Source organism: Urocitellus parryii, chromosome 10 (assembly GCF_045843805.1).
Source record: "Urocitellus parryii isolate mUroPar1 chromosome 10, mUroPar1.hap1, whole genome shotgun sequence".
Lineage (NCBI taxonomy): Eukaryota > Metazoa > Chordata > Mammalia > Rodentia > Sciuridae > Urocitellus > Urocitellus parryii.
The window spans coordinates 86157531-86390239 of NC_135540.1; the positions used below are offsets into that span (position 1 = coordinate 86157531).

The 232709-nt window shown below is 37.1% G+C and overlaps 6 protein-coding genes, 1 non-coding gene and 1 pseudogene across 11 annotated transcripts; 5 read left to right on the forward strand and 3 right to left on the reverse strand.

Annotated features, from left to right (window-relative positions):
• Positions 1-27172: 27172 nt before the first annotated feature.
• On the forward strand, positions 27173-86639 carry Scarb2 (scavenger receptor class B member 2). The gene is made up of 12 exons (XM_026413664.2): positions 27173-27645; positions 46984-47141; positions 63236-63383; positions 64642-64830; positions 65954-66045; positions 70288-70407; positions 75165-75334; positions 77520-77638; positions 79186-79259; positions 80767-80818; positions 83403-83561; positions 84084-86639. Exons 1-12 carry the CDS (start codon positions 27529-27531, stop codon positions 84120-84122), a joined length of 1437 nt encoding a protein of 478 aa, XP_026269449.1. The 5' UTR covers positions 27173-27528; the 3' UTR covers positions 84123-86639.
• LOC113200297 (superoxide dismutase [Mn], mitochondrial pseudogene) lies at positions 56610-57376 on the reverse strand (annotated as a pseudogene).
• A 5622-nt stretch (positions 86640-92261) lies between the features above and the next one.
• Nup54 (nucleoporin 54) lies at positions 92262-122578 on the forward strand. Its single transcript, XM_026413675.2, has 12 exons — positions 92262-92382; positions 96459-96542; positions 96646-96795; positions 103541-103767; positions 106508-106695; positions 107439-107635; positions 109060-109114; positions 109494-109587; positions 111534-111641; positions 116616-116735; positions 117196-117306; positions 119608-122578. The coding sequence occupies exons 1-12, from the start codon at positions 92316-92318 to the stop codon at positions 119734-119736; spliced, it is 1530 nt and encodes a 509-aa protein (XP_026269460.1). The 5' UTR covers positions 92262-92315; the 3' UTR covers positions 119737-122578.
• Positions 122579-122667: 89 nt separating this feature from the next.
• On the reverse strand, positions 122668-152325 carry Art3 (ADP-ribosyltransferase 3 (inactive)). 5 transcript variants are annotated; one of them, XM_026413676.2, is made up of 10 exons: positions 152199-152324; positions 150812-150889; positions 143790-144501; positions 132921-132953; positions 131740-131772; positions 129973-130002; positions 128194-128226; positions 126408-126440; positions 125085-125117; positions 122668-123111 (listed from the first exon to the last, which is right to left on the reverse strand). In XM_026413676.2, exons 2-10 carry the CDS (start codon positions 150878-150880, stop codon positions 122936-122938), a joined length of 1152 nt encoding a protein of 383 aa, XP_026269461.2. In that variant the 5' UTR covers positions 150881-150889; positions 152199-152324; the 3' UTR covers positions 122668-122935. The 5 variants fall into 5 exon arrangements, with proteins under 5 accessions (XP_026269461.2, XP_077659600.1, XP_026269464.2 ...); XM_077803474.1 differs by lacking the exon at positions 152199-152324 and adding an exon at positions 151239-151369; XM_026413679.2 differs by lacking the exon at positions 126408-126440 and having other exon boundaries at positions 152199-152325.
• Positions 152326-175577: 23252 nt separating this feature from the next.
• LOC113200299 (U6 spliceosomal RNA) lies at positions 175578-175681 on the reverse strand. Its single transcript, XR_003303034.1, has one exon. It is a non-coding gene; the product is annotated as a U6 spliceosomal RNA (small nuclear RNA).
• A 4611-nt stretch (positions 175682-180292) lies between these two features.
• Cxcl11 (C-X-C motif chemokine ligand 11) lies at positions 180293-182260 on the forward strand. The gene is made up of 4 exons (XM_077803538.1): positions 180293-180391; positions 181122-181248; positions 181349-181421; positions 181638-182260. The coding sequence occupies exons 1-4, from the start codon at positions 180331-180333 to the stop codon at positions 181698-181700; spliced, it is 324 nt and encodes a 107-aa protein (XP_077659664.1). The 5' UTR covers positions 180293-180330; the 3' UTR covers positions 181701-182260.
• Positions 182261-190971: 8711 nt separating this feature from the next.
• On the forward strand, positions 190972-193405 carry Cxcl10 (C-X-C motif chemokine ligand 10). The gene is made up of 4 exons (XM_026413674.2): positions 190972-191082; positions 191815-191941; positions 192166-192255; positions 192524-193405. The coding sequence occupies exons 1-4, from the start codon at positions 191022-191024 to the stop codon at positions 192540-192542; spliced, it is 297 nt and encodes a 98-aa protein (XP_026269459.2). The 5' UTR covers positions 190972-191021; the 3' UTR covers positions 192543-193405.
• Positions 193406-207724: 14319 nt separating this feature from the next.
• On the forward strand, positions 207725-213629 carry Cxcl9 (C-X-C motif chemokine ligand 9). Its single transcript, XM_026413673.1, has 4 exons — positions 207725-207824; positions 209132-209258; positions 211838-211922; positions 213444-213629. The coding sequence occupies exons 1-4, from the start codon at positions 207761-207763 to the stop codon at positions 213543-213545; spliced, it is 378 nt and encodes a 125-aa protein (XP_026269458.1). The 5' UTR covers positions 207725-207760; the 3' UTR covers positions 213546-213629.
• The last annotated feature ends 19080 nt before the right edge of the window (positions 213630-232709 follow it).

Here is a 232709-nt window from a genome sequence, read left to right on the forward strand (position 1 = left end):
CCATCTCACATATGAACAAAATTCAAAGTAATGATTCCTTTTGTTTGGGTTCAGAGATTAAAGAAGGGTGTTGAGAGCATGAATGTTGGCCTGTATTTGAACCCTCACTCTATGACCTACTAGCTGTACGACCTTGGGAAAGTTATCTGTGTCCTCATGTATGACATAATAATGTAACTTGTTTCATTGGATTTTGTGAATATTAAATTGGTTACCACATGTAAAATGTGCTTAGAACAGTGTCTTGCATGTAGCTAATCTCCTGGGAAATATTAAGGTTAAAACACAGAGGATTTCTGAAGTCGGAACTCCAACTAGAGCTCTCTGATGAATTTCAGTGGTGTTGTAGATCTGGAAATTCCCAGACAACTTTTTAAACAGCAGGACACAGTAATTAGGTAAAAATTACCATGAAGATGAAAATCATATCTTTTTCCTTAATGGATTGATCTCTCTTGAACCTATATGGAAGTTTTAAATTTGGTCTTTTCCCCTGAAGATTTGATAATTTTAGACCACAGTAAACTGACTATAAATAATTGAAAAAAGTACAAAGTTTACATACAAATATTACATGTCTAAGGCATGAGAGTATTAGATTCAAACAATTGACCCATATAGACAGTTTAAAAGGACTGGGGCTCAGTTTTCCGGGTAGAAGATGGCACAGGCTATGGAAGGTTGGGGGAGGGTTGCAGGGAGCATCTTATACAGGTGAAGTCTCTCAAGGAAAAGTCACCTGTGGTCATCTCTGTCTGAGCCAGGTGTCAAACCCTCAACCTCTTCCTTCTGTGGAATCATTGCTTCCCAGAAGAAAGGGAGATATCCAATAGAAATGTTCCTGTCTGCGTTGTTATTTACTTTACGAATACAGGTAGATGTGGATTTATTTTTGAAAAAAAAAAAAAAAACAGCTTTCCAGTGCCACTCCTGTGTATGCAGAAGTCACCAGTTTCTCTGAATAAGTAGCTCAAAGTATGCCAAAGAAATATATGAGGGGTGGGGTATGTTTCTCTTTCATCACCCCTTACCTGAGAATCCATATCTGTACCTAGTTATTAGCTTCACAATTTGTGAAAAGTTGTCAGAATAAAAATGGAATTAAGATCTAATAAAAAATTAATAAAATGAAACTGGGAGGCTATGAAGGAGGATATCTTATGCCTCTGCCTGATAACAATAACTATCACAACAGATTCTACCAGAACCACAACCTTGTACGAAGACCATTACAATGTTGTACAAAAAGTACTTCTGCAAAGGATGTAGGCCCAACAATGGTCTGTTTAATTTTGGACTGATACTGTCCTTATAATTGATTCTTGTAGCTAAGAATCATTGCTTCAAAATAATTGATATAATTCTTATTTTTAAAAATTTTGTTCTTTTTAGATAAACATGATACTAGAGTCTATTTTGACATATTATATATTTTTGGAGTTTAACTTCCCATTCCTGTGGTTGCACATGATGTGGAATTTCACTAATCATGTATTCATATATGAACATAGGAAAGTTATGTCTGATTAATTTTACTGTATTTCCTATTTCCATCCCCCCTCTCTTCACTTCATTCCCCTTTTATAATCCAATGAACTTCTATTCTTCCCTCCCCATCCCCCTTATTGTGTGTTAGCATCCATATATTAGAACATTTGGCCTTCATTTTTGGGGGGATTGGTTTATTTCATTTAGCATGATAGTCTCTAGTTCCATCCATTTACTGGAAAATGCCATAATTTTGTTCTGCTTTAAGGCTAAGAAATATTCCTTTGTGTACGTATACCACATTTTCTTTATCCATGTATCTGTTGAAGGGCACCTAGGTTGGATCCATAGCTTAGCTATCGTGAACTGAGCTGCTATAAACATTGATGTGGCCATGACACCATAGTAAGCTCATTTTAAGTCCTTTGGGTATATGCTGAGAAGTGGGATAACCGGGACAAATGGCAGTTTTATTCCAAGTTTTCTGAGGAATCTCCATACTGCTTTCCAGAGTGGTTGTACCAGTTTGCAGTATCACCAGCAATATATGAGTGAACCATTTCCCCCACATCCTCATCAACATTATTGTTCCTTATATTCTTTTTTGTAAATTTATTTTTCATTCTAATTTGTTATATATGACAGCAGAATGCATTACAATTCATATTACACATATAGAGCACAATTTTTCATATCTGTGGTTGTATACATAGTATATTTACACCATTCATGTCTTCATACATGTACTTAAGGTAATGATATCCATCTTATTCCATCATCTTTTTTACCCCCTACCCCCTCCCTTTTCCTCCCACCTCTTTACACTATCTAGAGTTCGTCTTTGTGTGTCTTTGCCTGGGTTTGGAATCAGGGTGATATTGACCTCATAGAATGAGTTTGGAAATGTTCCCTCTTTTTCTATTTCATGAAATAATTTGTAGGTATAGATATTAGTTTTTCTTTAGGTCTTGTAGAACTCAGCTGTGTATCCCCCTAGTCCTAGGCTTTTCTTGGTTGATAGGCTTCTGATAGCATCTTCTATTTTCTTGCTTGAAATTGATCTGTTTATATTGTGCATATCATCCTGATTCAATTTGGGCAACTCATATGACTTTGGAAATTTGTCAATGCCTTTGATATTCTCTGTTTTATTACAGTACAGGTTTTCAAAATAATTTTCTAATTATCTTCTGTATTTCTGTAGTGTCTGTTGTGATATTTCCTTTTTCATCACATATGTTAGTGATTTGAGTTTTCTTTCTCCTTCTCTTTGTTAGTATGACTAAGGGTTTGTTGATTTTATTTAATTTTTTGAAGAACCAACTTCCTGTTTTGTCAATTTTTTCAATTGTTTCTTTTGTTTCAATTTCATTGATTTCAGCTCTGATTTTAATTATTTCCTGTCTTCTACTGCTTTTGGTGTTGACTTCTTCTTCTTTTTCAAGACCTTTGAGATGTAATGTTAGGTCATTTATTTGTTGACTTTGTCTTCTTTAAAGTAATGAACTCCATGCAATGAATTTTGCTCTTAGTACTGCCTTCATAGAGTCCCAGAGATTTTGATTTATTGTATCTGTGTTCTCATTTATCACAGATGTCTTTGGTTTCCCTCTATATGTACTCTGATTCTTTTCTCAACCCATTGTTCATTCAGTAGCATATTATTTAGTCTCCAAGTGTTGGAGTAGTTTTTATTTTTTATTTTATTATTGATTTCTAATTTTGTTGCGTTGTGATCTGATAGAATGCAGGGGAGTATCTCTACTTTTTTGTATTTGTTAAGAGTTGCTTTGCTGCAAAATATATGGTCTATTTTAGAGAAGGATCCATGTGTTGCTGAGAAAAAAAGTGTGTTTGCTTGTCAAAGAATGAAATATTCTATATGTGTCAGTTAAGTCTAAGTTATTGATTATGTTATCAAGATCTATAGTTTCTTTGTCCAGCTTTTGTTTGGAAGATCTATCTAGTGATGAAAGAAGTATGTTAAAGTCACCCAAAATTATTGTAGTCTATTTGACTCTTGTACTTGAGAAGAGTTTGTTTGGTGAACATAGATGCTCCATTGTTTGGGGCATATATATTTATAATTGTTAAGTCTTGTTGATGTATGGTTCCCTTGAGCAGTATATAGTGTTCTTCTTTATTCTTTTTGATTGACTTTAGTTTGAAGTCTATTTGGTATGAGGATGGAAACCCTTGCTTGTTTCCACAGTCCATGTGAGTGGTATGATTTTTTCCCAACCCTTCACCTTCGGTCTGTGGATGTCTTTTCCTATGAGATAAGTCTCTTGGAGGCAGCATATTGTTGTTTTTTTTTTTTTTTAACCCAATCTGCTAGTCTATGTCTTTTGATTGGTGAGTTTAGGCCTTTAACATTCAGGGTTATTATTAAAACATGATTTGTATTCCCAGCCATTTTAATTTATTTTTGTTATTTAACTTGATCTGGTTGTTCCTTTGATTAGCTTTTCCTTTAGTGTAGTATCTCCCTTTGCTGATTATCGTTGTTGTTTTTCATTTCCTCTTCATAGAATATTTTCCCAAGGATGTTCTGTAGTGCAGTTTATTTAGCTATAAATTCTTTTAAATTTTGTTTACCCTGGAAGGTTTTTATTTCAATATCAAATCTGAAGCTTAATTTTGCTGGATATAAAATTCTTCGTTGGCATCTATTTTCTTTCAGAGCTTGATATATGTTGTTCCACGATCTCCTAACTTTCAGAGTCTGTTGAAAAATCTTCACATAACCTAATTGGTTTCCCTCTCTATGTAATCTGATTCTTTTCTCACATGGCTTTTAATATTCTCTCATTATTATGTATGTTAGGCATTTTCATTATAATGTGCCTTGGTGTGGATCTGTTGTGATTTTGTACATTTGGTGTCCTGAAAGCCTCTTGAATTTGGTTTTCCAATTTGTTCTTCATGTTTGGAAAATTTTCTGAAACTATTTTATTGAATACATTGCTCACTCCTTTGGTTTGGAACTCTATGCCTTCCTCTATCCCAACAACTCTTAAATTTGGTCTTTTTATGTTATCCCATATTTCTTGAATGTTCTGCTCATGGTTTCTTATCATTTTCACGGTGTGGTCTACATTCTTCTCAAGATTATATATTTTGTCTTCATTGTCTGAGGTCCTGTCTTCCAAGTGATCTAATCTGTTGGTGATGCTTTCAACTGAGCTTTTCATTTGGTTTATTGTTTTTTTCATTTCAAGGATTTGTGTTTGGTTTTTTCTTTAGAACCTCTATCTCCCTATTGAAGTAATCTTTTGCTTCCTGTATTTGCTTATGTAGTTCTTTGTCTAAATTATCTTTTGCTGCCTGTATTTGCTCTCTTATATCATCCTTTAATTCACAGAACATTTTAATCATGTACATCCTGAACTCCTTCTATGTCATTTCCTCTGCTGTGCTGGATTCTAATGATGTGGTATCTTGATTTGTTTGGGGCACTTTCTTCCCTTGTCTTTTCATGTTGCTTGTGTGTCTTCCTTTCTAGGTCTGTGGATCCAACGCATTACCGTTTTTACCCTATAAGCTTATAGTGCCCCTGTAGGGTTCCAATACCTCATCTTTGAGGGGAAAGACAATGTTAACAGATCCCAATAAAAACAAAATACACCTAAAAACAAATAGTTTTTATTAAGATGTTTATTGTTTGGTCACAGTGTACAGAAATGGTGAATTCAATCATTATCTACAATATAATCATTAGGTTTGTAAAAGGATTTACAGTTTCTGATGGTGGACAAAGAATCAGGGGTGAGGTGTAAGATGATATGCTGAGGAGGTAGGAGGTTATTATATCTGAGGAAGTGTGAAAGATAAATCTAAAGAAGGTTAACAGCAGAAGAATAGAAAGGTAGTAATTTGGGGTAGACAAGTAAAAGGAAAGACAGTAGAAAACATAAGACACACACATATAAATTAAGAAAAATAAAAAATGTTAAAATAGTAAAAATTGGAGAGAAAAAAAGAAGAAAAGGAATATACAGCACAACTGTAATATACGATTCCGTCGCCTCAGTCCTCAGTATCTTAATTCATGCAGAGGACTTGGTTCACATATGTTGGGGATGTGAGGGCGGGAGAATAAAGAGGGAGAAGAGAAAAAAAGATCTTGAAGGAAGAAACAAGGATTGTTTTGGTTGAAGATCAGTATATTTCTTGCTTCCCTTCTCATCCAATAGGTGGGGTTGTCAATTTTTAGTTGGTATCTCCATGCTCAGGATGGGTGAGGGTTACGAGGATGTGAAGGTTGGTCTTGGGTGCAGGCACCTGGAAGTGGGGTATGGCACCTGCCAGTCCCATTGGGAGACTGCACCTCAAGGATCTCCTTTTAGGGTCTACTCCTGTGATGTGGGCGCAGGGTCTTATCTCCTCATCTCATCTGTAGACCTCACAGTTCCTGTTCTCTAAATCACTCTCTAAAGTGTATCTCCCTCAACCCTCCCTTTCTACTTCCTAATCAGGAACCTTTCTCTCTGGGCGTCTGTGTGTTGCACTCTGGTGGCTGTGCACTTGTTGCGGAGGACTTGAGGGGACTATGTAGGGGACTATGGCAGTAGCCGAGTTAGTGGCTGCTGGAGATTGGGGGTAATTAGAAAACTATGAGTACCTGGTTATCCTGTGTTCTAAACTGGTAGTTGCCCCAACTAAAGATGATGATGCAGGTGACCCAAGCTGGAGGCAGCTGCCTTCAGTGATAGGATGTCAGGGGAAGGACAATGTCAGGTTGGGTGGGGGGGAGCTGGACGATCATGTTGTGAGATCTGTTCAGAAATGAGCTCTGTGGCTGCAGTATGTGGCTGTCAGCTTTCTTTAGAGCCTGTGATGTCCCCAGGTGCAGGCAAGCTACCGCAAGTAGGGGACTATGGCAGTAGCTGCCAAGTCCCAGAAAGTGACCAGGAGAGCCCCACATTTATAGGTGAGGGTTCACATAGAAGTAGTGGTCAGAGTTCCTGTGCGTGAGTAGTGGCTGAGTATCCTTCGTGGGAGTGGTGTCTGGGAATCCTGTACGGATGCTGATGCCGGTGGTCCCACTAAGGCACCTGGAGACTTGTGTGGGCGAGTAGTTGGGAGTTGAGAGTCCTTTTTTAACGCCGATGCCTGGGACCCTGCGCAGCACATCTGCAGTGATACCTGCTCAGGAAGAGCTGTGGAGGGGTTCTCTGTCACTCTCAGCAAAGCAGTATTCCAACTAGTTGAGACCCGGGTTACGGAGCAACACAGAATGCTGCCTCCCTCTGGCCCATCATCTTGGAACTTTTACTTATATTCTTGATAATTGCCATTCAGACTGGAGAGAGATGGAATCTCTGTGCAGTTTTAATTTGCATTTCTTTAATTTCTAGAGATGTTAAACATTTTTTCATATATTTGTCGACTGATCATATTTCTTCTATGAAGTGTCTGTTCAGTTCCTATGCCCGTTTATTGATTGGGTTATTTGGGGTTTTTTTTTGGTGTTAAGTTTTTCCAGTTCTCTATACATGTTGGAGATTAAGTATGCTATCTGATGTTCATGTAGTAAAGATGTTCTCCCACTCTGTGAGTATTCTTCTCACATTTTTTATTGTTTCCTTTGTTGTGAAGAAGCTTTTTGTTTGATACCATCCCATTTATTGATTCTTATTTTACTTCTTGCACTTCAGTAGTCTTGTTGAGGAACTGAGTTCCTAAGCCGGCACGATGAAGATTTGGTCCTACATTTTCTTCTAGTAGGCTCAGGGTCTCTAGTCTAACACTTAAGTCTTTGATCCACTTTGAGTTGAGTTTTGCACACGGTATTTAATTTCATTTTGCTGCATATGGATTTCCAGTTTTCCCAGCACTATTGAAGAGGCTATTTTTTTCTCCATTGTATGTGTATGTCACCTTTGTCTAGTATAAGATAACTGTATTTATATGGGTTTGTCTCTGGGTCTTCTATTTTGTACCATTGGTCTTCGTGTCTGTTTTGGTGCCAGTACATCCTGTTTTCAATACTATAGCTCTGTAGTATAATTTAAGGTCTACTATTGTGAGGCTTCCTGCTTCATTTTTCTTGCTAAGGATTGCTTTGGCTATTCTGGGCCTATTATTTTTCCAAATGCATTACTTGACTACCTTTTCTATTTTTATGATCATTGTAATTTTAATAGAAATTGCATTAAATATGTATAGTGCTTTTGGTAGTATGGCCATTTTGACAATGTTAAATTCAGTCTATTCTAGAACATGGAAGAACTTTCCATCTTCCAGGGTCATCTTCAACTTCTTTCTTTAGTGTTCTGTGGTTTTCATTGTAAAGATTGATTGATTGATTCCCAAATATTTTATTTCTTGTGAGGCTATCATGAATGCAATAGTTTTTCTAATTTCTCTTGTAGTTGATTCATTCACTGATGTATAGGAGTGCAGTGGATTTATTTATAATGGTGTTAATTTTATATCCTGCTATGTTGCAGAATTGATTTATGAGTTCTGGAAGTTTTATTGTGGAGTTTTTTAGTCTTCTAAATACAGAATCATGTTGGCAAATAGAGATAGTTTGAGTTTTTCTTTTCCTATTTGTATCCCTTAAATTTCTTCTTTCTACCTAATTGCTCTGACTAGAGTTTTAAAAACTATGTTAAATTGAAGTGGTGAAAGAAGGCATCCTTGTCTTGTTCCAGGTTTTAGAGGGAATGCTTTCAATTTTTCTCCATTTAGAATGATGTTGGCTTCAGATTTAACATGTACAGCTTTTATAATGTTGAAGTATGTTCCTACAATCCTTAGTTTTTCTTGTGTTTTGTACATGAAGTGATGCTATATTTTTCCAAATAATTTTTCTGCAGCTATTGAGGTAATCATGTGATTCTTGTCTTTAAGTATGTTGATGTGATGAATTATGTTAATAGATTGCCATATTTTGAATCAAGCTTGCATGCCTGGGATGAATCACATTTGATCATGGTGCACTATCTTTTTAATATGTTTTTAGATGTAATTAGTCATTATTTACAAAAAAATTAAGAATTTTTGCATGTATGTTCATCAGGGATATTAGGCTAAAGTCATCTTTATTTGAAGTGTCTTTGTCTGCTTTTAGTATCAAAGTGATACTAGCTTCATAGAATGATTTGATACTAGCTTCATAGAATGATACTAGCTTCATAGAATGATTTCATCCATCATTCACAAATGTGAATGATGGATGAAATATTCTTTATATATCCATTAAGTCTAAATTATTAATTGTATTTTTTATTTCGTGAAATAATTTGAGGAAGGTTGGTGTTCTTCTTTGAAGGAATGGTAGAACTAAGCTAAGAATTTGTCTGGTCCTGGGCTTTTATTAGTTGGTAGGCTTTTGATGGTGTCTTCAATTTCATTGCTTGAAATTGATCTGTTTAAATTTTCTATGTCCTATTTATTCATATGATTCCAAAAGTTTGTTGATGTCTTCAAATTTTTCTATTTTTTTAGAATATAAAATTTCTGATTATCATCTGTATTTTAGTACTGTCCATCATATTTCCTTTTTTATCGCTAATTTTAGTAATTTGTGTTTACTCTTTGTCTTCATTAGCTTGACTAAGGGTTTGTCACTTTTATTAATTTTTTTTCAAAGAGCCAACATTTATTTGTTGATTCTTTTGATTTTTTTGTTTCAATTTCATTGATTTCAGCTCTGATTTTAATCATTTACTGTCTTTTGCTTTTGGTGCTGATTTGTTCTTTTTTAGGGTTTTGAGATATAATATTGGGTTTTTGTTTGATGACTTTCTATTATTTTAATGAATGTGTTCAACGCAATGAACTTTCCTCTTCAAATCGTCTTTATAGTTTCCCAGAGATTTTTTATATGTTGTGTCACTATTCTCATTTACCTCCAAACATTTTTTTAAATTTCATCCCTGATTTCTTCTGCTATTCATTGGTCATTTAGTAGCATAATATTTAGTCTCCAGATGTTAGAGTAGCTTCTATTTTTTATCATTGATTTCTAATTTTATTTCATTATGATCTAATAGAATGCAAGGTATTATCTCTATTTTTTTTTTGTATTTGCTAAGAGTTGCTTTGTGGCCTAAAATATGGTTTATTTAGAGAAGAGTCCATGTGATGCTGAGAAGAAAGTGTATACTGTGAATGATGGATGAAATATTCTTTATATATCCATTAAGTCTAAATTATTAATTGTATTTTTTATTTCTATAGCTTCTTTGTTTAATTTTTGTTAGGAGGATCTATCCAGTGGTAAGAGAGGTGTGTTAAAATCATCCAGTATTATTGTGTTGTGGTCTATTTGCTTCTTGAAGTTCAGAAGGGTTTGCTAGATGTACATAGATGCTCCATTGTTTGGGACAGAAATATTTATGATGGTTATGTCTTGTTGATATACAATTCCCTTAAGCAGTATGAAATATCTCTCTTTGTCCCTTCTGATTAACTTTGTCTTGAAGTCTTCTTTATCTGATATAAGGATAAAAATCCTTGCTTGTTTATGAGATCTATGTGAATGATATGCTTTTTCCCATTCTTTCACCTTCAGTCTGCGGATGTCTTTGCCTATGAGGTGAGTCTATTGGAGATAGCATATTTTGGAGTCTTGTTTTTTAATCCCATCTGATAGTCTATGTATGTCTTTGATTGATGAATTGAAGCCATTTACATTCAATGTTATTATTGAGAAATGATTTTTATTCCCTGTAATTTTTATTGATTTCTGGTTTTTAATTTGAATCAATTTCTCCTTTGATTCACTATTCTTCTAGTGTACTTTCTTCCTTTACTGGATTTTACTTTTATTTTTCATTTCTTCTTCATGAAATATCTTATTGAGTGTGTTTTGTAGTGCAGGCTTTCTGGTTGTGAATTTTTTTCTTTTGTTTATCGTGAAAGGTTTTTATTTTATCAACTCTGAAGCTTAATTTTGTGGGCATAGTATTTTTGGCTGGCATCCATTTTCTTTCAGAGCTTCCAAGACCTCCTCGCTTTGAGGGCCTGGGTTGAAAAATCAGCTAAGATCTGGATTGGTTTTCCTCTGATGTGATCTATCATTTCTCTCTGGAAGCCTTTAAAATTCTATTCTTAATCTTTATGTTAGGAATTTTCATAATAATGTGTCTTGGTGTGGGTCTGTTGTAAATTGTACATTTGGGATCCTGTAAGCCTCTTATATTTGATTTTCCATTTCATTCTTTATGTTTGGGAATTTTTCTGATATTATTTTATTGAAAAAATATGCATTCCTTTGATTTGTATCACCAAGCCTTCGTCTATCCTGGTAAATCTTAAATTTGGTCTTTTCAGTTTATCCCATATTTCTTGGAAGTTCTGTTTATGGTCTTTTAACATCTTTTCTCTATGGTCAACTTGATTTTCAAAATTACTTTTTGTCTTCCTTGCCTGAAATTGTCTTCCAAGTGGTGTAGTCTGTTGGTGATGTGTTCCAATGAATTTTTAATTTGGTTTATTGATTCCTTCATTTTGAAGATTTCTGCTTGATTATTTTTCAGAATCTCTCTTTATTAAAGTGATTGTCACTTTCTATATTTTCTTTCTGATTTCACTCCTTATATTGTCCTTTATCTCATAGATCAGTTTAACTCTATACTTTCTAAACTTCTTCTCTGATATTTTTTCCACTGTGGCATCAGTGGATTCTGTTATTGAAGTATCTTGGTTTGTTTGGGGAGATTTGTTCCCTTGATTTTCATGTTGTTTGTATGTCTACACATCTAACAGTGTGGATCTGAGGCAGTAGAGTTTCTACCCTGAGGACTTAGAGTGTCCCTGTAGGTTTCCAGTAACTCACTGTTTAGGGGGAGACAAATAATAAGAATAACCAGTACAAACAATATACAACATTAAGGCAAATATTTCCTACTAGGAAGTCTACAATGTTAATTGTCACAACAAACATAAATGTTATGATCAGTTATTGCCTACAGTAAAAACAGTAAGTTTGCAAAAGCGTTTACAATTTCAAACGGTGGACAGAGAAAAAACAGAAGTGATGTAGGCTGTGATGATTTTGAGGGAGGAGGAGAGAAGATAAAAGTAAAAAATTAAAGGAAGTGTGAAAGAGAGAGCAATAGAGATTGGCTGTTATCAGAAGAAAAGAGAGAAAGAGAATCCAGGGAAGCAGATGAGTGAGAGAATATATATATAATAAAATATAATATATATATATTATAAAATATAAAATATATATATATATATACTTTAAAATAAAAACAAGACAAAATTGAAATATACTAATCAAGCATCCTATTTCTCAAAACACTGATCCATGAAAAATAACTGGCTTCATGTGTGCTACTAAGGGATAGAATTCTAACACAAAGGATCCAAACACTTTGAATCCATTAAAATGGGCTCCAGAGTCCATTGTTGAGATGGAATTTTTTTCTGAGCCCTGTGCTCCCAGGAAGCAACCACACTTGAGAAACCTCCTAAATGCATATGCGTTTCAGCTAGCAAAAAAACCCTCAATGCATCAGAGATAAAGACCTGTCTTTATCCTTCCTCAAGATTCTTGTTGACTTTCTCTATAAAACCCCTCAATCTTCTAAATGGCCCTGTTTCATTCTTTGAAATTTTCCTCCTTAATGAACATTTCCCCCCTTGCAATGCCTTGGATAGACCCTCTACTAAATTTCTGGTGCCTTTTGCCTTCATGCCATAAAAGCATCAGGTAACCACCAGATCCCCAGTACCTCTCAAAACAAATCCAATTTGAAGACTCCTAAACTATTGCTTTGGTTGAGTGAGCCACACTCATTCCACCCATTCTCTCACAATCATTTCAGAAATTTTACCATGGGGAGAAGGTAGATCCATGAAGAGGTGTGAGGTGGGTAAGTTTCTAGGAACCCGATGCAACAGCAGAGATTTCTGAAAATACAACTCCTTTCCAAAATCTCTCTCTCTCTCTCTCTCTCTCTCTCTCTCTCTCTCTCTCTCTCTCTCTCTCTCTCTCTCTTCAATGAATGTAAGTGTTCTCAATAGGAAGCACTAGCAAAATTACAATTAGCATTTATGAATATCTACTATATACCACCACATAATTTTCTAGGGTATAGAAATCAATAAAGTCCATGTCTTGCTCTTATAGAGTTGACACAAAAATTGACCTCTAGTCTGAAAACATTTCATTCTACTTCTCTCTCTATAGGATTGCTTATTGGAGCACACTAGTTGAGGACAACCGTATATGGAGTTTCCTAGAGCAATGAATAATACCAAGTACCGAGATAGATGACTCTCAAGAGTATTATCATCCTCCAGAAGAACCAAACTCCTGAATTTCTCCTACGTTAGTGTTTGACAAGAGTGACTATTCACCTTGCAAAAAATGTTAAGAACCTACTACCTTCCAAGACCTCTTTTAGACACTGCAGAAATAATCTCATGGTTGAAGATACCCATGTCTCAGTTTCTCCACTATTTTATGATGTCAGGAGTAAGGCACACAGGTGACATGGTGAGAACGCCTGTATCCTCTTGTGTATGACATTTGCTTCCAATCTCCAGGAGGGAAATCCTGAGAATAGATGGTCAAGATCTCCATCTCATTTTTGTAATTCTAACACATCTGGTACTATTAGTATTTAACACTTCATTTTCTTTTTGCTCAAGATCCATAGAAAACATTCTTTTATTTTTTTCTCTTCTGATATTACCATAGATAACAATTTTGTGCTGGGAATCAAAACCCAGGGCTTCACACATGTTAGGCAAGTTCCTGGCTACTGAGCTACATTTCCAGCCCTTAAAGCAAATTATTTTACAGTGTCCCTTGTGGGAATTTTTATAAACCACTTCATTAAAATAAATTTGGGGAAATGTTCAGAAGAAGATTACAAGCATTGAGAAGGCCATTAATTGTAGTACTTCTGTCATTGACTATAATTACCTGTTTTGCTGTTGTTGTCTCTCCTTTAAGACACAATTTCCTAGCAAGGGCTTTCATTTTGCTCAGCATTTTTATTCTCATGGTAGTTGTCATTAATTAAGTTGCAATTATTGATGGAAGACAGCTAAGAAGCTCCCTGGAGAGCTAACTAGAAGGGTGTGGCCTTCAGGTTCTCACCCTCCCTGCCCTGCCCAGATAAACCTGTTTGCATCCATTTTCCACTTTCTCTCAAATTCACCTGTTGGCCTTCCCTGGGATTCCTCTCAAGTTATCCTCAGCTGAGGAAAGTGCTGGAGTGCAATATCCAGCTTCCTGGGGAGCTGCAGGGATGCCGAGGAGCACATCAGAAGACCAAGGCCAGCTGAGAAGCAAGAGAATGTTCACTGGACGGGTAAAAACAAATCGAGAAAAAATTAATTTTGCCTGATGCAACAAGGGAAAGAGACCCCCCCATGCCCACACCATCCCTGCCTTATCTTATGGCATTTGCTTTGTTTTTTTTTTAATATAATCATTAACACATATAAATTGTATGAATTAAAGGATTCATGACATTTCCACACAGAGCTTTTACTTGAGAAAACTTATCACTGCAAATTCTTTCTCTGCCCCTTTAAGATGTATGTAAATCTCCTCTAAAAAGCTTTGGCTGCCTTCACAACCCAGAAATGTCGTTCTCAAGGACTTGAGAGCCACCTCTTAGAAATAGAACCATCAAGAAAGACAGCAACCTTATCTCTCAGTTCTGTGGGAGGGTAGGAGCCTAATTTGGCTGGTGCCTGGCTCCAAGTTGCAGAACTACCTCTTGCCATAAAGATAAGTTTTCTTTTTCCTTGGGATTAAGGCGATGAGCTAACACAGATGGCCAGCCCAATTACCAAGTGAATTTAGGATAAACTGTGTATGACAAATGGTGCCATCAAGTCCTCTTACTGGAGGACACACACACACAAGGGGCTGTATCGGCCTGGATGTGTACAAGGGCAGGACCTCTCTCACTTTCAGGCTTAGTGTTATTCAATAACAAAACCATTTCTTTCTCTTTTCCCTTTGTGGAGAAGGTTCCTGAGTTGGCAGGAGTTTTTTTGTGTTTTGTTTTTTTCCCAGTGCCAGGGATTGAACCCAGGGTCTTGCATGTAATAAGCAGTCACTCTACTACTGAGCTACAACTGCCAACCCTAGAGATTTTATTTTTAATTAAATTTTTCCAACATCTTCAGGACCTTGGAAAAGAGGACATAACTGTATCACTTACTCCTCAGAGGCAGAGCTAGCTTTCCAAAGATCAAGCTTAAACATCCCAGGACAGAGGGATGGTTTGAGGTCCACAGTGATGCTGGGAGTGTAAAGTAGGCCAGGGACACGGTTCCTTAAGTTCAAGGGTGAGTGTGTGTGGAGGGGGCAGGGTGAGAATGGAGACTGCCAATACCATCAGTGAGGTCTACTGAAGGAGGCTTATGAAAAAGCAGGATTGGGATTCAGGCTTGAGGGACCATGGGCAGCCTGCTTTACCACCCATGTCTTCCCATGTCCAGAGGTCATGGGTCGTTCTTGTTCAAATGCAAATTTGGCTTCCGTGGTCCAGCCTATGGCCTAAGAGTGTTTATTTCTAAGGAGCTCCCATGTGGTTCTGATGCTCTGTATCTTGGGAACACATTCTGAGTAGCAAAGAGTTAGAGAAAAAAATGAAGCAGAAGACGTAGACCCACACTGGGCACAGGAGGAGCCAGCTGGAAGCCAGAAGAGAAAGTCACATAGCCCTCAGGGCAATCAGAAGTCACTGCCTTGTCCTCCAAGAGGACCCCTGATTATTGTTAGGAATATTCCCTGCTCAGACCCTGGACAGATAAATACAAATTCTGGATTATACAGGAATCTGCCATCTTCTAATGGTACACAGCCTAATTTTGCCTAATTTTCCTGAAAGTTAGGCTTCTGACTAAGTAGGACCGGATAAAATAGAGGCTACGGGGCCATTTCCATAGGATATAAATTGACCCAAACTCATTGGCAAAGTATAAGAAGGAGACAAGTTTATCGACCAGAGCCCTTCTCAGACCAAGCCCTGTGTGTCTTTGGAGAACACTTGAATAAGCCACTTGTAGTTGAGGGATGAGATTCCAAAGACAGAGTTAGGGTTAAAATAAAGTGCTTCCAAGGAGGGCAGTTTTCATTACCAATTGTAGGCCTTCCGTTTTACTGAATGTGTGTACAAATATACTTCCAGAGCTAGACTAGAAAAGAGGCTGATCTTTGCCACCAGCCCCCATAAACACTGCATTTGATGTTAAAGGAAAATAGAGCTTTGAAGAGGTGTAAAATTATTGCTAGTCTGATGCACCTGCCTATTTAGGTCTGACCTTGCCAGAAAGTTCTTATACCTACAAGGTCTCTTCCCATACACCAGCCTTTACCTGGATCCCTTTCCAACCTGCCTTTCCTCTGAGCTTCAGTTTAGAATTCTTTCCTGACCAAAAATTAAAACTAGTTACTTAGCTGGGGCTCACTAGTCCTCTGTGATGGGAATATTTATGACTAAATGGGGTTTTCTCCCCCTACCCAGACCTTTGAAAAATTACTGATACAGTCATGCAATGCATAACAATGTTTTAATCAATGACAGACTACATATATATAGTACAGTGGTCCCATAAGTGATGGTAGTAGTAGTAGTGGTGTTAGTTTGTGTAAGTACACTGTATGATGTTCACAAAATGACAATATTACCTAAAGACACATTCCTTAAGATGTGTCCATATTATTCGGTGATATGTGATTATGTATGCATAAAGTACTTAGAATAGAGCCTAAGATATAGCAGGTAATATTTAACTTTTGATAAAAGAGTAAATAGAGAATTTGAGAGGATTTCAACAGTAGCAAGAAAAGTCTGGGTTTATGTTGCAGACCTAACTGATAAACTGAAGGACCCAAAGCCTCTTCTGGTGATAACACAGTGCTGAGTGGTAACTCAAGACAAAACTGGGGAGGCAGAGAGAAAAAAAAAAAACGAGTATGGAGAAGGTGGGAGAGTGAAGTGCGAATGTCCAGATGTGGGCACTGTTTGGAAAGGTTGGAGGAAAAAATCATATTTTGCACCATCTAATATTGAATCCCAGCTCTTGCTCTATATATTACAACCTCCCCCAACCTCCTATTACGCATTTGCTAAAAAGGGCTTACAGTTGTAAATATGTATCCTTTGCAACTCAGAAGCATCTCTCAAGGACCCAAGTGCCATTCCCACCAATATAACCATGAAAAGAATGAGCCCTCTGTTTCCAAGACTGCATGGGAAGACAGAATCCTAACTTTGATAATCGCCAGCCAACAAACACCAGCTGGCCTCATCTCCTTCACACTAATCAATCTTTTGTACTATTTACTTTTCTACCTGCTGAATGCCCCCTTCCTCTAAACTGCCCAAATTAGAATGGAGCTAATCTCTCTTCCCCAACTATTAGGTCTTTTTTTAAAAACTCCTCATTAATAGTTGTTATATAAGATGTTTTACAGAACATGTGGTCCTACTGAGGCAGGAGAAAGAGCTAGGATAGACAGATAGGAAATATGGGCAGCCTCCAATGTCGAGTTTTCACTGTAACAGATACAAGCCAGGTCTCATCAAGGTCAAGTTGATTCCTTTGTAAGCAAAAAAATGAGTTGATAGGGAGACATCTGTTGCCTAGTGCTCAGACCCCCTCCAAAAAGGTCACAGTAACCTAATTGGACTAAAAGGTTCATGGACACTGAGTTTCCTACCCAAGATTGGGTGAGGGGGCTAACTTCCTTGGCTCAGTAGATGCATATAAACCCCTAGACAACAGACATCCATTGGCAACCTCCTGCTTTGGGACACTTCCCTCTTTGGGACCTCTGCTTTCTTTTTTCTATTACTCTAATAAATCGTGTTACTTGGCTCTCACCTTTGTGTCCGTTGATTTTATTCTTTAAATTTGTAAGACAAAGAACCCACCTAAGCCCGTGCTCCATGCTACACTATGAAGCACCTTAAAAGTCTGACCTAAGGATCACTCCAAGATGGAGAGAACTAAGCCTCAGACTTATATTCAGGAATGGGAGCTATATAGACTACAGTCAAGAATGAGGGGCACTGATCACGAAATTACAACACAGGACTCAAGTAGCATAAGCCTTGAAAGAACAACTTATCCAATCCAGACCAGAGACATTATGAGATCCATCAACTCCCAAAAGCTCTTGAAAACCCTCTTCACTGGCTGATCAAGGAGATGGATGGAGCTTGCCTCCTGTCTCCACACCAGATAACTTTCAATAAAGCTTTATTTTCTTTTTTAAAAAACCAGTGCTTTCATATTGACTTCTATGCAGGAGGTCAAACACCGAGCCCTTGTTCAGTATCAGTATGAAGTATCAGTATCAATATTAAAATTTTATTTCTGATAAAGGATTAGGTAGAACTCTGGCATTCCATCAGGCTAGGATTCTTATTCCTAAATGTACACTTTCTTTCTGTTGTTGGATTCCAGGTAATATACCAGGCAGATCCCCTCAGGGTGGTCTCCTACTATTAAAGCTTTGGGGATAAATTTCTCAGCATCCTGTGGCATGGGTTAAGAAACTGAATTTACTAGGAAAAAGGAAAATCCCCAAGGCCAATGTCAGTGAGGCAGCATTAGTCCAATTTCACCATCGGGGCAAGGTTGCTGGACATCTGTCCCCTAACCCCACCACAGTGGGTCTCCCTTCCCATACAGTAAGTTGTGAGAAAGTGGCCTTGTTCACTAGAGAATGTACAGATTGCTTGGTGCTAACTATAGGGTCAATTAGGAATGCCAGTTCTCCTCCACCTAAGGACCTTGGAGCAATGGGTTTTGCAGCCCCTCAAGGGAAAGTAAGGAGGATAGAAGACCCGTGAGGAGCTGGGTGTGGGCTCTGTGGCTGCTGAAAAAATGAGGGAACTTCTGGGTCCTAACTGACACCAGAGGAGCACCCAGAGCCATTCGTGGGCAATCCTGCTTGTTATAGAACACAAAACTCACCTATGACTAGTTAGCCTTTTTATTTCTTCCTGAGGAAATTTTCTCACATCATTGAATTTTCAAATATCATATTCTATCAGATCATAGCCAATATTTTACTCTCAGACCATCACGTAAGCCAGAAATGGTATAAGAGAAAGACAAACATTCCTCAGGAGCGTTTGGTATCTATACAACACCTCATACTCCCCTCTTCTTTTAAAATTCTCCCATGATTTGCAGTTTTTATGGATGTAAAATTCATATAACATAAAAGTTAAGTGTAGATTTGTATCTTCTAGTAAGTTCATGTTATTGTGCAACCACCATCCTTGGATCACTCCAAAACATTTTTATCACCCACAAGGAAAAATCCTGTACCAACTAAAAGTTACCCCTTGTCCCCTCCTCTTCCTAATTCCTGACAACATCAATCTGTTTTCTGTCTCTAAGGATTTGCTTATTTTAGGTATTTCATACATGATCTTCTGTGTCTGGCTTCTTTACTTGGCATACTGTCTTCAAGGTACATCCATGTTGTAGCATCTCTCAGGACTTCACTCCTTTCTTTGACTGAATAATATCCTGTTGTATATACCACATTTGTTTATTTATTATTGGCTGATAGACATTTCGATTGTATAAAAAATTAGCTTGTATAAAAAAATGCTGCTATGAGCATTTGTACACAGTACTTGTATAAGTGCCTATTTTCGATTCCCTTGAATATATACTTAGGAATGACATTCCTGTGTCACATGGCAATTTTGTATTTAACTTTTTAAAGAGCCGTTCTTTAAAAAGATTTGTTATCTTTTGAATCAATTTCTAGTTTGATTTAGAATAGATGACCACTGTGCTCAAGATAGGTTACAATGCTGTTGAAGCAATCACTAGTCTTGAATATTCTGAAACATTTTCCACTGAGGCTAAGTAGAGATAGTATTTATTTATTAAGAGCTGGAAATGTTTCTTCTCTTCCTCCTCCTCTTCTTCTTCCTCCTCCTTCTGCTCCTTCTCCTCCTCTCTCTTCTTCTTCTCCCTTTCCTCCTTTGCTAGGGATGAAACCCCAGGCCCCCCACATGCCAAGCAAACTCTTTGTTACTGATCCATACCCCAAGCCCCTAAAACTGGAAATGTTTCTAAACAAACACTTGTAAAGTTAACTGAATAAAAGTTTTCTTTGAAGTTGGATCAATAAGGAAACTTCTGGGTAACAATTCCAAAGAGGCCCAGGGAATGTAGTCAGAAGTCATGTGGGGACTGGGTTAGAGACAAAAACAGGTTTTAATTTTACACCTTCTATAGTCTAATATCCTAAACCCGCATGCCCTGTCTGCCCCTCCTCTCCTGCACTGCTGTCCCTGATTGGACACTTCTTCCACACTACTTGGGGCTGACAAGGCCTGCCTTGGCCAGCAGGCCATTCCTGCTTTACTTTCCATCTCTCCTGTCCCCCACCCCGCCCCCAGAGAGATGCTGAGTGAACTTGGCTTTTTGTTTGAACAATGTCTACGGATGGAATGAATCACTCAAGAATAACTGTACTCTTGTGTTGTTTATTTGGCCTTGATTTCACAATGTGCAGGAAATCAGGCAGCCCTGACATTTCACAATCCCCCAGCTTTGCCACACTGAGTTGAATAGCTATTTAAACACAACCCAAGCCTCATTTGCTTCTAGAAAGTACCATCAAACTATTTCCAGAGGGAACATTTTTCATGTTAGAACATATTTTGGAAATTATATTTTCAGCCACCCACCTGGCAACTCACTCCTGGCTCTCCTTTAGAATAGCAAGTCCAGGCAGGCAGAGGTATTCTCTCTCCCACACAATTAATTCCAACCCTTGTCCTCCTGAATGCCCAAACCCTGACAACATTCTAATGTCACAGCTTTTTCAGCAAATATTCATTGTTTTCCTTTTGCTCTCAATTACAGGAGGCCAGAAATCCTGAACAATGGTGAAAGGGTTAACAGCTGATGTCAGGGCTGAGGTTGGGGCTCAGTCGTAGAGCACCTGCCTAGCATGTGTGAGGCACTGGGTTCGATTCTCAGCACCAAATATAAATAATAAAGAAGTAAAATAAAGGTATTGTGTCCATCTACAACTAAAAAATTTAAAAATAAATAAACAAAAGACTTGATGTAAGTGTCTAGCTGACTGGGGTTTGGGTACAAACTTTGCTTCTGACTGGCTACTTGCTGTTGGACATGATGTTAGTCACCTTCTCTGTGCCCATTTCCTCATCCTTGGAATAGAGAGCATTTACCTCACGGGGCACATGAGGGTCAAATGAAGTAATACAAGTCCACCGTCTGGCACAAGTCTCCCCTGAATAACTGGTGGAGAATAGTGACATATTCATCAGATTTGTCACTATTTCTTTTCTTCTTTTTAGTTCCCTGCTGCCTACTCATCTCCACACCACCCCACCTACACATTCTATTAGTTAGAAGAGTCTATGTTTCTGGTTTCAGGACAGGAAAGGGAACAAGGCAAATGATTTGCTTTTTTCCTAATTTTTGTATTTTTAAAAAATGTCTGCATCCTTAGAGGAACCACAATTCAAATTAGTAATAATAATTTTTAAAAAGGAGTTGAAGAGCAGAATTCTCATTTTCCCATAATCCTGTAATCCCAGCCTCTCAGGAGCCTAAGGCAGGAACATTGCAGGTTTGAGGCCAGTCTGGACAATTTAGTGAGACCCTGTCTCAAAATAAAAAACTGGGCTAGTGGTGTTGCTCAGTGATAGAGCATCCTGGTTTCAATACCCAGTACTAGAAAACAAACAATAAACTAGAAAAGATCCCCCAGAGTGGGGAACAAAGATGATAATGGGAAGCCCTGAGAATTTACCTTGTGATTGGAAGAAACAACAGAGAGTGTCCTTGGGCAGCCTCACAGAGATGCCCTCTGCCCCCTCATGGCATAAATGTGATAAAATGTTCCTGGTAAATAAACACTCCTTCAGGGATTTGTAACCTGTCTAAACAAAGAAGTTTGCAATGCCAGAACTCTGGAACGATAGAAGAAAGGGAGAGAGAGTAATTTTTTTCTTATGAATCCCATGATGGTCAGGGTAGAAGATGCACCACAAACATTTAGAAATAACACGCCAATTACTACAGTATGATGGTACATTTTATACATCATCTTCAAATAATAATAAAGTCAAGAGTTTTAGAAGCATGTTGAACCCAGACTTATCACTAATTTAGCAAAGCCTAGGGTCACTTCCATTCTTTTTCAGGCTCCTGGAATATTAAAATAATCAATAAATAACAAAACACATGATGAAACAATTCACTCCAGAAATTAGTAGTTTTGTATCAAGCTGTTCATTTGCTCACCATTCTGCAATTCGGGCAAAGCTCAGCAGCAATAGTTTATTACTTCTGACCCACGGGGCATAGGTTATTTTCAGCTGGGAACTTGGTTGGGAGTATGACATCATGAATGGCCTTTCATGCTCCAGGGTCCTTCCCACGTGGTCTCTTATCATTCAGTCATCTAGTCTGAGCTTCTAACACAAGTTAGATCCCAAAAAGGCAAAAGAAGCAGCTACCAAGCTCAGTAAAGTCCAACCCTAGATATGGCTCAGTATCCTTTTTGTCATGTTCTGCTAGTTAAAGCAGGTCACCTGGCCAGTCCAGCTTTAGGGAAGGACTTTGATAGTACACAGGACTATAGGAAGAACAAGAACCATTAGCAAATACAGGAAACCATCCTGGTTGTTAAGAATAACGATGTATTATATGATGGGCATGATGGAGTACATCTGTAATCCTAGGAACTCAGGAGGCTGAGGCAGGAGAGTCAAAAGTTCAGGGCCAGTCAAAGCAATTTAGAAAGGCTCTAGGCAACCTAGCAAGACCCAGTTTCAAAATTCAAATTATAAGTTCTGGGGATGTGACTCAGTGATGGAGCTCCCTGAGTTCTGTTCCTAGTACTGGGGGAAAAAAAGTGGTACATAATAAATATTTACACTATAAATGTTTTCAGCATAAAAGTATACAATGACTATATGACTAGCCTCCTTTAAGTGTAATGTCAATATTTTAAATTTAAGTTGGGGCCCAAACCACCTCTTGCTTCCCCAGGTAGCCCTGTCTTGAAAAATATGGACAAAGTTCTTTTTTCATCCTGAATGACTGTGTAATTTCAAAAGGTACCAAAAATTATTTATTCATTAGTGTACTTGTTCTTTTTCAAGTATTCTGATTTTATGTGTAGAATTTTTCTGATTGTCTCCCTACCAGGATACGAGGCTCCCCATGAACCGTAGGAGCAGTGGCCCCTTGCCTTAGCACCTCACCCTCTGGAATTTCAGGGGTTATTAGTATATGCTGCCAAGCAGTGGCCACACCCTGAAGTAAAGTGCAGAATGTCACCTGTAGGGTGAGATGATTCTATGGCAATTAAATTAATGATGCTAATTAGTGGTAGAGGCAGAAATGAATGGCTGTGTACAAAACTACTAACTTTTAGAGTGATTTGTTTTCTCATGTGTTTTGTTATTTATTGATTATTTTAATATTCCAGCTCAGAAATGAGGAGGAAGTTCCAAGGAGCATTGAGAAGCTTATATCAGATTTTTATATGGGGAGCCACCCGTGAGCTACTTGAGGGGTCTTCACTTGGTACTGAGCCATGGAGACTCAGGTTTTCCCCTTGGGAACTATCCTGGCTCTCCCGTGTGCATCAGATTGCCCAAGGCATGAGATCTCTGCCTCTGTTCTAGGGAGACAGCTTTCGTGTCTCTGGAGTGGGGCGTAACCCATTGGGAACTGGACAGCCCACCTCCTACCTTATTTGGCATAGAACATTCCATGGAAAACCTTTGATGTTCCCCCATATAAATAAAGCAAGCAGAGGCTCCAGCTCTCTCTTTCTAATATGGAAGCTCCATCCCTAAGATCTGCTAGGCGTTCCACCCCCGCTTTTTAAGAATTACTTTCTGTGTCCTGTGTTTTTTTTTTTGTTTTTTTTTTTTTTTTTTGCCACCTGCTCTTTCTTAGCTTGTATTTCACAGCCAGCCCACTCCACAAAGAGGAACTTCAGTTCCGTTGACTGTGAGGGACGCGAGTAAGATTTTTAGTCTTTGGACCAAAGTCCCTGAACGTAGTAGTCATGGGGTGGAGATGAAGGATCCAACCAGAAAGGTCAATAGGTTCAAAAGTTATGTCAGCCTTCATGATAAGACAGAAATTACTGCAGGATTAAAGACTGCTATTTAGGGGATATGCATTATTTTTAAAAGCTGTTTATATTTTCTGTAATTAGGTCATTTTTGTTCTGTCATAGTGTTTAGTACATTTTTACAATGCTGGTCTAGTCAGCTGTGCTAAGAGGAACCAAGAAAGAGCTTTTTGTCAGCTTGGGCCAGAGATTTAAAAGGGAAGTGGTTCACAACAGCCTGACTCAGTAGAAACAATCAAGTGAGAGATCCTCAATGGGAAGGTAAACCGAGGACATCAGAGCAGGAAGCCCTTGTTGAGAAACTCTCCCCACACTAGGTATCTGTCATATATGGCTCCATCTCTCCATCCTCACAGTCAGTGACTTATCCTGAGACCCAGACACGAGGCAAGAAGGAATCTCAATGAATAATGAGATAAATGCGGTGGAATTGGTGACCAGGGCCGGAATGGGTAGGGAATAATGGACTTTACACTCCAGAATGAAGCCAGCAAACAGAAAATATGATTTTAGTTGTCAGAGGTGGGGGTAGGGGTTCAATTTGAGCATGAACCTGTGAGTTCCAAGCATTTGTTCAGACATGTTACCAAAACATTTTTCTAGTTAGAGAAGGAAAAGACACACAAAGATTGCTGCAGAACCCCCACCTCTCCCCCACCCCAAAAAAATAAAAACCTAGGAAAAAGACAAGTGAGGGTTGATGGGTTAGTGTGGTCCCTCAAGCAAACTGGAACACTGGACAGAGTGAAGTTGTTCAGACAAATGAAATCTAGAGCAGAAATGGGGACAAAATAGACTGTGACCATAGCAGAATTCCAGGTAGGGAAAGGTTGCTGGTGGTGAACACATGAGGACTGCAGGCCACACAGGCACAGGAGCCACCAGGCTTGGAATAGTTGAATCATTCCAGTCTCCAACAGGATCTGCCACTCAAAGATTGTGGTAGCTGCAGCTGGGTAGAGCCAAGGAGTGTACAGCTACAGTCACTGCCAATATTCCAGCCTCAGTCCTGTCCCACTATCTGCTGCAGTTACCTATGATTGAGTGACATACCACACCAAGACTTGATAGCTTAAACCAACAACAATCCTTTATTTTGCATTTCAAGCAGGGCTCAGCAGTGGTCACTCATCCCTGCTCCATAATGTCTGGAGCGCATGACTCAAATGGCTGGGGACAGGTGGGAGACAGGAGAACATCTTTTTTTCTTGCAGACTCAAATCATCTCCCTGCAGTCCTTCCCAAGCCCTCTCTGGGATAGCAGTGTCAATGTAGTTAAACTTAGGGGAGGCTCATGTTCCAAGAGAGAGTATGTCCAGAGTCCCAGGTAGAAGTTGCAAGATATTTATGTCCTAGCTTCAGAAGTTCCAGGATATGGTCATTTCTTCCATGTTCTGTTGGATTAGTAAATCATTAAAATTCAAGAGGAGAAGGTATCGATACCACACTTAATAGGAGGAGTGGCAAAGAATTTGTCACCTTTTTAATCCATTACTCCATCTCAACAAGTCCTAAGCAACACCTCTTGATTCCTGTCCCCAGGTTCTCATTAGTGACAGCAATGCATGGAGTAGAAAAGGTGAGGGCATTAGAGGTCACCAACCCTAAATTGGTCCTAGGCAGGATCCACCACTTAGCAACTAGTTGAACTTGTTAGGTTGCATAACTCTCTGGAGCCCAATTTCCTCATGTAAAATGAGGATAATATGGTGTCCCACAGAATCTTTAGGAGATTGGTTCCGGGACACCCTCATGCCCATGGATATCAAAATCCCTGGATGCTTAAATCCCTAATAGAAAAATGACACAGAATTTGCACAGAACCCACATTCATTCCCCATATACTTTTAGGGTGGTGTGTGTGTGTGTGTGTGTGTGTGTGTGTGTGTGTATGTGTGTGTGGTGCTGGGAATTGAACCCAGGGCCTTGTGCTTGTGAGGCAAACACTCTACCAACTTAGCTATATCCTCAGCCCCCTCTACATACTTTTAAATCATCAGTAGATCACTTATAATACAATGTAAATGCTGTATAAGTACTGTTGTACTGGGTTTAGGCAATAGTGACAAGAAAAAAGAATTTGTGATTCCACACAGATGCAACCATCCTAGGTCTAACTACATAATACACATTAGCAAAAAGATAGTTTTTATTCCTAAATTTAACTACATTGTATATATCAGCAACAATCTAGCTTTTACTCCAATGTTTTCAATCTGTGGTTGGTGGAATCCTAAGGATAAGGAGGACTGACTGTACTACTGCACTGGCCAAGAAATGTACTTCTCAGATCTTCCAGAGCAGATAGCATAACTGCCCAGGGGCTCTGCCCCAGCTGCTGAGCTCTGCTGAAATCTATCCTCTGATATCTATCTCCAGGTCAGGCAAGAGGCTAGCTTTCCAAGGCTGCTCCCAGCCCAGGAGGAAGCACAGCAGGGATACTAAGGCAGGACATGCCAGACTTTGGGGACAAGGTTCAAGAACCAACACCCCTCCCTGCCTCCATGGCCTTGCTAGACTCGCACAGCAGTGTCACCTGCTTCCTTCCATCCACCTTCCTTCTTTGCCCCTTTCCTTCACAAGAATCACATCTGCATCCCAGGTCCAACTCCTTGTCCAGTTCCCCTCCTACATTTCATTGTGCAATACTCCTATGGGACATTGTTCCTTGAGGACTCAAACACAACCATTTAATCATAGGGCTGCCTAAGGTATTAAATTCTTGGGTGTGTGTAAAGCACTAGGAAAGACTTAGCACAGAACTAACATTCATTCCACATTTATTGAGTCCTTGCTGTGTGTAGGCCTGACCTGGGTGCATGGGACAAAATGATGAGCAAAGCAGATGACACTACCAATTTAATTTGCTTAAAGCTCTTGCAGAATCCCAGCTCTTCAACAGGACACAAAGAGCCTTTCAAATCTGATCCCCAGGGCCTAGATATCCATCCAATGCCCTGCACATCTGAGCCTATGGTCAATAGAAACTTCCTTCTTCCCTCCTATAGATTTGGCTCTTTCAATGCCTTGCCCTCTGTTTCCTACTCTGAAATGCCTTCTCCACTCTTTCTTGCATACTTCCCTTTGGAGACAAACTCTTTCATATCTTCCAAAACCCAGTTCAACCGTGGGGTCCTAGGTCATCCAAGAGAAGTCGCTGGCTGGCTCAGATCTCAGCATGCATCTTGTAAAAGCACTTGTTACACTGTGCTATAATTTCTGTGACAGTGTGCTGGCTAACTTGGAAGTTCCTCTGGAGCAGGAGCAATGTCTCATCCTATATGAAGCTCCAGCATTTGGCCCATGGTAGGCTCTCAGCATTTATCCACGGAGTGGGCAAGTCAATGAGCAACCCGAGAAAACCGATTTCCCACTGCCCTAGCCCGGGATGTCTGCGGAGCCTGTGGCGAGGGGCTGGGGGCGCGGCCCGGGCTGGCCGCGGTCCCACAGTCACAGCCGCAGCCGCTGAGGGCCTGCGGGGACCTGCAGCTGCTGGCATCGGCCAAATCGCGGCCGCTGCTGCGAAGCACATGACTGCAACCTCGCCTCGGCCCCGCCCGCTTCCCCGCGCAGTCGCCGCTGGTCGCCTCCTCCGGTTGCTGCGAGGCCGACCGGCAGGCGTCTAGGCTCTGCGTGCTCCCTCCACCCTCCCAGCTGTCCCATCGAGGAAAACCGAAACCAAGCCTGTCCTTCACCCCGCGGCCCCGCCTGCCCGGTGCTCCGAGGGCCGCGCTCGCCCAGCTGCAGAGCCGACACAGCGCACCGCCCCGGCCGCGCGGCGAGCTGGGCACCAAGGACACGGGCACCGGGAGGGCGCGGGCGCCAGAGGGTCCCAGGTCTTCTCGCCGCTACTGCAGCGGCCTTGGCGGCTGCTCCTCCCTCCTTGCAGTTGAGTAGCAGCGGGTGCGGCCTGACCCGGCCCGGGAGCCGCGCGCAGAATGGGCAGATGCTGCTTCTACACGGCGGGGACACTGTCCTTGCTCCTGCTGGTGACTGGTGTCACGCTGCTAGTGGCCCGGGTCTTCCAGAAGGCCGTGGACCAGACGATCGAGAAGGTGAGCGATACGGGGCGTGTGAGTTTGTGTGTGTGTGTGTGTGTGTGTGTGTGTGTGTGTGTGTTTCCAGGACACCCTCGAACTTGGACCGCGGGCAGGTAAGACCTGCACCGGGTCAAACCCTCCAGATGGGGACCCTCCTTTCTTCCTGTGCTTTGTAGAGAGGGTTAAAGGATGAAGATGGAGCGAGAGGAATGCAGATGACTGTGTTTCCTTTCATAATAACAAATTGGACTGTGACTCTTGACTTTTCAAAAATGCTTGTGTTTAGATTGTCATTTGTATCTTTCCCTACCCTCCTCACACACCTCAATCTCTGTTGGACCCAAACTGTTTTTCTGTTTCATGAAGAACTAAAAGTAAATGAAAGACACCACAGAAGAGGCAGGCTATGTTAGCTGCTTGCCTAGCCTTTGAAGTGGTGTAGGGCTGGGGAGGAGAAGTGGGTGTGTGGTCTATTGTGTTCTTGCCTTCCTGTGCTGGGTAGGGCAGTTGGAGTAGACAGACCAAGTCATTGGACTAGATGACATTTCATCCATCACAATCTGCTTACACAGACTTAGCAGCTTTGTATCTTGTACCAACAACCTGTGTCACCTTGTCTCACCATCATTCTTGCCTTTCTCAGACAGCCACCACTCTCAGGCACAGGTACATGTAGATCCCTCTAGGAATTGGGACCTGTCTCTCCCCTTGCATGAGTAGGCTGCAAAGCTAGTTATGTCAGGAGCCCTCTCCATCCTTTAGACTTAACCGGTCATTTCCTCTGCCCTTTCACCCACATCCACCAAGCCATGTGGAAAGAGAAACAGAGAAAGGTACTGGGATCTTTTTCCTTTTTTTTTTTTTTTTTTGAGTCACTGGAGCAGCCTTTCTTTTTAGCACCAACAATTTCATGCCTTTATACCACTGATCTACACTTGTTATCAGCTAGATAAAATAGAGTCCAGGCCTTGTCCAGGTTGAGTTACTCTACATCCTGGTTAGTAAAGTTGTTTTATTCCAGGTGATAACAGCTATCTCCCTCTAACAGAGGTTTTGAGAAGTAATCAATTACTTGGAATCTGACAATTAAAGGCAATTTTTAAAGAAAGTGCCATGGCAAAGCATCATTTAATTTTTCACAAGTTCACATTGCCAAGGGAAGACAAGGCCTACTGTCTGAGCATCTCAAAGACCATTCTTTTCCTGAGCACCGAGTTCAGGAACAAAATAAGGCAAATCTTTTCTCTCCACATTCAAATGAAGATTTCACAGGACTTGTTTGAGGATGTAAACCCTTGTTTTGAGGGTCTAAGTAATCTGATAGTTGATACGTGAATTTTTTTTTTTTTTTTTTTTGTATAGCTTTAAAGAATTGTTTCAGGGGAGCCAGATAGGGTGAGTGATCTTCCCAGTTACTCAGCTCTAGCCAGCCCTCAGATTCCCTGTGGGTCTCCATTTCATGTTGGCCCGGATTGCAGGTGGGGTGTTGCTGTAAGGCAGCCTAATACCTAAGTCTGTATAGGTTTTTCCAGTTGATTTTCTCCACAAGGAATGGCCTCAGACTGATGTTACAGTACAGGGGTCCTTTAGAACTAACCAACCCCAGCTCTGGAGCACTGTACAATGGGATGTCTGAAATAAAAGGTTAGGGCTAGTTTAAGTGAACAGATTCAGGAATGTTGTAACTCCACCAGAGGACACACCTTACCATTTTGCTCTTTCCTGGATAATCTATAGGGTACAAGGTAGCACAGGACAGTGGGAAAGAGTAAGGACTTTGCAGATAAAAACTCCTGGGAATGAATCCTGGCTTCAGGTTCTAGCTGGGTGACCATGGACTAGTTGTTTAATCCCTCTTCATTCATTTCCCCTATATGTAAATGGAGATAATAACAAATAGTGTACGTAGAAAGGTTATAAGAATTATTCAAGGGGCTGGGGATGTGGCTCAGGTGGTAGCACGCTCTCCTGGCATGCGTGCGGCCCGGGTTCGATCCTCGGCACCACATACAAACAAAGATGTTGTGCCTGCCGAAAACTAAAAAATAAATATTAAAAAAATCTCTCTCTCTCTCTCTCTCTCTCAAAAAAAAAAAGAATTATTCAAGAAAATGGATATGATTTTCCTGGGATACAGTTAGTACTTAATACATGATGGCAATTTTGTTTTTATTAGAAGACACACAATGAAAGCGTACATGAGATTGGGAGTCAGACACACTGTATTTAGATCCTAAATTTGCCATTTTCAAGTTTTTTTACTCTGGGCAACTTCTCTGAGCCTCAGTTTCATTACTTGTAAAAGTAGGAATGAGAGATGTTAGCATTTTGGACACAGTGGTATATTTACTATGGGGCTCATAAAACTTAAGCTTTAGATCCCTCACTTGCAGAGGCCCTTCCAAAGCCCTATACCTAATTCTGTATCCCAATTTTAATTCCCAGGAAGGACCCCTCAATTTATATGAGGTTCAGGACCCATAAAATCTGAATCTGCCTCTGCATAATATTATGGGGTAAATGTAGAATTTTACATAGTGTCAGGCAAGAAACACATGACCAATATAGGACAGTCATTATATTCGTATTAGTATTACCATGTAATAATTCTTTCATAATTTGACTATTATATAGTTGTAATTGAATCCACTCTTATATTTCCAGTTCTTAGTGTTTCCATTGGAAAGTTGTACATTGAAAAAAAAAGGAGAGGGAAAAGGGATGAAGTTCAAATGCATAGTTTGGCTAATTGTGAGAGATAATTAGTACAGTAATTCCTGTAAGAATAATTTGTCTCAAAGTGAACATTGTCCTTGTGCTCTGAAGTGACCAGAGGTGACTAAAGGGAGACTTTTATGATGGCCAGTGACTATAGTGGAAAAAACTAAAATATTCTTGTACCAACAGCCTGTGTTGGCTCACTGGAGACTGCCTTGTATTGGGCAAGCCCTGTAATAATTGCTGTTCAATGTTCTGCTTTGCAAAAGAGGCCTTGTAGTACCTTCCTCCTTTTGGGCCCATATATTCATTTCCTGGGGGACATTATGGCATTAACAAGGCCTTTTCTATCAAGCACTTGAACTTTCCTAAAGACCTAGTGCAGAGACCCGGCAAACCCTTTTCCTCTTACAAGGGAGAAGGGAGAATTTCATGTTGTATTTCATGTAGTAGCCCAACCAATTGTCTTGACACCTGGCACAGTGCCTGCTACATTGTAGGGACATAATAAATGCCTGCTGTTTCCCTTTTTAATTTTATTCTCAGAGCTTTGCACATGCTAGGCAAGCACTCCAAAACTGAGCCACTGTTGTCTCACTTTTGATCGTTTTAATGGAAAGAAGAGTGCCCTGAGAAACAGCAGAACTAGACTCAAATCCTTTTGTCACCTACAAATACTTGGATTATGTTGGGTAAACTAAATAGCAAGTTATTTTAAATTTATTTTTTAATTAAACAAATTTCCTAGTAGCAAATTATTTAACCCTGAAAGGTTCAGGTTTCTCATTTTGAAAATGAGGATAATAAGAATATATTGGGTTGTCAAATAATGAAATAAAATTATTTCTGTAAAGCCATCAGCTTAGTGCCTCACATAATGCCAGAACATTAACATTTGTTATTGTGTTTAGCTATAGTTTTCTCTCCTTCTCCTCCTCCTCCTCCTCCTCCTCCTCCTCCTCCTCCTTCTACTACTACTACTACTATTCTAGGGATCAACAACTATACTAAGTTGCTGAAAGTCTCACTAAGTTGTTTCTAACTTGTGATCCTCCTGCCTCATTCTCCCAGGTCCCTAGGATTATAGGCGTGTGCCACCATGCCCATCTCATCTGTTGACTAAAGCTTCTATGGTAACTCAAATTCCTTCTAGCTCCAAATTTCTGAGATTCTATGATACAGGCACAGTGACTTTTATTTAGGGGCAGTTATACACCTCAGAATAGTAAATTTACCTCTTGATCCCTGCAGACTTGTTGACAGTTTGAACATTTAATAGAAACAGGAGTGTGGAACTAACCTTAGGCTAACAAGAAATGGGTTGGCAAGAAAACCAATGAGAGGAAAAGAGACTTCATACCTTTTACCTCTACTTCACAGGCCAAGGCAGGGTATAGCAAATGAACAGGACAAACACACTTACCCTTCACCTAGATGGAGGCTTTGGGCAAATGAGTAACAGCTGGCCTCTTTGGGAATGTAGCAACTTTCAAGGGTTCTACTAATGCCTCAAGAAATAAAATAGAATCATTTTTAACCAAGTAGCTTTGGTTGGTGAATATATGGAGTCTTCTTTTTGATTTTCATTTTTTGTTTTTTGAAGTCTTCTTTTTTAAAGTCAATGCAGTAAAACAGCTTTGTTGCTGTATATGTAAAGGCGATCAGCTGTATATTATCCTAAAGGGCCCTTCCTAGGTATGTACTTTATCTCCTGAGTTGCTTCTATTGGAAGCTAGGAAAACTTAGAATCTTAATGTAAGATTTTTCTTTTTCTCCAGTTTCTATATCTAATATTTTTGTCTTTTAAAATTATAGTTATGAACATATCGATTGTACAAATTAATGAGATTCACTGTGAAATTTTCATATGTGAATATATCATGCATTACAATTTTTTTTTCTTAATCAGAAAAATGAAGAGATTGCTTTATATGTTATTTTGCATTTAAGCAAAGTGAGGCCTAGGGAAAGTAAGTAATTTACCTACAGTCCAATGGAGAGGTAGGGGTAGAGTTAGGCATGTGTGCTGGGTCTCCTGATACTGAACCCACTTTCCCCACCTCAAGGATGGCCACATGATCTGTTTGCCCAGGATCATCCTGCCCGGTACCTATTGTTCTGGTTTAAATATTAGCACCCTCTTTCCTCCAAAAGATTTCTGATTTGGACAATAAATCCTATGCCTCCCCACCCCCCTCCATGTCACATTCTTCATATACTGCACTGTCTTCCACTCTTTGGCATTAAAAAGGACTCATGCTCTTTAAGAGCTGTGTCCTATTCAAGCTAGCTCAAGCTAAGCTGGAGGCGGGGAGCCCTTAGATACCTAAGGATGAGAAGCACAGCATATTAAGTCCTCCTGAGAGTACAGTAAAAATTGGAAAGTCAGCAGGAACCAGGCATACTTTCCCACTCTTTCCTTTTCTTTCTCCACCAACTAGCTTCCTCTTCTGACTCATCCTGCCCTAGCTGTTTATGCATCTGGGGCTTCCCAAGCCCTACCTCTGCATGGCTTTTCAACTGCTGAGACTCCCATAGTCATGCTTCATCGCTTAGTTTCGCCTTCCTGGGTTTATATCATAGTGATGTGGTTGACTCAGCACAAGCAGAAATGACTGACCTACAAAGGCAATATCATTTATTTCCTTGCAGAATTCTTTGATTCCTAAGCAAAATTATGCAACTCTTTGCTGGCTTCTAGAAATATGATCTTGTGATAGCACAATCATAGTATGTTTCTTTCAGCTTCTTACTATTCCACCTTGACCACAAATGCACCTATTATTAATATTTATGGCAATGGAGTAGACCAGAAGTTCTCAGCATAGTACCTAGACTCTAGGGAGATGCAAAATCGCTTATGGAAATGTAAAAAATAGCAGACCTTGCCCAAACCCGTTAATCAAGTTAAAGAGCTAACCATGAAATCCATTACTAGTTTGGATAGCGATTATAGTAGCCCATATCTTCATTTCTTGAGATGGGGATTCTAGTTGAGGATATTACTATTAATAATTACTGCCATTCTCCAAATTAAATTAAAGCAAAGATTGGGGTGAGGGGAAGTTTTTGCCTATGAAAATTGTTTTGCTTTGCTTAATAAAGAGCAAAATTTCAGACTGTCAGGCCACAGCAAAGGGGCTGAACATCTGTTCTACCAGACATTTGCTTGTTTCCCAGAGAAGAATCAGCAGGTGGGAATAAGCTCATTAATGATAACATAGGAGGTTGGCCAAGTGAGGAGACATTTGTGGCCTTTATCATCAAGATATGTACTATTCATACACAATACACTGAGAAAGGGACTGTTTTTAATCAGAGATGGTAACTAAGTATCTAAAGGAAAATAAAGGTTGTTGAAGCTATTTGCTTTCTATTTCTAAAAGCACTTTTAGGTATATGCTTTGGCAGTCATTCATTTTTTTTTTTAAGAGAGAGTGAGAGAGGAGAGAGAGAGAGAGAGAGAGAGAGAGAGAGAGAGAGAGAGAGAATTTTTAATATTTATTTTTTTAGTTCTTGGCAGACACAACATCTTTGTTGGTATGTGGTGCTGAGGATCGAACCCGGGCCGCACGCATGCCAGGCGAGCACGCTACCGCTTGAGCCACATCCCCAGCCCGGCAGTCATTCATTTATTTAGCAAATATTGACAGAGTGTGTATCATTTTTCAAGGCAGAATGGATTAACAGTGAACAAGATACCATGCCTCCCCTTACAGACTTTATAATCCAATTCAAATATTTTGGCCTCTATCTTTTTTAACCTCTTAAAAAGTGTTGAGGATCCCAAATAATTTATGTTTCTGTGGGTTATATCTATTGATGTTTACACTATTAAAAATTAAAACTGGTGGGCTGGGGCTGTAGCTCAGTGGCAGAGCGCTTGCCTAACATGTGTGAGGCATTGGGTTCCATCCTCAGCACCACATGAAAATAAATAATATAAAGACATTCTGTCCATCTACAACTACAAAAAAAATTTAAAAAAATTAAAACTGATAGTTTTAAAGAACTTTTTTCAAACATAAGAACACACACATACTCCAGTATCCATTAGAGCAAGGAAATGTTACATGTCAGGTAGCATCTGGAAAACTCCACTCTACTCTCAGAATGCAAGTAAAAAAGGCAAACACTATCTCAGTGTTATTATGATAGTTTTGACTTTGTGAAACCCCCTGAGATCCCAGGGGTCCACATACTATACTGATCCAGTTTTCATTTAACTATGTTAATTTTTAGAATAATTTTTAAAATAAATAATTTCCTTGTCTTACGTTCCTGTAAGACCAGTTTGGAAACTATACTACTAACATTTTCAAACCACCAGATTTTTTTTTTAAGTGTGTTATTTGTTGACTGTGTCCTTCAAGTGTCCCCAGGAATCCAGTGTTAAAAACAATAGTTTGGGTTCACTGTTTTAACCCAGTATTAAAAACAATAGTTTAACCTAGTGTTAAAAACAATAGTTTGCATATCTCCTGTCTTTAGCTGTGTGATGTTCAAATTAAATGAGAATACCTGCATCTCTATAATTAAATTTCAATGATTCCCTTCTAGCCACATCCCTGCAAGGATTTTCAATCCATATGACATTGTTTGGCATTTTAAACTAGCTTGAAATCTCTTTCTGAAGGTAGAGGTCCTATCTTATTTAATTCTATACCATCTTCTCATACTGTCAAATGCAATACCTTATACAAAATAGGTGGTCAGGGGTTGGGGGTATAGCTCAGTGATAGAGCACATGTCTAGCATGGTTAAGGCCCAGCACTGAAAAAAAAGGGGGGATGTCAATAAAAATTATTGGGTGAATGGAAGTATGGATGAAATTTATGTCTTTGGGAATGATTTTGTTTGCATGTTATCATTTAGCTTTACATTTGTCCCATTCTGTAGGACAGTGGTCACATATTTGCCTCATGAATGGCTTATACATTTAAAATTGGGAAACTGCTGTGATTGGTGGCACATTCATGTAATCCTAGCTACTCTGGAGGGTGAGACAGGAGAATCACAAATTCAAAGCCAGCCTCAGCAACTTAGTGAGTCTGTCTGGAAATAAAATTTTAAAAGGCTGGGGATGTATCTCAGAGGTGGAGTGCCTGCCTAGCACATGTGAGACTCTGGAGGTTCAATCCCCAGTATTGGAGGTTGGGGAAAAGATCTGGAAATTTCACCCAGTGATCCAGATTTCTAGCTTCTCTTGAAACCTGTGGATACTCTGCAGGGCTGGCCCCACCAAGTCCTGTGTAGCAGCGGTCCATGAAGATAGGGACCGGCCCTTAATTGGAACCTGCCTTCCCTGTTCTCTGCTATCTTAGCCAGTTTGAGCTGCTTCCATAAAATGCCAAGGATGGGATGGCTTATAAACAATAGAAATGTATTTCTTACAGTTCTGGAGGCTAGGAAGTCCAAGTCAAGGCACTGACAGATTTGACATCCAGTGAAGGCCTGCTTCCTCATAGATGGAGGTCTTGTCAGTAGCTTCACACAGCAGCCTCTTTTATATGGGCACTGAATCCAATTCATGAAGACTGTGCTCTTAGGACCTAATTACTTCCCCAAAGTACCTTCTACACCACTACCTTGGGGGTGAGGATTTCAACAGAGACATTTAGTAGAGACATTCCTACCACAGCATCCACTGTCATTAACACCCTCTTAGATTCCAATGCCCAAGAAAGGTACCCTTGTCATCATGCTTTCTCTGTTGTCTTTTTTAGAATAGAGAAATATCTCTCTGTATCTGACCCTATTTACCAAAAGAGAAATCGAGACACAGCTCGAAGAGGGTCACTTAACAAAAATGGGACAAGGCATATTTCTACCTAGAAGTGAGTTCTTTCATCCATCTGACCTCTTCACTGATTTTCACACCCTGTCCAGAAAGATTAAAACACAATGCCATTGCTATAGTAAAGTCCCATTTTTAAAAAAATTTATTTTACTGATTAAAAAGTTTTTTAAAAATTGTAAATATTTATAGTATACAACAAGATGTTTAGATGTATGTTTACATCATGAAATGACTAAATCAAGTTAATTAACCCATGTATTATTTCATATACTTATTATTTTGAATGGTGAGAACTTAAAATCTGGGCCAGGTGCTGTGGTGCACCTATAATCCCAGCCACTCCAGAGGCTGAGGCAGAAAGATTGTGCGTTCAAACCCAGCGTCAGCAACTTTGCGAGTCCCTAAGCAATTCCGCAAGACCTTATCTCTAATAAAATATAAAAAAGGGATGGGAATGTGGCTTAGTGGTTAAGTGCCCTGGGATTCAATCCCTGATATCCCTCACCCCCCCTGGGAAAAAAAAGAACTTAAAATTTACTCTTAGCAATTTTGAAATACAGTTACACATACAATACATTGCTATTTAGCTATAGTCACCATGATATACAACAGATCTCTTGAACTTACTCATTCTGTGTAACTGAAATTTTTTGTCCTTTTCAATCCCCCCCCCCAATGCAAGTCCATTTTAAGGGAATCTTCTTTTTATACTTAATTTCTGATAATCAGTGATGGAAGGAAGAGGGGACACAGGTATAAATAAGAAGGTAAGGAACACATCACATAGTTCAACTTTAAGAGATATAATCATAACCAAACAAGTTGTAAAAAAAGACTGGACGTACAAGTTACACGTAGAACCTGGACATTGTTCCCATGGCCACATTTCTTGTTTATTCAAACCTTAAAATTCTTTTTCTCACCCACTCTCTTATGTTTAAGTTCCCTTCTGATAGCTGCTTTTTCCCATTAGATTGGCAGTTCCTAACCTTGGCTGCACATATGTAATCACCTAAAACCTCTAAAAACATACCTAGTAGGTATTTCATGGCAGGAGGATTTTTGGGATAGCTATTCCTCCACATGGGCCTGTATGGACTTTATAGACAGAGCAGCAGCTTACTCATGAACTAGCCTTTGAATCTCAACTATCAGATCTTATTAGCTAAAATCATTGACAGTTGCAATTAAAACCAAATGAGTTAAACGACAGTGCTACAAAAACAATGAATGCCAATATTTTGGTTCCTAAGTTAAAATAAGGATAGAATGATAATGGCAGCTTATTTCTTTTAGCACTAGAAAGAAATGTTGAGTAGTGGGCATTTCTTAAATAACCATAAGAGTCTGGTTTGGGTTTGGTTAATTAAGAGAGAAATTTTTAAACACAAAGCAAAACAACAGATATTTTGATATTTGGTAAGTCTTATTAATCTGAAATCCAATAAGATCCATTTATACACTATTCAGCCAGGTCTGCATCACCTCTGGGTAAATTTAGACTCTGTACATGGCAGCATGGATGTATAAGTTGTGTTTAATTATTAAGTCATCCTGTTGCCCTGAAACAGTGACTAGCAGTGCTCTTGAGTCATGAAAGTTTTCTTAAAAGTATTGCTGATTGCCATCAAAGTCTAATGCAATTCCCTAAGTGCTTATTTTTATCATTTGGAATGGCTTATACCAGGACAGTTTGTTCAACAACTCTTGTGGCATTAACTTCCTGAAAGGTCATCTTCAGACCAACTTGGAGGTGATGTGCCTTGTGGCTGTATTAAATCATGTCGGTGGTCAGCAGTCGAACCTAATCCTCTGGTCTATCACCTACACATCAGGCCTCAGCCTGGTCAGTGGCTCCCTGCCCACTGTCATCCTCTCATGGAGATTTCTTCAGTCCTGCCCCTGATCTGCTTTTTGTCCATTCAAGTTTAAGATTATGCTGGTGGAAACTTTACTTTTATTTTAAAGCGGTCTTATTTTATATATGTATAAAATATCATACTTATCATACATATACTTATTTTATATATGTATAAAAATATCATACTTTCCTAGTAATCCAAGATGCTATTTTGCCACTATTAAATAATCAAAAATTTCTAAAAATCTTTTAAAATCAGTATTGATGTGGAAATGCTGAGGTAATTGCTCATAAACTGTTTTCTGAAAATAACTTGGCAATATTTACAGGCTCATCTGTTTGTGACAATTTTGACTCACTAATTCTAATTCTAAGAAATTAATCAATGACTTGATATTCAAAGATATTCAAGAACATTTGCTGCAGTATGAAAAAAACCCCACAAATATCCAATAATAAGAGAATGACTAAGTAAACTGATTTATCACTGCAGTGGAAAAGCCTACAGATATTAAAATAATATTTTCAAAAACTAATAATAACCGTGTATAAAAGGGCGAGTAAAAGTTGATATGAAATGAAATAATACATATCTTATGATCTTCATTTTATCCAAAATACACTTATACACATATATAAAATACCAGAGAGAAATAAATCCACCTGTTAATAGTGATAGCATGGATGACAGGGCAAATAAATTTTCTTCGTTTTAGTTCATTGTCCCAATTTTCTACAAGCAAGATGGAGTGGGTAAGGAAGGACAGAGGAACAGTTTGCTTGATTTAAGGTAAACAACCATGAGTAGCTTCTTAGGTGAGTAGAGATTGAAAGCAGCACTTGATTCTTTGCTGAACATTTGAAGTAATATTATTTGCAGCTTTAACTGTCTCTTCTAAATATCAGTATACAAATTCCTGTTGATTGATAATTTATCATGATATCTAGGTATTTTTACCTGATGAAATGCAATATTTTCTTGCTTATAAGTCAGTGGGACTTTTGTGTCTTCACCTAAACAGGCTTATGCCTGTCAGACATATTGAAAGCCCTCACTACATACATATTGGCTGATTAATAGAAAAGTAAATTCTCAGAATAAATTATAAGTTTGGCTGTTGATGCTGCAAATTCAGCACATAAGTTGATCATCATTTTAATATTTCTTTTACTGATAGTGTCCCAGTATTGTGCTTGGAAACATTCATCATGTTCTGCTTGACCACATTTAGTGCCATCCAAAATCACAAGGTAAAATTGATTTAGGATCAATTATGCTGATTTTTTAAAAAATTGATTTAATGAAGAAAACTCAGCTGATTACAAGGTTCATCCGGTGGCTGTCACTGAGGCAGAATCCTCAGAGAAGGGGATCAGTTGTTCCCAAGCCATGGTGTTAAGTTTAGGCTGGCACTGGGCTGTGACCGGGGATACTGGCTCCTTGTATCACACAGAATGAATGCCTTCTTGTGCCAGACATTCTCCAGGCCTGAGCTTAAGGTTATTATTTGTTAGTTTCCCAGTCCTTCCCTTGCAGAGCAAGCTCTGGGAGTACATGTTGAATATCTGGGGCAGAAATTGGAAATTTAAATCAAAACAGGGCCCTCTTCTGGACATCTTCGGTGGCAAGGGTTAGAGGGGTTTTCTCTGGATACATTAGCATAAGGGGGACTGAGCAGTCACCAGGAGCTCTAGGTTTCAGTTCACCCTTTCTTGGTTCCTCCTGTGTGGGGAGCTACCCTGGTTTCCTTTCCTCAAAAGATCAGAGTGACTCCTCTGGAAGTAAGAGATCAATTTATGGCTTTTCTGTAGTTTTACAGTCCCTCTGGGAGTAGGGTTGCCAGATAAACTATAAGATGTACAGTTAAATTTGAATTCCTCACGGTAACAAATGTTTTAGTGACAGTATGTGTCCTGCAATATTTCTGTTCACTGTGAGTTATTAATTGTTAACATCCTGCCAGATTTATTTCGTCTCTCTCATGTACACTTTTTTGGGGGAAAGTATTTAAATATAAGATACAGGCATCAAAACACTCTGCCCCTAAATCCTTCAGTATGCATCTCAGAGGGATTAAAGCATTTTGTTTACATAACCCATGTAGTATTTGGGACATACTAATACAAAAAAAATTGTTGTTTATATGAAATTCAATTTAAACTGGAAAATCTGTTTTTTTAGTTGCTAAATCTGTGACCGTAAATAGGGGTGCTGTGGGGTGGCCAAGCACAGGCTTTGCAACACTACAGACCTGGACTTGATCGATTTTGACTTAATTTATATATACGTAGATAAAAGACCAGAGAAAAAGAAACCCACATGTTTACAGCGATAGCATGAATACAGGGGTAAATTCTCTCATTTTCCTGTGACTCTGAAATGTCACTGCAGTGGGAAAGTTTACAGAATTATACAAACCGAAAAAAAAAATGGGAATTCTTATTTTGTGCGACTCGAATTAAAACTCATAGATAATGTATGTAAAGCCTCGTGTAGCCCCTAACTCTAGCCGCTGGCAAGTGGTACTGATGGTAACTCTCTTCTGAGCCGAAACTCAGGAGAAGATAAAAATAAAGATGCAACTGTTTTAGAAACTCTGGCAGCCAACTGTATTTACAACTCCCTTCTGTTCTCTCCTTCCCCTTCTCGCTGAGGACTTGGCGATGGAGGGGGGTGGAGGGGACGCGCGCGTGCGCAAGGGCGCGCACCAGTGCACAAACACAGAGCCCCCGGTGTACCCGGGGTTTAGAGAAGGTTCCCTGACGACCCTCAGCCGTGAGGTGGAGAAAAAGAGACATATGAAAAGTACATAAAAAGCACCACTGTTGAAGGGGAGATTCGAATGGAATAAAAGAAGTGGGAGAGTTTGTTGGATGTCATCCACTCAAGTAGGAAGCTGCCAGGGCAGAGAACTACCCCTGAGAGGTGGCCTACCAGGGACAGCCAAGCCGGGTGGAACCGAATTTGCCGCCAGCTGTGGCTCTGGCCTGCTATCAAGGAGTGTGTGTGTGTGTGTGTGTGTGTGTGTGTGTGTGTGAGATATAGTGTTTTCATTTGGCTTATTTAGTTAAGGAGTCGAGTCTACCAAATGTTTATTTCTATCCTAAAAGTTGGAGTGACTTCAAGTCAGACTATTCATAGATGCCTGAACAGCATGGCGTATCCCCCTTTCTGGAAATGGTTTTGTCTTCCTTCTTTCTTTGCTTCTGGAAACTTTCCCACTTTTCCTTTGGATCTTTGGTTACCTAAGAGCTGGATGGAAACCAAAAGATAAACCTGAGCAATGAAACATCTGTTCACTCACATTTGCTGATTCTCATGAGGTCATCGTTTGGAGTTGGTTATCTATAACAAAGAAAGGAGATCTGAAGTCCTGTCTCCCTATAAAATTCCCCATGAACTGTGATGGCTGTCAGCATATAGGCTGGTCTCCAGGCGAATCACTGATCATTGTCTGATCCCACTACTCGCATCAACCCTAATTCTTCCCATACCCTGTTCTTCTGGACCTGACTGCTTCCTGTAGAAAACTCTTTTGCCTAACCCTTGAGATTGCTGTCTCTCAAATATTCCTTGCAATAATCCTTTCAAATAGTCTCTCCTCACCAAAGATTTGGTTTTTATTTGACACTCCTGACCTTGTGCCAACTGCCTATGTTGAGTTGACACAGGAAAGAGTTGTAGAAGATTAGACCAGTGTAAATGGGAGGAGGGTGGACTGGGAGCAAGATAAGGATTAATTGAGAGGAGTTGTGTGTGTATCTCAGGACCTGTATTTCAGGACCTAGTCAAAGGGCTCAGTAAATGCTTGTGGTCTTAGTTATTACCATCTTTAGGTTGGGGCATGGTTTAAAGACGAAAACAAACAAACAAAAACAGATCATGTCACTCCAGTGAGTCTGGTGAAATATAGGCAACTCAGCAAACGTGAAACAGAACAAGGGGGCGGGGCAAGAGTCATTAATCACGGTCCTCTCTTCCAGCCCAAAACAACAAGCTATTAACATAAGATTGGAAACTAGGGCTGGAGTGCAGCTCAGTGGTAAAGCTCTTCCCAGCAGTATCTGCCCTGGGTTTGGTCCCTGGAGGGGGCGGAGAGGGGTGATAACCGGAAGGTGGAACAGGAAAAGAATGACTTAGAAAATTATAGTTTAGGTTAGAAAAAAAGCAATTAAAAAATTAAAAAGACTACATAGATATAAGCAACGTACTTAATGATCTATGTTAAATGTAAAAAGCAGATGTAAAGCATGCCTGTGTGGGGACACAATGAGCAGATAAAGTGGGGGAAATAAAGATAATTTAAAGATTTTAATTTTTTAGTTACCCTAAAAATAATTGTTCCTTTTTTTTTTTAAGTGAAAATCAGATTCTATAAAATGTTACTGATAAACTCTAAGGGAGGGAGAAGGAATGGAAACAAAGAGAACTGGTTCCTTCTAGTCTTCCTTTAATCTTGCAAAACAGGGTGAGCCTAGTGCTCCTAGGTTCAGCTCTCCAGAAGCCCCAGGCACAGCCACCTGACATTGCACTTCCCTGGTTGATTTAGCACTCTAAATTCCTTGCTGATTTTTCTGGACACTTTTCACCCTGTATGAATAATTTTATCTGTTTAAAAAAGATCACCTCAAAACTATGTACCCTGGGGGGGTGGGCTGGGTTGTAGCTCAGCGGTAGAGTGCTTGCCTAGTATGTGTGAGGCCCTGGGTTCCATCCTCAGCACCACATATAAATAAATAAAATAAAGGTACAACTAAAAAATAAAATAAAATAAAAAGAATTATGCAACCCAAGAGAATTCTCAAGTGTCAATCAGCCTGGTTAGTCCTCTGGTTTTTCTTGCCTGCTTTGACTTTAACATGTCCTTCTGTTTCAGAGAGAAATAAACATTTAGTAGACTTGATTCCTTAACTAACCCAGCAAATTAAAATATTAGTGATAAAAATTAAAATAGCCCCTGACGGCTTGCTAGAGTCATGGCTAATGGCAGATTGTGCTGCACCTGGCTTCTCACCAATCTTTGCCTCCACCCTTGTTTTTTTTCTGCCTGGCTGAAGGAATCTGATCAAGACTATCTTCTCTTCCAATATCACAAGCAAAATCAAGGGAAGCTAGTGTCTATGTTTCCTAGGATTATATTTAGTTGATTGAACAAATATTTCTCCAGGGATGTCACTGTTCTAGGTGTCCCAGGTGCTATAGGAAGTATTAAACAAACAAACAAACACCTATTCTTCATTTTGTTAGATAAGCACTTTTCATTTTGAGACACCAACAGATAACTTAATACATTGACATACTGAGTAGTGGCATTTTTCTTTCCATTTTAGGTTGCTAGATTCATATGTTTTGTGTTAATTCCTAGAAACTTTAATTTTTAAATGTTTTCTGTGCTGACCACTTTTCCCCCTCAGCAATTCCTGTATAGTATGTCAGAAGGTTCAAAGGAAGGGAGAATCTGCCCTGTTGAGGGACAGAAAAATTATTGTCTTGCCCTTTTCTGGAACGTCATGGACAAGAAAAAGAGATCCTTGTTTTAATGAAATCAACTTTTTAAATATCCATGGATCTTCAAAATCCTTTACAAGTTAAGTAATATTATTTACACATTAGACCTCATATGTAACGTATTAGTTGTAGGTAGGTTAAACTCCAGTAACTGAGCTGTTTTTTTAAGTGCTGTATGTGTACTTCATCATGGGAGACTCCACCATATAACATGTATAATTAAAATGTGTAGTATGTTGTAAATATTTTATTAAAATGTTTTATGCAGAGATGGCATAAGAGAATGGAGAATGGAGGAAAAGCTTCTCTGAGTTCCAGACCCAGATCTGACATAAATAGAGAAAGTTTGGGTATCTCTTACCAGCCACAGGACCTTTCCAATTATGGTGTTTTCTTGCACTCTGGGCTTGAACTGACTGTTCCTCTGTCCTCCTCAGATAGGTTAGGCTTCTGTTTAGAAGGTAAGACAAAAGGTTACATCCTAATGATTGATTAAATATCTCCCACACCTGGGGCAGGAAGTGATCAGTGTGTGGCAGAACAGATCAGACCTTGCCAAGGAGTCAAGAGCAGGATCTTGGAGGTTGGAAGAACACAAGGGATTTCATAGTTTGATTTTTTTCCATCTCATCATCCTGATCTCAGCCCATCCCATTATGTCCCAACACCTATAAATACCTATAAAAATTTTAGGATACTTATAAAATTGCTCAATGTAAGTTTTTATAGGAATCCTGTAGATAGGATGATGGGACATAATGGGTTAAATAGTGAAGACCAAGAGTATTTGAACAATGTATGGTTTGGATAGAAAACTGAAGGTTGGCCATTCCAAACTGACTTGAAGTTTTTCTGCATTTGTTTATTCTATAGTCACCTTGCGTTTTTTTTTTTTTTCTTCAGCAGAGATTCTTGGTATTTTTTCTGTTCAATAATAGAGCTGTGTCATTGCGTTTTCTTGCAACATTGCTTCTATTAAATTGGAGCCCTGGGCTACTCAAAGTTGACATTCTGTCATGTGCTTGTTACATTTATAGCCAGTGGTTTTCCAACCTGTTCTGAAGCTGGTCTCTGTTTATTGTCACTCAGAGCTTCTTTGTCAGAGGATTGACAGGGAGAGCAGGGGCTGCTTTGCTTGCAATCTGATGCTGTTTTGTGGGGGAAGGGATAATACCAGAGATTGAACTCAGAGGCGTTTGACCACTGAGCCATATCCCCAGCCCTACTTTGTATTTTACTTAGAGATAGGGTCTCACTGAGTTGCTTAGTGCCTTGTTGTTGCGGTGGCTGCCTTTGAACTCCCAATCCTCCTGCCTCTTCCCTTGCAATCTGATTTTTATTGTTTCACTAGAGTCCTGATATTGTATCAGTGGACCCCATTTTCCTTTCTCAGTTTTATTTTTAAAATTTTCTCAATATTAATTTCCCTACTCATTATTTTAAAAGTTGGAAAATACAAAATCTCATCAAGGAGAAAATAACAGTGATCCAAAAGTCCCAACTCTTAGAGTTAACAACTATTTTCATTTTGGTTTGTTTATTTTTAGTGAGTGCTTTTATCTTTCTTGTGTCTTTTGATAACTTCTGCTATGGAAATACAGTTTTTCTCCTTTAACATATTGAAGACTGTTATGGCTACAAGGTAATAGGAGTCTGCCTGTTAGCTGTGGCCACTTTATTTATCAGGCTTATGTTATCAGGCAACTGTGAATAACATACAGCACCCTAATCTCACTGTCTTGAAGTAACATCTATTTCACCTTGATGGGTGTAGGCTGGCTGCAGTTCCGGCTTGACTGGCTGAGCTCAATTAGGCTGCTTCTAGGCTTCTAGTCAACTTCAGGCCTGGTCTGCACATTTCCATTTTAGGATCTAGGCTGAGGATCACCAGCTGCCAGGCTCTTCTCTTGGCAGAAAGTGACATCTCCAAGACATCTGATAGAGAGGTGCCATGCATCTTAAGACCTTAGCTTCAGATGGGTGCATTGCCACCACCCACTTACATTCAGTTGGTGAAACCTTGGCATTGGCCTGGCCTGAAATCAGTAGGGTGGGAAGAATACTCCTGCCCTAGGGAACCGTGACAATTCATTTGGTAAGGCTGCCATAATAAGTGCCACAGGCTGGGTAGCTTGAACAACAGAAACTAAGAGGCCATTGTTTCGGACTGAGCTCTGTACCAGGTCCCCAGAGACCCAATTAAAAACCAAAATGGAGCCATTCATAATAAAGTTAACCAAACTAAAATTAAGTTATCTTCTGCAAAATAAAGAGAGAACCAAATTTCCTAGAACCTAAAGTAAATTGTTGTTAAAAGTGAACTTCTATTGCCCCTGCTTACAAGGAAAATTTTAAAAATGACCAATCTACTTTATTGTTTTTTGTTTCTACTTTCCTCATGCCTTTTCTGTCTATAATACCACCTCCTCTGCTCAGTATATCAGAACACTTATTCTATTTTGCAGCACATAAAGTCAAGTAAAATATTTAAATTATTGTTATTTTGTCCTTTGACAGCAGGATTGACTTCTTCTGAAGCCTCTCTCGTTGGCTTGTAGATGGCCATCTTTCCCTGTGTCTTTATGTGATCTTTTTCTATATATGTATGTGTGTGTATATATATATATATATATATATATATATATATATATATATATATCCTGACTTCTTACATGGACACTAGTCATATTAGATTAAGGCCCAACCTCATGACCTTATGTAACTTTGGTTCCTCTCTAAAGAACCCAATCTCTGCATATAGTTACATTCTGAGGTCCTGGGAGTTAGGACTTCAGCATACAGACTTGGGGGTGATAGGGGTATATAATTTAGCCAAAAACACCTGGCAAGGGTAGGAAGCAAAGGAAGGATTATGGACAAAGAATACAGTCTACCATAGTTGCTTAACCTCAGTGAGGCTCAATTTCCTTGTCTTTGAAACAGGGTCAGGCATCTCCATTTTATGAATTTGTTGGGGATTTATATAAAAATGCATATAAACTCCTGGTGGTGAAGTGAGTCAGGATCAACGTGGTTTCAGTTCAACTGGAAGGACCCAAACAGGTCTTGAGCCTGTCTCCTTGTTCTTGTCTCACCTGGGCAAGCTGGAAGTGTATGGTACTTTTCAGAAGAGGCTAAATTCTTCAGCAGCTGTACCATCAGTGACATCTTTGAAAATAACAAAGCCAAGTGGGGCATGTGGTTTTGGCAATGTCATGTTCCCACCCATGAACTATGTCTCTAGCAACCTTCCTTTACAACAAATATTCATTGAGGACTTATGGCTTTGTGGGACTATGGGGCCTCTTGGTGAAATGCATGGAACTGTTCTCAAGAGATAGCCGTTGAATGCCTGTGAAATAATTAAAATAACTGAGGTAGGACATCTGAGAAGGGAGCATACTTCCTGCTTCATGTCCAAAACCTTACAGTTTTGTAAATCTCCTTTTGTTTTTTCTTTCCTAGAATATGGTGTTAAGGAATGGTACCGAGATCTTTGACTCCTGGGAGAAGCCCCCACTGCCCGTGTATACTCAGTTCTATTTCTTCAATGTCACCAATCCAGAGGAGATCCTCAGAGGAGAGATCCCTCGGTTAGAAGAGGTGGGGCCATATACCTACAGGTAAGTCCCGACCACTTGCCTCCTTGCCATGCTAGAAATATGGAAGGACCCTATTGTGCCTGCTCCTCTGCTGGCATCACCCTGTGAGGAGCACAGGAGTTGGCTCCATTCTATCTGAAACACTGCTGATGGGTGTGATACCTCCACAGAAAATGACTGACTGTGTGGACTGGGCCGAGTTCTAGTGTATTTTATTTGCCATGAAGAACTACTCTCCTCCACCTCTGGTCATTTTAAGGTCACCCCTTGATACTCTTTAGTGACTTTCAGGGTCTTCCCTACCATTTCCCATTTCCACATACCTTTTAAAGTCAATTTCCAGAATTTACCATGAGTCTAAGATACCTTTCTGTTTCTTTTCTGCCCCTTCCCCCGACTTATCCTGGGTATGAAAGATAACTGAGTGGCAGGGTTGGTTAGAGTCTTTGGCAATAACCACCAGTTTTAAACATTGGGGAAGTAGAATTGCATTAATTATTTTTTAAAAGATGAACAGAGGGCGATGCTTGTGGATCTTATAATCAGAACTTTTTCCCTCTTGCAATATCCCCCTTCTCCCTGCTAAAGTAGCTCCTCCTTCCCTCTGCAATAATCTTTCCAGTAAAGTCTCTCCTTGCCAAGTTAAAAATGGATAGGTTAATAGAGGAAGCTGAGAGTAAGTTCTTTCTTTTTTAGGACCACTAAATGGTCGAAATGCCTATAATCTGTCATAACTGTTCACTCAGTGTTTGATGCATGGCTGATTCATTTGTTATGAATCAATATTTTTCTTGGTGCTGAAAATTCAGAGATAAAAGCCCTGGTCCTGCCTTCAGTGATCTCCCTCTACCTCTTACCTCTGCAACTTATTGACTCACTGTGTTTTAGTTTCCTTATCTGTAAAGTAAGGATAAAAGTAAAACCTCCAAGTAGGATTATTTGAAGATTAAATGATTCGATGAGTCAGCATTTATAAAATGCTCAAACTAGTGCCTCACACACAGTCAGTGATGGCAAGTAAGTGTTTGCTATTATTATTAGTCTTAATGGATTTATTTGGTCTGGTCATAATTCAAAAATCCAGAATGGTAAAATGAACCCAGTTGTTATGTAAAGGAAATTTAAGAAAACGCTTAGGTCCTTATTTTTATTTTCTTATTTATTGAGAGACAAGGTCTCACTGTGTTAACTCAAGTTGACTTCAAACTCCTGGGCTCAAGTGATTCTCCTGCCTCAGTCTCCCAAATAGCCAGGACTGCAGGTGTGTGCCACAGTGCCTGGTGGGGTCCTCATTTGTTAAAGCACTTTTATGTCTATGACTAGGGACTGGGGTTGTGGCTCAGTTGTAGAGTACTTGCCTGGCATTGAACCTTGTGAGGTCCTGGGTTTGGTCCTTAGCACCATATATAAATAAACAAATAAAGTGAAAAACCCATTGGCAACTAAAAAAGAATTTTTAAAAATTCTATGACTAAAGAAACTGTGCTGTATGGTAGAGCAGTTCTCTATCTGAGGCTCTCCTGGGCAACAACGAATGGTTGCAGGATTAGGATCCAGTATACTGCATGGTGGTAGTTTTATTGTTTTAACTAAATTCCTTAAGGTGAGGGGGAGGCTGCCTCCACAGGAACAAACCTCCCCTGAGAACTCAAAAAGAACCCCAACACACAACTTCCCCTCTGGGTCTCCTGGCCTGTTCCTGTGGTCATTATCCTTGACTCCTGAGAAAAAAAGACATGGACTCTAAGCTGGGTGCTGTGGTATGTGCCTATAGTCCCAGCTAGTGAAGAGGGTGAGGCAAGGGCTGGGGATATAGCTCAGTTGGTAGAGTGCTTGCCTAGAATGCACAAGCCCCTGGGTTCAATCCCCAGCACCACAAAAAATAAATAAATAAGTAAAAAAGAGGGTGAGTGAGGCAAGAGGATTACTGGACCTCAACTCCAAAAACAAACCACCAAGAAGACGACATGTTTTCTAGTCAACTGAAAGCAAACTCAACATTCTGCTGAAATGTCTCCTGGTTGTTGTATCTGGGTGTAGGTATGCTCTGTTAGATGTGTTTTAGGAATAAATCCTAGAATTAAAACAGTGTTCAACTATGCACACAGCCCTCCCTGTTCCCATTTAATATGGGCCTTGACTAATTACTCTTGGGGAAAGTTCAGGAACATTGTTTTCAGGGGTTCTTCCATCGATCATATGTTGTATTAGCAGTCCCTGAGGCCTTACTACTGGAGGCACAGACATTGTATCTCATTGAAGCTGCTTGAAATATTGTTGATGTTCATAAATACTTTGAAGTTACGGTAATCATTCAACCTGCTGCTACTTCTTACTTACAGTGTTGATAAAGAGGCATATACATATGGCTTCTTAAATCACAGATTTTTAACTTGATAACAGTATTTCAGTATATAGTAGGCCCTCTGTATCTGTAAGTTCTGGGCTTGCCTATCTTTCTGTCTGTTTGAATAGTTAATCAACTGTTGATTTGAAAATATTTGGGAAAACATTACATTGTTGCTGCTATGTACAATATAGTTAGTGCTGTGGTATTGCTTCTGTACTGAATAGGTACATCTTTTTTCCTGGTTATTATTTCCTGAACAATACAAAAATATGCCACTATTTACATAGCATTTACATTGTACTAGGTGTCATAAGTAATCTAGAGATAATTTAAAATGTAGGGGAGGATGTGCTTAGGTTATATGCACATACTACACCATTTTATCTAAGGGACTTGAGCATCTGGGGATGTGCATATGGAGGTGGGGAGCTAGAACTGACCCCCTTCAGATACCAAGGGATGACTAAAATTGGTTTCCTTGGTGATTCTGGGTATTTTATTTCCTGTACTTTAAAATGTTGATCTGAGAAATGGTCCTGAGGGTTTCATCATAGACAGCCTATGGAGCTTATGGCACAAAGAAGGTTAGGAATCTCCTGAGAGCTGATCCAGTAGGTTGGAAGGATTGACTCCTCATTGACTGTCTTATTTTCCCTCCATGAGCTTTCCTGCCTCTGGTCCTAATTCTTGCCTTCATTTCTTCTCCACTCTGTTGCCAGAGTGACTTTATAAAAGACACATCTGATATTTCCTCCTCTTCCCTGCTAAGTGTCCTAGTGCTGCTCCTTGTGTGATTGATGTCTAAGGTCATAGAGATTTGGCTCCTTGTTTGTCTAGCCTCTTTTTAATTTATTTTTTGGACTTGTATTAGTCAGTTTTCCAGTATGATAACAAACACTTGGGGTAATCAACTTAAACAGAGAAAAGGTTAATTTTGACTCATAGTTTTGGAGTTTTTAGTCCATGATCGGTTGGCCCTGTTGCTTTTGGGATCTGTAGCAAGGCAGCTCGTCATGGCAGGAGTGCATGGACCACTCACTCCATTGCTTGGAAAAAGAAAAAAAGTAGAGAGGCAGTTTGGAGTCCCACCCTCCCCTCCAAAGGCACTCTGCCAGTGACCTGAAAACCTCCTTCTAGGCCCTACCTCTTAAAGGTGCCACAACCTCACAATAGAGCCACTCTGGGGAACAAGCCTTTAACACACAGGCCTTTAGAGAACACTTATCCTAACCATAGCAGCACTTCTTTTTTCCCTTTTTTGTGGTGCTGGGAATAGAACCCAGGGCCTTGTATGTGGTAGGCAAGCACTCTACTACTGAGCTACATCTGCAGCCTTGCAGCACTCTTAACCTAGAATTTTAAATTCTGAGTTTTCCAATAGAAATTTAATACAAGTCACACAAGACATTGAAATTTTTTTTCTATTAGGCACATTTTAAAAAGTTAACAACAACAAAACAGCCAGGTCTGGCGGTGCACCCACATAATCCCTGTAGCTCAGGAGGCTGAGGCAGGAGGATTGCAAATTCAAAGCTAGCCTTAGCAACTTAGTGAGACCCTGTTTCAAAATAAAAATAAAGGGCTGGGATGTGTCTCAGTGATTAAGTACCTCTGGACTCAATCCCTGGTTAAAAAAAAAAGTTAAAAAATCAGGCAAATATAATTTTAATATTTTATATAATTCAATAAGATCCAAAATGGTATCATTTCAACATGTTATTGATATTCAGAATATGAATGAGATAGTTTACACTTTTTTTATACTAAGGCTTTGAAATCCCATGTGTCTTTACATTTACAGCTTGTTTCATTTCCTTCTAGTTATATTTTTAGCATACATAGCTGTATGCGGCCAGGGGTTACCATATTGGACAGCTCAATTCTAACCATTCTGCAATTACTTGTAAACTGCCCCAAACTCTACCATGCATCAATTGCCTCTGTCAAAGAGTGAATTCATCAACATCTTATTTAGCTTAAATCTGCCTCTTCCTGGAACTTGTCCCTGGTATGTGCACCCATTACAACAGTAACTAAATGCATCTTTTTTAAAAAAAAAATTATTTATATTTGACAGCGGAATTCATTACAATTCTTATTACACACATAGAGCAAAATTTTTCATATCTCCGGTTGGATACAAGGTATACTCACACCAATTAGTGTCTTCATAACTGTACTTTGGATAATAATGATCATCACATTCCACCATCATTAATAACCCCATGTCCCCTCCCTTCCCCTCTAAACCCTCTGCCCTATCTAGAGTTCTTCTATTCCTCCCTTTCTCCCTCTCTCTATCCCACCATGAACCAGCCTCCTTATATCATCTTAATAATTGATTACATACCTGTCTTTCCTTCCAAAGTACTAGAAGTCCATGGAGAGCAGGGATCAAGTCCTTTCCTCTGAATATTCAGTGTCTAATGAATATGTGTGGAATAAGTTAATGAAATATTCTTGGCTGTGGCTTATTCATAGGACACAAGAGGAGAAATTGTTTAAAAACAAAGAACAGGAGTAGCTTAGCTGGAACCACAAGACTTAGGCAGGAAAACTCAAGAATAGGATCAAGAAGGAGGGACTGGGTCCTGAAAACGAGTAGCTTTGTTAGGAACATGCATAAACACAGAGCAGACTGTTGAGGACTTCTAACTAGATTGAATGGGTTGTGAGATCTGGGATTCATAGAAAAACATGGCTTTTCAGGCCCCTCTATGGGGCCTGTTGGGCTCTATATATTTGCTTTTGGTAGTCATTCCTTGGATCTAATTTCTGTCACTTGAGAATGTTGTTTCCTGTACAGGATAGGCTGAGCATTCAGTAGCTCCTGCTCAGGTGTTTGGTAGCTCCACAGGCTCCCTCCCTCCACCTGAGTCAGCTGACTGTGTCTGCTGTGCCAAGGGACCTGGGGCAAAGGAAGGGGAGGGTGTGGGGCTGCTGGTGATGGGAAATCTCTGAGTGGGGAAGGCTGTGCTAGGCCTGACTCACCTGCCCACCATTGACAGTTGGCACACTTCCCCCTAGGTTGACACCTTGGGCTAGTTCAGACTGTGATTGTTCTTGGGAAAAGATGACGCAGTTCCACGTGTTAATAAAAACCAGTCCGTCTGGTGTGAGGAATGTAGTGCCTTATTTGTATTTTTGTAAAGCTGTGGATCGACACGACTTTGCTTCATGAATTCTTTGTTTAGTGACAAATGTGCCTAAAATTTGTATCAAATTTATAATATCTTGTGGCTTTGCAACCATTTTGAGATTTAAAAAAATTTTTCTAGGCATCTTTTTTCTTTTTCTTACTATTTAACATTTCAAAACTTAAAAAGATAATTGTCCAAGTCCTTTTCAACTAATTTCTTTTTTCTTTCTTTCTTTCTTTCTTTCTTTCTTCTTCTTCTTCTTCTTCTTCTTCTTCTTCTTCTTCTTCTTCTTCTTCTTCTTCTTCTTCTTCTTCTTTTTTTTTGGTGCTGGGGATTGAATCAGGGTCATGTGCATGTGAGGCAAGCACTTTACCAACTGAGCTATATCCCCAGCCCTCTTATATGAATTTGTTAAAAATGTCCCAGTATATAATGTTGGGTTTCATAGTTACACTGTCGGTTTTGTTCATTTCTTTTTTAGGCCTGATAGTAAGAAAAAAAGATGTGAGGCAGGTGTATTACCACACACCTGTAATCCCAGCTACTCAGGAGGCTGAGGCAGGAGGAGTGAAACTTTGAGGCCAACCTGGGCAACACAGTGATACCCTGTCTAGAATAAAATTAAAAGGGCTGGGGATGTAGCTCAGTAGTAGAGTGCTTGCATAGCATTCACGTGGCCCAGGATTCAAAATCCAATACTAAAAGAAGAAGAAGAAAAGAAAAGAAGATATGAGGGATATAAAGTGGGCTTTTAAAAAACTGTTCATTGATTATAAAGTAATATTGAATTATGAAATAGTAATCAAAATATATAATATCATATGTAGCATTATCTTTAAAGAGATAAGCTATATTTTATATTATAAACATTATATGTATGCATGTATGTATACCTATATTTGTGTATTTATATGTTATACATACATATACAGTAATCACTAAATATAAACTTGAAACTTTAATAAAGTAAAAGAGGAAAAATCTACTATCCAAGGTTTCACTATCGCAAAGATAAGCAATGTTAATATTTTGGTGGATGTCCTCTCAGCCATTTTTCTAGGGTGAGTTTAACTTTTAGGTAGTCCTCATACTATATGCACGTGCAAATACATACATATTCTATATATGCAAATATACATAGGCATTATATAAGTATATATAGTAAGTATATATATAGGCATTTCCCCATGTTATATCTTTTTTTAAAAAACTGATAGATTATTAACAATCATAAAACTATACAACTGCAATAGGAAAATCAATGTTTCTTTAATGAATGAAATGAAAACTAACCTGAATCTTATAGGGTTTTCAGCAGGTTCTGGGTTTGGTGCATACCTCCAAGGACAGGACATCAGCTTGCTGGGAGCAGCAAGGAGTGAAAAGGGGGAACAATAATTTATCAAACATTTTCCTAACGGTTTCCCCCCAAAGTTATTCCCCTGAAATTAAAACAGAAAATAAAATATATGTATACCCAATTTTGGACATGACTCACCACCTGCATCAATCTTCATTTTACAGTTTCATTATTACTTTTTTAAAGGTGCTCAACACAAACTCAAATTTCACTTTAAGGCCATGAAATTGAGGGATGTGATATAGCAATTTCTTAACATCAAAGTTTAATTACTGCACAACGGTTCAAGCAACAAATACAAAGAAAATATTTGTATTGCTTGCATCTTTCCTTCCAGCACAATCATGACTACAGCAGGCACTGTTGAACTGGTCACAAAAATCCTTGCGTGAACAATATTCGTTCTTTTTTTTTTTTAAATGGAAATTTTACTTGTTTTTCTTTTCTATTATGGAAAAGAGAGCTAGACAGTTTTAGCATCGTTTTCTGCTGGCTGATTAAAGTCATGAGTATATAAATCCTCTTGGTCACTTAACCTCCATCTAGCATGGAGGAGACACAAACAGTGAGGGAGTGTGCTTCCCTCATTATTATCAATAGGAAAGCCAAAGCAAAAATAGAGCCCCATAGAAATTTCAACATTGAATTGTTTTGAAATCTGGAAGCTTAGGAGTCAAAGCTTTATGTGTCAGTAGACTCTGCAAATCTTTGTTAGCTCAAAATAAACCCTGATCTAGCAGATGATGTGTATTCCAAAGCCCATCTCTCAAAAAGTCCCACGTTCCTAGAAGGTCTATTAAACAGAGGCCAGCGGTAACTGCGGTTACTACGGTAACCAGATGCCTCCCATTTGCACTCTGTGAGAGTCAGGTCCCTGTGATATAAAGGACAGCTATAAGTCTCCAGAGCATTTCAGTCCACGCACACACACACATACACACACACACACACAGAGTTATCAATAGCCAACACTGCTGACACACAGAAAACTAAATGCTTTCCTAACTGAATTCTAAAGGAAAAGTACCTTAAATTTAAGGTGTTTTTTTTTTTTAACTTTAGTCTTCAGTATTGAAACTGCTGTGTTACTCCATTTTTCCATGAAAAGAAATAGAAAAATTAAGTTGGGAGAAAAATGTTTAAAATGAATGACCTTGGGAAAACATTATTAAATAGGTTAAGAAAAAACCTACATATAAAGAAAGTATCCTGGGCTGGGGTTGGCTCAGTGATACAGCACTCGTCTATCACATGTGAGGCCCTGGGTTAGATCCTTAGCACCATATATAAATAAATAAAATAAAGGTATTGTGTTCATCTACAACTAAAAAAATAAAATAAAAATAAAGAAAATATTCCAACAGGAGGTAAAACCTACATGCATAGGGTTGCTCACAAGAGCATAACTGATAATAAATAACAGAAGCAAATGAAATATTCAGTAATAAAACTATGAAATAAATGAGGAAATGCTCAAATGATAAAATGTCATATAGCCATTAAAGATAATTAGGGAGATGATGAAAGATGAAGATCCGTGACCTTGCTAAGCCAAATACAAGCAGAATCCCTGCCACGTGTTAACAGCATGTATACTGCGCTCCTGTGCAAAAACCACCTGGAATGTATGCTGAAATGCTGTGTCACTGATATGGTAGTTTTCCCTCCGTTGAAAAATGATAGAAAGATTTTGTAGTGGCTACAAATTCTTTAGAAGAAAACAGAAATATAAAACATATCTTTGAAAGAAATGCGCCTGAGGGAAGCACAGTGCTGACACCAGGCAGAAATCCATTTGCCTCCACTAGGGAAGGTGGCATCTGGCCAGGCGCAGCTCTCAGGAGAGGGAGGCCCTTCAACAGGAGGGAGAGAAGAGGAGTGCCCTAGAATATCCATGGCCTCACCCGAGGTCCCCAGTGTCCCCACAGTGTCCCCAGCCAGGCCCTGATGTGCCCACCTACAGCACTTTCATAAATACATACTTCTATGTTTGAGAAAAAAATTTTACATCAGTCTTTGTAAATCCAGATGCATAATTATCTCCTCATAATAAAGCAGTTTTCAATCAGCAATAAGTTATTTGTTTTTTAAATGACAAGATGGTGTTAACTATTTATACATGTGACCATAGAGACCATTGGGTGATAGCCATCACAAGTACTATTAGATAGAGCATTATGTAAGAAAAGAACAATTTCAATACAAAAGAGAAATACTCCATTTCCTATTTTACTGTGAGAACTGGGGCAAAAGATTACATTTTTCTCTAAGTGCAATAGAATGGAGTTACAAAGGCTTCTCCATAAGCCCCAAAATATAGGGATGGAATATTTTTTATTGTTTTATGTTGACAATTATAACTACTAGCAAGTTTAGCTCTCTGAGGAAAATGTTCAGTTAAGACTAAATCACACAGAGCAGATGATTCTCAAACAATTGCCTAATAAAAAAATTTAAATAGGAAATTATTTATAACACTAAATTATTGTTATCAAATATATGTATATCAATGAATCACCATGTCATCATAGATCATCAACATCAATAAATGCTATAATCAAGTGTTATTAGTATATTGAAGTATTCTACTGCAAAAATAGCCATAAGGAGCTTAACATACTCAATATAATGATAATGTTTTAATTTTTGCATGCCATGTGTCTTTCAGTTACAGTCTCCCAATTGATTACATTCCAAATAGCTTTTAGATAATCAGGTCTGACTTTTTAAAAAATATTTTTTAAGTTGTTGATAGACCTTTATTTTATTTATTTATATGTAGTGCTGAGAATCGAACACCAGTGACTCACACATGCCAGGCAAGTGCACTACCGCCCAGCCCCAGCCCCAGAGCTGACGTTTTTATGCTGAAGGTAATAAGCATGCTCCCAGACATCCATCCCCTGCAGTGGAATAAGACCTGTTGTTCTTTGCGAAGGATCCTAATTAGAACAGGCAGCCATCTGCAGGCGTCCCTGCTACTGCTCCTTATTGAAACGGAGCCAACCCCAACCTGATCCCCCACCCCCACCCCCCGCGCCACACACCAACAGAGACAGCTGCCAGCTTCTCTTTAAACTTTTGGAAAGAACCAAAGTCACATTTGAGAGTTGCTCTCCTTTGGGTTCTCCACCACCATTAGGTCTCAGATTTGTCCAGAAAATGGTGTGATTGACATGACCTCCGCCATTGAACTTCTGTGCAGGTTGAAGGGCCAGCTGAGCGGTAACACCTCCCTGGGCCAGTGCCTCCCGGTACTTTTCTCCTCCGCCCCGTTCAGGTTGTTCACGTTGGCCGCGTGGTGCTTGCTGTGGCGCAGCTGCATGACCTGGGCGTTGACGTGCTGCTCCAGGACGCAGTAGTCGCAGGCAGGCAGGTCGGGGAGGCTGGGCTTCTGCCGGCACCCCAGAGACCGCGCGCTGCACGGTGGCACCACACAGCGCTCAGGGTCCTCAGCCGCAGCCTCAGAGCCTCTCAGCCGCAGCGCCCACCCCGGGCGAGCTAGAGTCTGCCCCTGCGTCCCGGGCCGCGCCCCCATATTATATATATTTTTTAAATTTATTTATTTGTTCTAATCAGTTATACAGGACAACAGAATGCTCTTTGATTCATTGTACACAGATGGGGCACAATTTTTCACTTCTCTGGTTTGCACACAAAGAAGGGTCCATGTTGTATCTTGATCTTTATAAAATAAATGTTGATCATGATAATATTTAATAGAGTGAATATATTACACCTTCTTCTATGATTCCTTCCTTTTTGAACATACAGATCCAGTTCTTGTATCAGAATAGAATAGTATTGAAACTTAGAAAAGGAGGAGCTCCTATCTTTTGTGGCGACATAACTGAAGGCCATTAGGTTAAGTGAAATAAGTCAAGCGCAGAAAGGCAAAGACTGCACGATCTTATGCGTATGCAGGATCTAAAAACCTTGGTATGAGGGATCTAAAAACCTTGCTCCCCTAGAAGCAGAGAGTAGAATGGAGGTTACCAGAGCCTGGGGTGGGGGGTTGAAGAGATGGAGGACAGTGAGTTCAAGGGATAGGAGGAGGAACTTCTAATATTCTAATAGCACACGGTAAGACAACAATTAATTATTTCCAAATAGCTAGTAGGAGAATTTGGAATGCTCCCAGAACACAGGAAGGAACACTGCTTCCTAAGTTGGGCCATAGATATGCCAGTTACCCTGATCTGATTGTCACACATTTTATAGAGTATTGGACTACACTGTGCCTCATAAATATGTACAATTATTATGTGTCAGTTTAAAAGACAAAGGTTTGATATTCAAGTCTATTTTCTTGTAATTCAGTCTTTTTTTTTTCTACATGTAACTTTTTAAGGATCAAACTGTCTTCCTTGCCATTTAGCAAAGGTAGAAACTTTGTTCAAACTTTTAAATTGTGTGCTTCTATTTCTTGGATTCTTATCTCTCAGCTAAGCATATAATTTTTTTAATATCAAAGAAATGATAAAAAAATTAAAATCCCACGATTGTTTCCAAGAAGAGTGCCTACCCTTCTTCTAAGCCTGACTTGCTCTTCTATGATAGTCTTTTAGATTAGTAGTCCTCCCCCCAAAAAAGGAACAGAAGTGGTTTTGAATGAAATAATGTATTTTTTTTTAAATCCTTAAACTCAAAAGTAAGAAAAATAGAAAAAGATCCCCCACACCTTAGTAGTGCTTGCCTTTGGCCTGCTTCCCCTCTGAGACTTGGAAACTCATCTCCACATGACGTGTTTTTCCCGTGCAGCCTTGCTCTCACTTGATGCTGCTCTTTCACAACATCTCAGTCATGTCATCCTCTGCCCTGACCACAGCTTTCCCCTCTGCACTCAGGAAGTGGGTCCTGTGCTGTCATTCTGTGCTGTCTGTCCTGCTGTCCGTCCGGCTGTCTGTCTGGCTGTCCCTCTGCCTCTGTCTGGAAGGCATCCTCCACCTCTTACCTAGGGGCAGCCTGTACTATCCAGGACCAATCCACAGGTGCACGATGATGTTCTCAGGATTTGCTTTCCCGTTGCCACCCTCCCCTTGGTCTTCTAGCTCCTGTGGTCTTCCAGCAGAGCACTTACCACAAGGAAGGCAGTGTTTCAATGGCAGTCTCCCTGTCCTGTGGGTTCTCTGAGGACAAACAAGAACCAGGACTCATCCTGCCTCTCAAGAGCTAAGCACAAGCCTTTGCACATGGTATTAGTAACTAATACTTCTAGGCACTTAGTATGTGCCAGGTGTGTCCTTACTGGATAGTCAATTTCTGTGGATTTAATTCTCATAACAACCCTACAAGATAGACATGTTATTACCTCCATTTTGCAGATGAGGAATCTGAGCACAGAAGCAATGAGCAACTTCTTAGTCCCAGAACAAGTATCCATGATGCTAGGGTTGAATGCTAAACCTAGCAGTCAGATCTCAACTTACTCTTCTCTCTTGTGCTCAGTCACTCCCTACAGTGATTCTCAACAGAGGATTAAGTGAATAAAGGAACCAAAAGGACCCAAAGAAAGGGTTGAATGACAGTATTGCAGACAGCCAATTTATCCAGTAACCTAGATGATTAGATGCACAGATGTTAACTTTTCAGCCAATTAAAACTATTCTTTTTGGTTTCCATCCCTCACCTCAGACTATTTTTCCTAAAATTATTTCTAAAATCAATTGTGTGTTTTCCTGCCTGATTAAATAGTTCACAGAGCATCATCCAATCATTTCTTTTTCTTCCTTCCTTTCTTTTTTTAGTACTTTGTTTCTTTTTTTAGTACTAGGGATTGAACTCAGGGCTGGGCACATGCTTGGCATACACTCTATCCCTGAACTATACCCAGCCCTTTTTTTAAATTTTTTTTTTTTTTTGAGATAGGGTCTCACTAAGTTGCCCAGCCTGATCTCAAACTTTTGATTTGCCTGCCTCAATCTTCTGAGTTGCTTTGAATTACAGGTCTAGAGCACAGGCCCAGGTCATTTCTTAATGACTAGAACCATCTTTGAGATTAACAAATGTTAACTGTGGTCTGAGTTTCATTAGCATCTCTTAATTAAGAGGGACCTCCAGGCACTTTTAAATATGGTTTCTTAACTAATTTACTTTTTTTTTCTTAAACTCTTGTTTGTATTTCTAGATGCTTCTTTGGTCTATTTTTAAAAGTGTCTTTTCGTGTTCTCTGATACCATAGGGCAGTAAGTGATCACTTCTTGCTCTCAACCCGCTGTTTACCAGTGGCCTCCTTGATTTTAGTTGACTGTTGGTGATCACTCATGGGGGATTTGGGTCACTAGATTTGTTGATGTTATTTCTAAAAACCCTTCTTTGTGTGCTGTGTCCATCTCATTGTTGCCAGAGTGACCAGAGTGCTTGGGAGGAAAACATTTTAGTTTCCTCAGACTAACATATATATTTTTTAAGTATTTCTTTTTTAGTTACAGATGGACACAATACCTTTATTTCATTTTCACGTGGTGCTGAGGATCGAACCCAGTGGCTCACACATGCCAGGCAAGCGCTCTGAACCACCACCCCAGCCCCTAGCATGTTGTTTTGAGAGGAAAGCCCTGGCTGTTTCTCTCTGCGGTTGCTTGGCCTCTGTGGAATCAGAGGTCATGTCTTACTGTCTTCTTTCAGTTAGAGCGCTCTGTAAAGGCCAAGTGTCAGTCATGCCTTAAGATGACTGGTGGAGGACTCCAGACTGTGAGAGAAGTCACGTAGTTAACTGTAAGTGACCTGACATAGTCAACCTTCAGGGAATTACTTTTTTTTTTTTTTTTTTTTTGAGATTTGGAAAACCTTGATCTTCCAGGGTAAGCAAAAAAGAGAACATTTAAAAAGCTATCTCTAGTCAGTAAATATAAATAAACATAAAGAAAGCAGGCTCTAGGTTTGGGGTTATCCAGGCTTCTAAGTTCATGACCTAGGGCCTGGGTGAAGAAAAAAAATAAGCCTTACTTAGCCAGGTCATTGACTTTTGACATTAGTTTTCTAACTTGGCAGAGTTGACCCCTGAACCTATTCTGAGTTCTTCCCCTTGGCTCCCCAGCCTGGCTTTCTTTGCCTGCAAACTGGTGTTCACTCTTGTGTCACTTTTTCTACATCTAGTTCCTTAGCATCAAGCTCAGTTAATGTGCAGAGCTAAGCACATATTGTAAACGGCTACTCTTGCAGAAGGTTTAGTCCTCATACTTGCTACAGAGAAGTTCTGGGGATGCCAGTTGAATGTGCAGAAATGTGTCCTCTCTGTCAGCACCAGCTGTGGCTGAGCAGGGGTTTAGCTTTGAAATTCCCTCTCCTCCTCCATCTTCTAACAAATCACTTTGTTTTGTTATTTCTAGTCTAACCCTTAATTTTATTCATTTATTTTTCCATATTTTTTATTGGTTCATTATAGTTGTACATAGTGGTGGGGCTTCATTGTTACATACTTATACATGAACACAATATAACAATATAATTTAGCCAATATCATTCATTCCTCAGTATTTTCTCTTTCCCTCCCCACTAAGCCCTTCCTCTACTCTACTGATCTCCATTTGATTTTCAAAAGACACCTACCCCTGAATACCTTTCTTTTCCTTTTTCCTCTCTAGCTTCCATATAGGAGAGAAAACATATAACATTACTGTGTTTAGCTTATTCCACTTAACAATAGTCTCAAGTTCCATCCATTTTCCTGCAAATGACATAATTTTATTCTCCTTTATGGCCAAATAAAACTCATTGTGTGTATATACCACATTTTCTTTATCCATTCATCAGTTGATAGACACCTAGACTGGTTCCATAGTTTGGCTATTGTGAACTGTGCTGCTATAAACATGGGTATGCATGTATTACTATAGTATACTGACTTTAATTCCTTAGGATAAATACTGAGGAGTGACATAGCTGAGTCCTATGGTGGTTTCATGTCTAGTCTTTTGGGGAATATTCATACTGATTTTCATAGTGTTTGTACTAATTTACAATACCATGAACAATGTAAAAGTATTACTTTTTCTCCTTATCCTCTCCAGAACTTATTCTTGTTTGTATTCTTGATGACTGCCATTCCGACTGGACTGACATGAAATCTCAATGTTGTTTTGATTTTCAATTCCCTAATTGATAATGATGTTGAACATTCTTTCATATATTTGTTGGGCCATTTGTATTTCTTCTTTGAGAAATGTGTATTTAATTCATTTGCCTATTTATTAATTGGTTTATTTGTTTTTTTGGCATTTTTTGAGTTCTTTATATACTCATGTATGTAGACATATGTTTGATTGACTTAGTAATTATACATATTGATGCTGAACAGTGTGACATTTCGATATATGTATTATATGTGGGATGTGGACTGATCTAATCATGACAACTAACTTGTCGTCTCATTTATTATTTCTTTATGTTAGGAACATTGAAAATTCATTCTATTAGCTATTTTGTACTATTCAGTTATTAGAGTCAACCATAGTTATCCTACTGTGCTCTACCAAACACTTTCTAAGAGATTTCCTAATACCTCATTTGGGGAACTAACTTGAACCAAACTGAACTATGCATCACAAACAAGAATAAACTCTTTTAACTTACTAAGCCTTGGGCCTCATTTTTTTCAAACCCCTCAATAGTGGGGTTTGAACCCAGGGAAGGCCCTTGCATATGACAGGCAAGTGCTCTATCACTTAGCTATATCCACAGCCCTTTTCAAAATTTTTATTTTGAGATAGAATCTTGTTAAGTTGCTGAAGCTGGTCTCAAAGTTTCAATTCTGTCTCACTCAGCCCCCTAAGTAGCTGGTCTTACAGGCATGCACCACCACATCCAGTAAACCACGATTTCTTCAATGAATTTTCAACTGAATTCAGGATAGAAATAAGAAGGCATTAATAAATAAATTGAAATTCAAACTGAAGCTATAAACTAAAGTGAAAATGTTGATAATATTACAGGATCAAACCATACCCAAGGAAAGAGAGTTTTCTTGGTTGCTTCAATTCTCTGGTCAAGATGGCCGTTGATTGCTGTACTTTCCCAATCATGGGGGGAAAGAATGAAAACAACCTTTTTGGAGAAAACTATCTGAAGCCTCATTTTCTTCAATCCCACATTTGAGCTTCAATCCCAAGGTTTTAAGGGTTTTTTTTTATATATATACAGCCTCTCTAAATAATTTATCCTTTAGAAAGAGTTATATTGAAAGTATAACTTTGATACTGAAAAAAAAAGGAAAAGTCTTGTTTATGAAAGTGGTATCTATTTTCAAATATTTTTTTTCTTTTAGGGAAATCAGAAACAAGGCAAATGTTCAATTTGGAGATAACGGAACAACAATATCTGCCGTTAGCAACAAGGCATACGTTTTTGAACGGAACCAATCTGTTGGAGACCCTAAAGTTGACTTAATTAGAACACTGAATATTCCTGTACTGGTAAGCAGACATTTTTATGTCATTGTGAATTTTAGAAGAAAGGAAAAAGATAAGGCTAGTATATGGTTTTGGTTTTAGGAACCACTATTTAGGAACCTATTTAGGAACTGCTATGTTTAATATATATATATATATATATATATATATATATATATATAAAATGTAGAAAATGTATCTTCCTTCTCTTCTTTAAAGCCATCTTAGACTTTTTTCCCCTGAGGTCTATTAACAAGGTCTTTTCAAATGATAATAAAAATACAAATTTTAGGATTTGTTTTCACAGTTTCTTCCTGTGTGTTCAACATTAGCACTTGTGAAATAAATAAGAATTTCTTTGGTAGCTAGTAATTTAAAACATACTTATTTGTCCCCCCCCCCTTCTTAGTTGAGATTTCTATCTGGTATTTCAGATTCTAGATATTTCTAGAATCTGAAATACCAGATTGACTTTTTTCTCCCTTTTTCAAATTGCAAAGAATGGGCCATTGATTAGAACCTATTGATAATGGCAATTCCACCTTATAATGGCACCTATACTCTACCTATACTATACTGAAACCCAGGAAACTTGTTTTTGGTGGTTGTGGAGGACCAGGGATTGAACCCAGAGGTGCTTAACCACTGAACCACATCCCCAGCCCTTTTTATATTTTTTTTAAATTTTGAGACAGAGTCTTGCTAAGTTGCTTTAAGGCCTCGCTAAGTTGCTGTGGCTGGCTTTGAACTTGCGATCCTCCTGGGACCAGGAAACTTTCTGATTCAAGTACACCAACCTCTTCTGAGGTTCTCACTGTACCTCCTAGGTGACTGCCCCATACATATTCAGTTAGACATTTGTTGGACCTAGAACCTAAGAGAATATGGATCCCAGATCCTGCCTTACCCTGCCACCTAATGGTGTACCGTTTATAATGAGGGTTCAACTTTCAGCTCTGCTCAGAAGGAATCGTAGCGCCACCGTGTGGTCAAAAATGCCACGTATTCACAAGAACTTCCCCCTTCTGTGATGTTGGGATAACAGCCTGCAAATGAGGATGCTAAGCTCACGTTTACAAAACGTAATATGAGAAGGAACAACAACTGAAGAGCCTTATTATTCCACATGCAACCAGAGAGGAGCTCACAGACTGATTTTTCAGCTCTTTAACCTCAACATAGAAGTTTCCAGCCCCTTTTGATGAGGGATAGTAGAAGAGAGCAGGGTGGAGGTGTTTGGGAGAGGAGCACACTCTGATCTTAAGTTGCCTTTGTCACCCAGACCGTCATAGAATGGGCCCAGGTCCGCTTCCTCAGGACGCTCATCGAAGCCATGTTGAAAGCCTATCAGCAGAAGCTCTTCGTGACTCACACGGTTGACGAATTGCTCTGGGGCTACAAAGATGAGATCTTGTCCCTCATCCATGCCTTCAGATCTGACATCTCCCCATATTTTGGCCTGTTTTATGAGGTACGTTGAGTTTTCTTCAAAGCTTCTTTGTTCAGCTTATGGTGAGGGCAAGGGGAGAGGCACCCCAACTAAGATTTCTTCTTAGATTTTCTTCTAGAATTCCAAAATTGTCTGTCATTCTAGATGTGTCTTATACTGTATGAGAAGTAAGAAAGTGTATGTGTGTGTGGTTTTTTGTTTTGTTTTTTCTTTTTTACCTTGAAGCTGGAGATTGAATTCAAGGCTTGCACATGCTAGGAAAGTGCTCTGCCCCTGAGCTACATCCCCAGCCCTTTTTAAATTCTGTTTTGAGACAGGGTTTGCTAAGTTGCCAAGACCGGCCTCAACCCTCCCTGTTTCAGCTTCCTGAGTAGCTGGAATCATAGGCATCTGCCACCATGCCTGACAAGAAAGTGGTTTTTTTTTTTTTTTTTTTTTTTTGAAGAAAAAATTCTTGAATAACATAAATAGTTGGCAAGTTGGTAATAGCAAAATTAACCTCAGGAAGAAAGTGTTAGATTAGGGGTAGGTAGGCTCCAGGATCGCAGGTAGCTTGCTTATCTTTAAATATGTAGTTATTTTCAAGTTCAGCCTATCTGAGAATCTTACTCTTATCTATGGCACAGCCTTCTGAAAAATTCCTTCTCCAGGATACTTCAGATTTTGTTCTCAAGCCTTTGAATTGATTGAATGAGGTCCACTAACTCACAGTTTTTTTTAATATATATATATATATATATATACACACACACACACACACACTAGGAATTTAACCCAGGGTTAAATTAACCACTGAGCCACATCCCCAATGCTTTTTAAAATTATTTTCATTTTGAAACAGGGTCTTGCTGAGTTGCTTAGGGCCTCACTAAATCCTGAGGCTGGCTTTGAATTTGCAATCCTCCTGCCTCAGCCTCCTGAGAACTTGGGATTATAGGCATCTGCCTCACCCACTCATGTTCTTGAGGGTGATGTCTTTTAGTTAGTTAACTGATTGCAGGTATTTATTCCATCCATGAAAAGCTGTCACAATAGCACATCTAGATTTGTGTTTAACCAAACAACTGAACAGCCTATCCTAGACAAAGTGACATAAAGTTAACCACCATAGTTATTTTAAATTATCACATTCATTTATTTTCAGAAAAATGGAACTAATGATGGAGATTACGTTTTCCTAACTGGAGAAGACAATTACCTTAATTTTACAAAAATTGTGGAGTGGAATGGAAAAACGTAAGTCTAACGACTTATAAGTTTAATTATTTTTTTCATTTTTTATTTGAACTAAGTATACATTCTTTAAAAATTTTAGCATTTTTGGATGAAAATGTCTAAATACGTAAATGTGAAAATGTATAAATATTCTTTAATTATTTTGTAAATTAAGGGGACATAATATATTTTTCAAATTAAATAATAATGATTTATAGAGTTATCGGGATCAGGTGTAAATTACAAGTCAGGGTCAAGTCTCTCTCTTTCTCAGTAGTCATGGAAAGATGTGCGGTAGCCACAGCACAAATACTTTCCAACCAGTGATTGTTTGAGGAGGGAAGGATGATTCTGGTTCTCTTTTTAATTTCATGATTGTGAATTTTTGATGTATTTTTCTTTAAAGATAAAATATGTGTAAGTTCAGTATTATAGCATTTTAAGAATGTTTTATATTTTAATACTTACAATATATCACTAAGCTACTTCCAAAACAGGAGCTGAGATAGCTTACAATAAAGCTACATAGAAAACAAAATAATTTGATTTTTTTAGAGTCAGAAAAATGAGAAACCTTTTAGGGAGAAGGAGGCTAATTCTTCAAAGCCCAAAGTCAAGGAGTTCCATTCCTGAACATTTGATTTACTTGTAAATTTCAGAGCAATCCAGGAAAAGGGATGTACAAAGAGTTTTATGAGTTTTGTTGGCTGTATTATTTCAAGAGAAATAGACTGCATCCTGACTTCAAAATCTGAGAGAAATTCATCATGTGTATTTTTTGTAAAAAGAACTTTGGGTAACATAAAGAAAAATGTCAATAGCAATTTTAGGTGTAACGTAAGCATTTCATATTACCGTATTTCTAATTCATTGGAATAATTTTACAGAAAGCTTAGCTAATATCTGTGAGGTGCATTTCTTTCTGATTCAAAGGTAGATTCCAGAAAACCCAGGAAATGAGTGGTTAACTTGTCCTGTTAGTGCTTATTCTGTAACAGTCACCTGGCTAGTTAAAGAACAGGAAAAAATAAAAAGCATTTTCTGTAAGAATTATTAAGGCAAAATGCTTCACGGTGTACCTAACATACTACTTCTTTTAAGAAATACAAATTTATAAAGACATTGAACAATTTTTTGAATATACAAAAAAAAGAAATACAAATTTAAAAAGCATGTCCACACATGAACCATGTCAAACGAACCAAGGAGGCACTAAGGAGGGTGAGCAGTCACTTCACAGAGGTGAAAACAGGCAAACTCCTCCTTAGTCAGGTAGCCAAGGGCATCAACAGTGGCAGGTCGTGTGGATACCTGGGTGATAACAGGCACAAAGTGGTACTTCGTCTCTGTGGTCCCAAAGCCCAGCCATGAGAAAAATACCAGACTAATCCTCAAGGAGGGATATTTTTTAAAATACTCAGCCATCACTGCTCAAAACTGCCAAGGTCATCAAATACAAAGGCAAGTGTGATAAAGTATCACAACATGGAAGAACCCCAGGAAATATGACCATGATGTGAATTTGTAGTGTCCTGGATGGATCCTGGAACAGAAATAGAACATCAGGGAAAAACTAAGGAAATGGTATTAGAGAGTGGACATCAGTTAATAATAACATATCTACGTTACTTCATTACTTATAACAAATGTTCTACAGTAATGCCCAATGCTAACAATGGGAGAAACTGGGTGCAGAATGGGAGAACTCTACTAGTGTCACAATTTTTGAACTATTTTTAAATTAACAGTCATATAAATTTTAAAAGCATAGCACATATATGTACACAAACATATTTACACACACACACACCCAAATATATAAGATATCTAAAAGAATTTAGAAGAAGCCAGGATGACTGTCTAACAGTCTGGTGGTGGGGTGGAGGAAGTCCGAGGTGGCTAGGTATTGGTACTTGTAAACAGGATATAGCTGGATGTCATTCTATATCCAATCTATTTTCCACGCTTTTAATAGGAGAGCTTAATCTTTTTATATAGATGTTGTAATTATGGGTACATTTGTGATACAATGATATGTTATTTGATATATTGGACTTATTTCTACATTTGCTTCCACACTTAGGTTTTTATGATTCATATTTAGCTATAACTTTTCTCAACATCTGTTTCTTCTCTTTTCTCCTTCCAAACGAGACAATAACTTTACCCAGATCTTACCACCCACACATGTACCTCCTCCTTGTTACTCTTGTCTACACCTTATTTCACACTCTTACCAAGTTAAGTATAAGCTAAAAAAAAATCATTATCTTACCAACTTATTTACTAATTTATACTTTTTTTCTTCTCATGTCTTCCTCCTGGGTTCATTTTTCTTCTTGCTAAAGATTGTCTGTTAATATGGTGATTTGCAATCACAGGTCATTTTGCTACCCCACCGCACCCCTCTGCACCTCACCCCAGGAGACATTTGTTGGTGTCTGGACGTTTTTTAAATTGTCTCATCCTAGGAGTGCTGCTGGCATCAGTCTACTAGGTGGTAGCATTGCAGCCCTAAAGTCTACCAATACAGGACAGAAAAGTCCCAAGTCCAGAATGTTAATAGGTGGAGAAACCCAGCATGCTTAGCTCTTTCATTCAGTAAGGCTCTGAGGTGGTAAAATCTCTGTGACTTTGCATATATTAAATGTCATTACTCCACTCTGAGTTTTGAATGATGTTAGCCAGGTACAGAATTCTAGGCCAACCGTTCAAAATTACGGTGCTGTTACTCCATTGACCTTTGGTCTTTATCTTTTCCTTTATCTTCTGCAAAATGTGTCCAGATCTGAATTTATTGTATTTATTTTGTTTGGCCCTTGAGGGATACCTTGAATACTTTTAGCAATTATCTCTTCAATCACTGTTTCTCTGGTATTATTTTTTAAAAATATTTTTTAGTTGTCAATGGACCTTTATTTTATTTCTTTATATGTGGTGCTGAGAATTGAACCCAGTGCTTCACACATGCTAGGCAAGTGCTCTACCACTGACCCATAACCCAGCCTCTCTGGTATTTTTCAGCCTAGTCTTAAGTACTCCCCGATTCCCTGAATTCCTATTACACATTTATTGAAGCCTCTCATCTAGTTTCTGTATCTTGGTCCTTTAATTTTTAATTTTTCTGAGCTTGTGGTTTGTAAATTCCTTAGAACTATCTTCCAGTTCAGTTTTCTCTTTAGCTGTGTACAGCCTGGGTTTTATTCCTATACTGAGTGCCCCCCCCCAAAAAAATAACCTATTTTTTTATATCTAAGATTTCTTTATTTTCCATTTTTGTATCTTCCTTATTTCATTCTTTTTTATTTTTTAAATAATTTCCCACTATTTTTTAAGGATGTTATTTTTTCATTTGTCTCTTGGAGGATACTAACCAGCATACATATTTAAAGTATTGGCCAGGTTGTTTCATTATTTTAATTTCTTCTAAAGTGAATTCATTTCTTTGTTGTTGATTTTGTTTCTGGTCCTTTAATGTAAGTTTCCTTCAATGAAAGGAAACTTTTTTTTAAATTATTTTAGTTGTTGATGTACCTTTATTTTTTGCTTATTTATATGTGGTGCTGAGGATCGAACCTGGTGCCTCACACATTCTAGGCAAGTGCTCTGCCACTGAGCCACAATCCCAGCCCCTAAAGGAATCTTGATTTGCAGAATTACCTTAGTTGGGAAGGGAGTCTGTTATCAGTGTGCTAAGGTTGGCCTCACATTTGTGATCCTCCTGCCTCAGCCTCCTGAATTGCTGAAAGTGCCACCACACAGGGCTAAAAACTGTTTTTTTAAAAAAACATGCTATCTCAACTGCGCTTTCAGTTAGCATAAAGTCATTTCAGTATTTCTTGTGATCCAAGAGAAGTCCTCCATTATTTTTGGAAGAGAGTAGTATTCAGAAGATGCATTGACTCTGTCATGAATATTATAGAGCCAGATATGTCTATTCAGAGTCTGTCTGTGGCCTGGGCTGGCTGTGGACAAGGCATTATTAATGCTAAATTGGGTTACTGCTTTAAGTAAATCAATATTCCTAAATCTTTATGTAGAATACACAGTTTGGAAGAAGAAAATAAGGCTTTAGAGCTTTTATGTTATTAAGATGGATTTGAGGTCCAGGACCTACTTTTTCTCCTCTCCTAATCCCTAGGACTCTGTGTCTGTGTATGAATATAGCCACCTCCGATTCCATCATGGAAAGTCTTGACCATTTAAAAGAATCTGTATTCCATTTTGATCATCATGACTCTTTCTCATGCTTATCAATTGTAGGTCTCTTAACTGGTGGGCAACGGACGAATGCAATATGATTAATGGGACAGATGGAGATTCTTTTCATCCATTAATAACCAAAGATGAAGTCCTTTATGTCTTCCCATCTGATTTCTGCAGGTAAGAACTTTAAAAATGAGTTCTATTTTTTAAAACTAAGGATTTTTACTACAAGAACACCTAAAGCATGAGGAATGTGTGCAAATGTACTTATTATGCATAATAGTGGTAAATGCTGATGGCACATTGAGAGAGCACGACTCCAGAGCCTGTTTGGGTTTTTTTCCAATTATTTTTTATTTGTTCTTTTTATATATACATGACAGTAGAGAGTATTTTGACATACATACATGGAATACACTTTCCCATTCTTGTGGTTATACATGATGTGGTGTTTTACTGATCACATATTCATATGTGAACATAGGAAAATTATGTCCAATTAACTCTACTGTCTTTCCTACTCCCATCCCTCTCCCTTCCCTTTAGTCCCCTTTGTCTAATCCAGTGAACATCTATCCCCCTATCCCTTATTGTGCATTGGCATCCACATATCAGAGAGAACATTGGGCCTTTGGTTTGGGGGGATTGGCTTATTTCACTTAGCATGATAGCCTCCCGTTCCATGCATTTATTGACAAATACCAAAATTCCATTCTTCTTTAAGACTGAGTCATAGTCCATTGTATATATTTACCACATTTTCTTTATCATTCATCTGCTGAAAGGCACTTGGTTACATAGTTTAGCTACTGTGAATTGAGCTTCTGTAAAAAATTGATTTGGCCGCATCACTATAGTATGCTGATTTTAAGTCCTTTGGGTATATGCCGAGGAGTGGGATAACTGGGTCAAATGGTGGTTCCATTGTAGGTTTCTGCGGAATCTCCATACTGCTTTTGAGGATGGTTATAACAATTTGCAGTCCCACCAGCAATGTATGAGTGTACCTTTTCCCCCACATCCTTGCCAACATTTATTATTATTTGTATTCTTCCTAATTGTCATTCTGACTGAAGTGAGATGGAATCTCAATATAGTTTTTTAATACATTTTTTTAGTTGTTAATGGACCTTTATTTTATTCATTTATTTATATGTGGTGCTGAGAATCAAACCCAGTGCCTCACACATGCCAGGCAAGTGCTCTACCCACTGGGTCAGAACCCCAACCCCATCTTTTCCACTTGTGCTTTGCTTGGGTCTTACACTAGGTGTCACCTTCTCTGCTTGTGGTCACCACACTGGCATCTGTCCATGCTGGTCTAGAGGACTCTTTTATTTATTTATTTTTAAACATGTCTCCATTCCAAATGTCTTCCTTCTTTTCCTCCATCTCTTCTTTTTGACACGGGGTCTTTCTATGCTGCCTCAGCCTCCTAAGTGGCTGGACTGCAGGTGTGTGCTACCACACTCTGCTTATGTTATCTTTTTAATTTTTAACCACACATTCTGTTTTCCCTGGCCTCATCCTCTCCACCCTGACCCTGCTCTTCTGTCATGTCACCTCTGCTTCTATTCTCAGACTTCTGGAACAACCAACCCCTGCTTCCTCTAACTTCCTACTCACCAACTCCTGTGGGGCTTCCTGTGAAACTTCTCCTCCAGGAAGAAGGAACCTGTAGCATTACACACTGTGATTCGTTGCTCTCACACTTCTCTACACTGCTGTTCTGCCAGGGTTTCCTGTCTCCCACAACTGCACCACCTGCCATCAGCCACACCCCAGAGTCCTTGGCCTGCAGACTTGTCCATCTCCCTCCTGTATTACACTTATGCAGGCACCACGTGATATCAGTCCACCCTCAGAGGTGGCACTTGGATTCATCCCGCTTCTCCATCCCTGCTCCCTGTGCCACAGTTTGGACCCTTTTAGATCCTTGCCACCTCTCCTGTAGAACATCACACTCACCTTCTATCTAACCACTCTCTTTAGTAAATATCTATGGAAGGATGGAAAGAGGAGATGTTTGAGTGCAATGTAGAACAGAGGAACTCAGAAGGGCCAGAGGAAGTTTCAAAGATTTGGGACAGACATCATACTATAGTGATGCATGCATACCCAGGTTTATAGCAGCACCTTTCACAGTAGCCAAACTATGCATCCAAGGTGTGTGTCACTGTAGGCAAGGATAAAGAAAATGTGGTATATATACAAAAATGGAGTTTTATTCTGCCTTAAAGAAGAATGAAATTATGTCATTTGCAGGAAAATAGATGGAACTTTAGACCATTTGAGATAAGTCAAATTCAGAAGGTCAAGAGTCTTGTTTTCTCTCATATGTGGAAACTAGAGAGATGAAAGGTGAGGGGCAGGGATCTCATGAAAATCAAAGGAGACCAGTTGAGTAGAGGAGAGGGACAGACTAGGAGAAGGAGAAAAGGAGGGAAACGGGAAACACTGGGAAATTATATTGGCGAATTATATTGTAATATTGTGTGCTTGTATCAACCCCACCATTATATACAACCATAATGCACCGATAAAATACAGAAAAATAAATTTTAAAAAATGTAAACCCTACCCTTCATGTACTCAGTGTCCTGAACCAGACTTTGGTTTGCTGATACTCCTTTTTCCCTTTATTAAGGACTTTATGGGTCATAGATACTGGAGCTGGCTTGTTCTGGAGCTGGCTTGTTCTGACAGACCAGTTGAATTTGGGGAAGTTTTTTGACTCTATTGTTAAATATAGATATAATTAAAAATTAAATTACATGAATGTATAATTAAATAAGTTAAATGTATAGTTAGTGTTTTTTTTTTTAAATCCTGCCCTTCTTAGTCACACCATATATCTTTTATTTTCTTCATAGCATTAATACTATCTAACATTATCATGCACTTTTTCTTTTTTTTTCTTTTTTTTTTTAAAGAGAGGTGAGAGAGAGATGAGAGAGAGAGAGAATTTTTGATATTTATTTTTTAGTTTTCGGCAGACACAACATCTTTGTTTGTATGTGGTGCTGAGGATCGAACCCGGGCCGCACGCATGCCAGGCAAGTGCGCTACCACTTGAGCCACATCCCAGCCCCTGTATAGTTAGTGTTTTAAAATAAATTAAATAAGTGTTTTAATAAATACTCAAAGCTTAAAAAAAAGATTGGGGACAGAAGAAACATATTCTTGTCTGGTATAACTGGCTTTGGAGAACCATTTGGTAAAGATTAATAAAACAAAGAGGTACAAACTCATGACTCTGTAATTCTCTACTAGATGGTTCCAGGCATGAATTCTTGTATCTGCATGCAAGGAAACACAGAAAGGAAGTTCATTGCAATATGGACTATCCTAGTGAAAAATTAGAACCCAATCTATGTTTATGAAAAGGGAGAATGTAAATAAGTTGTGGTGTATTCATATGATGGAATATCTTATAGGATTTAAAATAAAAGAACCAGGATATATGTACATTATTATTAATATAATAAAATTTTAAAATATAATGTCAAATGAAGCAAATTACAGAAAGAGAATTTGGGGTATTGTTTATATTTCTAAAAATCAACAATGACATAGTTTATGAATACACAAATATATTAAAGTAAAAGACTTGAATGGAATGACAAACCCCAGATTCAAGATAGTAGTTTCCTCAGGGGAGGCAGAGAAGGAATGAAACCAAAACATTATATAGAGAACATCAGTGGTATCCATAATATAGTTTTTTACTTACCCAAGAAGTGGGTATAAAGGTATTTTCTATACTCTTTCTCTGTTTGCTTAAAATATTTCATTAAAAAATGCCCTGGGCTAGGATGTACAGTGGAAGGCCTCTCTCATATGATTCACAACCTTGCAAAGATGCATCAATGTCTCTGGTTCCAAGATGAAAAAGTGAGGCCCGGGAATCTATTCCCCTCATCTTCAAATGAAGAGCTGGAGGATCAGTGAGGGCGGTGTACGTGAATGTGCTGTGTCGATCAGGCCCCATGCAGATGTAAGGGGAGGGGGTGGTATAATAATAGGTGGAACTGCATTTGAAACAGTTAGGAATGCGGATAATATTGAACTCTATTTAAATGAATGATTGGGACAAAACATGGAAACTCTTTATTTGGGGAAATGGGTATCAAAGTGCAGTCATGCAGCATTTCATGACAGGAATATGTTCAGAAAAACATGTCATTAGGTGATTTCATCATTGTGTGAACATCATAAAATATACTCACAAACTCATAGGGCACTGATGTCACTAGGCAGTACCCTATGGGACCACTGTCCCATATGTGGTCCATCACCCACTGAAATGTCATTATATGGTTCAAGACTCTATGTTCTGAAATCAAATATCTGCCTGATGTGGCACTTTTCAAGTTCCTAAAACTCTACCTGGCCAAGCCTTTGGCTGCCTTTTCCCTTTGTGCTTTGCTTGTGTCTTACACTTGGTGCCACCTTCTCTGCTTGGGGTCACCACATTGGCATCTGTCCATGCTGGTCTAGAGGACTCTTTTATTTATTTATTTTTAAACATGTCTCCATTCCAGATGTCTTCCTTCTTTTCCTCTATTTCTTCTTCTTTTTGACATGGGGTCTCTCTCTGCTGCCTCAGCCTCCCAAGTGGCTGGACTGCAGGTGTGTGCTACCACACTCTGCTTATGTTATCTTTTTAATTTTTTACCCCACATTCTGTTTTCCCTGGCCTCATGGGATATTACCATAGTTGCCACCTCTTCAACATCTTTCATTACAATCGACCTACTTTATTTCACAGTGAGTTGGCCGAACACCTTTCAATCATTCTTTTGCATCTTTATTTTCCACTTACCCATAGCTTTGGGCTCTGTAGTCCCTGAGAACTATTGCTCACTTACCCATTCTGGGCAGATCATGCTGACTAGAGCCCACACTGACTTTTTATTCTTACACCCTAACAGGTCAGTGTACATAACTTTCAGTGACTTTGAGAGTGTACAGGGACTGCCCACCTTCCGGTATAAGGTGCCTGCAGAAATATTAGCCAATACCTCAGACAATGCCGGCTTCTGTCTACCTGAAGGAAAGTGCTTGGGGTCAGGAGTGTTGAATGTCAGCATCTGCAAAAATGGTAAGAACTCAGAGAGACTTGGATCGTGGTGGTCTAAGGTACAGAAAGATGGGGAGTGCAACCAAGAACATGATGCCAGCCCAACAGAAAGAATGATTCTGACCTTTCCAGAATAATGTTTTGTAGCATGGCTATTGAATGACAAAAACCAAAAAATGTGTGTGATGTTGTTTTAGAATGCCATGTTTTTGTTTTTGTTTTCTTAGCAGTAGTTTAGAAGTCTTAATTGTAATAATACCTTATATTTACTGAGCATTTTCTACTGCATGTGCTGCTATTCTAATGGCTTTGCATATTTACATGTAGTTAATACATACAAAGCAATGAACTGGTTTTATGTTTCACACAATGCTAAAGGAAAAGCTGGACAATCTGATTTCCAGGAAGAACATATCTTGGCAAAGATTCATAATGATTTTGAGGTAGAATCAGTTTTGAACACTGACCACAGATTTCCCATTGTCTCTTACTGTCTGCTCCTTTATCTCCTTTTATCTGTACCACTGATAATACTGAATGAGGCAGAATTATCAGTGATATGGCTGACAGAGCTATCTTCTTCTTTTTTAAACTTTTTAAAAAATATTTATTTTTTAGTTGTAGTTGTACACAATACATTTATTGATTGATTGATTGATTGTGGTGCTAAGGATCAGACCTGAGGCCTCGCACATGCTAGGCGAGCGCTCTACCGCTGAGCCACAACCCCAGTCTCATCTTCTTCTTGAAGATTAGTTTTAACAGTCATATGTTGAATTATCCACAATAACTTACTAAATAGATGTTCAGAATCCTCTTTTTATAATTGTAGACAGTGTCTGGCTCTTATTAAACCCTCAAGAGACATATCAAAGGTCATCGTAGGTCAGAGAGAAGAAAATTGGGGCTGTGTGGAACTGTTTAGCAGTAAAGTGCAAACTGCTATGCACGTGAGAGATGATGTGTACCTGGAGCCATGGGCTGGTATGTTTATAAACGGATTTAAATTACTTGCCAATAAGCTCGTTCCTCCAAAACCATATTTTCCTGGCAGCAATATCTTCTTTTCAGTATCCAGATCTGGAATAGATTTCCTTTAATAATTATTTCTCTGTTCAGTTCTTAAAATGAGTAAGAAAGAAAAAAAATCCGTCTTCATATGGGCAAACCTTGATCTGGTTAACAGACATACAGCACAACCAGGCAAACTCTCTTTTTTAGTTCTTTAATTGGTGCATTATAATTATATATAATAGTAGGATTCATTATGCCAGGCAAACTCTTTAAAAATTCTTGCATCAACATATCCAGGAGCACAAAGTTTATCTTTGGTAAATAATAAAAAATAAATTTTAAAAAAAAGCAGAAACAAGGAAAAAATACATTTCTATTCACTGGTAGAGAATTTTTCCCCTTTGTGGTGGGCATTGAACCCAGAACAAGATACTTACTAGGAAAGCACTCTCTCACTGAGCCAGACTGCCAGCCCAAAGAATTGCAATTGAAATGGGTACTTAGAGGTGGGATGTCCTCATTCAATTAGAATTCTGCCTTCCTAACCTGAGAGCTACATATCCTGGGAAAATTTCTTTCTTTCTTTTTCTTTTCTGGTACTGAGGATTAAATTTAGGGGCACTCCACCATTGAGCCACATGCCCAGTCCTATTTTTTGTTTTTTATTAAGAGACAGGGTCTCACTGACTTGCTTAGCGCCTCACCATTGCTAGGCTAGGTTTGAACTCGCGATCCTCCTGACTCAGCCTCTGGGGTTACAAGTGTGTGCCACCACACCCAGCCCCCTGGGCAAATTTTGTAACTTCTGTGAACCTCAGCTTCTACAAATGCAAAACAAGGATATATTAATTCTAATTTCATAGAACTACTAGGAGTATTACTTAATGTACATAAAGTTTGCACTTTATAGGTTCAATAAATATTTGTTGAAGAATAAATAATTTAGCAAGGACTTCTGTATATATAATGTGCAATAAAATAATGTGGGGTATATGAGATGGCAGAAAATGATGCATAAGTCTTGAATTAGGAGGTACAGAAAAGTATTTTAGTTTGTTCACTGTCTTCAAGTTTATGTATGGCTTTTCTTTTTACTTTAGGAACCAAGTTTGTATTCAGGAACTTTATATACATTTTATATTTTAAAAATTTAATAACCACCTTCATTCATTCTGTTTCCATTAAAATGCAGGTGCACCCATTATTATGTCTTTCCCACACTTTTACCAGGCAGATGAGAAGTTTGTTTCTGCCATACATGGCATGCATCCAAATAAGGAAGATCATGAGACATTTGTGGACATTAATCCTGTGAGTACACCCTTCTTCTTGGTAAAAGAGTATATTTTTTATTCTGTATATGCAGTGTTCACTTAGTCCTGAGCATCTTAAGAAACACACTTTTTTTACATATGTATATTCCTTCAAGTGGGGAAGAAAAGGTTGATCAGTGCAGGTTGAGGGATGGTCTTACAGCCCTGTCATTAGAGGGCTGAGTCTGAGGATCTAATATGCAGAAACACCTTCAAACTTCTTACTTGAAAAAAAAAAAAAAAAAGGAAGGAGGGATGGAGGAAGCAGCAGTGAAAATGCAGCTATTGGAAACACCTAAGATTGGATCCATGTAACTAACCTTGTTAGTCTTCTGTTGCCAACCCTGGACCTGAGCATATATATGTTTTTTCCCATTGGGACACAAATCAGTAAGGTTAAAGACATCTTTCTGCTTGCTCACTGTCAGAAACATTTTGGCTGAAATTTAAATATGTATATTAGCTTCAGTCACTTTTGGTAAACTTATTTCTATGGTACTTTTGAGAGTTTATTATATGATATTATTAATTTTTAAAACATCAGATCTATTTATGCATTTTTGATCCTGTATTCACAGAGGAGAAAAACTAAAACCATGTTGAAATGATAGGAATATCATTTCACAATGTGAGAGTCTCTCACTGTAGAGGCTAAATCAGGTCAGATAACTTTATCTTGGAACTTTGAATATTATGGGATAATAAAGAAAAGCAACAATATTCTTTTTTTAAATATTTATTTTTTAGTTTTCCAGTGGACATAACATCTTTATTTTATTTTTATGTGGTGCTGAGGATCAAACCCAGTGCCTCGCACATGCCAGGCGAGCGTGCTACCGCTTAAGCCATGTCCCAGCCCTGCAACAATATTCTTTAGTACCACATTTCATGGGCATTTCACTCTCAGCTACACTCATCACATCGGTATCTGAGAACCAGTGATCTTACCCTTCGTTGAATGAGATCAGGTGTGACTCTCTTCCTTCTCTCTTAGCCACCAATCAGTTCTCATCAGCCAACGGAGTGCAGTGCTTGTTGCCAAGGGGTGGACATGGTTCTATTAGTGCAAAGATGGAGCTGCCCTGGGGAAAACAACTGATGTAGTTACTCTTCCTGGGCTCTGTGGTGTAGGCCTAGACTTGGATCCCATTCCCTAGATGGACCACCATCCTCCTCTTAGCTCTGGACAATTATCCAGCCCTGACAGGGGATCCGGGGCTGTCCTTCCTGCTGGGATCCTCTCAGGTTTTGTCATGCAAAGTGGCAGTATCCTGGGAGCTTTTTAGAAATGCCCAGTCTCAGGCCCTACTCCAGACTTACTAAATCAGAATTTTTATAAAATTCCCAAGGATTCACATTCATATGAAAGCATTGGTCTACCTGACACGATCAATTCTTGTTCAGTTTTCCCTTGTATTACTCTGCCCATTAAACATGGTAATAGCCGCCTGTTTATCAGAGCCTCATAGAAATGATGCTTGATTGAAAATATCATGTTTGTGATATAATAAATCCTAATGTTTTCTTCTTACTTCTGATTTGCAGTTGACTGGAATTATCCTAAGAGCAGCCAAGAGGTTCCAAATCAACATTTATGTCAAAAAATTAGATGACTTTATGTAAGTTTTGCTTTTTTCTACAGAAGCAAGAAACTAGTTTTGCTACCTTGACTTTCTGGTGGGGCAGTGTCTAATTGCTCACCCCATTCTTCAGGGAGGGGGAATGATCAGCATTTTCATAGGTGCCAAGGTCTTAGAATTTACTTGTTTTGTTTAATCAAATGATTTCTGTAGATGTTCTAAGTCCTTAGTTTACAGCTTTGTATTATCCTCATTTTACAGATGAGGAAACCAAGGCACAGAGAATTTAAGAAACTTGCTGAAGCTCACACAGCTAGTAAGACTTGTGCATACAACCTGCTTTAACCTACTCCATCGAGCCTTTCCCATCATACACCATGACTCTGGTTGCCATCCCTTCCCTGTTTCTGCTCCCATCTGGGGCCAGCCAAAAGTCTCATTTGGACAGTTAAAAGAGTTTCTTGAGTCCAGGCTTTTCCTCCCATTTTCCACCTTTAAACCACTCCTTAGATAGAATTCTTAAGTATAACCTCCTGCCCAAACTTTCAATGGGACTTTTTTTAGCTATGCGAAAATGCTTATGATAAAATGTTGAATGAAAAACAGGATGCAAAACTATACATACTGTCTTATTCTATTTATCTATCATCTTGCTTTGTTTCCCCCCATTGAATTCACCGGATTTAATCTTAATGTCATGGTTCTTTTTAAGAAGCAAATGGGGTTTGTAAGAATATGCTTTCTCAATCAAGTATGGTGGAGTGTACCTTAGTCCCCGGTAGTTGGGAGGCTAAAGCAGGAAAAGTAAGAAGATTGCTTGAGCCCAAAAGTTCAAGACCAGTGTGGGCAACATAGTGAGACTTTGTCTCAAAAAACAAAAAAACAAAAACAAACCAACAAACAAAAAAACCCTGCATATATGTATTAAAGAGGCAATATAATTTAGTAGCTAAAATCTGGAATACAATTCTGGCTCCACCACCTGCTCTTGGCAATTCTCAGCAAATTATCTTCTCTGAGCTGTAATTTTCTCAGCTGTAAATCTTTATTAATGCCTTCTGCATGTGACTTCCATCAAAAATGGAATCAAATAATGTCCTCAAAACACCCATCACAAAGCTGGCACATGAAAAACATTTAGTTGACTCTTGTTTCAAAGTTAGTACTTAAGTGGCCTAGTTACAAAACTTTCTGAGGAACAGTGGCATTGTTCTATCTGGTATAGTCTTCTTGTGATGATTCTAGGGAGAACAGTGATCATTTTGATGAGTTTAATTTCAGTGATTTGTGTTTTGATAAAATGATGATGATAATAATAATAATAATAAAATGATAATCTAAGTGCAACCCTTGGAGTTGCTAGACTGACACACTGAAATATAACTTATGATTGATATGTTTGCAAACATAACTAAGAAGTCTGCTGTAAATTCCAGTAATTTAATGAAAAACATGTACTGAAATTTTCATATAAACATGTTCTCCAGGTGAAGGTACTATGGTGATGAGGAAAACTATTAAATAATGTCATCATTTGTCTTTGTAGTGAAACAGGAGACATTAGAACCATGGTTTTCCCAGTGATGTATCTCAATGAGGTAAGTTTTGAGAGGGAGGGAGCCACAGGTATGTTTTAACTGTCTAATCTTGGAAAACTTCCATTATAATGTCTTCTATTGTAGCTCTGAATAATTTAAGATATGAAAAAGTGGGGAAAGATACTTGTAGAGGAGCGGGTTCTGGGAATAGCACATGCTAGGCAAGTGCTTTATCACTGAGCTATACCCCCAGCCCCCCCCCTTTTTTTTTTTTTTTTGTATTTTGAGAGAGAGGCTTATTAAATTTCCAGACTGGCATTGAACTTGTGATCCTCCTTCCTCTGAAGTGGGTAGGATTACAGACACGTGCCACCATGCTGGAGGAAAGATGATTTTAAAACTGTTTGTCCTCCGAAAATTTCTCTTAAAAATGTTTACATGGCAATGCCTGTGTCTGGGAGTTTTGGAGAAATGACAGAATTTTTCCTTCTCAGGAACATTAGTTGGGTAAAACTCCCTTCTGGAACTGGTTATGTGAGAAACAAAATGCAGAAGTGAAATGAGGCATTGTCCAGCTCTGCTGAAGCAGAATAGCCAGAGCTCATGTATATGTCTTAAGTCTCTGCCTCCTTCTTTGAAACCCTGTCAGTTTAAGACCCCTGTGATAACTCTCTTTAAAATCACGTATCTGATTTACTGTGATTACATATCTTCATTTCCCCTCTTTCATCTAGTTTTGAAGGGGAAAACATGTAAGTTTTTCTCCTTAAATAAATTTTTGAGCATGGATGGTGGAAGGAGACGCTCATCATTATACAAAATACATGTATGAAGATGTGAATTTGGTGTCAACATACCTTATATACAATCAGAGATATGATAAATTGTGGTATAAAGGTATATTAAGAATTGTAGTGCAAAAAAAATAATTAAAAAAAGAAAATAATAATAGATTATTGATTGGTAAACTTCTATTATTAACAGTTGCATTTTAAAAGTTTTTATTATTTCTCTCCATTTCCTTAAAATACTTGTTATTCATAGAAAATTTAATGAAATTAGTAAGGAAAAGAATTTTTTAAATCACTATACCCACTTAAGGTATCGTTTTTATTTCTCAGTGTTTTCTAAAAATTTTTTCCAGAGACAACTAAACAAAGATTAATATTTTCTATTTAGTAAAACCTGTGCCCTTTGTAGAACTGTTGGGAAATGACAAAAAAAAAAAGTGTACAAAGTAAAGCACTGATAAGCCTTTCAGTCCTTGAGGAGGACAGTTGACATCTTCAGATGTTTGTTGCCTCCAAGTATTTTTCTAGTTTTGATATTATGAGTTATTGAAATAATACCATAGATACAGGTTTGCATCTTTTATTTCTTCATTTAGCATTATGTTGGTGGTCATGTTTATAAATTATGATTACAGTTCTAAGACAAGCCTTATTGTTTCATAGGAAAAATTCAGGCAGTATTTGCCAGTTTAGAGGACCTGGTTGAGATCGCTCCAGGAATTGTCATTGTCATTGTTTGTGGGGAAGGACACAAACATAGAACTTTTTGACAGTACAGACAGATGATTTCCTGCCAGTTTGAGTTCAGAAGAGTGGCATTTTTGAAGTGCTCTCCCCCTAGCTTTTGCTTTGCTTTTTTGTTAAATACCTGATTTAATCCCAAAACATTGAGTAAAAGCTTTTGCTTTTGCTGTCTCCTAGAAGTTCAGTTTTTCTCTTCTCTAGAAAAATGAAATATTAGACCTGGAAATGACCTTGGAGATTCCTGCCCCAACATCTTTTTACCAATAAGGAAATTCTGACCCTGAGGGGTATTGGCCAGTTTTTGAAAGAATCGCCATTCCATCTTATGACTCACTCCAATCCAAATTAAGTCAGAATTGTTGCCTTTAGTTTTTATGGGATTATGGTCTTTAGATACCTCATCCATGACACTAGATGAGAATTCCTCTGCACTGCATGCTGAAAACACTCTGGAATTCTAGTTAGCCCTACAACTTACCTGAACACTTTCTGTTAAGACATCTGGTCCTGATTACTATAGATGAATCAAGAGAGAAATGACACTTTCCATGCACCATTTTTGGAGTGTTTCATTCATCCATGGAGTCAACCAGGATTAACTGGTCACTTTCTTTGTGCTGGGTGCTATATCCAATGCAGAGGTGACTGAGATGTCTTACATTCACTGACCCTACAGTCACTGGGAGATAAACAGGTAAACCACAGTTATGATGGGGAATGCAGAAACAACAAATGGAGGTTCCATAGGGTGAGGAGGAAGTCTAGAGAACAGGCCTTTTGTCAGGTCTGAGGTGGCCAGAGGTAACTTCTGGAAGGAAGCAATGCTGAGCTAGATTTTGAAGAAATTATCTGATACAAAATACATTATCTCAGCATTTCTGAATTCTTTTTCACTCTTTTATAATTTATGTTAAGAGTAACATATGTTTTCAGGAGAAAAGATATTCATGAATAAATTCCCCCTCTGGTTACTCTAATATATAAATCAATTTTCAGTATATGTGGCTTGCTAACAAAAGGACATAACCAAATTGTGTTCTGTGACTTGAAAGAAAACCATTACTCCTGATTCTTAGTCATCAAGGGAATATTATGTTCTTGCTTCGCAGAGTGTTCTCGTTGATAAAGAGACTGCTAGTCGACTAAAGTCTGTGATTAACACTACTTTGATTATCACCAACATACCCTACATCATCATGGCACTGGGTGTATTCTTTGGTTTGGTCTTTACCTGGCTGGCTTGCCGAGGACAGGGATCCATGGAGGAGGTGAGTACTGATTAAATGAACTTCTTTGTCCCTTACTTGGTTAACTTTCCAGAGGATTCCTCAACTGTGCTTCATTGAAGGGCCATTAGCTGGCTCAGTAGGATGGATTCTGGGGCTTTCCATGTGGGAGCACAATGATTTCCTGGTTACATTACTGATGGACCAAATGGTAAGCAAGGCAGTGTGTCAAAGAAGAGTGTGTCGAGTAAGGCAGGGGGATAGAATGAGGCTTTCTTGGTGGGAATGGAATCCACTCACATTTCTTCTCTTAGACTGCTTCTTCAAGGGCCCCTTAAGAAGCTTCAGACATAACCTTCTCCAGTAGGCCTTTTCTGACCACTTTCACGCCTATACGAGAGAAGCACCCTTCTCTGTGTTAGTCCAGGCCACACTTACTGATCACACTATTAGGCTCTCTTCCTCCATCTTCCTCCACCTACCACCCAACCCCAATTCTTCACATATGGGGCAGTTTCTGACATGAACACCTGACTTCCCTTCTGTCTCTCTTCTGTATCTCAGGGAACAGCAGATGAAAGAGCACCACTCATACGAACCTAACTAAATTTAACCATCACCTGAGCTTGGTGAAGGAACATGTGAACTGTCCTGAAACAGATGAGGGGAAACTCCACATCCTCGTAGACTCCTCGCCTGTTAGGAGAGAGAAGACAGTGCTGGCAAGTGAAGACAGCATGTTGGCCAGAGGTGAAGAGCAGACTGACATGGCTGACCATTATGCTTCATGAAAATCACATGGTTTCTGAAACTGTTTTTTTAATGTGTCTAGCAAGTATTTAATAAACTCTTGTATAGTCATTTTTTGTTGTTGGGTAGCTACAGAATTTTGTGACCAGTTGTAGATATAATGTCTCTGCATCTCTTGTTAATACTACCTGTCAATATGTTTCATTCACCAAATTTTGTGCTCAAAATACGTATATACTACTTTATGTTGTATTCCTCCACTTCACTCCCCAAACAAAAGTAAATAAGAGTTTCGAATACAGGGTAAATGATAACCTTTTCCAGTACATTATTCAAATGCATTTGATTTCCTCTTTAAAACATTACATATTGCATTTCATGTTAGTCTTCAGTTCAAATTCCTCCAGGAAAATAACATGGTCTTCTGGTTACATTCATACTGTGTGGGAATCAAGCAGGGAAGGGATCACGTGAGGTGGTACCCATGAGTGGATAGTGATATGCTCCTAAGGATTTTTCAGTTGTACTTTTGTGAACAAAGAGAATGCATAAGTAAGCTTGGTGAGGATAGCTCCAGATATTTCATGTAGAGTAGAACTAAATGCTAGTTATGATATTTGTAGATAGTTAACTTTACTTTTAGTCAAAATTATCTTGATGTGGAAAGATGCTTCTGGGAGGATGTAATCAGTGATCCCCCACTCAATACTACTGAGTGATTTTTTGGGTAAAATTATGAATATAAAAAATCTACCCATCCATAGCCTAAGTTACACATAAATTTCAGGGAGTCTGTCTGGATTAGAAAGACATTTCTTCTTCAGCAGTCTTCTTGGTAACTTGAAACTTTTTATAAATTCTTTCCTCAGATTCAGTTTCTTCCAGTGTTTTGTGGCTCACTGTCATTCACTGAGTAGAGAAAATGCCCTACATTTCCTGCGACAATCATTTGCTGACAGAATGTCGAGTAAAGTACTACACCTAATGTGCTTTAAAGAAAGGTCCCCTTGGGATGAGAAGTAGAGACAAGTCTCTTCAAAATACTTCTTGGTTTTCAGTGTAACCAAAGGCAGAAGATTGGGAATCATCATTAGTCACAGTGTTCAGGATTCAAGGGTATTTTCTTTGATTCTCAAAGTTCACCATGCATTTTTAATTGAGAAGCCTATACAGTTATCTGGCAAAGTACCTATAGAACTTCCTAACAAATGAATCATTCGAAGGGATTTTTTTGATATTTGTTTAAAACTGAATTTCACTGTAAGCAAATGAAGAAAAAAATCATGGATTTCACTTACATAGTTTCTTAGCCCTACAGGGAAGTAATAAATCACGTTAATTTACATGCCCAAATTTTTCTTCTCTATAGACTAAAGCAATATGTAATGTGTTTCCCTTCTTGAAGGGGCAATTCATTATACACTCAAACGTTTCTATAAATCAACATAAAAACCTTAGATACCCCAAATCATCAAAACATGAAAATTTATATCAAATATATTTGGTCTTCAATAATGCCAAATACCTACATTAAATATTTATCAATATTTAATTATATAATTGGCATATTTTGTTCATCATGTATCTACTTATCCACACTAATGAAACGGATAGGCCAGTATATACTCATTGGTTCTATTCTCAGGATATGAACATCTGTGAGAAGACTTTTAAATACTATAAATGATGTACACATTTAGACTAAATCTCATATAGGCAAGGAGACCAAATATACATTGATTATATTTTTGTGCCATGATTCTTAACAGTGACAACTTAAAACTACATTTGATATTTTCCTTCTGAAAAGTCTGTGGCAAATCCATAAACTATAGTCAAAATTATAGGTTGGTTAAGAAGAATGATTATACCTATTTGATTTTAGGTTGAAAATAGCAAACTATTCCTCTTGCTTATTCCCTTGCAGCCATCATCTTGGAAAGACCCCAAAGGCTTTGTGATTGTCAACATTGCCGTAATCACAGCATGGCACACAGGGAAAACTGGGAGTTGAGCACAGGGCAGGAAATGGCCGTTGCCACTTTTAGCTCCTGGCTCTTCCCATTAGACTTTATTTCATCATGTTCTAGAAAGATCACCAATGGTCAAGTGGAATAAGCACTACACAACTAACCCCTATTGGGGTTTTTACTTAAGGGAGACTAATTTTTAATTTAAATTGCTTGAGACATGAATTCTGCCAAAAATGACCCTCATAGTTGGCCCTCTACTGGAGTAAACTGCTTGTGTCAGAATGTTCTTCATGTATCTTATACAGTTGGTTTATTTCATTTGATTCTTGGCCTGATTTATTTCTACCCTTAATGCAATGAAATATTTCACTAATAAAAAACTTTATATAAAAGTTCACTGAGAATCATATGTCATCTGATGTCCAGTTGTCTATGGAGTTTCTCTTGAAAAATACATCTTAACAGATGCAGCCCTGAGGCACACCCCTTCAGGCTACCCTCAATTGGTCCCATACTCTGATTTTCTGCCTCGGGGGTTTCTCCAGAGCCCTTGGAAGCCCCAAAGGAATGTGGGGAGAGCTAATAATACAAGAGCCACCCTAAATCAAAGAAGGCACAATGAGCTGATCAGTGTTCTAATCCACAGAGGAGCAGTGCCCATGCTTATTCAACATGGCTCCTGAACCAGGACTGGGCACCGTGGGAGTTGCTTTCTATTAGCATTTCCTCATTCTGCCTCACTGGTCCTGTGCCTGAGCTGCTGCTTCCTCTCAAATCATCTATCTGCACTAATATCCTTATCTCAAATCTGCCTTCAGGAACACGAAAGTAAAATGCAGACAAATCCACCCAGAAGTGCTCAGGAGGATAAGAAAGCTACTGGAGAGGTTCTGAAGCTTCTGTTTCTAGGGACATCAGGGCTTTTATTATTCCATAATTCCAATATTAGGAATTATTATTCCTATCATTAGTCCAAAAATTCAGATCATCTTCAAAATTTTTCCCTTCTCAATATTGCAATCTTATTCCTCAAATCAGAGAAGATCCAGATCAGTCATACAGTTCCTTGCTCTGTGTTACAAATGTCCCTGTACATCAAGGACGTGGTCCCTAGCATATGCCTTTCCTAGGAATCCCAAATCCAATTTCAGTTGGTTTGTGTCACAAGGGGAATGCCTTGAACCTATATCATCATCTTTTTTTTTTTTGAGCATCGCACCATTTATTTGTTCTTTCAGTAATTGTTAAGCACCTACTGTGTACCAGATAGTAAGACTCTGTACAGTTTCTCCCCATTTTTCAAAGTAGCTAAATGCCACCAGAGGACAGAAGGGAGGTCCTCAGTAACCCAGGAGTCTTGGCTCTGCCCCTTCGGCTTTGGGCTTTTCCTGCTCCTTCCATCCCTACTTCACTTAGAGGTTGTTACAGGCCCATGAAGAACACAGAAACCAGTCTTCATCCACCACTTCTCCAGCCTAGGGCTTAATCCCTTTGGCTGAGAAGGCAAGGTCTAATGTTATATGTTTAGTCTTTTCTCCTTCAGTTTTGGGGTCCAACCAGAAGGCTTTCAGAGAGGATCCTCTAAATCTATATCTTCTTAACCAAAGGTATATAAAGACACATGGAACTTTGTAACATACCAAGCCTAATTATTTCAAATCAAGGAGTAGAAAAATCCAGAAAACATATTCAAAAGGCTAATAGGTATTAAAACATACCCAGGAACAATAATTAAGACAGTATGGTATAAGGTGAAAGGTGTAGAACACAAAAACCAGAAACGTGTACGTGTATCACAAGATGAAAGTTCCATTTCCAGCAATTATATTCTTCCACTTGTTCAACTATTTTTAAACTTTTAAACACCTTGACATAGTTTACACACCATAAAATTTCGCCCTTTTTAAATATACAATAGAATGATCTTTAGTAAACTTACTGAGTTGTACAATTTTAGAAGATTTTCATCATCTCAATAAAATCTCTCATGCCAGTTTACAGTCATTCCCTTTACCCAGTCCCTGGGAACCACTAAGCTGCTTTCTGTTTCTATAGATTTGCCTTTTCCACACATTTAATGTAAACACAATCATACAGTATGTGGTACTAAGGCCTGACTTTTCTACATTATACCTAAAAATGTGCTCAACTAATTTTATTGGGCATCCACTATATGACCAAAAAAGAGACATGAACCTTATAGTCTAGTGGGAAAAATAGTAACCAAACGATCATACAGGTAAATGTAATAATTCAACTAAGTTTCATGCAAAGTAAGCATCTCAGATAGAAGGAATGAATGTGCCCAAGAGCAGGAAGAAGCATATTTACTCCAAGTGACTTGAGATGTTTGGCTGGAGTTCAGAATGGGAAGCTAAGGCTGTGGAGAAAGGAGGGGCCATGTCATGTTGGGTCACATTGAGCTATATAAAGATTTTGGTATTTTGGCTTATTTTATTTTAAGACCAATGGTAAGTTACTGAAGTATTTTAAACTGGATTGTGAGGAGAAGGTAAGTGAGATAACAGGTTTGTTTAGAAAGACCCATTGTAGCTTCAGGTGAAGAATGAATTAGTAAAGTGGACATGAATGCAGAGAAATGCTAGAAGGCTGTAGTGCCAAGTGGGTCCTTTTGATGTCCCCCCTGATAGGGAAGATAGGTATTCTGTTTTCAGCTGTCATATGCCATCCTTCCTGGTGAATTCCACAAGGCCACATAGCATGGGCTAAGGAAATGGGTTTTATGGGGGAGAAGTTAAAATATACAAGGTGAGGACTGTCAGAATAAAAGAAGGTACAGAATCTCCATCCTCCTGCTAGCCCATGGGGAAGTAAGTTGAGGGTCACAGTGGTCTCTGTAAGGAGAATGTGTCTCCCTGCTCATCCTCCTTCCAATAGGAGAAGCATGAAGAAGCAGTCATAGCAACAGGTGGTTTGAATTTGGACTGCCATTGGTTTACTGTTATTTGGGAATGCCAGTTGTCCCTAGAATGTTACAATCTTGCTGGGGAGATGGCATTGGTTCCATGGGAACCTGAGTTTGGGTGCTCCTTACTAGAAGGGGGTTACTCCAGCCACAGCTAATTCATTTTCCAGGTGACCCAGAATGAACTGCCTGGATCACACTCAGACAGTCCTGCTCACCACTCTACAAGGGCCACTGCAGAAGTCTAGGTTGGGATTATTACTTTTTCTGCAAAGGACCAGATAGAAAATAGTTTTGGTTTTGCCAGCCACATGCTGGCATTAGTTATGCTCTGCCATAACTTATCAATTCTGCTGTTTGCAGCCTGAAAACAGCTATAAACAATTGTGAAAGATGTGCCTGTGTTCCAATAAAGCTGTATTTTACAAAAATAGGCAAAGTTCTGTGCCACAGTCTGGCTGCAGCAAAATAAGGTGGGGGGAGGGTGAGGAACAACTTGTGTACATTGATACAGCAGGAGTGGGAGCTGTTTATTGTAGGACAACAGAGGTATTTATACATTCCACACAGCTTATCTTAATTAACATAAACTAGATACATCAGTCAACCAATAAGGAATCTCCACACTTAATGGCTCACTGGAGTTACTTCACAAACCACTCCCTCTGGCAAAATGCCAGGCGCCATCCTGACTTGTTTACAGACCTTAACAGTTCTGGACTTGGACACTCTATCTTAGGCTCCCATGAGGGGTCTCGGTTCTCTTCTTAAAAATGGTGCACAGGCCTGGGGATGTAGCTCAGTTGGTGGAGTGCTTGCCTTGTATGTGCATGTACAAAGCACTGGGTTCAATCCCAGCACCACAAAACAAAACAAAACAAAAGGTACACAACTGAAACCTCCCTCCCTTCATACTCTCTCCCTAATAATAGCATTTATTTCCCTGCTTTCAATTATAATCTACACATGAATCTCTCTGCTTGATCTCAACCCCTCAAATCCAAACACCTGTTGGATATCCCCAGTCACCTTGTCCTCAAGTCAGTAAGTAAAGAAAACTCATTTTCCAAAATGTGAAATGGCATCACAATCTGTCTTGTTGTTCAAGCCAGAAACCAGAGATTCCTGATAGACACTTTCCCTCCCCTTTACATTGCATCAACCAATCATTTTTCAGTCTTCATCCTCACCTGCATATCATGGCTTTCACTAGGAATCTGGCAATAATGACTGTTAGCATATTAATATTATTAATTTTTAAATAAGTAACCTTTTTACATTTTCAAAAAGTGAAAAGTCTTCCTTTACTACTATCTCCTAGCCACCCAATTCATTATCCCAGATACAACCAATATTGTTTTTTTAAAAAAGTATATCTTCCAGCAATATTTTGAATATGTATATTTATATTTTCTAGCTCTCTCTTTTTTAAACCCAAATTGTGGCATACTATAGTTGTTCTGAATTGTTTTGTACCTGTATGTGTGAGATTTATCTTTTGAGAGCTTTCTTATTAATGCATAAAGAGCTTTTCTTTTTGTTCCAAGTCTATGGTTGAATAATACCCCTTTGTAAAAAATGTCAACAATTGATTTAGCCAAATCCCTGTTTCCAATCATTTATCATTAAAGTAATACAATATTGAATAACCTTTTGCCAAGTCATTTATAAGGTAAATTCCTAGCAGTAGCAATGGACATTCGTTAAGTTTTTGATAGATACATGGGCTTTTATGTTTTTATTTTTATTAAAATTATCCATACAAGCACATACAGAATTCTACAAAGTATGGTATTAAAAAAAAAAAAAAAAAACCACACAGTGGTACCTCTTTTAGTCTCTCTTTTTTAAAATTTAGCCCCTTGACTCTAGATAGCATCTGCTTTGTATATTTTCAGGTTTATTTATTTATTTTAAAATTGAAAATTTTACTATTACCCGGACTCCTATCTATGAAGGATGAAGACTGGCTCTTTCCTACCATTTTCCCTATACCCCCATATTTTTTTCTATTTCCCCCATCTTTCCAGTAGGGAGTTGGGTGATAACTTTGGCTAGATCATAATTACTGGGATTATGTGGGAACTCTCCACAAGTAAGCCATGTCATTACCTTTTATTATTTTTCCTTTCTGAGATATTGTCTCTTTTCTCTACTTTCAAATTTGTTCTGTCTAAATATCTTTATAATTTAAAAAAAATTGGGTTTTGGAGGCAAGAAACCTGAGTTCAAAATTAGGCTCCAAAACTTACCAGCAAGGTGATTTGGGGTAGCTTGGGTAATCTGCTTAGTAACTGAACCTCAATCCAAAAGGGCTTAACAACAGACTCTTCTGTAGGTTATTGGGAGGACTAATAGGGGCACAGATGTCAGCAGTTACAAGGCTCACTGGCTTCAGCAGGGCCCATTCTATTCTTCTCAGTGCTCACCTTTCTGTTTATGGGTCAAGAGTACAACCTCCCCGGTACCTGTTACTTCCACCATAAAATAGGAATAATCGTCAACTGTATCCTTAGACAGTTAAGGATTAAAATAGTGTAAAATGATAAGCAGACTGCCTGGCACATGGTACACACAACGTGTTGCCACTACACAATTATCTTTCAGTTCTTCCGACATGCCTCCTCTTTCTGCCTCTGCTTCTCCAACTCAGCTTTCAGGACTGGGTTCCAACATCACTTCCTCAGGGAGCCTTCCCCAGATCCCAGGCCCTCTTTTTAGTGGGTCAGCATCATGTACTCTCCAGCACGTACTCATCCCAAGCGGCCGACCGCCCATCTCTACAGTAACAATTTCGGCCCCTGCAGAACTTTTCCAAAGAACCCCGCTATGGCAATTTCTAAGGGCGCTCAGGAGGGCTGCACATCCTGGCGAGCTCTCCAGCATTTTCCTGAGTTGTGACGCTCCACGCCACGTGAAGCCACGAAACACCCCCCACCCCCGGAAACGAGCGGGTCCTGGGCGTTCCCTTTCGACTCTCCACCCACTACGCCCAGGGTCTGTTCCCGCCTCTTCGGCTAGGCCCGAAAGGGGCGGAACGCGGTAGTACGGCTGGTGGTTTCTCTTCCGGACGGAAAAGAGGAGCGTACTGAGCGTCGCGTCGCGGGAGCAGCTCTTTGCTCTGGTTTGGTTCCCGGCTCCCGCGACATGGCCTTCAATTTTGGGGCTCCCTCGGGCACCTCGGGCACCGCTGCAGCCACCGCGGCACCCGCGGGTAAGTTATCCCCCGGACCTTCTCGGAACTGGGGAAGCTTTTGGTCCATCCCCCGGGTCCGAGACGCGGGCTTGGAGATCGTGGGTCTCCCGACCGCGCAAAACACTTTAGGGGGGCAATGGAAGAGGGTGGGCGGCCGCAGGTCGGGTGGAGGCGGTTCCTGAGGAGGCCGCTGGGGTACTCGAGGCCCTATCTGGATCTCGCGCCCTGCGCTTGGGTCCCCGGGGGCTCCATCCTCCCGCGGATTGCTTCCCGCCCATGAGGAGTTCTACTCGTAGAGGTTGGAGACCGCTCCGATCTCCTCGTACCCGACACCCCCAGCTCCTCTCCGCATCAGCCTCCCGGCCAGGCGGGAATACACACTGATTCTGGCGAGTATAAGGTTGGGGAGCCCCGTGCTGCCCGGAGACTCCTTCTTCCTAGCCCTGGGGCGGAGTGGGGGGCGGTGCCTAAGCCCTTAGTGGTCTTCGCCGAGGGAATTCACGCTCCTGCTCCTTCCCTCTGTGTCCCCATTTCCTCTGCTTTCTCAACCTATTTGAAGCGAAGTAGGTTTGTTCACTTCTGTGAAATCCCTTGCTGAATCTTGTAATCCTTATCTTACTTTCTTTTCTTTTTCTTCTTCTTCCCCTTCCCCCTTTTAAATTTTTGTTTCTTTGCCTGCACGCCTATCAGGATTTGGTGGGCTTGAGACTGCCAACTCCACCGCCAGTGGGTTTAATTTTGGGGGTTTCGGATTAACTGCTAATCCTGCAGTGAACTTTAATATTGGGAATTTCGGTGTTTCTACTACCTCGGCGACTCCGTTCAATTTTGGTAACAGTCTGGCAAGTGCAGGTAGATAACTGCGGGTCATAAACGAGTGTTGGGAGCTGGAGTCCAAGAATATTTCGTGGTTTCCAGAGTTTGGGAAAGAACAGTGACTTGTCTAATAAGGGAAGGAAATTTATTTCTTAATGAAAATCGAAAATAAAACATTTTTATCAAGTTGTGACTGTCTTAAATTATGTGGGTTTTGGAAGGCCTTGCAAGTTATAATGTTCCCTTGTTAAATCTGCATTTCATTGAACGAATAAAATAAGAATTTGGAATGAATTTTTATATCTTCCAAATTATTAGATATGTCTTTCAAATTGTAAGCTCACCAGACAGGCTGATTTTCCTGGAATTCTTGGACTCCTGCAGTCATTTTTCATTTTTTTTTTTTGCATTTTTCATTGGGATATCATTTTATTGTTCTTGTGTTTCCAAGAGAAACAGTCTTATACGAACAGCAGTAAGTCTTGTTTTATAACCCTTTTAAAATAATGTACTTCTTTGGTCAACTCATCAGATTAGGATATATTTCTATAAGACATATAATTATAGGAAAAATTATCCACATCTTTACTGGATTTTTAGGAAATTCTCAGAGAAATTTAACTTATTAGATAACATTTTGAGTTTTAAAAGGTGGACGAGGTGTCTTTGCATTCAAAAAGATAATTATGAAGATTGTTTATGGATTGTTTGAAGCTCATCAAAATTTTTTCAAGACAAACAATAATATATGTCTGAATTTAAAATAGATTTATGTATACTTTACATACAGTGATACCATAGAAAAATCTTGTTTTTCAGCTGCTCGTATATGAATTTTTCATCCATTATGCCTTTTATGCCCATGCCAATTATATGCATTTTTTAAACTTTCTTTACTTCTTAAAACATGCTTGGAAAGTTATGTATTTTTGTTCATTCACTTGTTATTGAAATAAGACTATTACCTTAGCATCTGAAAACAGTTTGAGAAATAGTTTAAATTCCAAAGATAAAATAACCTGTTATCATTAAGATATATTTGAAGTGGACACTAATTACTGTCCTTTGGTATGTTTACTTTCCCGATTGCTTAAAATTGGCACTGGGTAAAACAAACCTTAATTTGAAGTTTGTGTTTCCAAGTAAAGCCACCCAGCTCATAATTCAACAACAATAAATAAACCTGTTGGTATTCGCTTGATTTAATGTTGATTTGGAGTTATCATGGTTAATTTTGAGTTTTGATAATAAAATGATGTTTCAGTGCCTTTCATATGTTGACTAATTTAGTTTTCAGCAAAGGACTGGTAGAAACTCTTTTTACTTTCTTATTTTGTGTCCATGCAGATCCACTAATTCAATAAAACATTTTTGGTATTGTGGAACATGATAAGTCACTAACTTGTGTTTTCAGTGTGTAGGCAATTCAGATTATATCATAAGTTATTCTGTGGAAGTGAGGAGTAATGAAAAGATTAAGAACAGTGTTTAATACTTTAAGGTTTTTTTATCATTTAGTTTGCAGTATATGGCAATAAACCTCCAAGTTAATAGAATATTTAGTTGTGTCTATACATGCAAAACACAGTCTACTCTGAGTAAATTTCCAAATCAGAATTAAATGGTGATATCAAATTGCTTTTTCTTCTTATATCTTTTATTTTGCAATACTGATGAATCAGTTTTATTACAAGAACATGAGATTAAAGTTAGCTCAGAAAACCTGTGTTATAACTCGGTATTAATATTTCAAATATATACTTTAAAAGTTTTTTTGCCGTCACATTGATAATCAGCTAAAAACTGGCAATAAGTAAAAACGAAATGATTTTAGATTGGCTCCTATTCCATTCCATTCATATGTTGTTAGATATGGTTAAGGTTAATTTTGTTATTAGACTGCCTAAAGTAGAAATTTGTTGGAGTTTCCACATTGTAGTTCAGAGACTGGTGCTAGCTCTGCTCATCTTCCCTGCCACTGCTTCCATTTGTGTTTTTTCCCCTTATTTCTTCCATTAAGAAACACATTCTTATATAGTAGTATGTTTCCTTTGAAAAGTTGCTTAGTCTTGACATGGACTTAAATAGAAATATAAGATAATGTAGATATAAATTAATTCGCCAATTTCAGTCTCTCTCTTTTTTTTTCTTTTTTGTGAGACTGGGTCTTGCTGTGTTATCCAAACTGGGCTCTAACTTGTAATCCTCCAGTCTCAACCTCCCACAACACTATTTTTTAAAACATTTGAAATTGAATTAAGATTTAGAAATCTATAAATGAAGGCAGGGGTAGTTGTCTAGCATGATTAAGGCCCTGGGTTTGAGCCCCAGCAACACACACATACACAAAACCAAAAACTGTAAATTCTGTGTAGAAAATTCAGATTTTCTAACTCTTGGGGGGAAATGGGAATAGTATTATGATCTACTAAACTACCATTCTTTTGCAACAATAATCTGCTGGAATTTAGGAACTGCTGTCATTTTAAAAAACTTCATTTTAAACAGTTCAGAAAACATCTGGTCTACTTTACTCATTAATTTTATTGGTCTAAATCTTACAGACATTTGAATTTGCAATCCTACTCTAAAAGTACATGTAAGAGCCCGGTGCGGTTGCATACACCTGTAATCCCAGCAGCTCAAGAGGCTGAGGCAGGAAGATCGTGAGTTCAAAGCCAGCCTCAGCAGCAGGAAGGTGCTGAGCAACTCAGTGAGATCCTGTCCCCAAATAAAATACAAAATAGGGCTGGGGATGTGGCTCAGTGGTGGAGTGACCCTGAATTCAACTCCCGCTACCAAAAAACAAAAAAGGTACATGTAAGAGCCAGGCATGATGGCTCATACCTGTAATCTCAGCTACTCAGGAGGTTGAGGCAGGAGGATCTTGAGTTTGAGACTAGCCTGGTCAACATAGTGAGATCACATCTCAAAGTAATAATAACTATAATAATTAATAATGAAAATGCGTAATAATCATTTTAGAGTTATGGCAGTAGGCTTATATGTTTTCTCAGCTGTGAAAGAATCACCTCTTTAGGTGGAAGATATTATATGTGATATTTCTATTTAAAATATTTAGCTGCTATTTCTTGTTATATATTGACTTATTGATTAGTAGTATAGTTTTAAAAAATTAATGTTGAAAGTAGAGGAAGGAAAATTTAGATCAATATATTTTGACTTTATGTGTAGCAATTACTTATGATATAATTTGAAAAAATGCCTTTATATGTAGAAAAGAATCTTTCTTTCTATTTTTATCCTTTTTTAATTAGGTGGGTTTGGAGGATTTGGTACAACATCTACAACTGCAGGTTCTGCGTTCAGCTTTTCTGCCCCAACTAACACAGGCACTACTGGTAAGAAACCATCGGAAGTCATTGTTAAAGTAAATGTGGTAGAGGACAACTTTTTTTTTTTTTTTAACCTACGCAATTCCAATTTTTATTTCTTCATTCAAAGGACTCTTTGGTGGTACTCAGAACAAAGGTTTTGGATTTGGTACTGGTTTTGGCACAACAACAGGAACTAGTACTGGTTTAGGTACTGGTTTGGGAACTGGACTGGGATTTGGAGGATTTAACACACAGCAGCAGCAACAGCAGCAAAATAGTAAGTATAAGGTTTTCATCTTCAACTATAAAGCCATAACAATAATAGCTAACATTATTGAATATATCATTTAAAATGCTTTAGTGAATTATCTTCTTTTTTTTTTTTTTTGAAGAATTATAAACATTCCAAGGAGTCCAAAAGCTACTTTTTATGTTTGTATGATAGCAACTGTGGAGAAAACTGATGGACATGATTAGGATCATAAGGTCCCTTGTATAGGATCATTTCATTAAATTCTTTTTGTTAAAAATAATACAGAAAACTACTCAAGAGTTCAGCTTACTGAAGTGTGCATAAGATGAACGCTGGAGAGATGACCCTGGCTACCCACTTCAGAAGTCCACCACCTTTTTTGTTCATAGTCAGAGGAACTATAGTCCTCTTTTATTATCATTTTCTTTTCTCATGTGTGTAATAGTATTGATTGCCTGTGTTAAATCTCTGTATGTTCTCCTTTTATTGCTCGCTCTTATTTTTCAGTTTGTTGAAGACATCAGATTATTTGTCTTAGGTTTTTGTTTAGAAATTTATTGGTTGCATTTTTTTATTGGTGCATTATAATTATACATAATAGTGGGATTCATTATGCCATATTCATACTTGTTTATAACATAATTTGATCAATCTCATTCCCCTGATTGCATTCTTGTAGTATGGTTTAACACGTCCTCTATATTTCTTAGTAGTTGAGTTGGATCCAGGGGCTTTTTTATATTGATAGTTTAGATTTTTGTTTATAAGACTATTTCTTAGGTAGTGTATTCATCATCAGAAGGGCATGTAATATCTGATTGTTTCTTTGTGTATGATGTTAGCAGCCATTGGTGATCATTACCTAGATCCATTAATTCAGTAGGGGTAAGAAACAGTGCTATTTCACCTTGATTTCTCTTCCATTTGTTTGTTGGAGTTATCTATAAAGCAAAACTTTATCTCATCTATTTGGTTGATTCTTTCCCTTTATTACTCTTTTCAGAATTGATTCCCTAACATTCTTCAAAGTTGACTATTTTTTGGTCAGGGACTCAAGCATTTTTTAATCCAATGCAGTTATTCTTATTGATGTTTAAATATTTCCATCTTTGACCTTTGCACACCTCTTAGGTTAGCTCCCAAGTCTGTTTGATATAATCTCTTTAACTGGCTTAGACTGCATGGTCTTACATATCAGTGACTCTTGTCAGTATGCTAAATTCCCTTAGCAATGTTTCCCATTCGCCTAGCGGGGGAAAAGTCCAAGCCTGTGTATTTGTCCAACCAAATAGTGCTTGAGAAAAAAAATCACACAGAAGATTGTATAACCTCTATAAATTCTGTATCACCAATCTCAGTTGGGACCTCAGCATTGCTTGGTAATCAGACAAATTTTCTATTTTTAACTTATTCTCTCACTTTCTATGGTAGTTATTTTGGACCTTTATTTTCCTAAAAATCTCAAATTTCTCTGTTCTCAGTTTAGCAGATGGCCTTGACCCCCCCAATTCAAAGAATAGATGGAATCCTTCATTGCAGTTCCTTCAACTTTCCCCACTTTTAAATCTCTTTCTCCATCTGTAAGCAGTTTTTTCTTCTTATACCTGTGCTGTGCATCTCTTAATGCCTATCTTTGAGAGGGGCCTTTGTGCTGTTGATTCTTCTAGCTACATTAGCTACGTTCCCCAACCCTTAAAAAGTCTTCAACTTTTCTTTAGCTGTGTCCTTTTTATCGAAAACAACCTGAAGTTGTTTTTTTCCTCTTCAAAACAATAATAACAATTGTAAACCAACAAAAAAACACACTTTCACATTTCACTTCAACTATCACTCTTCTCCCTTTCACAAACTACTTGAAATGATTGTTAGAGTACACCCTCTAGTGCTCTTTCCTTTTAGCCCACACTAATCTAGTTTCTGTTTACTCTGTCAAATAGTTAAGGTCAGTTATTATTTCAGTGAATCCAGTGAACATTTACTGTTTTTTATATATCTGCAACCTGGAGTCATCAAGTCAGAATATGCTACATTTGTTTTTATCTAGCTCCTTTCCCCCTTTTTTAAAAATTGGAATACTTTAAAGCAAATTCTAAACACATCATTTCACCCTTTATTTAATGTTTCTCTCTTTAAAAACGTGGACATCCAGGGCGCAGTGGCACACACTTTTAATCCCAGCAGTTTGAGAGGCTGAGGCAGGAGGATCGTGAGTTTAAAGCTAGTTTCAGCCATATTAAGGTGCTAAGCAACTCAATGAGACCCTGTCCCTAAATAAAATATAAAATAGGGCTGGGGATGTGGCTCAATGGTCAAGTGTCCCTGATGAGTTCAATCCCTGATACAAAAAAAAAAAATAAAAAACAACCATGAATATCATTCCAACCCATGGTAATTCCTTGTTATTATCTAATACCTGGTCCATAATCAAATTTCCTCATATGTCCCAAAATGTTTTATTCATTTGTTGTTTTTTGTAGTTATAGGTGGATTCAATACTTTTATTTTTATGTGCTGCTGAGGATCAAACCAAGTGCCTCACGTGTGCTAGGTGAGCACTCTACCATTGAGCCACAACCCCAGCTTCTCATTTGGTTTTTCTAATCCTAATAAGGTCCACACATTAATTTTCTTGTTATGTCTTCTCTTTAAGGTTTTTAGTATACAGAATTTCCTACTTTCTTGTTCTCCTTCTCAGGAACTGTTGCAGAAATTGGGCCAGTTGTCCTGTGAAATGTCCCCCATTCTGGATTTTTTTAATGGTTATTTCTTTGTATTATTTAGCTTCATCCTTCATAATTCTGATAAATGAAGTTAACTTTAGAGACTTGCTTAGATTCAGGTTAGACTCGTGGGCAAGAATCCTGGCAGTGGTGTTATGTACTTCATATTACATCACACTGGGAGGCTATCCAGCTTTCACTAATGCTAAAATTGATTAGTGGGTTCATGTGGTAGTAGCTGATCTCTTTATAAAGTTCCTCATCAGCCTTTAATCTGATGGCTTCATTCATTGGTGATCATTGCCTTAGAGTTATTTTATGAGAAACTACAAAATGTTAATTTTCTAATTTCCTTCTTCCTCACTGAAATTCTCTATAAAATGAATTTTTTCTTCATTTCCCCAAGCCTACTTGATCACCCTGATACAAAGTTTATATGGGAAAGACAGGAAAAATTCTAACAGACAAATTTTTGTAAGGAGTTAGTGGCCTTATTTCCAGTAGTGTCCAGTGAGTTGGAATTTTTTAGATTTTTGATCTTTTTAAAATTATCATTTGAAAGTGGGGACTTTAATAAATATATTTCAGTTAGTTGCATTCATTATTAGTATTATTATTTTTGGTGCCTGGGGTTGAACCCACTGAGCCACATCCCCAGCCCATTTTTGTATCTTAGAGTCTCGCTGAGTTGCTTAGGGCCTTGCTAAGTTGCTGAGGCTGTCTTTGAATTTGTAATTTTCCTGCCTTAGCCTCCCAAGCTGCTGGGATTACAGGAGAGTGCTACTGTACCCGGCTCATTATTATTCTTGATGCTCACTTACCTTGTCACGTTTCTAGGAAATGGGAGTACTTCATTGATACTCTCATTCTATTTTTATCCCTGCCACATCTTTCAGTACTCTTTAAAATTTTTGCCAGTTTCTTCTTCCCCAGAGATTTTGCACATTCTGTTTATCTATACTATTACCTCATGGCCTAGCTGACAAGTTCCAATTAGACAGATTTCTCTTGACTCCCTTTCTCAGGCTTTATTTACTCCCTTACTTAGTACTCATAGCCTTTGTTCTTCTCTGAGAAACTTATCACAGTTGTTATGATATGCTCAATTTGTTTAAAAGATATCATCTGTCTTATTTACCATTGTATCCTTAGTATATAGCTCTATCTGACACATTTGTTGCATGAAGGTATGGTAAACACACACACACATATGCACTGTATGTAGCCAGACCTGGTGGCACACACCTGTAATCATAGCTGCTTGGGAAGCTAAGACGGGAAGATCTCAAGTTCAAGGCTAGCCTGGGCAACTTAGTAAATAAAGTAAAAAGGTACTGGGGCTAGGTGTGGTAGTCCATAATCCCAGCAGCTCAGGATGCTGAGTTAGGAGGATTGCAAGTTCAAATCCAGCCTTAATAAAAGGAAGGCACTAATCAACTTGGTGAGATGTCTCTAAATAAAATACAGAATAGGGCTGGGGATGTGGCTCAGTGGTGGAGTGCCCCTGAGTTCAATCCCCAGTACCAAAAAAAAAGGTGCTAGGGATGTAGCTCAGTGGAAGGTTCTACTAGGGTTCAATCCTCAGTACCACAAAAAAAAAAAAAAAAAAAAAAATATATATATATATATATATATATATATATATATATATATATATATATAAAAATAATAAAGAAATACATACATACACATGTGCACTTACACATAGACCAGGAGAGACAATATTGTTAAGAACTCTAAATGACCATAACATGTTCAGCCTCCCAAAATGGCTGTGCACTCTATGTAGGTATGATATGACAAAATACATTCTACTCTTACATATAACTAAAAAGAACAAATTAAAAAAAATTCTAAAGGTGTGGTATGTTCAATGAAAAAGATTTTCTTTGGGTAGCTAAAGAAATAATGGCAAAAGGACTCTGACAAGGTAGGAAGATATAAGAAATCTGATACGTTAAGGCTTGAAGAGAGTCTATTGGATTTTGTAATTTGAGTTCATTAATGTCTTCTAGCTTGTGAATTTTGAGTAGACTAGTGTGACTGTAATCCAGTGTGAAATGTAAAAGGAGAGGCAGAATATAAATCAGTAAAGATCTTCTCTCATTGAAAAATTGAAGAAGGAGTTGGGGTTGGGGCTTAGTGGTAGAGCGCTTGCCTAGCTTGTGTGAGGTATTGGGCTTGATTCTCAGCATAAATTAATAAAATAAATGTTCATTAACATGTTAAAATTTTTTTTTTTAAAGTTGAGGAAGAAAAACCTTGGAATTTCTTACTCAATGCTAAAAAGTAAGCTTATAATAAGCCAGGATTCATGTTTTGATTTCCAGTCCATTTCTTTCCAATTTTTATGTACCCGTTTGGGTACTAATAATACTCTTCTGGATGGTAGGTAACAGGAGCACCTCTCTATCTCTGTAGAAGACCTACAAACCTTGGTGATACTTTTCATTCTTTAGAGCTGAGAGAGAACTTAAATGTCAGATATAGTGTTCTAAAACTCAGGTCATTTTGGTAATGTCTTCATGTTTGTTTTTTTTCTTATCTACATATCCTTTTAAGAAGTTTTCTTAAATCTATTTCCTCTTTAACATCATGTAGTTAAAATTTTAAGGAAGATCTATATTGCTGATATAAATGGAAAGCAAACCTGTATAATTTGCTATAAAGAAAATAGAACCAGCCAAGCACAGTGGTACCAGCTGCTTAAGAGGCTGAGGCAGGAGTGTTACTTGAGCCTACCAAAGCCCAACTTGGGCTGTAATACTGCAACCTCATCTCAAAAATTAAGAGGAAAAAAAAGATGATCAAAATTAAGTACAAAGAAAATATATTATTAATAAGCTAGATAAACTTAGACTTTTTCTTTCCTTTGTTTGCAACAACCTGAGACTTTTGATATAATCAGATCATCAAAAGGTAACTTTTTTGTTATGTGAATTAATGCCATGTAGTAGTAACTCAGCTCTTGCTTGACAGCTTTCTTTGTTATTTTGGCCGGGGGCGGGGGGTGGGGGATGTCTTTTTTTAGTCTTTTCTTTTTTGGAACTAGGGATTGAACCTAGGGCTTTGTGAATGAATGCGTCCCAGCCCAAGCTTGACAGCTTTCTTAACTCATACTTTGGGAATAGTTTTCTGCTCTATCAACTTTGCCATTGTTACATTGGAGAAATTGTAGCCCAGAGACTTGCTCCAAGTTACACAGTTATCTAAAGCTTTATCCTGGCATCCTGATGCCGACTATGTTAGTCTTTTCACTACATATTAAATCAGTGATATAATGATTTTTAGAATTATTTTATATTATTTATATTATAGAAACATTTTATATTATAGAAATTTATATTATTGAAATACATTAGCAATATTGTTTTTTTAAAATCCTGTAACTTCAAAAACTTTACTTTTTCATATTCATATGGGTGTTTTTGGGGGGGGGTCCAGTTTTAGTGATGGAATTAATTGTATTAAGCTATCGTCATTAGAAAAAGCAAGTTTAGTATTTAAGACTTGTTTTGTGTCCCTTTGTCTTATTTTCCTATACTGCCATAACAAATTACCAGGGTGGCTTATGACAACAGAAATTTATTACTTTACAGTTCTAAAGATAAGAAATCCAGGAATGGGTTTCACTGTGTTAAAGTGATGGCAGATCTGTGATAAATTCTGGAGGCTCTCAGGGAGAATTCAGTCCCTTACCTTTTCCAGCTCCTAGAATCTCCCTACACTTCATGGTTTGTGGTTCCTTCCTCCATCTTCAAAGTCAGCAGCATAGCGTCTTCCAATCTTACTTTTGACTCTGAGCTCCTTTTTCTATCTCAAAGGACAATTATGATTATACTGAACCCATCCTGATAATCCCAGGGTAATCTCCATATTGCAGTACACCTAACTTAATTATATCTATAAAGTCCCTTTTGCCATGTAAGATAACACATATATAGGGTCTGTAGATTAGGATAAGGACATCTTGGGGGAGGGGCATTATTCTGCCTATCCCATCTAAGGATTTGAATTGGGTTTTGTTGTTGTTGTTTGTTTGTTTTTAGCATTAGGTGGTCTCTTCAGTCAGCCTGCCCAAGCTCCTACCCAGTCCAACCAGCTGATAAATACTGCAAGTGCTCTTTCTGCTCCGACACTATTGGGAGATGAAAGAGATGCTATTTTGGCAAAATGGAATCAACTGCAGGCATTTTGGGGAACAGGAAAAGGATATTTCAATAATAATATTCCACCAGTGGAATTCACACAAGAAAATCCCTTTTGCCGATTTAAGGTATTAATTCTGTTTCTGCTCTTTATTTTAAAAAGAATACATTCGAAAGAACATGATTTTTGGATTAAAATTATATCAAGAAAACAGTTGCTTGTTTCTTTAGTACTCCTTGAACATGGTATGATAATACTTTTAAAAATATAGAAATTATAAAATCAGAATGTTTTCTTTTATGGCTCAGAGGGATCAGAATATGGCTAAAGATAATGTATCACTAGAATGTGACTTATAACTTAAGGGAAAATGGTCTGCCTTGCACACCTGTAAAGGGGAGACTCAAAATTAGACATTAGTTGTATTCATATAACATTGGTAAGTAAACTGCAACCTGGCCAGTGGACAGTTGTCCTTGGCACGTGTAACCCTATTGCCATTTTCTTTGTTCTAATTTCTTGTCTACCACGCAACCATCTCATTTTTAAATATTTTTTTAATTAGTTACACATGACAATACAATGATCTTTACATATCATGCATTTGAATCAGATGGGATATAATTTCTCATTTTTCTGAGTGTACAGGTTGCAGAATTACATTGGTCATGCAGTCACGTATATAACCAAAGCAATAATAATATCTATTTTATTCTGCTGTCCTTCTTTCCCCCCTTTCCCTCGCCTCTCCTTTCATCACTTTTCTCTACCCAATCTAATGTGACCCACTTCTTTTTTTTCCCCCCCTCACATCTTCATACCTGTATTCTGTATAATGAAGGGGATTTCCTTCCCTCTTCCATGCAATTCCCATTTTCCTCCCTTTCCCTCCCACCTCTCTTCCCTATCTAAAGGTAATTTTCTTCTCATGCTCTTCCTCCCTACCCCATTTTGAGTCACCTCCCTTATATCAGAGAAGACATTCGGTATTTGTTTTTTGGGGATTGGTTAACTTCACTTAGCATAATTTGCCACCATTTCCCTGCAAATGCCATGATCTTGTTATTTTTTAGTCCATTGTGTATAAATGCCACTTTTTTTTATCCATTCATCCATTGAAGGGCATCTAGGTTGGCTCCATAGTCCAGCTATTGGGAATTGTGCTGCTATAAACATTGATGTGGCTGTGTCCCTATAGTATGCCATTTTTAGGTCTTTTGAGTATAGTCCGAGAAGAAGAATAGCTGGGTCAAATGGTGGTTCCATTCCCAGTTTTCCAAGGAATCTCCACACTGCTTTCCAAATTGGCTGCACCAATTTGCAGTCCCACCAGCAATGTATGAGTTTACCTTTTTCCACACATCCTTGATAGCACATGTTGTTGTTTGACTTCATAATGGCTGCCATTCTTACTGGAGTGAGATGGTATCTTAGAGTAGTTTTAATTTGCATTTCTCTGATTGCTATCGATGTAACCATCTCATTTGAATTTGACTTCATATATTTATTCATCAGTGAAAGAGAGTATGTAGGTCTACTTAGCAGTGTATTTTCCATAAAAAGTTAATGTATTTTAGTCAGTTTTATATTTCAACCTGTGTTTGTTTGTGTATGTGTGTGTGTGTTGCTAGGGATGGTACCTAGGGCCTTTTGCATGCTAGGCAAATGTCCTACCACTTAGCTGTATACACACACAAGCCTTGTACTTAAGCCTTTTCTGAGTTATGTTGACCTGTGTCAGTCCCTTAACCTTAACCAGTAGTCTTGGGTTTGGAGCTACAAGGGTGAGGATCAGATGCTTGAACAGAGTGAAACAAAAAGTGGTCAGCCTGTTTTTGTTAGAGTACATATCTTAGTCTCATCACTCTAACAAAAAAGTACACATTTGGGATCAAAGGCATTTCAGATTGCACATCTGAATAAGAATATTTGCATATGCATAATGAGACTCACCTTGGGGGTAGGACCCAATCTAAATGTGAAATTCATATATGTATTATATAGTTTTATGCACAACCTGAAGCACGTTGCTGTTTTGACTGCAACCCATCACATGAGAGCAGGTGTGAAAGTTTCCACTGAGCCATCATATCAAAACAATTTCAGAATTTGAAGCACTTTGGATTTCAATTACTCAACCTATATATTTTTTGAGTAAATTAGTTGAAATTTTAATCCTTTTGTTTAGTGATAAGAAATGCAATAGTAGATATAAGTTGAATATAATGATTTAAACTTTTTCTTTTTTCAAAATTTGAAGTATACTTGATAACAAGATAAAGAGCAATATTTTAGCCTGGGCCTGGGTAATGGTTCAGTGGTAGAGTGCTTGCCTAGCACATGTGAGGCACTGGGTTCAATCCTTAGCATTGAATACAAAATAAATAAATTGACTAAATAAAGGCATTCTGTCCATTTACAACTATAAAAAAAACCAAAAAACAAAGAACACCCAAAACTAACATGTTTAATAAAAGTTTTGTTACATGAAACCATAAAATGATAGACATTTTTTTAGTGATTTTTAACCTGACAGTTTCATTATTGTACATTAAAAGTATTTATTTGTAAATCATTTCCTTATCTAGAACTTTAAGATTCTATGAATCAGGTATATTGTGAAATAAATTCAGTTGGCCTGTGATTTTTGCATTAATGTTTATAATGACATGCAAAGTAGTTTGATTGGTTCTAAATATTCAACAATAATGAATATCAAACTTTTTTCTGAGTAAAAGCTCTTCAGTTACTATTTTAAGGAGCAGATTTTAATTTCACCCTATTTATATTATTCTTGGGTAATATAGTTAAACACTTGACTTAAGATATGTACATATTTTTATATTATTTATTTTGTCATTTCGCAGGCAGTAGGTTATAGTTGTATGCCCAATAATAAAGATGAAGATGGGCTAGTGGTTTTAGTTTTCAACAAAAAGGAAACAGATATTCGAAGCCAACAACAGCAATTGGTAGAATCACTGCACAAAATTTTGGGAGGAAACCAGACCTTAACTGTAAATGTAGAGGGTATTAAAACATTGCCAGATGATCAGTAAGTATATATAAAATATACTATTTATTTTTATGTGCCCTGGTCCAGAGAGTAGTCAGCAGAGTTTTTTTGTTGTTGTTGAAACACAGATTATATCTTAGAACAGAATGTTATTTCCCAGCTGGTGGTTATTTAGTATTTGTAGAAATGTTTGTTTAAAAGCTTTTTTTTTTTAAATTTTGGATTTCTTATTAGATGCTAATAATTTCATAGACTTTCATTCAAGACCAGGAGGAAGTATTTTATCACAGTTATACAAACTGAATGCCACATGATATTACTAGAAGGTTTAATTAACTTATTACCATTCATGTTCATTCATGACTAATTGTGATTACTTCCCTTGTCCTCATATGATTTTTAGTCTTAGTGGCAAGGCATTTTACTTTAGGATTTTAAGGTTGAATTTTACTTCTTGCTATCAGTAATGCAGAAAAGTAACCCATAAGTTTCAGCAGAATCTTCAAAGTATTTCTTAGTTCTGGAAAAAATATCAGATAACATTTATGTAGGACTTGCAGCTGACCAAACCTTTTCACAAATTTGATCTTGTTGACCTGCATTTTAACTTTTATCATTTAAATTGGTTGACGACTGAATTTGAGGGCTTATTCTCCAAGATTTGAGGGGAAAAAAAATTCTGAATTCATCTAGCACCCTTCTAAAATCATACGTTGTATTGATATTTGTGGCTGTGGGTTATATGTACTCAATCTTTTATAAGTTGGGTTTTTTCCCTACAGGACAGAAGTTGTCATTTATGTTGTTGAACGTTCTCCAAATGGTACATCAAGAAGAGTTCCAGCTACAACATTATATGCACATTTTGAACAAGCTAATATAAAAACACAATTGCAGCAACTTGGTGTAACACTTTCTATGACTAGAACAGAACTATCTCCTGCACAGATTAAACAGATTTTACAGAATCCTCCTGCTGGTATGTTTCTAGAGTTATACAATTGAAAAAAATGAAAGATTTAGAAATAAGTGTTCCCCTTTTAGGAGATGTTGGTTGGTTATTAATGTTAATCAGTATGAGCTTATCACATGTCTACTTATTTGTGAGATCGTTTTGAATATTTGCATTCATTCATTCATGTAACTTTATTATATAGCTAATATATTTGTTAGAAATATTGAGAAATTATCAACTAAAGAAAAAGAATACATAATTCATCTACCCTCTTATATTATTTTGATTTCCTATAGCTTATCTCTTAAGCTGAATATTCAAATAAAACCTGAATTTTTTTCCACCGTAAGAAATTCTAGATGGCCTAACTATGTTGACTAGTTCTCCTTTATTTCCCTTCCCTAGAAGTAACTATTAATTCTTTATCTGTGATTTTAAATGTAAGCATACGTACTTGTAGTTTCTTTAAAAAGGGATTTTGCACTGTACATTTGCTGTAGCTTGCCTTTTCACCTACAGTCTTCCTTAGTACTTTTCATGTCAGTACATGAAGGTAAATTTTATTCTATTTAAACACCTACATAGTATTTTACACATATGTGTTGCTGTTTAATTCGAGTGTTGTTTCTGAGTTTTCAGTTTTATAAACTGTTTCCTTGTAGATATGTCTAGAGTACATGGGTATGTACTTTTTTAGAATGGATCTCTGGAAATGAAATTGGAGTAAATATTATATATGTTAGATATATACGTTTCATATTGCCAAATTGCCCTCTAAAAAAACCCCACCATTTAAATTTCTTGTTTTTTAGGGGGCTACTGGGGATTGAATTCAGGGACATTCGACCACTCAGCTACATCCCCAGCCTGATTTTGTATTTTATTTAGAGACAGAGTCTCACTGAGTTGCTTCGCACTGAGTTGCTGAGGCTGGCTTTCAACCTGCGATCCTTCTTTCTCAGACTTCGAGCTTCTGGGATTGTAGACATGTGCCACCACACCTGGCTCCATTGGAATTCTTAACAGCAATATTTTTTGCTGCTGCTGTTTTGCTACAGATGGCAATAAATTAATTTAAAAATTAATATTTATTTTAATCTGCATTTTCCTGATTACTAGCAAAGTTGAATTAGCTAAATATTTGCATTTTTTGTGAATTACCTATTTATGTCCTTGGTCCATTTTCTATTAGGGTCTGTCTCTGTCATTATAGGAGCTCTTAACTGTATTCTGAAGGTTAATCTATTATTCTGTAGGTTTTAGATATTTCCTTTCAACCTGTATTTTTTGTTTTAGCTTTGTCCTATAGAACTTTCTACTTTTAGAATGATCGTATTTGACAATCATTTTTCATTATAGCTTCTGAGTCTATCTTTGGGGAAAATCTTTCCCATACACATATTTTAAACACAGAAAAGTGTTTAAAAAATATTTTTTCTTTGTGGTAGGTGTTGATCCTATTATTTGGGAACAAGCCAAGGTGGATAACCCTGATTCTGAAAAGTAAGTATATCTTCAAGCTAATATTTACTACTATGGAAGCAAACAGATGTAAGCTAAGCTCTTAATTGTATTTCTAACATTTGAGGAGTCTATTTTCATTGCTTTAAAAAAAAATGTTTGGGGAGACCCATAGTGTGGTGAAAACTACTAGAGATGAAGAAATCTGAGTGCTGTTTCCCCAATTAACATTGAGTTTCATTATAATTTTTGACAACTATATTTCCTCATTATTTCCTCATTTGTAAAATAGGGAGGAACACTTGATTTCATATTGATCCATCTAGAAATTTGATGTAAAATTATATATTACTATGAAAATCTTATATATTTTGTAGTAACAGACTTAAGATCAGATAATTGACTACTTGCATTTCTTCAGGTTAATTCCTGTACCAATGGTGGGTTTCAAAGAGCTGCTTCGAAGATTGAAGGTTCAAGATCAGATGACTAAGCAGCATCAGACCAGATTAGATGTAAGCAACTTGCTTTTTATTCTCTGGTTCTGGTAGTAGGTAGAGGGACTAGAGACATTTAATTATTTTATCATGGGTGCCATTTTTCTCTTATGGGGAATCAGTATACTGCACATTAACAATTATAGCTTTATACAACTACCTTCTTTATAATAGGGTTCTTAATATCATATAAATATGATTTGATATATTTCAAAAATATTGATTTTCTTTTTTGGTACTCAAAATATTTTCTAATTTCCTTTGAGAATATTGATTGTTTTTGATTAGTGAATTATTTAAAAATATTTTTCATTTCCAAGTGTTGGAGGTTTTTCGGGGATTGAACTCAGGGGCAGTAGACCACTGAGCCACATCCCCAGCCCTATTTTTTATTTTATTTAGAGACAGGTCTCACTGAGTTGCTTAGCGCCATTGCTGCTGGCTTTGAACTCGTGATCCTCCTGCCTCAAGCTCCCCAGCTACTGGGATTACAGTTGTGTGCCACCATGCCCAGCCCATACATCTTAATATTACAAGTAATTTCTAGTTTTTCATCTATTATCTCTGCTTTGATGTCCTTTGTGGAATAGAAATCCTTAATTTTATTGTAATTAAATTGGGGTGTTTTTGATTTTCCTTTTTTGTCCTTAGAAATTTTTTAAACCATTCTTTACCCTAGGATCTAAGAGTCACCTACATTTTTTTCTAACATTTAGAGTTTGATCTTTCACATTTGCCTCTTTGCCCTCAGTGGAGTTCACCTCTTTACATGTTATGTGACTTGAACTTTTTTCCTGAATGGTGGGTCTATTTTTCAAATATCCATAAAAAATTTGATTTACCCATTTAACTAAGAATTTGAATTATTATATGTATATATATATGATCTAATTCTAGATCTATTATGTTTCAGGGTCCAGTTGGTCTGTTCTCACAAGAGTTTTTTACTTTTGTGGCTTTGCAACACATACTAAAAGCTAGTAGATTGAATTTCCAGTTTTTGTTCTTCTCAGGGTTTTCTTGGCTCTCTATGGACCTTTATTTTTTCATAAAGATACTGGAATCGGTTCTTCAAAATGCCAGAATTTTGAAATTGCATTAAATGTAAAGACTAATTAGTAAAGAATTGAATCCTAATGCTAAATCACTCCATACATGAATATAATTTTTCTCTTTAATCACTGATGTCTTTTATGTCCTTCATAATTATTTTAATATATTCTTTTTAAAAATCTTGCATGCTCCTTTTTGGTTAATTCCTGGATGGTCAATAAATACTGCAGATGGTAACATGGTTACCTAGTTTTGTCTCTTTATAATGGCCTGGCATTTATTTCCTTCAAAGGTGATATGCACAGATGGACTTGTTAAAATATGTTATACAATCTTCTTATCCTCTTTCCTATGTCTATGTTAGCTAGTGACATAGAATGACTCATTATGATGGGAGAGTTATGGGATTAAATCCAGTTGGAATGCTTTAGTGATATGGAGAGATTTTTAACCTAGTTTGTTAAGATTTTGTAAGGCAGAAAGTAGGATTTTAAGCCAGCAAAGAATAAATTAAAGATCCAGTCTCATAAAAATGTATTCAGTTGTAGAATTCATATTTCTTTTCCTCTCCAATCTGATTACTCCAAATATTCTGTAAACAGTTGTATTGGGCTATACTATATTTTATGGCAATAGATTGAGGTGATTAAGCCTACCCCTACCCTCTGCCCCTTTTTACTATACAATGCCCAAATATCCTAGTGCTCTGAAGAATTCTTTTAATAGTAACTTATGATTTTTAGATACATAAGAAGGAAAAACTGCAAATGCATAATTAAAGGGAAAGAATTTTATATTTTGAGAGATAAATTTCAAGTTTATTTCAGATTTAGGCTTTGCTTATAGGCATACCTGATAAATAATTGTAATACCCATACCTAACTTATATAAAAGGCATTTTTTCCCCACAGATTATATCTGAAGATATTAGTGAGCTACAAAAGAATCAAACTACAACTATGGCCAAAATTGCACAATACAAGAGGAAACTCATGGATCTTTCCCATAGAACCTTACAGGTAGTAATTTGGAATTTTTCCCCCAACATTTACAAGATGATACATGTGAATTACGTGCTGAATATAGGAAAAAAGAGACTCAGAAGAAATAATGATCCAATCTGTAAGTACCAAACTTAGTAAAACCTAGACATTGGAGGAGAAGTCTTACAGGGTTGGGTAAGGAGAGTAAAACTCTAAAGTTCACATCTTAGTAACAGAGTAAAGGAAAACCATGAAGAAATAAAGCATTTTAGTATGAGGAAAGCATATATGAAATCACTGATATCTAGTCTTCATAAAGTAGAAAATACTTCTTATTTTTGAATGCCAGAAAAGGGAGTGTAACCACTAATGGTTGAAAAAAACAATAGAACTTCCAAATTAACAAGAGAAAATTAAAAATGAACAACAACAACAAAAAAAAACACCCTGAAATTATAAACTATCATGAAAACAAATATTACATACCAGAATCAATGGGATGCAGCAAAAACTGTCCTCAAGAGGAAAATGTATAGGCTTAAAAAAAAAAAAAACTTCATTTCTAAAAATCAAATGAAAGAAAATAAACTCATGTTGTAGCATGTTAAAGTACTTCATTTTCTTTTATTGCTGAGTAATACTTCATCATATGAATGTTCTGCATTTTTATTCACTCATCATTTGATGTACACTTTGGTTGTTTTCACCTTTTGGCTATTGTGAATAATGTTGTCATTAATATTTGTGTACATTTTATTAGATGTATGCTTCCATTTTTTTGGGTATAAATCTAGGAGTGAAATTTCTGGGTCATATGGTTAATACTGCATTTAATTGTTTGTGAAATTGCCAAACTGTTTTTCAAAGCAGCTGTAGCATTTTACATCTCTATTTTTAGCACCTTAAAAAAAAATCTATGAACAGATATTTCTAATAAAAAATGCAAATTATGTTTAGTGAAAAAAAGACTTACTGGCTATATAAAAGGCATGATTTCATTTATATGACATTATGCAAAAATGGGACAGTGCTGCTAGAGGCTGGAGATGAGAACTTTGGGGGATGATGGAGATAGTTTATACATACTTTTGTGGGTTGTATGGGGGATTACCCTAGGGCCTTATACATACTAAGCATGAATTTTACCGTTTAGCTATACTCCAAACACCTTTTTTATTTATTTATTTTTTTGCAAGTTTTTTTGTTTATTGTTGTTGTTTTTTAATAAAGAAGGATAAGTGTTTGAAACTAGCTTCTAGAGGGATAAAAAATAATGATGGGCTTCCTTTATCAGATTTATAACTTACTTTAAACTTCTTGTACTTTTTGGGTATCTTTTTTTTCTTTTCATTCTCTCATGCTTTTTTGTGGCAGGTGGGAGGCTCTGCAGTGCTAGTGATCAGACTCAGGTCATCATAATTTTGGTGGTGGTTACATGACTGTATATATTTGTCAAAATTAACTAGAGACCTATAGAACTCTACACCTAAGTGGGTGAATTTTTTTGTATGTGGATTATACCTCAGTGAATTAGGACCAGAAAACCCCAGAAATTCTAAATGAAGAAATGACAGTCTTTCAATATGACAGTGTTCTAACACATTAAAGGAAAATATATAATAGACTATATTCAAAAATAGCAAATATTTCAAAAGGCAAAACATAAAAATGGATATTCAGAACCTAGACCCTGAGATACCCAATCTTATCATTATTAATCACTGTTATCATGGAGGTTTTAAAAAATATAATAAGCAATAAACTAAATATCAATACTGGACAGGAGATCAAACAATCAGTTTGCTGATGACATTATTTAGAAAACTCAGGACAATTTATCATAGAATTAGTGTAATCTGGCTAGATATAAAGTGTAAAAATTAGCTTTTCTTATATCATCATGAAAACAGGAAAATACAACATTTGTTATGACAAAACTATAAAATACTTAGGAATAAATTTATGGGGAAAGTACATAATTTGAGGTCTTTACAAATAGAAAAAAACATATTTTTAGATGAAAAGACTTCATAAAGTTTAAAAAGGAATTAAATATTTTAAAAAATTGATTAAAATGGTTTTTTTTTTTTTTTAAATAAAGAAGGATAAGTGTTTGAAGCTAGCTTCTAGGACAATATAAAAGAAAAAATGAAGAGGACCTTCCTTTATAAGTAAGGTTTAAGAACCTACTTTAAAACTCTTGTGGTCAGGCTGGGGATGTGACTTAAGCGGTAACGCACTTGCCTGGCATGCGCAGGGTGCTGGGTTCGATCCTCAGCACCACATAAAAATAAAATAAAGATGTTGTGTCCACCGAAAACTGAAAAATAAATATTAAAAAAAATTCTCTCTCTCTCTCTCTTCTCTCTCTCCTCTCTCTCTCTCTCTCAAAAAAAAAAAAAAAAAAAACCTCTTGTGGTCAAATCAATGTTAAATTGACAATAGGATTAGACATAAAGATCTCTGGAATAGAATCAAAAAATATAAGTAGATGCAAGTATATCTGTATGCTTGACATATGACAGAAGTGGTAGCTCAATTCAGTGAGATTGTTTAGTAAACAATGCTATAATAACTGTGAAAAAATAAAATGTAGACCACTGCATCATACTATATACAAAAGTAGATTAAAGACACAACTCTTAAAAAAAAACTCCTGAGGCTGCATGTACAACTTCAAGGATTAGAGAGACACTTGGTCAAAAACTGTAAAACGGATACTACATAAGAATTAGAAAACATTATGGCAAAATATACCAGAAGCCATGTGTCAGTAGTTGTGGAAATTTTGCAAAAAGCATTTATTTTATCTTTAGTGTTAATATATGTATTATACAAAAGAGATTCTATAATTTGACAAGAAAACCTAATTGAAATGTGGGCAAAAATATTTGTAAAGGCATGTCACAGAAAAACAAATACAAAGTTACTTCTTAACCAGAGATGCTCCTCTAGCTTACTAGAAGTCAGGGATTTGCAAATTAAAGAAAAAATTTTATATTCATCAGATCAGAAAATTTTAACCACCACTACCAGTGGCTGGCAGGAATGTGGGGTAACGATAACTCTGACAAGTAGTTTGTGAATCTACACTGTTAGAATTTTTGGAGAAAGCCGTCTGAGCAGCTTCTATTATAACTGAAAACATACTTTTAAGCCCAGCAATCTCATTCTTGGGGGTCTACAAAGATCTTTACACAAAAATATGTAGTAAAGCATTGGTCATAGAATCATAACTAGAAATAAATATGTGCCTATCAAGATAATAATGATTGATTATTGGTTATTACTCATGAAAAGGCATGAAGCTGTTAAAAATAACAAATTAGAGCCACACCTCTTAAGGATTTTAGTATGATTATAATTGAGTTAACTTTGTGGGGGAAAAAAAGGATTAGGAGTATGGATGAAAGTTTGAAGGAACTTGCAGTTTTGACACTGTGTATCTTGGGATTGGGAGTAAGAGCAGAGCAAGTCTGCCTTTAGTGGTCTCAGCACTTATTCCCTATGTACTATTAAGTTCGCTTAAAGAAAGAAGCACGACACAGAATAACAAACAGTATAGTTGTATTTTAGAAACATGTATGTGCATGTATGTTTTGTATGTGTGAACGAAAGTATAGGGGAATGAACTTTAGTCAGGGCTGTTTCTCTTGAGAGAATGAGAGAAAATTTGCCAAAATTCTTGTATGGTTTCTAGACAGGCAAATACTGCTTTTTAAATCTGAAGCAGAAGTCCAATAAAATTTTTAAAAACTTAAAATTATTATAAGCTCACATTTTTATATAAAGAACACTTGATTCTGAAAGGCTATAAAGGTGTAAAACTGTGAGGTGCATAGAGACCCTACATCTTGGGGGCAAATCTTTACCCCTCACACATCCAACAGAGCACTAATCTCTAGGGTATATAAAGAACTCAAAAAGCTAAGCACCAAAAAAATAAATAACCCAATCAATAAATGGGCCAAGGACCTGAACAGACACTTCTCAGAAGATGATATACAGTCAATCACCAAATGTATGAAAAAATGTTCATCATCACTAGCAATTAGTGAAATGCATATCAAAACCACTCTTAAGATTTCATTTCACTCCAGTCAGAATGGCAGCTATTATGAAGACAGACAATAATAAGTGTTGGTGAGGATGTGGCGAAAAAGGTACACTCATTCACTGCTGGTGGGACTGCAAATTGGTACAGCTAATACGGAAAGAAGTATGGAGATTTCTTGAAAATTGGGAATGGAACCACCATTTGACCCAGCTATCCCTCGCCTTGGTCTATACCCAAAGGACTTAAAAACAGCATACTACACGGACACAACCACATCAGTGTTTATAGCAGCACAATTCATAATAGTTAAACTCTTGGAACCAACCTAGATGCACTTCAACAGATGAATGGATTAAAAAATATGGCATGTATATACAATGGAATATTATTCAGCAATAAAAAAAGAATGAAATCATGGTATTTGCAGGTAAATAGATGGAGTTAGAGAAGATAATGCTAAGTGAAGTTAGCCAATCCCAAAAAAACAAATGCTGAATGTTTTGAAATAAGGAGGCTGATTCATAGTGAGGTAGGGAGAGAGGGAGCCTGGGAGGAATAGACAAACTCTAGATAGGGCAGAGGCGTGGGGGGGGGGTATGGGGTTATTAATAATGGTAGAATGTGTTGATCATTATTATCCAAAGTACAGGTATGAAGACACAATTGGTGTGAATATACTTTGTATACAAACAGAGAGATAAAAAATTGTGCTCTGTAAGAATTATAATGCATTCCGCTGTCATATATAAATTTTTAAAACAGTGTTTTACAAAAAGAACTGTTGTACTCCTTCTACCAGCACTTCTACATAATACCACAGAAATGTGAGTCAGCTCTTGAACTGTTAAGCCCAGCTTTATTGTTAGTTTTCAGCTAATTTCTGTCAACAGCTAGTAAAATTACTTGCATAACTGAAAAAAGTTCTGTTAGTATTGATGATTTCTTTTTAATAGGTCCTAATCAAACAGGAAATTCAAAGGAAAAGTGGTTATGCCATCCAAGCTGATGAAGAGCAACTGCGGGTTCAGCTAGATACAATTCAGTGTGAACTGAATGCACCTACTCAGTTCAAAGTAAGCATTTCTACAACATAAAGCTAGAATTTATTTCAGGTGGATTTGCAGACAAGTTTTGAGGAGTTTTCAAACAATAACTTTGCATTTTTTTAACATTCTTTAATTAAAAAACTCTAAATTGAACTTAGTCATGATTTTTGGCTTGTGTTAGTGCTTCAAATAATGTACAGAGCAAGAATTGGAAATTTTTTTTTTTAAGAGAGAGTGAGAGGAGAGAGAGAGAATTTTTTTAATATTTATTTTTTAGTTCTCGGCGGACACAACATCTTTGTTGGTATGTGGTGCTGAGGATCGAACCTGGGTCGCATGCATGCCTGGCGAGCACGCTACCACTTGAGCCACATCCCCAGCCCGGAAATTTTTAATTGATAATTTTGAAACTCTCCTTTCAAAAGGTTCTCTTTTTGAAATGGTTGCTGTTGTTAGCAGTTGTATTTTGACCCATTCTTACTCTTAGGGCCGACTAAATGAACTGATGTCCCAAATCAGAATGCAAAATCATTTTGGAGCAGTCAAATCTGAAGAAAGATATTATATAGATGCAGATCTATTGCGAGAAATTAAGCAGGTAAGTGTTATACAAAGATGTACTTTTTAAAAAGTGTCAGCTTACCACTTCACATGCATTAGGATGGCTATTATCCAAAAATAATAATAATGTATTTGCAATGATGTGGAGAAGTTGGAACCTTTGAACTGTTAAGGAAAGTGGAGCCTATGGAAAACAGTGTGGTAGGGCCTCAAAATGTTATAAACAGAATTACTAGGTGATCTGGCAGTTCCACTCTAGATGACCCAAGGAAATTGAAAGCAGGTATTTGAACAGATATATATCCATGTATATACACACACAATGTGCTATTTCTTCCTAAGAAGAAGAAAATTCTTACACATGCCATAACATTGATAGACCTTGAAGATGTTATCCTAAGTGACATAAGCCAGCCATAAAAGGACTAATTTTGTATGACTCCACCTACATGAGGTACCTAAAATAGTCCAGTTAATAGAGAATAATGGTGGTTGCCAGGGGATGAGAAGAGGGGGGAATGGAGAGTACTATTTAATTGGCACAGAATTTCAGTTTGGGAAGATGAAAAGTTCTAGAGATAGATGGTGGTGATTACTGCCCAACAGTGTCAATGTACTTAATACCCCTGATTTGGGCTTAACAGTTCAAATGATAAATTTTATTTTCTATTTTACCACAATAAAAAATAAGTGAATCATGCCCATCACCATCTCCTCTGAGCATATAAAGGGTGAATTTAGAGGTAATAGAAGCCCTAAAGTTACCTAGACCTTACTACTCAAAGTGTAGGTGGCAGGAGCACCTGGAAGATCATTAGAAATGCAAAATCTCAGTCTTTATTCTAAATCTACTCAGCTTGCATTTTACCAAGGTCATAGGGAGATGAGTGTGCATGTTAAATTGAAGAGCAACTATTGGAGATCATACCTTCTCAATCTGTATGCCACATACAAGTATATAGAGTTAAGGGACCTATGCAGAGGTTGGGGTAGCCAGAATCTTCAACCATGTGTCTAAGGCTCACTTTAAATGAAAAAAAGATTTTTTTACTATAGCTTATTTTCATACAAATTTATTTAATGAAAGCTATTCAAATATTGATTGTGCATAAATAAAATATTAAACGAGGTATAGTGTCTCATGCCTGTAATCCCAGCAACTTGGGAGGCTAAGGCAGAAGGGATCACAGGGTTGAGGCCAGCTTTAGCAATTTTAGCAAGACCCTGTCTCAAAATAAATTTAAAAATAAAAAAAGGACGGGGGTGTAACTCAGTGTTGAAGAGTGCTTCTGGAATCAGTCCCTAGCAACAGCAGCAGCAACAATGACATATATATATATTATACCCCCCCCACACACACACATAAGTACCTATATGTATGTGTGCATATATATATATATATATTATGTATATATTTATGTGTGTATGTATACACATATTTATTTGTTGTTTGTATAAAAGATGGTAATTTAGTGAAACACTAGGTGTACTGCCATGAACTTGAGGATTTTAGATATGTCATTAACAAAGCAAATCTAGTGCTTTGTGGAAATGTAAAATAATACATATACTTTTGATTATTATGTGCTTCTCTTTTTAAAGTAAATATAGCTTTAAGGGGTAAATCTTTTGAAGGTTATTTTTAAAAAGAGTTGTGAGGTGACTATTAGCACATTATAGTACAGAGCCATATTAAAGAGTCTGTACATGCAGTAATATTGGAAATCATATAAACAGCCATCTTTCTAAAATGTTTTGGAATTGAACCACAACTTGCCCTCTACTTTATTGCCTTGGGCAAATGACTTATCTACGTCTTTAAAGTAAAAATGACCCTGATACTCCAAAGGGTGCTCAAGGATTTTAAATGAATAAGCAAGTTAATTTCAGTGAGGCTATTAAACAGTATGTTAGTATATGGGAAGGACTCCTAAAATGTTATCAACTATATTCATCATCACCCTTACCATCATTACATATACTTTGTACTTCAAAACATGAAAATTGTTTTTAAAATGTTTACTTTTCTAGTCATCTGTATTCATCTGTATTTAAGTACCTTCAACTTAATTTTGTTTTAATATCATACTTTTGTTTTTAATTTAAAAATATATCTGTTAAAGAAGCTGCTCATATTTTATCTTTCTTGAGAGTATACTTTTACTGTGGGTTATGTAAAAGTTTTATTAGTAAAAGATGTAAAAATGTTTATGCTTGCCTGTTTTATTTAGAGCAGTTACTACGTACTGTATTATTGCTAGTACAATACTAAAATTTCTTATATGAGTAGCTTGCAATTTAGCAGAATAATACATTAATGTGTTCTATTTTATTCTAGCATTTGAAACAACAACAGGAAGGCCTTAGTCACTTGATTAGCATCATAAAAGATGATCTAGAAGACATTAAATTGGTAGAACATGGATTGAATGAAGCCATCCATGTCAGAGGTGGTGTCTTTAGTTGACAGTTCACAAACTTGTGTTGGTGGTTGGTGAAATACATCCTCTCAACTTACTTCATCAGGCCTTCCTTAAGAGAATGAAACTGACCACGTGGAAAAAAAAGAAAATGATCCTCTCCTGGCTTGGGTTTTACCGACAAATCTGAAATAAAATAGCCACCTCACAACTCTTTAAAGATAACCTTCAAAAAATTTACCTCTAAAAGCTATATTTACTTTAAAAAGAGAAGTACATAATAACCAAAAGTATATGTATTATTTTACATTTCCACAACAGCATTTTCTTAACTATAATCAGTGTTTAATGATTATTCTTCATTCAGCTTTCCATAGCAAGTAAATATATGTCTACTTTGCACATAATTACTGAGCTGTTGGATATTTGTACTTCAGAGAGTAAATGTACATCAGTTTTTATATTTGTGAATTCATCTGTGGGAGGAGTAGAGAAAAATCCAAAAGTATTTAATCGTTAATGTGGTTTTCTTTTTTGTTCTATAAAGATTTGAAAATATATTTTTATATTACTTTACTTGTTTGGAATTTACAGAACACACCTAAGCAATTAGGATATAACACAATTACCATTTTTGCAAATTTTTTGTTTTTTAAATCTTTTTATTTCTAAAAAAGATGAAAACTTTTAAATAAATTCTTTATTTGTAATTTTAGATAATTCTGTCTGTGCTTTCTTTATTTGGCTTTTGGGGAAAGACCATTAATGTCCACTCAAATCCTAAATTCATAAGTATAATCAATCCAGGAGTTTTAGTCTTAAGATATCATCTAGGATAAGAATTCCCTGTGATAGCATTATTATGTGAAAACAGATAATCTGAGTTAGACAACATAATGTTTCTTTAACAACCCAATTTTTTTTTTTTTTGTATTTCTGACTGCAGTCTATAAATACCTGGGCTGCATATTGTTGTCACCTCTTAAAATGCTATAACTTTATATTACTATGTGATGCTTTGGCTTATATTAAGAGGTGTTACAAGAAATTATCTCATAAGTCTTCCTATTGTATTTATGGGGAAGGTGAGAGATGGGATGCTGAGACCTCACTGAAGGAATTCTCTGTTAGTACTGCAGACTAGGAGTTGCATAAGACGACTAGGAACTTTTAAACAGATTGTTCTTTCCAAGTTAACTGCTATACTCACTTTTGACAGTTTAGGGCATGCAAAATTTGTTATATTCACTAAGCCACATAATCTAGTGGGCACATCACTAACCATGTATGCCGTGCTCATTTTCATGTTCTAGTACTATTAGGTTCTTGGTTCCACAAGATAAATACACCTAGATAGAAGTCAGGGTCTGCCTTTTAAAGACAAGCCAGTCATCCTAGGCCCCACTGGGAACATATGCGTAAGGCACATGTAGTACTACAGGTGTGTTCCTATTAAATGATAACCAAGTGCTGTAGACTAAATCTGTTTCCGTAAAGTTCATAATTAAATTCTAATACCCAGTATGAGAGTCCTTGAATGTGGGGCCTCTGGGAGGTGATCAGGTCAGGAGGGTAGAGTCTTCAATCAATGGAATTAGTGTCCTACCTCTCCTGTTCGAGCATTCTGCTATGTGAGACCCAGCAAGAAGACAGCTCTTCTGCAAGAAACAAAAAGGGCCCTTACAGGAAGCAAATCTGCCAGCACCTTGATCTTGGACTTCCTAGCCTCCAAAACTGAGAAATAAATTTCTGTTACAAACTATCCAGTCTACAGTATTGCATTATCATAGCAGCCTAAACACATTAAGATGTTAAGTTCTAAATTTTGGGTGAGTAGGAGGAAGAATCACATTAGCCTGACTACTAAGTTGTATTCTATAAGTCAGTTTACCAGAAGTAGATGGTTCTTTTAATTTTGAATGAGGGCTACTTAGCTTGTACAAGACTCTGGGTTCAATACCCACCAACACATACACTGCTTTTTAAACTTGTACAGTTGGGTTCCTGTTGGCTTTTGCATTCCATCCTGGGATCCCAGGCCTCTTAAATGAGTTTACAATTTATGTAATTGAGGTTTAAATCTTTGTGTTGCAAAGTTCTGTGGATTTTGCCAAATGTGTCATATCACGTATCCATCAATGCCACGTCATATAGAATATTTTCACTGTCCAGAAAAAAATCTCCAATGTTTGCCCTGTTCAGCCTCCTCCTATCCCACCCCTGGCAGCCATGATCTAGTTACCCTCTCTATAATTTTTCCTCTTCCAGTTCTGGGGATTGAACCCAAGGGTACTTAACCACTGAGTCTCATTTCTAGCCCTTTTTATTTTTATTCCTTATTCCTTTTATTACTCTTTCTGAATCCTTATCATCTAGTTCAGATTTGAAAGTGACCTTAAATCTGTTTTGAAACACTGACAAAGGCAGAGCACAGTGGTATGCACTAGTGTGCAAATCCTAGCAATTCTGGAGGTAGAGGCCCTAGAAGTATTGCTGGTTCAAAAGCCAGCCTCAGCAACTTAGCAGGATTCTGTCTCAAAAAGAGGGCTGGAGATGTGACTCAGTGGTTGAGCACTCCTGAGTTCAATCCCTGGTACTATGAAAAAAAAAAAAATCAACAAAGTATAAACCAGTCTTGGCTTGGCTACCAATATCCACTGCTAAATTAGTCACTATTCAACTGCCACAGTACTATATAACTTCTTTTTTCCTTTTTTGATATATTCACTACCCTGTCAACCTTCCTAGATTAACATGAGATTCAAGTTAAGAGACTGAAATGTTTTGTAAACTGTCAGTTTTTATAAAGACAACGATATTCATATGTACTAAGGGAGGATGAAGAGATTGTCAAAAGTCTTCCTACAAAGAGATGAGAATATCTTTTAAAACTGATTCAGGTATTAAATTTATGTTAAATCACTAACAATAGTGATGGACAATTTAATAGTTGGCAATTCTACAGAAATAATATCTACTAATATTAAAGTCTTTTATTGAATCCAATCAAAAGTACAGTTTTGTTTTTAAAAATAAGATTAATATAGAAATAAAAGAAAAGTTAATTCTGTGACATTATATCTGGACCAACTTTCTGAATTGCAAAACAAATAACAAATATACAGTTCTCATTTTATAAAGTGGCTTTGGCCAACAAGTGAAAAATACATCATTCCTTTTGATCTCCTATAGGATCCCTGTAGTGTATTTCAAGTAAAGAATAAGAAAGATAAAGACTGTATCAAACTATGGAGCAACAAAAAGATTTACAGCAGAAGCACTGATTAAAATGATGAATGTCCCAAATGGTGGAAGAAGCCTTTTGCCAGAGGATGCAGAAGGATTGGTTTCGGGACCTGGAACAGGACCTGGAACAGGAGCTGGAGCTGGACCTGGACCTGGATCTGGACCTGGAGCTGGAGCTGTTAAAGGGAACACACAGTCACTGACACATCATTTTTTGGTATCAAATATCATCATCTATACCATATATCCTGAATATGTAAATGCTATAAGTTAGAAGCTTATTGAAATGCTTCTACTCGGGAACAATTTTCAAATAAATGTAGTTCTTAACAAATTTCAGGTTATATGAAATTTCAGGTTATGGGGATGGGAGAGAGGAATATAACCTGAAATTTGTTAAGAACTACATTTATATATATATATATATATATACACACATATACACACACACACACACACACACACACACACACACATAGATCATCAGGTCATGCTGCTCTGGGTTTTATCTAAGGTTTCACAGGATTTAAAAGCCAAGATAATTTTTTAAGTTCTCTTGAATTTCTTAGAAATTTTTGTTTCTATTTTCTGTAATTCGTGCAAAGTAAAGACTGTCTCTTCTATTTCAAACAAGACAACACATTTCACATGCATATGCAAACCGCTTCCAGATAATAGCTTCCTTTTAAAGCATTGATTCTGCAAGCTGACAGAAAATAGTTTTTCCTCTACATATACATGGCTATAGAGAAAACTGCTTTCCTTGCATCTGAATTCTTATAGAGAATCAGTGGACTCCATCTACAGGATAATCCGTTTTATGCTGCTCTAAACTCAGATAATGGATTTAAGGTATGTTTTTCTTTAAACAGACTGTACAGGGAAAGATTATCCCAAATGGGATAACCAGACTTCATAAGTGAAACCAAGAAAAAGAATTTTATAAAAGCCTTCATGTCACAGGGCCTGGTGGTGCATGCCTGTAATCCCAGCGGCTCAGGAGGCTGGGACAGGAGGATCCTGAGTTCAAAGCCAGCCTCAGCAAAAGCGAAGCACTAAGCTACTCAATGAGACCCTGTCTCTAAATAAAATACAAAAACAGGGCTGATGTGGCTCAGTGGTCAAGTGCCCCTGAGTCAATCCCCAGTACCCCCCTCAAAAAAAGCCTTCATGTCAATTTATTTGCCATAGTTATAAACATGCAGTTGTATGAGTAGAGACAGGGAAATAGGATAAACTCATGCATTAGTATGTCATCATAGAACAGTGGTTCTCAAGAGTATAGTAAGCCCAATCTGGACAACTGTCAAAGGGATTTTCTCTTTTATTCTTTTTTTTTTTTTTTTTTTTAATGGTGCTGGGGATTGAACCCAGGGCCTTGTGCATGCAAGGCAAGCACTCTACCAACTGAGCTAGACACCCAGCCTGATTTTCTTTTTTATTGTTATACCAATGGGGTGCAGGTAGGAGGGCTAGATATGCTGAGATGATTAAGAGAGTTTTGCACAATGAAAAATCAACCTACTTCATGCCCAACTTTCAAATGCACTGCTAGACACATATGCAAGTTAAAAACCTATTTATAGTGATTAAATCCAGAATCTAAATCAGTTTTACATAGAAACAAAATATTTTCAGATGGTTTTAATAAAAATTAAACATTTTTATCTAGTATCCACTGTGTTTCTTTAGTTTAATTTTCTTCTTACATAGAACAATTTCTAATCTCTTAAATTCAAATTTATTTGAATACATAAATGAAAACATCTGTTTTCATTAAGCCTTTCAATATAAGCTAAGCATTTACATATTGAAATATGTTCTTTTGTTATAAATTACATTCAGGACATTATAATATTTTTTATGGGTATAAGTACATCTGATCTATGAATCTTATTTTAGGATAATACAAGGGCTTTGTAGAATATTTGTTATTTAAAAAAAGGGTTGAAAAGATTTCAACTACTGTTTTAAAACAGCATAGTCTCCAGTCATAGCTGAAAATGATTTTTCAAGAAACGAAGTTGCCCCTATACATATTGTTATAATACCTTAAATTCTTGCAACTTCCTTTGATAAGAAAAATTAATTCTCACTTTTTCTACATTGCAGAAACATTAATCAACAAAAGAAATGAGATATTTCTTACTAGGACTGTTGGTATCTCTTTGACTTTCATCTTCTAAAACAAAAAGAGATTTTGAGTTAATTGTATTATACATCTATTTATCTGGAAGGAAAAGATAAAAAAAGAAAGAAAAAAAAAGGTCCAATAAAGATTAAGCAAACTTGATTATCTTGAGAGCAGGCAGGATTAATAAGTTTAGAAGTATATGGCAGGTTGCAGAAAAGTTTAGTTTTTACTCATTTATGCTCTTTGAAAAATTTCTCCATGAATATGCATTTCCATTAAAATAGAGGTTAAAATGTTGTTTATCAAAAAGGTACTTTTTCTACATACTGAACTCAGATTTTCCCAAGTATACCATTAATGATTTATTGTTTGTTATCTGTCGGGCATAATGAAAATGCTTTATGTACATTACTTCTTACAATCCTAATAGGCAGGTATTGTTAGCCATATTTCACAGATGTTCTTTAAAACACCTGTGACGTGTTTTGAGGTATGACATACCAAAAATCACAGAGGTTAAATGGTAGCAATATCTGATTTCAAAACCTTTACTTTTAATCACTATTCTATACTATCTCCATGTGTGTGTCTCGCATTGAAATATTTCATTAGTTATTATATTTTCACAGTTTTAAAACTAAATTCTAGGAGCTCAGGATAGAGAATAGAGGTGTATATCAAAATCTGTCTGGAAGACAAGTGTCAAGTGGCAGAAAGTGAACAAAACTTGAAACGTTTGAGTCATGGTTGTCTCTTTCTAGCCTTTCACTGTTCCTATGTTCCACTTCCTCATCTTTGAAGTGACACTGGATTAAATGAGAACTCGTGAACTGTTTTGACATTGCCTTTTAAAAAGGCTGCACTGTACATAGTTTTAAAGGAGAGGGCACAATACAACACAGTCTCAGCAAAACCCAGGGTCCTATTTGTGAAATAAGGGAGAGTGTAGTGAGGAGCTCAATGTTAATATGCCATATAGTTGTCATTCACAGTTCTTTGATGATGCTATTCCTATGTCCTCAGATTCCCTCCCTATTCCAGTTCACTCTGGAAAGCATCCTGCCTCATTCTGGAACAGAAAAGCCCAGCTGGACAGTAACTGTTCCAGTTTCAGGTCAAGCATCATTTTTCTTCTTGGCCCAGAGAACCTTAATAGCAGCCCACTGCTCACAATAATAAGTTCTCAACCTTCCCCTCCTCTGCCATTCAGAGAAGGATGTCAGAAACTTAGAGCCCAAATATCTTCCCTAGGCCCCCTTAAGCCTGACGTAACTGAGTGATTACAGTGAAGGACTTAGAACCGCATGGTGCCTCCACCCCCAATATAGAATTTATTACCTTTTATTTCATCTGGTTCTACCACATTTATTCCTAAGTGAAAAAAATATTTTCAGTTAATGATTATTTACTATTTTATTACTATTTATTTTATCATGTATTTTATACTTCATTAGGTCCTAATTTACTCCCAAAAGACTGAAGTATCCTCATCTCACACAGGTAGAAGCAGAGGCACACAAAAATTAAGTAACTTATACAAAGTTACCTAAAGGAAAGTGGCAGAGGAGCGACTTCCTGAAGCTAGGTATGTCGGTCTACACAGCCCATGTTCAACCCCCACTCCCTGCTCAGTGGCCATCTTTCAAACAACCACAGTGTTACTATGAGACCCTGACGAAAGCATCAGACAAACTCAGGTCCACACAGTGGAAGAGATAAGGACAGATGAAGTGTGTCATCAGTATCACTAGGGGTTCACTTTCAAATTGTGGCCAAACAAATCCATCAGTGCTAATCTTGGATAGTACAAAAGAGTTGCTGAGCTCACTTTCTGAGCCTGTATCCATAACAGAACTGTGACCATGCTGTTTCTGCGCATGGCATGCAGTTTTCATAGGCAGCACTCAGTACTATGTGGTTAGATTTAATTTAGCAGATGCTGAAAATCTAATTTCTTTAACAGGTTACCATTGCCCTAATTAAAAAAAAAAAAAAAAAACAACTTAAAAACCACTTTTTTTTTTTTGGTAGATGCACACAAAAAAACACTTTTTAAAGCACTATAATGAACTCAGGAAAAAGGATTTTAAACATTAGATAGGGGATGGCACCTGAGATTTTATGGTTTGATAGTCCTTACAGATATTCCCATGAAGTAAATATGACACTTGAAAGATGACAATTTTGAGGTATAGAAGTGCCATTACTATCATAGCTCTCTGGTAAAATATGATATGTCCATTTTTTTTATTATCTCAGGAAAAAATTAATTTGAGGAGCTTTTTTTTTCCCCTGTACATATAAAGTTCTGTACACATAAAGTTCTGAGGTTCTTCTGAAAAATGGGACTGGAGTCACTGTTCAGTTTCTCTGGCCAAGAAACTCAAGGTCCCTCAATAGCCTTGCCCTCAGTTACAGCTCTCACGTTAAAAATGCTCATTTTTATAAAGGTTATTTATTCAAGGTATGTTAAATCTGTCATGGTAAATATGCTGGAAAAACACACTTGTGGAATCACAGGTGTTTTCAGTGACTTTCAGTTTGTGCCAGTGAATACGATTTTCAAATTCTGGTCTGATGTATTCAAGAGATATGAGCCCCAAAGGTCTGACTGCACTATAGTTTTTGGCTTTTGACTGAAAAATTCTGACTCCATAAATCCTTATTGTACAAATCTACACCAAGCTTAGAGGAGCTTTCTTCATAGCACTTCACTCAGTGTGTGTCCATGCCAGGAAAATACTGGGTTTTGTAACCTGGAGATCCCACATGATGAGTTGTTAACCAAAGCTAACAGCTTGTGAAAGAGCTGAAGTTTCTATTGAGTAACTTTAGCTGTAAAATCTGGAAGGTGCTGGCCTAGTGTATCCAGGTTCCAGCAACTTTGCTCTTAGCCAAGATCCCAACACAGCTAACTTCCTGCCTCGGAGACTGTTCCAAGAGCACAAGAACGCTGCAGAGGAAAGGCACTTTCTCTAACCCTCGTCCCAGGTACATTTTTGTAGGTGATTGATGCAGTCATAAGGGAATATTAGTGAACACTGCCTCATGATAATATTCTCTTTAGTCTAGGTAACCATTCTCACCTCATACTTGGGTTCAGACCAACAGAAAACTATCTTACCAGGTATTTCAGTGGATTCAAGGCTTTTCATACCTAAAGGAAGGAATGATTATTGATTAGTGACAATTAATTACCTTGCATTGTTAATGTTCCCCATCCTTTTACTACTTCCCCCAACAGCAGTAGAGTAAAAAAAGAGGGAAAGAAAAGAGAAAAGGAGAAGAAAGAGAAGGAAGAGAATGGAAAAAGAAAGAAAACAGCCACACCAAAAGCACCTTTTCAATGGTTCTCACTTTCCAACAGGATGAAGTCCAAACTCCTTAAGCTAGACTTAAAGAATTACCATGATCTACCCCTTATATCTCCACCTCATCTTCATAAGGCAGTCCCTATAACAACCATTTTTAAATGAAATATTAATGGGTTGAAGTCTCTGCTTGGTTTAGCTCCTGTCATTACAGTTATTAGTTCTATAATTTTGGGCAGGCTACTTATTTACATTAAATTGGAAGTACTTTCTTATATCATTAAATGATTTTAAAAGCAATTTTAAGCTTAGTGTTTCATAATGTATACATAATTTATTTAACAACACTCAACTGCTAAACACTAAGAATGTTTCTAAATTTTTGGTACTGTAATATCTGTGATGAAATATTTTTGTACATAATTTTTTGCGTTTATTTCTAATTTCTCTGGACAAATACCAAAAGTGTTATAACTGGATAAAAAGATAAAAGCATTTTAAGGCTAGTAATATACATACTATTAAATTACCCTGCAGAAAATTTTTTCCAGGGGCTCAAGGGTGTAGTTCAGTGGTAGAATATTTGCCAAACATGCAGTAGGCCCTGGGTTTGATCCACAGAACCCCAGAAGAAAAAAAAAAAGGAAAAGGGAAGTCATTATAATTTATAATCTCACTAGAAAATTATAAAAATAGAGTCCTCTCCCAGGACTCTTAAGAGCATCTGAATAATATCATTAAAAAATAAGCCAGCATGGTGACACGCATCTAATCCTAGCAATTTAGTAGGCTGAAGTAGGATCACAAGGTCCAGGGCAGCCTCAGCAATTTAGCAAAACCCTGTCCACAAAATTTAAAAGTTAATTAATTAAACAAAAGGGCTGCAGATGTAGCTCAGTGGCAGATCATCCCTGGGTTCAACCCCCTATTAAAAAAAAGTAAATAAATAAAACAGCTGGGTGTGGTGCCATATGCCTATAATCCCAAATACTGAGAAGGCTAAGGCAAGAGGATTGCAAATTCAAGGCCAGCTTAGGCAATTTAGCAAGACCCTGTCTCAAAATAAAAATAAAAGATCTGGGAGTATAGTTCAGTGATAGAGCACTTGCCTAGCAAGAAAGGCTCTGGATCCAATCCCCAGAATAATAGTAATTATAATAATGATAACAGCAACAACATTTAAAATAAAATAAAAATTTGGAGATAATGCTGTGGCATGTACTAATAATCAAATGGCTATAGCTAATAGCATCTATTATTGAGACTGCTAGAGACAGAAATAAATAGAGAATCATCATTTTCATTTAGAAAAAAAGTAATGCTATTTGTTATGCCCATCCAAAACTCCCAGTCACAAGAGTTCATGTAACAAATGTTCTCTATTTTCAGGAATTGCCTGAAGATTGTTAGACAAGAGACAAAACTGCTGAGTCATTTTTATAAAGAGATGCCAAACTAAGGCACTAAGCAGTGCTAAGGCTGGCACTGCTTTCTTCCCATTCTTCCTTACTATACAACATGCCTGCCTGTTCACACCCATAAAGTGAACTGCTGCAAAATGAAAGCCCCCAGAGTTCATGAAAGTGTCTTACCAGGGTCCTCAAGACTCTGGTTTTCTTTACCTAAATTACAAAAAAAAGAAAAAAGAAAAATCAGTTTAATTGATCTAAATAACAAGAGATCAAAAGAAATAGGACTTACTAAAGCTACAACATAACTATTTTCAAGGAAGGCTGAGACAGGAGGATCACAAGTTTGAGATCAATGGGGTAACTGAGCAAGACCTTGTCCAAAATAAAAATTTTAAAAATTTTGGACAAGATCCAAAATTAGCTTTGTAGTAAAGCATCTTCCTAGCATACGAGGCCTTGGGTTCAATCCCCAGCAATACACACACACACACACACACACACACACACAAACTTATTTTCATGGTAGTATGGCTATAAAGAACCCCTTGGTATATCCGTAACTACTGCCACTGAATTTTAGTGTCAGCCAGAAACTAAATGTAACTTGGCTCTCTGGCCCTCTATATTAACAAAAACCAATATATATATATATCCTAGTAGTCTCAAGAAAGCAGGAAAATGTCTGTTTTGAATCGTTAGCTAAGGTCCCTGTGAAGTGACCAGAATTTGGGACTGCAATAGGCCATTTAAGAGGGGTTGCTGCCAGTCATGGTGGCACACACCTGTAATCCCAGCAACTTGGGAGGCTGAAGCAGGATAATAGCAAGTTCAAGGTCAGCTTCAACAACTTAACAAATCTTTTTTCAAAATAAAAGATAATAAGGGCTGAGGATGCAGCTCAGTGGTATAGCACCCCTGGGTTCAACCCCCAAAACAAAAAAGACAAAAAGGAAAGGGTCTATCAAGTCCATTAAGACAGGAAGTATCTTCCAGAATATGAAATAAATGGCATATTTAAGGAAAGGGTGAATTTTTCTCAAGATAAACTTATTGTAGCCACATGGGCCAAACACAAGGAATGTAAATACAAAGACATGATTTTATTGTTATCTCCATTAATGGAAACTTAAAAAAAATTATAATCACCTGGATATTTTTAGTCAAACAATACTTGTCCAGGGGCAAAAAATTACAATGGAGTAGCATTGGTTTGGGGCACTTAAAATGGAGTCCGGGAAGCCATGAATCAGATCCCAGGCGGAGTGCAGACATGCCCACTCCTAGCTCTGAGATGACCTTTGAAACACTGTTAACCTCTACTGACCTTCTGTTAAGGTATCCCTTATCCCAAACTACCCAGAGAGTTCATGCCCATTCCCTCTCTTACAAAACAGTCTGATTATAAAACACCAATCACAGTTCCTAACAAGTATTTCTAATTTTCACCCTTCTTGCAGTTTAAAGCTATAAATTCAGCTGCCATTTTATAAAACCCTGGAGCACATTTTCAAGATTGCCTGAATCTGTTTTCCTGGTTTGTGATCCCATTAGTCCCGAATAAATGTAATTTAGATTTTATTCTCAGTGGACATATCACATGTCAGTATATTTGAGAGTTGCAAATATAGTTTTCTACTTACATTTGAATGTTGGCTTCACACAAGTTAATCTCAATGACTGAATATAGAGTTACAGCTCACAAACCTCCCAGACCAGGTCTTGAGCAATTAGCTTTTCAGATCTCATCACCCTATTCCTCAGAAAGTTTCTATATTATTCAGATCTCCAGAGCCAACTCTCTCTCACTGGAGGAAGGTAAATTTCCCCAGAATAGGTTTTATTCATCTAAGAATTCATTTGCTAAACTGGAAATAGCCATTAAACATTCTTATATTTATGTTAACTTTATATTATAATTTTATTTTTTAAAATTAAGAGCATACTCACTAGGGTTGTAGACGTAGATGGGCTGAAAATATTCTGAAATACAAATATGTTTTCATTACTTGCTATTCTACTCAGATGTGAATGTCAGTTTCAGTCTATCTTTAAATGATTACTAAAAATATAAAGATTTGAGTTGGCTTACTTTCAAGAAACATAAAACATGGTTATTATAAGAAATGTAAGATTTCAATCAATAGACAAATGGATGTGGGTTCTTTTTAATTACACAAAGAAGAGAAAAAGTAGCCAGGAAGGCATTTAGAATTGGACCCTTGTTTTCAAAACTTTTAATAAGGAAATCTTCAAAAGGACCCACTGACAGGATACATCAGTACAAGACATTTTCTGGCAACTTTGGTTCAAATCTTAGACTTTTAATAATGCCATTCAAGAATACTCTTGGGGGGGCTGGGGCCAGGGCTCAGTGGTAGAGCGCTTGCCTGGCATATGCGAGGCACTGGGTTCAATCTTCAGTACCACATATAAATAAATAAATAAAGATTTATGTCCAACTAAAAAAAATTAGAAAAAGAAAAAAAAAGAATGCTCTTAGAATTTCCTGTCTACCTTCCCAAATCTTTCCTGACTTTCTTCTAAGAAACATTTTTTGTTACATCCTGTTTTTCCATGGCAAATAGGAAACACCTCACTATTGTTCTGTCAGCCCATGTTTTCCCTTTCAGCCATTCACTCCATTCATTAGTCTTCCAAATGTTATTTCCTAAGATATAGGAATGGGAGAAGTTTAGCTCTTTGCAGATGGGCAGTGACTAGAAATGCAGGCGCACTCTGGAGTCCTTAGGCTCCCATAAGGACAGGCTGGGGTGAGTGGCCTGTTCCCTGTTTGCCTGAGGGCAAGGCAGTGTTTGAGAGAATAGCAAAAGCAAGAATGGGGGGGCAGGGGTTGTGGCTAAGCGGTAGAACACTTGCCTAGCACATGCAAGGCCCTGGGTTCGAGCCTCAGCACCACATAAATAAAGATATTGTGTCCAAAATAAATATTTTTTTAAAAAGCAAGAATGGAGCTGGGGAGGGGAGTTACAGTAAAGGTGGAGCTCACCACCTAAGAAAATGATGGTGGACAGAACAGGAGCACCATGGTGGGAAGGATTTGACTCATACTTGTGAGAAACAACACTGACGAAATTCCATTAGAGAGAACACGTGAAAGCGTATCTTACCTAAGTTCTCGACACAACTTTCAGTTTTCAGTCCTGAAACAGAAAGATTAAAGCTTTGTTACATATAATCTAAACTAGTAAAAATTTTAATTGATCGGTGGCTATTGATAATTTAGTCTGTCAATTCTTAGCCTATAGACCCATAATTTTGTGGGATGCAAATGTGTTCTTAGAACAGCCACTGAATACTATATAACTTTTGACAAAATATCTAACTTTTCTGGAATTCAATTTCAGATAAGTCTGTATCTTTTATTGGGCAAAAGAGAATTAAGATTGTAGTGCAAATAATCCTGCGAATTAGCTGAACTTCAGAGAGGACAACTACCCTGCATTATCCAGGTGAGCTTAGTCTAAACACAAAAATCCTTAAAAGTATGAGAGGAAGAAGAGAGCATCAGAGAGAGGCAATGTGAAGAGGGCTCAACATACTGTTTGTGGTTCTGAAGATGGAAGAAGAAAGGCCACAAATTTAGGAATGGCAAGTTAGCTGTCAGAAGCTAAGTAAGGCAAGGAAACATTCTTGCCCAAGATTCTAGAAAGGAATGCAGTTTACCAACACCTTAATTTTAGCTCAGTTAGATCCATGTCAGACTGCAGAAATGCAGAATAAATAACAATCATATATAGGTATATATAAAACAATATAACAGACATTAATAACAGAATTTAATGTTACATAAATATTAAATAAATACATAATTTACATAATGAATATTTATAATATATCTTATATATAATAAATATCTAAGATAATAAAGCTTTGATGTTTTAAACCACTAAATTTGTAATTTTTTTACAGAAGCAACAGAATACATGTACACATACATAAAAATAGAAAATATCTAAAATGAAAGAGGAAAAAACTAAAAAACAATAGAGACTCACTGAATTATGGAACGACTTCAAGAAGTTCACTTTAAATAAATAAATAATAAGTAAATAAATTACTTAAAGAAAGGGGAGAATAGGCTGGGGTGTGCCTTGGAGGTAGAATGAGTGCTCAGCATGCACTCAGCCCTTGATTTTATCCTCAGCAGCAGCAGCAGCAACAACACACTCACACACTCACACACACACACACACACGCTTGCCCATGCATGAAAAACAAAAGAGGAGTGAAAAAATATTTGAAGAAACAATGGCCAAAACTTCCCAAAATTCGATGAAAACCACAATCACACAAATCTTCTATCTTTAATATATAAAAAACTCCAGAGACAGTAAGAAAACAAGCCACCCCATTAAAAATGGGCAAAATATTAGAACAGATGCTTAACTAAATATATATATATATATATATATATATATATATATATATATATGGCAAATACATACATGAAAGGATGTTCAACATTACTACTCATTAGGAACATGCAAGTGAAAAAACATATCTTTTTGGAACTATAAAAATGAAAATGACATAGCATACTAAGTGTTGGCAAGGATGTGGTAGAATTGGAACTCTTGTTTAGTCCTGGTAAGGATGTAAAACTACTTTGGAAAAATACTTTGGCAGCTTCTTTCAAAACTATACAAATACCTACCATATAATTTAGCCAACATACTCCTAGATATTTATCGAATGGTAATGTATGTATATATCCATACAAAGACTTATAAAGTTAACAGATGATTTATTTGTAATAGTCCCAAAGTGGAAACAATCTAACTTTTCTTCAACAGTTGAGAGTATACAAATATATTGTGTTGTATCCAGTATTCTATAATAGAATGTAAGGAACTATTGATATATGCATCAACATGAATAATCTCAAAATTATTATTATGCAGAATGAAAGAGGCTATGCAAAAAAGAATATGATAGTACTTGAATGAAATTCTAGAAAGCACCTACTAATATTTATGGTCAGAAAGTAACCTGTAGCAGAGCTGGGGTTGTGGCTCAGTGGTAGAGTGCTTGCCTAGCACTCTAGTTTTAAAATGTCTGATACTCCGAATGCTACCAAAGGATATTTCAATGCTTCAAAAGAAACTCAGTCACACTTGTTATCTATCTGGACACTGAGTGAACTACTAGCTTGGGTAGAAGGCAGTTTCAGTTATATGTTAAATGTTACTTATCATTTTACATTCTGTTTGATGTCATCATATATTCGCAAAGCTGGGTCTTAAGCAATTGTTATAAAAGGCAAGTATATGTGGAAAACAATGTGGAACATGAAATAAGATAGTATTTAATCTGATTCCAAGATCTGAGAAGCTGTATGCAGTGTCTAACAGGCACATACCTTCCATCAGCAAGTTAAGTGTGGTAAAGAATGAAATAATCACACTTTATTGAAAAAGTAAGTGTAGCATTTTTTATAACAATTACTAAAATATTAGGATATACTTACTGAGTTATTTGTATTTACTTAATAAACAGAACTCTTGTGTATTTGTCTTAACCTAGGGACATGGAAAAAAATTATGACTAAGCATCATGAACTGAAAAAGTTTGAGAACCCCTGCATTAAACACTGCTCTAGACTTATCTACGACTTTACCCAAACTACTGATTCAATGAGTGCCTTGCTTACAAGACTTGATACATGAAAAGACAACATAGTTCACTGTTAAAATAGCCTGCCCCAGGTTGGGCAAATCCAGTGGAATGTTGCATTCATCTGTTGTAGTGATGTAAATTGGTCTTTGCCTTGGATGCTCTGTGGGATGAGGTGAACCTGAAAAGGGCATCCTGGAAGGGATACAATACCTTGAAAGTGAAACACACTTATATTGGCTCATGTGACAACACTAGTACCTTAACTGTAATGGTCAGGCTACTGGGTCACTCAGAATCGGATTACTAAAGATAAATCCATACTCAAGTGTCTCTATATGGTGTTTCCAATGCAGAAAATATAACTTGTGATTTCAATCTTATTTTACTCACATATATAAACATGAGTGATAGCATCTAAAGAAACCATCTGGGAACTGACAAAGCAGATGAGGTGTATGTGACCATCGTCTCTATTATAGCTCATGAATCTGTAAGCAAATCTACCACAGTAAGAAAATCATTTATAAGGACTAGGACTTCAAATGAAAAATTCTACCAGTCTTCCCAATGAGATTTCTTCAGGGCTGTCTGGTCTATCTTCAGATACTTATAAGCTGTAAATAGCCATCCTAATTTACCTTGATTGAGTTCCCAAACACCAAGGAATCAGGAGTTGAAGAAAGAAGGGAAGTGAAAGAAAAATATACTTATGTAGGTATGCTTGCTCTGACCTCAGTATTTTGGTGGATATAAAACTGGCTTTTACTACAGTAAAAGAATATATTTCCTGTAACCTCAGCAAAGTACAGATCATATTAATCTGATAAAAACACTAGTTTGTGAAATTAGAGGCTGACTTTGCTTCCAGTGGCTAATTTTCTCTTGTTCTCAGAGGTCAACACAGAATTCATCATCATGGGAAAAGGACAACCAAACTGGATTTTCCCCAAGAGGAGGTGACAAGACTGTAATGGATTGGACTGGGATTAAGCAGGCAGCTTCTGACATGGCTATCAATGATCCTGTCTCTTGGTATTCACACTCCTTGTAATCCTCTTCCCTTGAGTGTGGGCTGAACCTAGTAACTTGTTTCTAGCAAACAGAATGCAGCAGAAGTGATGATCTGACACTTCCATGGTTAGGTTGTAGAAGTGTAACTTGTTGGTACTCTCTTGCTCATCTGATGAAGCAAGTTGCCTTGTTGTGAGATGCTCTATGACAAGATCTATGCACCTAGGAACTAAGGAAGACCTCCAGCCAACTACTCATGAGGAACTGAGGTCTTGGTTGAACTCATGAAGGACTGCATCCTGCAAACAGCCATGTGAATAAGCTAAGAAACAGATCCTTTCCAGTCAGTCTTAAGATGATTGTAGTGTCCACCTAAGTATGCCTGGATTCCTGACCCACAGCAACTGTAAGATAATAAATGTTGTTTTATGCCACTAAGTTTTGGAGTAATTTGGCATTCAATCAGAGGATGACTAATATAGGCTTAGGGTCTGTTTTTTATATCAACCTGTCTTGGTTACAATTAGTCCTCAGTTATTCAATAAAACACTAATCCAGTTGTCATAATGAATGTGTTTTGTAGATATGTCTAAAGTCCACAGTTGGTTAATTTTGAGTAAGGAAGATCACCCCAAATTACTGTGCAGGCCTGGTTCAATCACACCTGAAAGGCTTTAAGAGAAGATGCTTTCCAAAAGAAGAAACTCTGCCTGTGAACAGCAGCATAAGCTCATGCTTCCAGCCTGTCCTTCGCCCCACCCTGCCTTGTGGATTTTTAGAATTGACTTGCTGGTTTCTTAAAAGCGTAAGCCAATTCTTTTAGCAATACATTTCTAAATAAATATTTCCTGCTAATTCTGTATTTATGGTTGAACCTTGACTGATTCAACAGTGATAAATGAATCTGGTGGATGAGAGTCTGAAAGAGTTGTTGGTGAGCAGTCTTCCAAATTCTTCTAAGCATTGACTCATAGTGGTGAACTGGATATGTCACTTACTCTATGGTATTGGATATGTGCTTTCTTATTTGTTTTAGCTACATGGATTGATATTCCAACCCCAGACATTCTTAGACAACAGCACAGAAATTTTGCCATTCCAAGGAAATGCTAATGGGTATCAATCAGAACCAATAGAGATACATACATTTATTAAGCTCTCAGGAGCTGCAGGTGAATTTATAAGAAATAAGTTGGATAGCCCCATGGACTCATTTTCTTTCCCCCTTTAGATGTCTTAACAGAGAGCTGGCTTGACAGGCCTCAGTAAGCTCAATAAAATACGCTAAAACAGCCATTAAGTCCAGAGGCATATTCTTTCTAATGAGGCCACTTTCCCAACTGGGGAACACTGATATTCTCTAATCCTCAGGCTCTGTAAATATATAAATCATTATACCAAGGTTACCCCTCATTACAGAAACATTGGCCAAAATACCATATCATCTATGCCAACCCTTCAGGGGATAATATTGCTCTATAAATCTTTCTCCTGATAAACCTCTTATGTTTGCATTGTAGGGAATCCAAAAGCTATTGCTTTCCTCTAGGTATGAATAATTTATCCACTGTTCTCCCAATCCAGATGTAATTTTCCAATTGTGTAATTTTTAACAATAAGGAAAGTAGCCTGATTACACTGCTGATATTCTACTTTTATCAAGTTTTATAGGAAAATAGTATCAATGATAGTTAATCTGCAGTGATTTTCTATTGAGAAAAAAGAAAGGATTTTTTTCCCCTCAGAGTTCATTCTCTTATTAGATGACTACCATTAATGAGATATTAATAGTCTCTCTACCTCCTAACAAACTATTTTTAGTTAACTAGTTTTTATAAAATCCACTAAAAAATTTTAGCTTTAAATTCGTAGACAGTAACACAGGTCTGTGTTTAGTACATTAAATTTAGTGCTGTAATTTTTTTTTTTTTAATGCTTGGGATTGAACCCAGGACCTTATGCATGTGAGGCAAGCACTCTACCAAGATATATTCCCTAGCCCCTAGTGTTTTAACTTTTTAAAAATCCTTTTAGAAATATTGTCTCTTTGTATCTATAGTCATAGGTAAATCCTGTCAGTGGAACAAGATTCTGAATGTTTCCTCCTGACTTGAGCTTTTAAAATCCCTAGTCAGATTGTTGCAAGCAGCTTGTTTCTGTTTTTAAATCAAGCTTGAATTCGTTAGCCATAGGGAGTTTTTGGACTCCATTCTCACAGTTATCTCTAGATGGCAGCAAAGAACTCCAATCTAGGATTAAATACCATAATTCCTCTCAGTTTCAATCAACACACTCAAGTACAGTGGCTTAGAGCTCCCCAAACACGTGATACATATAAGTATCCACAAAGGCCTCCTTTTGTGGCTAGTCTGAATATTAATTTGCTGTGCATCTTCTGCCTAATCCTTGTTCCCCTCCCCACATCTTCACATAGGACAGATAATGCATTTTTCCATGTAGGTCTTAAGCCCTGGCTCATTCAGAATCAAACCACTTAGTTCTACCTCTTTTACTATATCACAATTCCCATCACAAACATGGAGTCATTGCCCAACATAACCCAACAACTAGGGATTAGTACAAAATCTGGCTTGTAGCCAGGGACCCACAAATAACATTTGTCTAAGTGCATGATAACACCAAAAGTAGAAGTACTTCATTTGTATACAATGTGTCAAAATGCATTCTACTGTCATGTATAACTAATTAGAACAAATTTAAAAAGAACACCAAAAGTACTCCAACTATGTTTCTGGCTGTGATATGCTGGTAAAGTTTAACACACTTGGTGGTGTAGTACTTGTTAATTTTCCTTTTTTTTTCATTTTTTTTTTTTAGAGTTTTAGAGTTTTATTAAAACTGTGTTTTTAAAAATTATTATTTGTTTTAATTAGTTACACATGTCAGTACTGTGATCTTGACATATCATATATTTGAATCTAGCAATCAGAGAAATGCAAATTAAAACTACTCTAAGATACCATCTCACTCCAGTAAGAATGGCAGCCATTATGAAGTCAAACAACAACAAGTGCTGGCAAGGATGCGGGGGGGAAAAAGGTACACTCATACATTGCTGGTGGGACTGCAAATTGGTGCAGCCAATTTGGAAAGCAGTATGGAGATTCCTTGGAAAACTGGGAATGGAACCACCATTTGACCCAGCTATTCCTCTTCTCGGACTGCATACTACAGGGACACAGCCACATCAATGTTTATAGCAGCACAATTCCCAATAGCTAGATTGTGGAGCCAATCTAGATGTCCTTCAATGGATGAATGGATAAAAAAAAATGTGGCATTTATACACAATGGAATATTACTCAGCACTAAAAAATAACAAGATCATGGCATTTGCAGGGAAATAGATGGCATTAGAGCAGATTATGCTAAATGAAGTTAGCCAATCCCCCCCCCAAATGCCAAATGATTCAAGTGGGGTAGGGAGGAAGAGCATGAGAAGAAAATTACCTCTAGATAGGGAAGAGAGGTGGGAGGGAAAGGGGAGAAGGGGAATTGCATGGAAGATGGAGGAAATCCTCATTGTTATACAGATTACATGTATGATGATGTGAGGGGGAAAAAAGAAGTGTGTCACATTAGATTTGGTAGAGAGAAGTGAGGGGAGGGGAGGGAAAGGGGAGATAGGAAGGACAGCAGAATAAAATACACAATTGCTATATGTATATTCGTGACTGTTAATTTTCATTGTAAAGCAGTTTCCACTTCTCAGTGATTTCACTTTCAGTTATCAGTGGTCAACTGCAGAAAAATCTGCCTTAATTCTTTCAAAAAAGAGACAGCATTCATAGCTTCTATACAGTATACTGTTATAATTATTCTATTTTATTAGTTGTTACTGTTGCTCTCTTGCTGTGCATAATTTATAAATGAAACTTCATCACAAGTATATATGTATAGGAAAATATAGGATTTGTTATTTTCTGCAGTTTCAGGCATTCTCTGGGGGCCTTGAAACATATCTCCCATGGATAAAGGAGGTAGAAATATATAACTAAACCATGGTCAATTTTAAACTTCTGTGATATAAGAGGAACTGGGAAAAAGATATATGCCTTTAATTTGCTTTGATTAATTCTCAGTTGATTATAGTTAGCTTGGTTTTTGGTCAGGTCCAATGTATAGTTGTTGATGAGAATGAACATTTTCTTTCTACACAAATTTACTCACGGTATCCTTCATCTATCCCCTCAAGAAAAATAGTCTTATTCAGATGCAACTCAAATACAGAAATAGAATAAGACAAATGAGGGGCCTAGAGTATAAAATTTAAGGAGGCACTCCCTTTCAGAATCATGCAAGTGCAAGTAGTTTAAGTATATGGCCCTAAAAGTGAAAACTTCCTTCAATTTTGCAACCTTGGTACCTCAAGAGCCACAAACCTTCTGCCATCCAATCCTATCAGCTCCTAACTCAGGCATGTCTCACCCTACCCAGCCTTTTTAATTTACAGTACCTTGGGCACAATGAGGCAAGATCTAAAGGTCTAACCCATTTCTAAGACCTATGTAGTACTCAATCACAATGCTTGACACAGCAGCAATAGTTTTTGGTTCAGCTAGAGAGTCACACTTACAAGACCCCAAAAGGTCTAATCCTCACCAGTTTACTGAGTTTTGCAGAAAAAAAGAAATGCAAGGCAAGGAACATATGCTATTTAGCAGCAGTATGCTATTTAGAGCATTAAGTATGGCCCTTCAGTGCAAGTCTTCACAGTCCAGGAATATTCTTTAATCCCCCAAGATTACAGTTAGTCACAAGGAAAGATTACACAGGGAGGTGCAGGAACCTCTGTAGTTTAGTAACCTCATACCACATAAGAAGACAGTATCCTTGAACCTGCCAATCTTGTACAGGATTGATACAGGTCCTGTTTGCCTTCTGGCATTCAACAAGAACACGTGGGTGTGCTGCACCACATTCAGGAAGGCCCCAAACAGTGGCCTCCTGCGGGTATTTATAGTTCATTCACAATCCTCCCAGCTCACATGAACTTTGTCAAGTTAGAAATGTATTTCCCATAGGTTGTGATTCCACCTGTTGTGCGAGAAGATCAACAGGAGGCCAATTTCACAAAAGAAAGGGTTTTTTATTGACCCTTTAATCATATACATCAAGGCACAAAAACCATAAAGTTTCAGAATTTTAGGAATAAAGAAAACACATTAAACCTTTCAGATTAAAAAATACGTTTCAGGAAGGGGTTTTATAGCCCAGTAAGAGAGTGTTTGATTAGTATGTATGATGCTCTTGTTTGTATTCAGCACCACAAAAAAATCAAAACAGGGGCTAGGGCTATAGCTCAGTGTGTGGGGCAATAGGTTTGATCCTCAGCACCACATAAAAATAAATAGATAAAGATATTTTTTAAAAAACAGACTCATCCAAAGTTTTAGTAGAGTAGCTTTCAACTTTTTTTTACAGAAGTTACAGATTTAGATGTCATTGGAGGAACATCTTCAAGTTTCCAAGGAAAATAATCTCTAAAACAGAAATACAAATTTACAAAAACTACTACTCAAGCAAAAAAGTAGATCTTTCAGACACACAGTCTTAGAAAATTTGCCTCAGTGTATAATTTATTAGAAAACTGGAGAATCCCCAGTCCCACACCACTAAACAAAGGAGTGATTCAAGGAAGAGGTGCAAATGCAAGAAATAAGGAGTCTCTCGTAGGAAAGGTTCCAGGACATTCAGCAAACCTAAAGAGCATATTATAGAGCAGGATGTTGGGGAAATGCAGGAAGAAGAGAAGAGAAAGAAGAGGAGTAGGAAGAGGAGGAGAGAGAAGGGAAGGAGGTGGAGAAAAAGAGAAGGAAGGGGAAGAAGAGAAGGAAAAGTAGAAGATGGGGAAAGGAGGAGGAGAACAAAGAGGAAGAGAAGGGGAGGAGAAGGCAGAGGAGAAGAAGGAAAAGAAGAAGGGGAGGACAAGAAGCAGAAGAACAAGGAGGAGGAGGAAGAGGAGGGCAGGAGGAGGAAGACAAGCATGAAGAGGAGGAAGAATAAAAATGACAGATTATCTGACTGTATTAATAGATTTCTATTTCTGTCAAATAATTTGGAGATGAATTAGTGATGGGATATAAAAAAACTCAACAAGTGGGAAAAAAACCCTAAACAAACAAAAATCATAAAATAACCCTTAAGCACTGAACAAACAACTCTGATTCAGCTACGACTGGTCTTTGCTACACGGGGAGAACAAGAATGGCAAAATGCACACATGGTGGAGAGGAGGGTGGTAGTTATCAAATGCTTTGGGTTTAGTGACATAACAGCCATTTCTAATTCCCTTCTTTCTTGTCTCCCTACACTACAGAAGCCAGTAAAGCTAATTTTTCCATTTCCAAGCATGTCTTCCAGCTATGATTGAAAAAATAGTTCTAGTAAATCATCTGTAATCAGAAATCTACTAAGGTTTCTGGAAAAGTTTTTACTTTCCTAATTAAATAGGTAGATTTGGCTGTTAACCCCCTTCCCTTTCTGTCTTGGACATAGATCAACGCATACAGCTGCAACAGTTCACTGCAAACACGAATCCATTCACCAAGGATGGTGAACAGACAGAAAGGTCCTGAGTAACTGATGATGTAGATGAGCCACTGCACTAGACAGGCTGCCTTGAGACTTATTAAACAAATACTATCAGCCAGGTTTTCTGTTGGAGCTAAAAGCAATAAAGAATTCTTGACTAAAACATTGTACATGAAGGCTAAGTGCTCATGCTTTTTAGCAGGAATTTAATAGACAGTGTCTAAAATTTTTTAAATGAAGAAATAACATGTTGAAGCACACTATTTCTTTAGATACATGACAATAAGTACCTGAAAAAATAGCTACAATAATTAAAAATAAATGCCATTGAGGAGTTAGTGGATAGGTAGGGCGGGGATTGCTATTTTTCATTGTAAAGTAGGTTTAATGGTACACTAGGGGTTCTTGACAATAGCACTACCCTATATTTTAGGTCAGTTAATTCTCTGTTGTGGGTCAGTGTCCCTGACCTCTATCCGTCAGGTGCCAGTATTAGTCCCTCACGTCTTCCTCAGTTGTGACAATCAAAAATATTCTGACCACTGTTAAATGACCCTGCAGATCAGAGCTGCTCTGGCTGATAACTACTCTTATTATACTATTCTGTTTTTTAACTTTTAATAATACTGTAAATGTATTATTTTGATAAAATTAAACTATGGATAAAGAAACAGTACAAAACAAGCTAGACTGGAAACTGCCAATGTCATTTCTCCTTTCTAACACTTCTCTCCCTGGGCCTAAGAATCCCACTCAATTCCTCCCAGACAAGCAGAGTTAAGAGAGACACTTACCACCTAGAAACGCACACTCATAATGGCTGCAGGTCTTGTTTGTGCTTTGAAGGATAAGATTATTGCTATCCCCTTCCCGTGAAACCTGGAAAACCTCACTCAGAGGTATTAAAGTAATTTTTTCATTTTCTTTATCAAAAAACTTTTCAACAGCAATTCCAAAGCATGTGTGGATGGTTAACACAATTTGTTGCTCATCAACTGTTTGAGGTTTGGCTGAGTATGCCATTGTGAAATTGCTAAGCCTGGCTTGGTTTAGCTCTCCAAATGTAAATGAAGTGTCCTGGCTTATTCTATACACCACATTTTTGTAACTTTCCTCACAAGGTCTTCTCAGCAACTGCAGGGCTCTTGTCAGGTAAAAATGAAAAGCTTTGAACTGGAAGTCATAGATATAAGCTTTTCGAGATTTCCCGGTCATCTTCACAGCTTCGTTGAAGAGATGGTAAAAAGGAGTTTGCTGTTGATATTCAGAAACATACGCTGTCAGGGCTATTCCATGGTTATCCTTAAAATTCAAAGGAAGAAAGAGCTGAGCTTTCTGGGCTTCCCATTTGGCTTTTGCATTTTCCCACACAGTCTGTAAGAGCTGATGGGTTGATTTTTCCTCTGTGAGCAGTTGGGGAACATATTTCATTTCCATCCTGTCAATACATTTCAGGTATTCATCATCAAATGTATTATCAGCCATGTCCAACATTTCAGCCTTCACCTTCAAAGGAAAAGGAAATTAATACTCTTGAAATGAGATATTTAGATATTTATTTATCACTCTGTCTTACATTACTATACCCGGCCTCTCATACCATAAGATTCTCTCCTTACTTACAACCAACTGTGGATATGATTTTTATGCATAAAGCATATTCCATTGCTATTGATGTTTTTTTCCCAGTTATGACTTTTTTTCCCTGAGGATTGAACCCATGGGTGCTCAACTACTAAACTGAATCCCCACTCCTTTTTATTATTTTGAAATGGAGTCTTGCTCTATGGTCCAGGTTGGCTTTGAACCTGCCTTAGGCTCCCTAATTGCTGAGATGACAGGAGTGTGCCATTATGCTAGGCTTTAATTATGACATATTTATGTGAAAGAATACATATAAATAGATGAGAGCTATATGAAAGAATAAATATAAATGGCCGAGAACAGGACTAAGCCTGTAACTCATTTACCTGCGTACTGTGATGCAGAGGAAACTGAAGAACTTGGGGGAAGGGGGTAGTCTTGGCTTGGAACAAAATCCTTAGCTACATTTCCTCAAACAAGATTGTTGAGAGAGTCTAAAATATCACATGCAAAATACTGTACATGATAGGTAAGTATAATGGCAATATTACCACCTTTTCTTTGGGCATACCCTGTCTCTTGTCCATATGGCATAGACAGTACTGATTTTGCACTTCCAGCCCAAAATATAAGCAAGTGATCAAGGCCTAGCAAACAGAAAATTCCCAAAGGAAGAAACAGATCTTTCTTCCTCTAAAATCAAAGGCCCTAAAGATAATATTGGTTGGGGATTTCTAATGATTATCCTTTTAGATTAATAAAGAATCATTTCTGAAAGTAAAGTAATAAAGACTTAAAGAACTGAGAGGGAAAGAGAAAGATAAGGCTCATAAAACATATTTGAGGCCCTTAATCTAGCTGAATCAGAAGACCATGCTTTATACCAGTCATAAAAGTTAATAAAGTCTCTTATTTCTTGAGCTATTTTGAACTATATTACTGTAGCATACATTGGAAAAGGCCTAGTGCATCATCTAAATGACACATATGCTCACATACTGTAAGAAGCAGGCTTTAATTTAAAGCCAGTCAGCTCTGAGTTCAAATTTAATTTCCATTACTAACCAGGTACTAACTACATATGGGAAAGTAACTTGACATTTCTGAGTTCAATTTTTCATTAAAAAAGGATAAAGCCCTTAGCTCACATATCAAGCTTTCAACTAACTATAATTATTGATTATTATTATTTCAGGATAGTAATCATGCATTATACTGCAAGTTTCTCAAGAGCAGAATCTGTATTGGATTTATCTTTAATTCCCAAACACTCAGTATAAAACCTGGCTAAATATTCAGGTGAACTAAATAAGAACCCTATACACTGACTCATGGATCAAAAGTAAGATGAGAAAGTCTGTCCAGGAATACTATTTATGGGTTTCTACAGTTTCTTTTTCTACTACTCCACAGTTTTATGGTACATGGCGACCTACATCTGCTTAAGGATTTCAGTTGGAGACTTTATAGAGAATAGAATATAGTGAAGAGCTGTTAAGTTAGAAGCTTCATGTGAACAAATCATAACAGTGTGTGTGTGTGTGTGAGAGAGAGTGAGAGAGAGAGAGAGAGAGAGAGAGAGAGAGAGAGAAAGAGAGAGAGATGAGATAGAGAGAGATAGAGAAACATTTTTTTTAAAAAGTCTAACCCAAAACTTGATCCTACTATCTCTTTTCTCCCTCATAATCAAACTTCTTGACAGAAATATCTATCCTTGCCATCTCTAGTTCATTTCCATCTACATCTCAACTTTTCCAACCAACATTCCTCCACCTATTCAGCTCTGAGGGGATATTTCTTTTTATTCTACCTGGTCACTAAATGTTGGGGTTTCTTTTTTAAAAAAAATCTTTTAGTTGTAGATGGACACAATTCCTTTTTTTATTTTTATGTGGTGCTGAAGATCAAACCCAGTGCCTCACACATGCTAGGCAAGTGCTCTACCACTGAACCACAACCTCAGCCCAAAAGTTGGGGTTTCTTAGGCTATTTATATTCTAATTCTCAATTCTACCCTCTCGGCAATTATATACACTCTCATAGTTTCAATTATCATCTAAATACTCTGACATGTCCTGTAAATGCCAGATTTACACACCAACTGACTACTTAATACCTCCACTTGAATGTCCAAAGAACATGTCTAAAGCCAAACTTTTAAATTAATTGACTATAATTACTACTGATAACAACCTGGTTCTTAATTTGTGAGGCTTTCCTGGGTAACTCTTTCTTAAGTCACCCTCTGTGTCTATACCATCTCTAAGGCCTAACAAATATTTTCAGAGTTCTTTCCACATGCCAGGCACTAAGTGCTTCATATGAACTATGTCATTTAATCCTCGAGGGAGGTACAATCATTAGAAACCTTTTTAAAAAAGACTTTGAGGAAACCAATATACAGAGAGATTGAGACTTACATTGGGATTTGAATACAAGTAGCCTCCTCCAGAGTCTTGTCCTCTTAGTCAAAATGTTCTGTTGCCTCTCAAGATTAAAAATGTTTCAAAAGATGAAGACAACTGACATTTATGTAGCACTTTTAGACTATAATTTTGTTTTCATCAAAACCCTTATGAAAGTTGGGACAGATGATTATTAATTAATATTAATATTTTGTATATTAATATTTATTGATATATTAATTATATGTTATTATTATTTTAAAAATGAGGTAACTAAACTAGACTAAGAAACTGTCTTGATTATTAGCCACAGAGTATCCTCCTGCAGAAATCACTGAGACCCCTACACTCCTGGGTTTGTAGGTCAGTGTCTTGACATGGGAATTTGAGCTTCAGGAGATCAAATCACTGCTGTCTCATAGTCAAGAAATGCACTTTCCTTTGCAGCACAGAATGTACCAGAGTGCAGTTTGGGCACCAATGCCTGATTTATCTGCAAGACTTCAATATAAGACATCAGACTCTGAAACCACCTCCCACATTCCTCACCTCATATCAGAGTTGATCCGATATGTTCCTGTCTTTTCCCTTTGCCTCTAACCAGTCTCCACATGTCTAATTTTAGATGTTAAGCCTTTCTGGCTAGACACCACAGCTGATTGTGTGTTCTGTACAGTGCGTGCCTTGAGCAGTGATAAAGTTCACAAATGCCACTAGTACTCAGGGACAACTGAATGGATACTAAGAAACAGGTACAAAAGACTAGGTGAACAAGGTGATTATATATTTTTTTCTGATTTAGCCATTGAAACAAAAGCTCATACTGATGAAATTCAATTACTGAAAAATGTAATACAAATATGTGGAAATGATCTACATAAATGCTCAAGAAGAGAAACTGGTTAAACAAATTACAGAACATTAATAAAACATTAACAAAAGCATTACAATTATGTTGCAAGAGAAAACTTAAAAGTACAAACTAAAACCACAAGATACCACACCCATTGCTATCTTGATAAAACAAAAACAAAAGGAAAATAACAAGTAACACAAAGACACAGAAAAATCAGAATCATAATACATTGTGGTAGGATTAGAATATGGTATAGTCACTATGGAAAATGGTTTAGTAGTACCTCAAAAAGTTAAACACAGAGGTGCTCAGGTGATCCAGCAATTCCACTCTGGGTATATACCAAAGAGAATTAAAATATGTTCACAATTTTGTTAGCATGTAGCAAATAGTGTAGCCCCTGATATACCACTTACATACATATTTCCTGTATGTATGTAAGTAAACATTACTAGGTAATGCCACCACATAGTGTTTGTATTATTCTCCAAATATATATATATTAAAAAAGATTGTGATTATATAATTGTTTAAAGAGAAAAGAAGGAAAACTTATGTTCACACAAAAACATGTATACAAATGTTCACGGGAACATGAACATAATACAATAGCTGTAAAACAGGAGCAACTCCCCAGCAGCTTGAGAGGCTGAGAGAGGAGAATCCAAGTTCAAAGGCAGCCTCAGCAATGGCGAGGCACTAAGCAACTCAGTGAGATCCTGTCTCTAAACAAAATTCAAAACAGGACCGGGGATGTGACTTAGTAGCCAAGTACCCCTGAGTTCAATCCTGGTACCCAAACCAAAACAAAACAAAAAGAAAAACAGGAACAACTCAAATTTCCATCAACTGATGAATGGATAAACAAAATGTGTTATAGCCATACAAAAGATATATTATTCAGCAACAAAAAGAATGAGGAACTAATATGGGCTACTACCTGAATAGGCCTTGAAAACATTGTTAAGTTAAAGAAACAAGACACAAAAGACCATTGTTTTTAAGATTAATGTCCAGAATAGGTGAATCCACAGATGCAAAGTAGATTACTGGTTGCCAGGCAATGGGGGAAGGCAGGAATTAGAGCTGCCTACTCACAGGTTTTTTTAGGGTGAAATTTATGAAGTTAAATGGTAGTGATGGTTGCACAACATAGTGAATATACTAAAAATCAGTGAAATGTTCACTTTTAAATGGTGAATTTTTCAGGTATGTGAATTATTGCGCTTTTTTTTTTTTTTTTTGGCTATACTGGGGATTGAACCCCCCAGGAGCACTCTACCACGACTAGAGAGCTACATCCCCAACTGTTTTTATTTTTTCATTTTGAGACGAGGTCTTGCTAAGTTGCCAAGACTGGCCATGAATTTATGGTCCTCTTGCCTTAGCCTCCTCCCAAGACTTTGGGATAACAGGCCTGTGCCACCACACCTACCTAGCTCAATTTTAAAAACACACAAGAGAATGTGCAGACAATAGAATATACAGTGATTCTCTAGACAATGTATCAAAATATTAAACTAGAAAATAGATAGAATTTTAATAATTTAAGACATTTTAAAGAAGGCATTCAAAATCAGTGTATAAACAGTGATGATGTGGTAGCTGACATCTTGGGGAATCAAATGAGATATGTCTGATATTTAAATGAAAATATATTATACAATCTTAAAGATTTAACTGCAAATAAATACAATTTCTATCAGAGAAAAAATCTTCATATGAAAAAAGAGTAATTATATAATTTGATTTTAAAAACCATGTAATATATAGAGGAGAAAAAGTGTTATCTTAGTTTGTCTGCATCCAGCATGAAGTATTAAAGTGGGAATTAGGCAGCTGAAAGTGTAGTAGCCTTTTGATTATAAATAAAAGTGAAATATGTATCTGGTTATATATAAATGTTAATGGTTGGGAGTAAGAATAATGTAATCTCTTTCTTGTCAGTGCTATCCTGGAGCATGACATCCTTTGCAACTGAGGTCACACAACTGAGTCATCGGAGTTCCTCTTTAAAGCAATGCCTGGATTATACCCTAGACCTTCTGACTCAGAACATGGCCCCATCCGTGTAGATTTTAAAATTCCCAATAATTCTGATGTGTGCCACTAGTGTAGTAACACTGACCTGGATACTACTTAGCCCTAGCTTTTTGATTTTGGTATCTTAGTATCCTCATCTGTAAAATGGGGATCAAATGAGATTCTTAGCCATGGGAGAAAGTATTTGGTCAATGACTTTAAATGAATAGACTGCTGTGTTGAAAAGACTTTATTGCCCTGCCTCAAAGTATATAAATACAAGATATATATAGATGGATTTTCTTACCTTAGCAGTCTTGCAAATAGCCATTTGTCTTGGGAGAAAGACAAGTTTTTCTAGGTGCCATGAAGGAACACTGATATTGTTGATGTGTCTTTGGAAGTGGGGTATGAGTGGAAAAGTAAACTGATATTTTTGGTTCATATGTACACACTAGAAGAAGCTTTTCATAATAAACTAGACAACAATAAAAAAAACACATGTAAACAAACAATATAGCATTACCTTATTTTGGGAAAAAAATGATATTTTCAGAATATTTTTTGACATGGAAAGACATGTATCGCAGTATTAACTTAAAAGCAAGGTTAAAAAAATACTATGTATAGTGTCAATCTATGTCCTGTAAATTACACACACACACATACACACAGAAATGCCAAAGGATGATATGTAGCAAGACCTTAAAGAGTCTTTGCCTCTGAGTGGAGAGATAATGGATGATTTTTATTCTCCTCTTTTTGCTTAATTTTTTCAACTTCCCACAGTTAACATAAATCATATCGGCAAAATGACCAAAAAAAACCCTACTTGTAATAAATTCATTTACCTATCTTACCTTCTCTTATTTCCACACAGATGCCTCAGGCAATGTTATATCAAGTGTTTCCATTCCAGTGACCCCATACTTCCCATTCCCAACATTACCTGGAAGATGTCCATTAGAATCATGGCTGCCAGAAGCATGGTGACCATTTCAAAATGTCCTGTCTTCATTTTTCTCTTCTAAATTAAAAAGAAATTACAGGAGTTTAGGGTAATAAAGCAGGATGACACTATATTTTCATCCTGGACATGAGTGGATATCATGATGGTCAGGAAGTGGTTATCAATAAATTCCTAATGACTGCAAGAACCATTAAGTTTCATCTACTTTTCTAACACCTTCATTTTAGAGATGAGGAAATAAAAACTCAAGAGAATTTCAGTGCTCAAGTTTAAATCTGTCCGTTTCTTTATCCCTCCAACATGTCCTCTCTCCTACCATAGTTGCTGATAGACAAACTTGTCCCTCTAAATCTCAGTATGTACAGGAAATAATACAAACTAAAATACCACAGTCTCCAATGGGTACCTTAGGCCCCAGTTTCTAAGAATTCTCCAAGAACACATTCATACACATCTTCCATTCTTCTTCTACCTCAAAGAAGGTAGACAGAGGAGATAAGTAGTGGTACAAAGCAGATTATCAGAGGTGATCGCCTTCTCCATATATTCATGATAAGAAAAGCCTAAGGAAAAACAAGTGTCTCATCAACTTTCTGAAGGCGGGGAAGAAAATAAGAAAGAACTGGGTAAGCAGCAATTCTAAAAGATTATATAACTCTACTGGCTGAATGCCCAATATTCATTCCAGTATTTGTGATACTGAAAGGGGTAAACAGGAAGATGAGAGGTCCTCAAGAGCTAAAGCCATCCTAGAGCCATTAAGCAATTCAATTAAAGGATACAGCAGGTCAGTCTTGGTTCCTTCCACATACCAAAAAAAAAAAAAAAAAAAAAAACCTACTTGTAATAAATTCATTTACCTATCTTACCTTCTCTTATTTCCACACAGATGCCTCAGGCAATGTTATATCAAGTGTTTCCAGAAAAGGGAAGAAATATTAGTGGACAGAAAAAGATCTGGAGGATTCTCAGAGGCAGCAGGCTGCAGAATGTGGGCTTTGAAGTTAGAATCAACATTACTGACACTGAAATGAAACCTCTATTTTATCTTGCCAATTACCATATTCCAGATTCTGAAAATGGGAATAAATAACAGATTAAGGAGGATAGTCTTCCTTTTTATAGCTCATTTTGGCCCTAGGTTCCCATGATTCTTCAGAAGCAGTTTCTTTAATTAAAGATGTTAAAATACAGTACAAAATGTCACTTCTGTGTTAAACTTACCTTTCAAAAAAATCTGGAATATAACATTGGATAGGTAGGTACCTGTCACAAGGCAGTATGTATCAAGCAAGCTCTAGATCAGACTTTTCCTTGTAATTCTTCACCTCTATAATCTGAGTGTAAATAAAGTCAAAATGTTTACCTGGATTTTGTGCCTTTGAAGGAGATTCAAATGTTTCTAGATCTCAAACTGACTCCCTGCTCTCAGCTGTGATGAGTGTGTCTTCAGAATGGGATGTTGTTGACAGTGAGAGTTCAGAAGGGAATGCTTTTCTTTTTATAAACACCCCCAGCAGTAGCTTGGCAGTGGCATATTACCCCACTTGTGTTCAGCTATTTATATCTGGCTCCCACACAGTGCCTTGGAATCACCAATGTTAACACTTTAAATCTCCAAGAGGCTTGTAAAGCCACAGCAATTCCCTGTAACCACAGAATGCTCAGTTCTGAGTTCAAAGTTCTGGGCTTCTTTCAGAAAGCAACAACTTCCCATTCCTAACCCTTTGACACTAAGATGTCAGACTAAAGCATAGATTTTATTCTAGCTAGATGATTCACATAACTATGAGGACTTGCTTTGTTAATCACTGGCAGAGTGAAGGCTATCACCATTCACTTGGCTGGCTTACTATATTTCAGGTACTGTGCCAGGAGCAGGGATACATAAGCATGTGAAACAAACTGAAAAGTATTCACAATCTAATAGCAGACGGGAATGTACATGAATAACCTAAATATAACATGTTAGGAATCCTAAGTATAAACAAAGTCCAGTAAGAATAGGAAAGATTTGATAATGCCTGTGACTATAGTTCCCATTTTTAAAAATTTGTTCTCATTAGTTATTCATGACAATAGAATGTAGTTTGACACATTATTCATATTTGGAGTATAACTTCTCATTTTTCTGGTTGTACATGATGGTGGAATTACATTGATCATGTAATCACATATGCACATAGGACATTAATGTCCAATTCATTCTACTATCTTTCCTATTCCTATTCCTCCTCCCTTCCCATCATTCCACTTTGTCTAATTCAAAGTATTTCTATTCTTCCCTACCCTTATTGTGAGTTAGCATCCGCATACCAGAGAAAACATTCAGCCTTGGTTTTGGGGGATTGGCTTATTTCACTTTGCATGTTAATTCTCCAGTTCCATCCATTTACTGGCAAATGCCATAATTTTTTCTCTAATGGCTGAACAATTTTCCACTGTGTGTGCATATTATATGTATCACAACTTCTTTATCCATTCATCTGTTGAAGGGGACCTAGTTTGGTTCCATAGTTTAGCTATTGTGAATTGTACAGCTCCCATTTGAGTAAGGTATTTAAGCAGAATATCTTGGCTACAATGCCAAAGAACACTTTGGACTTCACTGACTATGGGTAAAAAATCTTGAGATGTCCTTCAAAATTCATGCACATTGACATCAAAATACATTAAGAGAATATTTATGGCATTATTTCATAACAACCCAAAACTGAAAAACACCCGAATTTCCATCAACAACAGGCTAGATGGAATTTTATGTAGAATTGAAAATGAACAAACTAATGTATGTTAACAAATCTTATAAAATTTTGAACAAAAGAGAAATAAACATGTATACTGTATGATTTAGCTTATACATATAGAATATTTAGCAAAACACATTAATTTCATTAGAAGTCAGAAGAGGCGTCACCCTGGGTAATAGGTAGTAAGTGGAAGGTATACAAGGGAAGCATCTGGTATGTTAGCTAGGTTTTGATTACACTGCTGTATTATTCAGTTTGTGAAAATTTACCAAGTTGTACACTTATGATATGTGGATTCTCCTGTACATACACATGTATTACCTTCAATGACGCATGAAGGATACCCACATTTATATAATATTTCTCCACGGTACAGAGTTTGCCCAGTTCTTCTGGACCAACATCACCTGTCTGTATCATGACTGTGAATACTGCTGGAAAAGCATACATTTCTGGCCTAGGCAGAACTTCCGTTATAAATCATGGGAAGAGAGGTGACCACCCTTATTACATTATGTCCTGATCCGATGGAACTGAGCCCAAGTCTGACCCAGCCATAAGTACTAGAGTATATAACCAGGGGGGAGAAGAAAGGACACTGCCCCAAAGCTTACAGTGTTGTAGAAATCTATGCATTTGTTCTTGATTTTTAAAGAAAAAAAATGGATGTTTTAATTATTTTTGTTATAATTTGCAGTCCTATTACTATCAGCATCCAATATGAGCAAAACTGCAGATTAGATATTGGCACTGATTTGCACATTAATTCATACCTTTGTCTGCTTGGTATCTTAATTTCTTATACATTATTTGTCATCATGACTGCCATTCTCCTCTGAAGTCATCCAGCTAACAAATGTGATTCTTTTATTTGTTATTGTGTTGTTGTTTGCAGTATATGTTTATTTTCAGAAACTTAATAGAGTTGCCCCTGGGATAAGACTTATCAAAGATAATACTCAGGAGCATGTGGTAGATGTAGCAAAAACATCACAATTTAGCAGTCATTAGTTGTTGTCATTTGGAATAAGGATAACATTTAATGAAAATAAGCCTTTAGTTGCTCTCTATTTTAACTTGTAAGGATATCACATGAGCTGAATCTTTATTTTTCTTTCATGTTTGATTTTTTCTTTTGCTGAGGATTTTGGTTGGATCTTTTAGAATTATGTAAATTTATGCCATCATAGCTTTTGCTGTAATCAAAATGGTAATACTAATTCAAAATAAGGTATCAATTAAAAATAAAAACCCAATACACTTTTGTAATTTAAGAATAGAGTCAACTGCCAAAAGAAGATTATAAGAGACTTCAGAAAGATTCAATGGAAGGTCATTATTTCTGACTGCATGTTTTCTTAGGTTGCTGCATGCAATATATTTTATATCTAATGTTTAGGAAAAAAACCTTCCCACAAAGCACAAATTAAGAATTTATATACATTATAAATACAGGATTTTTTTAAAGAGTGGTTTTTTTAATTCAAAGAACTGGTAATTGACTGCAGGAAGGCAAGTCTCAATCAATAGAATGGTTCTGAATAGAAAAAAAGAGCCCATAACAGAATGTCCTATACTACAACTTATATGAAATCTTGATGCAGGATATTCTTAAAGCAAATTTGTGGATGGTGGGTAAATGCTCTATTGCAATGCTCTATTCTATATTGTACTATTTATTTATATAGTAAAGAAATTATGTCTGTGATCAAACTTAACTGATTTAAAGCCTCTGTGTCAGACATTAATGAACTTGGCAATTCCTAAGTCACACCTGCGCTCTTAGTTACAATATCCTAGTGCTTATACCATTTTACAAAGTTTCAGACCTTGTCCAGAAAACCAAACAGTTCATCTTAGCTTTCAAATACTAAGACAATAAACAATGTAGAAGTTGTCAGATCAATAAACTAGACACTTTTTTGTTTTGTTTTGTCACCAAGGATTGATCCCAGAGGCTTAACCTCTCAGCCACAACCCCAGCACTTTTTTAAGACAGGGTCTTGCTAAGTTGATTAGGGCTAAGTTGCTGAGGCTGGTTCTGAACCTAAGAGTCTCGGCTTCAGCCTCCCAAGCCACTGGGATTACAGGCATGACCACTGTGCTGCCTAGACACTTTTAAAACAAGTTGTATAATGGTAATGCTAAAGAAGTTTCTATACAAAATAAGATAGCCTGGGAAGAGTTGCTGTCTGAATGAAAAACTACCTACTTAATTCCTTGGATTTATCCTATGAAGTGTGAATAGAATTAAGACCTGCAAGTACTACCATGGACTTTTTTTTCGGTGCTGGTGATGGAACCCAGAGTGTTGTGATCACTCTAGTACTAAATTAAATCCCCAGCCCTATGAACATTTAACATTCACTCTTGGGCAGCAGAGAGTAATATGCACACAAATAATTATTGTGAGACTATATATCTTCCATCTTCTCCCTGTGTTTTGGAATTCTGGGGACAATCTGGATATGACATTGCAGAACAGATTTAAGTTGCTGTGTTTATGTGCTGTAGTGTCCTTCTGCCATCGTGAGTATGGCTTGCTTGTTATTTTCTCCAGTGTTTAGTTGTAATCACTGGTTCTCAAGCTAGAGTTTGTTTCCAGAAAAGGAAAACAAAACTGTGTGTGTGTGTGTGTGTGTGTGTGTATGTGTGTGTGTTTGCTGATTAAAAATACTTATTAGATTCTCATCTTTTGAAGTTACCTTCTGAGCTTATTTGGTAATAATTGTTTTTTCCAGCCCAGACATGGTTTAGTTTTTTGGGATTCTGAAAATCTATACAATAAATTTTGCATTAACTATTAAAAATCCTAGACAGTTTTCAAAAGGTAGCTGAAGATATTTTTTGCTTGTTTTTTTAGGAAAAAAGGAATGATTTCTGCCTGACACAATCTTTCATAATACCTCAATTTTGAAATAAAAGAAAAAATGGTATTTTATAACCAATGTTAGTCAGAAAAATATATATTAATTGAACTAAGAAAATTATTTAACAGATGGGTAACTTAAATATTTTTTAAAAATTTTGTAGTTGTGTATAGACATCATGCCTTTATTTTATTTATTTTTATGTGGTTCTGAGGATCAAACCAGAGCACCACTGAACTACAGCCCTGGCCTTGGTAACTTAAATATTTATTTGTGTTTTCTTAAAATTAAGTTAGAGTTTTGTAGCCATATTATGAAAGATCATATATAACCTGCAGAAATCTACTTAATTAGGTGAATGAAGTTTAGTTTTGCAGTAGCATCCCTCTTCCATATACTAAAGTAACACTTAGATTATAAAAGCTGGAAGATTATACAGCATCAAGCTCAAATGAAGGAAAAAACAAAACAATGGCAAGAAGTTATAAAACCCAAACTTCATTTGGTGCTAAAGGTTGTGAACAAATGTGCCCCCAAGTTCTTAATGCTATGTTAACAGAGAAGGTCCTTCAAAAAATTATTTCTGACCTTCAACTTCACCTAAATACCTCAAGAATAACAGACTCTGTTGTAGCCTCTCCTTGATGTGACACAAGTCACATGAAGCGGCAGACTTTTTGAAAGCTATAACATTTGTTGTTCTATGCGATACTGTTTGTACAAAATGCAGGGGTAGGGGGAGACATATGCAGTTTTATTACAGATTCATTTTTTTAAAATATTTATATTTTAGTTTTAGGTGGACATAATATCTTTATTTTTATGTGGTGTTGAGGATCAAACCCAGTGCCCCGCGCATGCCAGGTGAGCATGCTACTGCTTGAGCCACATCCCCAACCCCTGCAGATTGATTGTGATTGCAAACTTCAGACATTGTGATTCACTGAAATCATTTTTCCAACATCAAATACACATACCTTTTCTTTATGTTGGTAATTTTGTTTATTTTTGCTTTTTCTTTTTTATTTTGCTGACATTTTTTTCAATAGTAATGTAGGCTTTGAAGTGAGACAAATTTTTATTGTTCTTTGCAGAAAGATTTTTTTTTTGCTATAAAAAACTAAACATTGACATACTTTTCACTTATTTTGTATTTTATTTAAGGAGAACTCTCTCAATCATTAGTAAAGTTGTTTTAGGGAGGAAGTTTCGGGGTCAGAGTCATAATAATATTTTGTATTTTTGCTTGGAATAAATTTTACAATGCTAAAAAATTTCTTTGGTACTCTTCAATAAAGGCCCACTTAAGTTTTAAAACAAAATCACTTAAGATGGTTGTGTTTTTCTCCAGCTACATTCAGTTCCACAAGCAGACAGATAATAAGCTGAACCAAGGATATAACTTTTCCAAGCAAAGAAAGAACTGATTTGAATGATTATTGCAATACAATGTGAACTGACATTTCACCAAGGAAAACAGATAAATGACAAACAAGTAGTAAAGATTTTCAACATCATTATATTGGGTAAAAGCAAATTAAAATGACTATGTATCCACTAGATTGGCTAAAACTAAAGGCTGACAACAGTGAAGGTATGAGGGTATGAAGCAACTAAAACTCTCATGTTGCTCATAGGAATGCAAAAATGGTACAGCTATCTTTGAAAATGATTTGAAAGCTTTTAATAAAGTTAAACATGTATTTACCATAAGATTAGGTAACTCCCACTTGTGGGAAGCCGTTCTTGCCCGTGATTGGTCTACCTCCCTGACTGGGTGAGGCACTCAGGTCAGCTGTGTCAGAGCTTTATCCCCACCCTTTCCAGGTGCAAGGGCCTGTAGATGTGGGGGGTGTGACTGACCATTGACCTGAAACCAATCACTGACCCTGACCTTGGAATGCTGTCCCCCTTGACCTTCACTGGATGGAATTTTCCCCTGAATTTTTTGTTCCCCAATAAAAGCCCACTCTCTGGCATGCTTCCTCCTCTCTCCTGCTGGTCTCTTGTGTAAACCTCGCTACCACATCAGGTGGCTCGAGGCAAGAGCCGGGAATGGCTGTGTCTCAGCTGGGCAAGAAAAAGGTAAATTGAGTTTTATGTGTCTTTATTTTGATCTCACTAATTAACTTCTATGTTTGGAACCGCTAGTATGAAGCTAGGGTGCTCGTCGTATAGGAATTTACTCAACAAAGATGAAAGATTATGTCCACATGTCATAGCAGCATATGACTATTCATAATAGTTAAAAGACAGAAACAACTCAAATACCAATCAATTGTATTGCTAAGTAGTATTCCATTTGGAATAAAATTTTTAAAAAATAAATAAAAAGGGGAAAGTTCTTATGTTTAACACAAGAATTACCATATGACCCAGCATATGTACCCACTCCCAGGAATATATCCAAGTTAAATAAAAATATATAATCCACAAAACAGTTTTGTACAAATGTTCAAAAATGTTCACAGCAGTATTATTTATAAAACAGTCAAAAAGTGGCTCTAGAGAAATGCAAATCAAAACTACTTTAAGATTTCATTTCACCTCAGTCAGAATGGCAGTTATCAAGAATACAAGAAATAACAAGTGTTGGTGAGGATGTGGGGGAAAAAGGTACACTCATACATTTCTGGTGGGATTGCAAATTGGTACAACCACTTTGGAAAGCATTATGGAGATTCCTCAGAAAACTTGGAATGGAACCACCATTTGACCCAGCTGTCTCACTCCTCCATCTATGCCCAAAGGACTTAAAGTCAGCATACTATAGTAACACAGCCACATCAATGTTTATAGCAACTGAATTCACAATAGCTATACTGTGGAACCAACCTAGATGTCCATCAATAGATGAATGGATAAAGAAACTGTGGTATATATACAAAATGGAATATTACTCAGCATTAAAAGAGAATAAAATTATGGCATTTCCAGGTAAATGGATGGAGTAGGAGAATATCATGCTAAGTGAAGTAAGCCAATCCCAAAAAACCAAAGGCCAAATGTTCTCTCTGTTAAATGGATGCTGATCAGTGATGGTGGTGGGGCATGGGAAGAATGGAGGAACTTTGGATTGTGCAAAGGGGAGGTGGAGGAGGGGTCTTGGGAGTAGAAAAGATGGTGGAATGAGATGGACATTATTACCCTCGGTACATTACAATTGCAGAATTGGTGCATCTGTATATCATGTACAACCAGAGAATTTAAATGTTGCACTCCATTTGTGTATGATGAATAGAAATGCATTCTGCTGTCATGTATAACTAAGTAGAACAAATAAAAAATATATAAATTTTAAAATTTATATATTTTTATATAAATTATATAGAGTTCAACTTAATGCCTATCAACTAATGAGTAGATAAATTGAGGTATATCTATCCATACAGTAGAATATTATTCAGCTGAAAAATAAATAAGTACTGATACATTTATATGAAATATCTAAAACAGAAAAATCTATAGAAATAGAAAGAATAGTGTTTTTTTGGGTCTAGAAACATAGGAGGAAATTAGGAAGACTGCTAATGGATTCAGGTCTCTCCTTAGAGCAAATGAAAGCAATGAAAAAAGTCCTTTCATGACTTTTTGGGGGGAGAGGTTGAACCCAGGGGCACTTAACCACTGAGCCAGACCCCCAGCCCTTTTTATTTTTTTGAGAGAGGGTCTCACTAAGCTGCTTAGGGCCTCACTAAGTTGCTGAGGCTGGCTTTGAAGTAAACTATTGATTTCCTCTCACCTCAGACTCCAGAGTCACTGGAATGACACTCTCATGACCTTTTCAGTCAATCTCCTCCCTCCACCAAAGACCTTTGCAAGCACCAATCAGCTTCCTATCACCATAGTTTTACTTTTCTACTATTCCATTTAAATAACATTGTACAGTCAGTATGTGGTCTTTTGTTACTTCTTAGAATAATGCTTTGAAATCTACCCATGTTGCTGCATATATCAGTAGTTCTAAAAACAACTGCAAGGATGGTTATACAACTTTATAAAAAGCCTAAAAGCCATTTAATTGTACATTGCAAATGGATGAACTGTATTGGATACGAATAATGTCTCAATAAAGCTGGTTTTTAAAAATGAACTGCTGATACATACAAAATGGGTATGAGGGAATTCTTTTGAGGATTGAAGTAGTTCATATCATGACTACAGTGGTGGTTACATGATAACATATATTTGTCAAAAATCATGGAATTGTACATTCAAATTGATGCATTTTACTTATATAGACTATATCTAAGTACAGTGGATTTTTAACAAACAACAATAACAACAACAAAATCTTGCCCAGATAGCCCTTGGATTGTCTTTGGGTACCCCCAGAGGTATACCAAAGACTACTACAGTAAATCATCTGTCATGCTGCAGTGGCTCATGGAAGAAGTTGAAAGAGAGCTGGGTGATCCAAAGGAGCCTGGGGTTGTGACAAGGTGAGTGCAAAACACATAGTCTTAAAGACTGGAGGCCAAGTTAGGACATTACAATAACGAAGGGAAATCATTCCCTTTGAAGACTGAGCTGGATCAGACAACCCAGTGAAAGCCAATGACCACTAGAGGTCAGCACCAGAACAAGTTATTTCTTCAATGGCAACCTTTACACTGCTGAGGCAGAAGAGAATGGAAGGGAAAATTGAATATTTACTCAAAGTAAGATTGCTTCACTCAGAGTGACTAAATTTTAGTTGGTAAGAGTAGTGTTTTATAGCTGGAGTGGCAGCACCCACCTATAATCCCAGTGAGCTGGGAGTCTGAGGAAAGATTGTACATTTGAGGCTAGCCTCAGCCACTTAGCAAGACCCTGTCTCCAAAAAAGAAAAAGAAAGAAAAAAGGGGGGCAGCCTGGGGATATAACTCAGTGGGTTCAATTCCCAGTACTAAAAAAAAGAGGAGGAGGAGGTTGTTCTGTTTGTTTTTATCATTAGTAGATATGGAGGTTTCTGAACTACTGATTGCCAATACAGAAAAATACATTTTTCCTTTTTGCACATGGCTCCCCATCTACATTGCCACTCTGATATTGGGAAAAATTGTAATTTGCTCTCTGTTGGCTCTAGCTATTTGACTGGTTTCCTACAATGGTGACAATGGTGAACTGTTGGCTCAGTATTTTAGTATCTTCTACATACTGTGGGTGTCCTGTTAGTATTCCCCTTATTGGGGCCTGGGCACTGGGTATTTTAAAGTGAAACCATCTCTCTGTCCTCTAACCCTATTAAGTGGTAATTGTACATGAGTTCCTTTGCTCTTGCCCAGCATCTTATAGAATAATGTAAGCTGGCTTGTACCCCCTGACTTACTTTCCCTAGGTAGGCTCCAAGAAAAACCTAGGGGTTCCATAACAGCAACCTTAATTTTGTAAAAAACTATAAAGGAAATTTTGTCCTTTCTTAATTCTTATTGCTACTTTGCTGTTTCCAACTTGTTAGACACAGTGCTTTTCTTTTTTTTAATTAGTTGCACATGACAATACAATGATCTTGACATATCATACCTTTGAATCAAATGGGGTATAATTTCTCATTTTTCTGAGTGTACAGGTTGCAGAATCACATTGGTTATACAGACATGTATATACATACAGCAATACTAGTGTCTATTTTATTCTGCTGCCCTTCCTATTCTCCCTTCCCCTCCCCCCCATCACTTCTCTCTACCCAATCTAATGTGACACATTTCTTTTTTTTCCCCTCACAGCATCATACATGTTTTTGTATAACTATGAGGGTCTCCTTCCATCTTCTGTGCAATTCCCCTTCTCCCTCCCATTCCCTCCCACCTCTCTTCCCTATTTAGTGGTAATCTTCTTCTCATGCTCTTCCTCCCTACCCCTTTTTGGAGCCAATTGAAAAGCAGTATGGAGATTCCTTGGAAATCTGGGAATTGGACCACTATTTGACCCAGCTATTCCCCTTCTTGGACTATACCCAAAAGACCTAAAAAGAGCACACTACAGAGACACAGCCACATCAATGTTTAAAGCAGCACAATTTACAACAGCTAGACTATGGAACCAACCTAGATGCCCTTCAATAGATGAATAGATTTTAAAAATATGGCATTTATACACAATGGAATATTACACAGCACTAAAAAATAACAAGATCATGGTATCTTCAGGGAAATGGATGGCATTAGAGCAGATTATGCTAAGTGAAGTTAGACAATCTCTTAAAAACAAATGCCAAATGTCTTCCCTGATATAAGGGGGGTGACACAGTGCTTTTCTAAGAGAACTTTAATTTCTCCAGTTTGCCCAAAACAGCTAAAACAAGACCCATCTCTGTTGCTCTCTAGAATTTCAGTACATAGAAGACAAGACGTAGAAGTCTGATTTCATTCCCTTCTTTTCTACTCTAGAATCAAGTCCTCCTTATTTGGGCTTTTTTTTTTTTTAACCTTTTCCCTCCTTTAGTAACTTAAGGTGACTGGAATACAGACAGAACAGACTTTTACAGGGGGAATGAAGAGCATATGTATTGCCGGGTGTGGTGGTGCATGCCTGTAATCCCTGCAGTTCGAGAGGTTGAGACAGGAGGATACCAAGGTTGAATTCAGTCTCAGCAACTTAGCAAGGCCCTCAGTAACTTAGTGAGACCCTGTCTGAAAATGAAACATAAGGGCTGGGGTTGTAGCTCTGAGGTAAAGCACCCCTGGGTTCAATCCCCTGTACCAAAAAATAAAAACATAGAAAGAACATACGTATTGAGTTTTTGTTGCGTGCCAAGCTGGGGATAGAACCGAGGGCCTCAGGCATGCAAGTAAGTTCTCTACCATTGAGCTACATCCCTAGCCCTAGTATTTGCAAAACACTGCAGAATATTATCCCTATGGCATGCAATATATAATTATTATGTTATTATCTTTAACATATGCATGCTATATGTATTAATGCAAGTATTGAAATGTAAATATGGTTAACAGTTTGACTAGTATATAATTCTAGGTCCAAGATAATTTTCTTTCATAATTTTGTATAATAAATGAATCTCTAAAAAAAAAAAATTGTGTAAGACACTGGGCATTGTGGATCATGTTTGTAATCCCAGTTAGTTGGGAAGTTGTGGCAAGTTTAAGGCCAATCCAGGCAACTTAATGAGACCTTGTCTCAAAATAAATGTGGTGCTGGAGATGAAGCTCAGTGACACTGTATTACAAAAGAAAAACAAAAACAAAACAAACAGGTTCGTATAAAACTAATTTCTAGAATTTAAATTATTTTATCTTTTAATGTCATTGTTGTAAACCAATTTTAAGGTTTATACTATGTTTTCCTATTGTGCTCCCCAAGTCTCTGTCAAACAGTTAATCATATGTAAACATATAACTTAAATACTTGTGTTCACTGGGTTGTGCTTAAATGTGACTTGGTGAGGAAAAAAGTGAATTTTTAATAGGACTTAATTTAATTTAATTTAATTTAATTTAAAGACTGATTATTGATTTATGGGAAAATTTAAAGTTTAACAACTCAGGTATGTACATCTACTTTTCAACTTTAAATTTATAAGAGCTAATTTTATAAGATTATCTAATATTAATAAATACTGTCTAAAATATATCTTTTAGACAATGCTGAACTAGAAAAAACAGCATGCCTCCTATGTCTGAGGAAAACCAGGAAGGTTCAGAGGTGAGTGTGGCTGGAGCCAAATGAGTAAAGTGTAAACGATAAGGTCATCATGTAGACACATACATTTTAAATCTTCCTATGATAACAACAATGACTGAAATTGCAAAGTTGGAAGTAAAACTGACACATGAAACCACTACCTGTCTAGGAAACCATTTTATTCTATAATCATGCCAACACACTTTAACATGCCACAAGGTAGGATGGTGGTAGGAAAAGACGTTATGATAAATCTCATTAAATCTGTGGTGGTGAAGGGACAACCATTCAAGAGCAGGGTACCCAATTCCATGATTCCAGACATAGACAAAGATTTTAGCAGGCCCAGGCCAGATCCAGTCAATTATTCCTTCACTTTTTCTCCACATTCCTCTAGACTTTCCAGTCAAGGCTGTGTCTCTTCAAGTATTTTGATCTGCATTTTTTTCTCCATACAAAACTGATTAATTGATATAGGTTTAAGAATAAATATTATTATTTTTTAAAAAAATATGTATTTTTTAGTTTTAGGTGGACACATTTATGTGGTGCTGAGGATCAAACCCAGTGCCTCATGCATGCTAGGCAAGCGAGCACTCTACTACTGAGCCACGATCCCGGCCCAAGAATAAATATTATTTTAAATGGAATGAACAACTATCATTATTTACTATCAGTGTAAGATGTGACAAGATGACCAAAATAGGACCTTGTGGATTAAGGACATAAAATGAACAAACAGAATCTGATTTGATCCAGACCCTGTGGAAGTTATATACTCCTAAAAGAGGAAAAAGGGGAAGAAAAAAATTTTACTTTTAGCCATGTACATTTCCTTCTTAAATGAAAGTAAGGGTCACTATTAAATAGGGAAGCATTTTACTTAACATGAAGCACAGAATAAAACTGTCCCTAGGCATAGCTAATGTTGTAATCAAGAGTTTCATTATTACTCTTTTCATTATTACTCTTCCAAGGCTGGAAACCCCCACATACTACTGTTAAAACATCAGTCAAAGTTAAAAGAAAACTGAAGATAATTTAATGTCTTGTTAACATGTGTACTCTTGTAACAGAAAATCTTAGCTTTTGAAAAAGGGGAAGCAAAACCAAAGGGGGTAATCCCTTTGTCAATGAGAACAGTGTGTGCCATGAGTGGGTCTGGTAGCATTCTTACATGTGCCTCATCACCCATATGACTTTCTATTTTAAAGTGACTCTTCAGTGAGCTGTCTACTCTTGCCCCAAATACCAAATTCAAATGCTGTCTTACTAGCTTTTATGCAGAATTGACAAAAGGCTACCCTTGAACTATCTCAGAAATTGCCACCTAAAATTGTCCTTAGAAAATTAGGGAAAGAAATGCTTAAAAAGCCCCTATCCCCAAAAATCTTATAGTTAGGAAGAGGATACCACATAAACAAAAATTATCATGTTGTGAGATAAGCATAATGTCAGAAATGTGCATGGGGTGCTACAGGTCCTACAAAAGGAGGGCAGCAATATGAAAAGGGTGACAGGTATTGAAATAACAATTTGGTTGAAGACTGAAGAAGTAGGAGTTACTTAGGGGGAAAAAAAGGAATGAACAGCATCCCAGTTAGAGATAAAAGTACAACAAGGCAGTGAGGGCATAAAAGGAAAGCACAAATTCAATAAAATGTAAGCCAATTATTATAGTTAGCATGATATGTGTCAAGGAGCACAGAAATTCAAGGCTGGAGAGAAAATCAGGGTCAGATCATTATAAAGAGCTTTGAGTCATACTTCTTGAAGCTTTGCTAAATTCCTAAATCATAATCCACTCTGAGAGAAGCCTTCATCAAACTCCAAATTAGGTTGCTGAGTGATTTAGAGCTATAGCCAGTAAATAAGATGCAATTATTCCCCAACCCCTACCTATTCCCACTACCCATAACCAATGCTGTTGGTTATTAGGGTCTCTCAGAATAGCATCCTGTACTCTGTATTCATAAGAAAGTCTGCTTAACTGGAAGTCATTTGGAAGAGAAGGCTGGAACATAACTCTCTGACTGCCAGGTTTGGCATACTCAGTCATTCTCTCTTGCCTGGAGGTACCAGATAATGAAGAAGCAGAGGGAGGATAAAGGAAGGGAGATTTCATAAGACAACAATGACTGAAACAAATTTATTAAGGTTTTATTTTATGTAAGACAAATGAGAGGAAATGCAAGGTATATCAGCAAGGTTCCTTCTGTGGAGCAACCCCTTATGTTGAATGATTATCACCACCATTTTAACATCTGCAGGAAAGTAGGTTCTGATTTCCCAACCACTGACTCAATTTCCTAATCACTGACACATTATCTGGCACATCATCCCACCAACAATCCCTCTGATAATTTTAGAAGTGTTACATATCTAACACATTTTGGCTAATTTTTTTTTGATCCTCATATCCCTCCTTTGTCAGACTTTTACAAACTTGGCTAGTTTTTCAATTTATAAGGTTCACTTGTTTTTTCTTTAAAGTAAATTCCCTTGCCCTTATGACTACTTGACTACTAAACTTCACTAATTAATTTCTCTAAATTGTCAAAGTCACTTAGAACTTTAGTTATCCATTCAATTGAGACTGCCTGAATATGAACATTTCTTTTTCTTCTGAGATACCTGTAAGGGAAAAAATTGATTGAAAATATATATAAGCTAAAAGCCAATTAATCATAATATTTTAAGTAGAGGAAAAAAAGGTTCAACTTACAGCCTTTTATATTTAAAGCCAAGAAACAGCCTTTTAAAAATAATTTTACAATTGCCTGTTATAATTAATCAAAGAGTAAGGATGGAGAAAGAAAAAGGGTTAGAAATATGAATGAAGATTAGTGAGAGGAGGAGGGAGAGAGAGAAAGGGAAGACAGTGAAAAAAACTAAAAGAACTTTGACCTCTGAACCTTCCAAAGCAAGTATCTGCTGTTAGATTTTCTCCTGGACCACAAATCTAAAAGCAGAAAATAAATGAATAGAAAGAAAAATGCTGTAACTATGTAAAGGAAACCATACGTTACTTCTTCTGCAGCAAAGACGACATGTTTGCCATGTATGTATAAATAGGTAGGAAATTCCTATTACTTTTCTCACCTCATAAATAATAAGGGTACTTTTCTGCCCAAGAAAACAGAAAGATAGAAATGAATATGTATAAATATAAGGATGAATCGGTAGTGATTGATTCTTTGAAATATGAAACTTACTGAATCAGTAAGTGTTAATATATGCATTTTTATCAACTTTCTATTTAGCTCAAAGAAAGTCTTCATAACAACATATAGCTTGTGGAACCCACTATCTTTAATTGAGGAAGCTCAGTTCTACATCAGACAGATTAATCAGACCAGATTCAAGTAATTCATTCAGACTCTCAATGGCCCAATCTACCATGATAAATACCATATTCTTTCATCAATTTTAAAGATGACAAACAAAGCTATTGTTATAAAGGCTGAAAAATTGTTGGTTTAAAAAAGTAAACAGATAATGCCAATACTAAGATGAAAAAGGTTTTCTTTTTTTAATTTATTTTTTTAATTCAAATATATCTGCATTTAATAATTTCTTTTACTTTTTTATTTATATGTGACAGCGGAATGCATTGCAATTCTTATTACACATATAGAGCACAACTTTTCATATCTCTGGTTGTATACAAAGTATATTCACACCAATTTGTGTCTTCATAACTGTACTTTGGATAATAATGTCCATCACATTCCACCATCATTTCTAACCCCATACCCCCTCCCGTCCCCTTCCACCCCTCTGCCCTATCTAGAGTTTGTCTATTCCTCCCATGCTCCATTCTCCCTACCCCAATAGGAATCAGCCTCCTTATATCAGAGAAAACATTCAGCATTTGTTTTTTTGGGATTGGCTAACTTCACTTACCATTATCTTCTCCAACTCAATCCATTTACCTGCAAATGCTATGATTTTATTCTCTTTTATTGCTGAGTAATATTCCATTGTGTATATATGACACATTTTTTTAATCCATTCATCTACTGAAGGGCATCTAGGTTGGTTCCACAATTTAGGTATTGTGAGTTGTGTTGTTATAAACATTGATGTGGTTGTGTCCCTGTAGTATGCTGTTTTTAAGTCCTATGAAAAAGGTTTTCATACTAATCAAAGCACTCATAAAAGTTACAATAGAACTTGGCTACATTAAATTCAATTTAGCTGGGCATGGTGGCACATGCCTGTAATATTAGCAATAAGGGAGGCTGAGGAAGGAGATTTGCAAATTTGAGGCCAGCCTTGGAAACTTAATAAGACCCTGTCTCAAAAATTAAAAAAAAAAAAAAAAGAGGATGGAGGGAAAAGGATATAGCTCAGTGGAAGAGCACCCATGGGTTTAATCCCCAGTAACTCTCACACACACACAAATTAAATTTGATTCTACTTAACTTTATTGTCCAGACTGTACCTGGTAGTCATAAACAATTAGTACTTTACTCCTAATGTCTTTCTATCTGACCAACTAGGATTCCATAGTTTCCAACGCAGCTGCTACCTACAATAGTCAGTGTGTCATGAGAAAATTTTAAAGAAAAATCAAAACACTGCCACAGTACAGCTTTGAATATTACGGATAAACTCTAAAGGGGTCTGTTATCCAAATATTAAAAGGTAAATTCTTTTTTGAGCAATTAAAAAAATCTAGTAACAGATATTGCCTTAGGGTATGGTACTGTATTTATGAATTACTTTTAAAACATGAGCATATATGAAAGCTGGTATGCTGCAATGACTTTCTGAGTCTGAAATGACTCAGTTCAAATTCCTACTCAAGCTGTTGTCTAGCTATGTGACCACTTAATAGCTAGGTGAGCTGGGCATGTTTATTATCTTTCTGTATCTACATATGATAAATGGGAACAACAGTTTCCTTCACAGGGTCACTGCAAGGAATCAAAGAGTAATAGATGCAGAGTACAGCTAGTACATAGCAGTATAAAATTCAGAAGAAAGTTACAATAAAAAGCATCTTGTGGAAAACTTTTCAAAATGGAGCCAGGAGATCATTAGAAGAACCAGATCTCTGCACATATTAGGCAGTTGTCTGGGAAGTGAACCATGAACTCGGCAACAAGAGTACTAACCATTAAACTATGCCAAAGCCTGAAAAGCATTAATATCTTTTTTGGAGATAACGGCAGAGCAACCGTCACAAGTAACCAACAAACTTAACACCTAGAGATAGCCCTAGCAATCAATCACTGATATAAAAATTAGTGTTAGGATAGCTTCTTTGCACTAATCACCTTTCTCTTCATGTAACTTGTGGAGTTTCCTTTGTCCTCTGCTTCTCCTTCCATTTTAAAGTCACATATAGCTGGGCACAGTGGCACATGTCTATAATCCTAGCTATTCTGGAGGCTGAGGTAAGAGAACAGCAAATTCAAGGCCAGCCTCAGCAACTCAGGGAGACCTTCAACAACTTAAAGGCGACCTGTCTCAAAATAAAAAATAAAAAGGACTGGGGATGTGGCTCAGTGGTAAAGTATCCCTAGGTTCAATCCCAAGTACCAGAGGGAAAAAAAGAAAAGTCATGCACAATCTGAATGTCTTCAGAATATTCATTCAGAACTGTCTGAACCCGTGTTTCCCCCACACTGCAATTCTGGGGTCCCAAATAAAGTTATTTTTGCTTTTATAGTTTCTAAGATTAAAATGATCATCATAAGCAATATGTAAGTATTATATATCATTATATTTTAACTTTTAAGTTAATTTTTTACTTATACAAAATCAAGAAAATAACAGTTATCCTTACTTCTCTCACTCCTCTTCTCCTAATGATAATATCTTTTATAACCATAGTATAATTATCAAGAATAGGAAATGAACACTAGTACAATATTGTTAACTAAACTTCAGATCTCGTATAAATTCACTCTATACATTGCCATTAATGTCCTTTTTCTATGGTCCTATCTAGGACTCACACTGTATTTAGTTATTTCTTCTTAGTCTCTTCTGATCTGTACCAGTTCTTCCTAGAAAATTCAAACTTAATAACATGATCAAAGTAAACATCACTAGTAATAACACATATCAACATTATGAACTTTGACATAATGTACTGAAAATATTATTTTGTAGTTTTTCATGCCAAAAATCAATAACCTCATTCTAATTATGAGAAGACATCAAATAAACCAAATTGAGAAACAGTCTATAAAATAACTAAAGAATATTCTTCCAAAGCATTACTATTCTTTTTCTAAATTAAGGGTAAATTATCTTCATAATAAATTTCCATAAGCAATACGACACTGAAGTTTGGCTTCCTTTTCTCTGATTCTAAAGAATTAGAGTGGTTTCCCACTTATCAATGGAACCTAATTCAAATTTCATTTGAAGACCCACTGTTGCTGATTTTTTTTTTTTTCATGATAATCAGAAATGTTTTCCAGGTCTCAATCTGAGATGTCAGGAGTACACCTCTTTCCCTTATTTACTCCCTTCTGAATCTAATGGGCAATAAGAACTTTGCCCCTTTCCTGGTCTCTTGAAACACATCTAACACCTGTCCTCCCCACCCACAATTACTCTGCAGCTGTTAAACGCTAATTCTGATACTTAACAACTTTCAACCTGGTTGCTCCCTTACTCTAAACCTGATACCTTCTCTCTTTCCCTAACCCCTGATTCCTAGTTTTTGGAACCTTTTTGGAGCTCTTGGTTTTAGAACATGTTCATAGGCCTCTTTGGCTTCCCAGATTCAGCTCTAGCTAGGTCCTGCAAGATTTTGGAAAGGCTCCACCAGTATAAGTAAAAGTTTCCCTCTGCTAGTTTAACCCTTACAGAATTCAATCTATTAACTGGGATAATGTCTGGCATCCTTCTAAACATGCAAACTCAAATATCAAGGACTCTGGAAAATAAGAAGCTTGGGATGAGGCAACATGGTTACTGGGTCTCTAAGAAAGGATTTAGAATGTAAGTTAAAGGAAGGGAAAGGTAGTAGGAGGAATTGATGGGAATAAGGGTGCAGTCCCAAGGCAGTTTCTTTCCCCCCTCCTCTATCCTTCCCTGTTACCTTTGAAAGGACACAGGGCCTTCATCTGGTATAAGTTTCTAAGGCAGGAGTCGACCTGCTGCTGGCTACCTATTGTACCAATTTCTCCTGCTGCCTCAGAGCAGTTTCTGTCCTCCTCAGTTAACTGTAAACAACACAGGCTTCTTGCTTTCTCCCCCATCCCTGGAATACGTATTGGCTGTTTTGAGGTTTTCTAAGGGTTACTACTGCTAGTTACAATGGGGAAACAGAGGATAAACATTACTCACTAAAGGCAAATTTTACCAAGTCATACAATAATAATTTGAAATGTACATTAAACAGGGCTCTAGAACTTCTCCAGCTTTCTCACCAGGACCCTCAGATTCTATTTCTCTCAAATGGTTCCACACTAATCCACTCTAGCCTCCTTCTACATTTCCTATTTTCCAGGGAGGCCTGGGTCTGAGAATTATATAATTAGACCTCTGAGGTTGCCTTTTCCTTCCCATTTCAACACAAAAAAAACTTTTTCATTGCTGTTGTCCCGACTCTGCTTTTTATTAAATGTTCTTTGATTTAAGATTATGTTATATAATCTTTTGACACTTCATTTTCTTCTTTAAGAAATGGGTAATGTGCCCATCCTTAAGAATTGTTAAGCACCAATGAGACACTGTGAAACACAGCAGACATTAAACAAAACTATGATCTCCACCAGCCATCCTGCTACCACCATACACCCAGCCACCAACTGGCACAGATACAAGGTAAAGGTTGGCAAATAGAGTTGAACAGTAGAGCTGTAGTTCTCTGACCATGCTTTTTTACTGTTTATCTACTCACATATAACAAGTAAGAGCACAGAAACAAGAAACAAAAATAAAGCTAGGTTATGAGTTCTAAGGTAGAACCAGGATGTTGGGGAAATCTTTGAAACAAGACAATGATAGGAATGTTTTATTGGCTTTTTATTTAAAAAGAAAACAATATTCAACATAATATGCCAACCTTAAAAAATAGCCTTTCTAAATATTTAAGTGTTGTTCTTATCTTGAATCCAAAAGAAAGAAGGTCATTTAAGTATTAAGAAATTTAAAAACTGCAACAACAACAAATTCCTTCCAGTCCTTTTTGTGACATTACTAGCTGTGCCTCCTATTTAAAACATTAAGTCTACTTAAGTTCAAACTAGCAAATCATGTATATTGAAATGCTCCTTATAAATAGTCATTTGTATTCTATAAAAATAAACTTAACAAATCTGGTGCAGCTTCATACCTTGCAGACATAGCAGACATAGCTCTTCTACCTTTCACATGTAGGGCTCATCTCTCCAGGCAAGATCCTTTTGTGTATTACTGTTTCAAAGTAAACCTGAAATAATATCAGCTGGATCTATTCCTCCCCCTTCCAGCTTTTCTGAGTAACAGAAGGAATAAACAGTAAATGAAGCTACTACACAATTTTCCCCTTCTTATTGAGCCAAGCTTCCTTCAGTTAGTTGTTTGTAAGTTGTTCATGGCTAATCTCTAGCATGTTTCTATCCCTTAACAATAGGCATGTTGTTTCCCAACTTGAAAAATTAACATGAACATCCACATTGCCCCAGCAGTTGTCAACTGCAGTCATTTTCTAGGTGGCCAACTGAAGGCCATGCATAGAGCTGCCTTTGTTATGAGAAAAACAGTTTCTCTGAAGTTTATGGTGATACTGAAGTTGTTCTGTACTACACATTCCTCCTGGCTCAAATACATGCAAATGACAGCAAACATTCTTTGAGGAGTGTAGAGGACAAGGAAAAGGGATTAGTCTAGACAATAAGGTAACAGCCTGATTATTTCTTCTGTGTTCTTAGTTTCTACATATGTGGTTTTTGAATTTTATCTAAAATTCTAAAGGAAAGAAATTAGTTTTCAAACTCACGTTCTTTGTTGTCCTTTCTGAATTACTGTAAGAATAATATATGAAGTAGCTTTTCTTTTGACACTTGTTAATTATATTCTAATAAAGTAAAATTCCAAGGCAAATAAACTTGGTTATAGTTAGAACAATGTTTATATACTCTGCTTTGTCAGGTTAAAAAAAAAGCAAATAATGGCTATTATTTGATAATTATTCTTGTTTCAAAGAAGCAGAAAAACATTGCTTTTTCAGAAGAACAACAGATTGATGTTCTTAATAATCCAATTTCCAAAAATGAAATGGAAGTATTTTAATTAAACTACTGCAGTTTATTGTTTAGGGATATCTTTCCTTTGAAATAAATCTAATTAAGCCAATGAGAAATCATCCAATTCTAGGAACAAGATGCAGAAGCTTACATGTGATCAGCAAGAATAGGTATCAGTAACTAGTCTTCAAACCTTCAATCACGGAAGCTAAAAAGTTATTCCAAAGTACATCTTTCAGAGTACAGATAAATGTCTCTCCTCTAACATAAGAAATTTGATACAGAGTTCAGTAATCTCTCCTATGAGGTGTGTGACAGTTTTGATTCCATCCCTTTCTGGCATGCCAACACGGAAAAAACAGGTAGTTGACTAGCAGTGGCTCTCTTAAACATGGAAAGGTTGGTAAGGTGATGGAAAACCAGTCCATTTTTTTTTTTTTGTACATGCATTTGAGATTGCAATGTTTGGGGGAGCACATATCAAGAAAGAAGTTTTCCTTATAAAACATGAGCTCTCTTATACTTTATTCTCACATACCAGATTGCATTAGCAGAATACAGTTTTTTGAAAATGTCTTCATATGTCAAAGTCGTGGAAAGAGATTAAGTTCAGGCTCACAAACAGTCTTATTCAAAATGAAAACCTTGGAACTCTACAATAGCAATAAAACATGCACTAGTCTTCAATGCCTTAAGAGATTTTTTGTTATTTAAACAATTATATTTCAAGCTTTTGTGGGAAATATAGCCTTACCAGTGCCTAATGACTGGCTTGAATAGAGAAATTTGTCTGACTTCTAAGACAAATAGGTTAATAATGTTATAAGAAAATCACAAAAGTAGTATTGTATGAAGGATTCAAAAAACCTCACTAGCAACTCTTTAAATTCCTTAACCTCTTTGTAAAAGAGCACCAAGTACTGCAAGTACTGTATTTTTAAGAGTTCAGGATTCAACATCAATCTGTTCACTCTATTTACATTATTTCAGGTGACTAACACATGCTTGGCAACATCTGCTCCAGGAGTGAGTCATCTGCCTCCTATAAACTCAAACTGGATTCTGTTAAATCATGCTGATTTATAATAAATGGAAATACTAGTTTCCATTTCTAGTCCATTTTTCTTTAACAAGTGAACTAAATACTCTTGATATTAATTTTTTAATTTGTTTTTGCAGGTAATATATTATTTATCGACCTAATGAATGGTGAATTGGGAATTATCTTTTTAAATGTTTTCATTGGTGCATTATAATTATACATAATAGTAGGATTCATTGTGACATACTCATACATGCATATAACAATTTGATCTATTTACTTCCCCAGTATCTCCCCTTCCCTCCTGCTCCTGACCCCTTTCCTTGACTCTATTGGTTTCCCTTCTGTTTTTTTCTATTAATTGGTGCATTATAATTATACATAAAGTGAAATTCATTGTGATACATTTGTACATGCACCTAGCATGATTTGGTCGATTTCATTCCCTAGTACCTCTCCTCTCTTTTTCCTCCTCCTCCCCACACCCCCTTGGTCTCCATCTCCTTCCTCTACTGATCTCCCTTCTATTTTCATCAGATCCCTTTTTTATTCTTTTTTTTTTCTCTCTAGCTTCTGCACATGAGGGCATACATTTGACCCTTGAGTCTGCCTTATTTATTTCACTTAACATGATGATCTCCAGTTCTAGCCATTTATCAGCAAATAGCATAGTTTTGTTCTTCTTTATAGCTGAGCAAAACTCTTATTTTGTACACATACCACATTTTTTTCATTCATCTTTTTATTTTTTTGGTACTGGGAATTAAATTTGGAAGCACGCGACCACTGAGCCACATCCCCAGCCCCTTTTTGTATTCTATTTAGACAGAGGGACTCACTGAGTTGCTTTCACCTTGCTGTTGCTGAGGTTGGCTTTGGACTCATGATCCTCCTGCCTCGCTTCTCGCTCCAGCTTCATTCATCTTTTGACAGACACTAGTCTGATTCCCTAACTTTATTGCTACAGTAAGCTTACTTTAGTTCTTTTGGATAGATATGAAGGAGTGGAATAGCTGAGTCACATGGTGATTCCATTCCTAGTCTTATTTTAAGGAATCTCAATACTTATTTCCATAGTGGTTATGTTAATTTGCAGTCTCACCAACAGTGTACAAGTATTTCTTTTTCCTTGCATCCTAGTCTGAATTTATTATTATTTGTATTTTTGATGATTGCCATTCTAAGTGGAATGAGAGGAATTCTCAGTGTAGTTTTCATTTGCATTTTCCTTTCTGCTAGGAATGTTGATCATTTTTTATACATAAAAGTATGAAATGCTTTATGAATTTGTATGTCATTCTTGTACATGGGTCATACTAATCTCTATATTGTACTAATTTTAGAATATATGCTGCTGAAGCAAGCATGGGAATTATCTTTAAGTGAACTTTAAAACTCCCTACTCCCCAACCCCATGCTGGGGATCAAACTTAGGGTCTCAGACATGCTAGGTAAGTGCTATATCACTGATCCTCGCCCCAGCAAATTGTAAAATTTTACATTAAGTGAATAATTTGGCAGCATTGCTAATACTTTAGATGAGTCACAGATTATGAAATTTTTAAGCTGGAAAAAACTCTGGTGATTAATTATGGAAACTAGATTCATTTCCTGGGATGCTCCTTTAAATTGAAAGGAAACTTATTTGAAGGGGTAGACCTAGGAATATAAAACAGAAAATAGTCCAATTCCGGAAACAACAACAGAGGCCAACACTACTAAAAAGAGAATGTAGCTTAATCTTTTTTGCATTTAATCAAAAGAAAATGAACAATGAGGCATACTGATTTAGGGAAGAGAGGAAAAGAAGAAAACTGGGGAAAACGAAGAACTGTCTTTAAGAAAAAAAAATTCAAGGTATCTAACCTAGTCTTTCCTAGCTTAGTTTTAAATAAAAAAATCAAGATGATGTATATTAAATGCCAAATGAATAACTAGATCCCCATTGTCCAATACAGTAGCTACTAACCACAAATGACTACAGAGCATTTTAAATGTGGCTAGTTCAATTCAAAGACTTAGTACTAAAAAAGAGAATATAAAAATATTTCATTTAATTTTTATATTGCTTACACATTGAAGTAGTTTTCATATTTTATTTTATTTTTTAAAATATTTATTTATTTATTTTAGTTTTAGGTGGACACAATATCTTTATTATTTTTATGTGGTGTTGAGGATCAAACCCAGTGCCCCGTACACGCCAGGTGAGTGTGCTACCGCTTGAGCCACATCCCCAGCCCTAGTTTTCATATTTTAGATTAAAAATATCATTTAAATTACTTTCATCTGTTTCTTTTTACCTTCTAAATGTGGCCACTAGAATACTTAAAATTATGTGGCCTGTATTATATTTCTACCGGATAAAACAGACAAGGCAATTAGTTCTATGAAGTTAAAAGAATCATATTGCGCAATATGATATCAAGAAAGTTTCATAAAGGTAAGACTTCACAAAGATATCCAGATTTGAATGAAAGGATTCAGAAAAGGAGAGGAAAGTGCATTCCATGCTAGATGAACCAAATTTTATAATCAGAATAGGAGATCTCTCAGACTTACTAGATGAGGGAATGTTCTCAAAGAAAATCTACATGTTATGTCAAGGAGTATTTCGTATTTACAATCAGAATCAATCCTGAAGACATACTTGGTCCCACATGTCTACAGAGTCAGCAAAAATCAGGCCAATACAATATGGCAGCAAAGTGTCAAAATTTACAATATACAAAAAGAAATTTGATTGGTTTTGTTCAATGCTCTATCATCCATAACTTTAAGAGGCCAGGCATGTGACATATACCTAAAGTAAACATTTCATGAGTGAATGACTAGGTGAGCAAATTAACTACAGAAAGTGGTGGTGCTTTCCAGGAAAAAATGTAAAGCAGGAACACAGGAAAGAAAAGGCATTGAAGAGGGAGTGTGTGTTAAGGAAGGAGCAAACACCCATATACATTATATTAGCACCAGCCAAAGCATAGTAAGGCTTATTTTTTATATGGCTCAGGGAAATGAGGTGAAAAGGTTACAGCATGAAACCAACTGTTCTTCCAACCCTGCATAATTTTGGATTGCTTAAAGGCTTGAAGCGAAGAACTAAATAAACTTTCCTCAGCATTCATTCTGTGATTTGGCTCCAAGAAAAAGCAGACAAGGCCATACCCACATGGGTAGGATTAGTTCCTCTATTCTAGGGTCACACACAAGCAGCAGCAGCACCCTCCCTGTGGACTATGGATTAGTCTTTCTTATAGAGGAGGAGGGAGGATACTTTTTTCCTCTCCTGGTCTTCGGCCATGCCTCTTCCTAAAGTATCTATAAACACAGTATCCATGTATAATCTTAAAAAATGTTACATAATATAATTTTCTAGGGACTTTTAAATTTTTTAAGTGCAAATTACTAGCCAGGTGTAGTGGCACAGGCCTGAAATCCCAACTATCTGGAGGCTGAGGGAGGAGGAGCACAATTTTGAGGCCAGCCTGGGCAACCTAAGACCCTCAAAATAAAATAAATAGGGCTAGAGATGCAGCTCAATGGTAGAGAATTTGTGTAGCATATATGAGGTCCTGGGTTCAGTCTTCAGTATGAGACGAAGGGTTGGGGGGAAGAGGCAGGGAGAGAAATTTCTGTTTAAAAGTTATCTAACATTAAAGCTACATGACAGTGTAATACTTTAGGTAAACAGAATAGTTACCATTGTTCTGCTATATTTTTAAAACCATGCTGTGTGTTTGTACACAAGACTACTTAAAATTTTCAAGAAGAGCAGACTATTTTAACATTTACAATTACAATTTTAAAATACTTTTGTATCATATAACAATATCATCCAATCTTTTATTAAGTGGGCATGCTTATGCTAATACTGAGTAAGATGTGATATGTCAATTTAAGAAAGAACATTGTAATATTAGAGATAATAATAATAGCAATTAATACTTTTTGAGTGTCAGATACTTCTAAATGATGTATGTGCATTACTTCTTTTAATATTTAGCTTGTAACAGATCTTTTAAAAAAGTATTTTTATTATCCCCCATTTATAGATGAAAAAAAAGGCTCAAAAAGGTAAGCTACTTGCTCAGGAACACACAGCTAATAAAATAAGAGCTTGGATTTGTACACACACAGGTTGACACCACAGACTTCCCTGTTAACAGTTATGCTGTACTGCGTTTCCAATGCTCAGAGAATGAGAAGCAACATTAAAGAAAAAATAATGGGTTGAGTATTTATGAGCTCCCAGAGCATATGTGTATCTTTGACCTTACCCATACACCTATGGGAAAATTAGTCTTACATTATGTTAAAGAACTGAATAAATGAGAAAGAATGTTACAGCTACTTAGATGCTTATTAAAGACTTTCAGGGCTGGGGATGTGGCTCAAGCAGTAGCGCGCTCGCCTGGCATGCGAGCGGCCCGGGTTCGATCCTCAGCACCACATACAAACAAAGATGTTGTGTCTACCGAAAAATAAAAAATAAATATTAAAAAAAAAAAAGACTTTCAGAGGTTTTAAAGACTGAAATGGTTGTTAAAAATATTTGTGTCCAGGGCTGGGGTTGTGGCTCAGTGGCAGAGCACTTGCCTAGCATGTGTGAGGGGTTCGATCCTCAGCACCATGTATCGATAAATAAAATAAAGGTCCATTGGCAACTAAAAAAATTTAAAAAAAAGAATTTGTGTCCAAATAAAGATATGATTTCAATATAGTAATATAAAATGGTAATCTGAAAATATATAAAATCCCAAATTATACCAATGATAGGAAGAAATGGTTCAAAACTATAGATATAATAGGGAGAAAATAGAAGATATTATTTATGATTGATATAAATAATTAGAAAATTTCATGTAAAAAAATCTTTATAAAGAATTTTAAAGCTTAATATCAAAATGTAAAACAATGGATTCCTTTCAAATCACATAAGAAATATTTAAAATGTAAAATTAGAGGGTTAGGGATATTCCTCAGCATTGGAGTTTGCTTGGAATATGCAAGGTCCTGAGTTAATCCCCAGCACCATGGTCGGGGGAGGGGGGGGATTTTTTTTCAATTAGAAAAAAATCAAAGAACACTTAGAGGAAAAAAATAGCAAGAAAACCTTTTTAAAAATTACAGATTACCAGCTATATAGTAAATATGCTTTATTAAATTCACCCATTTAAAAATCTTTTGGATATGATTTTAGGTGTCCACAAGTGACATACTTAAATAGATTTAGAAAGCTTAAGAGGAAAGGACAAAAAGAAAATAGGGATTACAGCCAAGTAGAATCTAAGAGTTGTAAAAACATCACATGAAAAAGAGGATAAAATTTTTTTACAATCCGTAACACAATTCATACAACTTTATGTAGTCAGTGCTAAAGTACGTATAAGGTAAAAAACTTTAAAATGCAAAAGGAAATGAACATCAAGTACAGAAGTATAGGAAGACTTCTTTGGACATGACATTATAGATAAAAATGTAAAGTTAAAGGTTGCCTGGTGTAAAATAATATATGCCTTATCTATGATAAGCAACTAAGACTTAAAAGCAAAAGTCAAATGATTTTAAAATATTTTTAAGAATGTTCTTTTGCATATTGTGCAAAGGGTGAAAGGACTGAACTACAAAGACTTTCTTCCTGACTGAATGGCAATCATAATCCCACTGCCCAGGGAAGTCTAACAATTAAGTGCATTTCTAGGAAAGACTACCTTCAGAAATGCTGGTTCCTGTCTGTATATGCCCTCTTTATCAAGTGCTTTCAAATTCATATCACTTTCAATACTACAATAAATAGGAAGGGATAGTGACACTGAGGTGAGAATAAAATAGAAACTCTTGGAAGCAAAAAAGGAAGATGACTCGAGGAGGGAAATTCCAGTTGCTCTAATAGGATGGCTGGTGGATAAAATGCTCTTTATATACCAATTAAGAACTACCTTTTAGGTTTAGTGTTTCTAATCCCTCCAAGAGTTCCAAAGGTGAAGCCGAACAGCAGCAGCAACAAAGAAACAGAATGAATGTGAAGGGCATGGCTATTCTCTTGGCTGTGATAGTCTGTGCTACGATTACTAAAGGTATATGATACTTTTTGCTTCAGTCTATAAACTCCTTTTGTAATGTTTCAATGTCTTTTCTTTCACTTTTATCCTAAAATACATGGTAAATTTTTACTGAATCTCATATATTAGAAGTTACTTAATAGCTTTGACAGAAAATGTTGGAAATGTTTAAGGCATTAGAGAGGACTCTTAAATCTAGAGATGATAAACTTCATGGGATTTTTTTTTTTTTTGGCTACAATATCTGACAAGATGCTTGACAAATAGCTTTAAATGTTTGTAAAGAAGACTTTAAGTGGTATTATGTTAACTTCTTGGAAAAATTCTTAAGTATAAAAGCAACAGACAAACAAGCTTCTTTTAATAAAAGTCTTTCATGTTACTATAATTACTACTACTACTACTACTACTACTACTACTACTACTACTACTAGTACTACTTCTTTTTTGGTGCTGGGGATTGAAGGTAGGGACTTGTGCATGTGAGGCAAGCACTCTACAAACTGAGCTATATCCCCAGCCCTGTCCTATTATTTTTAATGACTTTTTTACAAATTTCAAAAGAAAATCATCAACATCTTACTTAACTCCTTTACCAATAACATTGGTATCAAGGGCTATTTGACAGATTACTACAAACTACAATCTTTATCTTTTATGAAAACTCTTCTCACATTCACCACCAGGATAATAACTATATGTTGCAATCAGATGTATTACTAATCAATATTCTGATCTATCCTAGGCTTTCCTATGTTCAAAGGGGGACGCTGTCTTTGTATAGGCCCCGGAGTAAAAGCAGTGAAATTTACAGATATTGAGAAAGCCTCTGTCATCTACCCAAGTAACAGCTGTAACAAAATTGAAGTGATGTAAGTAATGCACTTTCTGAAGAGGACAATGGTGGAGCTTTTTTGTTTTATTTATTTTCCCAGGTGAAGTTTAAGACTCACTTTTATCTTCCCTTAACAGTATTACCTTGAAAGCACATAAAGGACAACGATGTCTGAATCCCAGATCAAAGCAAGCAAGCTTTATAATCAAGGTAAATTTCTTGTTACTCCCATGTTAGAATCTATTTTATTCAGGAAAGAGCTTCTGAGAAAAGAAAGCAGAAAGATTCTGCTATAATTTCATGTGAAATATTCTATTAAACTGTGCCTTGGTTATGATAGCATCCCTTTCCTGATGTATGTTTTTTATGTATTCCCAAGGAAATGAGAACAGTCTAGTAAATAAAGCTCTCATTTTCTCATTACAGCACGTTGAAAGAAAGAATTTTTTAAAATATCGAAACTCTGGAAAAGAGGATTTGAAGATCTAGAACAAGTTTTATTTTGGCTACTGACATATGAATTCTGCAATAGAAAACTGACTTCCTCTTGCCTAATCACATTGTTGCAATACACATTCATGTATGTCAGGTTAGAGAACATTTGAGAAATTTGATTCTTGTGACTATTTTGCTGTGATTGTAAAAACAATTCTATTTCTAAAAGGCAGCTGTGTGTACTTGAGCTATATTTCATATTACTAACTCTGGTTATAATTGAGACATTAATTACTGGAGACAAACCCTTGAATCAAAAGCATCCATATGTGTAATAAAACATTCCTGAAATAATTTTTCATACAACTTACACATTATTTCCCCATGTAACACATAAGTATCTAGGGAAAAACTTCTTATGTATTATGTATTTCAAGAAATGTACCATAAATAAAATTATGAGCTACAGGAAACTGGCTAGCACACAAATATAATTATTAGCAGCACTGGTCTTTGATTTTTTTTCAACTTTTTTTCAGAGATGTTTTAAAGCAAAGAGAATATGTGTGTTTAGTGTACATTTGGGTTTTAAATTTGTTATAAAGAACAGCAAAATCTTGGGACACATTTTAGATATAAAATGTTTTTGCCCACCAAAGTAAAATGCTGAAAAATAAATAAATATATGCATATCTGGCAATCATCTTTACTTTCTGTGACTTTATTTCTTAGAAAAATATACATTCATTTCTTTAGTCATGCTTATACTATAAAATTTAGGGATACCTAAAATTGCTTTTCTCTGAAAAGAAACAAAGTCATCTTTCTCTAATAAGCTACCACAACTCTTTTTAAAACTGAAAAAATCATATACTTTCCAGAACACTTGAGATATCTTTAGCAGTTTTACCTTATATTTCAGTAGCACACAGCTATTTATCATCATGAAGAATTGTTTAGAAATACATTCTAATGGGTATCTGTAAAGGGAGGCTATTTGATTTTACTTCGAGTGTGGGTTTTCCTAGACCAAAACCCACTACTCACTTGGGGCAGATTCCTTATTAGGTGGGTATTGGTGAGAGGCTAAAAGGAAGAAGCCAAAGGGAAGAGATCTCCCCTTCAGCCAGAACAAAGACTCAACCAAGCTTGTATACTTTAAACTCCAGCTAGCCCCACAAAAAATATTACCAGTAAGAAAATCATTAAAAGCAGCAGCAGTAGCAAAAGTCATATGGTAGTGTCTCCCTTTAGCATGACTTTGACTAGTCCTTCCTGCCACCTAGCTCCCTTACTTAGGTCGTTGGTTCATTTTCCAAGCCTGATTCTCCAATCTTTCTGTGGTTTCTTCAACAACCAATTAAATTCCTTTTCTCCTTAATCTAGCCAAAATCCTTGACTGATAAAGCCTTCTTTATAGTAATCTCCACATCTGAAAAATGAAATGTTTGTTATAGAATCACAATTAGATATATCTCTATATAGTTATGCAATATGTTTATATTAAATAATTTCTACATAGAAATGGAACTTCTATATAAATTCCTTGGAAAGTTTTCAGATCAGAATCTAATCTTTGTCTATGTACAGTGGTTTTTAAAAAATATGGTTAAAAGTTTTAATTTTACTAAGTTAAGGCTGCATGACTCATTCTGTTTTTGTTTCTGAGGTTCTGGGATTGAATCCATATTCTTGCACATTAGGCAAGTGCTCTACCAGTGTTATACCTCATGTCCTTTTAATTTATTTTTTAATACATCATTTCCCTAAGTTGTCCAGGCTGACCTCAAACTCACAATCCTTCTGCCTCAACCTCCCATGTACTGGAATTGCAGGCCTATGCCCCCTTGCTTGCCAAGTGTGCTAACTTAAAAAAATAAGATTAAATATCATAGGCCAGTGAATTATTATTGAGAAGATAGCACATACCTATACTTCTTCATAGAAAAATAAATATATGAATAAATAACAGTCCAGGCAAGGTTCCTCTCATCTCAGTACCTTTGAAAACATTATTCTCTCTGCCCACTTTTCACTTAAATCTCAGCCTAAATGACATTTTCTCCAAGAAGCCTAAGAAACCACCTCTTCAATCCCAACTAGATTAAGTGTTCTATTTATTTGTTTTCATAACATTCTTTACTTTTCATCACATTATTTATTGCAATTGTAACAAAAGAATTATTTCTCTATTTAGTATCTGTTCTTCCCACAAGGGCAAGTTCAATATGAAAGCCACTGTAGTTCTTCTACTCCACAGTACAATGCCTATTTCTATGGTAATAGAAACTAAGGGAAAAGGAACTTACAGCCCAGAATGGTATGAAGGAATACACAGTGGTAAGAAAGTACAAGGTGATTTTCTGGAATAGTAACTAGATTCATTTGGTTGGAGTGAAGGATAAGGAGTATCATGTCTAGCTAAACAACCTTTCCCTTTTATTCTGCACAAAATGGGGATTCATTAAATATTCACCAATGAGAGAATGATCCTATTCCAAGTTATTCTAAATTATTCTAGGAATGACAAAAAGGGCTGATTGAAGTAGGAACAAATGAGGAAGGGAAAATGAGTTGGGAATATGTTGCAATTGCTCAGGTCTTTATTTCCAAATTTCAAGTCTTTCTCATACCATCTTTAAGATTCTTTATTATGTCTCTGTTCAATCTTCATAATATTTTTGCAAATTGTGTACCTCTTTATTTCATTTACATTTACAGGAAAAGCAAAATTTCACTGCTATCCATGTGAAATCAATATTAATGCTATAGAAATAAAATGATAACACAAAGTATAGAAAAAAATACCAAATTCTAACTAGATAGCTTTGTATGTCAAAGGTTCTGAACTTAAGCCTGTATTTATTAAAAAGGAGATGAAAACAGTTAGCAAAGTGTTTGAAAACCATGCTAATACCACACTGATTTAATCAAAGGGACTGAAGTTAAAGAAAGTAATTAATTGCTATCAAATGTCATTATCAATGAGCCACCTGGTATTGTCCCATATGTTGGGAGAAACACATGAAAAGTAATAACGACATTATGCAGTGAATTAGACTGAACTGCTACATGAACCAGCAATTCCACTCCTTTGCATATATCTAAAGGTTTAAAAAAAATACTTGTACACTAATGTTCATAGCAGCACTAAGCAACAACCAAAAGATAGAATCAACCCAAATAGCCATCAACAGATGAATGGAAAACCAAAATGTGAAATATACACACAATGGAATATTTTTCAGTGATACAAAGAAATGAAGTTCTGATAAGTCCTACAACATGGATGAATCTTAAAAGCATTATGCTGGGTGAAAGAAACCAGACACGAAAAACCATAGTTTGTTTTTGCAGTTCTGGGGATCAAACAGGGCCTCGCGAAAGTCAGCAAGTGTTCTATCTACCACTGAGCTAAGCTCCTAACAAGATCATATATTATATGATACCATTTTATATTAAATATCTAGAATAGGAAAATCTTTAAAAATTAGGCACTAGATCAGGGGCTGGCAGGGGCTCTGGGGAGGGTTTAATGGGTAATGACTGCTAAATAGACACAGGTTTCTGTTTGAGGTGATAAAACAGATTATCACTAGATTATGGCACTAGATTATGGTGATAGTTACACAACACTGACAATGTACTTAATTCCACTAGTAGTATACTTTTAAAGGGCTAAAAAGGAAATTTTATGTTAGGAGTATATTACCACAGTAAAAAAATAAGGGCTAACCTAAGGTAGTAATGGTGAAAAAATAAATGAATAATACACTGTATTTGCAAAACTAAAACAAAGTGACTTTTCAAACTTTTTTGTTGAAAAATATAGCTATTTTTCATAAAAGTATGCTATCTGTGTTAATATGCAATGGGCTTCTCTACTTTGCCTTTGAGATACAAAAACATCTTTCTATTGAACATTTTTGACATCCCCTTATTCATTCCTTTAATCCTGCCTAGGACTCTAAGTAAAATCTTTAAAATCGTTTCAAAATCACAAGTACAAATATCCTCTGTTTCCTTTCAAATCTGATATATACTCCTGTTGATACTGGTCAGGCCGACTGAGCAAGAAAAATGGCATCATCCAAAAAGAATGTTTTTCATTGCCAGAGAGATGGCTATATTTCTGAAATTCTGGCCAGTGACCTTCTTAATCTACTATCATCTTTAAAATAACCTGAAAGGTAGATGGATTAGTATTAAAATGTTCACTTGAAGATTCAAAACAAAACAAAAATACCCTGAAATGCACACAGATCTAATTTGTCCAAGATCAGAGAACAAGTGAAAGATAGAACTACATACTACATTCCTAGACCATCTCCTTCATCCCATCAAGTGTGATGAAGGTTAAAACTTTGCATGGTCTAAAATGTATCTGAACAGAAACTATTCTCAGCCCTTCCAAGTATGATGATTATAAAGATCTAGCTATTCACTTTCACACACACTCACTGTGTCTGTGCACTCTGCTCAAGTTGTGCAGGTTGAGACACATGGTAATTCAAAATATAAACCAACATTACTAGATACTGAGCAGCTAAGGGAATGTTTTGAGAGCTCAAAGTCAAAACTATCAAGTTCTCCTTTGTCCTCCTCTCCCATATTTACCAGAGTACCCTATCCCAGCTGAGGGAATTTCCAGCCTACTAAAGTTCTTCTTTCTGCTCACTTTTTAGGAAATTTCTTCTAAGCATAGTAGTTTCTCAGAAAGCTCTCCCCACCAACCCCATCTGTCCTAACAAGCCTGTCAGGGCAGACTATTTTTTGTTTTGCTTTGTTTGGGGCCTGATGTCATAATCAGAGGCTTAAGATAAACGACAGTTAAAACTGAAACTGAAATGAGGTATTTCCTTAACTCTCATTTTCTTTCAAAACTAGACTAGGATCAGTGAATACTAGGAAAGTGAATCTGCCAAAAGCCTTGCAAGAATTGATAGAAAAATAAATTTTAAAAGATCTATCATTAAGATTTTTATTCAAATGATCCATGCAAGGGCTGGTTGTAGGTAGAATAAGTAATAGTAGCTAATGTCTATGTTAAGTTTGATTTTTTTTTTCTAAACATTTTCCACTTTGATCATATTTATAGGATTTCTCTCCCAAGCAGACACCCATTCAAAACAAGAAGAAAAGGATCTTTTGTTTTGATTCTGTTCTCACCAGGCAATGTATTGATTGCTAGTTCAACTTCCAGGGACTTTGATCCTAGAAAAGGATAATCTAGATACCAGAATCAACCATGAGTAGGAACATACTCATTACAAACTAGTGAAGTCCCTTTAATTTGCATTTAGTCTCTTATAGTTTTAATTTACATAAGTAACTCTCTGTAAACATACTTAACTCTGGATTAGGAAAAACAGGCATTTCTGAACCTGTAAAAATGAAGACCGAATCCTGACAAGGTAATGCCATACCAATTAAACTCTATTAACCTTCCTGACTGCTTGGCTGACTTTGTTCTACACTATTTTTTTGTGCCATTTCTGTTATTGTGTATGCTTTTCTCTCCTGGCCACCTGTCTTAAGTTTGAGGCTCATCTCAGGCTTTTTTGTTTGCTTTTTCTGAATTCTAGATCTTCTAAGCACTTTTGGCATAAATCAGTACACTTTCCTCTGTGCCAGGTATGGTGGCACATGCCTATAATCCTAGCTACTTGGGAGACTGAAGCAAGAGGATGGAAGGTTCAAGGCCAGCCTGGGCAACCTTGTTTCAAAATAAAATAAAAAGGTCTGGGAATGTAGTTCTGTAGTATAATGTCCCTGGGTTAGGGACCTAATAAAAATCTCTTTTCTCCAAATTTTTGCCAGCATTTGTTATTTCCTATATTTTTGATAATGACATTCTAACTGAGATGAGATGATACTTCATTGTGAATTTGGATTTGCATTTCTCCAAAGATGAATGAAATTGAGCTTTTTTCATGTATTTTTTGGCCATTGTATGCCTTATTTTGAAGAGTATTTGCTTAATGCTTTAGCCCATTTTTAAACTGGATTGTTTGATTTATTTTGGTGTTCAGCTTTTTTGAGTTCCTTATATATTTTGGATTTTAATTATTTGTTGGATGTACCATTTGCTAATATTTTTTTCCATTCTGTAGGCTCTTAATTCTATTGACTCCTTTGCTGTATAGAAGGTTCTTAGTTTGATATAATCCCATCTGTCTATTTTTACTTTTGTTGTCTGTACTTTTGAGGTCCTATCCAAAAAAATCATTGTCTAACCAACTGTCTTTAAGTGTTTCTCCTATTTTCTTATAGTAATTTCATGTTTAAGATTTAGGTCTTTGGTCCATTTTAAGTTGATTTTTTTTTTTTTTAGTTGGACACAACACCTTTATTTCACTTGTTTATTTTTGGATGTGGTGCTGAGGATCAAACTTAGGGTCTCCAAGTGTAAGGTGAGTGCTCTACCGCTGAGCCACAACCCCAGCCCTTGAGTTAGTTGATTTTTGTGTATGGTAAGAGGAAGGGATCTAGTTTCATTCTTTTCCATATGCATATCCAGTTTTGCCAGTAATGCTTATTAAAGACACTGTTTTTTTTCTCCACTGTATAATAGGTGTTTAATTCCTGAAGCACCAAAATAATCTCAAAAATTATTCCAGCTAATTAAACAGAAGCAATGGAAATCAAAAATCCAAATTAAAAACAATATTTTCTCTCCAGAAGATACATTAAAAAGTGGCTGAGAACATGGAGCCAGAGTTACTTATTACAAAGATTAAATGAGTCAATATTCATAAAGCATTTAAAAAAATGCCTAATTCCGTTTATGCTATGTTTAAAAATCAATTCAATGGAATGAAATCAACCAACAATTAACCTCATAATTATAATGTCCCAATAAAAAATAAGATAGCAAATAAAATATCAATAAGAAATATCTGCTCCTTAAGAAAATATTTTTAGTTCACTTATCAACTTTCTGCCTCAAATATCCTTTTACTTTGTTATTAGACAGCATCTAGGCTGAGAACTTAGATGCTATCAAAAGTGAAAATATTTCCATATATCTATTTAATTGTTTAATGTCTAAATGTTCAGAACCTCTTCCATTCTTGCTGTCAGGGATATCTCTGAAATGACATTCTTACTCACAGTCCAATTTTTATTCTGCACACAGGTACAGGAAGACCCTGCCATGTCTCTATCTTTCCTAAGCTTTTCTCTCATCAGAAGCAAATCCATTTTGCTAGATGAAAATCTAGGTTCTGTGGACCCCTGCCTCATTGCTCTTCCTTTTGCCCTTCCAGTTTATCACAGCAAAACCCAATGACTTAACTATTTATAAGTTTAGTTCTGTTCTAGTCCCTGGATTAACCTAATATTTAGCGCTCTAGCATTTCCACCTGCTTCAAATGTTAGCCCACTCCCTATTCTGATGATGTACTTCCTACATTTGAGGTTCCAAGTGTCATGTGTGCCCAGTTTGTAGATATGGGCTTCATTCTCAGCATCTGATGCCAAGTTTTGTACCAGTACCTGTCAGGTACACTGACCTGATCTAGAATGGAATCAATGCTATTTCATAGCCTATCCCTAAAATGTTGTATCCTACTTGACTATGAAAGACTACCCATATATTTTTCTAGATTTCCAGTATCAACTGCCTCAATACTGCAGGGTGATGCCTGCATTTGACAGATACCTGGTTGCCACTTGCAAAAAAACCCACACCCACGATATCCTTCAGATACTATTAAATTTCAACTGTCAGGTCTATCATGTGTTCCACTATATGGGTATCACATGCTTTGTATTGTTGTCATTTACTGTAATAACCATCAAGTACTACTGAATGCTAAGAAACCCGAATTTTATCTCTATTTTTATCCAGCTGAAACTGTGCTAATTTCAGTTATCATTGTTATCAGCTCAATGGCTGACATGTTTTTTTTCCCTTTTCTTTGAAGTTGTCTCCTGGAGCTGAATCCTGCATTAAATCGATTTATTTCCCTCCTGTCTCAAGCTGTTTTCCCAAGGTCTGTTTCTAATCATACTCCATTTTCAATTTATTTCCTCATAGCTATAATAACACTATTATAGCTATGAATCCTTTCCTCACACTATTCTAGATACCATCTTATGATATTTTCATTCAGGGACTGACTCTAAAAAAATGAAACTTGTTTTAACACACCAGAAATCAGATATCCAAATGACTAGAGTTTCTCTCAAAATATTTACATTGGAGGCTATTCATTTATTCTAATGATATTATAAATGGCCAAAGTATTTATGGAATTCTTTGAAATTTACCAATTCCATATCTTTTACCTTGTCCAAGACCAACTTTTTAGTACTTGATCAAAGGGCACAGCTCAGCTAAATCACCTGTCATCAGATACAACTTGCTATCACCCAAAATTAACTCACAATTAGCAGTTTTTCATCTGCTATCAATGAGAAGTAACAGACTATTAAAATATACTTCTGTGAAAGTAATCACAAAAATTTAAAATAAATACTGGAAAAATGTACCAGTTACAATACAATAAATGGACGGCAACCAGTTTGTAACCTAATACAAACATCAAACCTCTCAAGATTCTTCTTCCACTTGTGAAATGAAAATAACTTTACTGCCTTCTTTACAGGGTAACTATGGGAGAAAATGGCAACGTATAATGCTTCTGAAACCTGTAACAGTAAATAACGTAAAATATTCCCATTCATGCCTATGGAGTCAAATTAAGATGGACACAGTGTTGGAGAATGCAGACAATCCTCTCTCCCTCTTTCCCTAACTCCCTCCCCTCCCTTCCTCCTCATGGAATCTCTGCCCTGCTCAGTCCCCAAAGGAACTGTGGTTTCCTGCCCTCAGCATTAATGGTTTCTTTTACTACTGCCCAGAGGATTTCCTGACTTGGATGCCTCTGTCAACGTAACATATAGGAAAAAAATTTTAAAAGAATGATGCAAAACACATTAAGGCCTACTTACTTAAAAATTGTACTTAGGACTTTGACTTAAAGATTAATTTGATATTTTACAGGAGGCAAATGTGAGAATTAAATGTCCATTAAAAAAAAACTATTTCTGTATGCAATAAAGATCTGATTTTCAAGAAACAGTTTATATTTTGGAAAGTGAAACCTAACTCACTGAAAAGAAAGGACAGGGGGAAATTCCATAACTCGGAGGCTATAATAAATACAAATAATTCCTTTGATTTTGCAACAGGGGACTTCCCCAAAGACTAGCCAGCAGATTTTGCTGAGTCAATTGTTATCCAATCAGAGTTAGGGAGGGAAAATGCCTTTGCATATAAATACTGCACACCAGCTCCACATTTTAAGAGACACTCCTCAACTGCTTAAACTTTGAGCCTACTACAGAGGAACTTCTGGTCTCTGCACCATGAACCAAAGTGCTGTTTTTATTTTCTGCCTCATCTTTCTTACTCTCAGTGGAACTCAAGGTAAGAAATATTAAGGAATATTTAATTTATGAAATCAAAAAGCAGGACTGGGTATAAATTCTATATACAATATAGAAATAGTATATTTTCAAGTTTCAGTGTGTCTATAAAAATGAGAGGGCAATAAGCAGAGATTACTACCTCTGGTCACAGTTTATATGACTGAAGTAAAAGAAACAAGTAGAATTAAAAAAAAGAGGGATAGAGGAAGTGAAGGAAAAGATAAAAAAAGGGAGAAGCTGGTGGAGGTAGCGCATGCCTGTAATTCCAGCCACTCAGGAGGCTGAGGCAAGAGGATCTCAAATTCAAATACAGCCTTAGCAACTCAGCGAGACCCTGTCTCATAATAAAATATATAAAAAGGGCTGGGAATGTGGCTCGGTGGTTAAGCATCCCTGGATTCAATCCCTGGTACAAAAAAAAAAAGGAGGACAGAAAAAAATGTGAGGAAATGAGGAGAGGATAAGACCCAGATACTCCTTACCTAGCTAAGCTTGCTCCATTACATGAACTGTGCCCAAGGGTGACTTTATAATCAACAAGTTACAATTCCCCTCTTCAAGATAATCAGCTATTATATCATTTAGAGCTGTGTTACAATAGGAAACGTTCCCCCTCAGATTAAGTGACTATATAACAATATAGGGATAGGATTCCACTAAATACTACCAATCCACATGTCTTATGAGACCTGTACTAATTTTCCCTGCCATCTTGTTGCTCTTCCTGCAGGAATGCCGCTCTCAAGAACAACACGCTGCAACTGCATCCAGATTAGTAATCGACCTGTTAATCCAAAATCATTACAAAAACTTGAACTTATTCCTGCAAGTGAATCTTGTCCACGTGTTGAGATCATGTGAGTAAAATTCCATCTGAGGGTCACCTCCCTGATTGTAAAGTATTTTAAACATGTGATGATTATCACAAAAGATCAGTAAAGGGTTTGTGATGAACACTATTGTATAGAAGAGGAAAATATCTACAGTGAAACTTAGATGTCTGACTTTGGAACTGTGTATTCCATCTACTTTGTAGCCTCAACATTGTTTTAAATATTTTTACTCCTACTTACTTCTACAGTGCCACAATGAAAAAGAGCGGGGAGAAGAGATGTCTGAATCCAGAATCTAAAGGCATCAAGAATTTACTGAAAGCACTTAGGATCGAAAGGTAGGTTTGTTGTTGCTTGCAGAACAACTGCTCTTTAAGGAATGGAAATCCTGGGAAGTTAGCCACATTTGCATTGGGCTTTACTGTGCGACCCTTGGATTAAACATATGTTACTATCATGCCTTTTTCTACCTGCATTTACTCAGACGTGAAGCTCATGCTTTACCTGAGGATCTTTGGGTTATCTATATACTCAGTTTATTTTAAGCAGAACCCAGACTAATTCCAGAGTCTATACAACTTTCATATTCCTTTTCTCTTCTTACAGGTCTAAAAGATCATCTTGAAACCAGAGATAAGCAAAATCACTGCAGTGCTGAGAAAGATGGACCACAAAGAAGATATTTCTATTACTTCCTCACAGAGAGTATATGTTGAATTCTAACTGTTCCTAGTTTGTAGTTCTCCTGAAAAGTGACCAACGACAGTCATCAAATTAGCTGCTATACCTCCTGTGGTTTATTATCCTGAGCTGTAATTTCTCTAGTAGTAAGAATTACTAGCTATATTACTAATAGCTAGTAATAGCTCTAATAACTAATAATTACTCTGTCCTGGCACTACACTATAAGCTATGTTGAGGTGCTACCTTCCTAGCAAATGTGCCAAGTCCTAGCCTGCTACTGACACTTTCCTCACCTATCCTATCTGCTAAGGGTTATTAAAGGATCCTTTTGACTTCTGGATTTATCAAAATCTTAAATAACTAAAGGTATGCAACCAAAGGTATAAAATCTGCTTATTAATGAATAATCTTTACTTTGTGGGTTTTTATTGCCATCCCCCCCCAGGAATTCATATTTTTTCAGTGGTTACATACACATAATTCCAAATACCTACAGGAAGTTGAATATGTCTGGAAATTATGTGTAAATATTGTTATTTAATGAAAGACTGTAAAAGGAGTTCTTAGAGATATATTTTTATATTGTTTTCAATGTATATGAAATAATATAATTTGTATAATTAAATACTACAGACCAATGAGTTAGTAGGGAAATTTTAAAATCTAGATATATGCTTTGCATGTTATATAAGACAAATGTGTTGAATGGTTTTCAAAACAAAAATGATGTGCTGTCCTGGAAATATTAAAAAAGATTACATAACTGTTGTAAGACCATGAAGGTAATAAAGAAATTATCACTAAGATGAAGTGTCTTGTGGGTCTCTGACTGGAACATTTATTTCATAAGGAGCTTATATTGGAAAATCCATGGCTTGGAGAAGCTGGGATGAGTAGAAGACAAACAAGTTGGAGAATTACCACACTCTCTCCAACTTTAGTCTCCTGAAAGGCCCATTATATAAGATTCCTATATAAGCAATGTAGTATGAGAGACCTTGGACTGTTTCAGACCACTATAACCAAGTTTCTATGCGACAACTCCCTCTGAACATTCTATAGGGACTTCAAATTACAAAATATTGCAAATTTATTCTCTCTTAGATCTGTTTCTTCTACTCTATTCTAATGTCCTAGTTGAAAGCTGCACATCATCCACACAGTTCCCAAACCAGAAACAGAAATACTTCTATACTACTACTACTCCCTCACTTCCCACATCCAATTAGTTACTAAGAAGTTATTTGCAACAGATTCAGTTGAGAAATTTTTAGTGTCTAAGCTATATAAAGATTCCTATGGATAAAAAGGGAAAAACAAGTTGAGAAGTGAAAAACAAAAGTGAATTGGAATTTCACAAAAAAAAAAAAAAAAAAGAGGCACAATCCCCTAACATGAAAAGATATTCGGCCTCCCTCTTCCCCACCCTCTCTTTTTTTTTTTTTTTTGTACTGGGGATTGAACCCAATTATACTCAACTACTGAGCCACATCCCCATCCCTTTTATCTTTTAATTTTTTGTAAGTTGTCAATGGGCCTTTACTTTATTTATTTTTCTTTTTTTTTATTGGTTGTTCAAAACATTACAAAGCTCTTGATATATCATATTTCATACATTAGATTCAAGTGGGTTATGAACTCCCATTTTTACCCCGTATACAGATTGCAGAATCACATCGGTTACACATCCACATTTTTACATAATGCCATATTAGTAACTGTTGTATTCTGCTACCTTTCCTGTCCTCTACTATCCGCCCTCCCCTCCCCTCCCATCTTCTCTCTCTACCCCATCTACTGTAATTCATTTCTCTCGTTTTTTTTTCCCATTCCCTTCACAACCTCTTATATGTAATTTTGTATAACAATGAGGGTCTCCTTCCATTTCCATGCAAATGTGTGCACAGAAATAGCATCATCCTGAAGTGTTGCAAAGAGAAATAACTGTCAAGAGTTCTTTAAAATACTATTCCTATGTGATAGTATTACAGATGATTGCTTTTTGTTTCCTTTTCCAAATTTTCTATAAAGACCTTTTTTTTTACTGTTTTTAATCAGAAAGAAGACTTCAAGCAAATGGAAACCATTTTTAAAAATTATTAATCTTAAAGTTCTAGGATTTCAGTGACTTTCACTAAACTACTCATCTCTAAGAAAGATATGAAGTGAGAGCTGAGTCATATACATATCAGAACTTCTTTCTCCATGCTAGGATAAAATTTAACAATTTGTGTTAAAATTCATTGCACTGGTACTACATACATTTCAGGTCACAAAGTAATGGTATGTTTGCTGTTACTGTTTTCTTTGCTCATCATCTTCCCTGCCACCATCTCTAAACATCCAGGGGGATACTTTTAAATACATAAATTGGATTACAGCTCTCTTGCCCACACTTTTCCAATAGCACCCCATCACACCTGTAATGAAATCCAGTCTTTCATCATAGTCTGTAAAGCTCTATATAACTCCTCTCTGTCAGTCCTATCATTCTGCTCTTCCACCTTTCTACTTTAGCCACCTATGCCTGCTAAAGCATCACAAGTACAGCAAATATATTTCCAGAATTTTCACAACTCCTCATTTCCTCACTTTTGTTTAGGCCTCCACACATACGCCACCATCTCAGAGAGGGCTTTCCTCGCCAATCTATTAAAACAGCACCATTTCCATCACTCTCTCTCTTTGTATCCTCCCTTAATTTTGTTTATTGCCCTTATTACTACTGGTAAAAATGCATATTTCCAATCCTTTGGATATCCGTGTTACCTCCAAGGACAGGTCAACTTTCCAAAGACCTTAAATAGTTCTTAAACCTCAGCTGAAAGTAAACTTAGAACCACGCTTCATGGCAAAAACCTGTAGTCCTAACTACTGAGGCAGGATGATTGCCAGTTCAAGGCCTACTTTGACAACACAGCAAGACTCTGCATCAAAAATAAATAAAATAAACTTGGAAATGAAGAGAAACTTACCAGTTTAAGTCACTGGACAGGCACAGAATGAATGATGACCTTCTCCCATTACAGTATCCAATATGTCTATTGGCAAACTGTTTACTAAACTATGAGAGCCTCAACGTGGGAAAAGAATTAAAGTTTAAATAGAGGCTTATAAGCCTTTCAAAAATAAAATACTTTGGGCTGGGTATATAGCTCAGTGGTTAAGCACTTGCCTAGCATGTGCAAAGACCAGGTTGAATCCCCAGTTATGAAAAACAAAAAACAACAAAAAACAAAAGTAAAAATATTGCAAAACTAATGCTTTAACAGCAGTAGTAATAGCTGTTCAGAGAAATAGAAATCCATACCATTCCAAGGTTTCATTTTAAGGGACAGTTCTTTCAAAATGATAAACAACTCTTCTTATTTTCACTTGTGACAGAGACAAGCATTTTAATTGATGTTTTTCCAGAACACTCAAATCTAATTAGAGTCAAAATAGAGATGTAAGAGAAAAACCCCCGTACTTAACTTTAGAAAGGGAAAGAGAGAGAAAAGAGAAGTTGAAAAAGTTCAACATCAATCTAAACTTAAAGAGAGTTAAAGTGCCTGGAGCACCAATGCTCCCAGAGCAGATTTTTATCTTGGGATTTGTGGATTTTAGAGCTCAATAATTTCCCTAAAACTATATGTAAAATGTTGTATAACCATGCATACATCCATAGCTTTTGCAAAATTCTGAGCTCTATAACCTCAGAAATGTTTTTAAAAAAACATATGTCTGTTCTAATTTTATCACAGATTTTAAACAGATCCTATCAGTTGTGCACTTCAGACAATAGAGACAACAGTTAAAAAAAAATGTAGTATTGGAAATCTTATACACTAGAACACTCGGCCACTATGAAAATTTGTTTAATAAAACAGGTGACCTCAAAGATCTGGGCCCTATGAGAGACATTTTTTAAAAATATTTATCTTTTAGTTGTAGTTGGACACAATACCTTTATTTCACTTATTTATTTTTATGTGGTGCTAAGGATCAAACCCAGGGTCTCACACGTGCGAGGTGATCTCTCTACCACTGAGCCACAACCCCAGCTCCTAGGAGAGATATTTAATGGTTCTTATTTCCAAGGTATTCCCAGAATTTCTAAGACTGTACTATTTTATATCTCTTGATGACTGGATGTGAAACTCAAAGTGAAACTCTGCAAGGACCAGGAAGAAATTCAGCTTGGTCACAAAGCCAGAATCAAAATTAGCACTGTGGGTATACACCATCTAGACATATATACTGACTTCTGTAAATACCTTTATTTACCTCTGGGACTAAGGAAAATTATTACTTAGCTTGGAGAAAAAGAATGATTTGAAATAGAAAATATTAGAATCCTAGGCTAGCCAGGGGCAGTGGCACATGCCTATAATCCCAGTGGCTTGGGAGGCTGAGGCAGGAGGATCGCAAGGTGCTAAGCAACTCAGTGAGACTCTGTCTCTAATAAAATACAAAATAGGGTTGGGGATGTGGCTCAGCGATCAAGTGCCCCTGAATTAAAAAAAAATCCCAGGCCAAAGATCCTCTGATATGGAAGTTCCCCACAGATGTTTTGCAATATAAAAACTAATTATAGGGATAGGGTTATGGCTCAGTGGTAGAGTGCTTGCCTAGAATGTGTAAGATATTAGGTTTGATCCTCAGCACCACATAATAAATAAATAAATAATGAAGTTATAATGTCCATCTACAACTATTTTTAAAAAGTAATTATAATTATACATTTCTTGGAAAACATGAGTAAAAAATGAAGTCTGACATCACATCGAATTGCTCAAAATATAAATTTACAACTGATAACAAATGACATTTCAGTTTGCTTAATTAACAAATACTACAAAACTAGAGGAGAAAAGATGAAAAGAACATATCCATATATTCATATCATGATGAGTTAGAGCACAATTCTCATCTGGGAGTACAACCATCCTTTCCACCATTTGGAAATAAATATTTAATTCTATAATTATAAACAAACAGTAACAACTATTATTTTTGTAATATTAACCACAGAAAATTAGCTTATACAAATCCTATTGGCTGGTAGAGATTCTCCGAAGGTGAATATAAAAGATTTTAGAGTAAGCCTTATCATTAATGCTATGTATTAACCTCTATGAGCTACACACATAATAGGAATTTTCAGTTAAAGCATTTGTTTTATTTTAAAATTGTTTGCTTTGGGGGCTGGGATTGTAGCTCCATGTGGAGAGCTTGCTTATCACATGTGAGGCACTGCGTTCCACCTTCTGCACAGCTTAAAAATAAATAAATAAAATAAAAGTATTGTGTCTGTCTATAACTAAAAATTTTTTTTAAAACTGCTAAAAAATTGTTGGCTTTCTGTGCTTACTATAATACAAAAAAGATTCTAATTCCCAAAAGTTAACTTTAAAAGTTAGCTTTTGTTCATCTACTGTTCCATTTTACTACTCGCAGATCCTCTTGATTATGTAAAATAAAAGAGTATTTTAAGAATACTACCATGTAGATCTCCTGGAAGTTATCATTAAGAGGTGGGATTGCACAGGCTGAAATATGAAACATGAAATAATATATTTACTTATTTCAAGTATGAATTCAAGAATATTAGAAAGAATGTTATATAACTACATTATTTTGACATTATCAAAATCAATTTTTAGAATTCAAATTTGATTCAGATCTCAATGATAACTTTCTGAAATTTACTTTGGATAAACTTAACCATACACATAAATAGGTTTTGTGTGTAATTCCATTTCTATGACCTATATTTATATTTAGAAAGACATGTTGTCCACATATCTGACAGTATTACAAGCTTGAGATGGAAGTGCACTGAACTTTCCTCTTTTACTTACGGAAGAGAAAATTATGTATGAAGACAAGGCTCACACTGCTATCAAATCAAGTTGAACACCATGTACTAGTATCCTTTAAGATGAAAATTGTTTTCGTCTGACTTCTAAAGATGAAAGGGTCTTTATAAGTATAAATGATTTTAACTATCATCAAAAAGTAAGGTAGAGGGCTGGGATTGTGGTTCAATGGTACAACACTCACCTAGCATGTGTGAGGCACTGGGTTCCATCATCAGCGCCACATAAAAATAAAATAAAGGCATTGTGTCCATCTATGATTAAAAAATAAATATTAAAAAAAAAAGTAAGGTTGAGGGCTGGTAGAGTGCTTGCCTCACATGCACAAGGCCCTGGGTTTAATTCCCAGCACCACAAAAGAAAAAAAAAAGGTACGGTTGTTTTTAAAGGCAATCCAAAAATAACAAAACAATAATTAACTATTTTCTACTATAATAACTATATTTTAAAGTTACAAAAATATCCATGAAATCAATTACATTCCTCATATTTGTAACACACAACAAGAAAACAAAATGGGAATAGAAAAAAATTCTATTCATAAGAGCTACCAATAGACTTAACGAAATACTTGGTAGTCAAGAGCTATATAAAAGAACATTACAAAACTTAATGAGTATATATTAAATTTAAGAACTTCCATTCATCAAAAAGTATTATTAAGAAAATGAAAAGACAAGTTAAATTTTAAGTTTTACAACTCATATAACTGGCAAAGAGGCTTATTATCTAGAACATATAAAGACTTTTTACACATTAACTTACAAAACAGGACAAATAACAGGATAGAAAATAATGAGCAAAAAATGACATGCATAGTCAAGAATATTAAAAGACTTCAGCCTCATTAGTAATTTAAAAAATGCAAATTTAAGGCCATAATATTTTATACCTATTATACTGGCAAAAATTCTCATAATCTAAGTATTAGAATGTATATCAAAAAGAAACCTTATCCTTTTGTAGAATATACATTGGTATAAATAGTTTGAAAAACCAATTTTTTACTTTTTTAATTTCCCATTCTGATAACTTATGATCAGCAATTTCAATTCTACTCCTAGTTATATATCCCAGAGAAACCTCCTCAAATCACCAGGAATGTGCTTAAGAATGTTAATATACAGAGAAAGTTACTTACTAAAAAGAAATAACTGAATACAAAATTCAAAACAGTGGTTATATGAGGTAGGGAAAAAGTAGATTAGACCAAATGGATGGGTTATGGAAGGATGCTATGGTTTGAGTGTTTGTGTCCCTCTAAAGATCACATGTTGAAATCCTAAAACCAATAACTAAATGGCTTCCTTATCAATAATGATTTTAACTATAAATGCACTAATATTCTAAATGTATGTACAAAAGAAAGTGTAAGTTATGAAAGATGATATAATATCCTCCTGCCCCCCACAGTGACAGAATTAGGAGGTAGCGTCTTTTGGGAGGTCTTTTGGCTCTGTCTTATTGAATGGGATTAGTACTTTATCAAAGAGACCCAAGGGAGCCTATCTTTCACATGTGAGGATGCAAGATGGTACCATCTATTAGGACCAGGCTCTTACCACACCCATATCTGCCAGCACCTTGATCTTGAGCTTCCCAGCCTCCAAACTATGAGAAATAATTGTTGTTTATAATCTGCATGGTTCATGGCTTTTTTTTTTTTTTGTACCAGGGATTGAACTCAATGGCACTCAACCACTGGGCCACATCCCCAGCCCTATTTTGTATTTATTTTATTTAGAGATCAGGTCTCACTGAGTTGCTTAGCACCTCACTTTTTGCTGAGGCTGGATTTGAACTCATGATTCTCCTGCCTCAGCCTCCTGTGGTTTGTGGCATTTTTGTTGTAGTAGCCCAAAAAGACTAAGACAAAGCTATATAGAGATAGATGCCAATAACTGGTAAGGTTCTGGACCTTGGGTTGGTACTGTCTATGCAAGAAGTTCATTTATTATACCATCTTTCATAATTTACATGTTCTTTTGTACATACATTTAGAAAACTTAATGCATTTATAGTTAAAATCATTACCGATAAGAAAGCCGTTTAATTAATGGTTTTAAAAAATACCTTTCTGTTATTGCAGTTCCTCAATCATTTCATGACAACTTTTTTGTTATTTAGTTGAATTTTTGTAAAGTAGCAATTTCCTTTTCTGTTTAATTTTAATAAATTTCTTAGTGGCTACCTTGGGGATTACAATTAACATCACAAACTCATAACATCCTAAACTAAATATTACCACCTTAGTTTCAATAGTATACAAACACTCTGCTCCTATACACTTCCATCCCCACTCCTTGACAAATGTTATTATCACAGACTTCAGCTTTGTGTGCTCATTCACACAGATTTATAAGTATTGATTTATAAGTATTGATTTATGCATCAGTCTTTTAAATTCACATGGAAAAAAAGAGAGACCACAAAACAAATGTACAATTAAACTGGCTTTTACATTTACCTATGTAGTTATATCTTTGTCAGTGTTATTTATTTCTTTATATGGCTTTGAGTTACTGCCAGTATCCTTTCATTTTAGCCAGAAAAACTGCTTTTAACATCTCTTGTGGGACAGGTCTACTGATGATAAACTCCGCTAACTTCTTTTATCTGTACATGTATCAATTTTTCCGTCATTCTTGAAGAACAGTTTTGCTGGATATAGAATTCTTGGTTGACATATTTCTCTCTTTCAGCACTTTAGATACAGTCATGTGCCACATTATTGTTAACAACAGACCACATATATTATGTTGGTCCCATAAGAGAACAATGGTGCTGAAAAATTCCTATCATTGTAATTACTCAAGTTTGTGATAAACAAGCCCATTGTGCTGCATACACAAAAGTGTGTGTGTGTGTGTGCATGTGTATGTATATATATATATATATAACTATCTTACTGGTTTATGTGTTTTTTGTATTTCTTTAATTATTTTAGTGTGTATTCCCTTTAGTTATTAATAAAAAATATTTACCATAAGATCATATGTCATGATATATTTACCACATCTCTTCATTTTCTTGTTATTTGATTTAATCTCATTTTGTTCATCATGGCCCTAAGAGCGATAGGCTATACAGTACAAACACAGAGACCATATACCTTAGTGTGTGTCAGTACACTATACCATCTCCATTTGTATAAGTACATTCTTAACATCTCTCAGAATAGATCATTAAATGATGCAGTAAGAGTATGTTGTTCCACTGCCTTCTTGTCTGCATAGTCTCTAATAAGAAATCAGTCATTAATCTTAATTAGGATCCCTTGCATGTGATAAATCACTTCCCTTTTGCTACTTTCAAGACTCTTTCTTTGGGGAACGAAAGGAGGATATACTGGGAAATGATACTGGTCAAATTATACTGTTATAATGTGTGCATGTGGGGCTGGGGTTGTGGCTCAGTGGTAGAGCACTCACCTAACATGTGCAAGGCACTGGGTTCGATCCTCAGCACCACATAAAAATAAATAAATAAATAAAGGTACTGTATCCAACTACAACTAATATTTTATTTTAAAGAAAAGAATGTCTGCAAAAAAAAAGAATGTGTGCATGTACAAATATGTTACAACAAATACCATCATTGTGTACAATTATAATGCACCAATATAAACCATGTTTTGATAATTTGACTACTATGTATTTCTGTGTTGATCTCTTTGGATTTATCTAGCTTGATGGTCATTGAGCTTTCTGGACATACAGATTCATCAGATTTGGGAAGTTCTGGGTCACTATTTCTGAGAATATTCTTTCCATCCCATTTGTTTCCCTTTCTGAAATTCAAATTATGTATGTTTATCCACTTGGTGGTTTTTTAGGCTCATTTTACTTTTCTCCATTCTTTGTAAGTTGTTCCTCTAACTCAATAATTTTAATTGTCCTGTCTTCAAATCTGCTTATTCATTCTTCTACCAGATCAAAACTGTTCTTGAATCCCTCCGGTAATTTTTCACTTCAGTATTTGTAATTTTCAATGACAGAATTTTAATTTTTCTTTGGCTCTTCTTCTTTTTATGTTTTTATATATTCATGACAGTACAGTGTACTTTGACATATTACACATACATGCAGTATAACTTAATACTAGTTAGGATCCCATTCTTGTGGCTGTATATGATGAAGAGTTTCACTGATCCTTTAGCTCTTTTTTTTTTTTAAAGAGACAGTGAGAGTGAGAGAGAGAGAGAGAATTTTTTTAATATTTATTTTTTTAGTTTTCGGCAGACACAACATCTTTGTCTGTATGTGGTGCTGAGGATCGAACCCGGGCCGCACGCATGCCAGGTGAGCATGCTACCGCTTGAGCCACATCCCCAGCCCCAAGCTCTTTAAGCATATTTAAGACACTTGAATTTACAAATTTGTTTAGTAAGTCCAAAGACTAGACTAACTCAGGGACTTTATGGACCTCATTTTAATTATCTCTTTAAAGACCCTATATCTAAATACAGTGACATTCTGAGGTACTTGCAGTTAGGTCTTCAACATGAATAGTTTGAGGGGATACAATTCAGCCCTTAGCATATATTATATTCAATAATAAACTATGAAAAAATGGAAGCAACAAAATATGAATAGCAGATGTTTTACCTTAAAATAAAGGATTAATGCATCAACTAGAAGAATGAGTACAGTATAAGAAAATACTTTGAGAGAGAGACCATATTTACATACTTTTTACTACAATATATTGTAATAATTGTATCACTGCATTATGGATGTGAATGCCTATGCCTAATTTATAAATTAAACTTTATTATAGATATGTATGTATAGGCAAAAATTGCATATAAAAAGATAGTTTTTATCCAGGTATTATCCATGGTTTCAGGCATCCACTGATGGTCTTAGAATGTACCCCCCCACCACTGATGGTCTTAGAATGTACCCCCCCACGGACAATGATGGACTACAGTACTCTGACTGTACTTGAAACTGATCTTGAAAAGGTAGAAAATGCAGGTATTAAGCCAACACAAACTAAAATGTCAATATTAAAAAGTGGAAATAAACACTAACCTCTGGTACCAATTTCCACATATTAAATAACAAAAACAAATACAAATGGTAAGAGAATTGGGAATCAGGTACATCTACAGTTTGGAAGGGTAGTTACAAATTTAGTCTACTCTTTATGGCAAACAATCTGCCAAAATGTTACCAAAAACATAGAAATTTTTTTTAACCTTTGTCCCAAAGAAGGGAAAATATCCCAAGACAGTAAAATCCTTTTCTAGTTTAGTTTTCTTTTCTGTTAAAATTCAGGGGTCTTGCTATGTTGCCCAACTAGCCCCAAACTCCTAGGACCAAATAATTCTCCTTCCTCAGCCCCTCAAGTAGCTGGGAATACAAGCACGTGCTTCCTTGCCTTGCACCAAGAAAGTAAAACCTTTTAAGAAATAAAAAGAGCACTGTTGTATTACTGAAATATGGGGGGGGGGGCGGATTCAAGTGGCCAACATTGCAAATAAACAAACTAGAAATATGAAGAACCATTAAAGTAAGATTAGTTAAAAGGTATTGTTCAGTAACAAAGGTTAGATGTGTGTAAGTCTCTTCCTGTCACTCCCTTGATTAAAAATCCTTCAATGTCCTCACCTAGAGTATTTATAAGGCTTTTTATCAAACTCTGGTTCCTGCTTTCTTTGCAGCCCCATTTCTCACTCATTCCCTCATTATCACTTGCTTAAATGCAGGACTATAATTTCCCTTCTATACACTACTTTAGTACAATTAATCTACATTCAAAATTCACACTAGGATCACTAAACTTTTAAATCACTAATTATTACCCTCCCCCTTGCCAAAATACTTGGTACTTCTCATACCTTCTCATGTCTCCTGCTCAGAATACCTTGCCACACCTTCTTATAATAATGAACTCCAAACAAGTCTTCCTTCCAGATACAATTCAAACAGCTGTGTTTGAACCCTTTCAGCCAAGGTTTGGACTTCTCTGAACTTCCAATTATTTTGAACAATCTAATGTAGCACTTCTCCTGCAGTAATTATTAGTTTATATGCTGCTTTCCCCCACTCACTGTACCCTCTCTAAAGGCAGAAATTATTGTAAATAACTTGTGTCTACAGAGTCTAGAATAATAAAAGCTCGATGAATGAAGTGAAATGAATGATAAATAGTAAATAAGAGTTTCAAGAAAGTGGATGTTTTCTTATATTAGGTAAACAATTTTAAAGTAAATCGTTTAAAATGAAAATGAATGTTTTAAATACAGTAATACTTTCTTTCTTTTCAGGATGCTTTTTCTTCAGATTAGGGAGGAGTTTCTTCCCAACTGTCATCACAACTAACTTGCCAAAGTCACAGAACAAAAATGCTGTGTTAGCGCCAACGTTTAGCCACAGCTGTTCTTGAAATGAGGTCCTGACTTTCCCTTTCAAGACTGCTTATTCACAAACCTAACCCAGTTCTCAAGCTTTGCATGAGACATATAAACAAAAAGGCCAGCTAGTAAGATTAGCTAAGGAAGAAACTGATCCATTCTCTTAATGAGGTGAGATGCAGACACCATTAAGAAACACTACAAAGCTATGACTTGTACACAGACAGTTCACCACATAATAATTTTATAGAAGGAAAGACTAACTTCCTGCATGGGAGTAGAAGAGGAAAAAGAAAACTCAGAATGCTGTAAATCAGGGCTTCTGAGACTTTAACAAAGTACACTTTTTCCGAGTCAGCATCCTTTTAATTCTAGCAGTAGCTGCTGAAAGGAGGGGAAATCCACCCCGTGAGAAATTAAAACAGGCCTGGAGGTTTCAATATGAAACTTCCTCTCCCGTGGTAAAAAGGAAGCCTCTCATCTTCACTGTGACACAGTGAGTCACACTATATATAAAACAAAACAGATGACACTGATTCCATAACCAAAAAGATGGAAGTGGGAGGCCAGACAACATGTTTTTCGAAAACCAAGGCTCTTGGGGTTACATCAGCATTCAGGTGCTCAGGGACACAAAACTGGAATTTTTCAAGGCAAAAGAAATTAAAACTCTGGTCCAAAGGGGAATTAAGAACTATCTGTTGGTTTCAACAGTCCTGACAAACTTTGGCTCCTTTCCCAGGACTGTGGGAAACTCCTGCAATATCCTCTCACCAGGTTTCTATTTCTCCTAAAAGCCCTGTTTAGTCATAAGTGTGCTGTCAGTGGGTTTTCTCTTTCCCTCTGCCCAATCAGAAGCGCACTTTGAGCTTGCATGATGATCCCCTCTCCCCCCTCCCCCAAAAAAAAACGAGGCCTGGGAAGCAAGTGTTGGAATAGATCTAAGTAGCGGGCAATGGCCTAGTCTTCATTTCCATCCCAGTCATTCCGCCACTCACCTGGGAAGCCCTCTCCTCCCGCTAGAGCATCCACTCTCCTGGGTAACAAGGAGCGGCCTGGCCTCCAACGACTCCTCACTGACCCCAACTCCCACTTTCTAAGGTCCAACAGGTCCGGTTCCAGCCCCAGGGTCCCGCCTGGAGGCCTCCGCCCAGTGGGCGACCCAACCTTTCTGGGGCCTTCATTCCCGCACGCCTCACCCAAGCCTACTGTGGAAGCTCCCAAAGGGCCTCTGTGAGCCCCCTGCCTCCTTCCCCCTCCCCAGGAAACGCGGCCTCCCCTTGGGGAGGCTACAGGACAGTGGCCAGGGGACAGAGGAGAGATCCCGAGGGCACACACACTACCTCTCCTCCCCAAAGCGATTTTCTTCCCCCTGTGAAGATCAGAGCGGCAGCGGATAGCCAGCAGCGACACCAGCGGTGGGCGAGAAAAGAGTGAGCGTTGGGAGCTCCAGCTGTAACCTCCTCGCGGAAGAAGGTTCTGGAATCACAGCTGGTTGGGCATGCGCAGTGCGCACGCCACGGGCCTCTAGGAGGTCACGGGGCCAGAGCGGTGCCTGGATGCCGCCGCAAAGCCCCTTCACTCACTAATAGAGCATTTGCTGTATACTTAGTGTGCCAGACTTCCAGAACTTTCTTCTGGGACGAATGCTCTTTTTCTGCAGAGAGATTAACAAAATCACTATTTGTGCTGAAGCAAACTTATCTGTCTCCATCTTATAGTTCAGCTTCTTGGGTTTTGTCTTTGTGCCTCTTTGGGGATGGGAATGACAGTCTTTGCTTTCAAATGCTACCTTTGGGGCTTGGAGAAGTGGCTGCTGCAGCACTAAAGATCAGGAGAGAGTGAGGACAGCCAGAGTCAGAGGAAGTCTCAGGCCAAATCAGGGGCCTGGGCTTGTGCCCCAAATGAGCCACCCTACCTGAGAAACACTGTTTTGTGGTAATGGAACCTCTGATCTTTAGCGGGTCAACCAGAATGAAGATGACATTTCTTAACTTCCCCTGCAGCTAGGTGTGGCCATGTGAATAAGTTCTGTTACCAGGGCTGTGATGGAAAATGATAGCTGCAACTTTGAGGATGAGTTTCAAAAGGAATAAGATGCCCCTTTTCAGCCTTTCTGCTATTTTGTACTTGGAAATCAGACATGGTAGCAGGTCATCTTTGCCTTGTAGATGAGGCAAGGGACCTAGAAATGGTGGCAAAGCAATAAGATAGAGGGAGCTTGGACAACCTCAGGGAAAAGAGCCTCCATACAAGTGTTGGTCCACCTCTCTGTGTCAAGGAGAAATAAGCCTCTATCTTGGCCACTGTTAATTTGGGTCTCTTACATGTATCTGAACCATAATGTTAACTGATCTATTAATTTCAAAAATAATAGGCTATAGCAGCAATGACACAAAATGAAATTACCACCAGTAGAAAATAACGTGGTCCCTGAAGAAATTAAGGTGCTTAAAGTTGCTGGATGGACAATATGAGAAAGATAATGTAGCCATGTATTATACAGAAGGCTAGGCCATAAGTAATAAGGGAATCACTTAAGTGAACTGTAATATTTCCCATCTGGAAACCACATCTCCAACTCTTACTATATAACATTAATATTTTCATTGCATAACCTGTTCTTCTCCCAGGTGAACAGCTGTGAGTTTGCTAAAGGCTGCAAGTGCTGTTGGTTTCACATCACTTTCTAAAAACTACCCATTTATGTGAAATGGAAATAAAACAAACAGAAATTCCCTTGGATCGGAGATTAGGATTTCCCCCAGCACAATCAATTTGTGGTTGGTTTAGCTTGATCTAAGGACAACATCCAATCAGAGTTTAGGAGGAAAATTGATCTCCTAAATAAATATGGTTCCACAGAGCATGTTCTCAAAAGAATTCCTCAGGTTCAAAATATATAGCAGTGACTTGGTAGAACTCCATTCCCTGACTATGAAGAAAACCGGTATTCCTTTCCTCTTGGGCCTCATCTTCCTGGTTCTGTTTGGAGTTCAAGGTAAGGGATTATGAGTTATATTACATTAGCAGAATCAGAGGTATGACTCACTATTAAGCCCTATGGGTTCATCAGATAAAGTTGAATATTCTGCATGCCCCAGAAAGTAATGTTGGTCACTCATAAAAACATCTTGGTGATGTGGTTGATTATCTGAAGATCATAACTTGGACCTGCCAAGTCAAACACAAGTCTTCTCAATTTAGGTGTGTACGTTCCTAGTTAAGTCTTAATAAATGTTTGAACATTTAATAACAAGAAGCCCTATCTCAGCGCCAAGAAATTTCTGCATATTTTATTTCCATTTCACATAAATGGGTGGTTTATAATAAGGGATGTGAAACAGCAGCACTGGCAGCTGATAATGAGATGAGAGATTCTGTTTCCTATATTGTTTTCATGTTTTTTCCTGGTATGGATTCTTGATAAATATGTCTGTGTTTTACCAATTGAGAATCGAGAAATCAGAAGATCGCCCCTAATCCATTTACTATTTTTGGTACCTTGGTTAATAGCCTTACTGGAACTCAGTTTCCATATTTGTAAAATGGTATTTTGAAGTTAATGTGTGACACAGTAAGCACTGCATAGATATATGCTGAATGAGTGTCAAAACTTTCCCAAAATTTAAAGCACTATTGAAAATCAAGCAGTGGGGAACAGAGGGGATGAGGATGGAAGTGGTAATTATAGTTAAGTAAAGCTCTCTGTTCAAACCTACATCAACTCTATTTCACCAAGGTCAGGGAATAATTGTATTTGGGAGTTCCTTAGGAAGTTGGAACCACATAATGCTAATGAATTATATGTCTGTGTGTCTTACCTATAATAGGCATTTATTAAATGTTGTGGGGGGCTGAATTTGTGGCTCAGCAGTAGAGTACTTGCCTAGTATGAGCAGGACCCTGGGTTCGATCTTCAGCACCACTTTTATATTTATAAAAATAAATATAAAAAATAAATTTATTTGAAAAAAAATGTTGTGAAAGTGTCTACTCCTCTTAAAGTTGTAAGGTGATGTATTTAAAAGCAGCACCTTTGGACACAGTAGAACCTGAGCTGAAATTCTACTCGTACTCTTGCCCCCTGAAAGCTATTGTGATTGGTCTTTATTTAATCTAACTGAACCTTAACCTCCTTATCTACAAAGGGGAGAAATACCTGCTTCAAAAGTTTGTGGTTATGATCTACCGACAGCAAGTGATAGAAATAATTATGATCAAATGCATGTATCATTTTGATGGATTGCCTCAATGGGAGAATTGACCTAACACGTGCCTGTATTCCACTCTTTCTCTTTCTGATAGGAGCCCCAATAATGAGGAATGACCGTTGTTCCTGCATCAGTACTAGGCAGGGGAAAATCCACCCTAAAGCCTTAAAAGACATTAAACAATTTGCCCCAAGCCCTTCCTGTGGGAAAACTGAAATCATGTAAGTAAAAACTCATTCAATACACAGATGCCACATTGGCAAGGACATTAAATTTAGTGTGACTATTATTACTTCACAAAATGAGGGCAGTGATCTAGAAATGATGGCAAATAGAGTGCTTGCCCATGCAGACACTTAAAAGTTCAGATAGTTACCCTTTCTGTAAGTCTGTCTGCTGCTTTCTTTTTTTCTAAAAAAAAATTAAATTTCTGGTAGAGAGTGAGAACCAAGTATGATAGACTTCTGAAGTAGCACATGTTCAATGAAGAGAAGTTTGTTTTTCAAGAACAAAAATTAAATTTCATTTATTTGAGACTAATTAGGATTACAACCTGGAAAACATAGATTCAAGCAGTCTAGAAAATGGGCTCCTAGAAAATGCTTAAAGAAGACACTGACAATCACCCATAATCCTACCAGCCAGTGATAAATACTATCATATACCTTCTGGGTACATGGTATTCCAAAGCTTCCTCATTTGCTTTGGGTATATGTGTTTACACACACACACACACACACACACACACACACACTATATGTATATATATACTAATATTTTATGCATATAGATACACAAATAAAAATCAATAAAATCATGTACAACATACCATAGTTGCCCCTTATCTGCTAATTCACTTTACTCACAGTCAATCATGGTCTGAAAATATTAAGTGAAAATTTCCAGAAATAAATAGTTCATAAGTTTTAAATAATTTTTATTATAGTATATAATTATTTCATTATAGTATTATTTATTGTTAATCTCCTACTGTGCCTAATTTATGAATTAAACTTTATCATAGATAAGAATGTACAGAAAAAAACAGCATACATAGGATTCACTGCTATCTGAAGTTTCAGGCATTGGCAGAATATCTTGAAATATATCTTGAAATGAGATACATTTAGTCTAAAAATCCTTTGAACAGCTTTTTGGTCCAAACCTCCACCAACTCCATTCCATTAAGGTCCACTTAAGTTCCTAAGAAATTGGTCCACATCTCTTGAGCACCCTCAAATAGGAGTGTTTCACGCCCATTTTATTTTTTTTTAATTATTGTATTAGGTATGTTTGTGTACATTTGCTTTTATGATGCTTGTAACTTATTTTAATGCTCCTGCAAAGTCAGTGTGATATTTACTCATCCTACAGATCCCTCATCTTTGGCTGACAGCATTTTAAGACACAGCAGTGGACCAAATAAAAATTATTGCCTTTGTAGAGGTTGTTCTCCCATTGCTGTTCTTTTAAAAACCTAATTGTTATTAAACATAAATCTAATTGTTATTTTAATCCAATTATGTTATTGATCTAGGGTGCTGAGTAGGCATCTAATTAGAAAGGCCACACACCCAAAGCAGCTGCTCTGTGCACTTTGGGAGCTCTCCAGGTAGCCCTTAAAGCTTTATACTATGGATTCCAGAAACTGGCTGGTCCTTGAAATCAGTGGTATTCTATGTACTTAAAGTGTTCCCTTCCCTTATGATCAAAGCATATGATCCAGGGAACTCTACATCCTCTGCCTTTCATAAGGGTGCTTAGGGTTAGGGTCAGGCCTGGAGTTGCCTTTGGATGATTTCAGTTGGCCTGGTGACTCTTAGTTATGCCTTCAGGGTGTTCTTGCTCTGCATAAAGAGAAAATTCTGAGGAAGATGTGATTGAAGCATCAAGAGGAACAAAAATGGAATTTCACAGTTTCCCAAATGATTATGACCTGCTTTTCTGCTGCTAAGAATTTTGTCTAATAGACATTTACTTACATAAAAAGAAGTTGGTCCACATAGCACCCATGAGTATATGTATGTGTCTAACCTGTAACAGACATTTATTAAATATTGTGACACTGTTTTCCATCCTTTTGAATTGTCTTGAATTGATGGGAGACACTTAGGATAATATAATAAGATAGAGTCCCTACCTGTACAATTCCTTTACTGAACAGTTTTGCAATATGATTTTCATTAACACTATAATTATGAACATTTTCTCATGTTTATGTCTGTAAATCTTCTATAATAATTTCATTTTTTTCTTAATAATTCCTCCCCCTTTTATTTTATTCTTTGGTGCTGAGGATTGAACCCAGGGAGCATGCTTCTGTCACTGAACTATATGCCCCAGCCATAATAATGTAATTTTAATGGTCAAATTATATTACATAGAGGTGCCATAATTTATATAACCAATGCCTGCTGTTAGAAATATAGATTATTTCCAAATTTTGACTATTGCCAAATTCTTACTGTGGCAGTATTGTCTTTAATTCTTCCTATCATTGCTAGGATAAATGATATGCATATTTTAAGTTCTTTCATACCTACATTAAGAATTACATATGAAATTTCTACTATTATTTTCAGATTATACAGAGAGATGAATGAAATATCATGAAGTTATTCCTGGATGGACTGCTATAATTTTTAAAATGCAACCAAATAATCTTGTCTTTAAATTTTTAGTAATTTAAAGTAATTTCACTAGAAAATTCAGCAAAATTCATACCTATTTTTATTATTTCTACAAAAAAATCAAATTATTTACAGAGAAAAAAGAAATCTCATTGCTGTTTCTTTGGCAGTGCTACAATGAAGAACGGGAATGAAGAATGTCTAAACCCAGATTCAGGTTATGTGAAAAAACTGGTGAAGATGTGGAAAGAAAAGGTTGGTGAAAAGAAGAACAGTTTTCTATCTTTTAGAAGTTGTGGAAAACAAAGAATTCTGTGTAACTCAATGAAGGTTACAGTTTTCAACCTTTCATCCTTTTGAATTGTATTGAATTGATGGTAGACAGAAAGGATGCCAAGGTAATAAGATATAGTCCCTTCCTTCTATAGCAAGAATTAATTAGTTGTGATGCAACGCATACATATATTATCAAGGTATATATAAGAATCTTGAAGGTTGTAGAGAAAGTAGTAATTGATTTTACCAGGAGAGTGATAGGGAGAAATTATTAAGGAAGACTTCATATATCAGGTGACAATGATTTGGAGATTGAAGGGTAGGTAGCTCCCCAGGCAGCTAAGGACGGTGTGAACAAGAGTAAAATGAAGACAGAGCTTGCTGTTTTCAGGCAACCTCATGTAATAAGACTAAAGTTTATGTGGAGAGAGAAAGGTGTTGAGGTGGAAGAGTCAGTGAGGACAAAGTGGGAAGAATTCTGCATGACACGCTCAGGAGTTGGGTTTGATGAGGGACACAGAATATGTGGTGGGGAGCATTAGTTCTGTGGTCTGCCAGACTATTGACTGGCCACGTACTAGCTGTCCAACTGTTGTAGGGATAAACGAGGCAAGGCACCGAAGATAGCAGGAAACAGTTTTATTTGGCTGCAGCCAGGTTCAGAGGGTACAGCCTTTGCTGTAATCAATCAATCCCTTGAACTCTGAGTTCAGGGAGTTTCAGAGTTTTATACCCAGCATGTAAGGGAGAGGCTTAGAAGTTCACAGTCTGCAGAAGTTTACATAAAAGCAGCTTTTTATTTCACTGATCTGGGCAAGTTAACTCTTCACGGATAACACCTGAGAAGGGAAGAGCTTCTTCACCCCTTTCTTTCCTCCCCCTGCCAGCTGTTACCATGGGCCCAATTGTAACTTATCTTAAAAATGTAGACTTCTCTGTGAAGCTCAGCTCAAGGCCAGAGGCCTTGTTTGCACATTTCTTCAAAGTACTATACTGGATACATTTGTGAAAAACTAGTAAGGGGGTGTCCAGCACCTAGAGTGCTGGTATCTTCTCGGCCAGTGGCCAAGTAAACAGGGTGACATGAAAATAGGAAGTTTATCTACAATGGACTCTTTTGCTGACAGTCCTAAAATCAGCCATGGTGAAGAGGGCTTTTCTGTGGAGAAAGAGGGTGCCACTTCACAACTTTGGACAAGTCATCCTCTCTTAACCTCAACCCCCTCATGTATAAAAAGTGGATGATGATATTACCAACCTCAGAGGGTTTCAGCCAAGGAAGGTGGCTGGTAAACAAAGTTGGTGTGAGGACATCAATAAGCCAGGAGAACAAACAAAAGAAGTGAGCAAATCAGAGAATCAAAAGAGGCCCCTTGGAGAGAAGACAACTTTAAGACAGTTCTGAGAATAAAGAAAAACCACAGTCAGGAGTTTGAATATAAGGAAGGGTAATTTGTAAAATTAAAAAATATTATCCTTTCCCCCCCCCTCTCTCTGCAGGTCAGCCAAAAGAAAAAGCAAAAGAAAGGGGGAAAACAAAAAATGAAGACATTTTTAAAAGCTAAAGGACCCCAACGTCCTCATCAAAAGAAGACTACATAAGAGACCACTTTACCATCAAGTACTTTATGTTAAAATTTTTTTTAATTATACTGAAATAATTCCAAGAAGGGATGACCTCTAATAAATCAGCTTGTTAGTTTGAATAGAAAATCTAAAGTACTCTTTTGAAAATGTAACTAAAGTTAGAAAGTTGATTTTAAAACCAAAATGTTAAGACTTGTTAGAGGCAATAGTTGTCTTTGTTCCTCTACCCTCAACCAACTGAATTTCATCATGTGTAAGACTATGATCTCAGTAACACCCACATCTGGACAAATATCCACACAAATACATCCCACACACAACAGCTGCCTGGGCTTCCAAGGCCACAAACTACAGCCTCTAGAGAGTATTCTGAGGTATGTGTCAGCAAGCCCCAGACCTGTCCATGTGCCAGTGATTCATGCAGTTTGGAATTGAGCTGGACTCGCCAAGCTGCCATGGCTGTTGGCATCTGCATTTGAACCAACCTGTAGGTCTTTCACACAATGTGTCTGCTGCTTCCTTCTGAGGATCCATCACTGGCGATCACCAGAGCTTAGCTTTCAGAAACTTCTCTCTGGCTTTTGAGGTCATGTGATTCTTGCCTGCCCAAATTAACCACACTATTTCTTATCATTACCCTTCACTTTACTCAAGCCAATTCTTCACCATCTTGCCACAATTTAGTGCCTGCCTTCTCTCCACTACACAAGTCATGCACTCATTCATGAAATTCATTCACCTGGGTGTACTCCTTTCTCACTTTTCCTTCTATACTCCACAGGAATGCCTTCTTCTCCCAGCTTATCTCTACTTGATCCCAGTCTTCAAGGTTCAGTTCAAGTCCTGCCTCTTAAATAAAACCTTTCTGGAGAGTTGGGTGTATAGCTCAATGGTAGAGCAGTTGCCTAGCATACGTAACATCCTGGATTTGATCCCTAGCACTGCAAAAATAAGTAAGTGAATCTTTCAAAAAATTTTCTGGATGCTCAAATCATCATAAAACTCCTATTTCATGAGTGTTTAGTACAATATGGAAGATCACTTAATTGTCATCTAATTAATTTCTGAATGTCTGTTTTCCCTCTCTAACCAGATTGTCAGCTCCTTGAGGGCAGAGTCACAGTTTACTTCCTTAAGTCTGCCACCACATCTAAAAGACTGTGGAGCTGGGTTTTGAATAGTTTACTAATTGTATCTGTTATAGGTAGAAAGGCAGTCAGACCATCCTCTCAGAGAAAGCAGGATGTTTCCTGGCTACTCTACTGTGTCTAACCCTGGGTAACCTCTTTTAATCATTATCTTCTGACCATTATCACTGAAGGAAAGAAGGATGAAGTAACATCCTTGTTTATTATATAACAGGATATTAACTTGGCTTCTCTAACAAATAAGAAGCACATGTTTCAAACATTTGTGACTATTCTGGACTGTTATTCCAGAACATTCCAGATATATATGGCATCTAGAATCATGTAATCTTACAATGAAAAGCAGCTTTAGAGGTCACGCATTGTGACTGAGGATGTAGCTCAGTGGTCAAGTGCTTGCCTAGTATGTACAAGGACTGGGGTTTTATCCCTAGCACTGAAAAACCAGAGAAAAGAAACACACACACAGAGATGTTAGCCAGTGCCCAACCTTTTGCCACCAATGTGAAAATTCCTTCAATACCATTACTGACAAGTTCCAACTTTCTGTAGTTTAAAAAGACAGCTACCAAGATACTTCTAAAAACTAATTGAAGGCAAAACGAATTTCATTGCCAGGTGACCTTGTTTTAGAATTTGCAAAGTTTTGTGATTATCAATTATCACACCATCTTTCACAAAGAAAAGGAATGATAAGACACTAAGAGCCAACGGGAAGAGTGAATTCTGCTAGTGGAGGCATGTTTGGTATCTAGTTAGCCTCTTCGAGGCTGGGAAATTTCTTCTGAGAGCATGTTCAGGAATTGAATAGGAGAGAATGTCTTTGGCCAGAATGTAAGCCTATACTCACCTTCCCAAATACTGTCACTCCTCATGCTGCTCGTGATTTTGAGTGCTGCCCGTGATTTTGAGTGCTGCCCAGTGGTGATCCCATCTAAACATCTTTACCTAATCATGAAACTCTGTAGGTCCTTTCATATAATTTCTCTAAAAAAATATAAAAATGTTCCATATTTTGAGTCTGTGGCCTGGTTACCTTGCACCTTACAGATAAAGTAGACAGTGTATAACTAAAAACCAAAGACTACCTATTTTCAATAAATATTTGTGATAAACATATAGTCCCATATTCTAATCATTCATCATTTATACATGCATATATACTAAGTAAATAATGTTTAAATTCAAAGTAGTATGACATAAAATACTTTGTACTTTGAAATATTTTCTTTCTTAGAAGACAATAGGATCAATAAATAGATCATTGATTGGAAAATAAATCTTGGTTTTCTTTTTCATGTCTCAAACATGCCCTTTAACAAGTTCATGCTTAATAGTAATTCTGATGTGTCCTTATTCATTTACTTTTTATTTTTTATCTAATGACATGCAATATTAATTAAAATAGACATGAACCCAGGTGTTGTGGCACACTCCTGTAACCCCCATGATTCAGGAGGCCAAGGCAGGAAGATTGCAAGTTCAAGAACAACCTGGGCAATTTAGTGAGACTGTCTCAAAACAAACAACAAGGGGCTGGGATTGTAGCTCAGTGGTAGAGTGTTTGCCTTGCATATGTGGGGCACTGGGTTTGATCCTCAGCACCACATAAATAAATAAAAGAAAGATATTGTGTCCATCTACAACTAATAAATAAATAAATAAATAAAAGGACTGAGAATGGAGCTCAGTGGTAGAGCACCCTGGGTTCAATCTCCAATAACAACAACAACAAGATAAAGACACAAAAGCTCTCTAAAAGGAGCTCTTTGGGGCTAGGGAAAAAAAAAAACTTCCATGGAAAACATGACAACATGGCCTTATGACATTGTTGACTTGTAATTTTATATGGAATTCAATTTATTTTCTAATCCTCAGGGGTAACACTATTCCAATGAGATTTAAACCCAGGAAACCAAAAATGTCTTCACCTTTTTCTAACTCCTGAAATGATACATGTTCAAGTATTATAAGGCCTCAAGTAGGTATGGAGGAAATCTAAACACCAGCTAAATTATTTAAGAAGTTAGTGCTATAGTTAAGTGTTCCCCAAAGGCCCATGTGTTAAAAGTTGCTCACCAGTTAGGTGAGGCCTACTAGGAGGAAGTTAGGACCTTAGTCCCTTCCTCCTCCTCCTCCTCCTCCTCCTCCTCCTCCTCCTCCTCCTCCTCCTCCTCCTTCTCCTTCCCCAACCCTCACTTCCCAGCTTCCTTGAGGAGAATAGGCCTCTACTACTACGTGTCCCTGCCATGATGAACCATGACACCAAGGCCCAAAGTAATGGAATGAAAATTCTGAAACCATAAGCCAAAATAAACCTTTCCTTTTTTAAGTTGATTGTCTCAGATATTTTGTCACAGTAACAAAAGGCTGGCTAACAGCTAGGAAACCCAGGCTGGAGATATTATGCAGTACAGAGTCTCTTAGACAGACCTGTATATTTGAGGTACTTTTGAGGAGCCAGGTATCACATAACTAATGGTGAACATGAATTCTCATAATTAACCTGAGAGGCAGCAGGATGCTATGGAAAGAGCAAAGATTCTAAGGTATTGGGGTTAGGATCATAGGCCCATTACTGTGTAACTGTGTTATCTTGGTTAGGTACATTCCAACTTCCTGTGCATTGGTTTCCTCATGCAGGACTACTGTGAGGAGAAGGCTCATCATAGATCTTGGTGCATAGAAAGTAGTGGACCCTCTCTGACCACTTACTTTTGCCACACATAACTCTCAACGTGTATCACATCTCATATTACAGAGAAATGTTTCCAGGTCTAAAAAAGTATGTTGGAAAATGAAAACAGAGACCTTCCTGACCAATTCTCTGTATCTACACTTTTTTTTCCTCTCCCTTTTTTAGAAATATGGGAGTTGAACCCAGGTCTCACATATTAAGCAAGTGCTATACCTCTGAGCTACATCCCCAGCACTTTTTAAAATTTTATTTTGAGATAGAGTCATGTAAAGCTGCTAAAGCTGGCCTCCAACGTGAGTTTTTCCTGCCTCATTCTCAGAAGTAGCCACGGTGCCTGGTTTGTATTTTCATTTTCATAATCCTAGTCCAGATCATGATTATCTTTTTCCTATTATCCCTGATGCCCCCTTTTCTCAAATTTTCTCTTGCTTCCCCATCATCCATGACAGACAGGATGATCCTTTTAAAGAATACTTCAGAATCCCACCACCTTGCTTAAAATTCTACAAGTTAGAATTAAGTCAAAACTGGTAGCCTGGCTGCCAGGTGCCCTATTACATCAGCGGGGCTCTGCCTTCTTCTCCATTTTATCCCTCACTTATGGAGCTTCAGTGTCACCTCCCTTCTATCTGTCAGACACTCTGAATTCGTTTCCTTCTTGAGCCCTTTGTATATGCTGTTCCTGTTGTGCTGGGTTGTTCCCTGCTATGTAAACTTGGTTGGGCTGGGAACTACATTTTCTAGATCCTTTTCTCCATGTGGTTCTAAGTTAGAGTTAGGCAATGAGGAACTTATGTGAAATTTGGGAAGCAGAAATGAAGGAGTGACCGTTAATCTTGATAAGACTTATTGCCCCACACAGTGGTATCCAGTAGGTCTCAGCTTATCTTCTTCCCTTCTTTTGTGTTTGGCTCACCTTCACAACTGCTGACTAGTGATCAGTAATGCTTCCAGGCCCTCCACCAGTTATTGGCAATAGACCCACAGAGGTAGGTAGTAGTTAGAAGTAGCAGCTTCTCTTAGATCATAGCATTTCCCATGTGGCAGCTGGGCAGAATCTGCTTTTTTGGATTTTCTCACAAACTTATTATCCAATTGTACAAGAGATTCTCATGGACCAGTCAGTGACCAGCCAGTCTTTCTCCAGTCCCCTGGTTCTCCCTTTTAGACTTTCAATTCCTAACACCCTCCCTCATCTGTGTAAGATCTTATTCCTATAGAACATCCTTTGTTCCTGTAACATCCATAGTGACTCTATTCCCTAAACCATACAAGTGCCTGAAGCATTCTTCTCTGCATGGCTGTCCCCACCTCATCATTTAATTTTCACTTTTTTTTTAAGAGAGAGTAAGAGAGGAGAGAGAGAATTTTTAATATTTATTTTTTAGTTCTTGGCGGACACAACATCTTTGTTGGTATGTGGTGCTGAGGATCGAACCCGGGCTGCACGCATGCCAGGCGAGCCTTGAGCCACATCCCCAGCCCCTAATTTTCACTTTAAATGGTACTTCATAGAGTCTCCCTTAATCTTAACATCCTCAGTAAAACAGCCATCCTCTCCCCAGACCCTTTCTGTTGTACTGGTTTATGAAGTGGGGTATGTGTTCCTGGGGAGACGATAAAATGAAAATATTTAAAACTTACATTTTTGCTTAAAAAATAAGAACTGAATATTATAAACCTGAGCCCAGCTTCACTCAGTGCACTTAGGTGGTCATGTGTCACGTGCTAGATTCCTGAGACAAAAGTGAGACCTCCACAACTGGGAGGACACATGCCCTCACTCAGCTCTTCACTTCTGCATAATGTCCACTTATGTGTATACAATTAAGTGGACATAAGGGTTATAAGAGTGCTAACTATGCTATCTTCATGTATTATAAGATAGAATGCTATCTGATGATATATGTGATTTCCTTCACGAAATGGGCACACAGTTTAAAAAAAAATTCCTGATGGGTGCAATGGCACAAACCTGTAATTTCAGCAAATCAGAGGTTGAGGCAGGAGGACTGCAAGACTGAGATCAGGCTGGGTAACTTAGTGAGACCATGTCTCAAAATAAAAAATAAAAAGGGCTGGAGATGTCACTCAGTGGTAAAGTGTCCCTGGGTTCAATCCCAGCAATAAATAAGTAAATAAAGCCTGCCAAGAGATTCATATGAAAAATAACAGTAACAATGCAAAATAAACTAACACAAGAATAAAATGTGCATTCAGGGGATACTCATTTTAATTTTACCTATAAGGGTACATAATTTCAAAAATCTGATGGCTATAATCTGTCTCATTTTCTTTTATCACAATTAATACATTTTTAATCACAATTAGACGTAATAATCAAATGTCATCAAAAGTGGAAATTATCTTTAAAAAAATTGCATGGTCAGTTCTTATACCCCACACTACTGTACAGGCAAGTTTAAATTCCCTGACTACAAAAATTATTCTCTTCACTGCTTTGTTTTTAGTACTTATATCAGTCCCTAGCACTTAGGAAGCACTCAATATGTTCTTTTTGCTTGATTGGCATATCTTTCACCCTAAACTTTCTTCTGGGACTTTTCCAAATCAATTTCAACTCTCATTACAGTCATCTAAGCTTATGTTCATTTCCACCTTCAGCTTTTCTCATTTTCTTTTATTCACCTGCCCTACTTCCCACCTCAACTATGTGACACTTGCTCATACAAGATTAAAGTCCCACTTTTCCAAGTCTGTCCTAGAATGCTCCTAAGTCACGCTGAAATCTCTGTCTGCCTTGTCCTAAAGACTTAAGAATAGCTCTTTGATTAAAACATTTAAATTGTTTTTCTATACCAAGAAGTGATTTGAACCATAAAAGAGTTTAAACATTAGAAGAATTGTTGAAGAATTCAGATTTAATCTGTACACTATAGTGTTGAATTACATACTAGCAATCTCCCCAGCAAATGGAGACAGGCTTAGGAGATGACAAGGATTGAAAAAGCATATGGAACTTGAATTGAAATCATCATGATCATCATCATCATCATCATAACTAGATTTATATTTTAAAACAGACCGACTCATGAACTAATTTAGAATTGCCAAAATTTGAAAAGGCTACCCTTCTGGCTTTAGTTTATTTTGATAACAGAATTTGGAGAAAATTATTTGTCCCCGTGATGGAGATTGAACTCAGGGCCCAAATTGTGCCAAACAGTTCTCTACCATTGAGCTACACTCTCAACCCAGCAAGAGGGCTTTTGACCTTATATTTTAAGGACTTGAGTAAATCACAAAAGAACTGCCTCATCTAATTCTAAACAAAGATTATGGACAGGGGCAATTGATAAAAGATTAAAGGGTAAAGTTTCAAGTTATACATAACCGTTTGCTTTTTTATAAAGTTTTCTACATATAAGCCAGGCATAGTGGTGCACTCCTGTAATCCCAGTGACTCAGGAGGCTGAGGCAGGAGAATCACAAGTTTGAGGGCAGCCTCAGCAACTTAATGAGGCCCTAAGCAACTTACAGAGATCCTGTCTCAAAATAAAAAATAAATAGGGCTGGGGATGTGGCTCAGTGGTACTGTGTCCCAGGGTTCAATCACTGGTACAAAAAAAAAAAAAGTTTTCTATGTACACATAAAGAAATCATGTCCCTTAAATAGAGTACACTGTTTCAAGTTGACTGTTTCAATAAAAAAATTTTTGCTTAAAAAGGCAATGGGGGGTAGGATGGGGACAATTGCTGGAATCACCATCGCTAGGTACCAGGTCTCCACCTTGGCCTTCTGTAAACAGCCTAGGACCAGTAGGGTCAGCCAATTACCATAAGCTTTGTTTAACCTTCAGAGTAGACAAACTGAACCTCTTTGGGAAGGAGAAACTGTTAAGGGAGAAGAGGTGTATCCAAAGAAAGGTCTGAAGAGTTCTGGGAGAGAAGGGGGAACTCCATTCAGGGGTTTTTGGCATACACAATATGAAAAAGATTTCGGCATATGCCAGTCAAAGACATAGACAGAGATTTATTTAGGAAAGTAGATACATATTCAAGGGAGAATGAGGATAATCTCTACAGAAATGCTTTTGGGGGTAAAGCAAGGAATACACATTCAAGAGAGAATACAGGCTATCTCGAAAATGAGAGGTGTACTTTAGGGGTTCTCAGCTCTTGTTTTAAAGAAAACTTAATGAGGAATGAGTATGGAAAGGTATGTAAGAATATCAATCTGATGATCTCAAGAGGGGTTCTGGCAGTCTGGTCAATCTTAGGATCCTCAGGCTGACGTGGTCTTCATTATCTGATCAGTAGACAGTGCTGGCAAGTCCCGTAAATTATATGTTTCTCAAAATATCATATTTCTATTTATTGTGGAGTTAATTAACAATGCACAGGTTAAATTTATAGATTTCCCAGGAATTTGGGAATAACAGGACTGGAATGGAGACAGGCTTAAGGGATGACGAGGCTTGCAAAAGTATGTGAAACTTGTAAATTAAAGTAATAATAATAATAATAAAATGTTTATATTTTAAAACAGTCTGTCATATGATCTAATTTAGAATTGCCAAAAAAAAAAAAACCTGAAAACCCTACCTCTCTGGTTTTAGTTTATTCTGATAACAGTGAGGTGGAAATTAAAAGACTCCAAAAAGGTTTCATTCACTCTATCTCTATTCCCTATCAAATGCAAGATCAAATAAAGTCCAGTTACTTCCCACATTACTCATTCCTCTGCCTAATGGTGGGATTCTCCAACTTTCCAGTTACCTCTGTAAGTCCCTCAGGTTGGGGGCATACAACAGAGAAAATGCTGTTCCTTTTGTAACTCAGTACCTGAGGGCATAACCAGAATATTCCAGGGGAAGGAGAAGAGAGAAGTTCTAACCACTTTGATTAATTTCTTAAAAGAAATTATGGGTCTTTAAGCCCACTCACCACAACTCATATCATTTGGGTTACAGAAGAATAGACTTCTTCCTGATACTGTGTGTATATGTGCACATATACATGGAGGCCAATATAGCTTATAAGCAAAGAAAGAAAGAGGCAAATTATTGACATATGTTCTCTCCCTTTGTTGTGACTTGTTTTCTGAAAAGGGACCCACAGATCCTTATATATCTTGCCTAAAATTTAAAAAAATAACAGTCACAGCATACTATGTTCCTCATGAGATGAAAATATTATATAGTGGTGTGGGAGGATCTTGGGCCCCTTGGTGGTAATTTTATTAATAGTTTCCTATAACAACAAAGATCAGCAGTATCCAAATGCAACCACATCTATAGTCCTTCCATAGTCTAATTTAATCTAGCAGTAACAGCAGAGCTTATAGAATAAGATGGTTAATATTTTAAGGTTCATCTGGTACCCCCAAGAAATCTGATAGAAGGAAAGGGCAAGACTTGGCTTCTGTTATCCATATGGGATTAAACATTAGCAAAATGTGCAGCCGTCTATCTACAAAGGGGCCCCTATTCATGAAATCATTACTTATTTTAAGAAATTAAGTAAAAAAGAGAAAACAAAAAATGTTTTTACCCTTTGAGGTGTTAAGACAGACACAGACTTAAAATAAAAAATTAGTGGTTTTGAGAAACATTTTGATTTAAGAACTCTGATGTGGTATATAAGACCAGAAACAAAACAAATTGAAAATCAAACAAACAAGCAAACACCCCACCTAAAAACCAAACCAAAACAAAAAAACAGAGTGATAGAGGAACTAGACCCAGACTCCATTAAGCCTGGGGTTGATAGAGTTGTACAAAAGCAGTTCCAATAGTTTACATTGCCCACAGGAAAGAAAGAAATAGATGGTCTGTGCAAAAATTCACAATAAATATGAGGGAGGAGAGGGAGAAAAAAGAAAAACACAATGAAAAATGAAATTAGCTTTGGAAAGGATTCAAGATTCTTCTGTCAGTTTCCTGTTTGCCTGTGGTCATTTTGTCCAATGGTGTGATTTTCTTGTTAAAAAGAAGAGCTCGAGCTCCCTCTAATGGATGGTCTAACAATTTTTAGAACAATATATTTTTAAACAAGAGGGAATTGACACATGCCTGGATTGTCTCCTTTTCTTTCTTTCTTTGTCTCTTTTTTTTCTTTTTGGGTGCTGTGGATTGAACCCAGGGGGCCCTTGACTACTGAGTCACACCTCCAGCCCTATTTTATATTTTAATTAGAGACTGAGTTTTACTGAGTTGCTTAGCACCTCCCTTTGCTGAGGCTGGCTTTGAACTTGCGATCCTCCTGCCTCAGCTTCCAGAGCTGCTGGGATTATAGGAGTGTGCCACTGTGGACGGCCGGGCCTGGCTTTTCTCAACATACTCAACATTATTGGTTTCTAAATAGAGACAATAACTAGAATTCACATGTTAGTCACTGGTTCTGAAGTAAATTTTGTTTTCTATCACACAATTGAAGCATTAGAATAGACTTTAGAGATTATCCATTATTCATTCATTCCACAAATATTAGCTGATTGATTACCTACTATGTGCCTTGAATTGCTCCAAGTGTTCAGGATAAAGCAGTGAACGAAACAGAAAGTCTTCATTAAACCCCTATTCTAGTGCATAAAGACAGAAATCAGCTAAATTAGTAAATATATGATATGCAGAGATTGGTAAGGGCTATGAAGAAGAAAGAAAGGAAGGAAGGGAGCGTTGGGTGGAGGAGGGGTGGGAGGTCAGGTGTACCATCATTGAGGAGAGACCTGAAGAACAAGACCTGTGGTGTTTCAGTCAGAGCAAACAGCAAGGACAAAGGCCCTGAGGCTTGAGAAATTCAAGGCTGCTAGGAGGTCATCTTTCTGAGTAAAGTGGGCAAAAGGGAGAAGATGGAAAAGAAGCCCAGAGAGGTCATTTGAGATCAGATCATATAAGCCCATTGTCTTACTTTGCAGTTGGTATAACAAAGCACTGCAGACTGAGTGACTTCAACAACAAACATTTTCTGACAGTTCTCTAGGCTGGGAACTGACTATCTGTAAATCAAGAAGAGGACCTGCAGATAATCAGCTTCTGGTAGCAGAGACCAGAGAGGGGAAGCGAGCACTGTCTCTTTCTGTGAGGGCATTAATCCTACTCTGATGATTCTTGACTTAATTACCTGTTCACCTAATTACTTCTCAAAGGCCACACCTCTTAATACCATTCCATTGGATCTAGGGTTTCAACATATGAATTTGGGTGTGTGGTAGGACATGTAGTCCATAATAGCCTCTATGTCCCTGAAGAACTTTAGCCTTTTCTGAGTTAGGAAACTGGAGGAGTTCCCTGATACATATGAAGATCCCTAAGTCTTCTACACATAAATACTCTGTAGGTGGCCAAGGGGAGTAGGGATCAGTTAACCAAACATATTTCTAACAGAAGGAAGAGACCAAATGTGTCCAAAGCTACTGGTAAGATAAGTAATGAAAAAAAAAATATTTAGCAACATGAAGGTAATCAGTGATTTTGATTTAAAAAAAAACAGTTTTAGGGGCTGGAAGTATAGGTCAGTGGTAGAGTGCTTGCTTATCATGCACTAGGCTCTGGATTTGATTCCCAGCACTGTGAAAAACAAAACAATAAAATTTTAATGGAATGGTAGAAGCAAACTTGTAGTTTCTACCATATGATCCAGCCATCCCATTCCTAGGCATTTACCAAAGAGAGTGAAATCATGTCCACAAACTTGAATATGAATGTTCATAGCTCCAAACTGGAAACCCCCCAATATCCAACAAAAAGAAGATGTACAAATAAATTGTTGTTTATCTATCTGATGGAATATTGCTCAGGAATAAAAGGAGTGAACTATTGCCAGGTGCAGTGGTACATGCTTATAATCCCAGCTACTTGGGAGTCTGAGGCAGGATTCCAAGTACCAAACTATCATGGGCAACTTAGCAGGAATTTTTCTCAAAATAAAAAACAAGACGGGTTGCGCATATAGCTCAATATCAGAGTGCCTGAGTTCAATCCCAAATACTGTGGGGAAAAAAAAGAAGAAATGACATAATGAAGCATTGATATACATAACATGGATGAATTTCAAAATAATATGCTAAGTGAAAGAAGACTGGCTTAAAAGAAAATGATGATAGAGTGTATGTTTTATATGATTCCACTTGTATAAAATTCTAGCAAATGTGAACTTGCCTCTGGTGACAGAAAGCAGATACCTATTTGTCTAGAAAACCTTTGACAATAATCAATATAATCATTATCTTGACTGTGATAATGGTCTCATGGGTGCATACAAATAAAACTCATCAAATTGTACACTTTATGGGCAGTTTCTTATACATCAATTATTCCTTCTTTTAAAAAAAGAGAGAGAATTTTTAATATTTATTTTTTAATTTTCGGTGGACACAACATCTTTATGTTATTTTTATGTGGTGCTGAGGATCGAACCCAGCGCCCCATGCCTGCCAGGTGAGCGCGCTACCGCTTGAGCCACATCCCCAGCCCATCAACTATTTCTTTTTAGAGCTGTAAAACACACAGTTAATCATAAAACAGAAAGGGAGATGGAGATGATGGTTAATGGGGTACAGGGGTACAGTTAGATAGAAGGAATAACTTCTGATGTTCAGTAGCACAATAGGATAACTATAGTTGATAATAATTGATTGTACATTCCTAGTAGATAGTAGAGAGGAAATTTTGGGGGGGAAGATACAGGGATTGAAACCAGGGCATTATGCATGCTAAGTGAGCATTCTACCACTGATCTACATCCTCAGCCCCAAGTAGAGAGAATTTTGAATAGTTACAACATAAAGAAATGATAATTTTCTGAGGTGATAGATATGCCAATTACCCTGATCTAGTCATTACCCATTGGATACATGTTTAAAATGTCACACTATACCCCATAAATCTGTAGGATTATTATATGTCAATTAAAAATAAATAACAAAGAAATTAAGGTTGATATCTCATATGAAAACAGGTGTTGGCTTTAGATAGTCTCAGGAATATTTCATTCTATTGTGATGTGGATTGGAAAAAAATCCATCATTCCTGATATTATTGCTTTGAATAAAGTTAAATGAATAAAAAGGTATATTTAACATCAATTTTAAAATAGTTTAATTATCATAAGGTCATATGGCAAGTATAATAAAATCATGAGGTTAGCATGCAAATTTTGTTCAACACTCTCATGGAAGTATTTCCTAAGGAATGACCTTAAGTTCCTACATTATACTAATAAACTTATATAGACATCATTACCTGTTCCAATTGAATTTCTTTTTCCTCTATGTATCCCTTCATATAAAATCTCTATATATTCTTCCAGACATATGTTAAATATAACAATCTTCATGAAATTCTTTTTTATTTCTTAAAACAAGACCTCTCCTTCAAGACTTTATGGTGTCCAGCCAAAAGACTATTTTTCAAACTCTCTGATAGAATTGGCCATATCACTAAGTTCTGACCAATGAGATATACACAGAAGCATTATGTTACTGAAACTTAAATTATACTAATACCATCTAGCCTAGTACCTGGCATATAAATTGTGCTAAATAAAAGTGTGTGATGTGGTTTGAATGTTTTATTAACAAGTCACATTTTGCTAACTCTAGGTAAAAATTTATAGTACATAAACTTGTGATTTTGACAATTTTATTAAATAATTTCAAATATTTTGTGTTGAGAATGCTTCTTTTTTCCTAATACAACTTAACCCAAAACAGTTGAATCTATGATTTGTGTGTGTGTGTGTGTGTGTGTGTGTGTGTGTGTGTATGTGTGTGTTAGTCAGGCTTGAACCCAAGGCCTACACACAAGCTAGGCAATCCCTCCACCACTGAGTTATATCCTTAGCCCGCTGAAGCCAGATTTAAAGTTAGGTAGTCAGTGTAGTTAGGTAAATCGGGTCTAATATCGAGTGAAATCTAAAATGGAGGCCATGCTGGGAATGACTCAGGGAAAACAGGACAACTCATGGAGTGTTAATAAAGTTCCGAAAAGGCCCTAGGCCAAAGTCCACCTGGAAGAAATGTTAATGAACATCCCCCAACAGACTTGAAGACAGCCCATCCCAAAGAAATGTTAATGAAGCCCAGGATACAGCCCCCAACAGATTTGGAGGTAGCTCATCCCAAAGAAATGTTAATGAACAGCAAACTTGACTCGGAAATGACCAGATTACTCCTTTGTCCCAAACCCTTCCCACCTACATTCCTTCACCAAACCTATAAAAAGGGGAACACATTGCCCGCTAACTGGATTCCACCTTTTGGGTCCCCTTCTTCCTCCGGGAGAAGTCTTTTCTTCTGTCCTTTAATAAATTTCTAATTTCTACTCTGGCCTTGCCTCGGCGTGCTTCTTTGGTGTTATTCTTCAGCATCGGGGAGCAAGAACTCGTCACCGGTCAACAGCGGTAACATATTGGAGGTCCCACCGAGATTCTACACCGAGGTAAGCGCCTCTCTACGCACTCCATGTCTGTTTGAGGTGCATCTTTCTCTCTTTCTTTCTGGAGGGTAAGGTGGGCACCCGTCGGCTACTTAAACGCAACTAGTGCAGCCGCCACTCTACAAGACTCAGGTGAGAGGTTTCTCGGCCTAGGCAGCTCTCAATCACCTGTTCGGTACAGAGCAGGCATGTTGGGTTCTGCCAAAGCCGCTTCCAACTTTTCTGTCTGAGGCCCGGAGAGCAATTGGCGTGAGTACACAGTGTCCGGAATCCCGATCTACCTCGGATGCGTGGAGGTGGAGGAAGGAATTTGGAACAACTGAGGAATTCCGGTCTGGGCTACTCTCAGACGAATTCTTAAGGTTCCTTTCTCTTGAGCCCCCTTCCGACAGCCCCCAGGGGTATCTAAGGTGATCGGTAGATGAACGGCATTGAGGGAAAGCCCCAATCACATTTGCCTCCGTATGGGCCATACAACACTCCCAACCCCGCATCCAATCCCTCCTGGATGCTCCCCTTCCTTCATGGGTCAGAAATGTTAGCAATTCAGGTTGTAAGGCTGAGAAAAAGGCATGGGATAATTAGTAAGATCTGCCCAGGTTCCCTAAGGTGCATAGGTAACTATCACTAGTCTGTTTTACCGCCCAATGTTTAAAATGTGCTGTGTTCCTTAAGCTGCTAAGAAATGCATTTTTAGAACCAACTCCTCCGGTAATCTGCTAGTCTACAGAGCAAAGGCAACAAAGAGCACACGATTCAAAGGGATTTTAGTGGTCGGGAGGAAAGCAGTAAGGCCCTTAAATCTGAATCCTCCCAGGGTCTCTGGCACAGGGCAAAACTGAGACCCTAGCACTTTGCTAAAGGGGACCAGAAACCCCTTGGCAAAGCCAGGTGAGAGACGGGTTTTCTGGACCGTTTAGGAAGCTCAAGCATTAGGGAGATCAACAGTTTTCTCCGGCGCGGGCGCCTGAGTTCTGTTTTTTTCTCTCCACACTCAGATGGGAGCCTCACTCTCTAATACGTCAGGTACGCCACTTACCTGCGTATTGAAAAATTGGGATAAATTTGACCCTCAAACGCTCAAGAAAAAGCGCCTCATTTTCTTCTGCCGCCAGGCCTGGCCTCAATACAAACTCCCTGACGGAGAAACCTGACCACCAGAGGGAAGTATCAATTTTAATACTATTTTACAACTTGATAAATTTTGCAAAAAGGAAGGGAAATGGTGTGAGGTGCCGTATGTTCAGGTTTTCTTTGCTCTAAGGGAAAATCCTAAATTGTACAAATTATGCCAACAATGTAAAGTAGACTCAACCATGGTATCTGCCATGGAGGGAGAAAATCTTGGGGACTCACCTACTGAGGAAAAAGAATCAGGAGAACCCACAAAAACCCCATCGGCTGTTGGTGCGCAACAACAGCCTTCCTGTCCTCCATATCCTGGCCCCCCTGCGTCTGCCCCAACAGGCAAACCAAATGTATTACCTCTCCAGGAGATGCCAGGAGGAGAATTTGGGCCAATCAAAGTATATACCCCCTTCTCCCTTCAAGACTTAAGGCAGATAAAAACTGATTTGGGGAGATTTTCAGAGGACCCAGATAAATATATTGAGGCATTTCGAAACATATGCCAGGTATTTGACCTTGCCTGGAAAGATATTATGCTATTACTCAACCAGACCTTAACTTTCAATGAAAAGGAAGCAACTCTAAGAGCAGCTGAGGAATTTGGGGATGAACTACACCTTGCCCCCTCCCCAGCAGAACAGACTAAGAACAAACCTAATTACCCAACTGGAGCACAGGCAGTTCCCAGAAATGATCCTGAGTGGGACCCAAATGATGAGCAAGACGCTTGGAAAATTAGCCATTTTCAGGTATTGATCCTTGAGGCCCTTAGGAGAATCAAGCAAAAGCCCATTAACTATTCTAAGATTTCAGAAATTATTCAGGGCCCCCAGGAAAGCCCTGCTCTTTTCATGGAGAAACTCAGAGAGGCAATAAGGAAACACACCACCGTGGATCCTGAATCCACAGAGGGCCAACTACTTTTAAAGGACAAATTTATCACTCAGTCAGCCCCAGACATCCGGAGGAAGTTACAAAAATTGGCATATGGCCCTGATCAATCTTTAGATAACATCCTCCGAATTGCTACTTCGGTTTTCTATAATAGAGATATAGAGGAAAAAAAGGAAAAAGAGCTTAGAGACAGAAAGAAAACTGAAACACTGGTATTTGCTCTCAGAAGAGTAAGCTCCCAAGGTGCAGGAGGACGAAATGCTCCTCCATCCACAAAAGGAACTTGTTTCCAATGTGAAGAGGAAGGACATTTCAAACGGGATTGCCCAAAGGCCAAGCGTCCGCCTCCACGACCCTACCCTAGATGTCAAGGCAATCACTGGAAGAGTGACTATCCCCAGGGACGTAAGTCCTTGAAGTCAGATCCCTCTACACATGCCTGACGGGGCCCGGGCTCAACCTTGGCTCCCGTGACTCCTATCACCGCATGTGAGCCCCGGGTATGCTTCTTCATAGGGAACCAAAAGGTCAACTTCCTTTTAGATACTGGCGCCAGTTATTCTGTGCTCACCTCTTATCCTGGACCTCTTTCCTCTAATACTTTAACCATGCAAGGGGTGTCTGGACGGCCTTTTACCAGAAGGCTTACTCCCCCACTGAGTTGTGAGTGGGACGGGGTGATGTTTTCTCATGCATTTCTGATAGTCCCAGAATGTCCTAGCCCTTTATTGGGAAGAGACATACTTTCAAAACTTCAAACGTCAGTTACAATGAATTTAAGACCAAGAGGACCATTATGTCTGCCTTTATTAGAATATGATATAAACCCTGAAGTGTGGGCTACTGAAGGCAAAATTGGACGGGCAAAAAATGCAGTTCCTATCAAAATAATTTTAAAGGACCCTTCTATCTTTCCACATCAGAGACAATATCCCTTACGCCCAGAGGCAAAAAAGGGTTTATTAAAGATCATTCAGAACCTCAAAAGACAGAAACTTTTAGTGCCCTGCAATAGCCCATGTAACACACCCATTATAGGAATTCAGAAACCCAATGGGGAATAGAGACTAGTTCAGGACCTAAGAATAATTAATGAAGCAGTTGTTCCCCTCCACCCTATGGTTCCTAACCCATACACTCTGTTATCTGAGATTCCAGCAGATGCTGCCTGGTTCACTGTGTTAGATTTAAAAGATGCCTTTTTTTGTATACCCTTAGACCCCCAATCACAATATCTGTTTGCTTTTGAAGAGCCAGATAGTGGATCTCAACTAACTTGGACTGTATTACCCCAAGGGTTTAGAGACAGTCCCCATTTGTTTGGCCAAACCCTAGCTAAGGATTTAACAGAGTTCAGAGATAAGACATCTCTGACTGTCCTGCAATATGTAGATGATATACTTTTGTGTGCCTCCACTAAAAGGGAATGTCAAGAAGCTACTAAGGAGCTTTTAAACTTCTTAGCTGATAAAGGTTATAAAGTCTCAAAGAAAAAAGCTCAATTGTGCCAAAAACAAGTTCAATATTTAGGATTACAGCTGTCTCAAGGAACTCGCAAGCTAGGACCAGAAAGAATAACCCCCATAGGACAATATCCTCTACCTCAGACCATAAGACAACTTAGAGGCTTCCTAGGGATAACTGGATACTGTAGGCTTTGGATCCCTGGATATGGGGAAATAGCTAAACCTCTCTATAGCCTCCTCAAAGAAACACTACGCCAAGGAGCGACTTCCCTCATATGGGAACCAGAACAGATTAAAGCCTTCAAGACATTAAAAGGGGCCTTACTCCAAGCCCCTGCCCTCAGCTTACCCACTGAACAAAAATTCAATCTATTTGTTACTGAGAGAGGAGGGATAGCCCTAGGAGTGGTCACACAAAAGAAAGGACCAACTCAACAGCCAGTAGCATATATCAGTAAAGAGCTAGATCTTGTGTCTCGAGGATGGCCTCATTGTTTGAGGATAATAGCAGCTGTGGCCTTGCTAGTTCCTGAGGCAATTAAAATCACCCTGGGAAGAGACCTTATAGTCTACACCTCCCATGATCTCTCAGGAATTTTAAACACAAAAGGTGAACTATGGCTCTCAAACAATCGTCTTCTAAAATATCAAACCCTACTTTTAGAAGGACCTGTAACTCAAATAAGGACTTGTTCTAATTTAAACCCAGCTACCTTCCTCCCAGAGAAATTAGAAGGAAATCCTGAACATGACTGCCAACAAGTCCTATCTATAAACTACTCAGCTAGAAAGGACCTTCAAAACCTTCCCCTATCCAATCCTGACCTTACCATGTTCACAGATGGAAGTTCCTTTATGGAACAAGGAAAACGCAAAGCTGGATATGCTGTGGTAACTTTACATGACACCATAGAGGCACAATCTTTGCCCCCAGACACAAGCTCTCAACTAGCTGAATTGATAGCCTTAACAAGAGCATTAGAAATAGGGAAACAACAGAGAATTAATATTTATACTGACTCCAAATATGCCTACCTAATCCTGCATGCACATGCAGCAATTTGGAAGGAAAGAGGATTTCAAACTACTGGGGGAACTTCTATAAAGAACTATGAGCAAATCTTAAGACTACTAGAGGCTGTTCATTTACCCAAGGAAGTAGCAGTAATTCATTGCCAGGGGCATCAAAAAGGAATAAATGAGATAGCAGAAGGGAACAGACTAGCAGACCAACAAGCCAAGGAGGCCGCTAAGGGTAATTCACAGACAACTACCTTAGCCCCCTTGATATGGACAGGCCCTCCCCCAGAGATAAGACCTCAGTACACCCAGGAGGAAACTAACAAGGCATTATCTAAGGGAGGTATTCTCTTACCCTCTGGGTGGATTCAAATGGAAGATGACAAACTTTATTTACCTGCTAATTCCCAGTGGAAAATTTTACA

Coding starts and splice junctions, on each gene's coding strand:
- Cxcl9 (XM_026413673.1), top strand. CDS start 207,761: ATGAAGAAAACCGGTATTCCTTTCCTCTTGGGCCTCATCTTCCTGGTT. Junction 207,825..209,131: donor GGTTCTGTTTGGAGTTCAAG/GTAAGGGATTAT, acceptor TCTTTCTGATAG/GAGCCCCAATAATGAGGAAT. Junction 209,259..211,837: donor TGTGGGAAAACTGAAATCAT/GTAAGTAAAAAC, acceptor TTTCTTTGGCAG/TGCTACAATGAAGAACGGGA.
- Scarb2 (XM_026413664.2), top strand. CDS start 27,529: ATGGGCAGATGCTGCTTCTACACGGCGGGGACACTGTCCTTGCTCCTG. Junction 27,646..46,983: donor TGGACCAGACGATCGAGAAG/GTGAGCGATACG, acceptor TTTCTTTCCTAG/AATATGGTGTTAAGGAATGG. Junction 80,819..83,402: donor CAGTGATGTATCTCAATGAG/GTAAGTTTTGAG, acceptor CTTGCTTCGCAG/AGTGTTCTCGTTGATAAAGA.
- Cxcl11 (XM_077803538.1), top strand. CDS start 180,331: ATGAATGTGAAGGGCATGGCTATTCTCTTGGCTGTGATAGTCTGTGCT. Junction 180,392..181,121: donor CTGTGCTACGATTACTAAAG/GTATATGATACT, acceptor GATCTATCCTAG/GCTTTCCTATGTTCAAAGGG. Junction 181,422..181,637: donor AAGCAAGCTTTATAATCAAG/GTAAATTTCTTG, acceptor TTCTCATTACAG/CACGTTGAAAGAAAGAATTT.
- Art3 (XM_026413676.2), bottom strand. CDS start 150,880: ATGAAGACAGGACATTTTGAAATGGTCACCATGCTTCTGGCAGCCATG. Junction 125,118..126,407: donor AGAACCAGATGAAATAAAAG/GTAATAAATTCT, acceptor TTTTTGTTTTAG/AAGATGAAAGTCAAAGAGAT. Junction 123,112..125,084: donor AAGAGATACCAACAGTCCTA/GTAAGAAATATC, acceptor TCCCTTTAACAG/CTCCAGCTCCAGGTCCAGAT.
- Cxcl10 (XM_026413674.2), top strand. CDS start 191,022: ATGAACCAAAGTGCTGTTTTTATTTTCTGCCTCATCTTTCTTACTCTC. Junction 191,083..191,814: donor TACTCTCAGTGGAACTCAAG/GTAAGAAATATT, acceptor CTCTTCCTGCAG/GAATGCCGCTCTCAAGAACA. Junction 191,942..192,165: donor TGTCCACGTGTTGAGATCAT/GTGAGTAAAATT, acceptor TTACTTCTACAG/TGCCACAATGAAAAAGAGCG.
- Nup54 (XM_026413675.2), top strand. CDS start 92,316: ATGGCCTTCAATTTTGGGGCTCCCTCGGGCACCTCGGGCACCGCTGCA. Junction 96,796..103,540: donor GCAGCAACAGCAGCAAAATA/GTAAGTATAAGG, acceptor GTTTGTTTTTAG/CATTAGGTGGTCTCTTCAGT. Junction 116,736..117,195: donor ATGCACCTACTCAGTTCAAA/GTAAGCATTTCT, acceptor TCTTACTCTTAG/GGCCGACTAAATGAACTGAT.